This window comes from Meleagris gallopavo, chromosome 4, assembly GCF_905368555.1.
Source record: "Meleagris gallopavo chromosome 4, MGAL_WU_HG_1.1, whole genome shotgun sequence".
Classification (NCBI taxonomy): domain Eukaryota; kingdom Metazoa; phylum Chordata; class Aves; order Galliformes; family Phasianidae; genus Meleagris; species Meleagris gallopavo.
This window is the reverse complement of record NC_139407.1, coordinates 55,564,608-55,852,965: the sequence shown is the minus strand read 5'-3', so window position 1 is coordinate 55,852,965 and position 288,358 is coordinate 55,564,608. Positions and strand designations below refer to the sequence as shown.

The 288,358-nt window shown below is 38.3% G+C and overlaps 7 protein-coding genes and 1 long non-coding RNA gene across 15 annotated transcripts; 5 read left to right on the top strand and 3 right to left on the bottom strand.

Moving 5' to 3' along the window:
* Window positions 1–48,033: 48,033 nt before the first annotated feature.
* Window positions 48,034–59,990, top strand: LOC146544518 (uncharacterized). 2 transcript variants are annotated; one of them, XR_014883206.1, is made up of 3 exons: window positions 48,034–48,640; window positions 51,455–51,527; window positions 56,476–59,990. It is a non-coding gene; the product is annotated as an uncharacterized LOC146544518 (long non-coding RNA). The 2 variants fall into 2 exon arrangements; XR_014883205.1 differs by having other exon boundaries at window positions 51,449–51,527.
* Window positions 59,991–79,261: 19,271 nt separating this feature from the next.
* On the bottom strand, window positions 79,262–98,936 carry QDPR (quinoid dihydropteridine reductase). Of its 3 annotated transcripts, none has more exons than XM_085223420.1 (9): window positions 96,839–98,936; window positions 93,242–93,306; window positions 92,531–92,598; window positions 88,907–88,999; window positions 88,188–88,284; window positions 86,407–86,547; window positions 83,539–83,647; window positions 82,124–82,207; window positions 79,262–80,065 (listed from the first exon to the last, which is right to left on the bottom strand). In XM_085223420.1, the coding sequence occupies exons 3-9, from the start codon at window positions 92,549–92,551 to the stop codon at window positions 79,960–79,962; spliced, it is 651 nt and encodes a 216-aa protein (XP_085079546.1). In that variant the 5' UTR covers window positions 92,552–92,598; window positions 93,242–93,306; window positions 96,839–98,936; the 3' UTR covers window positions 79,262–79,959. The 3 variants fall into 3 exon arrangements, with proteins under 3 accessions (XP_085079546.1, XP_085079547.1, XP_085079545.1); XM_085223421.1 differs by having other exon boundaries at window positions 93,259–93,306; XM_085223419.1 differs by lacking the exons at window positions 92,531–92,598; window positions 93,242–93,306; window positions 96,839–98,936 and adding an exon at window positions 89,108–89,282.
* CLRN2 (clarin 2) lies at window positions 90,986–94,368 on the top strand. Its single transcript, XM_003205914.5, has 3 exons — window positions 90,986–91,378; window positions 93,493–93,672; window positions 94,095–94,368. The coding sequence occupies exons 1-3, from the start codon at window positions 91,126–91,128 to the stop codon at window positions 94,358–94,360; spliced, it is 699 nt and encodes a 232-aa protein (XP_003205962.1). The 5' UTR covers window positions 90,986–91,125; the 3' UTR covers window positions 94,361–94,368.
* On the top strand, window positions 98,894–111,732 carry LAP3 (leucine aminopeptidase 3). Its single transcript, XM_085223418.1, has 13 exons — window positions 98,894–99,083; window positions 99,345–99,460; window positions 99,739–99,793; window positions 101,103–101,208; window positions 101,852–102,011; window positions 103,041–103,205; window positions 104,153–104,311; window positions 105,184–105,308; window positions 107,131–107,219; window positions 108,266–108,368; window positions 110,255–110,334; window positions 111,066–111,178; window positions 111,282–111,732. The coding sequence occupies exons 1-13, from the start codon at window positions 98,904–98,906 to the stop codon at window positions 111,478–111,480; spliced, it is 1,650 nt and encodes a 549-aa protein (XP_085079544.1). The 5' UTR covers window positions 98,894–98,903; the 3' UTR covers window positions 111,481–111,732.
* A 330-nt stretch (window positions 111,733–112,062) lies between these two features.
* MED28 (mediator complex subunit 28) lies at window positions 112,063–115,290 on the top strand. Its single transcript, XM_085223422.1, has 4 exons — window positions 112,063–112,280; window positions 112,365–112,431; window positions 112,963–113,075; window positions 113,688–115,290. Exons 1-4 carry the CDS (start codon window positions 112,122–112,124, stop codon window positions 113,883–113,885), a joined length of 537 nt encoding a protein of 178 aa, XP_085079548.1. The 5' UTR covers window positions 112,063–112,121; the 3' UTR covers window positions 113,886–115,290.
* Window positions 114,494–162,214, bottom strand: FAM184B (family with sequence similarity 184 member B). Of its 5 annotated transcripts, none has more exons than XM_085223413.1 (14): window positions 162,119–162,214; window positions 160,964–161,047; window positions 152,568–152,703; window positions 151,421–152,269; window positions 137,355–138,116; window positions 133,743–133,853; window positions 126,699–126,911; window positions 125,320–125,473; window positions 124,078–124,190; window positions 123,485–123,669; window positions 119,264–119,381; window positions 118,998–119,099; window positions 118,192–118,397; window positions 114,494–116,561 (listed from the first exon to the last, which is right to left on the bottom strand). In XM_085223413.1, exons 4-14 carry the CDS (start codon window positions 151,553–151,555, stop codon window positions 116,402–116,404), a joined length of 2,259 nt encoding a protein of 752 aa, XP_085079539.1. In that variant the 5' UTR covers window positions 151,556–152,269; window positions 152,568–152,703; window positions 160,964–161,047; window positions 162,119–162,214; the 3' UTR covers window positions 114,494–116,401. The 5 variants fall into 5 exon arrangements, with proteins under 5 accessions (XP_085079539.1, XP_085079543.1, XP_085079542.1 ...); XM_085223417.1 differs by having other exon boundaries at window positions 114,494–115,239; XM_085223416.1 differs by having other exon boundaries at window positions 118,192–118,394.
* A 12-nt stretch (window positions 162,215–162,226) lies between these two features.
* On the top strand, window positions 162,227–186,463 carry NCAPG (non-SMC condensin I complex subunit G). Its single transcript, XM_010710358.4, has 21 exons — window positions 162,227–162,485; window positions 162,569–162,778; window positions 163,940–164,168; window positions 165,672–165,817; window positions 166,516–166,600; window positions 169,505–169,697; window positions 171,551–171,700; window positions 173,477–173,617; window positions 174,495–174,618; window positions 176,079–176,168; window positions 176,338–176,517; window positions 176,838–176,948; window positions 178,602–178,721; window positions 179,828–180,064; window positions 180,381–180,562; window positions 182,002–182,176; window positions 182,559–182,720; window positions 183,207–183,378; window positions 184,782–184,874; window positions 185,325–185,403; window positions 186,136–186,463. The coding sequence occupies exons 1-21, from the start codon at window positions 162,375–162,377 to the stop codon at window positions 186,260–186,262; spliced, it is 3,117 nt and encodes a 1,038-aa protein (XP_010708660.1). The 5' UTR covers window positions 162,227–162,374; the 3' UTR covers window positions 186,263–186,463.
* Window positions 186,464–201,075: 14,612 nt separating this feature from the next.
* LCORL (ligand dependent nuclear receptor corepressor like) lies at window positions 201,076–262,528 on the bottom strand. Its single transcript, XM_085223412.1, is given in 8 exon segments — window positions 201,076–205,001; window positions 205,004–208,527; window positions 217,794–217,884; window positions 226,140–226,394; window positions 231,535–231,664; window positions 231,904–231,983; window positions 238,737–238,802; window positions 262,135–262,528. Coding segments are annotated over 8 exon segments (5,667 nt in total). The 5' UTR covers window positions 262,283–262,528; the 3' UTR covers window positions 201,076–203,628.
* Window positions 262,529–288,358: the final 25,830 nt, after the last annotated feature.

Genomic DNA, 288,358 nt, shown 5'->3' with positions numbered 1-288,358 from the left:
TTAAATTTGTACACCCAAAGCATCTGAAGAAGAAAACAAACACACTACTATTCTGTGCTTGAAGCTTGGAAATAAAATTCTGGAATAGTAGATGAAAATTTGGGGGCGGACAGAGGAACAACAGAACAACAATTACATTGCTTCTCTATCTACCATAGCCTAAACAAGCCCTCCAGGCTGAAAGGCAGTATGCAGCAATTGGATTACTGTGCCCAAATATCTTTGTGCAACTACTTATCACCTCCATACCATTCTAGGACCAGCACACAAAGGGGCTACCAAGGATCTGTGTGTTGCACCCTCTGCTTTTTAACTTGAAATAGAGTCAGGTTCCATACTGAGGAATCAAGTTCCTTCAAACTGATGTATAAAATCTGCTGCTAAGATAGGGGACTCTGTCAATAGTCAAATTAGACATGAATGGGGGAAGGGACATTTCCTTCTGCTATATTCAGATTTGCCAAATTTAGGTACATTTGTGACATTTGAGACAGTTAGAGCCATCCATCAGCATCTCTGTCACTAGCTTTGAGTTTGCAAAAATGGAAACAAGATGTTGCTTTGGAATGCAGCTTTGCAAAATTCTGCAGATTAAAAAACATCTCCCCACAAGACCAAGTTTCTGTATGTAACTAGTAGCTACCACTGTATCTTGACAAGCAAGACAGGTGCTACATTAAATGACCATCTGAATGGTCATCTAATATAATAGTGAACTTACTCAGATTAACTTTCCAATTATTTACACAGAAGATCATGAAGCTATCAAAACACACTATGATGTAGCCCAGAAAAACAGGCAGTGTGGTGTGGGGAAACATGGGGGGGAAGGGAATCAGCATTCTGGTGTAGTAATAAAGGTTCCTTTCTCCAATGATAATCAACTCTGCATAATTAAAATAGCTCAGACTGCTGAACTAATTTTCAGACTGGAGGTTTCTTCCTGTAGCAACACTTACACACAAAGTTTCTACTGTGGCTGAATTTAATCGTGAGTCTAATTACAATTTTAATGAATATCTTCAGCGCTGCATGTAAACTTGCACTTCACAGTCTTGCTATCAGAGCATTTTAGAAGCTTTCTGCATTTAATACAAAGTATTGTTCTGAGAGAGGCTCAGGGTAAAATAGTACTTTTCAAAAGAAAGCTTTAACAGTATTTGGCCAAATTAAAATACTGTTTACAGTTGGTTTAAAATAACTTTAAGTTTTTATATACATATCTCAGAATATTTTTACTATATATTTAGATGAGTATTTGGCCTACTTCTAATCAAGTTCTAAATTCAATGTGGCCCAAACGGTACTTACTGAGTTTCTCTTTCTCCTTTTCACTCCTTTTGGTAAATGCTTTGAGGCTTAATTGTAAATTTTCCCACCAAAGGGCAAAAATTGATTCATTTTCTGATGAAAAGCCACATGTAAAGTCAAGGCATCAATAAGATATCATTTCTACCCCCCTTTCCAGATTTTTTTAATGGAATTCTACTGCAAGAACTAAAAAATCTGTATTAGCCTCACATACAGAAGTTTTTTAATTAAACATAAAAACTGACCGTTCACTGTGAATTTTCTTCTTCTACATCTCACACGGTTTACTTTACACTGCCCTCAGATTTGCAGTGGGCAGGCTGGTGCATCATTTGCCACAGGTGCACCACTACAAAGGCACAGGTTTCTGGCCATGTCATCTGGTTGCAGATTACACTATTAGTTCCCAGGCAGACATGACAGATTAAAGATGACAGCATATGAACACTCTGTAACAGTTACTGCTGCATCCATCAATACTGCAGGATAATTATTATGTTCCAGAGTTAATCTTCAGCTAAGCCTATGAGGAAACATATTCAGATGTGCTGAAGGTTGTGGGATTTGACTTCCTTTCTCCCCATTCCACCTGTATATTCTAATTGAGAAAAAATACATATATATTTATTATTTGCTTTAAAATTTAAATCTAGTAAGAACATCTTCTCTCTTGGTGATCTTCAGTCACTAAGTCCTACTCCTGCTACTGCCTAATCACAGTGTGTGATCACTTTCATAAATTTATAAAAGTTGATGTTGAAATCAGTTTGGTTTCTTGCCCCTTTCATGCTGCTCGGGGCTGTTCAAGAACCTCACTGATCTGGTATCAGTGGGGGTCTGCATCTTCTCAGCCCCAGTCACGATGCTGGCAAATTTTGTGTTCACAGTTCTGTATTCTGCTTCTCCCTTTAGCTCCAGCATTCCCTATGGCAGATAGTGGTACTTAGATCGCCAACCAGACGTGGTTCATATGTGGGCCCAGAAATAGGCTACTAGAAAGCAGCTGGGGTGTTGTGTTCAAAGCAGTCTCATAAGAAACACTGCTTTCCCCAGCTGCACTGGTGACTGCACATCACAGTTCCTCCCACCAGGCTCTGGTTACCAACTATATTGAGTGATATGCTATTTAAGATTGAGGAGAAAAGAACCTTAAAGGGGGTACATTTCATAGATATTAAAAGTAGCTCAAAATAAAAACATTTTCCATTATTTGTTTTACTTTTTCCTTTCTCAGTTCGAATACCCACCTAAACACATCAATTTAACTCTTGTTTATTCTACGAATTGCATTAAACTTCATGAAGAGAATAGCAGAAAGTAAAGTTTTAAAATTTAAAATTGTATTCAGAAGCAGTAGAATTCTTTAGTCTGTTTCTTCCATGGGTAAATTCAGCAATGTTTCAGCAGAAATGTGAATGCTGGAAAAAAAAAGAGGCTCTTTTTCCATTTAGTTTTCTTTACATGTAAAATAAACACCACCTCAGTATTGGATCATGTATATCTTCAGCTCTACTGTGAGAATCACAGTATCAAAAAAGGAAAAGATTTTGTATTTCTAAGAGTCTTCTACTTCTAAAAATGCCCAATCAAATAAGTGTCTCCAACTTGTATTATGTACAGGTAATGATGATTAGTTCTGCTCTCAGTGTGAAAGCCATTTTCCTACTTGGATAAATACAAGTACAAAAATACTATCTACAGCTTAAAAAGAGAGAGAAAAAGAGAGAAAAAAAGAAAAAAAAAATAACAAACAAGCAACAACAACAAAATAGAAAGAAAAGAGCTCAAAAGCAAGAAAACTAAAGCTTCTTGGTGTTAACCGTGCTCATTCTTGTAACAATCCAGGTTCATCCAACAAAGAGATGATGTGGCACTGGGAAGCAAAGCCAACAGCAGTCAGTGTGGAACTATTTTCTAGCTTACATGTCAAGCAATGGAACACAGAAGCAGCTGTAACTGAGGCACAGGATGATGCGGTTCTCTGCGTGGGGTTTTAAGGATAGCCCAAGCTGATCCAGCTGCAGGCTGGTACAGAAAGGTGCAGCTGTATCCTCTCCATTCCTCCCCAGACAAACATTCCCATCTTCCTTTTGCCTATTCAGTCAAACAGGCAATCTCAGTCATCTAACAGGAAAACCCAGACTTCATGGTTGTGCTTTGGTCAGGCTGGCCAGCAGATCTGTCTGACTGCATAGCTACACACTGCTGATTCAGCAGCTGCAAGACTGCACAGCCCAACCACGAGGTTAAGACCAAGACCTTCAGAAGGTGGTGACTCGTAGCCACATCTGCTGGGCTGCCCTGCGCTGTGCCCATAAATTTGGCTGATACAGTAATTACATTTTTTGTTTTTGAACTGTGTAAGAACAGGACAAATGAAGTAGCTAAAAGCATGAGAGAGATGGGAATACCTACAAAAAGAAAAAGCTTAAGCAAGTTCACACAACTCTTTGTATGATCTTGCAAACAAGAGGAGACAAAACATAAGAAGATACACAGAAGGTGGTTTGATTTTTCCTGTGGCATTGGCTGATTCAGAGCACAAGAATTTAATAGTTTTGAGCTTAGACACAGAAGTCCAGCTATGAAACTGTTGCAGAAATTCGAGGAGCACTGCATTCCTGGTAAAAATGAAACATATGAAGTATGTGCTTTTAATCAGGGCACAGAGGAACATGAAATTACAGAGGGGGTTGTGATCAATCTAAGCCAATTTTGCAAGTCTAACTAGGACCAGATATGAGATAAGATTGTAATTGAGATCTGGATGAGAAACCGAGTGTTCACTGGAAAAGCCAGAATTAACCCTGAACTATGCAATTAGAATTTACAACACAACCACAGCTGTCCAATACATAACGAAGATTATGGGATTATGAAACTTAAGCTATTTTCTGACACTGAAGTCATTATTACAGACACTCAGCAGAAGAAAGATGTCATGGAAAAGGTTAGCGCAGTTCCAAATTTTGCACTGTCTACAACAATTAGTGTAAGCTGCAAGAGTGCAAAGAAGAAACAAAACAAAAGAGGAAAAAAATACAATGTATGGGGATGACACTAAGCACATGGGTGAGAATGAAACTATAACACCTAGAGAAAAGACATAATTGTTATCATGTTAAAACCTCATTCTACATTCAGTCTTAACAAGCAGGTAAACTAAAATGATTAAAGAGTCTGAAACAATCTTTTTCAGGCAGAATTCACTCCAGAAAACAGAATATACCTAATCCCATCACCTGGGTAAATATTACTTTTTCATGATGACAGAAGCCAGTGTAGGAGACCAGGAAGCACACTGTTCTGGGCATACCAGAGAGAAACAGGTAAAAGAGTGAGCAAGCACAATGTGCATTCTTTGGAAAAAAAAAAAAAAAAAAAAAAAAAAAAAAAAAAAAAGAAGACAGAGATCATATTTTATTTATTGCTAAGTTACATAGCAAGGAGCAGGTATGTGAAAAGAGAGCATTTTTATCACTTGCCAAACAAGAACACTGGTAGAAGGAAAGAAATATAATGTATTTCAGATATTTTTCACATGAGATGTGAGAGGTTGTCCTAATAGAGGAAAAGTAAAACAAAGTTAATATCTATGTGAAAAAACAAAAACCCTACAATTTTTTGTATATTCATGCAGATTCCAGTCGCTATCATTGATATTCTATCTGAATACATCTCAATATCTGAAAATACTTAAACTGTACATTGGCTTATTTAGATTACTTTTCAAACTGGGGGAAAGTCTACAGAAGAGTATAATTAAAAACTCTAGGCAATCTTTGGCAGATCCACAACTGAGACAAAGTAAAATGACAAATGTATAAATCCTGTATAACAAAAGTAACAAATAGGAAAGGCATTCACTTAGTGGAGCACATAAGCAAACTGGGGTAAGATGAATAATCCACAGGAAAAACTGGTTTACAAATTACTTTTAAAAGTTGGGATGCAAATTCTGACACTTTCTTTAGTTTCTTCCCAGTGCCCTTGATGGAGTTTACTGAAAGGCACTGCAGAATATGGCTGATTCTGGCTGAGGCTGAGGAGCCTGATCATTGGAGGTTTCTAAATCGGTCTGCAGTAGATTTTGCCAGCACTCATCTCAAACTTCCCCAGCATTCTCCAGGGTGCAGAGTAAGAGGGATCAGGTTTCATGTTTAAATTAATTTTCCAAAAGTGACTGGAGTGTGCAAGTTTTTCTCCTTTCTTTTGCTGGAGATGAAATATTATTTATTCTCTGATTCTATACTGTTCAGCCCGAGTCTCCAGCATTTCATTATGCCTACAGGACCTATCCTTCCTGCCTTCCACCACAATTCATTTGTGTTCCATTCTAAAATTTTCTTAAACAAGTACAGTTCTATTCCTGTCAGATTTACCCAGTTCTGAAATCCCATCTGCTTGGTTATATATTCTTAAAGAGAGTCTGTTTGCTATATGCTGACCTAGTTCAACATTACATTTGCTCATTGACTGTTGTGTACTCCAACTTCTCCCATGCAATCCCACATATCACCAGCAAATTGAATGCACTTGCAGTTATTATTATTTTTTTTTAACCCAGGGCATTTTTATAGATTAGAAAACAGTACAAATTCAAGTATTGATCCCCAGGGACCCCATTTAATACTTCACCTAAATTGAAATAGCTCCTCTTACAATCACTTTTTATTCCATATGTGTAACCACTGAGCTTTTCATCCAATTTCATATTACTGCATCTCTTGAATCCTTGAACCTCTTTACTGTGGGCAGTCTTGTGACAATGCTTGCTGCTTAAATACACCACATTACGCCCCTGCTGCATACGTCTGAAGTATGCAATATGAACAAATCCAGTGTTACACATTGGGTCACCTAATGATTTTTCTTTTGGTCATGTCTTTTTTGTGTATCAGAAAGGGAAATGAATATGTTCATGCAAATGTAACTCTACTTCTTACACACAACACAAAAATGCGGTGATCGAAACTGATTGCCATTTATAAACTATTCTCTGTAGTACAGGGGTTTGGTTGCTCTAGTTAGTATGATCCCAAACTTCATGATCAACAAAATGCCTCAGTGACAGCAGTTCCTGAGCTGCAACTCCATTCTTCCTCTCTGTTCTTCCATTCCCTATGCAACAAAGAAGTTTAATACGGAGACAACAGTGAACAAGTACATCTTGTACCTTATAAAGGCTCCAAAATTCTACAATTCCTGTGCAAGGCAAGCATGCTGAGACAAGCTAACCTAGTGATGAGAAGTTCCAAACCTATCAAAAATGACTGGAGCAGCCAAAGGGAATTTCTTTATGATAAGTCAAGAAACAGATTTTATAGACAAAGTTAGCATAGTTTCACTTCCTCAACAAACTTTGCGACAGCAAACCCTAAGAAGGCAGAAAAAGCCCAGCATTTTAAGATCCTTTTCCCACTTTTATCTGGTTCCTACTGAGAAACCAGATCCTTTCTCCTGCCTTCTCTAACATTAGGCATTATAGAGAAGCTGGAGACTCTAACTACTTCTTTAACACTTCTAGGAACTGGAGAAACCCATCCTGAAAAAAAAAAAATAAAAAGAGCGATTTTGAAACTAAAAGATACAATGATGAGACAAAGAAATTACATGGGTTACTCCAAAAGTATTGACTTCAATTTATTTCCATGGAAATTACAACAAAGTTCACAACAACACTATTTCATAGTGCACACTCTCAGCTACATAACACTATTTCTCAACAAAGACACCATTAGCTATGCATTTTCACCAGCAATGAACAAGAACCTCCATGCCACACTCCTCAAAATCTGAACCAGAAGAGATGATCCATTGCCTCTGTCTCCAATGCTAAAATGCACCACCACTGCCTCACTGTGCTCACATCCCCAGTTTGGTCTCCAAGACGTTCAGCAATCATCACTGAATTTTAGCTTTTTCAGCATGGAGTAATTCACATCCACACTTTGCTTCAAATGTACTTCCATGTTATTTTGTCAGACTGCCCCTCTACTGCCATTTGTTGCTCGGCAACAGCATCCAATGCAAATTTTTTGGAAGGTTCAGCCTCTACTGCCATACTACCAACATCTGTCTCTGATGTTGAGGGCCATCATAAAATAGGAGGCATTACTTTCGGAGCATCCCTCCGGAGAGGAGAATTTAAGAACGTCTGCATGTAGAGGCAGAACTGATATGGGAGCTACGTAATTTAACCATAATAAGAGAAGCTTTACTCTTCTCTCAGAGCAGGCACTAGAATCAAGGACAGACAGATGCTGATTCTGTTCCAAGAGGCACAGAGATAATTATGTAATTTTGGAAGCCTCACAGTATCAGACAGTCCAAAACAGCAGAAGACCGATACGGTGAAACTTGACAGGGCAGTTCGAAATCAAAAGGCCCACTAAAATAAGCCAATATCTCTAAACTTTTGAAGCATATGCACATAAATTCATATTCTCATATGTAAATGTACATGTGTACATACATGCACGCTCAGCACACTTAGTGCTCATATTGCAGCTCTTTTGAGCTCTGCCTCAAGATTTCCAATCCTTGCATTTGGCTGTCCTCTGCTGCTAATGGGATTACCTGTTAAATGAAGTTACTCATCACTCTGCTAAGGGATAGCCTGCAGAGGACCTCCTTCTCATAAACACTGCTTACTTAGAAGGTAGGCCATATAATTTTCCATGTGATATTAGAACACTACACAATATTTTCTCAATCTTTATTTGATATATTATATACATGCCACCCATCACTACTACCAAATTCCTCCATTCACAGCTGAGACTGTACCTGGACTTGATCCATTAAATTAGCCTACCCTACCCATTTGATATATTTTAAAATAAACATCTCTGCATTTTTTCCATGCGACTGCTCACACTTGGAGGAGTGCCTTTAAGCATCTGCAAAATTGCGTCATTATCCTCTTTTGAACTTTCTTTGCAGCAAATCTTTTGCTGAGGTGGGGTGAAGAGAGAACAAGAGGTGGTCCAGTGTATGTTGTTACCTCCTGCAGAGCCTCAGCAGACACTTGAGGTTACAAGTAAAGAATAATGTTGCTGCTGTTCAGCAAGTTGAAAGATTCTTTTTCCCAGCATCCGTGAAATAATTCTGCATTAAGTTTAGCTACAAAAGGCACGACCCTGGAGAAAGAACTTGGCACTTAGCCAAGTGTTTTTTATGTTCAGTTTCACTTTCCCGGTATAAAATATTTAAGAAAACGTAATTCCATTTAAAATAATTCTATAAAAAAGTCATGAATGTGATTTCTTGTCTTTTTTACATGTATCAGTTAGACATTTCAAAATGATTTCATCCAGCACAAGGCTTCAGCCCCCCCTCACGCTGCAAGTGATCAGTACTTGTGAAAGCCTACAGTATTTATACTGAAAGGCAAGCTAAGGAAAAAAGAAGAAAAAGAAAAAAGGAAAGAAGTTCTCTAATGTATTAGAAATCCTCCTCCTCTCATCTCAGTGTTTGTACTGTCACCAGCTATTGGAGAATGTGAATGTTTCTACATAAAACAGATTAGTGCTAATGAAGTCTCTGGTAAACCATGTGGAATTTCTGGTCCTTCTGTCTGTTGAGGCTGTGGAAATGCTCCGTTCTTGTTGAGATTTTAAAAATTATGATTATTTAAGAAGTGTGAGTGGTTGGTGATGTGAGTGCCATTCTAGTTTTGACAGAAAACTGTATTGGATGAAGAGGTTTAAAAGCTTTTCTTGAAGATGGCCAGAGTTTCAATTCACCTAATCTCTGGAAGTTCATTCCACAGCCAAGACCTTTTTTATACTCAGCCTTTTCATGGCCTTCTGCATCTGGCATGTGCTATACCAAAACAAAACAGAAGAAAACCAAGGAAACAAATAAACAAACAATAAAAACAAACCAATAAATAAAAAAAATAAAAACCTGTAATTTGGAATCTCTACCAAGTCAAAAATCACTTTGCTAGGATTAAAACTTTGCAAGTTTTGTAGATCAGGCAATTGTTTTTGCTGATCAGTATAATTTATTTCCTTTATTGAACTGTATCATTTGACTTTTTAAATAATCTTTTTATATAATCTCCCTGTAGGGAAGTTTTTGCCCCAGTAGTTTTCATGATGAATTCACCCTGAATATTCAGGCACACTAGGTCTTTCTTTTCAATCCAGTATTTTTGAAATGTACGTGATATGATATGTCGAGCAGCTATATTGTGTTCGTGTTTTAAAAGATCTTTAATGCTGCTGGCCTGACTGTGCAGCTGTGGAGGATGCCCCCAAAGAGGAAGTTTTTCCTTCAGTAGCAGCCACAGTGCTTGGCCCTTTCCCAAACTTGGTGCTACAAATTCTGCCATATGGCTGCCCAGCTGGGCAAAGTCTGTGAAACTCAAAGTAACTCACAGGCTGGTTTTTGGGTTGTTTTTTTTTGGTTGGGTTTTTTTGTTTTTGTTTGTTTGTTGTTTTTTGGGGGGTTGTTTTTTTGGTTTTTTGTTTTTGTTTTTGCTGCATCACCAAGGAAGCTCATTGATTTTCCACAGGCTGACTGCAGCAGAGCCTGTTTTCTCTCACACAATCTATTTTCAGGAGCTCAGTGAAATCACCTGATATTTGATGTAAGCAGGGAACAAGAAAGAAATTGAAAGAGGCTGGTAGGCCCCAATCCTTCCTGGTGCACAGGAACCAGAAGGATGCGACAATCACTCATCTCCTGATGTCACAAAGGACCAGCAATGCCTCCTTTTTGTGAAATTAAGAAATTGGTATATTTGGCAGCTGAACTTAGTCTAAAAAACTTATTGGTTTTAACATAGGAAGGTGGACAAAGTTGCTTACCCCTCTCCATCAAAAAGAAAATTCACAAAGGAGTTGCTTCAGTCCCACAAGATGCCTGAAAACTTAAGTATCCTAACGTGGGATAAAGATGAAGAAGCAGATTACTACAGGGAAGTGCATGATTTGCTGACACAGAGGACTCTGCTGGCAGTCTTCCTTTCTTCTGCCCCTCAGAATTTGCTGTTCTGTTCTGACAGCAAAAAACTGTCCTGCACAGCCCCAGCCATACCCCACCAGTTCTTAAGAGCCAGAGAGCCAATCTTATCAAATGGACTGGTCCCACTGCAGTCTTCTTTATTAAGGTTCTCACTTTTAGGAATGTTAGAAATTCAAAAGAAAAAAAAAAGCACTTCATTCATTGAAAGTCACAGAATCACAGAATTGTAGGGGTTGGAAGGGACCTCTAGAGATCATCGAGACCAACCCCCCTGCCAAAGCAGGTTCCCTACACCAGGTCGCACAGGTAGGCGTCCAGGCGAGACTTGAATATCTCCAGAGAAGGAGACTCCACAACCTCCCTGGGCAGCCTGTTCCAGTGCTCCGTCACCCTCACCGTGAAGAAGTTCTTACGCACATTCGTGCGAAACTTCCTGTGCTGCAGCTTATGTCCGTTTCCCCTCGTCCTGTCTCCACGCACCACTGAAAAGAGACTGGCCTCACCACTATGGCCGCCACACCTCAGATATTTATAAACCTGGATCCCCTCTCAGTCTTCTTTTCTCAAGGCTAAACAGACCCAGTTCACTCAGCCTTTCTTCATAGGGGAGATGCTCCAGACCCTTCACCATCTTTGTGGCCCTCTGCTGGACTCTTTCCAAGAGATCCCTGTCTTTTTTGAACTGGGGAGCCCAGAACTGGACACAGTACTCCAGATGAGGCCTTACCAGGGCAGAGTAGAGGGGGAGGATCACCTCCCTCGACCTGCTGGAGAACCATTAAACTTTCAGAGAATAAGCTTGCTGTATTTCAGGTCAACAGCTGAAGGATAAGTACTTTGGCTTCAGCTCACCAAGGAGCATGTACTCTCTAGGAGATGTCAGTATTTTGGGTCAAGTCTTGGTAAGTTTTAATGGTTTTCAAACGCTGTTCACTTTGCTACAGCAAATGTTATCTTTTTTTAGTTTACTGCAATACTCCATGCCCAGATCACATTATAGGGGTCAAGCACCAAAACAATTTTGTGTAGGCCAAGATATATTGTAACGTCACCATTTGCTGAGATCATCTATTCCCATTTCTCATTTGGTATCCTAAGGCAAAGTGGCAAGGGCACTACTTACCCCATGAACATACATGGATGTTTAAACAATAGCTGGGAATGTATAGCTTGTAATGCCACATAGATAGCAGTAGCTTTGACTTTAAGGTAAGAAATGCAATTTCATGAAAATTTATCATTTATACATATTTTTCTCTCCTGAGGGTTTTTATATCCAGTTCCTATAGGACAAATAAATACAATCAGCATTACTTAATACTATAGATGTCACAAATTTCCTGATAATTTCTGTCTTTTCATTTTGTTTTCTGTTTAGCTTCTGTTTGTTGTTTTTTGTTTTTCTTTTTTAGGCAACAGTGAACTGTGGCAATCACAGAAACCATTCCCTGAATGTGTTCCTTGCTTTTTACAATCAACAGCTGAACTTCAGATAAGTGCTGAGTTTTTGTATTAGGCGCATTGGCGCACCCATTAATAAATGAAATTTTATCCCTCCGGAATGATTATTTTGAGGTTTTTCTGTTTTCTTCTGTTTTGTTTATTCCGCTCTGGAAAAATATGAGACCATCATTTCCAGCCAGAGTTTACTCTACTCATTTCTCAGAAGGAGAGTGTCCCTTTTCTGGTGTTAATTATCATAAAGTTAAGTCCTAATTTAATTCATTTGAATTTTGGTTAAAATGAAGCTTCCCTATTCTCAGTCTCAATCAGTTTATTTATCCCTGTCTTACCTTGACTGAATTCCATTTATCTCAATGGCATTATCTTCACAGAAAGGCTCTTCTTACAGAGTACATAGGACCTGCAAACCAGTGATTTAGCAGTAAGATTTTTAGTATCCTTAGCACTGATAGTTCTGTTTTGTGCATTATTTTGGATTTTCTTGATTTTCATTCTTCCATTCCATTTTAGCACTATAATCAGTCTTGAGCCGTGGAACATTTTCTTCTTTTAAGATTTGCTCAATAGAGTGGCTTTGGAAGAAGAATTTTTATTAGCATTTCACAGCAATTTTATTTTATCTTTAGTTTATGGTTCAGTATAAATTAATTCTTGGTTAAGGCACTGTGTGGCTCCATGGGACATTCTGACATGCCTTACATATTAATCACTCAAAATTTCCAGCCAAGCTTCCTTCTCTCTCTTTTTTTTTTTTTTATTTAATATATAAAAATCTCTTTCAAGACAAAGTCCATGACTGTTTGAGTATTTGTGCCAAGAAGATATGGGTCCCAGGCATCAGAGGCATTTCCAGGTGTTACACTGCATTCCAGGCAGTTCTGAGCAACCATTTGAAAATAGCAGGTTATGTTTCATTACTGTTTGATTGATTATCTTTTTGAAAAAAAGAAGAAAAAAAAAAAGAAAAAAAAAGAAAAAAAAGATTTCATATACAGCATTTGTTATTCAGAAGGATTAAGCAGCAAAAATATGGTTCGTATCTTTTAAATCTCAAGCTGCATAATAAGCATTGAAGATGAAAATTACTCAGTAGGTGACTAGTTTCTGAATTACTTAACTATATATGTAACCACCTCTGCCTCCATAGTACTACATACAAGTTTCCCACCATGATGAGGTGACAAAAATGAAAGCAGACTGAAGGAAGGAGTGAAATGGAGGGAAAAAAAATCATCAGATTTTCTACCCTAGTCCAAATCAGAGAATGTCTTGAAATTCCTATACATTCTAGAGCCTTCTGCCTCTCGATCTGTAAGAAAATTTTAATGGAAACAATACTTCTACTTATTTTCTATCTACCAGGGGAAAGGGGATATATTAGGACTTCTAGAATAATGACTAGTACCAACTAGATGAATCTGTAGCCAACAGCATGAAAATAGCATTACATCCCCAAGTACTTTGGTCCAAGTATTTATTACTGAGAGACAGGGTTACCCATATTGATGATGAAGTTGAATAGATTTTGCCATTTGCGTTCAGTCTCTATTTAAACTCATTAAACATACGTTTATTTGTGTATGCATAATATACAAATAATGTTGTACATTATATACACAACACACAGCTAAGGAATTTCAAATCAAGCATCACCTTTTCAGTTTTAATATGCTCCATGAAAAAGAGGAATCAAAGTTTATTGGTTTACCTAGGACAGCTCTGGATTCCTCAAAAGCCTATCATCATTTTATTTATAGCTCCCTTCAGCAAAATATTTCTGAGCTCATAAAATTTAGTATTCTAAAAATTATAATAATTCTAATATTCTAATAATTCAGAAATCAGTAGAAATACTGAGAGGCTGTACAGCCTGACTATTCAGTCTTTATTTTCTAATAATACTCTAAAACTTATTTTAGCTAATAGAAGTTACCACATTGAGCTTACAACCACCTTGACTCTATGCAACACCGTTCCAGTTACAAACGATGCTTGTGAATATTTAGGTCATATTAAATATTTCTTGTGAAAGTTCTAGTTACAAACACCTAGCAATAATGTAGCACTAAAAACCTGACAAATGAGTGCATGGGGGTGCTTCACCAATAAGCAGGTTTCATCCCGAAGCATGCAAATGGTGTCTAAGGGCAACTTCACTACAAATGAGAGGACAGGAGAAGGAAAAGCATTGAAGCTGATCTTGCCTTTGAGCAGCACTGACTACTGGATCAATGGCTATCATTAGTAGAGGCTCTGCAAAAGAAGCTAGCTGCCATTGTGCTGAAATACGACCTGTGTCACGTTGCACCACACGTACATGCAGAGAACTTTAAGTTCAGAAGTGGAAAACAGGAAAAGCAAAAGAAGATGTCTAAACTAAAAAGCAACACTTAACTAGAATTTTGTGTAGTTGATGAGTTTTTAGACAAGAGTAATTGCTTTCTACAACAGAAGTGAAACTGGAGTTAATTTTAATACTAATTTTTGGAAAATTCAGCTAGTTATGGTACTTGGGAATCATAGAACAGAGAAAAATTCTGCATAAACTTCTTTCTCAGTTAAGGACATTAAATGTCCCTTTGATTCAACTTAAATTCCCATTGAATCACAGTTCATTTTGAATAGGTTATTCTTTCAGCTCATCTAAATAAAATCTTTTCCCTTTCCCAAAACAATGAATTTGCCAACCTCTGCAAATGTACCACTTGCACTGGTTGTATTGCTTGCTGAAAACCCTCCCTAAAAGAGTTCATATTTTTAATATCATAGCACAATCACAAAACACTGAATGTACAGATCATGTGTGCACATCCATGGAACTAATAAAATCCAAAAAATATTTCAAGGCTATTATCTGCATGCAGATGCAAAATGTTTTTGTCTCTTAAGGCACTGAAGAAGTAAAATCAGACTGTTTCTGAATGCCAGATGACTTCACGTATAACAGCACTGTCTAGAAAACTCTCTAGAGAATTGGATTTCTGATAGTTTCATCACTGTGCAATCATCATTATACGAGATAATCCCCTTACACCAAAAAAGTTGTAGTCAGAATAGACAAGACAAAAGGAAAAGAAGAGAAAGAATAACAAAAGGAAAGTGAAATGCTCAGAGTTAGATAGGACAGGGCATTTCAAATTCTATTCTATTCAATATCCAGATAACATGACAAACAAAAGCAGTATGTGAACACACATTGTTACCGATTCTTGTTTAAGGACCATCTTCCCCCATTCAAGCAACAACACTTAGGAATACCAGATTTAAAAGTCCAAAAATACAGAAGACAATTTTCTCTGTAAATTCAGATCTTTTGTTCTAAAAAAACAAAACTGACAAGTGGGAAAGATATTGGGTTCCAAATTCTCTCTCAGATTCATACCCCTTCCAGACAGCAGTCCTCTAGTATGTGAGGCACTGCAGAAGGTATCTGCTGCAACCAAAATAACTAACAAGCAACCACTGAAATCTATAGAGGAAAAGAAGACAGAATAATCTGAAACAGATTACAGATCTGTGATCCAATACCAATAAAAATGAAGGATGAAATCCTTATATGTACTTTGCAATATATTTCTGATGAAAACCTAGACTTTTTTTTTTTCCCCCACAAGAAAATGGATGTAGATTTGCTTGCATACTAGAAAAGTCTATAATCTTGTAAAATTATCTTCCTTCCACGATGCATGCACTAGAATAATGAAGAGCTCCTCATTTGCCTTTAGAGAGGGGAATCTCTGTTAAGCCCCTCCCATATTGGTAGCAACATCATGTCACTTCCCACCTTTTTCTTTTTTTCCATTCTCCACTTGCCCCAGCCCAGCAATCACTGACAACCTGTCTTCAGCTGTCAACTCCTTTCTCCTCAGTGCCCTAGAGCCTCATAGAAAATAGGCCTAGAAACACCTGGCAATCTGGTAAACAAGTTAGCAAGTCCAAACACATGGATATGGTTGCTTTGATATTTTCTGAGGAAAGATTTTTCTGAAAGCAACAGCAACACAGCTGACAGCAGTGTCTTCTTGCTCATACAGCTCCTTAAATATTTCTTTTGAGCAGTAAATCATAAATGAAATTGATGATTCATTACTGCTTTTTTAATTATTATTATTTAATGCTCTCATCTCCATCGGAATTTGTGCATGGGATCACTCTGTAGCTTTGGAGACTGCTGCACAGTTAAGATAAAAAGAAATGCAATATTTGACAATTAACTGCAATTAACTGCTGCATTCAGTGAGAGATCATTTTTACTACAGTCCTCTGCTCCATCAACTCCTCAGTTCTCTTCCTTCAGGTGCTGTCCATCCTGCAGATATTCAATGCTTAGCAACAAATCTCATTCCCAGAGTTCGCTTTTATGCTCAGACTAACTAGAACATCCACTTTAAAATAAATATAGTCCTTGTTTAAGATGGAATAGAGTTAATTTTCTTCCTAGTAGCTGGCATGGTGCTGTATTTTGGAATTTAGGATATGAATAGTGGTGGCAACATGCTGATGCTTTGCTCGGTGAAAAGCAGCGCTTACACAGAACCAGAGATGTTTCACATCCTCATGCCGCCCTGCCAGTGAGGAGCTGGTTGCACAAAGAGCTGGGAGGGGACAGAGCCAGGACAGCCGACCTTATCTGGCCAAAGGGATGTCCCATACCATAATATGTCATGCCGAGCAATAAAACTGGAGGAGTGGGCTCAGGGAGCTGCCATTTCTCGGGGACTGGATGGGCCAGCAGGTGGTGAGCAACTGCATCGTGCATCACTTCTTTTGCGTATATTCTTTTATCATTTTTATTAATTTCCCTTCCTTTTCTATCCCCATATCTATCCAGCCCTAAGGAAACAATGTCTTTTTTTGTGGAGAAAGAACGCAGTATAGACAAAAAACATATTTCTTTAGATCAGAAGTATGTCTTATCCTCAGCAGCTTTATACTTTTATTGTTTGAATTTTACCAGAAACGGATACTGAATAATTATTTTTTCCTGAAACCATAAGGTACATTTGAGGCAACCTTTCTGCTGCAGTAACGAGAAAGCAACAACAACAAGATCCATGGTTCCATGTGTGGAAGGTGCTATAATTGACAAAAATGGAAAAATAAACCTAACAATTTGGGGAGATGTCCACTCAAGAGCAAATATAATTTATGTGGGTTCAAAGTTCTAAGAAAACAAGCAACAAACAGCTTAGTTTTTTTAAATTAATCAAAACAAGATAGTAAAGAGAAATTTTCTACTTCATCATGTTCATCCATAAATACTAGTAGCCTGCTGATTGCAGGCCACAAATAAAGAACGTATTTCTTTAGCAAGCCACTTCAAGGTAAGATTTAGTACCACCTCTCTTTTGTACTCTTACTTCATTCCTTCTTTCACTTTTAAATAGTTATTTTTGGGTAGAAGAGGTTTTTGTTGTGTTCAAAAAAAGAAAGCCTCAAAATATAAAAATTAATTTTACTAGAAAGCTAATGACTGTACTATAACTCAGATTTCCTTTGGCTGTCACATCAGGGATAAAGAGTTATGAAACTTCATGCTTTTATACATTTTGTTGAGTTTGCAATCCTGGTTAAAGGACAGAGCAAATTCTCAGGTGCTAAACATCAGATTGCTTATTGGAACAGCTGCTGCACCAAGCTGAGTAAGCAGGACATGCAAGGAGGGACTTTTGCTAGGCTGGTTTTTGACCAGCTTCAGTGCTAACACTTACAAATTAAAAAGAAATATCTTATGATTAGAATATTATTGCTATTTCCCTTCTACTAAAAGCAAAGACACAAGTGTTATTTTTGTATCTCTTACTCTTGGTTACACTGTTTTTATCTCATGCTGGTTAGGTTCCGCTGTGTGTATTTTGTGTCTTAATTCTCCAAGCTGTAAACCCTACTTCAAGCTAGGGAGTGGAAATGCAAATCTTTTTCCTTTTGAAGACCAGGGAAATACACTGGGGTAAAGCTGTGTTCTCCTCTTCCAGAAGAAAAAAAAACATATAACACCACTAGGTCAGGAAATCCTCCAAAGTACAGATTTTCATCTTTGAATACAAGATAGAAAAAAAGAAAAATCCCTCATTTTATGGGGAATGGGCAGAGAACGTTAAATACCATGAACTAATGCTGATTAGAATCTAAATTATTCAAGATTCAGACTTTCTAACTTCCAAAAATGGATCTAGGTTTCTCTGGTTGACTTTGATGTTGAACTGAATAACTTTCTTGGGAACAGTCTAGGCTGATCAACAATTAGGTGCCCTGTGATGGAAACAAGATTAATATTATGGCAAACAATGGATTTTGGCTGCCAAGGGAGAAGAAGGGCAGCGCACGTTTCACTGCAGACCATCCCTATGCTGGCAAGCTCTGCAAGCAGGCAGGAATTTCCGAAGTAAGAAAGCATGATTCTGCAGAGAAGGCTCCATTAGATCCTTCATAAATACCCCATTCCCACCCCCTTTTTCACCTTCTCATTTTCAGGCTTTATTTCCTTAACCTTTGATTTCACTCTTACTTTTTCTACATTTTTCTTAACTTGTTTCTTTTTCTTTCTTTCTTTCTTTTTTTTTTTCTTTACTGAAGCAGGGGTTCAGCTCCTTAATAAAAGGTGCCACTCCTGAGATCTACTAATTTTGAACAATGACTTACTGAGAAAATCAGCTTCTGTTTCTAGCAGGTTCCAATTCAAGTTAGAAGCCTGAAGGAAATGGGCACATTGCAGCATCTGATTAAAGTCTTTCATTACTTAGATTAATGCATGGTCAGCTGGTGAAAAATCTTTCTTTAATAGAAAGTAAGCTGAAACAAAACTAAGGAGTTTATTTACTAACAACTGAAGCACAAAAACAAACATTCAAATTCTGTAAAAGAAATTCTAACAATCCTTTGGATAATTTGAAAACTCTCCTAACATGCATTTTTCTCCCCAACAGTAAATGGGTGTCCACATTCTATACAAAAATCTTCGTGTTTCAATAATTAGTGCAAGATAATTACCTGGAGATCAGGAGATACCTTCCATACCTTTCTACCACAATTAACAATAAGCAAGTACAAAAACATTCAAAGCTTGATTTATGAAAGTCCATCGGTGTTCTAATAAACATCAAGGATGTGGTCAAACCATTCCCTATCCACCAGCTGAGGCAGAACTCCTGCATTTTGAGTTACCACTCCTTCTCACTTCTTCATTCAAGAAGGAAACTTGCCAATCAGTGTCTTGATTCATAAGTTTGGTACTTCATATAGTCTGAATATATCAATATTCTCCTTCTGCCTCCTAAGCTCTCAGGTTCTCAAATTTCTTGCCCTTTTAACAACCCACTCAAAAGATTTAATCTCCCAGGTGCTTCCTGTTTGCAGATTGTGGAGCAATAAACAGCAACATCAGCAAGTATGCAAGTTAGCATACTAGCAAGTTATGTCGTGCTAGTCAGGAATCTAGAGAACAGGTCTGAGAGAAAAAAAAAAAAAAAAAAAAAGGATGTTGTTTATGTACATCATTCTGAAAACTTTGTAAAGGGTTATGATTATATTTGGCAGTGGTGGAAAATATCTGAACCTAGAGCTAATTCATGAAAAATATTCAGTAACTGTTCTGACTACTGTGAAGCTGCCTTTGGGCCATTTAGCTCCAGAATGAGTTAAGCAGGAAACATAGGAGAGTCATATTAAGTGTTTTCTGAGCAGTTCTTAAATAGATCCATACCCAATATCCCTATGCTTACAAAGTAAGTCTCTTATCGAAGTAAGCGTATGCTTACTTTCCCATATAATTAATTTAGTAAAACACAATTTCAAGATCAGACCTCAGTGCCTCCTTTGCAGCTGAAAGATACTTAATATCTAATGCTTTTGGAAAGCTGACTGAAATGGTCAGGAAAATAGAAACTTTTTGAAGTTTACGCCAGGCACCTGCTTTCTCATAACCTGTGAAAAGCTTAATGCAAGCATCTCCAAATTAACATATATTCCTCCGTTCGATTTCTATGGTCTTCAGTGTGTTTCCTAATGAGACAATCTTGCAAATCTTGAAAACTCCGACGGTCTCCAAAGATTATATTTTTTGCTACGTTTCATTTTAGAGGCGAGTCAAATGCAACTTGTTAGTGTTGGTGTGCAGGAACTGGTGGCTCCCTCCAACTTCTTTTCCAGACTGCTTAAGAGCCCTTAGTTCTTATTTTTCTTGTTATTTACTTTCCAAGGTCAGACCACCCATCTTTGTATTCAATGCTGACTTTCGTTTGAAGAGGCTCATGAACCTAAGTGAATAATGTTGAAATCTGTATGGAGCAAAATGGAACCCCACTGTAATTTCCTACACAGTCTATCTTCTCTTTCAAAGCATACCATCCACCAAGACTGTTTAGATTTGTACAGCTATAAGGGCCTAAAGCATACCTTTCCTACGTATCTTTGTTTGGAAAAGTACGTACTTTTTTCCTTTTCCTCCCGAGATATTGGAGAGAAATATATGCAAATATGTGAAAAGAAAATAGGGCTGTCTTCTTGAATCTGCCTGCAAGCTGTTGTGACAATGATACGCTGTTATTACTCAGCATATTCCTCCTGGAATGGACTGAATTTCTAAACTGATTAAAGTCTCTGCTATGAAAAGGGCACAGACCCCAGCTAAGAATCCAGCCAGGAATCTTCAGAAATCGTCCCTACAGCAGCTTCATACAAAAACAGCAGACACAGGTAGCATAGTTATTTCTAATGGAAAAAGTCTCAAAAAGATAGGAATTGACATAACAGCCAAAGGGGTTGGGAGGAGCCTCTACAGAAGTTCCTGCAGAGCATAGAAAAGCAAATATCTCTGCTCTTTCAAAGTGAACGTGGGAGGTGAGGGTGAGAGTATGAAGCAGACAGTCCACAGGAAGAACTTAGCACAAAGTTATACATTCATTCTTTTGGTAGTTTTTCTGAGTGACTTTGCATTGTAACAAGATGAACTACTATTGTGGTACAGTTCAAATTTACACAAATCAGTACAGGTGTCAGTACAGAAATCATAATTCAATACTTACCTAGGCTAAAAGGTTGCCAATAGAGCTTGCCCAGATAGGAAATTAATGCTAGGTGAGCTAGGACACAAACTTATACTATACACCTTGTGAAGCCGAAAGGTGAAAGCAGCTTACCTTAAGTGGAAAAGACCTTATGCCCTACTAAAGGTAGAGAAGACTACACCGCACTTGCTCTTCTCAGTAAGTACCTAGATGATTTGGTAGTAAAGAATAGCTAGTCTACTGGGAATCCCTAACTAACTTCAGTTATATTCTGTATAACAGATACCCTGTCTAAACAGAAAATGGAAAAAGGAGTAGTAACTTCAGAGTATTCAATCCGACCATACAAAAAAAGCATAATGTTTAGATTTGTTCAGACGTTATCAGTTCACTTAAACTACTTATTTGCTTCATGTCATTTCATTTTTCATTAACAAATCCTGGAGCATAAATTTCAAAGGTCTTCAAGATCTCCCCCACTCAATTTGTTTGCTGCCGTTTGGCATTATTTAGCACCAGTGTGTGCTGGCCCTTTAGCACTTTTCTTCACCTTTAACATAAATTACAAAGAAGGTAACAAAATACAAGTTGATCAGTCTCTCTAGTTTAATTTAACAAGGCAGGTCAGAAAGGCTTTGTTCCTTGACCAGCCATGCCAAAGTGCTGCTTTCACATATTAATGTGACATGACTTGTACAGTCATAATTACTTTGACAAGATAAAGGGAATTAGTTAAAACTTAATTAAAACCATATGCTTTACAACTGTGACACTGTACATATTTAGTAACTTTACTTCTTTATTCCTGGTTTATCAAAAGGGAAGGGGTCCACATGAATCTTCCTGGTATTACAAGTGCATCAATTAAGAAAGAAAATTAAACACTGATCATAAATAACCAGATAAGAAACAAAACTGAAAGAAGACAAGTACTCTGATTCATGGCCAGTAATGAGTTTTCTCACTGATACCTACATACTAAAGAAGCAATAAAGAACTCCTCTTCCAAGGGAAGAAATGATCAGCGCAGTGCCTGTGTTGCATTACTGGGAGCCTTTTCAAAACGGGCATTACTAAATAGCACCATGAAGAATAGAAACAGGGCTTGTGTTTTCATGCTACAAGTAAGGGGAACCAAAAGGAAATAGCAGCATTGTATGGTTTATCATTACACTTTAAAGCTTGGTGAAAAACATAGAGTGATACAATTTGTAAATTTAATCTTATGCTGTATACTGTAATAAGCCAGCAACATCTAGTTGTGACTTGCTTTAGCAATCACTCCATTTTTCTATAAAGAATTCAGCTATGCAGATGTTCTGCTGTTGTTTGTTCCCAGCTTCTCTTTCCTGCTCGGCACTTCCCCAAGGGCAAGGCCATTTTCTTGTGCTGCAAGCACTCGCCAGTATCAGAACAAAACATTACCCTTTCAGGTTTTGGCTGCAGAATAATCTCTTCTGCTATTGTAGAAGTCACATGCTGTTCTTAGCGCAGATATTCTCAATGACCTGGGCTCCACGTTCTCAGGTTCCCATCAGCTGGGCATTATTGTCTCAGCAACTTTATGGGCTCCTCATTTCAAAATCTTAATGAACTTTGTATGTCTTGAAGCGTTTATTAACCCTTGTTCACTAAAAGGAAATAATGACTACTAAGGGGAAAGAGGAGAAAGCAAAAGCAGAAAAACTTACTGCCTCAGTGGCATAATGGGATGCTTCTTGAAGTAAGTTGTGGCTTATCTTTCACCCTGGCACCAGTGGAACCCCATGAGCTCTGTCTCTAAAGAGGTTTTACAGCTGTTTAAAATCTGTCTCTAGCATGTTTCTGATGAGCAGTGAAATAGTTAACAGCACTGACATTTACAGTATAACTAAGTATCAGCATTAATACTGCTGAAATGAATGGGCCCATCACATGTATCAGAGCTATTGTTTCAGGTCCCTGCACCCAGTGCCTGGTTTCAAGCCAAACAACTAGAGCTTCATTTTGATATTAGGAAAGAAAACAGATCAGCATGGAGAGGAGGGTGACTACACCAAAGAAGCCTCTCTGTTCTGACATACCACAGATCGGCACAATCAGACCTTCACTGCTATATCCTGAGGCTGGAAGGGTGTATATCCTGGAACAGTGCCAAAACATCTAAAAATCTTGGAATTTAATGGCATTCACAGGCAAAATTTATACATACACCTTTCTGGTTTCCTTTGCAAGGGTGTGCTGCAGAAACAGACAGTTCACCCAACTCTCAGACTTACCCCTCATCCTGACTCACACTCTGTTTTGTAGTGACTGCAGCTCATACAAGCAGCCACGAGCAAGATTAAAACTACCTCGTTCAAGTGTCACTGGTAATGTAGATTCAGCAACAGAACGTGGCATCGCTGTCCTCCTCATTTAGCTCAAGGCTGAGCCTTAGTGTGAGCTGCCATGACCATCCAGCAGCCATACATTTCTACAGAAAGCTAATGCAGATGAGTAGCCCTTTGAAGCAGAGACATAATAATAGTGGCCTGTTTCTTCTTCTCACAGTAGTTTCACAAGAATCAGAAAAGCATGCAGCTTTTTTTTTTTTTAATCTTTCTACCCAATATTTTGACATTTATTCCAAGATTTTTTGTCTCTATGTACACTGTATAAACATTTATTTAAGAGGGTTCCACCTTTTCTGGCTGCAGAAACAGGAGGAATTATGTGAAATAGAGCCCTGAGATTTTAAGACAGAATTAGCATCTCACAACTCATAAGACTAAAAATAATTAAAGTGAGAAGTAATCCAATCAATAAAGCATAATCCCTTCTTTCACAACCTGGGTGAGCTACAATGCAGCTATTTCAACTAGATCACGTCTACACATCAGTAAGACTGTATCTATATAGATACTGCATTTCTGGAATTAAAAAGTTACGTGTCTGCATACTTTACAAAGTATATGTTCTATATGAGTGTAATGCCATCGTAGATGTTGAAATATTGACAAACTAAAGCTTTATACTAATTTAGAAAAGCTTTGTCCTCACAGTAGTTAAGCAAGTAGAAGCAATAAAAATAGTTTTTAGATACAGCAGACTGGCTCTCAGGCAAAGGAAACTGCTCAGTGGTACAAGATATTATTGTCTGTACTTGTTTACGTTACCCACCTGCCAGAGGTAACTGTCCTGACAGAGACAACAAAAGCAAGCAGCTCCAATCTGCAGCTGACTCTATTAACACAGGTCTGTCTTCACTAGCAGTTTAAGTAAATACACCAGAATGTAAACTGGAGCACCCATAGCAAAAATGCATGTTATTTTCTGCTGCCTTTGCTCACCAATAGCAGTGGGATAGCACAACAAATTAAAGGTAGAAGTACCTTGTCTCATTTCAGAAAAGTCCAGGTGTGTGAGCCTGAGTGGAATCAGATAGCAGAACTCAACATACCTGGCTCAGAGCTATGCCAGCACAAGTCCATCATGTATCATGCACTTAACAAATTTAGAACATTTCTTAGCTAGTTACAACTCAATTAGCACTGGAATTGTTATTCTGCAAGATGCACATAAACAGATTTTTTTTTAAATGAAGCATGGTCTATGTTTAGCTCTCAAGGTAGGCATCCCCTATTGACTAACAAAATCATCAACATCTCAAATGAAATGAGAATATTTATATAGATTAAAATACACACTTTTAGGCAACCCTATGGCAACCACTGGGATCTGCACATTTATAAAATAGTGAAAATCTTTTGGCACCACATCATCTGCAAATGTGAAAGATGTGAAAATATCTTTCATTCCCCAGCAGTAACACATCAACTGCAACACTGACGAAAATGTTTCAGACAGCAAAATTCTTTGAAAGGTATAAATATCAAGAGCAGAAATAAAACGATAGAAAGGAGTGTTTAGGGCTGTAGCAAGGCATGGATACATTGAAGACTGGAATACATAAAAAAAAGTCCAAATTAAATTTTTAATTTATGAAACTTCTCCATTTTGAGCTGCTGCATATATGGTGTTATTTACTCACTGAAAACCATAGTAACAAAATAGGCATTCATAACTACACAACACAGAATTGAAAAAATTCAGAAATTCAAGTATATCTACTAAGCAGCCAAAACCACAGAAGATACGAAATACTCTCTGAATAGAAACACAACATTGTCAGTGGATACATGAGGAATAGAAATATGCATATAAGCCATGTAAACAAGGGAAATTTTTTGAGCTTCAATCTTCTAAGCCTACCCAATTCAAAGACTTATTGGAACTACTTCCCCACCATTTTGTGAACAAAATCACCTGATCCATGAATTATGATTCCTCTGACTGCTGAGAACCTACCCAAATAGAGTTACTCTGCAGCCTGTGAAGTTCTGCATCCCCTGTGCTTTCATCTTGAGATCTATAGCAAGGCTCTCACATGTTGTTTAGATTGTAACCAGAGCAAGATCTCCAGGAACTGCCAGGGGAATCTTCCCTTGCACCCCCTCCAAATAAAGCCCAGTCCAGTTCTCCATCTTCAACCGTAGCTCGTAACACAGGAGAGTAGGTCAGCCTGACCACCACCAGCAGCTTTCCCCTCTCATTGGGGATTTCAGAAGTTTGGGTTGAGTATCTTAAAGGTACCTGCTTGGCCAGTCTGTCTTCAACACCCACTTTCACCCTACCGGCCATGAAGTGCTGCAAGCCCTAAATCCTTACTGTTCCAGAAGATGCTCTTTTGGATTTTCCTTGGCTTAAATATCTCTTTCTACAACGTGATAATTTTCCTGGGCCCTCTCTCCACTTTTTCTCCTATAAGCAGTTCCAGTGCTGCTATACATGCCTTATACCTATTCCTTCCTTTCTGATTGGAATGGTTTAACTTCACAGGCAGCTCAGCCCCACTCTCTCTCCTCAGTGGGGAAGAGAATTGGGAAGGTAAAAGCGTGACAGCTCATGGGTTGAGAAAATGGCAGTTTACGTGGTAAAGCAAAAGCTGCATACACAAGAAAAGCAAAACAGGAAATTAATTTGCTGCTTCCCATCATGGTTTCTTGGGAAGACAAATACCAAACACTCTGAACACTTCTACTCTCATTTTTTCTGCAAAGCTGTTATTGCTGAGCATGACACCATAGGGTATGGGCCATCTCTTTGGTCTGTTGGGGTCAGTTGTCCCGGCTGTGTCCCTTCCTTGTCCCTTGTTCAAGCCCAGCTCCTTGTTGGCAAAGCAGCTGGAGGAGCTGACAAAGTCCTTGGCTCTGAGTGAGCACTGCTCAGCAGCAACTGACACATCAATGTGCTATCATCATTATTCTCATCAAAAATCCAAAACACAGCATTATACGAGCCTCTACAAATAAAATTAACTCTGTCCCATCCAAAACTAGGAGACCATTTTAATAGCCTTTTTCCTCATTGCACTCTATCTTTTGCATTACTGAGTCCCGGCGGATTAGAGGAACTGCATTTCCTTGTTTAGGAGCTGTTTAATTTTCTCGAAGAAAAGCACTTGTTTAGTTTCTTGTAATCTTCTTCTGCATGTTTTCATTAAAAAAAAAAAAAAGTTTATACTAACATTCTAAAGAGCATTTAGCAGACAGAAGGGATAGTTGGGTAATAATTTCATAAGCAACACAAATGTCTAAGAAATTATCTGCCAATTTGTGACTTAGTTACACTTTCTTTACATAAATGATTTACAGATGAAGAACTAAACAGACCCCATTAAAGGGTTTTTTTCATCTAGCTAGCAACTTGCTGCTAGCTAATCTGGTACAGCAGGAACCATGTCAGAGGGGAATGATCAAAGTACTGAACTAAAAAATGAAGTAAAAAGGATTGGGTGACAACAGTTTGATGTCTCATTTTGGAGAGAGTAAGGCTTGGAAACAACTTGCAACATTTGGTTGTACATTCAAAATTGAATTCCTATGTAGCATACACCAATTAAGGAAGGAAGGGATATTTGCTAATACAATTTAAACTATTGGTGTTTTTCTGGTACTTATTAGCACCTACTTGTCTACACTAACAAGTGAATGTTTGGGATAAATGACATCTTTGTTAAATATTCAACACTTCATTTCTGGTTAGGTACCTTGCGATAAAAATAGGCCAAGCATTTAGGACAGGTAAGGAACGTAGCACCGCCCAGATTCAGTCTATCCAAGAGTGAAAGGGTATCTCCTTTTGGGCTAGAATCCACAAATCGCCCTCTGTTGAATGATACTGCTGGTAAGTGCGTTCTCATGTGCTGCAGAATTTGGCACAACTTGATCAATTTACCCTGAGGATTACTATCAACGTGTTCTGTAAATCCAAGGTAGACCAAGCATTTCGAACATGAAGACAACCTTTTTCTCCCTTAAATGATCAAAGGATGGTACCATAGGCCTATTTTAAGAGGAAAAAGAAAGAAAAATAGAGAAAGAAGAGGAAGGAGAGGGGAAAAAAGAAAAAGCATGAAAGAGAGTTCAGGATTTCCTTAACAGAGATCAACCTACAAATCTAGGGATAAATGGGTATAAAAGACAGAAGACTGGCACTTAGTTATTAGGCAATTAAATTTCTATACCAAGGTATACATCTGTATAACATATATTCTTTTTGTAGGGCCTTCTTTGTTTTTTTTTTCATTCTTTAAACTGTCTCCCAAAGACAGGATTGAATCTCTGTTTATATTTCTTGTAATAAAATAAAATATTGATAGCAAGGCAGTTTATATTTTATTGCACTTCCACTACATTTAGGCTAATGCAAGGCGGTAACCATAAGCATTAACCACTTCTCTGGTGTTTCATTTAGGTGGGTTTTGTCTTCCAGTTACTGTGCCAACATGACAAGAATCAGAATAGGACTAACTAATGCTGACAAATCAACACAAGCTAGTTACAGGTACACAACTAATATTAAGGCAGGTCACTTTTATTTTTTATTTTCTCACTTCTGCTTTTCCCTAACTTCAAGGAGGGAAAATACAATTCCTGCAAGACATTTTGTTGTCAACTGCAATATAGCTGAAGTATTAAGTTGTTGGATCTTTGTTTATGTTTTTGAAAAGTGCAAACTGAGGTTTTGTTACAAAGACAAAACTAAAAGAAAAAAAAAAATCACCAGGCCAACCTGAAGCCAGAACTGCAGGGATTTTTTTTTTTTTTTTTTTTTTTTTATTTAGGACAATCATTTCAGATTAAATAAAAACCTTTGATTTTTATTTGATTTTGATCAAAGCTATGTTTGATCAAACACGCTTCTGGGTACACATTGAGAACGTGGAACAAGGAGATCCTATCTTGCTCATGCCTTGGAGTCCAGTGTTGAGTCCATGTTAAATCATCCAGAAGAAATTGGCCTGGGCACTGCAAAATTTTCCCACCATCTAGAACCAAGTAAAGAAGATTCTGATCTTCATCTTCTTAGTCCCCTGGCAACAGGAACTATTAAGAATCACTTTAACCTTTTCTTAAAGATAAAACAGAAAAACATTCAAAGCACTGAAACTGTAAAGTTTTAACTCACGCTTTCATACTAACTAACACTTGTTCCTTTGCCCTTTACTTGTAGAGACATTTTTAAAGTGAACCAGTCCTGTTAATCCTTCAGGTGATATCAAAGATGGTAAGAACCGTCCTTTTAGCAGCAGTTGGCATGTGTGGGAATTGCTGTTAAAGTTCAGCACTGCTTTCTTGAAAACAAAACAAGACAAACGTACACCTAAAGGTAAAGAAAAAGAACAGCAAAGAGCAGAGGCTGAAATGCAGTTTTTGTTGACAGCTTCCCTACTGCGAAAGTCAGACGCTGCTCAAGGTTTTATCAGGGAGACTTGAGTGACCTGTACCAACATCAACCTGCTTAAGACATTGCTTTTAGTTACCTTCTAAATTACGACTTCACAGCAGTGTCAGAAAAATTCCTTTTTAGCTGCAAATGTCAAAACAGAAGGCAAAGAAAAGAAGAGAGTGGGGTTAGAGGGAAAGGTAAAAAACAGATAGAGATAATAGGAGAACTATATACCGTTGCAAAAGTACTTCCTCTAGCTAAGATCTTTTGTATAGCCACAATAGCTGCTTTTTGGAGTAGTTAGTAATAAGCAAACTCATCAGTAAGGTGTAGTGGTGGTGAGTAAGCCCCCCCAGCTCAGTCTGGCAGTTCTAGCAGCCCTGGTACTCTCTGCAGCGCCCTTTTCATCTGCTTGTCTGCATCCAGTCATAGGAAAAAAAGTATGTGCCAGGCAGAGCAGTACTAAGAGAAGGCACTAGAAATTTATGCAATGCAGTGTGTAGGCTCTGCCAGTAGTACTTTTGGTTTGGGAAAACTCATGCTGTGGTTTCATGAGATAATAAACATAACCTAAGGATTTCTAAGCAACCAAATAAAAATGCTGTATCTACAGCACTTACATAAGAGTTTAAACTCACTCTGACAGGTCGTATTTGTTCAAAAACATTCATACTGCCAGGCTCAATTCTGGATCAAGTACCTCCTATCTCTCTACAATCAGCATAAAATCAGTGTAAAAGTAAAAATGTTGGCACAAACTTCATACCATGTTCTGATTAAGTAGACAGAAATACAATTTTGTGCTTGTACCTGAACCGGATCTAATTTGTTTTGCTGCATGACTCCGCAGAACATAGATCTGTTATTAATGATCACACAGCCATAGTCACATAACTCTTTTTGTTGTTGTGGGTAAAAGCTGAACTGGACTTTTGGTACCTCAGACAATCTCAAGTGTGGGCCTCTGGCCGGGGATGACACAGATTCAAATTCTCTCTGACTCAGCATAAAGATTCCTAACAAAATCTCCATGCAGCTTTACAAGAAAGTTTCTCCACTTCTGTCAGATTGTACCACCTTTGCAAAGGTCCATTTTATGGTGCATTAGAAAAGACCACTCATGTTTCTACTTTACGACCTATGTTGTTACTCATTCTTCTCCTAGAGACTGCATTACTTTAATTTCTGTACTTGGCAACAGAATGGAGGCTTGTTGATCTTGTTTCTGTTGTCTGCCCTAGACATTGCAACTATCCATAGCATTTTTAGGTCTAAGATTCAGGATTCCACGGGGCCATCTGCCAAGTAGTGTAACCAGCAAGGGTAAAAGGACTCCAACCCTTAATCGTTGCATGGTCAGTGTAGACTCCGAAGGATACATTCCTAAGATGCAAGTATGGTAAATGCTGGCTTTACTAAAGTCAGTGCATTGAGAAGGGAATTACAACACCCATCAGCAGCACTCTTGTGGCCCCGAGATTAGAGTAGTCATATCAATTATGCATCTCACTCAGGTGGTGTGTCAGGCTAAATAGATGTATGAGAACTTTGGTGTTCCAGCAGAGCCATGCTAGTAAGAGCTACAACATGCTGGGAGCCAATTGGCTGGAAAGCACTTGGCTGTAAAGGACAAGGGAGTCCTGGTGACCACCAAGTTGAACATGAGCCAGCAGTGTCCCCATACAGCAAAAAAGGCTAGTGGTATCCTCAAATGCATTAGGCAAAGTACTTCCAGCAGATGAAGGGAGGCGGTCATTCCTCTCTATTCAACACTTGTGAGGCCACACCTGGAGTAATGGGTCCAGTTCTGGCTCCATACTGCTGGAGAAACACGGACATGAAATAGAGATTCCAGTGAAGGACCACAAAGGTACTTCAGTGTTTAGAGTATTTCTCACAGGAGGAAAGTCTGAGAGAGCTTGCCTTTAAAATAGTCCACCTTTCAGTTGCAGACACCTCTTGGAACAGCCTTTGGCAGAAGGTACACTGCAGCCGTTCTGTACTGCTATAACCTTTCCTCCCAGCAGACATCCCAGTGCCAGGCATTTGTGCCAGGATTTATGCCAAAGGAAGCTGGCAGAACGCCAAGTAGTACCTCACCTAATGTTTTAAAGAATCTCAGAGTCAGTTGAAGGAGTTTGTTTTTCACATGCCATCATTTGTTATGGCAGCACATTCCCAGCCCCAGTCAGGCTCAAAAGTTAACTTCGTGGAGGTAAAATATAGAATGCAGCATAGAAGTACAAAATTCTTCCACATCTGAAAAGGGCTTGTATTTGTATTGTTGAAAATGAGGTATACTCTCTTCTTCACTCTGGCCTATTCTTTCAACCACTGCCCTTGTTATACATCCCATTCCATTAGTGAAAAACCTTACACCGTGCCTACCCTTCACATTCCATGGATGTTCCTGTTGCCATTCTGCAAAACACTGAGTTACTACCTGAAGGAGATTTTTCTTCTGAGGAATGAAAAAAGCAAACCCTAAGTGATAGTAAAAACATCTGTGAAATCATGCCAGATTTTACCTGAATCAGAGGATCTAGAGTTTCCCAGTGCCCACAGTCAGAACCTTCCAACTTCTCAAATAGGAAAGGACAGTAAGCTAGCAATAGTGCTTACTATGGAATGAATTGCTTTCTCATTCTGTGGAGACAGACTTGATAAGAAGCCTTTTAGAGGCTGAAAGATGAACAGCTGCCTAGGGAAATACAGTGGCCAAAGTTTTGGAGTAGATTGGCAGAAGCAGCCAGTACAGAACAGCATGAACTGAAGTCTTTCCTCCTACAGAGCTGCAAAGTCAGAGCTAAGGGCCTGAAGAAACATTTAACAGTCCAAAGAGCAAAGATGAATGCCTCCTGGTGCTGCCATCTGAAAAAACGTGAAAAAATCAGGTTTAGAAAGATCTGAGATGAAACTACATATAGCTTACTAGAAATCTAGAATGTCTACATTACTAAATTCAGGTCTCCAGTATGACAGTTAACTGCATAACAGATCTTTAATTCAGAAAAATCCATGAACACGTGCATCTTGTCACTAACTGAACTCACGATACTCCCCATCTTCCTCTCTGAAAATTAACAAAAATAATGAAAGTCTCATACAACAATATAATGATGTAGGACGTTCAATCTTGCAGTCTGTTACAATTGCAAGGAATATCTTCAGTGAAAATGTATGATATCCTACTTAATTTCCTTAGAGGATGGAGGCAAAACAACCTGCATAGTCCCAAGCCAGCCTGCTGCGGGGAGAAGTTATTTACTAACTGCAAACATGGGATGTTTTTTAGTACTTTAAGCTACAACAATACAACTTATCCAGTGCTATTTGTCTAGCTAATCTGACATGCTTTTGAGAAAGAAGGTAAAAACTAATTTTATATCAAAAAAGGTAAGGAACAGAAGGGAGAATTCTATTTATTCCCTATATTCAGCCAGCAAAAGGACTGAAAAATCTGATTTATGTACATACTCATTAAGGTGCACTAGGGAGTGATCAAGTCTCCTTTTAACCCGCTTTGGGGACACAAGAAAATCAGAGACTCAAAAATCCTACTATGAATCCAAATTTTTAACATGTGGATACATGGTCTACAGAGTTTTGATCTCTCTCAAACCAGCTAGTCCAATGTTGACATGTCGATCTGCTACCACTTCTCACAGATTCTAATGAGAAGTGATTTTGCATTCTGCTACAAAAGCTCTTACTAATTGACCCAAGTGAATCAGGCACTGAGAACACAAGAGGTGCTCTCACTTCTGAAGAGTTTACAATCCAAAGTAAAGTGTTGTACAATGATGAGCTGATCAGATTGGCATCTCAGAACTTTCAAATTAATGGGAAAAAAATAATAATCTGTACTAACATCCTTTCATGCTTTGCAGCATGAAAGTATCTCAGGGCATATAGGAGAAAACTGAGGTGCAGTCACACACTTCCACAGTTTATCTTGACTATATTGCACCTCTTTTTGTACAGACAGCAATTACCTAGCCTACAGGAATAAACAGAAATTATCTTGGTGCCTGAGTGGTAGGAGTGCAATGTGGAGTGAAAAATCTAGGCAAAGTAAAAAAATATAAAGCCATTTAAGCAACAGTTCCTTAAAAGGAGTCTTGCATTGCTTTGACAGCTCTGCCTTTCCCCTCTCTTAAAATCCATGTGTATTATTTTCCCAATAGTGTTATTTTTTTAATGAAAATATTTGAAATAATTAATTTAAAAATACTGAAGTGAGCATTTCAATTACTATTATCCACTTCCTCTTCTTTCATGCTCAGGGACTGATGACAATCAGAGAGCCCAGATGCCAGCCTGTATTTTACAGTCTCAGCCAGGGTATTTGGCTTCTTGGCGAGATTCACAGGCAGTTATTCTGGCAGCTCTCAAGTTGTTCCTGCCTAACAAACAATGAAGGCTGTTGACTGACTACTCAGACTATCCCAGTCTGGACATCTGGACTTTTTTCACCCTCCATCTACTTGTAGAGCAGATGTTCTGTGCATGTACTGCATTTGTGCAAGTGTGCATTCATTCATTAACAAGGAACCAAGAAAATCATGTTTATTTAGGACCCTCTGAAGTTACAAAACACATGGCTATCCCCTGTGTTAATATGATTTTGCATAAATTAAAGAGAAAGCTTCCAAATAAGTAAACACATGCATATGCAGAAAGACCAAATCGGGAAAAAGAACTATATGCTTGTAGGTCTGCAGCAGCAGACACACACTGCCTGTTGGCTTCCCCCCGGATCAGAGGAACACTTGTTTTAACGCGTGCCTAAGAAAGTTGCCAGAGACTCTGTGAGCCCTGACTCTGACATTCACCACCCCTTTGACTTCCTGCACAGAATTTCCTCTGCTTCAAATAGGCCAGAAACACTCCACATGTGATTGGTCTCTCAAAAGTATTGCTCTTAAATTTTTTATTATTTCTTGAGTGTCATCAAGGTATCTGAGACTGCACAATTCTTGGGGAGAGACAAGGTCCCTACCTCATGAAGCTTACTTTAAGTGAGACAAAATGCTTAGTGCAGGCATTCAAAGCAATACTACACAGCACAAACAGACAAAGGACCAGGCTCAAAATTTCATTACTCGACCCCGTTATTATCTAACATTATTACTGAACATGTGTGCTTTCAGTAAGGCCAGGTGTGAATGTAAAGATATTCTTAGCTTACTTACATCAAGAAGGAAAGCGAGAAAAATCATTTGACATAATCATTCTACCTAAGCTTTAGCACAGAGGAAACAAAATCAACAGCAAAAACATCTCTTTGTGATTTAGCTAATTTTATTTGATGAACAGGTATAGACTGCTATAGACAAAGAACTGCTTTGTTTGCATAACCTGTCTCTTTCCAAAGGTTTTGCTATCACAACAACACAGCAAAAAATTCCTAATGTACATAAGACCTAAAACTGCTCTGAACATCATCTACAAATCTGGAAGTAGGGCATAAATATTTTAGAAAAAGCTTGGATGGAATATACATGGAAATTATCATCAGGTTACATATAACGTGATAACTACCCCTCAATAACTACTTCTATGTCTGGTCAGACTCAATAATTTACATGCTTACAAGAGTAGGAGTCTGGGGGGAAAATGACTTACAGACAGATAAGCAAATGCAGTCAGATAGTTATGGGAGTAGTTGGCACATTTTAGGTTTCCAACTTCATCTACATCATAGCAATTTGTGTATTTACCTACATGCTTTAATAAGTAACTTTAACTCAGCAAATGAACAAGATGATGATGTGGAAAGAAGTGTGCAGAATTCCAGGCACAGCTGGAATCACTCACAGTTATGACTGCAAGGAAACTGGAACTGAATGCAATAGATATGGGAAAGTCGTTAAAAGTATTCAAAAGCAAAAAATACCACAGTTTAAGGGGAAAATGGACCGGGTTAGTGGGACAGAATGAATTGAGAAAGATTAATATATAGATGAGTGAAGTATTCAAGCCAAAAACTATTTCTCAGATGTCTTCTGCTTGACTAGCTTACTGAGAGGATGTCCCTCCTCAATAGGGCAAATGCTCGAGGTACCTGCTTTGGATGTAATCCTGAGGATAGTCTACCCAGACATCTTGCTTTTTATGCTTCATGATATTTCAAATCCTGGACTAAATTCCCATAAATGAAGAACAAACATGACTACTGACTGCCTACACATGCCCATCTGTTCAGATGGCACAGCTCCCACTAACAATTTAGTTGGGCAGTTTCACTAAAGCCTAGGTGCCAAACCAGCATACGTTTCACAAAGATAGTCTCTATTACACTACAAGCACCATTTCCTTGATTTCTTGTCTGGGACAAGTTTGAAGACTAGTCTCCTAATATTTTCCCCATCCGCCTGGTTTCATAGGAAACAAGATTATGCAATCACAGCGTGACTCCTCATCTGTCAGTCTGCCCTTTTCTCTCCTACAGAAGTTTGACGAATCTCAACCTGATCTGACAGAAAAGCAATGGTTTCAAAGTTATTGTTTTCCTATACATTTCATTAAAATAAATGGCAAGATAGAAGAGTGAATTTAGTAAGGAAATTTCACCTGTGTGACCTAAAAATTTATCAGACAACTGAAAATCTGCACAGGTGAGCACTGTGTAGGAAAAGTCAGAACTGATAGTAGAAAGCAACTATCGAATCCATAATAAAGAGGATAGTTGCTCATAGAACAGCTTGATTTGCTTGCACTTTTTGTCAACAGACGTGACCAAACCAATTCATAGAATCCTTAGAGTTGGAAGGGACCTTTAAAGGTCATCTAGTCCAACTCCTCTGCAATGAACAGGGGCATGCACAGTTATATCAGGTTGCCCAGGGCCTTATCCAGCCTCTCCTTGAAAATCTCCAGGTACGGAACATCAACCACATCTCCAGGCAACCTGTTCCAGCACCTCACCACCCTCATGGTAAAATACTTTATCCTTATATCCAACCTAAATCTACCATCTTTGAGCTTGAAGCCATTTCTATACCTGAAGACAAATGCTGAAGAATCCCAAAGAGTTTACAAACGTTTCTGGCCACAGCTCAAATGCCCAGTGTGTGCAGCAGAATAAATTGGTGGCACAATCTCAGCTGTGGCTCACAGCAAGCACAGTGCCATCCTCCTACACACAGCAAAAGTGCACTGGAATATCTGTTGGGTTTTTCAGATTACATGAGTTCCTCAGTAACTTCCTAATGAATGTTAAAGAACTTGGAAAATCCATGTAAGTGCTCTCATACTTTCCTGAATGTTCAGTATTATCCATCAAACACTGGGCTCTGGGGAAAAAAAAATTCAGTGAGCAAGTCACTCACGGACTTAGACAAAATGAATGAAAAGCCTGTGTGATGCAGTTTTTCCTGACAGGTATGGTTCAGTCTAAACACCTCACGTCACTTCACCAATACGGCTGCTTATCAAATTACACTATTAAGAACATTCAGACAGAGACACATTGTACTATGAAGATCGGTGATAGCAAAATGAGCTGTTTTTCTGACTCAACAAATGCCAGTGCAGAATGGAATGACAAAATACAGGCTGGTTTCCAAACAGAGTGACAATAAGTTAAAATGACCAATGCATACTGGTCAGGAGAGAGGACAATGGCTTACCTTTTTAGCTTCACAACAAAACAAAGTCCACAAAACAACAAGCGTACACAGACTCTACAAAAGCAGTGAGCTGTAGCTAGGGGTGGGGAGATCTACCATGGTATTGCATAACCATGCAACGTCAGGGCCAGCATTAGCAGTTTGAGGGAGATGGCCAGCATTAGCAGCGTACATTTAATGTCATCCAGACAGAAAGAAGGAACATCATCCCATTTCATTTCAGTTCAGCTTTGGCCCACATGCTCCATCTCTACCAGTAAGTTTGTGGTGAAGAACAGAGCTGAATTCGGATATGGGAATCATACCAATATCAATAGTATCAGTATTACCACATTCTAACTTGCCCTAGTGGTGCTGCTGAAACCAAAACTAGGACATTAGTATGGGAAAAGGCAGAGTATCCTCATAAATTAGAATTCATTAGCAGAAACAAACCTTACTTGAATTTGTTATTTTGTGCAGAAAGTATCACATTACAATAGTGAGGGGTTGTTTTGTTTTGTTTTTTAATTAGGACTGGCAACCCTATTACTTTCACTGATATTCTATCTTTAAAAGGGCATTCCCATTTGAAATTGTGAATTCTGCAGGTATATTAGCTGGCCCTCTTGTTACCTTTTTCCATCAAATACAGCACAGTTTGTATGTACAAGTGATTATGATGCTATAGAATAGCTTAATCTGTGTGCAGAACTGACAATAAGAAAGAGGGAACCATAAGGGAGGACAACAAATTGTCATTTCCATTTTTTCTTATTGTAGGTTAGACTAAACAAAAACATTCCTCCTCTTCCCTGAGAATTTTTTGCTATGTTAGGCAAAGTGGCTGAAGACTTCTGAAGGATCTAATTTTACAGGCAGTTCCTCCTCAAACTAAATCAATAATTCTAACAATTTTTAATAGCAGAGCTCTTCCATCCGAGTGGCTGCAGTTCATGTGCATAAACTGCAGGGATGTTTATTGTATATGAGGATGGAAAAGCTAGACTTTAAATTGTGTAACTTTCCATAACAGTTTTCCTGAGGGCTGTTCAACTCAGCAAGCAAGCCAAAGAAAAGGGAGGATGAATGTAGCAGACCCATTCCCTTCCAGCTTCAGATGCAGATGAGGCCCCACCCAGCAAACCAAACTTGGCATTCATCCACACAATCCACTGGGCTATGGAAAGAGGAACTATGGAACAATATCACAGCACAACCCTCCTCACCCTTCTCATCCTGGTGCCTTATTTCTCACAGAAACAAACCATCCAACTGGTAAACAAGTCTGTCAGATTAATGGTTCTCCACAACTGTAAAGCAGCCATGTAAAGCTTGCTTCTAAAACCCTAGCATTTACCCAGTTTCAATGTGGTAAAAGCTACAGATTTTTTTCCCCATTCCTCAGTTTGCTGTTTGTCCTGGACACTGGACACAAACAAAGTAGACTCCTTAGCATGGGTCAAAATGTGTTCTCTTTCCAAGCCTACTTATCAGTGAAGCAACAGAAAGACTCATTCATCTGAAATTTAAGAAATAATCACAATTCCCTCCAAAATACAAGGTTTTTACTGCAAAATCAGCGTGCAAATAATTTGGTAGAACATCACCATCTGGTGGATATACCCACTGACAATTTGGTTTTAAGTCTCTCTTTAGTTACCACATAGTTTCTCAGCTCACTGAAGAATATTAGATCATAATGTCACAGCAGAAACACGTTCAAGCCGTTCAACAGTAATACAAAGCTTCCTCTCAGGACAAGAGACAAACCTGAATAAACGGGGAAAATTCCTATTTTCATACACCATCATAAGTGGCAAACCTGTTAAACACAGAACTTATTCACCATACTGGACAATATCAATAAGTATTCCAGGCTGCTGTGCAAGAATCCCACCCATTGTGGAATATAACAGATTGGCTTCCTCTGAACAAGGTCAGAGAGAAAATACCGCTCCGCTACCAGATGGTTGATCAGTACTTCACAGAATTCAGCTATTAGTCTCAATACTGATGGAAACCATTCACCTTGTGCAGTCCCTATTTCCTAGCATGTCAGCAAAGTGCAAAATGTCACATTCTCCACAACTGGACAGTGAAGAACAGGAGGAAAATAAACAGAAAATGTCTATACCTACCATGAAGACTGTCTTAGGTCAGCCAGAAGTGAGATGTCTAATAACACCATTCACTTTCCAACCTTACATTTCATGCCCTTGAAACAAGGTGTTGAACATGGTATTTTCTGTGTGCTTTCTTTAATTTTTTAAAACCAAGAGCCACACACAAGTCAGATACATTTCAAGTTTGACCATTTTCTCATAGCATGAAAAAAAGCTTTTTTTTTTTTAAAGAGCTGTTCCCTATCTGTAGAAACTCTTATTCTATGGTTTCACATAAGCCATGAATGACAGTCTGCCTTACATGATCATACACCTTTGTCTGAATGCTCACTTGCTCCTTTAAACAAAAAAATTAAGGAAGGGTTATGGTCTCCAGGCCCATCACGTCACTGCAAGTTCCTTACAACCAGGCTAATATATAAAGAACAGAATGAAAATTGTACCACTGAGAAGACTTTTGCAGCACGACCTCACGTACTGATATAGCCACAGAGACTGCATCAGGTACGGAGCTCAGATGCCCAGAGCAGAAGTGCCCTGGACAATAAGAACTCTGACAACTCTGGGTACAACGCATGCTTCTTCAGAGTCACCCATAGCCCACCATTACAGCATTTTACTCCACGAAAGCCCTACAAACCCAAATTCAACCTTATACTGACAGCAGTAGATATTCAGCAAGGAAAGAGTACAAAGTCAAGCTACTTTCATTGGAACTGTGTGTTGAGAGGTTTGTACCATAATGCATCAGTAACATTAAAGCGCAGTTAACAGCTGAGAAAGGAGAAGAAAATATTTTGGGTGAGATTTCAGGTGATAAAATAAAGCCCCATACAGTGCAGCTGCTTCCTACTTTGTTTGTCAGAAGTTTATGTCACAAAGCACCCACAAAAGCAGTGACATGGTGAAGTAAGCCTCTTCAGTCTTATGTTATCCAACATGTTTTGAAACAATGACAAACGCATTTAAAAATAATAATTTTAGGCACCATATTAAAAAAGAAAAAAAAAAAAGGATTTTAGCACATACATAAAAACCATTATAAGATACTAAGAAAGGGATAGAAACTATCATTAGCAGGAAAATTCAGGAGCTAACAGCAAAACACTGACCCTTATTTGTTAGTGTGGGAGGGGTTCCAGGGCAACGCGTGACATGACAGAACGCTGTTTCACCTCTGTGAAGTCTCTAGGACAATCAAAACACCTGAGTGCCGGCTGTATTACCTCAAGCTTCTGTTATATATTTTAAACAAAAGATCTTCTAGAGACAGACAAAATAAATACTCAGAAGATAACAGGAAAACAGGATCAATAGCAGATCAGAGATAAACACAGAGATAAGACACTGTCAATAAAATAAGTGCAATTTGGATTCATTGTTGTGGCAAAAGCCGCTCTGGAAAAAAAAATGTTTAAAAGCAATTAAGCAATTTTACAGAAATAGTCTGGGATTTTGTGCAAAGGGAGAGAGACTCCAGGCTTGCCTCATCTCCTAGAAGCATCCCATATTCTTAGATGTGACGTTGCCATGACAACCACAACTTGGTGACCTCGTTATTTCAACCTAATCCTGCTTTGAAATTATAGTTGCTCCACCCTTTTGCCTGGCTAGCCTGATAACATAATCATTGTAAATGAGGATGGAAAAACACAGCAGGATACCATTCCCCCAGTGACATGGGACTAGTCTCACCTTATCAGGGAAATAGACCAACAATTAAACTGCACAAATCTAGAAGACCGAAAGTAGATTTTTTTTTGTTTGTTATTCTGTTTTGCAGGAAATCCAATAGCTTGTCAGTGCAGGGATTCAGTCTGGAAGGGGGGCTTTTGGGGAAATTCCTTTTAATTTAATTTAATGTCTTTATCAGGAAATTAAACAGTAATAAGGGGGTAGTTCTCCTTAATTATGTATTTGTTTTGACTAACAGCTAAAGAAAGATTTAGGATGTACACAAAGAGTCAGGACAGAACTTGTTTGGCAAATCAGATAGGGGGGTTTAGGTTTAGGCTCGCCTTGCTTTATTTAAACTGGTTAAAGCAGTGAGCATTACAAAATCCCAGTTGTAGCCATTGTGGAAATACTTACTATATTTGTTCACATGGAACAGGAACATTACTGTAATTCTGCTCTTATTAAACACATGGACAACAGTACTATTGCTGTCACAGATTTAAAGAAAACATTTTCTTGGCTCCTTGGGGAGGGAATTCGGAGTTTTCTATATGCATAGGACACATGAAAGCTAGAGGAGGAAAAAGTGAAGCAAATATACGCAAAAGAACATAACTCTGGAACTACTGGAATGTGATCTAAGTGCAGCTCCATAGACTACAATTCATAAAATCATTCTGTGACTGTTCTTACATACTTGTTTCCCTCCCTTTCCGGCAGATCAGACCGATTTCTCCCCTACTCAGTACCTGCATGACACAAGGGCAGATGTTACCTTGGAGGTTGTGGCATTACCAATAATTCTTGTAGGACCAACACGCAGCTTGGCAGCCACATTTGTAAATACCGTTCATTACTGGGAGAAGGACACAGAGGAAGAAAGCACTGCTACTCTCACAGGGAAATCCAGAGGGCACTTAACTTGGTAAGGACACAACTTCTAGTATGGTTACTTTCAGGAGCCTGACACAAAGATTTCCCTAATGCTCAGCAAAGGGTCTGAGTCATCCTCCTGGGGCGCAGGCTCACGATTCTAGAAACTCTGCATTTTAACACTGGAAAAGATGTAGTGCTAAACCATTCTTCCCAGCTTCCATGTCATAATAGGGAAGTTGGGTGATGCCCTCTATAATAAATCAGCAAAGAGTCCACACACAAGCAAGCGTACCTATCCGGCGCTCATGGATCTCCTCAGACACAAGGCAGGCAACTTTTTACACAGAAATTGTTATATTAACAGTATAATCACAAGTCTGTTAAGCAGTCGTCAGATGGGTGATAAAGCAGCAGGGCAAACAAGGCATTCCTCTTCTGATAAGATTTTACACAAAACAATCTTGAATAGTGCTTTAAAAGTATTTTGGGGATAGTTTTCCTGAATAGCAAGGGGGAAAAAAAAAAAGAAAGAAAAGCATAGGTACACCATAGCAAGCTGAAAACTGAACTCTTTCCCATGTTCCATGGAAATATCTTTGTATTCAAAAGCATCTGCAATAGGCAGAGCTAAACCATCACTTGCCTCTGTTTAAATACTTACTGCTTCTAGTAGAGAAAATGAAACCTCTGATAGCTCACCCAATCTCCTTGAACTCATCAGCACAAGGTGTCTTGGGCATATAGAATTTAGCTTTGTTCAAAAAATAATGGGAGAATGACAAAACACGTCATCCTCTCCATGAAAGGATCACTTAACATCCCCCCTTGTTTTCCCTTCAAGTGGGGCATTTTGCTGTCAATTGCTGATCATTAAGTGATTAGAACAGAAAAATGTGAACATAATCATAAGTCATTTATTTCTTGAGGTGTTCAGCAGGGGTTAGAAATCAGTCTCCATTTAAATATTTTTCTTAAGCTCTGTTGAATCCCAAGAGCAGAGAATAGACATGAGTAGGAGATGTTTACACAGCACTGCAGCAAAGGAAGCAGGTTTTCCTCCACTAAAAGGCCAAAGTTCATTTTCTTAGAATAGCAGCATACATTCCAAAATGGTGCCTCACATTTACTAAGAGATATCAGTGAAAAAGAGACTAAGATTTATATCCAGATTCAAATTTAGTTCTCCAACATGCAATAGGAAAAGGGTGTACCATTCAGTACTTGCTCACATTTTGAGTATGATTTTCCAGCCTTGCTTGAGATCACAATGTATCACATGTGGGCTGATTTATCCTTCTAACTACAGATTCTAACACAAGGAGGAACCCTGGAACCCCAGAAGTTCCAAGCAGAATGTTTTCTTTGACTATTTTTTTTTTTTATATATATAGTCTGACTTCTTAATGTTGTTGCAACCAAAGGTTTCTTTGCTTACTCCCCACCCCCATCTCAAAACAAAACAAAAGAATCTAAAATATTTTCTCTTTTGCAGCCACCTTCCTTAATTTGAACAACAGCTAATATCATTCTGTTCTAGGGGCAGCTAACATACTGAAAATCATTACTAAGTCTCTTTTTTTATAGTTGAAAGTGACTACATAGCAGGTTTCTCGCTAAAATCAGAAAACGTTGTGCCTCTCTACTGATCGTGATATAGGTTCCTTAGCTATCGATTTTTATAGACAATACAAAAGTTCTTATATACAAATGATCTTTCTTTGTACAAATTTAAAACAAAAATGGAAACAAAGCTTTGCTGTTCTCCTAGATCAGTAGTGACACCTAGTGACCAGATATTAAACAACAGCGTTTGGGGAGCCAATTTGTACAAGAACGTGCTGGATTTCGTTACAAAAAATACTGCTGGCTGTCGGCAAAATCAACACCTCAGTAACTCTAGAGTGTGGCGCGAAGATATAAATACAAACTGACATTAGCTATGGGATCGTTTAATCTCACATAGAAGTACTGCATTTGCTTTATAACAATATTACATCACTGTTCAAAAGAAATGAAGGGGCACTTGTCACTAACAGGGAAGCAGCCAGGTGGCCTTTGGGATGTGTTTACCCAGTGAAACCTGTGAAGGTGCAGGGCAGAACATTCTTACACGTGAAGAACATCCACGGGACAGGGAACACTCCCTAGTTGTAATCACAGTTTTCCACCTCATCCAAAGAGAATAACTACCAAACAGAGTGCAGCTGCTCCAGTGCTATGCTTATTCTGGCCCAACTTCCTGCTGATGTAAGTAAGACTGAATGACATTAGCTATATTAAATAAGTTATTCTACTTGATCCATGCCAGAGTCATTTTGCATCTGGACTTCAGAATAATCTATTACTTGAGAATAAAAATGACTTGGTTACTGATCAATATCTGAACCAGTGGCTTGCAAATGCAGGGGAATGCTGAAAAGACTGCATCCTTCTCCTAAAGTTAGCCCAGTGTGGGCCATGTTTTTTATATCAAGTGACTAGGAATAAGGTAGACAGGAGATATACGTAGCTATCTCCAACCAGTAAACCACCTTCACTTTATAACACAGGAGAAGTTAGGTATGCTGTTGTTGTGCTGGTCATTTATGAAGGCAGGCCTTTGAATGGGACTTTCCCTTCTAATAGGGAAAACGTGCTGCTTCCTGAAAATTACTTTTACTTTTCTGTTTTTCACTCAGTTTTAAGATGTGCAAAATGCTCTGAGAGATAGAGTAAACATGGAAATTTAAAGAGATGTTCCATTAGTATTAGAATTCACAGAGGGAGAGACTAGCCAAAATAGAAACAAGGAAGAAAAATCTGGGCAAACTCCACAGATAGAATAAATGAGGAGATGCACCCTCCAAATCAAAAGACAAATGTACAATCCAAAAGCAGAGTCACCAATTCCATCAGATTTTACTTATAGAAGTGATTCTATGTATTAAGGGAACCAGTGGACAACTTCTTAGCTTCACTTTATATTCATTTCCCATCAGAGAAAGTGACTCTGGGTCTCTGTGCTATAGAGAATCAGTCTTGTGCTGTCCAACCTGCAGAAACTGTGCTGATTTTTGCAAGAGTGCTTGCACAAAACAGTTAAAATTGCAGATGAATACAGCAGGTAAAAAAAACACAGAATCTTGCCTGAGTAAAAGGGGAGACCTTCATGATCAGCAGCAAGAGACCATTAGCCACAGAGCAGAAGAGCTACCTGTGCTCCTGGAGGGGACTCAGGACAGGTGCACTAAAAACTTGTTCAGAAATAAGAAAGAAAATTTTGGCTCTTTGAATTTCTGTGTTAAAAAATATGAGGGACTGATGTCAGAGAAGTACTTCGTCCTACAAAAAAATGACAGCTGCAGCTTTCAGGAAAGAAAACATCCAGCACAGTGACCGTGTCAGAAATCTGTGACTTGTTACACCCAGAAATCCAGCTGTGTTGCCTCTGCTTGCTATAAGCAATTTGTCTCATAACTATCCTGTCAGACTTCACTTGTGCTCTGTTTGTACCACAACACAGCAGAGGCCCCCTCAAAGAAAGGAAAAATTTGCAGAGACTTATTTGATCACCCCAGTCAAATAGCCCTGGAAAAACCCTCAATACAAGCTGCGCTGCACCAAGATCTGAGAAAGGAAAAGGTCCCATACTGCACCCATTTTTTTCCTGAGTGCCAGGAAGATAACTACTGAGAGTAGCCAGTTACCTTGCCCTGAGTTGTACAGGATATAGGTAACTTCGAGGAGGAAGAAAAGCGTTTGTTGATTCAGTCTGCTAGCAAGATGGTGATTTCTGTCAAAGGGATAATGAGCACAGGTTCCTGAACTTGAGAAAACCAAAGTGCATGGTCTTCAATAAAGGCCAAGATTGAAAACTGCTGAGTCTGTGTAGTAATGCTGAGGAATCCATGGGAAGTGAACTATAGCTATCATTTGATATCTCCAAGAATCTGAATCATTTCAGCAATCTACAGAAAGGAACAACAACAAAAAGTATTGCCTTAAAATGGCAGGTTCTCAGTGTTGGCCCATCTCCAGCGCAGATTGACTGAGACCTTGGAGAGAGTTTTGACTTGTCTGACACTGAAATAATCAGCTGCAAAATTTTCTCGTTTATTTCTTAATTTTAATCAAGATCTGTAGTCAGCGTTGTGGCGTAGATTTCTTTATAAACGGTGAAAGAAATGTCAATACCTAGTAAATACATAAATTATGTTGTGAATAATTACTACAGATTACATCTGAAGTGAGGTGATCACACACTTGTTAGCTCTAATTACACCAGAAAAAAATATTAATTACTATGTTACAGCATAGTTGTAATAGGTGTTTGGCATAGCACTGTACTACTCCTACAGTATCAGTGGAAATATCCTAAATAATTCAAAGTTTATAAAAAAATGTCTTTGATATTTTGCAGTTATCATCTGAAAATCTAAACTGAAAAAAACAACCACCAAATCAAGTGCACTTGCATTAGAGAGGGGAGTGAGGTCCTCTAAATATTTAATAAAAATATAGTAAAATAAAATATACATAATTTAATGTGAATAGTCATCTTCACGTAAAAATGTTTAATTTTTCCCAAAATTGAATGGAATGCTTAGAAACATAACAGACCTTTTAAGCAGATCAATCACTTATTTACATTATCCCGTAGTTTCCTAGATGGTTTAGCCTAATGGTTGTCTTGCTAACTTCAACAAAATTAAGCTTAATGTACTGAAAAATGCACTTAACTAATGCTGAACTTGTTAACGAGGAGCAAAGGCCTGTTAAAACTGGCTAAAATGACGAGTTCTCTCAATAAAATAACAACTCATTTGGTTCAACATGTGGCATTGCAAATGTAAAGCATTAGTTTCTTTCTGGCTGAAAAGGATCATACTCAGGAATGCATTTCATTAATCATAGTTCAGTCTTTTTTGCCAGTTATCCTTTTTTGTGTCAATCCCTGTTTGTTAATAGTCCCTAGCTACAAAGGTAAAAAACAAAACAAAAAAAAAAAAAACAAAACAAAAAATTTCATGGGCTTGTGGAGAATATTACTGGCCTGCTAGGGGCAGAACTCAATATCATTATATTCTTTTTAAAAACATTTTCTTGGAGATACAGTAATGCCAAGGACATCAGTAAAATAGAAGTCGTGCTTTGTTTTTGGCAGCATAATCACTATTAGATCTTTTATTTGATGCACTAAAAGCCTAGGTTGCTGCCCAGGTTGGTGTGCGGAACAACGAACAAGGAGTCTAAAAAAAAAAAAACATAAGTTGCTTAAAGTCAAAATTCCAAGACTATGTTCCTAAGCAGCAAAAAAATAAGCAAATCTGCCTTAACCTTTTATCCCCTAACCACCTCAATATTTTATGGGAGTAGACTGAGAACCACATCACAGAATTGGTGATCTGCTCCAAAAAGCCTGCAAATAGTCATATAAATACTACTGAGGGGATTAAATTTGAGCCAAAACGAGAGAATAATAAAATACAGAACTGCTTAAGTCAATTTAATAACTAATAGTATTGACAATTATTTTTCATTCCCTAATACTGTCTATGTTTCAAGTGCCATATCAAGTTACATCCATATAGTCTGTGGCAAAGAAAATTCTCAAAACCAATTCAAAGCACTTCACACATTCAAAAAAAACGTTGAATATTGATAATTCAATAAAAATTTTTAAGAAAAGTGTATTGAAGCACTAGACCAGGTTGCCCAAAGAGGTGATGGATGCTCCATTCCTGGAGACACAAAAAGTCAGGCTGGACTGGGCTCCGAATAACCTGCTCTAGCTGTAGGCATCCTTGTTTATTGCAGGGGTGTTGGTCTAGATGGCTTTTAAAAGGCTCCTTCCAATTCACATGGTTCTAACGTTCTATGATTCTATACATTTGGATTATGGCAAAGACAGTAATTCTATTTCCATACCCTTTTTCCACACCTGACCCTTATCAGCTCATTTCCAGTTAAACTAGAACCAGCACTGAACAGTTTCCCTCTCAGCCTAAATCATTACACTTGCACTGTCAAAGATTGGTTCTTCACTCAAAACCATCAGCAACAGTTCACATGAAAAGCCTGTAGAGATAAGTCCTTCTACACTGCAAACCTTTGTTGGCAGACCCTTTCCTTAGCAGCACCCCTTTCCAGCTCCACTCTAAGCAGATCTCTACCTTTTATGGGTCAATTCTGCCCAGCTTCCATCAGGGACTTTCAAAATGGACATTTGGCAGTCATATCCGGCAAAACCTAAATATTTAACATTTCCTTAGAGGAATGCTGAGTACCAGGATCTCTCTGTTCAAAGACCTCCAAATCTTCTCCTTGCATTGACACAGTCATTATTTTCAAATGGAGAAAAGAGAAATTTTTGGAATTTTCCAGTTCTTCAGAATACCTTACCATTTGCTTCAGACACTCCTGGCTAGATGTGAATGCAGTGGCATCAACACTTTTGACTAATCTATGTCAGCAAAACTACTGGAAAGGGTAAGGAGGTTTCAAAGTGAACTGCTATCAACATACCACTAGATGTTTTTTGCACAGATTAAAAGTAAAGCACCTGTGTGGAATTAGACAGTCACAATGAAATGAAAGATACCTTCCAATGAGGGCTAACTTCCTGCTTCCAAAATAATATAATTCATAAGTAATTCTTTTGCCCTCAGGAAATTTTAGGTAGAAGCCAGAAAGTTGTTCCCTATTTCTAATTAGGAAATGCTTCTGTATTTAATATCAATAAATTAATTCGATCAAGGTCTAGTAAGACATTTATCTGTTTACAGGTATCTTAAGACGAGTGAGCTTTTTTCCTCCAGCGATTGCTTTGAGGGGTCAAGACTTCTCTTGTAAGTTGCAGTTTTGACTTCAGGAATCTGTTCCTTCCTTACAGGAATTACAGATTACAACATGCTACTCTCATCCACCTGAAGCTCCAGCTTCTGCAGATGCTCTCCTCATTTTATTCTCACATAAAAGGCATTTCACATCTGCTTTAGCCTTGGATTTGTTTGGAAGAATTCTGTGCCAGTAGTTAACAGCTAGTTATACCACTGTAATCCATTCAAATATCTGAGAAAAGAGAGTCCTCAGGATTGCAACCCTTAGATTTAAACAGTTTTAGACTGAGGATAAATTTGGCTCCTGATTCTGATTTTTATTCTCCTCCTTCCTAAGAAGGAGAAAGTCTCACCATGTTCAAAATGCAGGCTTTTGCATAACTGCTTCTAGCACTGTTCTGGCCCCAGACGATGCACAAGTTATTTTGGACAAATCTTAGCTCCTGTAACTTTTGTAATACATAACCGTCTGTAAGAGATTATTCTTTTACATAATTGTCTCAAAGCTTGCTGGGGACACAGATGAACAAGTCCAAGCAAGTCCTGGGCAAGGCCTGAGAAATCCTCTGTCTGAGGGACACAGATGGACAAGGCCAGGGGCAAGGAGAGAAAGATAAGAGAAAGATAAGCTTAATGGCCAGGAAGTGGTCTTTTGTGTGGGCTTATCTCGGGGAAGATGGCACATGACTCCTACCCAAGCACCCAGGAATGCCACACTGGCAGAAGAAGAAAGATCAAGAGGAGACCTACAGCGACGAGGTTGAGGTTTTCTGGCAACAGATTCCTCGTGAAGAGGAAGAGGTTTCCGCCATGAGAAACCTCACAACCTGCCTCTCTCCCTCCTGGACTTGCTCTGCACTCTACCACGATGCTGAAGAAGAACAGAAGTGTCTGCCATCAGATTCCTCACCACGGAATTCCTGCATGCTGACTGACTCTGCTGGGCCTGCTACCTGAGTCCTGCTGCTTCTGCCTCGGACCTTCAAAACGTGGTGCAACGGGACGGCTGCTGGATCCTGGTGGTGACTATCCCCGCTTTACACGATTCTTGCTTCTTTCCTATCTTTTCTATCACCCTCCTTCCCTTCCCCGTCTCCCTGATTAGGATTTATAATAAACTGGTTGGACTAACATATGAACCATTGTTTCTTAATCTCACGCCAGGTATACAGATATTACAAGAACCTCGTCTCCCTCCTATATATTGGAGCGAGACACCATCCTAAATACAACTGACCACAATGAGAAAACTATGTGATAAAATAAATACAAAAGAGTGAAATAAAAATCAAGCAAAAAAGCAAACCTATTCAAAAATTTAAATTAATCCCATATTTATTCAAAATAATGCTATTTTCCATTTATTTTTTTCTTTTGTGTTGCTATTTTTCATTCCAATCTCAAGCAAAAGTATGATGAATATTGATTTGTCCCACAGAACTGTACCTATAAGAATGTTACTTTATTATTATTATTTTTCTTCTTGCATTCTTTACTCTTATTTTTGATAGCTGGGAAGGGGTGTCAAATGAAACAGGAACCCTTTGTGATATTTATACTTTCTGGAACTTAAGCGCTTCCTAGCAGTGCAGCTGTGTGGCCTACAAGCAATGAATTAGACAAAGCAGAAAGTGAGTTCAAGGCAAATAGAAGAGGACAAAAGCATTGAAATTTCAGCAACAGAAATTTGGTGCTCTGATATTTTGAATACATCTAAGGTTGTTTAACAGTCTTGTTCTTTATTATTCAATACTGAAAGTCAAGACTGATTTATTAGTGTTAACACCACTGTACATCTTCAATTTACTGCAATAGGACAAAGAAAAGTTTAACAGCAACAAAAAGCACCACTAAAAGGAACCCTATTTGCAGAGAAAACTCTTGAGATCTTTACATTTCATTCTGATTCTCCAAGTTACAAAAATCTTAGTATCTTACTCCACTGATCCATTATCACTGGAAAAACTCCACCAGACTCAGCTGACATTAAAAACAGGAATAGGTCTGCAATGAAAGCCACTTCTAAATTCAGTCTCAGTACAAAACTTGGCCTCGAAAAGAAATAAACAAGTTAGGATTCCATTTAAATTCACCTCAGAATACACATATATTTATCATTAAACAAGCACGTAAAACTTCCCCGTGCTGGGGGCACCATTTAAATATAACCGTGCTTAAAACTGGTCACTGAGCACATTAGAAATTGAGCACATTCCTAGCTCCATCAGTAGCACTTGGGATCTCACTGTTAATTTTAGTGGAATAAGAATTTCAGACTCTAAAACCCAAAACAAGTTTGGAGGAATTTTAGCTGCCCTACCTATTACAACGTGGTTTTACCTTAGAAGTCCAAAAAGCAAGGTTACAAAAGTTACAGTATTTTCACTGCTAGCCTTTTTGATTAATGTTTTTATCTACAACGGTTAAATCAAACAACAGAGCAGTAGAGACTCGAGGGCTTGCAGATTGTCATCTAGTATTTCCGTGATAAGAGAATAGAAGCTCAAGTCACATTCACAATAAAAGATGGAAAAAGAAAAAACAAAGAACTTCAGTTCTTGCCGGCATGCTTAGAACAAGGAAATAACTTCCACACGATCCAAGTAGTAGCATGGAGCTGTGTCAGGCACATATCAAGAGTGGGTATTAGGAAATGACTCTTCAGAGGCATTTCAGAACAGGCTCCCCAGGGCAGAGGGCACAAGACCAAGCTGACAGTTCAAGAAGTATTTGGGCATTGCTCTCAGAAATACGGTTTGATTTTTGGGTTGTCCTGTCCTTACAGACAGGAGTTGAACTCAACTCCTTTAACTTAACTTTATGGGCCTCTTTCCAACTTAGGATATTCTCTGATTCTATTATTATTTGCCTATGTTACTTAGTATTAAGCAGAAATTATCCCCACGTTTATTGCAGTAGCAGTAGAAATTCTGTAGAAAACTGAATAACTGAAATAACTGTATGCTGCATGTACTGTTCCCTAAATAAGAGAGGAGAGAATCAAAGTAGAGCTGAAGAGTCCAATTTCAGTTGAGAAAGCATAGCTCAAATATTGAACAAAACAGAAATTCTAGGTCAGTCACGACCACACAAATATCATAGAATGCAACTATTAGCACATGGTTTACTGTAATTTTCATGCAAGATAGCAGAGGCAAGGACAACGAATCATCAACAGGTGACAGACAGTGCCCTTAAATTTCTCTTTACCTTAGCTTACAGGAATGCTTATCATAAAAGGATTATATGAGAAACTCTGTGACAACAGAGATGTTTACAGCTAGATTTTGTATGATATCGGGCTAAGTATGTTACTGATGTCATGGAAATAGCCAGCAATTTCTTCTTAAGTTAGTTGTCAGCAACTTTCCACATGATTTATGTGTTAAATCAAAGATTTCCTAGTCTTCTTCCAGAAATAGTTTGTTGATTAGTATTGATGACTGGATCTCACTTTACACTGGTACAAAATAACATAAGAACACTTTACAGTTCACATACAGATGTTTACTTTGCTGAGCCATCTGTTCCATCTGAAGTACAAAGGAGATCACAGAAAATGAACTCTTACTCTCTGAATAGACAGACAAACAACTGAGTTCCCAACAAAACAAGTCTGTTAGTTTTCAGTGTGCAGGAAAAAGACTGCAATTTACTGAAAAGTCAGAAAGTAAGGACGGAGATCTGAAGGTCTGGAATCTTAGTAAGATAGTAATGAATAAATGACAATTCCTGATGCAATCAGCAGGGAGCATACAGGCTGTTCTAGAAGGATTTTTGTTTTCAAGGTTATGTTATGTCTTCAATTTTTTTTTTTTTCTCTTTTTGAGGTGTAGGTACTTGTTTGTTTTCTGATGCTCACACACCACTAAGAACTGGACAGCACCAGGGCACAGACAGAGAAGGGAGGTAAGGTAATAGAAATGTACTGAATGACAGATTTGAAGATAAAGTAAGGTGAACAGTGCCAAAGTGAAACAAATATTTTCAACAGTAGGCCTATATGAATCAAGTTACAAAGGAGCTGTCAGGTAAGAGACACATGCAAATAAATGCATAAAATAGGGACGATACAGCCTGGAAGAGATGGAATTAGTATGCAAGACAGAAACAAGGAAAAAACAACTTACTTTCAGAAGGCAATTAAGAATTATTTAGTTGTGATTCAGTGACAGGAAAGGAAGAGAAAAGGGAAACCTGTTAAGTGAATAGAAAGTTGAGCTACTTGGTGCAAGGGGAAGACAACAGAAAAAGGGAATAGAGAGGTACAGCTGCAGTACTGTCAGATAACTGGCTGCCTAGAATAGCACTTACCTGTCCCTGCCTCCTGATCATATAGCTGCATTAAAGTGTCTCCTTATTTATTTACTGTTACCTGCAATAATCTGAGATGGTTTCAAACTTTGGTTTTCAATACTAAATATTCAAGAAATCAAACAACTTTAAAAAAAAAAAATCAGCAGATATAAATAGTTGAGTCAAGGATTGCTCTGATCCTCAAATAAACAAGCATCAGTAAATTCAGAACTCAGTGGAGAAGAAAAATATAACAGCTTAAGTGAAGTGGGTTCACTATAACTGCTCACATTAACTACTTATATTCACACATAAACAGTTAACTTTCCACACATCAGGACAGTTCTCACTGTTTATCTCAGTTGGCCGTCATTACAATAGGCCACATACTCCCACACTGAAATGGATATAGATACAATGCTTAATTTCAGGCTGAACACTTTTTAGTTTACACAAATCATGAAGTTCCAAGTGATGAAGCCCATCACTCTCAGTCTGATTCCTGTTGGATTAAGATTGTACTTGTGCACTAAAAGCCAGGCATCCGCGAGTCAAAGTAACACAACCTCACCTTTTTTCACTTATTTACATACGTGTAAAACAGTGTAGTGATGTGCAAATAACTGCAGTCTTTAAGTCTGTAGTTTGCATGGATATCTATGGATATGCTAGATACCTATGGATATCTAGACAGTACTGAATGTATACTAAGTGGAAAGTAAGCACTAAGTTAGGATAGTTTTTTTTAAAAAAGGAAAGCTGTCTGATGTTACAGCAGTAATCTTTTACTAAAAATGGGAAACTAAGATTCTGATGAAATAGATGCATTAGATATTTGCATTAAAAATATAATAACATTCTGATAGCACTTTATAAAAGTGTTTGTTCACTTACAAAGGTAATCTCTGAGTATTACATTTCAAAAACGTTTTGGAATACTTGATGGACATGTGAATTTGGTAAATAAAACTAAGAATAAAAGTTAACAAGTCACGATCTGTGAATCTTTAGCACTTGCTACACACATAACTGTCTAGAATTAGAAAAAATAGAATTACGTTGAGAGATATCAAAACTGGCAATAGACAAAGATGCTCAGACGCTGAAAGAAGCTGAGTGATGTTGTTATGCTTCAAATCTGCTAAACCTGATTTATCTTGTACTGAGCAGAGCAACTGTATCATAGGAGGAAAGCTACGTTAGAGGTGCTTTACCACCTACAGCATTACTTGCAGTAATACCAACATTTGCAACAGTTCATTTAGATCTAGCTCATAAGTCTGGATACTGTCCCACACGATCCAGTTCAGAAATAGCTGAGACAAAGCAATGAGCTTTTGAGCATCTTGAGATTGATGTTCAGCCCAATCACTTTTGGGCGAGTTTCCTATCCGACCTTCTGCACTATAAAAAAGGTTCATCTGGTACACATGAAACCTCCAGCTTCTCTGTCAGAATGGCTGTGTATTACCACAGTAAACGGGGCTTTACCAAACATGGCTGTTGAGGTAGAACACCAAGCCAAACCAAGTTAAATTGAAGGGTAATGGCAACACCTTTTCTTTTTATTGGTAATCCTTTTATTAGGTGATATTACTGATCCTGCATTTTGTGTCACAATGCCTCATAAAATAATACTGCTACACTACTTGTCTGAACTGAAAAGCCCAGACACTCTTTAATAGAAGAAAAGATGCTCCCACAGCTCTTCTTTCTGAGCACTTGTCTTGGTATAAACTGCAAAAGCTGACCTCATCATATAATAGATACTGCCTCAAACACCCATCTTTTCTAATTCTCTTACTCCTTTATCTATTCCTCAACACACATACACACTCCTTATACATCAGTCAGTGGGAGTTTACACAGACTGGTAAAAAAAAAAAACAAAAAAAAACTCTTACTGTAGAGGTGCTGCCATTCTGCTTTCAGTTAACCCCATTCAAAATAATTTCTCTCTCCCTGCTAGCTTTGATTTGCTATATAACCCTTTCAGACTCATTTCTGTTGGTCTTTTTTTTTTTTTTTTTTTCTAAACAGAGTGTGTTCCATTCTTTACCTGGATATAACCACATGGATTAATGTTTGATGCTGTACTCAGTACTGTGACAGCATTATTAGAACACTATTTTGTTGCCCACAATAAGCTCCCCGTTGTACCTCCACTGTTCTGTAATGAGGCCCCTTCAGACACAGTTTGGTTATTATGGTTTATCAACTTATGTGTTATTCTAGATGGTTGCACTTTCATTCTTTTTTCCTTCTATGAAATGAAAAAAAATCCAGATAATGGAGCTAAAAAGAATTACTCACCCTTCTTCTCGATCTAACATAATGTTTGTGGGCAGCAGGGATAGCAGGAAGACGTTCTTACGAAGAGAGGAACTTGAACAGCTTATAGGACAACAACCTAGGAAGAAATGACAAGCCAATACCCACATTTACTGTTTGTAAATCTGAGCATTGATCCTGCTTTCACAAGTGGCTTTCATCAAATGCTAATCAGAAGCCTGGCATCTGCTTGAGTAACCAGGCAGCCCTGTCCCCCTTTCAGGAGAACAAAAGCCATACAATCAAAGGGTTCTAAAAGGATGGCAAACTTATTGTAAGCTAGAAAAGGTTAAAAGTCTGCCGAGGCTTAAATATACCTCTCAGAACTCCAAGTATGAAAGCATTTGTGACCTTTATGATTTTTTTTTTTTTTGCTGTTAAATGTTTCCTTATATTTGAAATGTTATAAAGAGTGACCAAGAGAGATACAAATTCCTTATGTGTTTTATTTCCCAAATGATTTCAAAAGTTCCAGAAAGCAAACTTATATTAAGATCATTTTATTCATTTTCAGATGTCAGAAACCCTACTCCAACCAGCAGCACCATGGCTATCACAACAGGGCCTACCTGTACTCTGCCTGCATCAGTGGCAGATCTCTTTCTGCAGAGATGGGAAGCAAATGGCATTCACTCCAAACATGACATTTCCTCACTGCAGAACACTGCATCGAGACTGACACATCCTCAAAAACCATCTGAATCCTGTTTGGGTAGAAGAAAACACATTTTATAAATATGCTGAAAATTTACAACTTTGCTTACTTCAGTTACAAGCATGCATTCCTGCTACCAGAGAAAAGTCAGATGACTATTTAGCCTGAAATCTTACAGAAAAATGCCTATTGCTAATTTTGCATGCAGATTTATTGTGGAAATAAAGTCTTTTGCTGCCTGGAAACAGCAGAAAAATAGCAATTTAATTAGAAATAAGTTAAAAATGCTTAACAGGCTCATCATAATGCATCTTTGTAATAGCTTTATTTCTCGTTCGTTCGGGAATAATTACAGAGCTTATCCCAATGATCATGAAAACAGAAATCAAAGTTCAAAGATCTGAAATGAGCCTAAAGTGTCAGTGATCAAATTTTCAGGGTTTTGGTTTTTTTTTTTTTTTTTTTTAATGGCTGATTTTGGACTCACAGTACAGAAAGGAACTCTTCACACACAGCTTTTAGCTTCATAAGAGTACAATTCATCAGTTCTGTCACTAACTAGCTGAAAATGTCTGAGGGGTCCTGCTGCTGTAAGGAAACCACTCTCTGTAAAGAATTCCATTCAAAACAAGTCTTGGTTCGAATGATTTTGAACCTAGTCATTGTTTGACAGAGCAACCTATGATTTCTTCTGAAGGAGTCATAGCCATCTCTCATGTTTAGAAACAACTGAAAAACAAAAGCTGACTATTCCTTAAGGTATGAGGGCTGCTCTGAAAGTAATGCCTCCTACTTCATTTTGTTGCCCCACTACCTCAGAGGCGGATACCTGGCGATACAGCAACATAGGCTGAGCCTTCCCACCAGTATTTCACTACAGTTTGTTACTGCACAACAGACGGCAGCAGAGGGGCAGTCTCACAGAATGGCATCTGACATGGAAGCGTTTTCAAAGCAAAGATGTGTCACTGAATCCCTCCATGCAGAAAAAAAAATGGCACCCATTGACTTTTATCAATGCTTGCTGAATGTTTATGGAGACCAAACAGTGGATGTGAGCACAGCGAGGCAGTGGCAACAGCAGGTCACCTCCAGTGGTACATAGTTTTATGAGTATGGTATGTTCATCACTATCAAAGAGTCACCACCATTAGCTATGTATATGTTGAAAAATAGTGTTTTGTAGCTGAGAATTTGTTCTATCAAACAGTGTCATTGTGCTCTTTGCAGCTGTTGTAACTTCTATGGAAATAAATAGGAGGCATTACTTTTGGAGCAACTTACGTAGAATCAGAACAAAAGATTCAAAGCAATAAGAAGAGTTAAGTGGGGGTTTTGGGGTGTTTTTTTTTGTTGTTGTTGTTTTACATAATATGATATGAATTATATTCTGAAACTCAGTGTCACAAATTGTCGTGGAGCCCAAAATAGTCTAAAACAAAATAAGAAAGTAATCTATTGACAGCCATTAAATATCGTGGTACAGGTGTAACCTTCAGCTCAGAAGGACTGATTAGGCTTGCTCTACGTTTTCTGTTCTTTTAACTCTATGTTCTCCGCATCCTTCGTTGGCAGGTATCCTCGTTGGACTACTCCAGGAATAAGCCAGTTTGAAACAAACATCTTTCTCTCTAAAGCACAAAATCTGGAGTTCAATAATGCAGGTGCAACTGGCAAAAAACAACCCTACCAAGACAGGCGCAATTTAAAATTAAGGATGCAAAAACAAAGTATCAAGTAGTATGCAGATTGTGTTATTCAAAACATAGGAGATAAAAGTCTACTTCAAGGAAGAATCATCACATAACTGCAAAATGTGAATGCTGACTGTATTCCCAGGGTAGAACAAGCAAAATACAGGAAGAGGTCAAAGAATCAAAACTGGCAAAGCCAGGGAACCGTGCAGGGATGTGAAGCAGCACTCACAGCCAGTACTGCCCTGTAATGCTACCCAGCAGAACTGACACAGCAAAGCTCTCCCCCCAAAAAACTTTATTTTAAGTAAAATTGAGACCTCCTTTTCTTCCTAAAAATGAAGTCTGGGTTACTGTATCTAATCAAGTATGTATTTCAGACTAGAAGAAAGTAAGAAATCCTCTGCTGAGTCATTCTCAGAATCATTACCTCTCCCATGAGCCTTGTCAGCAGCAGATATTAGAGACAGTTATCCAAGAAGGACATCAAAGAAGCCACTTTCTAATTAGTCCTGTAAATAAATACCTTTCCTCACATCAGCCTTGCACAGCCTAACAGTCATCTGCATAACTACCAGCCTTCCAAACCCATCACCAAAGGCACAAAGGGAGTAAGAACAAGTGTTAGGAGCGGCAGCCTTCCTGCCACTCAGTTCAGGCTGTGAGGACTGCCAGCAAAGACTCAGGTGTCCCACCTGCCTGGTGCTGAGGCTCTGCACTGCTCTTTTCTACACAGCAATTAGGAACAAGGTTTAGCTGAAGGTACCCAGAAGAAAATTCTGTATTTCAGGACAAAACTGCGTATCTGATGAAACTCCCAGCGTGATGTAACTTATCTTGGCAGTTCTGAAGGACAACATTGTTAGAAACTAGAGTGGTATGCTATGTTTGCTTAAGATAACTATTCAAATGTATCTGCAGCTACGCACCTTGCACAATAAAGATACATTTCACTATCACTATCCAAAATGCTGACAGCATAACATTAAGGACAGTACCCTTGTTTATTGTGTTTATACAAGATAGCCCTGCGTAATATAAGCATGACTCGTGGTAAGAAAACTGAATATTAATACAGACATTAAACTAAGATGGTATTGCTTTTCATGTAATCTTCTAGTTTTAGCTAGATCTCACTTAAGCCTCTGAAATTACCAGATAATACATGCTGATTATCCTTTCCTGCATAGCCCAGACTGTTTTTTTTTTAAACTGTCCTAACTGTAATTTTTCCAAATATTAGAAAGAAAAACAGCCATCAAATATTTAAATTCTTTTAACTTCTAGCCTTTCCTTCCACGCACCCTTCACTTCTTTCACCCCCCAAACTCACAAATACACCCACATACACAAAACAAGCACTGAAGATTACAGTCTCTCTAGATCTTTTTAAATGTGTAAGCACAGAACTACAATCTTATGAACATGAAGCCACTGTGGTTTAAAGTCTGTGCATTCAACACATAATTTGTAGCTTTAATCAACACATCTCATTTTGCTAATGCACACTGACTGGATGCCTGAGTGCTAACGAGCGTCCCTGAATGCTAATGGCTCTGTGAGGCCGGATGGCCTTCCAGCATCACAGGGATTATCTGCAACTGATTTGCATCTCAGATTCCCAGCACCATTCAACTTCACCTCTCTTTGACCTTGACATTTTATAACCAGGGAGAACAGTTGGGTTATGAAAGAAAAGCCAAAACTAAACCAAAAAGGCAGGCAAGGACACTTTCACCTAAAACACATCTGAGACAATTTTAGTTTTCTCACACTGGAATTTGATTTTTGATCACTGTAAAATATTGCACATTTTATCTCCTCTTTTTTTTGAGCTCTAATACCTACAAAATGCATGCTTAGGAGTAGTATGACTGTGAGAAGATGTAGTCCCTTTTAGAACTATTAGATCAATTTCCTATTAAAAATATTATATATGCAATACATTATATTACAGCTAGTGTTACTTTATACAACCATATACTATACATTACTATAGGGTAATATATTATAAATCCAGTGTTGGAAAATAAGACAAGGTTTCAGGCAAACAAGCACTTATTTAGGTCTTACCACGTGTATCAGAAGATTTCCACTTTCCCCATCATATAACACGCATATGAAAATCACCAAATATTATAACTTCACAGGAGCCTCACCTTCCTTCCTCAAACTGTTCCAGCATGTAGACACTGTACCATTGCTCAACTTTAAAGGGAAAGCTGTACTTAAGTCATATCTCAACACCCCACACATCAGTATTTGACAGCTCTCTCTAGGAAGTAGGAAATACCTCCTATGAAAACCTTTTTTCCTCCCTCTTTTTTTCCTCCTGTGAATAACTGTACATATGTATTGAGATATTTTCAGGAAAAAAAAAAAAAATCTTTCTTGTCTGCCAAGAAATATCAGAAAAAAATATAATGGAAGAGTACGATATAACTTACTTTAAAATAAACTCTTTGTTACCTTCACAATAAGCAGACACAATGTTTACCCAACTCTATTTCCCAGCTTGAAATACTGTGGAGAGGCTTGATTTATGGTTAAAGTCAAAACTCAAGAGGGGCATGATATCATCTGTTTTGATCCTGGCAAAGAACACTGCATTTTACCTATCAGCTTTCATGTGAAACCTAGAATGTGTGCTTGACTCAAACATACATCCCACAGAACTGCACAACTTCAATCTGCATGATTTTGTCTTCGCATCATGGAATATGGACTCTGTTTTGGTATGACAGAATACCTTCATGTATTCAAAATTATTTCCTATATTATTTATCCAGTTTCCAATTCCAGTTACAGTTTTCCATTTCTCTATCTGATGATGTAGGGAAAAATAAATATTTGTCTACTTCTGTACATGCTTCTCCATCATCCACCTAAACACATCACCATTGGTAACTCACCCAATTAGTCCCTTTTTCTTTTTAATATTTACATTTTCACTGTTGTGCTCTCCTAAATTTTACCTGGTACATCAAGATTTATTAAAAGTTAGAGCCATGCCAGATGTTTTTATAGCCCTTTAAAGCCGTTTGATACAAATTATCTGCAACTCTAAAAGTGCTTATCCATTAGTGATTATTTACACTCAGGAAAATACTTTCTTATCCCCATGGAATGTAAACTTATGGCTCTCCAAGTACAAATCAGAAACTCTTATTGCATATTTCTTTTTTTTTTTCTACAGCATTATTAATAATTTCATAGAATCACAGCATATCCTGAGTTGGAAGGGACCCACAAGGATCACCGAGTCCAACTCCTGGCTGCACACAGGACCACCCAAAACTCAAACCATGTGTGAGAGCATTGCCTAAAGGCTTCTTGAGCTCTGGAAGGCTTGGATGTTTAACTATCTCAAGCTAGTAAAGACTATGTCACAACTAGGATTTCTTTGACACTTCATTATTATTAGAATTGTTGTTCTTCAGTTTTCTAGATTTCTCATATTTAAAACAAAATAAACGGATTTTTATTCATCAGAATGAATTTTACAACTTTCAAATTTTTTGTTGCTATCTTAATGTGATATACAAAAACTTAATTGGAAACAATGTTGTCAGATATTTAAAGAACTTTGTGAAGTTTGAGTTCACTTGAAAAATTTATAGACACTTCCCATGAAATACTATAAGCATACACCTTTCCCTATGAAACCTACATGGAAAAGACAGGAAATGGTTTCACTGGGAAAAGTGAGAAATAAAACTCCATCTGAATTTCACCTACATCAGAGAAGCCTAGACTGCTGACTTTTGCAACGTTTTAAACTGCTGTTGTGGAGTAGGTAATCTGGACAAAAGCACCCTGCCAGCTGCCTTAATCCTCAGCCATTTCTGACAACACACCCCACACAAGCAGAAATGAGTTCCTCAGTGCCACAGCCTGTGCTGAATTTTCCCTGAAGTACTGCCAGCAGATCTGAGTACTTCCTACAGGCAGAGCCTACAGGGACATGGAGCAATTCACATGCAGGCCTGCCATTCCAGGCTTCCTTCTGACACCTCTGTTTTGCATCAGCTCAACTCACGTCTAAATTTGAGATTTTTTTGCTCCAACAGTTATGGTAGCTAAGAATGTTAGATGTTAAAAGAAGAGATGAAGAATTAGAATGTTTGGCAGTTATAGGATTATCCATCTGCTATGGGAATGTGGGAGAAGTGACTGCTTGTTTCTGAGCAAAGCTCAGTTTATTTCCTGCCTTGATCAACTTCTGTGTTTGCCATTAGCATTTGTTGTCCTCTGCTTCAAGCAGCAAGCCTCAAACACTAGATCTTGATGGTATTTGAGGCAACCTAGCATAAGGCTATTCCAGTCTGAATCTGAACTGAAATCTTCAATTTCAGCAAGAGGAGTCTGTGTTTAGTATGATGGCCTTTGATTACTGACAGAACAGATAAAAAAAAAAAACCTACCACGTACTGTTGGCAGCAGTACTTAAGGCTCTATGGAGCTCGGTAGGTATTCACAGAATAGTCCTGGTCTGGTGTATCGTAGAAACAAGTTCTTCTGGCAATTGTCATAACTCTTGTTCTAACATTCCATCAAAGCAGAGCTGCAAAAATGATTTTAAATCCTCTTTTCCTGCACTGTATCTCAATTCTGACAGCACCAGCTTCTTCAGAGCCCTGTGTGGAACCACATCAGGAGGCTGATCCAGCCTGAAGGGAATGGAAGACGACACTAGACTGGGCCCACAAAAATCTTGTTATGCCATATCTATAGCGAAGGCACGTGTTGCATAAGAGCAAGCCACAAGAAATGGGAATATCTCAGGTTGGTACTGGAGCCAAATTTTTCTAATATGAAATGGGCATCTCTGATACAAGCAAACCAGATGACTCCAGACGTTACTGAAGTATCATTGTGCAGAACACAACCTAAACATAAGCTTGTATTCCTTCAAATTCAATAAGATACTTTTTCAGTAGTTTAAGCATCTGCTGGAATTTGTACCTTAACTGAAATCCTGACAAAGCAGCTATTTATATTATGTGAAAATGCCTGCAAGAAAAACTTCATGACATCAGAGTTAACTACCAACTCTTCAAAAAAGCATCCTAGTCTCAGTTTTCCTGCATTCAAGAAATATAAAAATACAGTATGTATTTTATATTCAAGAAAATTATTTTGCAATTTGGATGTTCTTGAGACATTTTTCCTTTTCTTCTAAGAACATCTTCCCAATGCAGACTGCCCACAGAGACAAGCAAGCTCACACAGCTGCTGAAATAACTCCTGCCCAGGTGAGATGGCTCCTAAGCTTTGCTACCACTGCTCGTTGCAGCAGCCACCTCAATGTTGCTTTATCACCCCTTGTTCTTATGAAAGCACACGAGACTAAGCTTCAACTTGTGTGGCTGACAAAAAAATGAAGCTTATCCTTTTATTATTAATCCTATTATGTTTAATAACAGTCTCAAAAGCTACTGCACAAATATCTTAAAATACCTCCATATAGCATATTTTAATCCTGGTTAAACACAGCACTTTAGCAAGGAAAAGAAATCCTATTAATGATTCTGATAACTTCCCAATATACAGAAATAGGTGTCTTCAGTCAAATCCTTTTCCATTTCCTATGGAGGCCTGAAAGAGAATGAAGAACCTCTGATGCAGTAACTTACACCAAACACCTCTGTGAACCACAGCAGTTCTACAAAACCTATGTTGAGCTGCCATCACCTTAGGGACTTACTGACACTGTGTTTGTGCCCTAACTGTGAGTGATTACAGAAATACCATCAATAGAACAAACTATATGGCTAATTAATCTGTAAGCATAAAGCTTTATTTCTACTACCTGCATAATTCTGTGCACATTTATCCCATAGAATGATAACGTGATACTTTAAATAAGCCTTTGGGTTACTTTGCCTGATTTTGATCCAGTCAGGTCTTATTAAAACACAAAAAATAAGAGCAAATGTCAATATTTCAGCCCTTAATTATTAAAATCTGAATGAGAATTTATATATATTTTTGTTAGTTTTGGAGGAAAATGTTCATTACAGTCCTAGTTTGTATCAGAAGTTACCCAGTAGTGAAAACCAAGTTAGTCTTAGCAGGAATTAAAGAGGTCAGCTCAATCTCTTTTACATACAAAAAAAAGAGAAAATGAAACCTGAATCACAGGAAAAAAAAAAAAAAAAAAATCTCTCAGCTATGGTTCCTATAGACAAGCAGTAATCTTCTTGTAGTTTAGCATGAGATATTTTCTCTCCTTCCTCCCCATGAAACACAGATCACAAGTTCTGCTGCCATCAGCCAGCCTGACCTCAGCACAGCTGAGCACATGCCCTCCCGTGAGCCAACCCTGCACTGCAAGAGATGAGTCTCCTTTCCTTTCTTACAAGTTGACAACACTCACACCAGAATTTTATAACATTATCTCTGAGACTAACATGCATTATTAGTTAAAAAATAAACTTCTGTATTTTGATCCAAAGTTCATGGCACTATGAGGAAAAGACAAAACGCAAACGTGATACTGAAAGCTGCGTACTACTTTAACCTCTATGATTTCACCCATACAGATTACAGTGCCACAGATTTAGTCAGTCATTTCTCACAGCACCACAGAATTACAAAACAAGACCAATCCTGCTATGGTTTAATTTAAAAGAAACATGGAATAGATGTTCAGGAAACGCATGTTCTCCTGATCAAGATCAGGAGTACAAACCAGCACAAAACCTTGCCTCTGTACAGTGCTAAAGCAGCACTAACCCTGGGCTTCCCAGCACACAGCTCAGAGTGCTGCTGCCAGGACAGCCACTCACACTGCAGCATTTGGGATCATTCCAAGCCAGCGATGTCAGGAGGGGACAATGAGCAAGGAAGAGAAGAAAGCAAGGAAGTCTCCAATAAGTGATTGTCAGGACAGATTGACCACACAGCACCTTGCCTTCATGAATCCCTCTATCACGCGGTCCCTCTGCAGCTTTCTGGAAAGCTGAGGTATTGCTTCTTTTGTCTTCCTCTTTCCTTCCTTTAAGTGAGTTTCTGTGGATCTGAGCTCGACACTGATTTCTCAGCTTTCTATGTGATACGGAGAGACACTTCAGCTACAGCATTGTCAAATGATTTTTGTTATATAGTACTGTGCAAAAGTCTCATGCAGGAATGTGTGAGAGCTCCTTAAAATGCAAGATTCACCAAAGAGAAAAAAAGAGGCTAGTTCTGCAAAGGCAAAAAAATGTTATGTGGCCAAATACGTCCTCTCGTAATTTCCAGAAGCTAAAGAAGTGGCTGGAGGCAGAAAACTGACAATAATTATACTGCCTGGGAACTGACAGCACACATAAATGTAGTGTGTTAAGCCTTCATTCACTGTCACCCAAAGTAAATGCTCAGGGTGCTTCTGGTTCCTGGACTGAGGGAAAGAGCACATTGGCCCAAGTGGCAGCCAAAAAAAAAAAAAAGAAACAATAAACAAGATTTACACTTCCTACAGCTACTAAACCAGCTTTGCTTCTTCACTGCCCTGTATTGCTCACAGGTGCTCAGCATTCAGTCACTTGAGTAAATATTATTCCCTTGGTATAAACAGACTACAAATGCAATTAAGAGTTTGGAAAGGCATCCTATTGAATTACCAAATTACCTCTGATATTTCCTTTTTTCTCAGATTTTTTAGCAGACTTAATTGCTTTGAGGCATATTATTATTCATCTGGTACAGCATCATTTGATGGCATTTCAAAGCCAGAAAGCGTATTAAGAATCATAGCACTTCCACAGTTACATTCACAGAACATTTATGTAGACAAGTAAAATGTGTCATCTTTAGTGGTGAACAAGATTGATGCATATTAATCGTTTGGGTTTTTTTTTTTTTTTTTTTTGCTATAAATTTCAAAATGTACAATCTCAAATTTGGTTGAGTTTAAGTGACATCATAGGTTTGCATATTGCTTATTGCATGCTAAGCAAACAGAACCAAGAGCAACAAAAAAAGCACAAGTACCTGAGAGCACAATCACGAGGGCTGCTAACCCAGCAATATTTATGTTCCACAATTTATTAATTGCTACAGAGATTTTTAGGCTTCCTTTGTCACTATAAGTTCCACAGACCTTTTCATTCAGGTTCCAGACCTCCTATATACACTCGTTTCTACTCAGGAAAGCAATTTCCTATTGTTTGCTATCAGGAACATTGCCTAAGTGTGTGCACAGTAAACTACAAAGCAGACCTTTTTCCTTTCTAGGGGCAGAACAGTTATAAATTCCACATTTACTCAACAAACGTGCAGTAAATCTAGAATGCTGAAGGACAAGTGAAGGGAAGCAGGTTTGAGACATTCATAATGGTAGCAGCCAAGCAGGGGTACTGCTGATGCTCTCTCTAGGTCTGTCCCTCCCTCCTGCACACTTCAGTCCAATTGTCCCCAGTAAGAGAGCCAGAAAGCACAGCACATGCTGGATAGACTGCCCCAGAGGCTACTGTAGAAGACCAAGAAGCTTGATGGTAATGCCTCTGGTAGCGACTCCTGCAGCAGGCATTGCTGTCACTTCCAAGTTCAGTGCCAACAAGAGATGCAGAGCTATTTTGTCAGTATTGCTACACCTACACGGAGAGCTTTGGTCCTTTTGCATTACAAGTGCAATAGTTCTGCTGCTGAAACCTGAGCAACTTCGTGTATCTTGAATTTATACAAAGGAGTTTTTCCACAGAAATCCAAGGAGTCCTTAGCAGGTACATGGTGACTGAGCTTCTTCAATTTCTGCACACTTCCAGTTTCTTAAGAGCAAGTTAAACTTTGCACTCAGTGCAGTGCAAAAATTAACGTAGAATCATAGAATCACAAGGTTGGAAAGGACCTGCAAGATCATCTAGTCCAACCATTCTCCCATTACCACTGCTACCACAAGCACTAAACCAGATCTCGCAGCTCCTCATCCAGGCACCTCTTGAACACTGCCAGGGACGGCGACTCCACCACCTCCCTGGGCAGCCATTCCAGTGCCTGACCACTCTCTGAGAGAAAAAGTTCTTCCTTACGTCTAACCTAAACCTCCTCTGGTACAACTTGCAGCCATTTCCTAAAGTCCTGTTTGCTGCCTGGGAGAAGAGCAACATCTGCCCGTGTTGCAGCCTAGCTTCACAAAAAAAAGTTGCTTAATAGTTATTTGGGAACTATATCATATCTATTGCTTTCGTTTTTATATTTTTAGGGAAAGCTCTGAAAGAAAAAATGTTTTCAGCATTTAGGACTTTCTGTCTTCAACTTCATTTCCCTACACTGACAGCTTTCACAAAGCAAGAGCAAACATATCTCTATGAAGAAAGAATTTTTTCATTTTCCAGGAAGGAAAAGAACCAAATGGGCAACAGAAAAACAAGTGAACAAACTGAGAAATAACAGAACAAACCAGCTCCAGAATCCCCTACTCTCTACATGCGAATACTGACTTATTTCCAATTTCAGAGTTTTGCTTGTCAAAATTCAGATAGAATGTATTTCTGAAGAAAGTATAGACTAGACAAGAATTTAGATCCTATGTCAGTATATAAATCACTATCATTGTTTTCCTCCTACGCCATGAAGGGAGGGGAATCTCACGCTAATGATGATTAATCTTTTAAAACAAAGAAGTAAATATAAATGTATGTGCATGACAAGGCTATCTCAGAATCAATAACTAGCTCAACAGATAAGTTTCAGCACTTCTTGGCAAAAAAAAAAAAAAAAAAGTGGGAATATTTCCATGAATGTTTCTTATAGAAAAACAATATTATTTCAGTCACAAAAAAAAAAAGACAAGTATGTGCAGCTACCTTTCCTGAGTTACTTTCTTACTGTTTTCTGTTTGCTTCCTTTGTTTTATCCTATTGAAATTATTTAGAGAATGCCTGCTTACATGGAGAACAGTGAGCTTACTTCTGTAGCTATAAGAGAACTTCCCTCCTCAAGTATTTTATCATGTCACTATCCAAGACTTCTGTCTCAGACTTGAACTTCTATGAGAGCTTAAAGAAAACTTCTTGCTTTGGTTTGCACCATCAGTGAACTTTCAGCCATGAACTGTTGCTTTGAAATACAGTACATACACCTTAGGTTACATAAATTAAGCTTCCACTTAAAATTTTCCGAGTACCCGATTTGTTTGCCTCTCCACACATCATCAGTGCCACACGATACAAAAATCTATGCCTCGTTTTTGCATCAACAAGGCATACTTATAGGATAACAGTTAGGTTGGTCTGATTGTTGGCAACTGGACAGCACAGTAGCATAACAGAATGCATTCAGCAGCCCCAGCATATTCCTGCCAAAACCAAAGAAAGAGCACAACAGCTTATTTAAGTCACTGGTAGCCATAAAGGTAACAAGGCAATGAAAAAATTGAGTTTCCCTAAAAGCAGTAGTATCCAAGTAGGATTTGACTTCTCCGGATCATTTTGAGAAGGTCTAGAGCCAAAATTGTGTTCATGCAAATACTATGAAGTACAACAAGAAGAAACTGAAGTACAACTAGAATAAAAAAAAATATGAGGTGAATGAAATCACAAAGACTGTTAGGACTCTAAGAAACAAAGAGGAAAAAAAAAAACAAAAAACTAGCCATTCCCAGATAACCAGCCCCATCCTTTCCCACCAAGCAGTTTTATAAAAGATCAGCCTGGGTCAAGGCAGGGAAATACTGTTGCGTGCAATGGGAAGAACCAGAGGCTAGAACCAAGCAGAAGGGCTACTGGTGCTGTCATCTGCATTTCTTTAATTCATTGCATCCTCCAACTGCCTCCTCCTGTCTTCACACTACCACCAGTTCCATTCACCTGCAGAAGCAATGAGCAAGATTTGCAGACTGTTACGTTAAAAGGCTGTTTGTAACAGTGGCTTTGTCACTGGAGCAATTTAATGTCCATTCACATGCTTTAGGATCCTGGTTTGAGGGGGAATTCAGTGTCTGATGCACACACTCAGATGTGAATGATCCAAATTGTTTATTACAAGGTCTCACATCACTTATATTCCTTCACAAGTTTTCTTTTTCTAGCTTTCCCTTCCACCCCTACAACTTTCTCATCCACCTTCACATGTCAACAGAGCATTCTGCAAATCACTCTTCAACCATTCACACAGGATCTTAGCCAATCAGAGCTATGAGACATTTGTTCTTCTTCTAGAGGTGTCCTTCCTTCTCATGCTGTTTATCTTGTTCCACAGCTTCTGCTCTGAACAGTTTTTCTTGTATTCCCACGGGGGAAAACGAAGCCTCAGAGGCTGTGCTAGAGGGCATTTTCACCCTCATAAAACAGGCTCTAATTTACATTTCTCCAAGCGTAACAAGGCTGTGCATGGCAGGGCAAGGAGATGCTGCTGCTGACCTCTTGAGCTATAGATAGGAGCAGTGGTTAAAGAATTACCGACAAAGTAAGAGAGAAGCTCGTAATCTGAAGGCTTAGAGGTAGAGATCTTTGATGTTTTTCACCTGTTATCTAATCATCTGAAGTGAAATTGTTTTTTACATGATTGTAAGCCATCATTCTTAACTCCAGCAAAAGACTTGCTAAATATCAGGTTTTTCTAACAGCAGCTTTTCTCCTCTTCTTTCCTCTGCATCTCATTCCTACCCTCAGAAACCCATCCAGTTAACCACACGGGGCACCAGACATGCACCTGGACTCAACTTTGCTGCTTACTCCACAGGCACGTTGTTCCTCTTATTCATCATATCTTTTGAACCTGTGTTTCATATCCACACACTTCTCTTTTTACCTGCAGAAGAGGTGAAAAATGCCCATTCTTAACAAACAGAGAAGCAGGTGGTAGTAGTGGGAATTTGCCATTTTCAGCTTACAACCTGAATAAAGACTTCTGTGCTGCTGAATTTTCTGTTCTTTTCCCCTACATAGAGGTGTCTGAATTTCTACGTAGGGATGGAAACAGTGGCATTTAGTCCCTGCTTCATACAGCTGCAGATCGCGTGGCTGACAGCTAAATGGCCAAGCCGAAGATCCTTCCTGACGCGGCTGTGGCTTTGGTGTGCCCCAGGACGTAGGGCACTGTCAGCATGCAGTCTTTCCCATCTCCCTCGCCCCCAAGATGCATTTAGATGACGGTGCATTCATGTGACGTGGGAATAGAGTAGGAAAGAGGTTTTGCATCTTACAACGTAAATGATTTTTAATTTGTAATTTCGTGACTCTTGACATCTGCTATCAGACACATATATCGTCCTGTTTTATCCTCAACAGGAGGGCATATGGTAGCCATCTCCACTGCCAGAACTTATCGTCTGTAAACAGCCTTAGTCCTGGCTTACAGAGGTACAAAAGAGACTCCTAAGGAGCAAATGTTGCTTTGTTTTGTTTTGATGTAAGAAGCACTGGAAAGCAGAAAGCTCCTAGGATTAGGAAGCCTTGCACCTTGTGTCACACGATTGCAACTTGCAATATTTCTCAGAAATTTAACATGCCCCATCTTGAAGCTAGGTTTATGTTTTGCCCTTCTCTAGTCCCACTGAGATGCCCACTCCAAAAACCTTGTTGTCCTTCGACTTAAGCCTTACTCTAATTTCTGGGCAGCTCAATAGTTAGTTGTAAGTATGCATAATAAACCAAAAATGAAGTCTGTATGTTGCAGCTCACTGTATCCAAGAGCAGACAGTATAGGACATTTAGGGGAAAAAAATTAAGCATGAAATACTAAAAGAACAAGAGATGCAAAAACTGTGACAAAAATAGGCATGCTAACTTGAAATGCTCTTTGCAGCTGTAACTGAAATAAAAATTAAGTGAACAAGCAGAATTTCTTCGGTCCTACTCCTTGCTGACCAGTTTAAGCATCTGAGAAACATTGTAGGGAAGAAGATTATAGGTGCATTGTTATTAATTTGTTTTAACTTTTTCTAAGAAAGGAAAGCCCAGTCTGAACCTTGACCTCTGACTCCTGTATTCTTGTCATATCTGGGTTACTTTAAAACCAGTCTGCACTCCAGTCTGAAACATGGAGTGGGTAGAAGTCACAAAGCTGTACTCAGTTTTGTCAGGACCTGTAGGGTCTTCAGGTATAAACAGATACACTTTGAAAAAATGTTTAGGTTGATTTCCTAAACTTAGTGTTGTTTAGATGGGACACTACCAGTGTTAGAATCTGTTTCAAAACACAAGATCTACTTTATCATACACTATCTCACTTAACGAGAAATGCCTGATTAGCCAAAAATTAGTTTCAAGTTCAGTTTCTCCAAAACTGATTTTTCAATGAATGGGAGCATTTGAATAAGAATTCCAAATAATGATAGATTTGGATCTGATAAGATCAGCTTGCAGCAACAAATTGGACGTTTTCATTTTCACTGCACTTGCCGCAAAGCATTTCACAACATCACATTGTTATCAAGCTAGGAGCAATGGAGAACATTCTTCTTAGGACACTAACAAAAACGACAGTTTCATCACCACTGCAAGCACTGATAGCTGCATTCAGAGCCATTCCCTTTGTGATATTTCATTCTGGTTCTGTTATCTGCGTGCCTTCAGAACAGTGGGAAGAACAGAATGCAGGCTGAACTTCATCTCTTACATCCTTAAAATAAAAGAGAGGTTGAGGGAACTGAGAAGCTGAGAGGGGGGTGTTGTCATTAAAATAGGTCTGGAAGTAACAAAACACACAGGAGGAAGAGGGCTATGGTGGAAAATTGTAGAGGTGAATTTATCTTACAGCTCCAGATTGATTGTGGACTTTATCTTCCATTTTCAATGCCTCTTTCCATTAGCCAAATAATTCTTCAGGTACCAGCATCTCAGTCATTTATGGTCATTCCCTCCCTTTCTCTCATTCCTCCTTGCACCTCTAATATCTTCATAGCAATAGTAACTGTTTGGGAAAGCAGGGAAGAAGATGCCAATAGTCAAAAGAACCTCATTTCAATCTCTGTACTGATGTTATAGGTATTCCAACTCCTAATGTGAACAAAAGGATGTGGAATTCAAATACATTTGTTTGCCCTGGGTTCAGGTGGATGAGACACAGCCAGGGGTCATATCACTCACCTACATCATACAAGAGACATGCTCACCACATATTTTTTTGCAGCCTAATACATAGATACTTAAAATTTAATTAAAAAGACTATTTTTACCTTACCTTGATTGCTATGAGCTGAGATGGGCAGAACCTTCTTTTGAAAAGGAAACTTAGATGTTTTTCTAGCAAAAACTGAACGTGCTCAGGCTGGGCAGAATATGTGAACACCAGAAAAATGATAGAAAGGGAGAAAACCTGCTGGGGATTTAGCAAACCTATACTCTCACGACCCAGGCAGAGAACAAAAGCAAAGAACGACCTCAATCTGCAACTTATTATCTGTAACTTATCTTCAAAACCTTTTGTTTCACCATATTTCCTCATTCCCTCTGCTTTAAAAGCTAAAGGCTTTAGTGTGTGATTTAGCCAAATGTAACATAAGGGAACAGCAGTCTCCTACAGTGCAGCTTTCAACACTGAAGTCTATTTTCACAAAAGCATGGCTGCCTTGGAGCTTCTGCACAGAAGATGGGTAGTGAAAGAGTAAGAAACAGAGTTTAAAAAAAAAAATCACATACTTTAGAAAAGATCAAGATATATTGGAATTTGAAGAGAAAATGAGTATGGAAATCTACAGTAAGCACAAGACTCATACTCGTTTTTGTACAGGGGAGAACATTCCCATCAAAACGGCACGCTGTCTTGCTCACACAAACTACAGGTAACTTTGTGTTACTACAAGAGGCAAGTTAACAACATACAATAGCCTTGTTTATTCAGGAAATAAAAATCCAGGGTTATAATGTTCTTTTTTAATTGTTACAAGTACATTGCTTCTATCTTCTGTCTGATAATAACTTACTCTGTGAGAGGAACCAACTGTAACACAATGAAAAGCACAGCAACGAAAGCAGAGTAGCAAGGCCCTACAGCAAGTAAGGACATGCTCAAACGCAACAGCTGTGGGCACAGACACAAAGGAAAGAGAGTGCTTACCTTTGGGAAGCTTCAGGTACACAGGTATCAGCAGCGAGATACCTTTGTCTCTACTTCCAATGTTTAAATGAGGTCAGGGAAGGAGTGGATCCTGGCTCAAGCCCTTCCAGTCATTTGGGTGCATTGCTTGCACCACCTGAGCTCCCCTGGGTTGGCCCTGCCTTCCCACCAGGTGCTCAATCACTGCTTCAGGCCACGCTACATCAAGCTATGTGATATTTTCACATTTGTATTAAGAACACATGGAGTCTTGGTTCCTTAACCCAGAAAGAATAAAGACAATAAAACACCTTGTTAAAATTCATGCCTGCTTCATCTGATTCCTAACTCAAAAATCATCTCTTCCAAGCTTTCTTCCCCTTCTTGATCTTGAGTTCAGGATTTTTTTAGATCTTTATATAGAACTTTCTGTATGATGACTATTAACTTTCTCACAAAAATATGCCAGTTACTGCAAGTGCAACCTTAAGCACACTGTTTTTCAATAGGAAAACAGAGGTGTTACACAGCTCAGCTTCTTGTCATACACTGGTGTTTGGAGCTCATACTTCTAACTTTGATTTGAAGATTAGCCCCCTTCTTCCTCATATCTTTGTTCGATTTTCTCAGTTCTGTTATCTGCTTTACCCTAGTATGCAGTATCACCACCACCTCCTTGTACTACTCACATTTGTTCTGCATTAGAATAAGCTGTGCTTTAATGTACTCATGTTAGGCCACCCACACCAGAGACCTTCTGTTGTAAGCAGTTTCACTTTGCCCAGCAACCCAAAGCAACCTACAATCACAGTGGTTGGAATCACGTCTCACATAAAATGTTTTTGAATAAGATTAAAAAAAAAAAAAAGTTAATGGAACAAAGAATAATAGGTTTAACAATAAGCAAGTGGAACAAAACTACTTAAGATCACTCCCTTTTTTGCCTGCTGAACTTAAAAATTACCCTGTAAGTGCCACCCTCAGTGAAAATCATTAAGCAGAAAAAAAATAGACCTCTAAACACTAAGAATTTTCCTAATCACAGCATGTTTATCTGCATTCAGTCTCTGCATGAAACTCAGAATGCAGCAGTGCGCAAAGCAACTGCTCTGTTCTAGTCTGTTCCCCATTGAACAGATGAAATTAATGATTTTAACTATGGAACATAACTCATATCTGTTACAGTGTTCAGAAGTTCGCTTTCCAGAAGGTGTCCGTCCAAGTCACTTTATTGTAGCTGCTGCAACAGCTGTTTGCAAATGGGAAGTATCAACTGGAACCACTTAACTCCAGATCCAGAAGAACATGAGGTGCCCTCTCTCATTGGAAGTCCAGTGTTTTTGGTCATTTGCTAACTGGAAGGAAGTAATTTGCCAAAGTGCAGTGGTTCTGGCATGTTAGTAACTCAGAGTTTGATGGCTGGACTTGCCAAGTCCAGCCCAAATGAGTCTATGATTTTAAGTACGAGAAATAACAAGAAAATACTCACTTGAAAATTCAGCCCACACTGAAACTGAAGCGTGAGCATTTCAAGAGTGACAATTTCTTTTTTTTTTTTTTGAGTTTTTGAGTTTTTCAAATTGAAACAGCATTTCAAAAGATATCAGATATCAGACATTCACAAGGAAGTTATTACCATGCCTGAGAACTCCACTTCTCTGCTCTCAAAGACTCTCTCACCACCCTGGTGACACTGGCCTACAGTCACAGCTGCAGCCATCCAAGTGCCTCCACACACGGTTTGCATCACCTGGTGGACTGGAGCCAACACTGTATTGCACTTGCTGATAAACAGTAAGAAAAAGCGTTGTGAGAGAATACATAACTGCATGCCTACTGCACATGTGCTTTCCTCTCCATATACCTTCCACGTGATGTTCAGATCCTTTATCCAGCATTCAAAAATATTTCTGCGTGATGTGTGACTCACACCCTTCCCTGCACTGACTCATCAAGGACAGCAATGCCATGCACCAATAACATGGTGCATATACCCCAAGCCCCATTTCATCTTTAACTCACCCTCTGACCAGAAGAAAAAACTCAATAAAAACTCATCTTGCTGGTTCCTCATGGGGCTCCCAAAGCCTCCCTGCCTCTGCAGCAAGGAGGGATACAGAGCAGTGCAGCACGGCAGCCATATTAGGGAGCTGGCTAGGGCAGGCCACAACCCCTTCCAGCCAGCTCAAGCACTGCTGGAAACAAATCTCCAGGCCCAAACCTTGTTAAGAAAGATCCTGGTAGCAACCTCCCCCAGAGGGGATGTCAAAATTGAACGCAGGTTTTCACAAAGAGAACTGCTGCCTCAGCACCTGAGGGGCTGCTACTGCCCTGTGTAGGAAAGAGGCAGCTGTGAGGGGAGTGCAGCTGTGGCCCTGATAGTGCACTCAACAAATCTGGGCTGAGAGAGTGTAGCAGCAAAAACAGGAAGGCTGAGACTGGGGGGGACACACATTTTCATGCTTCTGTGTAGCATCATATTGCTAATAGCATGATCTCCACACTCACAAACTCCACAGATTGTGTTAAGGTTAGTGAGATAACACTTTGGTTGAAGATGGGCCTGCAAACAAGAAGTTTGGGGGGTTTTGGAATAAGAAACAAAAGTTGTTACTCATAAAAATTAAAGCCATTTTTTCAGGTAATGTGCATAAAGTAATCCTTTTCTACCTGCCGGATGATCTACTTCATTAGTGCAGTGTACACACAAGGCTACTATTGCAGCCTTTCAGTATCTAAAGGAGTGCTGTAAGAAAGGAAATAGACTCTTTAGCAAGATCTGTTGTGATAGGACAAGGGGAAATTGTTTCAAACTCAAAGAGATTTTGATTGGCTATAAGGAAAATGTTTTTTCCTTAAAGGGAGATAGTGAAAGACTGGCATGGGCTGCCTAGAGAGGTGGTGGTTACCCTGTTCCTGAAGGCACACAAGGTCAGGCTGAGTAGGGCTCTGAGCAACTTATCTGTTTGTGGGTGTCCCCATTCATTGCAGGGGATTTGGATGAGGTGGCAATTAAGGGTCCCTTCCAACACATACAAATCTTTGATAAGAGCATATGCTCTTCTTGGCATTTATTTTAGGTGTATATGGCTGTTCCCTGATGTAACACAGATGTATGTGACTAGCAGCTGGCATTTTTAAGAGTCTGGTCACTCTTCATGTGGAGAACACAGGAAAAAAAAAAAAACTGGGAGTCTGAGCATGCAAGAATGAGCTCCATAATCTGGAAAATATGCTTACTTGGAGGTCAAAGAAGTCCCTTTCTTCCATGTGGTGTTTGTGTACAGTCTTATATGAAAAAACTAACTTTCATGTTACATTGTGTGGATCAAGCATCTTGAGTGGGCTGCATTTCTGTTACTCAGCCACACCTTGCTGAGAATTTCAACTTCTAGTATTGTGATTGTGAAGAGAGAATTGTGTTTCATTCTTACATCCTTGTTTTCATCTGTGGATCTCAAAGTACTTTAAAATCATCTTTTATATATCTGGGAGATAAGAGGACAGATACAGATGTAAAGATGTGTTTGAAGTCTTCCTGCAGACCAGTAGCCAGAGCAGGAACAGAATTGAGGGACTCCAGTCTCTGGATATCCTTCTCATTTGTAAGAATTCTGAAGTACCTATTTAGTAACTGTATTTAAGAGGAAATTCATAGACAAAAAGTACTATGATTAGCAGTGTAGTTCGTTTATCTACATGAGACACTGAATAATGAACATCCAACTATAGAAATGGCAGTTATATGACTTGCTACTTTTTTTTTTTAATCTTATCTATTCTTTCATTCCACAGGTAAAGGAGTTAAAACTTTTACATTTAAAACTGTATACTAATTAACTGCTTTTTGTATGCAAGTTCCATCTGTTTAACACTGGTCTTGTGTGAAAAGAAGTCAGATTTAGGGAATAAGGAGATAAATAGGAAATTCCATGGCTTCTTATAATCTTTAAGCCCAGCACAGGATTTTAACACTCCCTTTCTCCTCCTCTTGTGTTCAAGCCCTTAAAGCTATGTATCAGGAATATTAACTGACAATGCACTTGCTGATAACATATCAACAGTAATGCTCCACTCTGATGTGGGACCCCTTTCACAGCTTCGGCTTCTTGTCTGTCTTTTGGAGACAGAAGAACAGCAATCACTAAGGATTTTTCTGTTTGCTTTGTTTTTAAACAGAAGGAATGGTTTTCAGAATTTCTGGATGCAGGACATGTAATGTTCTTACTTGTACTGAAGTGTACAGAAGGCCATGATGTTTGGGCAATAAAGCAAGAAAGGAAGATGAGCCCCTCAATAGAGACTGTGGCACTATTAATATCCTGTCAAAAAGAACGTGTTGCATGTTCAGTAAAGAAATATCCTCAATATATTGGAAGTTTCTGCCCTCTACTGGCATTCTTGAAGATCAGTCTCAACCCAGCTGTGGGAGTCTGTGATGATAACCCAGAAGGGTCATCACAGACAGTGATGGAGACCGGCTGTGTTTATGAAGCAAATCCTTTAAAGCGTGGTGCTTCAGGAAGTGTAGGAATGACGGTGTCTGACAGGGATCTAAATCTCAGCTGACACTTGTACTGACTTCTGCACTGCTTTTCAGATGTCTGTCTACTTTTCTCACATTGTTCAGCACCACAAAGGTTAGACTGATGCATCTCCACATACTATTATAGTCCCCATCTGTTTTTTTCCAGGCAGCCATTGAAGGGAAGAACAAATACAAAAATAAGTGCTACTTTTTGTTAAGGTGGGGGTTTCCGTTTTTCCATTTCACTACTGGAAGGAAAAGAAAAAGTGCTTGTTTAGTATAATGAATATAATGATTTCACTGTGCAATTTTAGGTTAGTTTAGAACTGCACCTGCTAACTCACTCAGATACCATCATATTCAGAAAACATTTCATGATGTTGAGGGGGGATCATTTCTTTGTGTGCAAAGCATAATTTAAAATTTTCATTTTGTGGCAATTGTTGTTAGCCAATTTGCAGAAAGCTAATTTTCTCATAAAAATACACCTTTGAAAAACTAGCTAAATCTGTTGATAAGTGAATTCTAACTGTTCTTTATCACTGACTGACTTCATAGAGAAACATGAAAACATTTCAGATGCAGCCCTGCAGTGATCCAAAGCTTCTGTAAAGCAACTGGTCTGTACATGGATCATGCTTCACAAGATGGAGGGCTCAGCCTGAACAGCAGCTTAAGTTCTCACCCTCTCATGCTAGAAATGTTTAAAACAGCTCATTATCCAGTATTCTCAGATACTTTGATTTTCAGTGATACTCTTCCATACAATCTTATTTTGCATTTGTGCTTTATTAAAATTAATATTTTCTAAATCAGTAAGAGAAAAATATTTACGTAGATTGGACCTGTCCCTGCTGTCGAGGAATTCAGGAGAAGGTGTATTTTAAGAGGCATATCTATACCCAGTGCTACTGTGTCAAAGCTTGCTGCAATTCAGAGTAACAGCACCTATGTATACATGAAGGTACCATGTAATTGCATCACCTTTTTAAAGGCATTTTGGCTCAGGTCTGTAAACATTCTTTTTCTGAGAACAAGGAGTAGATTGCTACATCTGTAGAACAAGAATGAAGAGGCTTAGAGCATAAGAGCAGGACTGATCTGCATGGTATTATTTGGGCTTTACTTTTCCCCACTTCTTCAGTAAGTATTATTATGCATCTTCAGAAGATTTTATAAAAAAAGTGCCTTACTAAACTGGCTCTATGCTCTATGTTCAAAAATTCACATGACACCAGTTGTGTTATGCTAAATAGAAAACTGGTATATTAATCTGCTTAATACAAGCATTTCAGTTAGCATATTTCACCACTCTCCCATTGCTACAGCCAACATACTGTATTTTCCTATTAGATGTATCACCACTTCTTACCCAGCGCAAGCTGAGTGAGGACACCGAGGTGGAAACCTTTTGTACAACAGGCGTTTTCTACCATTCCTCTCCCTTCAAGCAAGAGTGAAAGAAGGGAAGGTCTGTTGCAGATGTGCCTGTTGTTACATTCACATTCAAAAAGGATTTATTGCATCTCATGAGCTTACACAGATAATCGTACAGTAACTAGGACCTCTCCTTTAATTAGCTAGGCAAGAAAGCAGTACACGTAGCTGGTTCAGTGCCGGATGGATTCAGGGGTCTGCACTGGAAGCTCCAGGGTCTAGTAACACTTCATTTTCAACACTATTCTGACACAGCTGTTCATCTTCTAGATCCATGCTGGTGCATTCATACACCTTGATGTGGGGGAGAGACAACTGATGGGTTACCTTCCCACAGGCTTAGCAACCCTCTCCCTAGCATAGCGTACACAACACTCATTTTCCAAGCTCTGACACTGGCAAAGCATACCTGAAGCAGCTGAGTGTAAACAACAGATTTGCTCCAGGTTTTCCTATCAAGACTACCAGATCTTTCCAGTGGAGAAGAAAATAATCTATGCAATGGATCCTATATCATTTTCTTTTTTGATATTTTGATCTCTTCAGCAAAACAAGACAATTTCCATCTCTCCCCCTGTATAATCTCAGGTTTATTTAGAATGTTAAAGTTCTATTGCCACATGGCAAAAGCCATTGCCTTTTTTCACCAGGTTAATAACAACATTAAGGAAAAGGTATGCGTTTGTAATTCAAAGACGCTTGAAGAGCCCTTGTAGCCTCTAGCAAATAAAAGATTCTCTCTTCATGTCTTAAGTCCCGTTCACTGCATTACCATCTCCTCTCACAGCACGTTCTACAAAAACACCTGAGCCCAGCTGTGTTTCCAATTCAAGAGTTTGATCTGTTCTTTGGGGGAACTTCTGAGACCCAATTCAATAAATTTGCAAGAAGGCAACACAAGCAAATTGAAAGCAACTTGGAAATTTAGCTAGCTTGGCAAAGGGAAGCTTTCAAATGATGTAAGTGTGTAGTATGATAACTCTTCAGTTTTCCAGAATAGTATCTAACACCTTATGTTTCATTCTTCATCAGTGCCTTGCCAGTTTTATCTGCTCTCTGAGCCTGAAGAAATTGCAAGTCAAACAGAATGGTTGCTAGTCATCCAGTTAAGACCAAAAGCATCTTCATAATTTGACAGTTCTTGACTGATTTGACAGGACATCAGATTTCCCCTCCATGCTATCCAGAGAAGCAAAAGGAGTAAAAGAACTGTCATACAATAAGAGGCAATCACACAGCCATCCGATCTGCTGAAACGGGCATGGACACGTGTAAGTTTTTTTCTGTTGGGAAGTGGAGAAAGGTTTCCTGACAGTAGATCTATGCTCAACACAATGCAGAAGGCAATAAATAAATAAACACTTTTTTTTTAAGCACATAGATAGAATCTGATACAACTTCGTGTGTTCATTTTTCAAGATGTTCCCAAAAAAAACTTAATGTTGGTTCCATGAAAGCCTGTGCTCAGAAGCAGCAACACTTTCATTCTGCAAACTGTATTCCCACATAATGTAGCTGGATTAAAGAACACATTTACTCCATCTGAAAGCCTGCCCCTATGTATGATTAGCAGACCTTCTGCATCCCTACTACATCATACACAAGCCTACTTTATGCAGCATGATCAGAAGGAAGCAAGACAAATACGAATTTCTTTGCCATTTCTAAACTGTAAATTCAGCTAACAAATTGATCAAAATATTATAAATGTTTGGATTACAGGGACAGAGACAGTTCAATATGTAAAACAATATACATTTATTTAGCACAAAATATTCATGTTCAAATAGAAGTGTACACTTTTTCCTAGTATTTATGTACTAACACAAAGGCATTTGGCAAAACCGCTGTTTTATCCTACAACTGTAGGCCTGATAGCAATTTATAAACTGTAAGGCAAATTAGGAACTCCTTCTCAAGTTAGTAATCCCTATACAGTTCCATTAACTCCAGCAGAACATATAGAAGAAAAGTGTTAGAAGACTAGGACATACGATGACAGTGTTTCCTATAATTACAGCCAACATAATAGCAGGGGTAGAGCTATATTCCCAGACAGAGAAAGAAAAGACAACTGACAGATTCACAGTAAGTTGCTGGAAGGGCTGACTGAGAAAAGTATCCAACCATTACATATGAGATTACACAACATTAATGCAATTCCCATTTCAGAGAAATGACCATATAATGCTCAGGATTTAGGACGTCTACAGACTCCAAAGCCTGCAGCTTCAATTCAGAGACAAATGCATGATACTTTCTGGTAAATAAGCGCAGATAGCTCACAATGGACAGCACAAAATACTACTTGAAATTTGATTCCAATAATGACATCGTTACAATCACTGGATACAGACGGCCACTCAAATTATGCTGGCAGACAGACTTTCCATAGCTTCTCCTTTGCTGAAGTTCCACTGTCTTAAGCATCCGACATCAAAGATGTGCTGGAACGAGTTCAGTCTTCCCTCGTGCAGTTATCACCTGGATTAGACTCCCTGAGTTTGGTCGATTCTTTCCTGTTATCCAGTCATAAAAGGTTCTATTTTTAAATAAACAGATAAAATAGGATGGGGAGGACAAAAATAAATAAAAATTCCATCAGACACATCGACAGGAAGTATAAAATAAAGGCCCAATTATTTTCCTTTTTTTTTTCTGCCCCCCTGTAGCAATTTCTACATTACATCAAACGCTGCCAACGTGATCATCACATTCAGAACTTCAGTCAGATGGGGATTTGGAGAAATCAGAAGCCCTATAGAGCACACACGGGATTTTCAGAACACCTCAAAGGAAAAGGCCAGGTGTTTAAAATATCAAAGGTTTGCCCAAGTTGAAAAAGTAAATACACTGAAAGAGAGAGGAAGGAGCTATATCAGTTGCCTTTATAGCATACATCATAAACACAGACTTATGGCTAAAATAGGATTGGTAAACCTTGGAGCTATTAAAAGTTACAGGTTAAATGATTGTTTTTCGTCCCCATATCTCTGTATTCTATTTCTATTCTCTCCTCATACATCCCTTACTTTTCAGCCTACGCAAGTACCCTTTCTTTTCAAGTTCTTCTTTCTTAACCCATTATTCTGCCAATAGGGTGTCTTAATTGTGAAGAGAAGTCTTAGCAGAAGCACAGAAAGTTTAAGATATCCAAAATATGCCAAGTAAGATGGGCTCATTCTGACAGCACACCAGAGCACTGCTTAACAAAATTAATAAAAAATATATTTTTCAGGTCTATCAACCTTTCTGTCATTGCAGACTTAGTAGCTACCACTCTGGAACATGCTGCCACCTGACAGAGTAGTTTCCAGGATACAGCAAACCTCAAAATGCAAACACGATATGAGAAACATCCTTCCTGAGATGGAAATGTTACCAATGTTTAACACCACTGGGATTATTCTCTCCAACACCAGTGAAACTGTCAGTTTTCAAAGCTAGATTTAAAGTTAAGAGAATTAGAAGCTAAAAAAAGCAGAACATTCAACCTAATTGTCCCACAAGGAAAATGATCTTTAGAAGTTAACAGTTAATTTGTGCATAGACAGATGTTAGGGCTTTTACAATACAGAACCTTTTTTTGAACATTTTTAAACTAAGTGAAATCAAGTGGTTGGACCCTTGTAAATAGCCACATTGAACAGCTGCACGGACTGCTTGCACCAAAAACTATTTTCCACTTTGACATGCAACTGAAAAAAAAAAAAAAAATCACATCATGAAGAAATCAAATGTCAACACTAAACTACTCTCTGAGCAATCAGCAGAAGGTGATAAGGTGAATGTTATTTCAGTGTCAGTTTTAAAAGCTTTTAAATTTGTAAGAGTAAAGACATTTTGTCGTCTACAGTGTGTGAAGGCAGATATATCTGTCCTCAAAAAGGCAAGACAACTGCGTCCGTGCTTTTCTGCTTTTATGTGACCAACCTCAGCAGAATCTTTGCTAGTCCCCATTTCCTCACAGAAGGCAGTACTTACATACCCTCTCTGAGAGCAAATAGACACAGTAAGTCTTTTAGTCTCAGCCTGTTGTCCAATAAGCTACAGCTGAAATTTCTGCATTTTGCAACATTATGCAGGACAAGCCTTTGTGGATAACAGAAGAAACAAACAAACAAACAAAAAAAAAAAAAAAACAAGAAAACCTCTGACTGAATTATGCTAAACAAAACTAGGAATTTTTCCAGCTTTAAGAAGTGGATTAACACACCAGAGATTGGGCAATAAAAAATATCAAAACAAATAAACAACGTCAAAGTTTACATGCTTATTTGCAGTTTACCTTTAAGCTAAACTACTGACTCCTGCATCTGCAATTTAATTTGTCTAGAGCCTTTTACTCTGGATTTCAACTGCTTAAGGCCATCTTATCATTGTAACTGATGTAGAGATGCTGAAGTTGATGGAGCTGGGCTAATTTTTTCCTTTTTAGAAGTTTGCACAGTAGGCCCAACGTCATCTGGAGATCTATAGAATCAGGGAAATTATGGGAAAAAAGGCCCAAATCCATGACAGCCATTTAGAAAGAGCAGGCAGGAAAATGAAACAGCAAAAGTGACAGTAAGAATTGCTTAGTTATCACACGCATACTCACTCAGCAATGAATTCTAAGGATGTCCAAGAGCTGAAATCAGCATCAGGCATTGATTTCCTGTTCGCTGGTGTATCCAAGGTAACTCTGTGATTAAAACAAGGTAAACCTTGATTTATTCATCATGTTTCTGATAAGAGCCACCTGCTTCTTTTCATTGCTGTAACATATGCTTGAATTTTATACCATGCAGTACAGATCTCCCTTGTTTTCTCTACACGTTAACAGCATATAACTATCAGTTTCAATGTACATCAAAGGCTAGAGCCTATAACCCCTTAGCTCCCTGCCTTGCTGATGACATCCAGCCCACCAGGCCTATCACTTAGCACACAGCTGCCTCCCAGCCTCTCTCATGCAGACAGTCTGTAGCACTAATATTCTTGCCCATGTGTGTCACACAGCACGTGCCCTACCACTATTGCCCTCAATCTCTGCACTTGCAGCTCGCTCAACTGAGTGCGTAGGACCAATACGTTTTGACTTTGATGATATTAAAGGCTGAAGTCTTCAGAACTGTCTTACTGCTATGCTGTTGACAATGCAGAATATAATTACTCCCAAGAACTCACTGAAGCATAGAGTTTTGCATGAGACCCGTGCAAATCCAGAATGGCCAAAAGTGCAGTGTTCTTGGTGTCTGCCTGTCTGCAAAGCTCTGTAGAACACTGCATTAGTGATCCTAGCACTCTCAGAGCTGTTGCTTTCTGACCTGAAGGAGTGTGTATAACAGTAAATGTACGAGGAAAACATGCAGCTAGATTTTGGGCAACATTCCAAATAGCCAATACAGAACTGTTTAGTCTTAAGTTTTGGCTCCAGGTATGGACCTGGCAAGATAAATAATTCTTGCAGCAATACCAATGGACTTTGATATGGTGAAGACCTACCGGTCCACTCATTTTTACTAACTTTTCTCAAAGCATCAAAAAGATAGCTATGACAGGCAAATACAAGCTAGATTTCTATTTCTTGCAGAACCTCAAAGTGACTAATTTTTACTGATCAATCCCAGGTGCTTCTGTTGAAAATTTTCATATCTTCATCCAAGCAAAAACTCGTCCAGTAATCCTTTCTTTGCTATAACCACACAACTAAGTCTAAAATTGCCTGAACAGTCCTTCTCATCTTCTGACTGTACTGAAAAAGTTACATGTTAATAGCTGGCTACTGTTAGAATGTTTAAAGCTGAATCAGATTTTAACCCTAACACCCACTACTATTTTGCACAGCAACAGAAAAAAAAGTTACTCACTGTTAGGACAACTTTTGCGCACTGCTACTTTCAGATGTTCAAGACACTTCTCAGTCTAAGCTATTGGAGTAGCGTGGACAGGACATCACAACCACACCAGTGGAACACTAGGTTACAGCAGTAATAAAACAATGCAGGCAGAGGTAACTATTCAAGCACTTACGGTAAAATAGCAACAGCAGCAGAGCCAGATGGCAAGCCGCTATTGGCACCAGCCAAGCTCTGACACAGCTGGTGCACTGCTCCTTTAGCCATGCCATAGCCAACCATCCCTAGCAACAAAAAAAAAAAAAACAGGGAAACTAAAGCACAGTTCTCAATATCATCAGTAGTATGACACAAACTCACATTATTTAATTAATGGTAAGTTTTAAATCACCATAGCCAGAACAGAATCAGATTTAAAACATAAAGAAATATAATTAAAGAAAAAATAACATTTGAATTTACAAAAAGAAAAGCAAACCCAAACAAAATCCTAATAGGCATCCAGGAACAATAAAAAAAGCTTTGAGCATTACAGAACTGACAAACACTGCTTTCAATATATTTAATTAACACTTCAGAACATACCCTGAAGGACCAACAGAGTTAACCTTACTAGTTAAGTTTTGTTGTTTTCTAAGTGTGAAGAGACTCAGTGACTTTAATCAAGCAATCACCTGTTAGTTTTGAGCACAAGATTGAAGTATTTACAGGTCTGGACCTGAGCAGATACAGCACACTTCTCTCCAGAACAGTAATTCATTGCAGCAGCATCCTAATTCTAACAGGCCCTCTGGAGAAAGCTACAAAAAACTAACAAGCAGAAAACCCAGACCTGGCAGAAAGCAACTAAACAACCTGCATGTAAATCCAGCTTCTTTGGGAGAAAAGGCGGCTGCGGGGTGACCTCATTGCAGCATTTCAATACCTAAAGGGAGTCTACAAACACAAGGGGAATCAACTCTTTACAAGGGTAGAGGTAGATAACTGCAGGACAAGGGGGAATGGTTTTAAGTTGAGGGAGGGGAGATTTAGGTTGGATGTCAGGGGGAAATTCTTTACAGAGAGAGTGGTGAGGTGCTGGAACAGGCTGCCCAGAGAGGCTGTGGATGCCCTGTCCCTGGAGGTGTTCAAGGCAGATTGGATGGGGCCCTGGGCAGCCTGGTCTAGTGTTAAATGGAGAGGTTGATGGCCCTGCATGTGGCAGGGGGGTTGGGGATTCATGATCCTTGAGGTCCCTTCCGACCCTGGCCATTCTGTGATTCTGTTGGAGCACTGCTGCTTTTTAGACAGCCAGTACTCAGCAGTGGAAGATGTATGGGAATGGGAGCATGCAGCGTACTGCTCAAGTACAAGAGCTGGACAATCAAGGTGCTCCAGATCTCATCTCTTTCATGGTACACGTCTGCCAAGCAGCCTAGACATGATTAAGCACATAGGAAAAAGATAAATGTATTCTGTCTACTCCAACTGGATGACTTTCCACATCTTTGTACAATACCTGAGGAAGCATTCTGCAATGAAGGTATAAAGATAATTTTGCATTACATAAATGTTTCTGCTATATTCAATTAGATATACTGTATAATATCCACATTTATTAGGAGGAATCACTCTTAGCAATAGCTACCTCATTTTATTTTACTGTAAAATCTATCATATTCCCCTCTTCTGTAAACCAAATACCAAGTCTTCTTAAACCTTTTCTATGTTTCTTAGCCATCACTGTTGAACTACTTACTGTAGCTATTGTATTATTTTCAGTTTTCTTCAATTTGCATTGAATGAGTCAACATTTTCACACAGAAAAAGAAAAATCACAGGAAGAGCAAACAAGAAAAAGAGGATTCCTTCCTTAGTGGCTGGAAACAACAAGCCAGCAAGTCATATTTGCAAAAGTTGAGTAACAATTCTTTCCCAATTCTTCCTGAAGTTAATAAGCTGCATGTGTTTGCCCAAAGCACTGCTGTTTTTATTTTTTATTATTATTATTTTTTTTTTAATCCAGACTCATTGAAAACTGTTAGTCGAAAACATGAAAGCAAATCACTGATTCTTCTGTTGTGGTCCCTACCTCCCAAAAAGAACCAAAAGACATTATGAAAGTTTGCCAAAGTTCACAAGATTTCATTTGTAGATGGTCAGTCAATAGTAGACAGTAAATTATGCATCTGCTTATACACATAAAATAAGCCTTTTATCTTCAGACCATACCAGATGCAGCTGTAAACTTAGAAAGTAAATCATTAACTAGAAAACACAGCTTATTTCTCCTGAACCACTTTAGATGTGGCTTTCAGGAATATTCATTAATTTTATAATGTGCTTTACAGCGTTAGTAGCCATGTCTCATCAAAGTATTGTTAAGTCACACAAGTAAATTGGGAAATGAAATAAAAGCATTTGTCTCAAAAAACTTTCCTTGCCTGTGGACTTGTGTGCCTTTTTCTTTTAAATTGTTCCCAGATTTCTTTCCCCATGCAGATGGGAGTGAGATTTAAAAAAAAAAAAAAAAAAAACTTAGAAAAGTTTGTTCTAAATAAGTTGGAGGGCGAAGCTAAAGGTCAACAAGCTTATCTGCGCCTGAAGCGAATGGACTGGAATCAGAACACAAACAGGACAAGCACATTTAATAGAATCAGCTGAGTCATCACTAGCAGAAAAACTGGGCAGCGAGGGACTTTACTTTTTAGAAAGCAAATAAGAGATTTAACTTCATTTAAGCACTACGCTTACAGCTTGCTGTGTACTTTTATTCTTCACTATTTTCCAAATTATTTTTTACTGTATTCTATATTAGCCAAGTTCATTTCACCAATGCATATCAACTACTAACTAAATACTGATTCTGTTTGTGCTCCAGCTTCAAGAAATTCAGTGTTGCCACCTGTAAAATTACCTTAAGTATTTCAGCAGCAATTTTCCATTTGTAATGGATGTTAAGAAACTGGCAAGTGAAACTACTCTTCATGAACAACACTGCTCAGATTAACACAGAGGTATCACTACTCATGTCTCAGCAGTACCATACACGACGGCATTTTACCTGGAGTTCCAGATAAAGCAGCTTGAGCTCCTGTCAAAGTCAAGAGACCTCCTTCTTTCAGATGTTTTGTGGCTAGGTGACTGGAAATAGTGGATGTCCAAACACTTTGTTTCCACATCAGATCACAGTTCTTGTACAAAGCTGATTAGAAACATAATTAGTTACAGTAACCATAAGAAAAAAGATCCCTAATTCTGGTTTCCTTCCTATCACACATAGTGCAACAGTACTACACAAAGTATTATAATGATATGCTTTCAATTATTTTTCACTTACACATTGAGTAAAATACCAATTTATATCTTTTACATCTCTGGGTGTCAAACCCCAGCTCTACAGCATGTATTCTAGGCAATTACCTGCTTTCTATCAAAAATAAAAAATACAATATATAAACATTGGATGGTTCCACTAGCTCCCCATTAATGCTTATACTCAGTTCAAAGACTTCCAAATTTTTCAGATTTTTGTAAGGGCTGCTTTCATCTATGTCAAGGATCTGAAAATTCACACACTAGTTCCTTCTCACTCTGTAGCAGCATGATCTCTCTTTCCATAACTTCCCTGCTGGCTGCATACAGTTACCTCCACTAGAATGCAGAAAGAAGACTCCAAGAGATAAAAGAGTTAAACAAAAATATTTCTTATCACCAGATTATGTCACAAATCAAGAACAACACATGTGAAAGTAATCTGTTGGTATAAATGTACTAATCTATTAATCTGTACTATACCAAGTGTGCAGCCTAGTGCCTCTATATACCAGAGAGCAAATTCTACTACAGCAGCCCATTAGGACCAGGGAGAACACCCGTAACTTCACAAGAAAGCAAAATTTAAGCACTCGTCATTGTTTTTTCTCCTTTCCATACAGGTATTGCAAAAATGACTAGCCACCATTCAGGAAGAATCCTTTTCAGAACACAGCACAGAACAAGCATGAGCAACTCAGTGAGATAAGCTGACCACTTGATTCCAAGATACCCTGCTATACCACCAGAAGAATTACTATAAATCAGGGTTATGACCAACCACCCTATTTCCAATACTGTCCATATTTATTACAATCCAATATGATGTAATTGTGGAAATGCATTCACTTTGATTAAACTGTGCATGCCTTCTCAGATTCTCTTCATAGGTGAAAATTTTGCCTATAATGTCTGAGCTGAGAAACGGGAGGAAAATATATTTTAACAGATTTACTCCATACAGAAAGCAAGGCGCTTTTCCTACTGTTACTATTGTTCTCTATACTTGTAGGAAAAGTACAAAATTACCCTCTGAATATTACATGTTTGAAAGCTTTGTAAATCTATGGACTTTTTTTGTCCTCTAGAGTAGTCTTGAGTTGTTATCAGCTCTGGATTATACAGTAACAGCTCAGAGAGCTGCAGCATGCAACTGCAGCTTTATCAGTAACGTAGTGAAGTGGGCAACAACACTGATGTTCTGCTCAGCCGCTGTCTTATGGAAGCTGCCTGCCTTGTCAAAAGTTAGTTCACAGATAATAATACTGCACTCCTTTATATGGTGCATCAAGATTTACCAGTAGAAAATGGTGCATTAAAAAACTCTTCTGAGAACAGTGAAAATGTAACAGGCCCCAGTAATTCAGAAATGAGCTAAGATGCATTGTGATTGAGCTCTTCTGTACTGTTAGGCTAACATCCTCCTTCCAGACTCTGGAAGAAAGATGATCTCAAAGACTTTTATAACAATGATTTTTAACAATTCCTCTGAGATTTCATTCCTATATAAACTGACATGCACAGGCTTACATTTAGCTTTGGCACTGCCTCCAGCCCATCCTCCTGCTACACATAAGATCGCATCCACCTTTTCTTCACCGAGCAGCTTTCCAATCTCTGCTGTCACCTTCAAAACACAGAATAAAAACATTCTGAAGCCACTGGACTGTTAAGATAAAGGAGTAAATACCAATGTAAAGAAGTAAATATCAAGATTGCTTTAAAGTTACTCAACTATGTAACTAGAGGAGAAAAATACAACACAAAGCGATTTAAACAACTGCAGAAAATTAAAAGGATCCATTATCTCAGAATAACCACATAACTAAAGATGACAGATCATACAGTGTGTGATGTCACTGGAAGTAACTGATTTGAGCAGGATCAAGAGATCCAACCCTTACCTACATCATAAACCATCTTTTTTAATTATTATTAACCATTTCTTTTTGAAGGTACCTCTCTGCATACTGTCCCGTTTAAACACACGGGACAAAAAGCTCCAGATCTGCACAGAGCCGCTTCCACAACAATTCTGATGACAGCGCAAGGAACAACTGAATATTTGCCTTCTCACTGCTCCTGCCTTAACCACACGAACCGTGCATCGCACCACTGCACCCGAGACTTATGGATACACAGCACCTTTTCCTCCACGACCGGTAATGCGATTGGTTATAATTCCTGCGCCGCGAGGAAATGGGACCCCATTGCAGCCCGCAACCGCGGCACCGTCCCCGCGCTCCCACCTGCTCGGCCTGCTCGGTAAAGGACTCTGCGGCTCTCACCACCACGCTGGCGCTGGCCTCCTCGTTCTCGGCCAGGTCGATGCTGGCGACCCACTGCGCGGCAAGAGAGCAGTTAGCGCCGGTCCCGGGGCACGCAGCTCCCACAGCCCAGCCGCCGCCGCCGCCTCCCCGCACCCCGTCCCGCTCCCGCCCGGCGCGCACCCAGTTCCTGGACTTGAAGTACTGCACGCACTGGGACCCCAGGGCCCCTCTACCGCCGTACACCAGCACCCTGCCAGCCACAGCCATGCTCGCCGACAGCACAGCACAGCAATGCACAGCACAGCACGGCCCTGCCCGCCGCCGCCTGCGCATGCGGAGCGGAGCCAGGTCCTGTCATGGGAGAGCTCCGCCCGCCCCCGAGGGCTCGGGGGGGGGGGGACCTGCGTCTGCACGTCCCAGCGGCCGGTTGTGTTACTGCCCTCGGGGACGTGGGGAGGGTTAATTAATTAATTAATTAATCAATCACAGAATGGCTAGGGTTGGAAGGGACCTCAAGGATCATGAAGCTCCAACCCCCCTGTCACATGCAAGGCCACCAACCTCCCCATTTAATACTAGACCAGGCTGCTCAGGGCCCCATCCAATCTGCCTTGAACACCTCCAGGGACGGGGCATCCACAGCCTCTCTGGGTAGCCTGTTCCAGCACCTCACCACTCTCTCTGTAAAGAATTTCCCCCTGACATCCAACCTAAATCTCCCCTCCCTCATCTTAAAACCATTCCCCTTGTCCTGCAGTTATCTACCCTTGTAAAGAGTTGATTCCCCTTGTGTTTGTAGACTCCCTTTAGGTATTGAAATGCTGCAATGAGGTCACCCCACAGCCTTCTTTTCTCCAGGCTGAACAAGCCCAGCTCCCTCAGCCTGTCTTCACAGGGGAGGTGCTCCAGTCCCCTGACCATCTTTGTGGCTCTCCTCTGGACCCTCTCCAACAGCTCTCTGTCTTTTTTGTACTGGGGGCTCCACACTGGGACGCAGTATTCCAGATGGGGCCTCACAAGAGCAGTGTAGAGAGGGACAATCACCTCCCTGTCCCTGCTTGCCACCCCTCTTTTGATGGAGCCCAGGATACCATTTGCCTTCCGAGCCACAAGGGCACATTGCTGGCTCATGCTAAGTTTTTCATCTATCAAAAAAACTTATTAATCGATCAGTGGATCTACAGGCCTTGAGTAGCAGTAACTGTAGAAGCCGGCCCAGCCGTGGCTGTGTGCAGGTGGAGCAGGCACAATCACAGAATCATTACGGCTGGAAAAGACCTGTAAGATCACTTAGCCCAACCATCAGCCTGTTAGCACCATGCCTGCTGACCAGGTCCCTCAGTGCCACACCGCCACGTTTCTCGAACACCTCCAGGGTCAGAGACCCCCCCACTCCCTGGGCAGCCTGTGCCAATGCATCACCACCCTTCTTGAGGACATTTTTTTTTTTTTTTTAAATTTCCAACCCAAATCTCCCCTGGCACAACTTAAGGCCATTCCCTCTCATCCTACCGCTGTTACTTGAGAGAAGAGGCCTACCCCCACCAGTCCACAACCTCCTTACAGGGAGGTGTAGGGCAATAAGGTCTCCTCTGAGCCTCCCCTTCTCCAGGCGGAACAATCCCAGCTCCCTCAGTGCTCCCCATAAGACCTGTGCTCTGCCACGTTAGCAGTCCCGTGAGCTCTGGAAGCAGTGACATTTAGGCTGGCACAGAGTAAGCACCAGGAGGAGCACGCAGCAGAAATGTTAGCAAAATTCTGCAGTCGATTTCCATGCTTGTAATGCTTTGTAGCTAATTATGCTTTTAATAATCTTAAATAAATACAATTCTAGTCCTCAATTTCTTCCCATGTGGTTATGGTATAGATCTCAATGTCATTTGAGCAAGACAATTAAACCTCTGGTGAAACATTAGCTTTGCTAATGATATAGGATTACTTTCCGCAGAAAGAAGCACCACGGCGCTGCACGGTAATGAAGCTGATGTTTGCAACCATCTCAGGATGTTGTCGTAGCAAGATGTATTTTTGGACTTGACTTTTAACCGTACAGTTTAATTTCTGGAGCTTCAAAATATAATGAAATGTATTTCAAAATACCTGCTGTTCAGTTGTGGATTTTGGAGCATCAGGAAAAATTGGGAATGTGCTTAATTGCTGCAGAGAGGCCTTGGAGATGACTCCCTGACACCACTAGGATGCCTGGCTGTTTTAAAAAGACTTTATTTGCCTTGGCTTCTGCAATAAGTTTTGCATCTTTTATCTTGATTGTTGTTGCAATGGGGACCCCGAAGTGGATGACCGGGAAGATCCTGTGCAAAACAGGAGCTGAATTAGTCAATGCCACAGATCCAGAGCTGGTCAAGTTCATTGGAGAAATTTATTATGGACTCTTTCGAGGCGGCAAAATACGCCAGTGTGGGCTGGGTGGGCGTCGCTCCAAATTCTCAGGTAAGTGCAGTTGCAGTTGAATCCCAAACTTGAATGTCTATAGTTCAACTCTAAAGGCACTCCGTTTTGTTTGCAGAACTTGTAGCATGCAATTCATTATTATTAAACTGGCTTTCTTGTGGTCTGTATGGTTTGGGATTTGGGTGGGAATGTAAACCCTCTATCATTTCACGCTAGGTTTTTTTCCTCTGGTTATGTTCCATAATCCTGGAATCAAGAAACAAAACCCCTAGGGCTCGACTGAGGGTTTCCCTTTAGTCTTGAAAAGTGAGTGAAAATTATTGCTTATATCCCAGGCTGAGCTATAGAAGGAAGTACATTCAGGGTGACCCTGTAAGTCACACTATCCCCTTAACCGAAACTTTCCTCTGATGAGTTTTGCTCTTTAGTATTTCTGTGCCTCTAATGTTGCCTTCTTTGTTGAGCTCCTCGCTTTCTTCATGTGCTTGTGGTATTTTTTTCCTTTTAAGAAGTGGAGATGTATATAGCTGTCCACATTAATACATTTCTCCATCTGTCCCAATGCAGACGTTTTCCATTGCAGATCCTCCTAACTTTGTTAACGTGCTGAAGAAGTTTGTAACTTCTTTTCTGGTAACTCTGAAGACAAAAAAATCATTGCTGAATGTGGACTAGTCACATTTCAGTAACCAAAGTGGCTGGCAAGTAGGAAAGCAAAGTTGTTCTTGCTCTGCTTAGCTGCTGTTTCTTTGCAAGATATACAGAAATACAGTCCCATTTCTGTCACCCTATCTGCAGCAGTGACACAAAATGATAAAAAAAGGTAGCCAATACCCTTTTCAATCTTTCTACAATTTTCTGGACTCATTAGTATACTTCCTGATTAATTACAGTGTAAGCTGAGAGGAAGGCCTAGCATTCCACCATCACTATGGAGTGTATTGATACATATCTGTAGGATGTGATCCTATCCTTCTCGGACAAACAAAGCTCTCACTTATGCTAATAAGAATTTTCCCAGTTAGAACTATAAAATTTGGTCATTAACTGCAGTGGACACAGCTGTGTGGTTAGGAAAACAAGTGTGCAAGAGATTTTCCCTTTTAAATACATTAATAGCTCTATAAAGGTTGAAAACTTAGCAGCGCTGGCATCAAAGTCATGGTAGTACTACAGAGCTGTTAGACTCACCTCCTCCTGGGGGTGTTCCATTCGTACTGCGTCATCTATATGAGACCCATGTGGTTTTTCTGGAAGTCCTAAGGCACATAAATTGGTGTGAGATGCTTATGTTTTGACATCTGAATCGAGCCCTGGGAACGAGCTGGGGAAGCAGACATTTGTCTGTGTGCATGGCAGACACAGCTGGAAAGTGTCAGCAGCCCTCACGCCAATGTTCTTCCTGTAGATTCTTTCTTCTTTATTAAACCAGGCTTACTGCTCATGGATTTGGAAGAGAAGCAAAAGAATCCTTCCAACTACCCTGATGCTGGTTTATAATAAAGCTAAATACTTTGCTTTTTTACTGCCAGTTTTTTTCCTGTGAGAAAGTAAGCCAGTTTCTGGCTTCTTATTTCACAGAATCACAGAATTATATTGTGAAACCAAGAAGGGAATTTGAAAAGTGAAACCTGTGAGATTAGGAAATATGAATTCAGAGTAGATCTCACCGGAGCCAGTAGGAAGAGAGAGAAAGAAGAATCACATGAAAAAATAAATCAGACAGGAGCAACACCTTTTCAGGCAGCAAAGAACCAGATAAGGGAACGGGACTTCTGGTCTTCTAAGGGATGAAATTAAAAGCATAGGACGGAAATGGGAGACTGGAAAAGAGGAGTTTGGAGCAGAAAACAAAGATGATTAAGACATTAACAAAACAAGATAAATAAAACAGTACTTAACCCTGAATCCTTACTCACAGGTCCTCTGTGAAGGATTTTTCCCGTGGCAGCATATATCCTGTTTGTCTGAACAGTGAGAAATAAAGCAAAATGAACTAAGGTTAGGGTAACCAGCTGATTGCTTCTTTAAAAATAGCCTTGTTTAGGTATAATTTGAGTTTAGGTATAATAATTGTTGTATGAGCGTAATGTGCTGTTTTTATTGTTGTCAAGAAAAATTACACGCTGAATAGATTATTTTTTTCTCGCCAGTTTTCCCACATATGGTGAAGAAACTGAATACAGGCCTACATGTGATGATAATAATGTTCCTTTGTGTGGCCATTTCCTTTTCTCTGGTCAGTTTTGGATTCTGCATTCTGAACGCAATAAAAGTTCCTTACCGTGCTATTAAGGGTCCGGCAGGAATATGCCTTTGGAATTTCCTTGCAGGTAAAATAATTTACCAGTATTTTTTACCAGGTCACATTTGTAAAAAAAAAAAAAAATGTTAACAGCAAAACTTCTCTTGCCTTACTAAATATCTCCTTGGCTTGAATATTTGTGAATAAAATGAAGTTTCAGTTCATCTCATCTACCAAAACAGATGCGTCAGATGGCATTTCAGCTTACTGTACCTAGTCAACTTATTACAGGAGCTGCAAAATGTTGGTCTTTACAATCACTGATAAAGGGACTTTGTTGCAAACACTGGTATAGTGCTTGGCCATACAATAAGGGCTAAGCATTTTGAAGATGTTTAACCATGCCCAAGTCTACCTCATTTTGCTCACTTTTGTATTTAATAAGTCTTTCTGAAGCACAACCACAATGTTTTGACAGCAATGGTGAATGCTTCTTTTGTTCTGTTGCAGGTGGATTCATAGCTCTTGCAGTCACTGGCTTTATGGCTGCTGTAAAACTTCACCGTCTCACAGAAAGAATTGCCAATTTTCGGGAAAATGTCTTTCAATTTGTTATCTTAGAAGAACAGTTTGAAGATTGTTTTTGGATTTGTGTGGCAAGCGCCACAGCACATGCAGTGAATTTGCTGCTAATACCCATTAGTTGTATTAATTTCCCTAAAATTAAGACTAAAACTGAAGAGGCAAATGTTACAGCTGAAGATATCATGTACTAATAAATCTACATAAGATTTCTTTGGTCAGAGAACTGTCATGTCAGAAATGGCTTCTTGGCTTTTCTGCTTCTGGCTTGGATGGAGAGCTTTGGCTTAGACATGAGTAAAGATGCCAAGTGTGCAATTCTGCAGTATTTTTTAAGGTCAGTCTACAGCACCAGCAATTAGCACACATGGGAAAGTAGGATTAACAAATGCTACAAACATTTTCAAAAATGAGCTGTTTGTGCAATATATGCCGCTGACAGTTTTGATAAAACTTACATTTTAAATACTTTAGAAAAATAAGGTGAAGAATAATTTCACCTAAACCAAATGTATTTTTTGTTTAGAAAGAAAATACGTTCAGCATAAACCTTTGAAAACATGGAGTATTACAGAACAAAAAGACTGGATGTTTGCTAATTACCTTCTGAGAATTATCTGGACATGTTTAAGAGAGCCATCAAGGACATATTTGATGATGGTAAACTGATTTGAAGAAGGAGACCTCACTATCTGTGGGGCTAAACTTAGGGGGAAGCACAGGCTGAGAGTGTGTGACAGTGTTTAAAAACAGAAATTATCAAACTCCACAAAGTAAAGAAGTGAGAAGAGTAAAGTTTATGGGATGCTGGTAGGCTATGAATAAATGACCAGCTGCATTATGAAGGTTTCATTGCAAGTTCTGGAAGTAAAGTAAATAGAATCTTTTTTTTTAAGTAACAGTGCTTTTAGATAATCTGAAAAGTGTAATGTTAGTGATCTTCAACCTGCTTCTGTCTGAAATCAAGCAAAATAAATATATGATGAAAGAGGACAAAAATGAATAAAAGTGGTTACATGGATGGAAGGTACCAGGAAGTACCCTAGTTCTGACAAGCATATAAGCAGTTCTTGCACTACAAATAATTAATATTTCGCTGAAAAGAATGTAACAGTAAACGTGTCCTTTTTTCCCCCTTTAATTACTGTAGTGAACATATACTACCTTTTTAGCAATAGGAACTACAGATAACTTATGAATTTCTTTGAATGAATGAAAGAAGATATTATCTAAGTTAATGTCAATGAATTATTTTGTAGTCAGTTACACTTTGTCAGACCAGCAGGTTGTGTGACTCCACTCTTGTGACAAGTTCTTTGTAAAAAATAGTAGCATTTGTAGGATTCAAAGTGTTTTTAAAGCAGCTCAAGATATTAAAAAAAAAAAAAAAATTTTTTTCATTTGAAAACAACTCTTCACAAAAATAGTATTGTAAGGGTCATTTTCAGTAGTGCCTAACACTGTGTTTTATGTGCCCAAATAACTAGTTTTATCACCGAATTGTGCAGAACCCTCAGTAAAACAAGTTACCAGAATAAGCTGATATTTAACATTTTTGCTGACTAAGCTGCTTAAGTAGATATTTAAATGAGGATAACTCAGCTTAAGTCAATGAGTTTAACATCTCTGACCCTGATACTTATTTTCCTCCCTCTTTTTACTATGTTTATGTCTGAAGACCAATGAAAAAAGCTGTCTTATGAAGAAAATTCTACTTTCAGTTGATATTTTTATAAAATACGTTTTGCTACTGTACACAGCAGACTCAAGCCACTAAATGCTGCAGCAGTTTATGTGCATGCTCTGTGTGAGGTAAGAAATTAAAACAATTCAATTCATCTTCAGCACATACTCAGCATGACCAGCAGGCATTTGGAAAGGCAGTATCACAGCTTCAAAGGAAATGTCATATGCCAAAGTCAATCTATAGTTGTACTAAGCAGTCTCTCTGTTACTGTGTGCTATACCACCTCTGGTTTTGGCCCTACAAGGTCAGCAGGATTATGAGTGGAGAATTTTGTGCACCTGCTGTTGCAACAGATATTTATAATCTCTTTTCTTCAGTGCAGTGTTAGCCATTCTTTTTTTTAGGAGCACAATAAATAAATAAATAAGAGGCAGATTCAAAGTTTTGGTAAGTCTGCAGCACTTCTATAATTTTAGCATAAAGAGGACTCGATAAGGTAGAAAAAAAAAAATGATTCCTAATTTATATCACATACTTCAGTATTCTAATTCCAGTGGTGTTTTCATCCAGCTCTACAGTAAGTCACAACTGCAGGAGGATGGTGCCATACCCTGTTCATGAGGAGGCAGCAGGTTAGCCCCTTCTGTGACAGTGCCTTTGGTGCTAACAGCACAGTGCTTCTGTGGTACCACCACCTTCTCCTCACAGAAAATTCAGAGTGGCTCTGAAATGCAAGACCTTGAACTGACAGATAACTGCACAACTTAGCCTCCACTAAATGTAGTTCTCTCTAGGAAGTAAAAAGGAAGCAGATTAAGAGATGCAATGTGCTGAAAGATAACTTTGGCAGTGCTTTTCAGTAGTAGTAGTGTGTATGTACTCCCAGACATTTTTCTTACTGCCAGTGGAATATGTAATGCCCCCAAGGCTTCCTCAACAACTATCATTTAAACTGTTACTGAATAAGAGCCGTGGGACTACTTACTCGGGTCACGGCAAGATTGCTGGACTGTTGAACTGGATTCCTTGGCAGGTTGCAGTAGGTCTGAAAGAACCAAGAGAGAGCACTGTGTAAGAAAAGGACAGCTGTGTCGACCAGCTTTTGAATCTTGTTTTGAATCTACTCAACAATGGAGCACACTGTGCAGGAATAGTCCAAAAGATGCCTGACACCACATCTATGAAACGTTTCTGAATCTTACTGTGGGATGTTACAGCTGCCTGAGCTGAATGATGAAATAGCATTACCGTCCAATTACTGCTTGTGAGAAAACAGTATTTTCAGTTCTCTTTCGAGTGAACAGAAGTATTACTTTGCATGAATCAAGCTGAATTGAACATAAACAAGGCTAAATTAACATTTCAGCTGCACAGGTTGTCACAGTTAAGCACAGCTGAGACATATTGATGGGAAAATACATAGAATGTTTGCCCTTTTGTTCCTTGTTGGAAAAAAAAAAAAAGGTTAAATGGAATCACACATAGTTAAGCTGTATAATTAGAAAGCAATCCTTAAGGTTAGCAACGGCCAGTGTTACCACTTAGACCTTTGCACCTTTCCCTTTTACATCCTAAAACACTTTCAGAAAATCTGGAACTTGATATATAAAGAGTGATTTACATTAGCTACACTTCAAATAGAGACGTCCCTAATCACATGCATACTCAACTTGTGGAAATGAAGGCTTCTTTGGGGGGACTTTTTACTCTGGAAGATTTAAACCCCAAGTGGGTACGTTTATGAGGTTATCGTCCATTTGTGAAGTATTCATCCAGAACTTTAAAGAGATAACACATCAAATCCTATTCTTCCATAGAAAACTACTTCAAATGCTCTGAAAACATTCATATCCCTGCAGAGTATGGAGATGCTCCATGAAGGAGGTAGGGAAGCTAAGGGGCCATTCCTCAAAGGACAAAGAAACTATTATTTGTTTATAATAACCTCTCCAAAATAAACAAAGATAAGAACTAACTACTGCTTTGATTCTTTATTAATGTTATGATTTAACATTAAAAATGGATGCAATTTCCATCAGTCATTTTCTGAGTGACATTGCTCTTACTAAGGCTCTCATACCAATGATACTGCATATCAGCAAACCCCAACACTTCTTTTCCATGTGGTGATTTTGCTAGATAAACATACATCTACTTCTAGCTGAATTTTTCTGACATAACCACATTTTTTGGGGGGGGAGGGGAGAAGGGGGAGAAGGTTTGGGGTTGCATTTTGTTGTTTAAATTTAATGCACGGATTATAACTGCTTTCTCTCAGAACCTAATGAACTCATGCCAAGATGTTATCACAGAATCATTTGAATTGGAAGGGAACCCTACAGGCCATCTAATCCAAGTGCCCTGCACTGAAGAGGGACACCTGCAGCTGGATCAGGTTGCTCAGAGCCCTGTCCAGCCTGACCTGAAGTATGTGTAGGGATGGGGCAGGACCAGCTCTCTGGGTGACCCGTGCCAGTGCCTCACCACCCTCATCATAACAAACTTCTTCCTTTTATCCAACCTAAATCTCACCTCTTTTAGTTTGAAACCATTTCCCCTTGTGCTATCACAACAGACCCTGCTAACGAGTCTGTCTTTTCTTGCAGAACCCTTTCAGGTACTGAAAGGTTGCACTCAGGTCTCTCTGGAGCCTTCTGTTCTCCAGGCTGAACAGCCCCAGCTCTCAGCCTGTCCTTATAGGAGAGGTGTTCCAGCCCTTGGAGCATTTTTGTGGCCCTCTGGATGCATACCAGCAGCTCCATCTCTCTCCTGTACGGAAGACTCCACACCTAGATGCAGCTCTGCAGGTGATGTCTCAGCAGCACAGCGTATTGGTACAGTATCACCTCCCTCGCCTTGCTGGCCACAATTCTTTTTATACAGCCCAGGCTACGGTCGGCTTTCTGGGCTACGAAGGCACATTGCCAAGCAAACCCTTGCCCGTCGCGGGATAACATCACTGCGCAGTCCCGATACTCGCAGCGAAGCTCGCTCTCAGAGCCCCGCCTCCCGCTCCCCGCCCTCCGGCCCGCCCCGCTCGGCGCGGGCTGATGAGGCGCACGGTGCGCCGGGGTCAGGTGTCGGCCCGCCGCGCGGGGCTGCGTGCCATGCTGCTGCCGTGGGTGCGGCGGGCGGACGCGCGCCGCCTGGCCCGGGTTCTGCCCCTGCCGTGCAGCCGCTCGCAGCGGAGTCCCCTGCCGCGGGGCTACAGCCAGGGGGCGGGCGGGAAGGTGAGGGGTGAGAGAGCCGCGCTGCTCGGGGATCCTGACTGAGAACCGCGTTTGGGGGCCCGAGAAGAAAAAGCTCTTTGTAAATTACAAATTGGAAATATTTTCGTTAGTAGGGACGCAAAACGACCGTTCCTTTAGTTACGCTGTATCTCATCTGCGGCGGCGCATCCTGCTCGACCGGCGTCGCTCTGTGCTACAGCGTGAGCGCCGTGCTCGCCGTCCGTCCCAGTCTTGTCAGCACTAACGCGTGCCCTTCCGCAGGGCCTGCTGCTGGGAGCCTACGCGAGCGAGCGGGAGGGCGGCGCCGCCCAGCTCAGCGCGGCGGGGGACGAGTTCGACGGCCGCGTGTCCGGGAGGCTGCGCGAGCTGCTGGCCGCGTGAGTGCTGCGTGCCGCGCTGGAGATGGAAGCGCCTGTAAACGTCAGCAAGAGCGGGGCGGTCTGCTTGGTCCTTGGTAGCGTTTAAACCTTCCCAGGCCGCGCGGCTTGGAGAGAAGCTCCTGGGAAAAGAGATGCGATGTATCTGTAGGGACTGCTCTTTATCGGGATGAGCCGGCGCAGGGTGCAGGAGCACTGCGTGGCTGTGGGGTGAACGCAGCAGAGTAACTTTGTTACCGTACGGACCTATTCACTGAAAGAAGCTTCTTGTGTTCTAGATGCGGGCCCCCTCTGAAGAAAGGCAAAGCACGCGTATTCCATGGTTTGCATCAGGTACGGACACTGCGTTTTCGTACGTGTATTTCTGATGTGTGAGATTTGCCCTTATGGCTTACTTTAAGCTTGGTTCATTGGTGTGCATCATATATGTGATATATCACCCGCTTCAAGGTACGCTTTTGGTGCCATTTGAGAGGTCCTAGCACATCTAATGTCCCTGCACGGAGCTAGCAAATACGATTTGTGCCTTGCTGGAGTGCTGCTCGGCAGCCGCTAGGTGTCCCCGTGTGAGTAATTGCATCCTACGTTAGGGCTATGTACATGATTTTAAACAAATCAGGTTGTAGGAATTATTGCCTGTCACTCTGAGTTCCCATGTGCACAACAGACGAGTGATGTACCCAGCTGAAAGGCTGTCATGGATTCGTGGAAGACCCCTGCAAGGTCCTGTTGTCCCAGCTGTGCATACAGGATGACCCCTGAAGTAAGCAGTAAATCTCCTCAGGTGAATGCAGTAGAAGATGGCCTTATGCACTTTTCTGAGTGTGTAAGATAATAATAGCTAAAAAAGGATAACGTGAATCAAACGTGAACGTCAATCTCAGAAGTTTGCGCTAGTTCCACATTTTGAGGATTAAGACACTTTGTGGTGTAGTAGTTTGAAAGCCAATAGAATCTGACAGAGCTGCTATTTGCAATGGAACAGTAAGGGAAAGTCTGAGATTAAATTACTGGAAAATCTATTCGCATACATAACCTTGAGTATGGTTTTATACAAATTTGAATTCATCCGTAAAGGTCTCCTTTCATCTTTGTTATCTTTGCCTTTTTGCCTTCCACTTTTGGTTTGTAAGGCAAGTGTGCTGTGCTACGTGGCTTGCCTGAATTCTGGATCTGCATACCTCTGTGCAGTTTTGGTTTGGCACTTGGCTAATTGTGCCAGCTCTGCTCCGGAGCTGAACTGGTAGGCTTAGGCTTTGAAGAGACTTTTTTAGATTGATGTACTACTGAGCTAAAATGGTTGCACTTAGGCAGCTCACATCTGGCCTCTGTTCTGCAGCAAAAGCTGGATTTGTTTTCAAGACTTCTAGACTTTCCCATAGAAGTGTCTTTTGCTGTATGGTGAGCATAAAGCCATATCTGCTACAACACATGTAATTAAGTGGACAACCTGCCTAACTGTTTGGATCCCTGTGGCAAATGACTGAGAGTGGAAGACAGTGGCAGCACAAAAGAAAATCTGTATAACACAGAGAATGTATGTTAATGCTGTTTGGCTTGATTTGGGAAGCGTAGTCTTTGTAACAACCCTGCGCTGTGGCTGTAACAATGAGGAATCCATTTGTGTGTTGACTTTGTGTAGGACTTTCCAAGCGTGGTTGTAGTTGGCTTGGGTAAGAAGAATGCTGGAGTAAATGGCCAAGAAAACTGGAATGAAGACAAAGAAAATATCCGTGCAGCTGTTGCAGGTTAACTTTTCTAATTTTCTTAAGCCTCTCATCTAGAGTCATCTAGAGAAGTCTTTTAATGTAACCACGTAAGTCATAAGCTGAGACAAGAGGTCAGTCACACAAGTATGACAGCTCTTTGTCCCGAGAGCTAGACCAGACTGTCTCACTAGCTGCCAAAACACTTAAATTCTTTGGGTACAAAAAAAAAAAGAACATGGAATATGTTTTGGTTATGATTTTGTTTGTTTTATACTGTTCATAAAAGCACAGATAAACTATTTTGTGAGAAAAGAACAGTTACAGAGCCTTAGCAAAAACTACATCACAGCAAATATCTGACACCTATACTCATAGTCCATAACACTCCAGAATAATGGAGACTTGCTTTGATATGGGCCAAGTTTAAAGGAATGAGAACAACTGTGCAGTTTAGGGCCTAATTGTAGGAATTTATCAAGTGATATTTTTCATCACAATTTGTCAGTATATGATAATCAGCATTTAAAATTATTTTATCATATGTTCATTTTAGTTAATTAATTTATGAACTTAGGTATCTTAAGTAAACTTTTTTCCTTGAGGTGTTATATGGATTATATCAGACACCTGTTTTGCTTTTCTGTGCAATATGGCCTACTCGTTCTGTACTGTATTTTTTCAGTTGGTTGTAGACAGATCCAAGACCTGGAAATCCCCTGTGTTGAAGTGGACCCTTGTGGAGATGCTCAAGCAGCAGCAGAGGGTGCTGTCCTTGGATTGCATGAATACAATGAGCTGAAGCAAAAAAAGAAACCTGTAGTTACTCCTCAGCTTCATGGAAGGTGATGGCAAAAGGAAAAGTTGCTTGTGTATTTATCCATTTGTCTATTTTTTAAATTATGCATGCTTGTTCATGAGAAAAATGAAACTGAAAGAACAGGGCTAGCAGCAATCTCTCTCTTAATTTCTCCCAATCCTTTGAATTTCCTTAATTATTTTACACTCCAGGTATATTAATGGTGTTTGCTCCACACATTTTTGTTAGTGTGCCATATTATGAGGCTAAGGGTAAATAAATGCTGCTTCATAGAAAAGAAGGCCAAGGATAAAAATAAAAGCAAAAATTACTTGAATTACGTTCTGATGTGAACGGATTTGCACTGGTATTGCATGCCAAAATTGTTGAGCAGTGTTATCCTAAACTCTGTAAATGAATAAATCCTTTTGAGAATCAGGAAATGCTGACTGAGACCAGACCATGGATATGTTTTACAGAGTTCACTTGTTATATTTGCATTCACAGAATGAAATGCAAGAAGAAAAGTTGGCTTCTAAGTAGACCTTACTGTTGCTTGAGAGGAGAAAGCAGACATTCCCATTTCCTACGCAGTCAGCTCTGTCTTTTGCTAGTGAAATTCTTGAGTGCACTGTGAGATGAGATCCAAATTCTACTCTTGTCGTGTAACCGTACTTCAGCAAAGTGAAAAACAGAATTGAAGGCTTTATGCGGTAAATGAAAACTTTCATAATGTGATTACAAATTACGGAAGGCATATAAACCTAATGTTTAAGGATTTAAGCCATTTTCACAATAGTAAGGATTAGGACAAGACCAAATGTATTAGGCAGTTTCACACCTCCTGCTCTAGGATTCTTCTAGCTTTCTCTGAAGCACTTGAAGCAGAGATGAGAAGTAGATTAGATACACCGTGGATCTCCCCTGAATTCCTCATAGTAATGGTAATGGAACATTCTTAATTGCCTTAAATTAATGCTGATGTACTTTCAAAAAGGAGAGAACAAATGAACGTTGACATCTTTTCTTAAATGTTGATGATCATGATTGTTATGTCATTGTTTTGTTTCTTTAGTGCTGGAAGTGAAGCCTGGCAGAAAGGTGTTATCTATGCGGAGGGTCAGAACCTCGCTCGGTACCTTATGGAGGCTCCAGCTAATTATATAACTCCAATCAAATTTGCTGAATACATTGAACAGAAGCTTGGAAATTTTGCTAGCAATGTGAAGGTCCATATAAGGTAAAATCCCTTGAAACTACTTTTCTATTGAGTAAAAAAAAACCTCCCATGCCACTGAAATTAGTAGCATGCTCTCATTCTCATTCTGCTATCTCAAATAACAAAAGCAAGTGAAGTCTTTGTTGAAAAAGCCTAAAGGTGCCCAGGCTGCTCTCAGAATTAGGTGAGCAGAGTAAGCAGATACTGTGACACAGCAAAATGATTAACTGCCAATTAGTCATGCTGTCAGTTATCTGCTTAATTGACACAAGGGCTGTGAAGGAGGAAGCCTGGTAAAGAATCAGTGAATAAATTATAGATACCAGATACTTTTTTTTTTTCTAATACGTCTTCTTTTATTCCCAATTGTTAGATATACCTTTCCCTCTGTTGTTTTTCATTTGGATGTGGTAATTAAATATCCTTTATTGCTTTTTTTTTTTTTTTTTTTGAGTTTTTAAAATGTTGAGATAGAGCCCTTTAAAAGCCTTTGCAATTGAATTTGCACAGCTAATGCTTCTTGTCCCAGAACTTCTAGTTGCTGCCCTTCAGCAGAAATGGCTGGTCGCATTAGTAAGTGCTGGAGGGTGTTCTGGTGAAAAGGAAAAGACTGAGGGGAAATCAACTGTACACATAGTATTTGTTCTGATGGGAGAAAGCAAAAAGAGGATGCAACATTGTTACTCCATGTGCCTTCAAAGACACAGTCTGATAGGCAAGTTGAAGTTTAATGTTTCTCATGCAGAAAGTACAGATTTGGTCTTCTTTAAAAACAAAAACCAAACAGTAACTTTGAGGCGGTACTTTTCTGTTTCACAAAAGAAATGACAGTGGGATTTAAATGGTGGTTTCCAATCTAACTAAAATTGAATTAATTGTGTACAGGCCTTCAAGAATTATAGCCTTTCAAAAGCAAACAAAAATTCCTTGGTCAGCGTTCAATTAAAAAATATATATTTCTGTTCCAGGCCAGAGTCTTGGATAGCAACGCAGCAGATGGGAGCATTCCTGAGTGTAGCCAAGGGTTCAGCTGAACCTCCCATCTTTCTGGAGATTCACTATTTAGGAGGTGCTAATGCCAATGACTCTCCCTTGGTATTTGTAGGAAAAGGAGTTACGTTTGACAGGTACGTACGGTGATATTTTAGTGGTTTGGGGACAAGGGGAAGCTATGGTTTAGTTATTAATGGATGGAGCTCAGATGGGCTGTGCATAACTCAGATGAGAGATATGCACTTCAAACTGCAATGCTGTTAAACGCAGAGGTGAAGCCTTGCTTGTACCTTCCTACTATTTCTGTTGAGCGCAAAGGTGCTTTTTCTTTTCCCAGCACATCTTTCAGTGCTGTTCCAGTGAACTCACTCTATGTAGCAGATTGTGCTGCATTTCCCAGGAATAAAACAAGCTGCAGTGACTGAATGGTGTAGAATTGATGTGCTTTTGGCTTGTAAGGGAAAATGAAATCCAGGGGAAAGAAACAAAACTTTTGTCTTTTTTTTTTTTTTAATCTGAGCAAACCGTGGGATGAAGAATTCACATACTTAAAATTGCAGTCTGCCCCTGGACATGTAGATCACATTCAAGCCAAGTAGAAACAGTTTGTTTTTTGCAGCAGGTTCTCATGTAGGACAGAAAAAGCAGTTACACGTACTGAAGAATTTCAGTTTGTTCTCCTTCCATATGCTTGACTTCATCAAATCTACTATTCTTCTTTTGTACTCTACTACGAAGACTGCAGAGTACAGGAGAACTGGTTTGTTGGTCCACTGTAGATTACCTGAATTCTTACGGTGCAGAGGAAGTAATTTAGGTGTACTTCAGCTGAAAACCAGTGTACTTGGGTGTTGTAAGAAGAAACCACTGAGTCTAGTATTTATTGATTTTTCTTTTTATTTTTTTTTCATGCTAAAACACAGTGATGGACAGAGTGTTTATGTTTATTAATGTATGTAACATCTAACACCTCCATGCTGGATGATATTTATTCTACTTATTTCAGTGGTGGCATTTCACTGAAGCCATCATCAGGTATGGATGCGATGAGAGCAGATATGGGAGGGGCTGCAACCGTTTGTTCAGCCATTGTGACAGCAGCAGCTTTAAATCTTCCTCTTAATATAATTGGTAAGTATTTGTCTGAGAATCTGAAAGCCTTCATTTTACAAAATTCTCTGTAGACAAAGTCATTTTCTCTATCAGCAGTGATAACTTTTAAGACACTGTCTTACCGAAACGTCACAGGCGCTTACAAAACTGCTTCTCTCTTTCCCTAGCTCAGCCTCTTTTCTGTTTTCACTTGCGTATCAAAAAGAATTACTTTATTCATGCAAAGATAATGAAAGGCAGAACTAAAAAAAATAATAATTAAGGCATGATTTTTAGAACTTAGAAGAGGGACTGGAGCACCTCTCCTATGAAGAAAGGTTGAGGGAACTGAGCTTGTTTAGCTTGGAGAAGGGAAGGCTACAGGGAGACCTCATTGTGGCCTTCCAGTACTTGAAGGGAGCATGTAAACAGGAGGGGGAACGGCTGTTTATGGGGGTGGATAGTGACAGGACAAGGGGGAATGGCTTAAAACTGAGACAGGGGAGGTTTAGGTTAGATATTAGGAGGAAGTTTTTCACCCAGAGGGTGGTGACACACTGGAACGGGCTGCCCAAGGAGGTTGTGGATGCCCCATCCCTGGAGGCACTCAAGGCCAGGCTGGATGTGGCTCTGGGCAGCCTGGTCTGGTGGTTGGTGACCCTGCATGTAGCAGGGGGGCTGAAACTCGATGATCATTGTGGTCCTTTTCAACCCAGCCCATTCTATGATTCTGTGACTTGGCTGTTGATAAACCTGTTTTTAGTGGGTTTTGTCCTGATGCTTTGTTACAAGAAAGAGTTTGGATACCTATAAAAGCCATTAGAAATGAAAAGAAGTTAGCTGAGCTATCTCTGTTTGCCAAAGCTGAGGAGGATGGCGCATCAGCTTTTTCTTTGGAGAATGTCTCAACAGAAATTTTAAAACAACAAAATAAGCTTTCTGATACTAGTTTTTAGTTCTGAATAGTGGTTATTGCTTCTGCAGAAATGTGCAGTTAGAATTAAATCAGTTGATTCAGGAATTGCGCTTAAAAAACCATTTCCTGATGAGATGTAGTCCGCTCTAGGTTAAGTTTTGTGTTTGAAAACTGTCGCTTCCAGCTAAGCAATATTTTAGTTGCTGACATGCTTCGACCAGTAGAGGGCAGCGAACCACACATCCTCACAAGATTCATACTTAAAAGCATCCCAAGGGAAGCGCTAAGCAAAAATCAGCGGAGCAGAAATCTGTGTACTTAATTCCAGTGAATAGCAGCGGTCTGCAGTTCTCTCAATCCTTCATGCTTTGGGCAGAACACAGGAGCAGGCTCTCCCTGGGAATGGGGGCTGTCTTTCATCCCACTGTCTCATTCACTGTTTTCACATCGACTGAGAGCTCATGTTTGCTCTTATGGTTGGCATTCTATGGCGATTCCTTGGACCCCTCTTGGCATTACACAACGAGGAGAGCTTGAACAGCTCAGAGTTCAGAAGTCTGATTTTCAGAAAGAAGTAACTCTCTTTATATGTGACTAATTCTTCATATATGGAAGACATAAGATAGTACCTCTTGACAGAAGCTTTGGTGAATTTTAAAGCTCTTCTCCTGTCGCTTGCCTGAGTATCTAAATTAGAAGTAAATCCTAGTGGTAAAATGGTGCAGGGGAAAATAAGCTGTGGTGCAACATGCAGAGAAATCCCACTGATTGAAAATTAGGCCGTGTGACTTTCAGTGACCAGGAAAATTCAGATATTGAGCAATTAAGGTGAAAATTCTACTGCTTTCTTAAGTTTGTTGTTTGTTTCCTAACTATTTTTTTTATATCTTTTGAGAGAGATGATAGTAATGCACTTTTTCTTTTTTTTTTTTTTCTCTCTCTGAGGTTTGGCACCCCTCTGTGAAAACATGCCCAGTGGTAAGGCAAACAAGCCTGGGGATGTAGTTAGAGCCAAGAATGGAAAAACAATCCAGGTATGCCTATGAAACTTGGATTTTTGAGTACTCTGAGTGAATTGGTTCAATCAGGTTGCATGACTGTAGTCAGAGGATATGCAATGCAAATGTATGTTATTAATTAGGAATTGCAATCACAGGGTTTTTTCAAACATATTTAAACATATTTGAAGAGGTTAGACATGTTCTACAAATCCCTAATAACAACTGGAAAGTATGGTAACAATGAACATGCTAGAAAATATTGTCATCTCAAGATGCTTATAAACACAGGCTCTCAGAATGAGTAACATACAACTTGCTTCTGGCAGACCTTTGAGGACACTTACCTGCTGTCTGGAGTAAGATGTAAGTGTATTAGTTCCCTGCTGATATAATTAAGGTCTTTGCCATGCTAGCTGCTCTGTACAAGCAGAACTGAGCATCATAAGATCTGTCAATTCAAAGCACATTGCCATACTACTATTTCATATTTAATCCAAGCTATACTAATTCAATATATTAAATGCTGCAGAAAGTTACTGTGCAGTAGGCTGCTGACTTTGTGCAGAAGATGGCTTACTCAATATTTCTGTCTGGATTTCTGTGATTCAAACTTTGACCTTGACGTTCTCTCTGTAGTACTGAGTTTGGTGGCATTCAGCTTGGAGGGAGAAGACTGCATGCATATTCCTCCAGCAAGGAGAAATCTAGAAGAAATAGCTAGTGGCTCAGAGTGCATGCAATTAATCTTGCAGAATTCATTATAAGCTTTCTCTGAACGGGGAAAGGTGCAGAGGGGCTATTGATTTTATTTTCTTCTTTAGAGGCAAAAAGGTTCAAGACACAAAAAGAAAGCAGTATCACACGGAACCATTTCCTGGCACGCATCTGTGCATTCTTGTGGATCCCTCTCCTTCACAGTTTCTATGAGCCATATTTCTCTGAGTAAATCTTGATTAATTTCCTTGGTCTTGTGACAGTGTAGTCACAATCTGACAGCTGTTTAAGAGAATGTGTGAGAAATAAGTCAGTTAATGGGATGTTTTCAGTAGTTAATCTCTTATTGATTTTTCCACCTGAAGGTTGATAACACAGATGCAGAAGGAAGACTGCTATTAGCTGATGCTCTCTGTTATGCCCACAATTTTAATGCAAGGGCTATTGTGAATGCTGCAACATTAACAGGTAAGCAGTCTTCCTTCCCTACTTCATTTTGGAAACCAACTTTTTGTTATTCTCATTAAATGGTCTGTGAATTTGTTGTACTATGTATACAAAGACAGCCTGAAGCTGAAAGCAGGTGAGATTGCTTGGCATGTTGCAGGACAAGAGCTTGCACAAATTCTGTTGTAACAACTTGTACAACTGCAGCATGTCTCCAAGACTGGGGGTATTGGCATGCACGGAGCACAGTAAGCAATGTAGATGAAGTTGGGCCTGGCCCAGCTGAGCTGGAAGGGATAAGTCCAGGAGGATTTATGCAGACTTGGATGTTTCTGCACAAAGTTTTCCCGTGCTTCTTTTTCTGGCTGAGTTAATAGTAGATTCCAGGCAATTATGTCACTCAACATCTTGCCTAAGCACATTCAACCCTCAGGTTGTGGTGCAGAGATACTGGTGAAGCTGTGGAAGACTGTGCCAGTTCCGGCACTAGCCATCCTGAAGCCAAAATAGTTTCTTTGTGAAAAGCCTCTTGGGTGCCTGAGTTCTGACCTACCCAGCACCACTTCTTCCATTTGCTGAGCTATCTCAATCTACCTAGTAGGAGAATCAATACCATCTTCTCAGGAAGTCACTTCAGTGAAACATCGCAGAATGGCCTGGATTGGAAGGGATCTCAAGGATCATGAATCTCCAACCCCCCTGCCACATGCAGGGCCACCAACCTCCCCATTTAATACTAGACCAGGCTGCCCAGAGCCCCATCCAATCTGGCCTTAAACACCTCTGGGGACGGGGCATCCACAACCTCTCTGGGCAGCCTGTTCCAGCACCTCACCACTCTCATAGTAAAGAACTTCTCCCTGAAACATCTCTTATCTCATGTGCATTTTGTTTCTTCTCTATAGTTATATATGAATGGAGTTCTTTTTACAGGTTTAACATTATAGCACTACGTATGCATCTCATGAACTGCAGCAACAATCTGTCATAGCTGAAGTGATTGTAGCTGAAATGTGAGCAAACATGGAAGAACAGATCAGATAGGAGTCCACTGTTTTGCTTAATAAACAATCTGAGAAAAATAATCACCTCTCTTTGCTTTAAATCATGTTCCTCAAGCTTAACGCTGTTCAAACGCTTGGAAAATGTTTATAGAGAGAAGCAATGTTGATTTTAAGTGGTTGACTTGTGTAAAAGTATTTCCATGATAGGAGAAATGGGTTACTCCCACTCCAGGCTATTGTTTGGGATCCTTTGGCACCAGGCAGGAAGGAGGACAACTCCTGCAGAAATTTCTGACATTGCTGAGAATTTTGCTTTTTAAATTTCCCTGGGATTGAGTGCCTGAAATAGCATCAGTGTTAGAGAAGCAGATCTGTGACAACCAAAAAATAACTGTGTATGCGATCTCTCTGCTTGAGGCGTGGTTTATTATTTTGATGGTGATTATTTTCATTTAAATTAAACTTGCGTATGCTGTGCAACAACCTCTGTGAATGAAATTCAGAGAAGGAAAAGTACCAAGTGGAAAATTGGATGAGTTCATAAACTTGAAAGTCTGATTTTTCTATGTAGAAAGTAAAAATTTAGGTTTTTTTTTTTAATTTTATTTTGATAAAGGACTTATTGCTGAATACATTAGGCATATTACTGTTAAGCTGAAAACAGTCAAATTTTATGAGATCTGGAATGTAATTTTCATGAATTCTTGTCCTGTTAGTTTAGCCTTTAAACAACTTTAAATTTTGTTAAATTAAATGAAAGTGCACTAAAGTCTGTAGGTTTTGTGGACTTCAGAAATCACTGCTGGTGAGAATTAAAAAGGGAAGTACTGTGAGGAGTGTGTATGCAGGGTAATAAGTCCACCTTCGCAGTCATCGTATAAATTTCAAGGTGTCTTTCTGTAGGTGCCATGGATGTTGCACTGGGGTCTGCTGCAACTGGAGTGTTCACAAATTCATCTTGGCTTTGGAATCACCTTTATGAGGTAGGCCATCAACATTATTATCAAGTGATAATCTTGTTAATAGCTGCTGTTACTAAAAAAGTAGTGACTTTCTTTTAAAGAAAGTCTTACCTGACACAACTCTAAAATGTTACTGTATTTTGAAATCTCGTAGGAATGTGTTAGTATTGTATTTAATTGAAAAATACATAATTGAGACTCTTAATTGCTGGCTCCTCAGTGAGGTTTTATATCACACAGCACAAAGCACGCATTGTGATTTTGAGTGGTGTTGGCATCCTTTGACAACATACTGCATGTGTAGAAGCTCTGGATTATTGACAGTGATTAGTTTTTGTTAAAAAGGTAATTGGTATTGTTAAAAGCCAGACCAAAGGAGACATTCAGAGAGGCCTTGCAAGTGCCTGAGGTGTGATGGACATGGGGAGTCTCTGAAGGGAAGGATCTGTGAAAATGTATATTACCAGGAAACTATATTATAGGGGAGAATAAGTATTCTTTATATTTTGCTTTTTGATCACCACCGCTGAAATGGGATTCAGTTTTGTTTGCAGTGTATTTCCAAATAGCTGACATTATTTTGGACCATAGAAAATTTTAGACAGAGTGGTCAAAGTTAGAAAAGGATAAAAATGAGCAATGCTGATGCTTATAAATGCAGTTAAAAAAGGGAGGGAGAGGAAAAAACAGCAACCCACTTGCACAAAAACAAGCAGTGAACTTTGCCCAATGTGTCGCCTTTTCTTTTTCAGGCCAGCATCGTGACAGGAGACCGAGTATGGAGAATGCCTCTTTTTGAACATTACACAAAACAAGTAACAGACTGCCCTCTGGCAGACCTGAGTAATATTGGGAAGTACAGCAGGTAATGTTGCACCATCCCTCACACCCTGTCCTCCCAGCCTGCAGCCCAGCCTTTGGACTGGTGGTGTTGCTTTAGAAACAACTCCTATTTCTGCTCCCTGCAGAGCTGGAGGAGCGTGCACGGCTGCTGCCTTCCTGAAGGAGTTTGTGACCGCCCCTCACTGGGCTCACCTGGACATTGCTGGTGTGATGGCCAACAAGGATGAGGTGCCGTACCTGCGGAAGGGCATGGCTGGGCGCCCCACCAGGACGCTGGTGGAGTTTGCGGCTCGGTTAAGCCAAGACAGTCCCAATCCCAAATAAAATGCTTAAACGGTTATTCTAAAATCATCCGCTTTGCCTTAAGGAAAAACATGATGAACTGCCCATTTTATAAATCAAGAACATCTTGCCTGGGAGACTTTGCTTCCTCTGTTATACAACTTAAAGTAAAAATATGCTGTTGGACCTACCTGAGGTATTTAATGCCAGACCGTGACCATGGGAAATACTTTATGTATAAAGCGATCACAGTTCGTGTACCAATAAATCTTGCACAGTGTGTTCTGATTGAGAGAGAGCTGACAACAGGGAGAGTGGAGCTGTACCTGGTGTGGGAGCCCTCACCTGTGAGCTGTGGCTCTTAGAGCAATGCCTGCAGACCCAGCGGTGCGTCACACAGACCGAGTACGATGTAGGATAGCGGTTTTGGTTTCGAGAACGGGGGAGGTCCAGTCAGGGAGGAACCAAAACACAAACGCGGGAAAGTGGCGAAAAAGCCGCGGCTTACCTGTGGACCTGGAGAAGGCAGGGCTGGGGTCGCGGGCTCCGGCCGGGCAGGCCCGCCTGCCGCCTTCGCTTTCTCCCGTCTCCGCCTGGGGCCGAGGAACGCCCCTGAGGAGCCGCCCGCCTCCGCCGTCGGCCGCTGCGCGCACGCGCGGCTCCGCAGCCAGCAGCCGTGCGCCATGGCAGGCGCGCTGGGCGGGATGTTCGCTAACCAACCGCCGGGACCCCCGCCACCCGGACCTCCCGGCGGGCCCGGGCCGGCCGGCCTCATCCCGCCTCCGACGGGGCCCCGCAATCCCAACAACACGCTGGTGGACGAGCTGGAAGCGTCCTTCGAGGTGCCGGGGGGGAAGGGGGAGCCCGAGGCCGGACGGGGGTATGTCCAGCGCCGCGTCCTCACCTCCGCGTTTCCCTCCCCGTAGGCTTGCTTCGCCTCGCTGGTCAGCCAGGACTACGTGAACGGCACCGACCAGGAGGAGATCCGCACCGGTGAGCGCTGCCGAACGGCCGGGCCAGGCCCGGCGTGTTGCCGAGCTCCGCTTTGTGGCTGCGCGCTCGGGTTACGTGAGGGGGTGGGAGAGCGCTGCTAGCGGCGTGGTGCGAAACGGGAGCTGTATGCAGTACAGTACGCTGTATTGTGAGCCTTACGCTGAACCGGCCGCTTGGGCTTGCGGCGAACGTTTCTTGTTCAGCCACATGGCACGGATTATTGTATCGCTCCTTATCATTACAGAAAACATGATAAAACTCCTACTGGGGAAAAAAAAAAAATAATGTTTTCTTGCATCTTTAAGATAAGTAAGTGCTGAGAATTTACAAAGCAGTGTTTGATGCGAAGAGTTAATACACATCCTTGTGCTATTGACATGTGCCAGAAATCCCATCCAGAAGAGCATAAGATTTATTCCAGATGGTCTAGCAAAAGGTGTAGTTAGCAGCATGCACACAAATGCCACCATGGGCCTGCGGTGCCTTTCTGAGAGTCTTTTCTGTCTTTCCCTGTTGCTGTTCTACCTGTAGGTGTCGATCAGTGCATCCAGAAATTTCTGGATGTTGCAAGGCAAACGGAATGTTTTTTTCTACAAAAAAGACTGCAGCTGTCCGTCCAGAAACCAGAACAAGTAATTAAAGAGGTATGCTAAATTGGTTTGTTTACCTTTGTTGTGCTGGACCAGACATGGTGTGCAACAGTGCAGGTAAATTGTCTCATTTGCACTAATTTTGGATTTCTCACTGGGCCTGAAGTTGGTAAAACCTGGCTGTCAGTGTAGCTCTCAGCACAAATGTAAGGAAGTGGGAGGGGATGCCTGCTGGTCTGGGGAGAACAGAGCGCACATAATGTTGATTCATCTGAAGAAACAAACGAGTTTGGTTTTGCTGGAGTAAGGATCATAGAACTGTTGGTTGGTTGGAAGGGACCTCAGGAGACTTTCAGGTCCAACCCTTGCTCAAGCAGAGTCCCCTGGTGCACACAGCCCACAACTGGCCTTTGAATAAATCCATGCAAGGAGACTTAAGCAGCCTTTATCACCCACACAGCACAGAAGTACTTCCTGGTTACTTTCCAATCTCTGAAATATGTAACCTAGTGTATTTGCAGGAACCTCTCACTTAAGCACTTTTAAGCATTCCTTTAAGATCAGCTTGAAAAGCCAGGCTTAAAAAGTTGATGCATGTTAAGCAAGGTTCTTTATTACTCCTAGCGTTACTGCCTGTTTACTAATACCTATTTTTTTCACCGACAGGATGTTTCAGAGTTAAGAAATGAATTACAAAGGAAAGAAGCATTAATTCAGAAGCATTTGAGTAAACTGCGACACTGGCAACAAGTCCTGGAAGATATCAGTGTACAGCACAAAAAACCTGCAGAAATGCCCCAAGGTCCCTTAGCATACCTGGAACAGGCATCTGCTAATATTCCTGCTCCAATGAAGCAAACATGAAAACCTGATAGCCTTTTTACTTCATCTGTTTTTTGTATAATGTAATTTGTACTACAAATATTAACAGTTAAGATGGAATTAAGTTAAATAAATACTCTTTTTTGGAGAAAAAAACATTTTGGTTTTATATTTAAATTGAAAGTATACAGAGTTCCTGTTCAGAAGTGTACTTTCCACAATACATCCTGTTCCCTGATTGCATCTTGCTAGTATGATGCAAATGCACACAAAGGTTCATGTTAGGATGGATGGATGTCTCTCTGCAAGTGCTTAATTTCTTCATGTGGCTGAGGAGTAAAATGGAATTCAAATCCTTCAGCAGTTGCAGATGAGCTATCCAATCTATAACACTAGACTGCTAGTTGGACAATTCCCTCCCTGTGTTTGTTGAGGAATTACCTGAATGTTATTTTATTTACAGGTGTCTTTTTTGTGAATAATACCATTCCTTCCCAACAATAAGGTGGTTATGTGGCTTGATAAATTCAGTCATTCACTCTCTGGGCATTGGGGTGGGTGTCAGGACCATATGGGGACAATGTATGCAGTTCCCATAAATCTGGAAGTCTGTGCCTCAGTCTGACTCACACTTCAGCATAACAGCACTATTTTGCAAGCCATGAAAGTTGGTCACTTACAAGCAAATTTTAATGTTTGTACTTACATACTATCCTGATTCATCAAGCTGACCGTTACACGTATTGAAGTGCACCAGGAACATTACAGGACAATACTATACAAAACAGTTCATTAAGCTAAACAGAAAGTATTTCTAAAACAGCTTGCTGTAAGCTTGCTATTCTTAGATGTGTATCACATGCTGCTCAGCATAAAACAACTTTACAAGAAACCAATTTAAAACAAAATTACATTACTATGCAGAAAAACAGCTGATGAAGCAAGAAATCACTTATAAGTAATATCTTCATCTGGAGTGTATAACAGGACATTAGAGGACAAAATGAATATTTAATGTAATTGTGGAATGGTACATTCTCTTGAGTAAAAAGTTATCTTACATAGCAGTATTAAGAATTTTGTTTTTTTTCTTCATTTTTTTTACAGAGGTTATTAAAAAAAGTGCATTTTGCTGAAATCTCTGCCTGTAATTCCATTATAATTAGATGTAAGAGAGTGCTGTTGTTCCTAACAATATCCTTGGAAATTATTTCAATACTTTTTGTTGCAGAAGTTACTAGATTAACATTCCCTAACAGAAAATAGCTTTTCTGGTAAATCTGAGGAGTATATAAATTATTTGCTTTAAAAAGAAAAGTATTTAGTAAACCATTCTTGATGCTCAGGGTCTTGCATTTGGTCATCTTTGGTTTGTGGTGGTTCACTGCCATGTGTCCTGTGCAAACAAATAAACGTTAGCATTGCTTACAATCTTATCAATATTTAATATGTTGTTTTGTTTTTTTTTCCCCCCTCAGAAAAACATTAAAATCCAATGAACAGATCTGTGTTCACATGAACTGTGGGAGCTGTGCCAGCTAGACACAAACTGGGCTAATAGCACTGGAATTAAGACAAAGGAGAGTGTGAAAAAGAGCTAAGCAGCAGTGGAGGAATGTTTGAAAGTAATTTTTGACATCTCAGAAGTATAATAATAGGAAGTCTTGAAAAACAAGACTTGCAGCTGCAATTAACTTAAAAATATACATAGTTGGTGCATGAAAATTGGACAGAAGTTTTATTTAGAACTGAACATTTTATCTTAATGTTAACTGGTCTCTATAACTGATCCTATTACATAATCCCCAAATTTTCAGGATTCAAGATGCTTTTTATACACTTGTGTTAATTTCACTTAGTTTATGGTAACACATGTGAGTTCATATCATAGTTCACATTATCTAGCCCCAGCCACTCTGCTATAGGCAGGGACACTTCCCACTAGACCAAGTTGCTCAAAGCCCCATCCAGCCTGGCCTTGAATGCCTCCAGCGAGGGGGCATCCACAACCTTGCTGGGCAACCTGTTCCAGTGTCTCACCACCCTCACAGTAAAGAATTTCTTCCTAATATCTAGTCTAAATCTACTCTCTAGCAGTATGAAGCCATTTCCCTTCATCCTGTTGCTCCATGCCCTCCTAAAACATCCCTCTCCAGCTTTCTTGTAGGCCCTCTTCAGGTACTGGAAGGTCACTATAAGGTATCACAGGAGCCTTCTCTTCTACAATCTGAGGAGTCTCAGCTCTATCCTTGTAGGGGAGGTGCTGCAGCCCTCTGATGATCTTAGTGGCCCTCCTCTGAATCCACTCCAACAACTCCATGTCCTTCTGTTTGAGGCCTCAGAACTGGATGCAGTTCTCCAGGTGGAGACTCAGCAGAGCAGAGGGCAATCACCTCCATCGACCTGCTGGTGACAATTCTCCTGATGCAACCCAGGATACAGTTGGCCTTCTGGGCTGCAAGCGCCCACTGCTAGTTCATCTTGAATTTTTCATCAATCGACACTCCCAAAGTCATATTGGTTACCACTGATCATGTCATCTTTATTTTCCATGTACCCTAGTAAGGCTTTCTGGAAGACCTGCTCCATGATCTTGCCAGGCACAGAGGTGAGATGACTGGCCTGCAGTTCCCTAGATGATCTTTTTTTCCCTTCTTGAAAATGGGGGTTATGTTTCCTCTTCTCCAGCTACTGGGAACTTCACCAGACTGCCATGACCTTTCAAATAAGATGGACATTAGTTAGGCAGCTTCATCTGCCAGTTTCCCTTAGATGAATCTCATCAGGTCCCATGGACTTGTGCACTTTCAGGTCCTTTATGTGGTCTATCTTCATTTACAGTGGGCAGATCCTTCCCAGTTTTTACCTTTGCTTTCTGCAACTTGGACAGTGTGGATAGAGCCTTTGCTGGTGAAAACTGAGGCAAAGTCGTCATTGAGTATATCAGCTTTCTCCATATCTCTCGTGATCACATCTCCAGTTTCCTTCCAGAAAGGGTCCACATCTTCCCTGGCCTTCCTTTTATCACTGATATACCTGTAGAATTTCTTCTTTTTCCCCTTTATGTCTCTGGCTAGATCTAATTCTACCTGGGTTTTAGCTTTCCTAACCTGATCCCTGGCTGCTCAGACTTCTTTGTAGTCCTCCTAGATAACCTGTTCCTGCTTCCACTGCCTATAGACTTCCTTTTTATGCCAAAGTAAGTCCAGGAGTCCCTTGTTGATCCATGGAGGCCTCCTGGTATTCTTGCCTACCATCCTCTTTCTTGAGATGCACTGCTTCTGGGGCTTGCTGGAGATGATCTTTGAATACTGACCAGCTTTCTAGGGCCCCTCTCCCCTCCAATGCTGTATCCCATGTCGTCCTGCCAAGCCAATTTATGACTGATGGATTTAAAAGAGTAAGAGACAGCCAAGCTACTCTTAATGTCCCTATGTATTACCCTTTAAAATACAAATCTGATTTGCTGTGGCAGTCATCTGGCATGACACAGAATACTTTCATCTCTAAGATGTAGGAATTGCCAAGATGGATTCAAGCCAGCACCCTGTATTACTGTCTTTGGCAGGAGTCAGCACCATCTGCCTTCCAGGAAAGAACTCCACAGCATTCAATGTATAGGGTAATTACTGTCCACTAGGATGTAGTTGGGAAGGCTGGCTTTTGTCCTGAAGTATAGTGGTAATTTTTTTTATATATAATTGTACCTATATATAGTATTAACTACATATATTTTTAACTCTTTCTCAGAGTTGATTTACATTTGGAAAATCTTAAACATTTAAATAATAGCTCATAAATTTGAAGAAAAAACAAGCTTTTCAGCAGAAACTCACTAAACTAAGAAGTTGTTTGAAATCAAGAACAGCAAAAGATCTTGATGTGACACTGGAAGACCGCTAAGTATCTGCTAATCAGTTTTTAAGTCTCTAAACCCTTTATCAAATGATTAGGCTAGGGTCATTCAAATGTCTCCTAACATAAAAGTTCACCTACATCAACCAGGCACAAAACAAGGAGACAAAAGTAAGAAACACAACTTTAACAGAATTACTGATAGGGACTCAAAGCTTTAAACAGCCACGTTCGTTATTAACCATCCAATATTTGCAGCTCCTCTCCCTTTCTATCTGGCATGCTTGCAATGATAAGCTCTGCTGGGCAGTTATTAGTCTACATTTGCAGTTAAATTCTGGGTCTAGAGAAAATTGATCACATGGAACTCACTAAGAGACAGGAATCTTGCACTGCTGTTTATTTCCAGACATGTAATGTGCTTGGATGTCTACAAGATTCAGAATACAAATTCACTGAAATTCTTTGAAACCACATCAAAATAAACAAATACCTTGTGGAAGTGCTGCTGTCCAAAGTCTGTGCTGTTGGAGAGCCCACGCTGAGGCATCCAGGACTCTGGTCCAAGCTTGTTGATTTTGTTATTTGAGGAACACTTCTTTTTGATCTCAAGTCACCACTCAAAAAGCTCTTTGCGTAGGAAGCTAAATTTGGTACACTGACAACACGACTGGGCACCTCAACTGGTCTCTTCTGCTGCTTTTTATCATAAAAGAAAACTATCACACACACGTTTTTCACACTTATACTATAAAAACAATACTTCATTCCTAGGCAAGGTGGGAGGAGCATGCAAAAATGAAGTTTCCCATCTTTTTCTAATTTAGAAAACATTTTTTCCAGGGTATGCTGTAAGCATCTATGGGGTTACATATGGGGTCTGATTAAAACAACTTGTATATTTGACTTTGAGGTTTTAGATATACACAGAGCTCAGGCAGGTGCTGACCAGGGACAAACTGCAAGTAGCACAAACCAAAATTAAAAATCCTTCTTGATACATACAACATCGAAGTAACTTCTAGTTACTTGCAATCGATAGCTGTGCTTAACCCAGTGGAAGACTGAGCTGCTTGGGAAGCCACTGCTTTGTATTTGCTTAAAAACTTGTACCAATGCACTTCTGCTGAGTTTATGTTTTACTCAGAATCTGCTCACAGGTGAGCCTATTGGAAAGAATTCTACTGAATAACATTACTACAGGAAATTAACAGGACCTTTTCTGTTCTGGTTATTTGTATGACTCAAATAGGAGCAAAACATCATGATCTGTAATTTTAACTGAATTACCTATCTTACCTTCATAGGAGTCAAACATCCAGGATTAGGGGTGAAAGAAAAAGATCGATTTCTGTAAGATTCATTACTGGCTAAAAGTGAATGCTGAAATTTTCTTCCTTCCTGATGGAAAAGAAATTTATATGTCTCTTTGGTGTGTAAACATATTTATGTTAAATTCTTGCAGAGCAGAGATAAAGTATCAATCTGAAGCAATGTGCAAAACACTGAACAGTGCCTTCAAACAGATGCCAAAATACGTACATACATGTAAAAGTGTATCTTACCACCAGCTGCTTAATAATTTCTTCTCTCTCACTTAGTTTGTCTTGCAGGCAGCTTATAAGGTGTATATCTTCTGGTCTGGATTCTGGTTTTCTTGTGTTTTCTTCTAATTTTTTAAGTCTGTGCCAAAGAAAGGATGCAGACCAACAAAAATTTTCCTTAGGCCAGGTTCAAGAGATACCTGAGCTGTAGTTTAAATTCCAAGACTAAAACACAGGGACATAATTAGGAGTCTTGAATAGAACAGTACTTTTAGAAACGGGCATGTGTACGTAGATTATATATAAACACAGAACACTCTGGAATTCCAAACCAAACTGCCTACCCATTGTAAAAGCCAGCTCCAGTACAATACTAATTAAACTTGCACATCATATTACCTATCTAGTTTACTAATGAGAAAAATCTGTACTGCTCTGTCTATTCATATCTGTATCTATTTACTTGTTCTCTTTCTGATCCAATAATTTTGGAGTCTACAGGCCAATTCCAACCATATTTGACTGAGGTCTCAGAAATGCAAGCTTCCTGTAACTTTTATTTAAAAAAGAGGTTTGGATGGTTTGCTGCTTTAGTGAATCCTCTAAGGCAAAGCCTATAGTGAGATTGCTGCTCTTTAAATGCCTCAATCAAGGAAAAAGATTCAAATTAGAATTTACACCTTCTTAAAGATGGTGTGGAAACATATGTTTGATTAAACCATAAAAAAAACAACTAATTATTTCACCAGCCAATTTTATGAATTCTGCTGCTCAGGAAACTGAGAGTCATGAAGTTCATTTGCCATACAGTGAAGTTAATTACAGAATACCAACCACACCCATTTTTGTGGTTTTTTGTTTGTTTGTTTGTTTTTGTTTGGTGAGAGGAAAAATTTGGTAAGAAAAACCCCAATATTACTCTTTTGATTTAGTGTATCTCACAGTTTAGATATGAACATTTAAATGTTCAAAGACCTGCCTACTTCCAAGAAGGTCTCTGCTGGAGCTATGCTGCACAGCTGAAATTTGAGCAAATTACAATGTCAAAAACAAAGGTTGTTTGTGGGAGGCCTCTAACATACAGTCAGAAGAACCACGGAACTACTTACATCCAAAGAAGGCTGCAAAATGTATCTACTTACATGATAAAGTGGAGGTTGCAGTTCAAGAATATCCTGAGAAATTTGCAAGGGAGTGAGAATGAGCAGGAGGAGCTTAACTTTAATTTTGTGCTGCTGTGCTGAACAAAATTAAGTGCAAGATGATGGATCAAGGTCTCTGGAAGCATTTGTGACAAAGATGATTTTATACATCATAACATTGTAAAATGCTAAGTGCAGTGTTTAATTTATTATTCTAAAACTGTATAATGGTTTCCTTTATACAGTAATCAGTTTATTACAATGCATCTGTGTTTTTGTGTTTGCAAAGGAAAAACCTATACACTTCTATTTCATGTTCATCATATTCTACCCATAAGTAATTTAAATATATACATACAGTCTGAATAATAATAATTTAAAACAGAACTCACTGCCAGTATGAGTCACAGCTTATTTAAATGACATACCCAGCTTCTAAGGAGAAGCTCTTTGCTTAGAGATGTGCCTGAGTGTTGCTGAAATCGGATAAGTTTTGTTTTCCTTCTGGTGATCTTGTTTTAGTACATCCAGCTCTTTTTTTATGTTTCATTTTGAGGTCTGCTACCAGTAACCTTTCATTAGTATTAAAATATGACTGAATTCTCATGTTTTAATACTAGTTTATTATCATTGATGAAAGCATGCAGTTTTCAGGTCTTCTAGGGACTAGAAAGGCAGCTAACAGCACATCTCTGGGGCTTCTGCTGACTGATCTGACTTCATCACATCACTTGCAGTCTGAGGCTGAACCACGCTACCAGTGAGAAAGAGACAAGTTCTTTGGAGAAGCAGCACTTGTTCTTCAACCTTCAGGAAGTGGAGGGTTTTTTTTTTTTATATGATAGTAGTGGCATTCTGTCTATGGTTAGTTTATACATCAATCCTACTGGTTAAGCGTGACAATAAAATATAGGAATTGATATTAAGTAAAATTGTATTGGAATCTCTGAGATTTTAAGATGAGACTTTGATGGTATACTTTGATCCCATTATAGCAAGCAATTAGAAATAGTTAATAATGCCTACCACCATTTCTAAACATAGCAAGAAACATTAACGACAAACACTGTGAAGGCATTTCTATAACAGACAATAGTATTTTTCAAAATATATTATTTCATTAGCACCATCAACCGAAAACTAAAAAATGCCCAATACTTTTTCGAGCCCATCCATAATATTGCTTTTTGATGCCAAACTCCAAAATGAAATACATTTATTGAAGAATCATTATCTTACTGCCTTTTGTTTGCTACTGTTTTGTCATACCCTAGAGAAACCTTTTCATTTGGGGATTTGTTTTCCCATTAAAAACAAACAAACAAAAAAAAACTTTTCACTGTTCTGATTCTAATCCTTATAGAATGTTTCTGTCCCTGAGGTGGAATTCTCACAATTGAGAACAGGAAAGATTAGTTCAAGCAGATTACTGGCTACACTAACTTGGCAACAGTAGCAATGTTAATTTTAAATAATCAGTTACAAAAATTTGGCAAATTTTGCAGATAAAAAGCCACAACGAGTAGAAACAACTATATAGTTTAACAGCAGAAACAAATATAAAACTGAAGACAAGGTCACTGTTGTTAAGGTTATAGTAAAAAGCTGTTATTTTTATACACTCACCAATTTAACTATTAACCTGAATTATTGGCCCTGCAAAAGCAAAATAAGACCTGCAGGCTAATGTTCCACATTTTCTATCAGTTAATCTCAGCTGTATCAGATGCCTATGACCATTTGAGCTCTTTGATTTTTTCCTCCTATTTGAAGGATTTCTCCTTACATAATTTCCATTAATGCTGCTTCTGTTTACTACAGTAGAGCTACACCATCTATCTCCTGTAAAGATTATCCTCCAGCCCAGCAGTTTTACCATTTTGAGGCCTTTTAGACCTCATCACTGACATGTGACTAATTCTTCTCTTCATGAACAGAAGCTCTCAACTCCTCCAAGGCAGCTGGAGGGCACTGATGAAACTCTGGTTGCAATTCTTTCTGTTGATCTTGTTTCAAAAGCTTAAAATGAAAGACTCTTTCAAGTATTTCTCCAAAGAGTGCAAAGGAAAAAAATTCTCTCTCTTACTCTTTAAATATCCACTAACGGGTAGACAGCAATAGAACTACTCTGGCCACTCTGACAGCCTGCAGAGAGACATCTTATCCCTTGAGTGCATTTCTCTAAACTATGAAGCACATAATTTAAAAGCTCCTTTTATATATACAGATGGAGTAATGAGAAGCATACATTCCATACAACTGCAGAAATGAACTAAAAAGCATTCCTGTGCCAGATCCCTCAATCCCTTTGCAAAGAGAACGTGTTAAATATTATGACCCAGAAACTTCAAAGGATTCAACGGCCATAGAAATGCATTGGCCAACTGCAATCTTGTTTCCCGCGTAAAAAGTAAGTACTCCAGTTTCTTGTGAGCACATGGGGACACTGCTACTACTGCAACACAATGCATGCTCTGAGCCTATGGCTCAGGATTCTAACAGGATGCAGTCCACCTTCTACAAAGACAGGCAAGACTGTGAACTCACCCTTCTGTGCCCTGACAGCATGTTACAGGCCCAGACTTCTATGAGCACAGAGGCTCTGTCAGTTTCTGCTCTGACTGCCCTCACCCTGAAGGGCAAAGCTGGCTGCTACAGCCATAGTAGAGTCACACAGAGTAACATACAGCATTCTCAGGTGTTGCTTTTACCATTGGTTTCAGCTACAGAGAATGGGTTTAAAAAAACAAACATTCTCAGAGACTTATACATTTTTTTAATGTCTTAAATGACTTTGGAATTTACTGTTTCCAATCCTTTCCAAATTCAGTCAACATTATGCGGCTTTTTTCTGGTCACCCTCGTGAGGCCACACTGGACAAATTTCTCCGTGATGTAGAACTGAACAATTATTTCAAGTGCTTTTCAGTACAGTTGGAAAAAAAGAATATGATACGATTGGTTTTGCAGAACTCCCAGCATCCGTAAGTAAAATTAGTACTTGAGAAAAGAAATTCTAACATCACAGTTACAACATCTCTAATGCTAGCTTCAATAGAAGACTCCCTAGATAGCATTGTGAAGTGAAATTAAGGCAAACCTTTTGTGTTGTCTCTCCTTATCCTGAAGCTGTGCAGCTTCTTGCTTCTGTGTCTCCAACTCAGTACTGAGTAATTCCATTGTGTCCTTCAAAAGTAAGTTCTCTTTCTTGAGCTCAGAAATTTCACTCTGACATTTTTCCAGTTCATCATGAAGAGATCTGATCTGGCTCTGGCTGCTTCCTTCCTAAGAAAAATACAAAAATTATTTATTCATAGCCTCTTATTATTTAACCTGAAGACCTCACTGGACTTGCGTGCACTGATCTTGAGTGAACTGATTAATCAAATTTATGTGAAATTCTATGTGCATGACAAAATCCGTGACTGCATGTTCCCAAACATGCATTATATTCTCATAAAATATACATTTTTCGTAACGTTCATTCATTTACTTGTATTGAAGACTCCATCTTTAAATGGAAGAAAGTCTGCCTATGGGGAAAAGCTGATAAGCAAGGTTAACATTTTTAATATGACACGAAGAAAGGAAACTGACTGTATTTCTGCAAGAGAATGTTATTATGCTTGGAGAGAGAAAAATGATATTACTGCTTTCAGAAAACATAAGATAAAGTAGGAACTGGATTCTTGCCTGTTGCTTCTTCAAGGTCCTCACGCTCCTCAACTCCATTTGGAGCTCTTCTATTTGTTTTTTGAGATTAGTGCATGATGTCTGTTGCTCAGAAATTTCTACCCTTAGAGATCCTAATAACAGCCAGAAAGATAATAATTAGGGCAGTCAGAGGCCAGGTGGGCAGGGGAGGTAGATATAGACAATGTTGATGCAAACATTAATACATTATATTTTGCTTTCTCCCTTGGTGCCTTTGCCATTAGTAAACAATAATAGAAAGAAAAAAAGAACACACCCTCTCTGGTAAAAGCCAAACCTATTAATAGACAGCTCAACTAAGCAATAGTACAAAGATGCAGAGCTACAACTGCAACAACTCAGTGTGAGAATCAGAGAAGTAAGGTCTGTGTCAGCTGTTTTTCAGACTAAATCACAGTAATTACTTCTTCTAACCTTGGACTTAACTGCAGCACTCGAGCTTCATTGCAAAATCCACTGGTATTTTATAAAAGGCGATAATGAAGGCTGAGAGCTCTGTTTGTGTTATCGAAATGCAACACTTAAATAAGCAGATCTTCATGTAGTGCTATTTATTTTGTAGACTGTGTAAAAGTTTCAGGATGGATCAAGTACAAGGAGAAAGATGCTTGCTTCTCTCATTCTTACAATTTTCCTTGAAGAAGGAGAACATTATCTACTGTATGTATTAACTTTAGAGAGCAACAAATCTTTCTAATAAATTTGAATGACTGAAAAAAAGCAAGAACACATCCTCTTTATACTTGAAGTACTTCTGAATTATTATTTCTTTAGTTAAAAAGCATTTTATAAATTTAATAACCTGAATGTAGGCCTGGAGATATTACACGTTCTCATACTGCAGTGTGCTGTTCAGATCTGAACTATTCAGGGAACTTTGTAAACTGAATGAAGAATACGTATGGAGCCACAGATCACTACCGCTGAACTCAGCAGAAAGATTGAATCACATATAATAATTCTCCATATAGAAAAAAGGAGGAAACATATATACAACTACAATTTTCCTATTCAGTACATCCATTTATATATACTTGCATGCTGAAGCTGCTGACAACACAGTGAGGTCAACAAACAAAGGCTAAGTATGTATTGCTAGAAGTGTAGGGTATGGGAAAGGAGATGATCCAGAAAATGGGAAGGAAAATGAATGGGTTGAATAGCAGCACTTCACAGCATATCATCAAGCAGTAGAAGCTGTGTATGTGTAAGACATTATACCTAGCAACAGAGTTTGCTGCTTCTGTATCTGCTCGAGTTCATCCTGTAATTCTTTCTTTGCTCTCTCTTCCAAGGTTTGCATTTCCAGCCTATGAGACTGATGTTGGATTTTGAAAGTCTCATTAAACTCCTTTTTCAAACGCTCTTCTGCCTCCTGTAAGCAAACACCCCCCAAAAAAACAAAGTAGTCAGAGCCTATGTATCACCTTGTTGGTTTACTTGTAAACCTGGATGAATCTGGTCTTTCATTGCAGAACTTTTATTATTTTCATCATCATTTTATGTGACACTTCATCAACATAAGAATAAAAATGATTAGAAGATGAAAAAGAAAACTTAATAGGGACAAGATAAACTATCACAATATCTTCTATTAGATTTGTTGTGCAAAATCAAATAACAACAGTAACACACTTATTTGGCACTAAAAAGATGTTTTTACCATTCACCAAAGTCCCAGATTTGACCTGAGTACCTTTTCTTATCACACTGTGTCAGACAAAAGCTTCTATCTTTCATTTAGCCTTTCTTGGACAGAACTTCCCATCATCACTGGAAGTGTTACTGATACATTGCTGGAGAAGTTGCTCTGTAGTGGTTCTGAGAACAAGCTCCTATTACCAGTTTCATTTTTATCAGCTACTGCCTCCAGCTCGGTTTGATAAAGCTGGGATTTGATTCTCGATATGTAAACAAGACATTAAATCATTTTTATAGGGGTTTTACCAAATGCATTTAAAAGGTTTTCCCTAACGTATGTAATACAAAGAGACGTACTAAATCCATGCTACAAGTGCATGTAGATTTTTAAGGTTTTTTTTTTTTCCACTTGAACAGCTACTTCCTTCAGTACCTCATTATACTGCATTAACGTTTTGTCACTGAAATAAATCCCCTTGAACCTTTAGAAGCTTTCATTATCTACTTACAGAATTCATTTCTTGAAAGCATCTAAGCCAATACTTCTTTTATACTACTTATGTATAAATGAATAATGGATAAAAAACAATAAAAAGTGACTCCTGTTAATAAAACACTTAGGAATTCCCCTGTATTGGTGAAGCAGAGCACACTCAGAAGAGTTCGCATTTATCCTATAGCCTAACTATAGACTAGGATACAGTATTTTATAGAAATAATTTCATTCATACTGTGACCTCAGTAAAAAAAAGTTAAAATGAAAACATCACCACCAACAAACCACCAAAAAAACCCAACCCTTAAGATAACAAGGTTTCAAAATCACAAAATAGTTCATGATGAGCCACAATGGCAGCATATAGTTAAGATAACAGGTAATAAACGAGCTGATACTCAGGGGTTTCTAACATTGTTTAACCCACACATCTGTTTTTTTAACTCTTATCCCATAAACTGACCTTGAGTTCCTGTTTTTTGTTTTTCTCCAACATTTTTAAAACTTTTTGATGTGACGCTTCCAGCTGCAGTTTAACATTCTGGTTTTCTTTAATGGTGTTTTGAAGATCCTGCAAAAGCTTCTCCTTTTCTTTGCTGGACTGCAGATTGTGTTTCTTCAGTGACTCCTTGAAATTATCTGCTTGTTGGTCTAATATTTGCTTCAGCTGAGTCACCTACCAGAAAAGCAGGAAATGATTAATGGCTACACTAACAATGGAGAAGAATTATGTAAATCTGAATAAATTCTATGATCTTGTGATGCTCCATGAAAAACAGCAAGATGCTTGTTTCATGCAATGAGCCCCTTGCTTCAGTGAGGAAGGGAGCTAAGTGATTTTTTCCAGACAGTTAATATAGTAATCCAGAATGGTTTTACTCAACTGAAAATATTCAAAGATAAATTTTAAAAGCTTTTTTTTGTTTTCCATAGTGATGCTATTAAGCAGGAAACTTTGAATTCATCATTTGAAACATTTCATTTAGAAATTTAATTTAATTTCTTTATTTAAAATGATAGTAACACTTCAAATAAAACATTAATTAAAACTTACAACTTAAAGACACTCTTGAGTTTTCCTTCAACCTTTCATTGCTTTTTAATTTGACCAACAAACAGAAAGCAAATGATTTGTGCAGCTTTAATGACTACTTAAAAAAAAACAAAAAAACAACTGGAAACACTCCTTCTGAAGAACATCTTGAAGCATTAGAAGCAAGAAAAATACAATACTTCTTAAAGTTCTTTTGGGAGGCAGATACCCCTTCAAAGAGAATTTGGTGAAACAATGACATATCTTTTGCATACACTTTTTTGTCCACCAAGTACTTTTCTTAAAGAAATTCTTTTCAGATCATTTTCATCTTGTATACCGAGTCCCTAGTCCAACTGGCACAACTGGGGCACAAACCTGGAGGCAGGCTTAAGACTGAGCTTATTGTCAGCATTGAGATGTAACTGTGAGAGTCCATTTCTAATGTAGAAGACTAGAACTAATGGAAACAGGAATTCTGCACGTCACACCAGCTGTTTTATTTTCCTTCCTTTCATAGCTTAATTGCTAAATACAGTAGACATGTCTGTTGTAGCAGTCACAAAAGCAGAGTTCTCTTTATATTTTTTCAGGGGGAAAGAGAGGAATGAGTCCGCTCTCTTTTCTATTCAGTAGGTTTTTAAACATTCACCAGCAATTTGTATTTGCCATCCTTCCTAATTTTGTGAACATCTTGAACTTTCTTAGAACTTGCTAATTGAGGAAGCACTTAAGCTAGTTAAACAGTTGTTTGTAACTTCAGCTATACAGTCATGGTCTCTCCTGATGCAGCATTACAAAATCTGGATGAAGCATCATTCACATTTCATTCTTACAGTACATTCCAGCATATTTTGTGTTACACACAAGAACAGGAGACATGCTGTGCAAAGAGCCCTTACTTCTTTCTAACTTTTTGGCTGCAGGCAGCATTGCACTATCCAAAGGGAGATAATAACAAGCTATGCCATATTTCCCCAAATCCTAGGAATACTTTCTCATGATACCTAAATGTATTCCATTTTATGGCCCTTTTCTTCCCGAAGTCAGGTGAGCATGCTGACTTCTTTTCTCCAAAGGATATATTCTCTTTCCCTCTCGAGGCCCTTCTCCATTCCCAGATGGACAGCAGCCCCTATTCAAGTACTCTCAAACCCTATACTTTTCACACAGGTTCCCTGCACAGAACAGTGAGATCTACAGAACAGTGCTGGGAAGGCTCAAAAAGCTGCAAAACAGCTATAAGTGAGTCGCTGTTCCATTTTTTGAGCATGGTTATGGCTATACAACTGCACTTCTGTACACAGGTCAGTTTACTGTACTACTTCTATTTAAATAAATTTGCTCTTTCCTTCAAATCAAAGTCATTTTTCTTTCTCCAGTTAATTGATGGTGGCTGTTACTGCTCATCACTGATCTTGAACTTTTTCCCTTTGAACGCCTCCAGCAGTCTGCTCACAAAGGACCATATCAGTATTATGATTAATACAGATATCCTTTACCAGATGAGGGCAGTGCACTACATTTGAACTTCAATGTTTCTTAGCTTATCACTGATATTTCATGTTCTGAGATCCACAGCAGTATCAGTACTTTAGACACGACAGAAGTCTGCAAGCAAGTTGAATCTTGTAAGAAAAAAAAAAAAAAACCACCTCTTTGGCAAACTTGGGAAGCTTTTTTCTTCTTGGTGGAAAAACCCAGCAATCGATAAAACTTCTTGAGTTGAATCAGGCCAAAGGAAGTGTTTTTGAACGTACAAGTCAAAATGAAAAGTTTAAAACACATTCCCTTCAGACTGAATTCAACATATTGCAAAATTAAATTATTTCACCACTTACATGGAGACAAATGACTTTATTCACAGCACACAAGGAAATAAAAGACAGCAGTGTTGGTTCTGTTGTGAGTAACAGAGAAAGCCAGCATGGAGGCAAAAGAAAAAAATAAGGGCAAGAGAGCATGTGCATGTATGCTGAAAGTAACTGGGACACTTACCCAAGAGATGGAGGCCTAGGTTGTTCAATGACAACTTAACACACAAATGAAGAAATGGCAACACGAGACACAATCTTATAACCCAGTGAAAAGGGAACTCTTTAAAATGGAGAGAAAGCTGGTAGAAGGGAAAAAAACAAAAAACACGATGCCCAACTCCCCCACACTTCATGGGGATACTAGGTTGGTAGACAAAAAGAAAACAAACATTCCTTCACCAAGTGTCACGTGAATCATGTCTTTTTCTTGTTCTTTTTTAAATGCCAGAAAATAAAAGTTTTACCATCTCCCAAACAGATTCAAACCCACTTGGCATTTTAAATTTCCTACCTGTTTTGAATTGGCAAATTTGAAAAAAAAAAAAAAACAAAAACAAAAACAATCAAGCTTCAGCTGTCCCTGACTGCAATTTTAAGCTAACTAATCTTACACCTGTTTGTTGGCTTTTTCCTTTGTGTCATTCTACTAGTTGTCTGAATAAACAAGAGAAGAATTGATTAACATTAATCTTAAAGAAAAACATTGTCTTTGTGTCTATATGATGAGATCTGTCTGTGGGCTGGATGTACACCAAGAACAAGCAGATGCCAGAGTCACTTACAGAGCTGCTGCGCTGCTGCAACTTTTGTTTATGATTTTCCACAAAGTAAACTGTAAATCATGAGATTTAACCAAATGACATCTCATTTTGCCTCTCACTGTCTTCCAAGCAAAAGGAAAATCATTAACTATCAATAGAAGACAAAAGGTTCAAAATATTTCAAGTTATTCAGTTTTAATTATTTTATAACCATAATTACTGTGTGTCTTGATTCTATTGAAGCATCTTAAAGTCTAATAGCTAATGGGCAAAAATACTGGGCAAATATATGGCTGTGCATGTTCGCCCTCTGACTTCTTTGCTTATTTCAGTTCTGCGCTTCCAGATTCTATGAGTATTCGAAGCCTTACTCTACCAGTTCTCTCCTTCTTGTATTTCTAGTATCTATGCATGAACTCTCAAAAAAAAAAAGATCTAAAGTTGGAATCAGAGAGAATATTTTGACTTACCGTATCTTTTAAGTAGAAAGATTTCAATACATTGCTAGAGTATGAATTCATATAAAAGACTTAAAACTGTCTTTTGATTTATTATAGAAGAGTCACCAGATTTGATAGTTTGTTCAGACAGACAAAATAAGGCACTCAAATTCTACTCAGTTTTACTCATATTATGGTGCTATTACATCAAAACAGTAACACAGTAGAAGTAGTAACAACATAATAACAAAATGCTATTTTACTGCTGTCTTAAGGCTTATTTCAGTTACCTCAGTTAACTTCAGTTAACTGCTTTCCAAGATTTATGGCAAGTCCTGACTGGAGGGACAGGAGCATGCACAACAGGCACACCTCTACAGCTGCTATAATTATTTGATGATACTCACAAGCCTGCCACCAAGGTTCTGATGAATCCTGCCCTTCTATTTTATACCTTGTACCTTGTAATTCCAGAATGTCTCTTTACAGTTGTTGAACAGACCCTGTAGTGCAGAAGTAAGGGATTGGAGGACTCCAATTAATTAGCATTCAGTCCACATGGGACTTTGTATCTTTCCTTCCAAGGCACCAAATAGGTGCAAATCTGGCTTATTTATCAAGGAAAAAAAAAAGTCAGTGATACGGAAATACTGCATTTTGAAGTGAGTCTCCAGAGAAAACTAATTATCATGATTCTGTCTACTCTGCACAGTACTCTAGCTATGGCAGCCCAACCAACAATATGCCTTATGCTGCTAAGAAAGCTATTTTTAGATGTGAAATATCATCCAGGTTAGAACTGGATTAGTAACAGCACATTGCCTAGTCTCTGAGGCGGAAACTCTGGGCTGAGCCACTGCAAATTTCCCAGCTGGGAATCATGCCCTCAGTGAAACATAATGTGATATAGTAAATGGTTGTTTGTTGGCTGTGAATAGCCAAATATCTATAAAAGGAAAGTACTGTAAGTTGAAACTACTTCATTTCTCTGCTGAAGTAATTTCAATTGCTTAGAGGCAATATCTCTAAGTAATTGGTTCAGAAAGTAATAAAAAGAATACCAACAACAATGCAAAGTTTTGCTTCAGAGGAACCATTTCCATTTTCACCCCACTGTTAGACTGCAAGATGCACTGAATTGTTTTTTAGTGCATCTGTTCACACTCACATGATGTTGTTAATGTAACATACAATATGATGTACACTATATTACTTGCTTTACGTAGTTAGCAACAATATTTTCTCAGCACCCCTTGCATCTACTATGAACTCACAGTATCACAGGACTAGCAGATAGGAAACAGGCTTCCTCTCCTATTGTTCTGGTCTGAATTAGTGACTTCAAGAAAAGTAATTTGATGGCTCGCTGCTTTACTTTTTGCATTTGCAAAACCTGAACAATAATTATTTCAAGAAATAAGCCTTTTGATTTCTTTGAGGCCTTCCAATGGAATATATGTGCATAAATTTACGCAATATTATCAGGTTGGACAGTACCCATCTCTTTCCCTTATACCTCAAATCAGTACAACTTTCAGGCACTATATATGCCAGCATACCATGATAAGTTTTCAGCTTTGAATAGACTAGGGTATTTTTTTGCCTTAAGGGAAGTTTAGAAAAGAATAAAGATGACTGATTTCTAAGAACCTGCATGTTGTATTAGATGCAAGGAAGTCACTTGGATAGGCCAACACAAGTTGGAATGACCTGAAATTCTCCCTATGAAAAGCGCTGTAGAAAACAGTGACATGCAGAGATGTGTAATAAAACCTAAAACCAGGATTTAATCAGAAATTTAGAACATTAAGAACTACATTTACATTCTGCATTTGTAACACTGAGTAATGGATAGACTGTCAGAATGCAACTGTTTAATACCAGAACATGTAGAGTACTATATTTAATTCAGAACTATCACAGCTGAATGGGGAGAAAAGCAGATGTTATATAGTAAATGACCACAACACATGCCGTGATTGCTGAAATATACCACACATCAAGCAGTATAAAAGGAAAGGGAAAGTGAAAACAGGTGGGAGACAACGTCTTGCTTAGGCCCCTGATGGGTCTATCTGTCCTTTCTCTGTCTTTGAGCACCGAAAGAGGTCTTATTATAGTCACTCAGAAATTACAAAAGCCAGCTGAGAAAAAAATCTGAACTTCCTGGAACTGCTTAGGAGCAGTGAAGATACAAAGTGATGGAAATCACAGTCAGTCAGTCACAACAATAGTGGTTATCTCTAATTCACTTGCTCAGCAGTGTCAGCTGCCTAATTGCTGTTGCTGTCCATTACTTTAAACTAAACAGGATTTTGTGTATTTGGGAATATTCTGATTTTCTTTGGTAATATTTTTACCTTTTAAAACCCAGATTGGCAGGAAGAAGTAGAAAAACTTTCATGGTGAAAGCACTCTTTAACTAGTTAAGCAGTTGCTTTACAGGGGTTCTATTTTGTTTTATTTTTTACAGAAAATTATCTAACCTACAAGCATGGCTTTTCAAATCATGACATTTTGTTGTACAAATATTTTGTCAGATAATGTAGTCTGGAAAATTTGCATTGCTTGGCCTGCAACTAACTATACAGACAGGTGGATAATCTAATAGCAAAACACTTCAGGTACTCATTTCCAGATTAATACATGTTAGCAGATTTCTGTTGCAACTTAGATATAACTGGAACAGAGAATAGTACATAAGGTACATAATCCTAAAAGTTACTTTGAAGTCACAATGCTTTCTCTACTTCATTTTTGATCTTGAGAACATAGACACAAATAATTGCTAATATATAAACTACTGCATGCTCTAACCTGCTTCAGTCACCCAATCAGCTACTTCATCAGGCAGGCAGAGCAAAAATAATGAGCCACTCAATCTTTTTTACCATTCAATTTTCTTGCTTAAGGAAGCAAGCAAACAAGAAAGCCCTTTTACATGTCTATATACACAAACAAAAACAAACAGAAGATGATTTCAAATCCACATAGCTCCATATGTAGACAGAGTCACCATCCAACACAGATAGAGCCAAATTCCTTAGCATAAAGCCATAACATAACACCAAAGAGTGGTACATTATGAAATTTATCAAAATAAATAGGCATGTCAAAAATCTTCATAGACATTAAGGAGCAGTGTTTTTTGTTATTTCTACCTCGCGTATTTTCTTGAATGACAATGACAGCAAATACGATTGCACAGAATTATAGAATTGTTTGAGTTGGAAGGGACCCATAAAGGCCATCTAGTCCAACTTCCCTGTTGTGAACAGGGACATCTACAGCTGGATCAGATTCCTCAGAGCGTGGTCCAGCCTGACCTTGAATATCTTCAAGGATGGGGCATCCATTACATCTCTGGGCAACCTGTTACATATGTAATCAAGAATCTTTCAGAAGAAAAAATGAAAAGCCCTTTTATTACTAATTTATATTTATGACTAAACTTACCTCAAGTGAAGAGTTTTGAAGTTTCCCAGTTAGGGCTTCTTTTTCTTTCTCTAGTTGCTTTATTTCACACTCAGATTTTCTTTTAAATTCCTCTAGCTGCATCTGGAGTTCCTTAAGTCCAGAAACAAAGAAGAAGAGTACACAATTTACTCAAGATTTCCTTAGTAACTTTCTGCAATGCTCTAAGAAGAGATGATTATAAGCAATAATATTGTTGCCTAGAAGTAATAAACATCTACTGGTATGCCTTTAAAAAAAAAACTATATTATGAAATAATCAGCATTTAAGTTTGATCTGACTTGTGTGAAGAGCTTGTCACATCATTTAAAGAATACTTTGTACAAACCCATCCTCATAAAACAATACTGCATGTAACAAAGTACTTTTACTAAGGCTTATACTTGATAGTGCAACTATGTTCCTTAAAACACTGTATATTCACACACACAGATCTCTCACAACCAGATAAAATAATTTACTCTCATAGATTCTTTTTTGAGAAATGGTACTGCATAAATGCACAAACTTCAGCAGTTTCATAAACAAATGAATTCTTCTGAAGAGCACTTAACACAATTCCTAGCCTCCAGAATCTGAAAGGGACTACAAAACACAGCATTCAGTGACAGGACATCTTCCATGACTTCAGAACTTGTTGAACTTGGAACAGTACAGCAGCATTAAAACTGAGAAAAACAAAAAGCAACAGTAGAGGTCTATAGAACACTTGGCCAGCCTGATTGTTAAGTTCTACAATCTGCTCTAAAACATATGTTTATTTCTTTTGTCTAATAAGATCCTGAGAAACACATCACACAAAATACAGTAGGAGATGAAGAATAGATTTGGCCTTAATTTACAGTCTAAGCAGTTTGCCAAACTAGACACACACTGAGGTGTGAGTATCACTGCACATTAAAACACATGCCTAAAATTAAACACGTTTTCCTACATTTTAATGCATTTCTGCCCCCACTGGTGTTCCTACTACACAGAAACATTACAGACTGCAAATCTACAAAGGACTCATGCTGCTAGGTAAGATAACAGAATTTATCACAGTGAGCACTTCTCACGAAGGTGGAATTCTCTGAAGAATGTCTTAAGTCAATTGTTGCTAATGTGTACCAATAAGAAAAATTAAAGCTCAGCCACTTACAACACATTGAGAGAGGGCACTGCTCAGAATACTTGTCTGAATCCACAGACAGTCATTCTTTGCGACTTAAATAAGGTCATGCATACACACTTATGTTTTCATTTGTAACTAGTGGTCATGTCACTAAGAACACCTGCATTCCAAATCCATTTACTAACACTTTATAGAACTAGCTTCTCAGCCTAAACAATGCCAAATTTTTATTAAATTTAAGCATTTGAATATTTCATAGCAGAGATCCATGGAAATTTAAGTCAGAAATTGGAATACACCCACAATACATATTTCTTCAGGAGGGAACTCACATAATCACTCCAGCTGTCACATGAAAAGCATGTAATTCTAAGTGTTGCTAAGAAGGCAGTTTGTCACATCAAGGATAAAGTCACCTTCCTCCCTCTGCAGCTTTATGCAGAAACACATCAGCTTGATGTTTTTTCCCCTCAATTTTTTTTCTTTTCCTCTCAGTAAGACCACAGCAAGAAAATCCTTGCATTTTATGATTCAAAATGCCTCCAGAGAGGATATATCAAATGATGTCACTGTGACCAATAAGATTAAAAACAGATGAATTAGAGCATCTATAAATAGAACACTTCTACCTCCTGCTTTTTTCAGCTTGCTTGAAGTTTTAGATTAACTTGATTACCTTCATATGCTTCATTACGAATCTTCCAACCCATTTAACAGCCATTCCTTCAGACAAATCTTTTCCTTATGGAACTGATAGTCACCTTTACAATGCAAGTTCTTTGTGTCTTTTAATTCATACCTTCTTTTTAATTAACTACAGCTTCCATAATTTATAAATCACATTAGTTATATAACTTGGTGAAACTAAAGTAGAATTCTGGGGACTGTCACCCATTTTGTAGGGAATACTCTATTTCAGTGGATATTCTCTGTTGAAAAGTACTGTATTTTAATAAACAATATTGAACTATAACCATTCAGGGTTGTATGACTCATCATCAGTCTAGGTCTGGTTGTTTTTTTGTTGTGTGTTTTTTGTTTGTTTGTTATTTTGCTTCGGCTTTGGGTGTGTGTCTCATTTTCAAGTTTGGAGGCTTCATCAAGGACAACTTCAGTTCCTTGGAAAAGCACAGAGGGTGATTTGGTTTTTTGTTACATTTCCAATAGCAATTCTAATTTTACACAGTGCTAGCATTAACTGATTTCCAGGAATTAAATATCTATTTCTGTACCTATCTACACATATACATACAGAAAAGATTTGTCTGGACAATCAACAGGGAAAGACATTGTACAGAGGGAACTCTGAGGATACAAACAGTCCTCACTGCACTGACTATTTCTGCTACTATTTCTGTTTAGCTTTTCAGAAGAACAGACTCTGTTCTCTACTAAAAAAATAATTTTAAAAGTTTGCATTTCAATTTAACCTCAACCGAGAAAGTCTGACTTGTTTCCTTCCACTTTTTAGTTACAGAAGTTGGATGCTATCCTGGTGTAGATCAATTTCACTTTAAGGATATCAACAGTTTCTCTGCTATCACTGAGCAACTCTTGAAGTTATGAATATGAGTCAGTGTTCCTTTGAATGAGGCCAGAGGTCTAAGAATCCCACAAGACTGATTTCCATAGAATAACCCAAAAACAGAAAGAACACTGCAAGAAAAATGACATTGATTTCAGTATATTTTTGCATGCTGTGCCTTTGAATGTTTAAGAGCAAACCACCTGATTAAGCTCTCACATGTTCAGAGCCTCTCTTGTTTTGGCTTTGTTAGGTAGAAGTCATTTGCTGCAGTTGTATTATTTGATGCTTTCGTTCATCTACTTCATTTGCAGCTTTGCTCTGGGAATTCAATAGAGCTTCCCAACCTTCCACAGAAGCAACATTTGCATTTCAAATAGCATAACTAACTTGTGGAGTTTCCAATGTGAATGACTAACAAGGGAAATAATTCAGAATGACATTAATGAGCATTTTACCTGCTTTTTGCAGGATTTCCTTCTGCTGAAGCATATTCCTCTTTGACTACACTTAGATCTTCCTCCACATTTTTTTGATCCCAGAATTTCCTACTGTATTCCCTTAAGCTACACTTCAAAATCCTAAAACACGTATTGTGCTTGATTATATACATTCATTTTTTTTGTCATCTGAAATAATCGTTTTCTCTTTTGGTGCAGTTCCATTATAATGATCTTTCACCAAAAGAGGTTGTTAAAAATAATCTTTTTCTCTCCATACACTTAAATTAACTCTGCTGCCAGAATATTTGTAACATGGAGCTATTCCCTCAGCAGGCATCACTGTAAGGTGAACACCCATCAAAGAGTTAACATCTAAAATATGCCTATAATTATCCTAAATGTGTAGCAGGCCATAATTCCTTGAATTTCCTGACAATTTGTACTAAAAGTTAATAAATGAGATTTTTGCACTTTCATAGGCAGAGATAAGGATCGCAGTCTTGTACTTTACCTGTATTCTTTCTTTCAGCTTCTGGGAATGTTTCTTCCTCTCATTTATCTTCTGGCTTTTCTCCTCTAGGTCTGCCTCCAGTTTCTTCACCTGCTGCATCCAAAAACCTTTCTCAGCCTCTGAGCAATTCCTTTGCTCCATTTCTCTTTGCTGATGATGATCCTTTGTTTCTATCATAGATTGCTGTGTAGACTTTTTTGAAGACTCTCTTCCCCTCTCACAGGAGGCTCGCAGTTGGTTTGTTTTCTGAGTACATTCTTTAATTGCTCCTTGGTTCTCACTCCTCAGGTTTTCCATTTCATTTACTAGAACTTGTCCTTCCATGCTGAAATTTTCAGCTAAAATATCTTCATCTAAATTTTCTCTCCTCGATAGCTTGCATTCATTTAGTTGCCCATTGGTCTCCTCATTTAAATGAGGAAGTTTGTTTTCAAAGTCTGCATTGGTATCTATTGTGTCTATGGAAAGGGCCACATGTGTGACTTTTACTTCTGCTCTTGGTTCCCTCTCTTTCACCTGCTTCTTGCACAATGTTAACTCTGCCAAGGCTTCTTCCTTTAGTTTCCTGTGTTGTTCTACTGCAGTTTCAAGGGCTTGAATGCGTTTCCTCAGCAACTGTTCTTCTTCAACTTTACTTTTGTACTGGAGAATTGTTTCCTTCATCTCAGCAAGAATGTGCTGAACTTCTTCTTCATGAGCTTCTCTCAGAGCCTGTATACTATCTTCATGTTCATCATTCTTAATGTTCAGGGCATATATCACCTATACATGAAGAAGAGCAACAGGAGATAATAGAATCTAGTAAACAACAGTGTTACAAATTCAGTTGCTATATTTATCAAAAGAATTACACTGCTATTAAATATTTTTTGCCATTTTTTCCCCCACTAGCAACAGAAGGGATAATTACAAACTGCAAATCCTTACAGGGAAAGAAGACAATACTGTGAGATTTTTTTTTTTTTTAGAACAGTTTTAGAGAATGTTTTGGTTTTTTTTTTCCCCTTGAAAAGTTATTATCTCCTACATCATGTTTAATCCTTTATACAGAACCTCTCCTCAAGCTGACCAACTCCACATTAGTAGTTCAATTCATCTCTCCTTAATTCCAGCAGCACCTTCTGCCACATTGCCTTTAGCATTATCAAGTGCTGAGGACCTACAGAGGCAAGAGTCTGGAGTCTGTGTTGTATAAAGCCTGAATGTTTTTCCTGGATTACTGAATTTGCTTGGATGCATTTAACCATTTCTGTGCTGTTCATACACTGAATAACTTATTCCATTTCAGTTATCCATAAATGAAAGCAAACAAATACATCTTGTGCAAAGTTAACTTCCTCCTTGGCAATAACAAAATAAATCATAGAATCACAGGGGTTGGAAGGGACCTCAATAGATCGAGTCCAAACCCACTGCTAAAGCAGGCACCCTGCAATTGGTTGTACAGTCTTGAATATCTCCATAGAAGACTTCACAACCTCTCTTGGCAACCTGCTCCACTGCTGTCATCCTTACCACAAAGAAGTACTTGTGCAAAGAAGTGCATGTTTGTACAGAACATCCTATGTCAGCTTTCAGGCCGTTACTCCTCGTCCTATCATTACACACCACCCAGAAGAACCTGTCTCATCCATTTGCTTCCCATCTCCCTTCAGATATTTATAAACATTAAATCAGATCCTCCACAATCTTCTTTTCCCGAGATTACTCAGTCTTTCCTCATGTGGGAGATGCTCCAGGCCCTTTAATATCTTTGTGGCCCTCCACTGGACTCCTAGGAGATCCCTGTCTTTTCTGAACTGGGGAGCCCAGAATTGGACACAAATATAGAAGCTGTGAAGAGTCACAAATGCAAAACATGGTCTGGATACATTTCTGGATAAACATGTGGCAAAAGACAGTAATGACATCATATTCCAGAATACAAGCAGACAAGAAGTCATAGTCTACACTTAAATACAGGTACTGTTTGACCTTAGATTACATTGTAAATATTTGTTATTTTTGATGACTTTTTCTATGAAACAAATAGTTGCAGCATACTAAGCAGAATCCTTCTCTCCACAAATGGTAACTGAAATCCAACTACAAACTTTTTTTTTTTTTATTAAACCTCCTCAGGAAACAGACTTAACACTACAAGGAAAATGTTAATTTTGCCTGTGGCTTTAGAATGACCAGTAATTATCTCAGGCAACTCTTCAACTAAGTCAAATTAGTGATCACATCTCTGTATTTGATTCCAACAGCAAAACAAAAGATAAGCATTAGAACACCCAGTCTTTGTGATTTAAAAAACTTCTAGCCTTAGCAATGAATTTACTTACTAAATCCACCTGTCTTGTATTATGTCATATTTGGTCTGACAGTGGAATATGGATTCCTCCAAAGTCTGACTTAATTGTCAAAGTTCCTCAAATTCCACTGAGCATTAGAACAAACTGGAGACATTCTACATTAATGGTTATCACCAACACCTTAAGTGAGTCATCTAAAAGATCAGGAAGAAACCCATCTCCCTGCTCTATCACTTATTCCTATCCATCTGTTCAATAGTGGCTAGAATCACAAGGAAGAATTCTCAGTTGAAAATGCATGGCTTTCAATTTAATATTCAGGCTTGACTGTTGAAACCAATTCTTCAGTATCTTAACCTTCTTAAAAGATTTAACTTTCAGAGGGCTGCTGGCATGTACGTTCTGAAATTTAAGCCCCTCACAAATGCCTTTCACTCCCTACTGAATAGAGCCACTGCATTCCTATTCCAGACACCTCATTTAAGAGACCAGAGTTACGCGTAGATGAATCTGGGAGTTTACGTGCATTCTGCTGTAAGGAAAAGTACTGAAAAATTATTTCAACACCTGCAGATTGCAGTGTACACACTGCTGACTAACGTTGTACAAGACTCTCAACAGCTGTGTTGATAAACAGTTCTTTAAAATGATCTCTAAAATGGATTGGTTAGACAGCACAGAGAATTGCCTTCAAATGAAAGGAGCACTAGTGAGTTTAATAGCAATGGCAGCCACTTCCTCCCAGTTCTCTAAAGGCATTTGGGTATTGTACTGATTTTACAACAACTGAGTTATATGACAGGTTGGTAAAAACACTATTACACAGCAAACACCACCAGATTATCAGCACACTGAACGTGCCTAATTAGCCCTATTTTATTCTCCAAATGATGTAGATCTAAATGGCATTTTATTTCCCTTCTGCTTTTCTTTATGCTGCAATAAAATAGCAAAAGATAAAATAAACAGCCCTACCTCATTAACGAAGACAAAGGTATTCAAACTCAAGAAGACTTCTGTATTCCTACAGCAGCATTAACAAATACTATTATTACAGTAGCTTAACTACCACAGTTAAGAAAACTGGTTCTAGCTGGTTGCCTTACAAGTTGAATAAGAATTGAGACAGTTTGGCATGGAAGATAAGCATGATAAGAAGCAGCAAATAAAGGATTGTATAAGGTCATCTTTTGGGCCCAGCTAGTAGACAAATCTTTCCTGACTGTGACAGCCAGGAAAACAAAAGAAACAGAAGGAGTCTGGATCCTAATGCCATAAATTAACTAATGAGAAAAGGCCCTGGAGGGGGTGCCAAGCAGCAAACTCCTGACAGCACCTCAAACAAAGCTAGGAAGTAGACGTTTCAATTGCTAACTAGCTTGTTAATTTCAATGAGGCACCATCTCCTTCTCACTAGTAACAGTAGTATCTTTTTTCTTTTCACTAGCAAAAGAAATTGTTTCATTGAACTCTTGTATTTCCCAGTATATTTCCCAAGCAGATTACAGCATAATGAGGTATGAAAACATTTCAGCCTTTAAATGGTCTCTTTTAAAACAGAGAAATTATTACAAGAAATTATATTCTTGTTCATTTTCATGCTGAAGAACGAACGCTGTTTCTTAATTAAGGCACAGACCAAGGCTATGATTAGCCACAGCGCTGCTGATCCAATTTTACACCAGCACACCTGTGCTACTTCAGCTGAATGACACTGCTATCACATTGCTAGAGACCGCATGAACTGAATCTCCAATCTCTTCCTCTGTTTCTCTGCGTCCTCCTGAAAGTACACAAACTGTTTCATGCACCTAAATAACTGACAGCAACTATTGATAAGATTATCCGTCCATATGTTTATATGAAGGAAGCCTTAAAAATAATGGCATCAAGCATTCAGAAGCCTAGAATTATAAGATTAATTTTAAATCACAACATTTTTGTTTACAGTTTTTATTGTAATTTCCTTGGGATTTTTCAGTCTTTCAAGTGTGACTTCAGAACTTTAGAACACAAGCTAAGGAAACATTTTGTTCTGAAATGAAAGCTCAGCACCAACTGAAATACCTTTGTTCGACGTGCAGGGAGAAATACCAAAAATTTCTTCAGTAAATTTTCAGATTATATAGCTTGCTATCATCACATTCAAGAGAAAAAAAATGCTATAAAATACAATTATCTTCATAAGAAATTCATGGCTTATTTATCCACTCAGTGTGATAGTACATCAAAATCTACTTGAATCTACACAGATCAGATTGAGGTTGATTTTCACTTGTAAAGCCCAATAAAAATATCTTATTTCAAGCTTTTAATTGTCAGCAAAAAGGAAGTTTCCTATACAAGAGATGGGATTAATCTCCCCTAACATCACTCATTCCATCATTACACATCTGATCCAGGTTAATCAATGGAGAAAGATAGGTGCCCCCAAAAGGCAACATTCCTGTTTCCAGTGCAGTTGTCTAGAACAGGTAACGTAAGTGAAATGAATTCTTCCTGGTGTTTACTGGTTTTGCTGATTTTTTGTTTGTTTGTTTTGTTTTTTATTCTGCACTCCCAGATTCCCAACTATTTCTCTCTGTAGAGTTGACAAAAATCATACGTCTCCTCCCTCTACAAGTTTGAATTCTTAAAAGCTGAAACTGCTTCATTTTCCTCTGCTCCTTTGTTCTATGAAGTTTCTTTACATCCTACAGAAACATCTCACTTCACACTATTTTTAATGTCTGTACATCCACTTCATATTGCCCTACAAACTAAAACATCTAGCATTCAGATACTGTGCAAGTCTACTTTGATGCAGGACCTTGGAAAAGTAAGCCTTTTGCAGCTTCCTTTTGCTTTCCATCTCTGTTATTTTTTTCTATCAATCTTGTTTTGGTGTTTATGACTCTCCTTGAATTTGTATCACCTGAGACATTTAGTTTTTACTTCCAGATAATTAATTTGTGAAATAAGGTGAGCTCACACACACATGATTTTAGCTTCTGCCCCCTACAATCTTTTATCATGAGCTGTTTTTTTTAAACAGTTCCCAATTCACGTTGCATCTTCTCTCTCAAAATCCTTTCATACATAACTCTGAAATCGTTTTACAAAACTTAAACAACAAAAGCACCTTAATTTTAGATTCTGAGTGCAATTAAAAAGTTGAAAAAAAAAATCAATTCATGTGACATTTACATGAAACTTATTTCAATTTCTTTGCTCTCCCCACGATGAATCATATTAAATTATTAAATTGGAGTATTTACTAAGTTGAGCAGTATTCAAATGCTGCCATGAAGAATAATTATTTTCCAGTAAAGTAGGTAAAATTTGTGTCAATTAAAATCCACAGATTAGATGAAAACTCTTAAAATAATAATGCTTTTTCACTGATAAATCCACTGATGTGTTTGATATACAGATACACGTAAAAGCAGTGGTTAGGAGCAGACAAATTTCAGAGTACTTTCCATTCACTTACTGCAACCTCCATCTTGGCAAAATTCTTGCATAACTCCTTAAGACCTCAAATACCCCATAAATCTTTTGCTTTTACCAGTTCTGGGCAAGTTCATCTTACGAAACTGTTTCATACAGTTAATATGCAGGAAACAGAAGCCTTTGAAAAAAGTCACTTTTCTATCTGTTCCATCTGTCTGCTTTAAGATCATTGTACTGCAGGTGAATTTTCAGTACAAACGTTAAAGAGTCTATGTTAAGAAAAGGAATTAAAAGGCCTCATCTCCATGTATCTCACTGAGAATGTTATTTGTTGGGTTCTTTTTGTTACAAACCTAAACCAGACCTAAATTCAGTGGTGACAATTTATTTGCCAAATTAACACTCAATATTATGAAAGTGTTTAATCAAGTCCCAGATTTTTAAAGAGCTTCAGGGGGTCTAAAATTGTAGATACATATTTAGTTGTTTTGAAGATTTGTGAACTTTTGTTCCGTTTTGCTGATTATTCTAGGCACCTAACTGAAACTTCAGCCTTTCAAAAGAGCTTTAAAAATCTTGGTACAGATTACTATAATGCAACATTGCCCAGTTTTACAATAAAAAAAGTAAATCAAGTATGAACTTCATGGATTTGATTTCTGCTTTTCCAAAATATTTCCTTATTTTAAATGCATCAGAATTTTCAAAACTTGCAGATACAAGCAGCAGAAATTTACAGTGTCGTATTTATGTTGGAAACAGTGACTGCACTGCAGGCCCAGGAAGCACTGTCCTAACTCTGACCAGACTGGACTGCCTGGCTGCACAACTGGGCAAAGAGCTGTACTGTGCTTCATTCCTCTGCTGGAAATTCGTGGATAAGAACAGCAAGGAGCACTGCCAAAAGTACCTGTCCTGTAGTTTTGAGACATTTCACTATTTTTATGAAGTTTTTCACTATACTAGCTGAATAGTAAGAATAAAATGCAATAGCACTTCAAGTACCAGATATTGTCTTAAACAGCTCCAATATCAAATTCTAGTAGCGAAAAGTGAAAGAAACTCAACTGTAATCTCATAATTACACTTAAAGGTAAATCTCTTATAACACTCTGTCAGTATAGTCACAACCAAACACTGTAACTTCCAAATTCACTTATAATAGAAGACTCCTCTGGTAGCAATCTGTTTTAAGTTAGAACTGTCTTTAAGTATTTAAAGACCAAGTCATATAAAGTTCTGAGCAACTATACTGTAAGAGTGCAATTAGTTCACTATCTAAAGAAAAAGTCCTATTTGAAAACAGTTTATAGTTTCCTCACAAAATAAGTGTTTCCTCAGTATTAGGGTTACATGATGCTCTGCTTCTACATGAGTAGCAGAAGACAAGTATATGCAGAACCAGCAGAACCAGGCCTGAGCTAATGGGCTCCACTTGGAGGCAAGATGAATTGACCCAATCTTGGCACTAGACTAATTAAATTCACATACTTTGTGATGGTTTTAAATACCAGTGAGGAAAAACTCATGTGTCTACTTGTTTCTAATGAAAGCACAGGTTAAGTAGTCTTCAGCAGCAAATAGAAACTGTCTGGTTGTGCACACTCAGGAAAAAGCAAGTGAACTGCTATGGTGAGACAGCCAATGTCATTAAGATCTAACTGCAGATGCATACATGCATCTTTAAACATTAAGGAGCCTAAACATATAACATTAGAACATTTAAATGAGAATGTCTTAAACTGACCTTTAACTCAGGTAAAATCTTCATTGTAAAGTGTCAACCTCCACATACTGCTTACAGAAATTGTTGTGGAAAGGTACAGATATGATGTTACTGAAAACTGTACTTAATGTACCTACCCACGAAAAAAAAATAAAACGTGAAGAACTATAACTTCACAATTCTTCTCTTAGCAATTAGGATGTCACTAGATATTTTATTACCCATTGCCTGTAATACATATATTAATAAAATACATTTTGTTTATAAACAAGTAGTTTATATAAGGTTGCTTCAAATACTAACTTGAATTTAATATCCAGTTTCTATTATAAAGTAGCTTTCGCTTATTGATTACTAAGGCTGTTCATTTTCTGCAAAATGATCAGTTACAAATTTGTACCTTAAGAAGGTGTAACACTATAATGTGATGGAAAGCACAGCAATAATAGCAAGGTGGCAAAGTCTCTGGCTGCAGTAAATGAGAACAAGCCCAAATACAGCAGCCGTAGATGCAGAAACAAAGAAAAAAAATTGCTCACCTTTGGAAGGCCTCAGGTAGGAGAGATCTCCAGCAAGACCCCCTCACCTCTAAGGCCAACCGTTAAATGAGGTTTGGGAAGGGGTGGATCCTGGCTCCACCATTTTTGGTCACTCAGGTTCATTGTATGCACCCGAGCTCCTCTCGGTTGGCCCTGCCTTCCCACCAGGTGCTCAATCACTGCATCAGGCCATGATTTTGCATTTCTGCTACAGAAGGTAATCCCAATACCTAGATATTCTTATACCTTTAATTAATTTAAGTGTTAACATCTATCCATCTAAATAATAAGGTTCTGAGTAACTTCCTAATGGAAATGGTAGTTTTGAGCAGTTAACACAATTACATGATATTGTACGAAGACTGAATGAGCTGGGAGTTCCCATCCAGTTCTGTAAGGAAATAATAGTGCTGGCAGGTAAAGAAATCTTAGCCTATACATTTTCATCAGCTGATATGCAAAAATAACGATATCTTTGAAATCCTAATAGAAAATTGTACATAAAAATCATTAAAATGAATAAATCATCAAGTAAAGTATATGGGGATACTGACAGCTGATGATCTTTTTAGGACCCATTGTAAGCAGCTTTGTAAAATGATTCTTTCCTTCTTTGCCTATGTGGAAACCAGTTTTTTTATATTCTTTGCCCCAAAAGTACTGTTGCTCCAAAAGCATGATCCTAATTTTTATGCTGTTCCATTTTGCTTCATTTCTGTAGAGTATTGAATACCACTCTAGAGTACTGGCATCAAAAAGCCTCAAGCACACAGCAGAGCTCTGGTAGCACACCAACTAAATGCACATCAGCTGAGACACCCAAAGCACTGGTTGCTGAGAATCATCAATACATCATAATAAATAAGGTCAACGAACCTAGCCAAAATTTCCAAAGAAAAGCAACACATTTCAACTGGAAATATGGGTAGATAAAAGGAATGCTCAGACAGCTACAGTTGCTCAGCTGATAAATGCTTTCAGAGTAAACCACTGGGATTTGACCGTGTTTCCAACCTAAATATATCAGTCGCTTTGTATGATACATAAAACAGGAAAGATTAAATGACCTGACATGCTGCAAAACACTGAAGTGGTGTAAACAGCTGATGTACTCACACACACACCAGACGACTCGGTAATTCTCTCCGGAATCTTACACCTCTAGAAAGAAACAGATTGTCATGGGATACTGTTAATTTTCTTCACAGACACCTGTATGATGCCACGTTTTGGATTTTTGATGAAAACAGTTTTGATATGTCTTAGTTGATGGATGGCAGTACTCACACAGAGCCAAGAACTCTTCTACTTCTTGCGCTGCCCTGCCAGTGAGGAGCTAGGGGTACACAAGGAACAGGGAAGGGACACAGCCAGGACAACTGACTCCAAATGGCCAAGGGGATGTCCCATACCATATGGCCTTCCAGGCTCCAAGCATACACTGCTGGCTTTTTGTCCACCAGTACCTCTGCAATCCTCCTCCAGAGAGCTGAACAATAAAAGAGTCTATTTCATACACTTTTGTGCTCAAGTTAGACAGTCTTCCTTATATAACTAATGAAAATGGCTTTCACATATCTGGTTGATTTTCCACTGAAGCTTATTAAATAATGTTCACATTTTCTATTCTCCTGACTGAGCTGAGGGGCAACAAACCCCCTGGCGACTGGTGGTGATAAGCAGCCAGAGTACATTGCATTTTCAACTGCTCCACATAGAGCCATTAAAGAACATCCGCCTATGTTGTTTCTTGTAGAAAAGGAATACACTTTCTCCCACTTGACATTTCTTTCCCCTGCAGGTGAAGAAAAAAAAAAAAAAAAAAAAAAAGAGTTCTTATTGTAATTTACCAACAATTAACTTTTCCCTGCATTGGCACTCTGTTCCTCTGCTCAGGCCCATAGCATTCAGCACACACAGAATTCTTGCCAGACCACTTGACTGGTTTTAAATAACAATCTGCTTAACCAGAAATACTGAAATTTAAAATATATTTCTTGCATCAAGGCTCCCAATTTCCCAATACAGTCACATGAATCCCTAGGGAAAGTGAGTAACTATTTCTTCTCATTAAAAATATTCCACCATTGGTGTCCAGGAAATTGTTTTTAAAAGGAAAATGACAGAGTAGCTCTGCTAACCAGGTAAGATCACCGTCCTACTTCTTTATGCTAGGCTTAGTGCCAGAAGTACAGTTCAGAACATTAGGTTTACTTGAGCTCTTCTGGCAGAGATTTGAAAAGAAGCCGGAATAACATGGATATCTGTTATCTGTTCATTATTCAGTTTTTGTAGCCCTGCCCAAACTGCCTTTTCAGTGAAAGCTGATCTCTCCTCAGCACTCTTCTCCATGAGTTCATTTGCATTTCTCATCCCCTTTCAAGCAACTGGGACTGTCCTGAATCTTTAAGCACATGAAAGTCCTGGAACAGCCAGTGGATGTTAGAAAAACTAAGCTTGAGACAGCAGGGAACCCAGTGCTTATAAAGTCACCACATATTTTAAACACTATTATTGCTAAACATACCAGAAATACAAAAAATTGGCATGCACAGAAGAGCATACGAAGGGTGCAGAGTCTGATGGAGGAGACTAAACTTAATTACTGGTATAAAGTTGTGTATTCTGCTACAACCATGAAAATGCACCACCTTCAAGTGGTAATTCAAATGCACAAGAGTTGCAGAAAGTATCCACCAAATAAGTGTATGATCTGTATATAAGAATGACAACTACAGATGTGCATTCCCACCTGGAAGCAAAACTTTTCTTGTCTGAGCTCTTTTGGTTCTTAAATCTCATGAGCATTTTTTCTTGAAACTCAAAGCATAGCTCACTGGGACACAGCTGCAATGCAACCTGGTTTTAATGTTCAAATCTAGAAGACACAGCCTCTTGACATTCAAATTCACTAATATTACCAGGTCTTTTAATTTTTTTTACTTGCACCCATGAGAATAAAAATTTAAAAAAAAAAAAAATCAGGTTTTATCTCTTAATTTCTTCTTTTATATATATATATATATATATATATATATATATATATATATATATATATATATATATATATATATATATATATATATATATATATATATATATATATAAAATTGTTTTGGTCTTATTTCTTTAGCATTGTGAGCTGATGCTTTAAAAGAAGAAACTCAACCGTACAATGAACTATAAAATGTAACAATGAGTACATGTCAGCAACTACTCCTATCACCATCTAAGACCTGCACATTTCATTTCAGACTCCCAAGCCCTAAGTTCCTGTACCAGGAGAGCCCTGTGCTGGCTTGGCAGAACAGAGTAGATGCAATGCAGTCTATGTTGAACACCTTGGACATGCAACAGAATAAATGTGCTTAGTGAAATGTCACCAGTGGAAAAAGTCAAGCATCTAAAAACATTGCTAAATGGCCCCTACATGGGCTACAAAAAGCAGTGGTTTACTGTCTGAAGTAAAATTTGTGCTTGTATTTTTTTCTGCAGTACAGAAAAAACAACATGACTGAAAGAATAAAAACTATACTTTTAAAAAGTATAAAAACTTACTGTCCTTGACTTCTCCAAAAGCAGAAATAGCAGGGCAGTACAATGAGAGCTGCTTTCAAGATCTGTGTTTGGATTACTTACAGAGGGTCCCAGCACCAACACAGGTCTTAAAACATGATCAGCACTTCATGCAGGGATAGAAACTATCACCTCAACCAGTTCAGTTCTGCTACTGATGACTGCACACTACTCCTCTGCCCCTGAGCAGGAGGCAGCCACTGCTGATCGTACAACACAGAAATGGAACACAAGGCTGCCTGTGTATCGTACACCTGATTAAAACATTCTGTATTTATTTCTCCTCTTGGCACAATGCACAGTGGATGAGTAATCAGATTTTATTTCCCCATCAATGAAATCCTGTCATAATTGGGACAGAAAGTTGTAGCTGTGTATCAAAAGACAGCAGTATTTCATGCTATGTTAGAAACAGGAGAGTACCACAAACAAACCGAAGTCAAATGGGAATTTATGATGATACATCGTGACTGTAATATCAACAATAAATGAGAGTAATTCAAAAGGGAGCTTTCAAAGTTCCTTGGCCAAAAATGAATATATCAAATGTGCCATAAAGCAAATTTTCAGCTAATGCAGTCTCAGATCTTTCTTCTTACACTATTACTGTATGAACAGTAAACATCTAACTCAGAATATAGAAGGAAAGCATATTATTAGAATTCCAGCTGTACCCTAAGTTCTCTGTAACACAGCACTGGAGCAGAGAAAATTGGTACTTAAAAGGTATACTCCAAAACAGAATAGTTTGCTTTTCAGAAGAACTTCCTGAGCTTCGAGTATAAGGCATCTTTATTTGAAATGACTCAGAAGTACTCGGATGGGAAGTTCAATTAAAAGAATAAATTGCCTAATTCACTTTTTAACAGTAAAAATTCAGCAGGAACATACAATTTGATGAAGGCTTTCCTAACGTTATGCCAGGATGCCATGAACTGAGGTGAATTTTTTGTCTTTTTGCTGCTAAAATAGCTTTCTAGGTTTTTTCCCCCAAGCCAAAGACTATAATGTAACATAACAGGTTTTAGAAAGGAATAATGTATTTTTTTCCCCTCAAAAATACAGTTGAGATTGCAGAAACTTCAAAAAGAATTGTGTTATATAAAAAGGAAGGCATAGAACTCTCTATGGAAAATGAGTGCTGCTCTGGAAAGTTGAACAAGGGTTTCATTGCTCAGATCTCATCATTATTCCCTCAGTCTGCTGCTGAGAAATGCAACACTCAGAAAGAGGAAGCCGGTGACTGGTCAACTCTTCTACTGTGAAGTACCATCACAGAATCACCAAGGTTGGAAAAGACCTACAAGATCATCCAGTCCCACCGTCCACCCATAACCAGTAGTTCTCACTAAACCATGTCCCTCAACACAATGCCTAAATGTTCCCTGAATACCTCCAGGGTCGGTGACTCTACCACATCTGTGAGCAGCCCACCATCAGCTGCCATTTAATCGAAACACAGATGTTGCTTATCTGCTGAAAAAAGGGATAATGAGAATTTTTTTTCTTTTTTGAGTGATAGTTACAGACAAATTTTACTTAATGTGCAACTGAGTTCTGGCCTGAAAACAAGGAAACTGATGAAAACTTAATCCAATTTACAGTCACCTTTCACACACACTTGACTGTAGTTGAAGAATCAGTAACTGTTAATGAACAGAAAGTTCTCCTCTGTGAGAGTAATGAAGGAATGCTCACTTATTTGGAAAGACAGCTCACCATCACTGCAGAATCAAAGTGTACTTTAAAGTGTAATGTACATTCATGGGCAAAAAGTAGAGATAAAATTAAAACATACAATCAAAGCACCAGTAAGTAAGCATTGGCATATTACAGTAGACTGAAAATAATACAGCTAAGCATATATGTAAGCACAGGCAGCTCTTGTCTACGCACTCACACACAATATATGTTATCACATATAGTCACTGTTAGGAGAGAACAACGACATTATAACTAGCTAGCATTTCTAACTCCAACAATTCAATGATTTCCTATCGTTTGATTTGCATTTGCAGTCAGTGTTCTTTCATTGCAAAAACGTCTTAATCAATTGCAGTGAGGTTACAGAACAAGTAAAGCTGGGTTAACCAACCTGGCTAGGAAATGGCTTTTTCTGACTGACAACGGTGTAACACAAAAATAACTTAAAAGGTTAACGGCCACCTGCTACAGATTTCCTCTTGTTTCTTAAAGTAGGGTGGGAAGCATCCAAAATACTTCGTAGCGCAGCCTGATATTGACTAGAAGTGGTAGTGCCGCACGGCACGGCAGTTAGTGACTTCTCCCTCCCGTCCCAAGCTCATCAAAGCAGCCAGGTGTGAGCCGCGCACCGCCGGCCGCACAGCAGCAGCGGCCGGGGCGAACCGCTCGGAACGAAGTCAGAGCGCAGCGGCACCGCGGGGCGGCGGCGGCTCCCGGCCCTACCGGAGCCCCGGCTGTCTGTCGGCTGAGCCCCACCGCGGGGCAGCCTCACCTCCCCAGGAAGCAACTTACCTTGGTGAGCTGGGCGATCTTCTTGCACATTTGCATGTGAATTTCCTTATTGTATCCTTCTGCCGAACTGCCGCGAGGGGCTTTAGATCCACTGCAAGTCCCGGGTTGCCGGCTCTTGTTTACGCCGGAGGCCATTAAGCTTGAAATACTGAACGCTCCGGGCTGCGCGTTCCCGTCCTGCTGCTCGCCTCCTTCAGCGCTCACTTCAAGCCCGAAGCGCTGCAGGAAGTTCAGCCCCAGCCCCGGGCTGGAGCAGCTGCTTCTCCTCTCCGCGCAGATGTCCCGCTCCTTCAGCGCAGCACCCGGCCGAGGCAGGAGCAGCACGTGCGAGCCTCACGAGCGGGACTTCTTTTTCCTCTCCTCTGCCAATGGTGCTTCCGCCAGGAGGAGATGCCAGCGGCTGGATGCTACGCTTTCCCCACAGGACACGCCGAGCAACGGCACAAACGTCGCTGGGGATCCAATACGGAGACCGCCTGCACGTTAAATTGCGTTGCCTTTTTGGGCTGCTGCAGGGATCATCTGAGAGGATGATTCGGGCACCTTTCATCAGCTCCGTTAGTTGGCAACCCTTTGCAAGTCCAGGTGGACCAATAAAGTGGCAAAGAAAATCTTGTTCAATTTTTGCTGCTCTGCTGAAAGCAGAATGAAGCGGTGCTTCCACCTCCGCGCCGCAGCTGAGCCCTGGTGGGCCTGCCTCAGCCACACGGGCTGCCAGCTCCCTTCGGCTGCCCTGTGCTCACATGGGAAAGGCAGGAAGAAAACTGACACTGCTCACTTGTCTTCATCTGCAGCCATTCCCTCTCTTCAAAAGGCCAAGCATTCCACACATAAAAATAAGAAAAACCGCTGCAAAAAGCAGAAATATGCAAGATATTAAAATAACATCTTTTTTTTTTTTTTTTTAAAGAAGAAAATGGTTAGTGAACACGTTTAAACAAGTCTAGGAAAGGAAAGGAGAAGAAAGCAATGTAAGGTGGAAATAAAGAGGTAAAGATGAAAAAGAAGAAAGAACAGGTAGGGGAAGCTGAGTGTTGCTCAGCACCCTGTGATCGTCACTGCAGCCAGTAGTAGAGAGCACACAGAGCAGGGCAAGGGGCCCGCAGCCACTCGAGGGAACGGAGGCCACTCCTGCCCCCAGACTCACCTCCTGGCAGTGCCTTTCTTCTTCCCGGGCTAGAAGCTTGTGCTGGGCTTGAAAAAGAGCTTCAGAGCTTCCTCAGGGTGCTTAGGATTGGAAAAGAGGATTATCCGAAGTCAGCTAAGAGCACTGGGAAAAGAATCTGTGAAAAAGAGAAATCCTCAATGAGGGCAAAAAGAGATAAGGCACTGCTAAGGATAAGCACTCCAAGAGGAGACAGATTGGGCAGAAGAATGCCTGAAGGCAGCAGGGCAGAGAGAGAGGAGTGAGAAGATGTAGGAATAGAGGACTTGGGACACAGAAGCCAAACCCTTTAATTGCTGGGAGAAAAAGAGGGACGTTAAATGAAGGCTGACTGAGAAAGTCATAGGTGATAAAGGCCAAGGAGAATGGAGATCATCACAGCTATTGGGAGATACTAAACTGGGAGGAGAATTTAGCCCAGACAGAACATTCATAAGAAAGGCAAGAAACATATAAGCTTTGCACACAGTAATGACATTCATCGGCAGCAGTGACTAACATGCTGCTGCTTGAGAATAGAATTTATTCTATACATATGGCATAAGGACACTTCGTTGTCAATTGTCTGCTATTTCATATGATGTGTACTCACACTGAAGTTTAATTCAGTTAAACCTTCTCCACAAACCTTCTCATCTATTTGAAGGAAGAAGGTAGAAACTTAATTATATGCACAAATTTGACAAAAATGGCAAACTTATTAATTAGTTCTCTGCACTTTCCAATAACAGCATCTTTTTCCTCAGGAAAAATACAAAGAACAACAGCACACGCAAAAGAGTGAAAACAGAACACTATTTCAGAATTCATTGGGTTTTAAAAGTACTTACAATAACTTACCTGTGTTATTGCTCTAACACAGAAATAGCAATCTTTTTTTTTTGTTTGTTTTGTTCTTTTTCTTTCTTTCTTTTTTTTCTGATAAATAGCAGAATTTATGGCAGGACCTGAATGTATGCCTCGATGGAGACTTGAGACAAAGCAAGGATGCCACAATGTGTCATTCAAGTGTGTGCTATACAAAAGTGGACCTTCATGTGAACCCACATAAGTGAGCGTGAAAATTTTTCTTGAACTTAGAGCTGCATATGGCAAAGATACAGTTCAGAATAAAAACTAGAGCAGTTTAAACAGAAAACATACTTCTGCTTGAATTATTATTGTAGCACTAGTTTTACATTCATTATGAGAGAGAAAATAGTTATCACACTATCATCTCTAAGTCTGTGAGTAACTGTATATACAACTGTTTATGAGGGTGGATAGTGATAGGACAAGAGGAAATGGTTTTAAACTGAGACAGGGGAGGTTTAGGTTAGATATTAGGAGGAAGTTTTTCACACAGTGGCTGGTGATGCACTGGAACGGGCTGCCCAAGGAGGTTGTGGATGCTCCATCCCTGGAGGCACTCAAGGCCAGGCTGGATGTGGCTCTGGGCAGCCTGGTCTGCTGGTTGGTGACCCTGCATGTAGCAGGGGGGTTGAAACTCGATGATAATTGTGGTTCTTTTCAACCAAAGCCATTCTATGATTCCTTGATATAGGTTTACAGCTTTGCTGTTCAAGAGCATGGACTGATTTGTTTTTAGGAGTAAACAACTGTTTGCCTTCCACTTTTAGTATCTGTTGCTTGTTCTATAAGTAGACTACACAGATTTTGAAATCTATATCCTCCTTTGTAGTTCTGTTCACTCAGCCAACTGTGGTTTGCATACTGTACAGACTTTTGTTCTACAAGCTTCAATCTTCTCAATGTTAGAGTTTAGAAAACCACATTACATAGACTATCATTACATGAGAGGATGTTCTTTCCCTTACTTTGATGGAAGACTGGGCTATTCTACATTAAAAAACAAAAACAAAAAACAACATTCTGCTCATTGTACTCTCCCAAAATTTGTTAGGTCTTTTTTTTTTTCATAATGTAACATTGAGGTAGTATTTACTATCCTCATTCAGTATGGAAGTCAGTAGGACTTCTGATGAGCTCTGACTTAAAATCAAATTCCTTCTTGTTTCAAAGAGCATGTGTAGGAAAACAAGCAAACAAACCAAACAAGGTTCTCCTATTATATTTTTATATCTTTCTTCATCTGTCTGAAGAAAAAAAACCCAAAAAATCGAAACAATAAAAAATTTAGAACAAAACCCGAATACAATATAAGTAATTTTTGAGTTCTCATCCTTTCACTGTGGTACCAAAGCAATTTGACATTGCTCAGTTAACAGAATAGCACCTTGTCCTGTCATGTATTTAGATTATAACATTGACTCAGATGTCAGAAACATTCTCTGATAGCTGATCAGTCAATGTCAGTGAATACATCAGTAAGGAAAAAGCCCTAAATTGACATCATTGGACTCTCATCCTGATTTCAGCCACCCAGATACCTGCTGAGCAAACAATGTGGTAAGCTGCAAGTGATCCAGGAGACTCCAAGGAACCTATAGACGCTAACTTTGTGGTTCAGGTACTGGACAGATTGATTGGAGGTGAAGTGTTGCTGGTGCTCACCAGTGTGAAGGAGATGATTATAGACATTTAGATTAGGCAGCCTGTGCTGCAGCAACCATGCCCTGGTTGAGTTTGTGATCTAGAGGAATGTGGGCCTGGCAAAGAGTGGAGTTAGGACCCTGAACTTCAGGAAAGGCTGTTTAAGGAATTGTTGGACAAGATCTCAGAAGCTGTCCTTAGAGACAAAGGAGTGGAACAAAGCTGACTACTCTTCAAGGATGCCTTTCTGAGAAAGCAAGAGCTCTCCATCCCTCAGAATAAGAAAGCATGCAGAGGAGGCAGGAAATAGGCATGGCTTGGCAAGGATCTGCTGGTCAAACTGAGAGAAAAGGGCATGCACAGGCAGTGGAAACAAGGACGTGTCACCTGGGAAGTATACAGGGATTCTGTCCAGACATGCAGAGATGGGATTAGGAAATCCAAGGCACAGATGAAACTGAACTTGGCGAGGGATGTTAAAAACCACACGAAGTGGTTCTATAGGTACACTGGTAAGAAGAGATAGGGCAAAGAGAGTGTACCTCCTTTGAAAAATGAGAAAGGAGAACTGTCTACAACAGATATGGAGAATGGTGAGATACTCAGTGAATTCTTTGCCTCTGTCTTCACTGGTAGCCAGGATTCTCCTATTTCTTACATCTCTGAACTCTTGGTGAGAATGGAGGGAGCAAACTTGCCCCCACTGTAAGGGCAGAGCAAGTCCAAGATCATCCCAGGGTCCTAAGAGACCTGGCTGATGTGGCTGCCAAGCCACTCTATCATCCTGAGACATGGCTGTCAGACAAAGACCCCAGTGGAAAAAGGGAATCAACACTCGCATTTATAAGAAAGGGATAAAGGAAGACCTGGGGAACTACAGGCTAGCGAGCTTCCCCTCTATGCCTGTGATGACTATGGTACAGATCCTCCTGGAAGACATGTTAAGACACATGAGGGTCAAGCAGATGGTCTGAAACAGCCAGCACAGCTTCACCAAGGGAAGGTTGTGCCTAATCAATCTAGTGGCCTTCTATGATGGAGTAATAGCACTGGTGGACAAAGAAAAAGTATATGGGGCTGCTGAATCACGGCCTGAACCTCTGATTGATCACCTGAGGCAAGCAATGAGTCAGCCACGGAGCACAGGTGAAGGCAATTCACCTGTGTTGCAGGAAGGGGTGGAGCCTGGCTCCACCTCTCCTTGACCCATTTAAGAGCTGACTGCCAGTGGGGAAGGATCTCTCTGGAGATTTGCTCCACTGGAGTCTATTTCATGAGCCCAGGATAGGGTGTCTTTTTTTGCCTACTCCAATATAACTACATCAGCCAAGCTCCTGGATATACTATACCATCTGTATATTCATTGATTGTACAGAAGGAAACTGATTTTTATCTACCTGGACTTCTGTGAGGCTTTTGATATGGTCCCCCACCACATCCTAATGTTTAAGTTGGGAAGATATGAATTTGAAAGGTGGACCATTTGCTGGATAAAAAATTGGTTGGAAACTTACAGCCAGAGGGTTATAGTCAATGGTTCTATGTCCAAGTGGAGGCTGATGATAAGCAGTGTCCCCAGGGATCTGTCTTGGGATTGTCATCAATGACTTAAATGATGGGACCAAGTGCACCCTCAGTGAGATTGCTGATGACACCAAGCTGAGCAGTTGATATAGCAGAAAGAAGGAATGCCACCTGGAGGGGCTTTGACAAACTTGAAAGGTGTGCCCATGTGAACCTAATTAAGCTCAACAAAGCAAAGTGCAAGGTTTTACATTTGGGTCAGGACAATCCCAGATGTGTATGGGAGAACTCCTTGAGAGCAGCCCTGCTGAGAAGGCCGTAGAGATCCTGATAGATGAAAAACTTAACGTGAGCCAGCAGTGTATGCTTGCAGCCCAGAAGCCCAATGCTATCCTGGGCTACATAAGAAGATGGGATGTCAGCAGGACAAGAGAGGTGACTGTCCTTCTCTACTCTGCCCTTGTGAGGCCCCATCTGGAGTACTGTGCCCAGATCTGGGGACAAGAACACAGGAACGATGCTGAGCTTTTGGAGAGGGTCCAGAGAAGGGCCATGAAGACTATCAGAAGGCTGGAGCTCCTCTCCTATGAAGATAGGCTGAATGAACAGGGCTCGTTCAGTCTGGAGAAGAGAGGGTGTGGGAAGGCATTATTACAGCCTTCCAATATTTAAAGGGAGATTATAAACATGAGAGAAATCAACTTTTTACACTGGCAGATAGTGATAGGACAAGGGGGAATGCTTTTAAACTAAAGGAGGGAAGAGTTATATTAGATGTTGAGGAAAGTTTTTGATCAAGAGTGTGGTGAAGTGCTGGAACAGGCAGTCCAGAAAAGTTGTGGATGCCTCATCCCTGGAGGTGTTCAAAGCCAGGTTGAATGGGGCCCTGGGCAACATGACCTTCTACTTGATCTAGAGGTTGGCAATCCTGCCTGTGGCAGGGGGGTTAGAATTTGATGATCCTCAAGGTCCCTTCCAACACAAGCCATTCTCGGATTTTCTAGTCAGTTAGTAAATGGGAGAAGGTGCAATTCTACCGATTTTTATAAAATCCTTCCCACCAGGCATATTAGCTTTTTGCTCACATAGCTGAATCAAATGTCGGGAAGGCTTTTGTAATACATCTTCCTAATTCTTAACACCTTGTGTGATTTAAACATCAGTATAATTAAAATAAAGCCACCAAACTCATCAATTTTATCTCTCTATCTCAATTGAAACCAAAGTCCATCATTTCATCATTATTTACTGCCTACACATAAAAATCTGTATGTCATATGCAAGGCAAGATCCACAAATCCCTAATTCTAAGACATGAAGAAGATAGCTCTGCTGCAAATGTTTAATGCATAAGCTTGGTCCTTTGTTTAGTGTATTACAAGTAGCTTTCACAAACCACCATTAATACAGAGCCTACTCTGCCACTATACAAGTTTCACTGAAGTCAGCAGGTTTTTTTATGTGATGACAAAATTAAACTGATACCTCAGGTTAGACTGTATTGTTGTTTTCCAGCTCAATAAAATTTTCATCTGAAAATGGTACTAGTCATTAACTGTCATGATACATTTCAAATGACAGCATCAGTAAAACAGATTTACAACTTCTCAAGTCAGTGTCTCAGCAGAGGAAGATGCATCCCTAAATGAGATTCCAGTTTAATACATAACTCACTACCCTCATTATTAGTCTCTATTTAAATTCATCTTTATCTTAATAAAAGAATTTGGGGATGTTTTTTCCTTTTATCAAGGAAAAAGAAAATAAACAAAACACAGTAAACAGAGGTAAAAGTATCCAGAAGACCCATAATAACAGCTATCCTTCCCCATTTAGTTCACTATCCTATTTCCTATAGAGCTTGTTTAGAGGTTGAATGACAGAAAAAGGACAAGTAGTTCAGCCACCGGTAATTTCAAAATGGGATTATATAACTACTTTACAATTTTTCTTTCCTCCCCCCTCATTAAAGCAGACAGCATTTGAGAGCCCAATTCAAAATACACCAGAAGTGGTGCTCATTTCCTCGCTGACTAAGAATAAACTATTTGAAAATGTGTATACAGTTTTATAGCTGACAAACAAGTTATGGAGGAACAGAATCTCTAATTACTACTGCATAATGATGGTCTATTATGGATGAAATATTACTGTGTGTATTTTTTAATATGGAAATTGAAACAGGAATCAACCAGATGCATCAGTTATACAAGCCCTGGCACACAGAGGAAATAGGATAGCATCAACTTTCCTTTTTTATACTGTTCTTTACCCAGTGACCTACAACTGAAATTACTGCAGAGTGAATGGCACGCAGCAAGTCTGGCTTGCCCTGTGTCATTCTCTGTTTGTTCACACATGACTGACAAAGGAAGATAAAGGATTTAAAACAGTGACACCAGATGAGGGAGAGACAATCAGAAAGAGACAGCATCATAGATGAGGTGACTACAAGGAGAGAATCTTCATCACTCTTCCCTCCAAAGCCTGGTGCAGCACCAAGGTTCTGATTTTCATCTTTCCACTTCACAACCTCTTGGCCCGCTCTGCCCACCTCACTCAGGCTCTACAGGACTAGGGTCGAGCTGCTATGGTCGTTACCTCAATGTCTGTTTTGTTCCCGCCTCAGCTCTTCCTTCCTCAGGAAGCAGCTGGCTCTCACTGAGGTCTGACATTTAGCTCAGATGGGAGTGAATCCCAAAGGGTGAGCTGAAGTGGGGAACATGTGCCTATGGGTAGGATGTAGCTGGAGGCCCTGGGGAGGCTAATCAGGGCCACAATGGGGCTCAAAACCATAACTTGCAAAAACTCTGAAATCAAATCTCTCCATAAGTTAAACAAGGGAGCTAGTGTCACAAGGACACATTTATGCTCATGGGAATCTGGATTCCTGTGGCATATTTACCCTGAAAGACACTATGTCTAACCAGACTAGACTTCAATTTGTCACAACAGGAGCCTGACTTCCATTTCAATTTTGAAATAAAAAGCCTTGCAGAAATATTTAAAGCAGACTGAAGAAATAAATCTCATGTCTTGGATGAAATCAATCATAAGGAACAACAAGGTATTCACAAGGGAAAATCTCCATTTGTCCATCTGAGATTCTGAGATGCAAGCAGACATCATGAATCTAAAGTAATCTAGTTTGCATTCTTTGTTTAATTTGAAATAAAAATCCTGGGTCTTAGAGCCACCAGAATCACACAATTTTACGTGCTCTTTTCTTCCTATTTCAATCTTGTTCTCCATAACTAGACTTCTTTATTGGGAAAAAAGCCGGATTAATTCAATTTTCTGATACAAATATCTTAAATGGAAAGATGATTACACTAATATTATCCTAAAAAATATGAATTTGTAATCAAAACAAACATGCACAATCCAAAAAGGAACAAAAAACTCTCAGTGAGGATTTGCTGTTGATTATCATATTTTTATAGTGTAACTATTTCTCTGACATTAAAAAAAAAAAAAGGAAAAAAATTTCTTTAATGTATAGGATTCCATGTTATCATTTTACTTAAACATATAGAATATAGAAACTTATCTCCTTCTCCCTAGGAGCAGAAGAGGATTAGTCCAGAACAGTAGATGTGACAAGTTAATAGAAACTACAAATTACTCACCTAATAAAGAAGGTATCTACATAAACTTATAGCAGTATGTGCCACATGTATAAATCATTTTAAAATCTGTTTTTATCTATTTTTTTTCCCTGTGCTGTCCTCCATTCTCCACACATACTCATATAATCCTTGACACATTTGTAAAGGCAAAATCATTCCATTATTTCGTTGATAAAAATCTACTATTTAAAGAAAGATTGTGACAATCCATATATGAAACAATACTGACCCCTAGTGCTTACCTGTTTTATTCGTTGGATTTTTTCTTCTCAAACAAAAAGCGACTTTTCTTTGGGTTGGGTTCTGCTTATTTCATGCATTTTTATTCATGATGGTATATCATCCATCCCTACTAAATAACTGCTGTCACTAAAGGTTAATCAGACATGTTTCTTAAGCCCAAATGCAGATAGACATCAGCGACCTTAAGCTCCTACTGTCCACAGTTCAATACTGTGGTTCACAGTTTTAAATGTTTTCTGTTTGAAATTAATAAGCACTGAGAATGTTTCCTCTCAACTGATCATCCACTACTTTGCTGCTTGTAAACTATCATTTCCTGTCCGACAGCATGTGCTGTAAACAAGAAGTCTGGAGTTTCAGCTTAGTTAACTCTTCACTTTTTAATGAGATACAGAATTTATTCTCCTGCTAAATAACTTCTGTGAAAATATTAAGTTCATAACAAATAGCTTGAAAATTTAGTGGAAAAAAAAAAAGTCTTTTACTCACATTAGTAAAAGACACAATCTGGAGAGCAGAAATATTCCTTCCAACAAGGCAGGTAAGAGCAACAAGGCAGGACAGCCCCATTAGCTGAAACAAATTAGAAAGATGTTTCAGTAAGAAACGTAGAATCATTAAGGTTGGAAAAAAAACACAAAGATCACCTAGTCCAACCATCAGTCCATCCTCACCATGCCCACTAACCTGGGCCCCTCAGTGCCACATCTCCACATTCCTTGAATGAATGTGGGGACAGTGACTTCCCACTCCCCTGGGCAGCCTGCTCCAATGCCTCACTGCTCTTTTTGAGAAGAAAATTTTCCTACTATCCAACCAGAACCTCCCTTGGCACAACCTAAGGCCATTACTTCTCATCCAATTACCTGGGAGAAGAGGCAGACCCCCACCTCACAACAAGGTCTTTGCAGAGAGTTGTAGGAAGCAATGAGGTCTCCCAACAGCTCTCCAGACTAAAGGGGAAACTGAGTAAGATACAGAATTTATTCTCATGTTTAATTAAAGGATTTCTTTGAAAACACGATTCTTACAAGAAATGCTTAAAAATTTGGAGTAAAAGATGTAATCTATGAGGCAGATGTACTCTTTTCAACGAGGCAGTTACAGCCCTTTTATGCCCCTTCAGAGCTGACAAAAAACAGAAAGGTGTTTCAATAAGAAATATGCAGTCTGCAACTTTTAAGCTTTGACAATCTACCTAGACAACTACACAGTCACCAGCTGTACCTAGTGAACTTGATTCCCCTTGTTACTCAGCTCTTTACAAAAAGGTGAAAATAAACTTTAAATAGGGTAAAAAACGCATTGCTCCAGACAGATGAGTTTTTAGTTTGTCTCACTTAATGATCACTCCCCAAAGGATTTTCGTTACGTCTGGACACAAGCTGGCCTGCCTTGCTTCATCACCCCACTTGCTTGGCCTGAGGCTCCCGCTGCAAAGCCGCCGCTCTGCCCGTCGCAGCTGAGAGAGCTTTGGGGCAGCGGCTGTGGGCAGCATGAAAGCTTAGCGCTTACTGAGTCAGCCATGTGTGCCATTAAGCACTCTTCTCGGCACTTAGAGTGTATTCAGACTATTAAGACGTCCCGTATCGTTTTAATTCCAGCTTATTACTAACTATACATAGAAATCCTCCAGCTCCTCACAGAAAGATGGCGGCACGCGCATATCTCGGCGCCTCGCCCCAGCCGCCATTTCCCGGCCTGGCAGCCGCCCTCAGTCGCGAGCGTGCGCGTGCTCCCAACTTTTCTCGCGAGACTTGGGGGCAGCGCTCGCGCCGTTTTTGAAGCTGGCGGCCGTTGCAGGGAGGCCTGGCTGCGTTCCGCCTGCGCTGCGCTCCGCGGGGCTCCGTGTGGGAAGAGCGGCGGTTGTGGCGGCTGTGTGAGCGCCCTGCTCGCAGCCATGTGTCCGGCGAAGAAACCGCTGCAGATCCAAGAGGCGTTCCAGCTGGCCCAGAAACCTCACCAGAACCCCGCGAAGCTCGTTGTGGCTTTGAAGAGCACCTACAGCCAGGTACCGCCCCGAGCGTCTGAGGGGAAAACTGTAGGACTGCTTCTGAAAGGTTATCAATTACTGTGGTCTGGTGCTTCTTTCAGTTAAAAGATAAGGAAGACTTTCATGAGAAGTTCGTTCATTTCCTGAAGTATGTCATGATCATCTACAAGCGGGAGCCAGCCGTGGAGCAACTGGTCGATTTTGTGGCTAAGTTCGTGACTTCGTTTTATCAAACGGAGAAAGAGGAGGGTAGCGAGGAAGGAGAAGAAGACAATCTGCTTCTGAATTATGTGTTTAACTTTCTGCTTGAGGTACAGTAATACTTGCTATTAAATCTTTAACGTGCAAAGTGGAAACTTTATTTACTGGCACAGGCTGCCCAGAGAAGCTGTGTACGCCTTGTCCTTGGAGGTATTAAGGTTGGGTTGGGTGGCCCTAGGCAGCCTGAGCTGCTGGGTGGCAGCCCTGCCCACGGCAGGGGATGGGAATAGGCATTAAGGTCCCTTCCAACGCAAACCATTCTGTGATTCTGTTTGTACACAATGGGGAAAACTTTCTTGCATTATCTACAATCTGGAAGCTTAAAAGTGAGAGCAAGGCAAGGATAGTGCTTTATGATTTGAAAAACTAAAACCAAAACAATGTCAACAAAAAACACACAGAACAAATGAATGGGCAGTCATCGGTGGGTGGTGTTGGTGGTAGATGGATGGTTGGAGTAGATGATCACAGAGGACTTTTCCAGCCTTAATGATTTTGTGATTTTTTTTATGATTATGACAACCACAAAAACCCACAGCAAAACAGATTTTAAAAGTTAGGTCTGTGAGGAAAATATAAATTGTTTTCTTATTTGACTATCAAGCATGTCATTAAATGTTTCACTGTGGGTGCATTTGTATGTGTGATATTAATTTATACTGCTTCATTGACAAGTAAAAATAATAAAATGCTTTTCACACACGATAGGAATTAATAATGCAAATGCCAGCTTGTTCCAGGAGTTTATGTATAGAAAGAAGACTGTCAATTCTGATAGTGTGAGATCACAAATAAAATTAAATTCTTTTAAATTAATGTTTTGGTATGAAAAGTTATCAGTAATGCCAAGAGCACTAGCTAGCCATCATCCCTATTTTCTTTCTCCTTTAATGTTTTATGGGGACAGAAGGAAGCTAGCTCATGTGGTTGTCTTCTGATTAGTGGTGTAGTTTTCTTACTTTCTGAGGGCAATGCTAATTGTGTACAGTGTGCTGCTGATATAAATGATGAGCTATAAATATTTTTCAATTCTGTGAGTTTTTAATCTTACTTAAGAATAGGAAGAGCTTTTGCGATATGAAAGTGCATATTTTATCTTCTGTATGGAGTGTTAACTACTTATATATGCATATTGATAATATTACAATGAAAATAAGAAAAAATACTTTTTTTTTTCCTCTCTCTTCCCACCCCGCTCCACTTCCCTGCAGTCTCACGATGCAAATAGCCATGCAGTTAGGTTTCGAACATGCCAGCTTGTTAATAAGATTTTGAGAAACATGCCAGAGAATGCTCAGATTGATGACGAATTATTTGATAAAATCAATGAAGCTATGCTGATTAGACTTAAAGATAAGTTTTCAAATGTGAGAATTCAAGCTGTCTTGGCCCTGTCAAGGCTTCAAGATCCTAAGGATGAAAATTGTCCTGTTGTTAATAGTAAGTAGTACTTATTTTCTTTTGTGTAAAAGGTTTGTTGAGTTATGTTAGTTTGCTTTGAAACATTTTTTTGAAGCTTCTAGTAATGCCTTCTTAGAGGGTGTTCTTCGTGCAATTGTTACAACAGTGGTGGGCCTCGTTGTCACTGGAGCTTGTATGGGTGGGGGTGGTGTACGTTTGGGGGGAAAAAACAGAACTTGTTGAATGAGAGATCCACTGGGAATTAAATGACTGATCACTCTAGACTCGGACTGTTGTGTGAACTCAGTGCAGTTGTGGGATGGTGAGAAAGATAGTGTTGCAAACTGGGATGGAGGAAGGATACATGCTTGCTCTGTTCAGACCCTCTTAGGCTGCTTTTGTGCAACTGAGTTAAATTCGTGCAAAAACGTTCAGAAGAGTAGAAATGGTAATACAATGACTGATTTTGTCCAAAATGGCATCTGCCTTCTGTATCAACGATACACCTGGTTACTGGCATTGTTGACCTATATGTGTTTTGAGCCCTTCTTTTTTCCTTGGCAAATCTCATCTTGCTCATAAATCATAGCATCGTAGAATGGCCTGGGTTGAAAAGGACTACAATGATCATCTATGTGCAGGGTCACCAACCACTAGACCAGGCTGCCCAGGCCACATCCAGCCTGGCCTTGAATGCCTCCAGGGATGGGGCAATCAGTTCCATATAAGAGATTAGTACCACTGGAGCCCAGTTTTCCTTATGCTGTTTTGTGCCAACTTGTGAACTTCATTTTGGATGGTATGCTTTTTTTATTAGACATTACTCTTTTATTAGACCTCTTGCCTCAAGAGGCAATAGTAGATGGACTATATGTTTGTAAAATTATTATAGGGTATTATTAGCTTAGTTCTTGTTAAGATGCCTTTTTTGAAATTGTTTTCTGAAAGTTTGTTTATGTTTCTTATTTAGGAACAAAAATTTCATTGTGAATCAAGGTAGTCACAGATCAGAAAGGGCAAATCGAGTATTCTCTGATCAAATCTTATGTTGTTGCTTTTAACTTTGAAAAAGAGGCAAGGATATAACAATTACATGAGAATGATAATATTTATTAATATATTTTGGTAGGCTTAATGCAGTTGTCAATCTTCAGTTGTTAGGTAAAACTGAGGATTCTCCTCAAAGATGGTAAGGATGCATTTCCAGTGAATAGAGGTCCAAGACACCAACGTTTGGATACTTTTTTGTCCACTTAATGACAAAGTGGTTATTTTATAGGTAGGATCTATAGTAGGAGTTTTATTAACTGAAGATCCTAGTAATAACAAATACTATTCTTGCATTTGACTTTAGTTCTATGTAGAGCTGCCTTAAAATCTTGGGGCTGTGACCCTAACCTGATCCCTATGTTTATATTAGCATTGTGCAAAAGGGGAGAGGTTCCAATAATGCCTGCTCATCTTCTTGAATATTGTCCTTTTTTTTTCAATAACGTGAATGCCTTACACTCTTACAAAGGCTCCTGATTATTTTACTTTCAGTTTACAACATGTTGCTTGAAAATGATTCAAATTCAGAAGTGAGGCGTGCTGTGCTGTCGTGTATTGCTCCATCAGCAAGGACTTTGCCAAAAATTGTAGGGCGTACTATGGATGTGAAGGAAGCTGTCAGAAAGCTAGCATATGAGGTAAAGTGCACCATTTATAATTAATTTCAAACAGTGGCTTAAGAAAATGCTTTAAATCTTCTATCATATCTCATTGGTTAAACTGTAAGGTTTTTCACTTACCAGAACTTTGGTGGGGCGTTTTCAAGTATGCAAGAACTTGCCTGATAGAAATCGCATTTCTAATATAATTCAATTCTTCAAGGTTGTTTATACAGTCTGTAATCTTCTCTGCCCGTTTTGTGAGGTTAGTGAAGCAATTTTTCTTCGGTTTCATACTACAGATAATTTAACTACTATTAGGATCACAGCCATACTAGTGTAAAATTATGCATAGTTTTCATATTCGATTTTTGTGAAGTATCAATTGCTGTTTGTTTTTCTACGTAGAGGTAGGAGGAAAGAAGGCTGCTACCATGTAGGTTTCTTGTTCAAGTGCCTTAAAAATGACAGAACAAGATCTTCAAACAAAATGTAACACACAGCCACACACACACAACCATATTCTCTTCTTGCATAACTTAGATTAAGCTTCATTTTCTTCCATGAACAGGAATCTGCTTACTAGTAGATAGAATGCTGATGATACAGGTATTATAGGCTTTTACTGACTTAAAGATTCTGTGGATTGGATAAAACTGAGAGCTTGGATTCACAGCTCACAAATTCACTTGTTAAAACGTGTAGAAATTTTTTTTAATATCTTCCTTTTTCTTAAGGTTTTGGCAGAAAAAGTTCACCTGAGAGCTCTGTCAATCGCACAGAGAGTAAAACTGCTGCAACAGGGACTTAATGACAGATCTGGTAAGTGATCATTTTTTTAAAAATATCTTAATACCAGTATTTGAGAGAATACCTTCTAATGTAGTGGAGATTACTGATGTGGAAGCCGTGATGACAATAATTAGGAGCTCGAAGGGAGATGTTTGGAAATGTTTAAGCACAAGAAATTCTGATTACTGCTTCTGTTCTTCCAGTCATCATCTAGTGGATAAACCAGAAAAGGATTGCATTTTCAAAAAACAGGAAAGCCATAGAGCTCTAAAATAAGAATGAACGCCATTGAAATTAAAGCTAGGAAAAAAATAACAAAAAAACCCTCAAAAATAACGTAATTAAACACAGAAGTAGGAGAAATGTAGTTATTTAATTACATGTATTTTTGAAAAAAAGATGCTTTATTCCAAATATCTTTATGACTGTTGCATTTATCAAAGAATTTAGCATCAGGCTGAAAATTGTTTTAAAATGTTTCCCATGTATGTCCTGCGAGAAATTTTTGTTTGTCGTTTACCTGGCATGAATATTACTTAATGCATTTTTGATCGACTCATTCATTTCACTGTGAAGTAGCTTTATTGTTTTTGAAATATTCTGTGCTGTATCACATGTATTTTCATGAAGAGCCGTGTTCAGAACATGCCAGTATTTCTGTGCGCTGCTGTCGTCAAAACATCACAAGGCCATGTGCATCTGCGAGAGGTTTGCCTACACAGAACGTGACTTTTCTTTCCAACAATAGCAATGACATGGAATTCCACCATAAAAACTGCCAGCTTAAGTGTAGCTGTGTTATTCACATACTTTGGGAAGCCTGTGTTTTAAGCCTTGTTAGGTGTTACTCTGAGTGTTTTCTGTAGTAATGTACTGCCTGTGAGCTGTGTGAATTGTGACCGATGTGGCTGTGTGCCTTCAGAGAGCAAAAGAAGTACATTGCTAACTGGTAACAGAAGCTCTTCAAAGTGCATCACGCATGAATGTGTTCTGAGCTGGGGACTGAATGAGTGTATTCTTGATCAAAGCAGAAGTGAGAATCAGCTGAGCTCTCTTATGCTGTATTGAATTGCACTCGCAGAGAAATCATTTTTCTGCATGATAAGTTTTAGTGTTTTTCCCACCTACTCTCAATTACTGTATACTAACTTAGTGAAATTTCTCAAGTTCTGTTTTTGAATTCTAGCACTGGAAAAAATACGTTCTGGACTGCTGTTTTTTTTTCTTATCAGTATACTAGTGTGTGCAGTTTGACATAATCAGGCAATTCTTGTTCACTTTTCCTCCCTACCAAAAAAGAATAGTACTTAATATCAACTGATAGCTCTCTTGTCTTTGGATGAAAGCATTTCTGTTTTAGTAAACGTTGCAAACCAGAGGAGAAAGCTACCTTTACTGGCTTTTTTTTTTTTTTTTTTTCCCTATGGTCCTTCATCTGTCAGGAACAAGGATTAGCTTCATTTCCTTACTGAGAAGGTATAGACTTCCTATGTGGCTTATATTTTGGTGACCTTGAAGTGTTTGGCACAGAGCTACCTTCTTCACTTGTGCAGGGAAGATGCTTCCTCTGCTGGTGTCTCTATTCCTTAGGATGATTCTTCATCCCAACTACTGAAAACTTGTTCTGTGTTTTGGTGTTTTTTTTTTTTTTTTTTAAGCTATGTATATCTGCCAGGGTATGCAGCTTCATTGATGTTATATGCTTTTTGCTAGGCAAAAGAGGTTTATGTTCCATGAAGTCTGCATTTATATAGACATCCACTAGTATTCTCTCATTTTGATCTGTTTTGCAAACTGCAACCTTGAATATGGGTATCTTTATTGAATTTGCTCGTGTGAACATACTCCCAAGCTAACAAAGAGGTACTTGTTCATTAAAGGTTGCTAGACTGGAGTGTCTTTCTTATTGGCTTCAGAGGCAAGGTTTATAATTAAACCAGATCTAGGAGACGTGATCCAGATTTTGCCTAATTCTACTTTGCAGGGTGCGCTTACCACTTAGCTGTCAGTTCTCCACTTGCTTTCTTTCACACTGCTACGTTCTGATGGTTTATGCCTTTCACTTCTTGGAGATGTTCTTACAACCTAAATTTAGTGGGTTGTGGGTTTTTTGTTTATTTATTTTGTTTATTTTTTTTAACATCTTCAGCGTTTTTAGAATTCAGGGAATGCTGTCTTTTATTATCATGTCTTATATAGAATAGGAAGGCTATATAGAATAGGAAGGTGAATGTTGTCACTGTTTCCCTTATATTGGCTATTGTTTTCTAACGCATCCTAAGAGCATACTTCAGTCACTGTAGTTATCCTTTTCCTTCCACCAGACTGTTAACCTTTCTTCCTTGCTTAAATCTAGATGTATACTCGATGTTTCCATAAATACCTTCTTGATAAAGCTTACTCTGCTGATCCTGAAATTATTTGCCTCAATGGGGAGGAGGTACTGGAGGGATTTACTTTGGATTTTGAAACACACAGTTGGATAATTGAATTACTGCAAGAATTCTGTGTGGCAAATCAGAATAAAAGTCTGCATCGGTCCCCTGCCTCAGCAATGGCCAATTATAAATCTCTGAAAGAGAGCAACTGTACAGACATACTTCCCTAGAATGTTCCATGGCTTTAATAAAAGAGGTCATGACTAATGTATTTTCTGGGGTGACATGTTGATTGTAGGTGTAGCTGGTTTTGGTTAAAGAGTCTTTATTCCTTATAGAGGAAAAAGGATGTTCCCTCATACAAGTGCTAGTTTTCCATAAGTAGTTCTTGTTTACCTTGAAAGTTGTGCTGCTTTCAAAAAAAAAAAAAAAAAAAAAAGCCCAAGTTCAACTGTATAATAACTTTATGTAACAGTGATTTGTGAGTGTATGTTGAAAACTTGTTTTTTTTGACGTGCTCTAACTTTATCAACTGTTTCAATTTATGTATTATTAGATGCTGTTAAGGAAGTAATGAAGAAGAAATTGCTTCAAGCTTGGTTACAATTTACTGAAGGGAATGTTTTAGAATTGCTTCATCGACTGGATGTAGAAAACTGCCCAGAAGTGGCCGTCCCAGTACTGAATGCTGTGTTTTCATTGTCCCCACTTAACGACTGTATTCAGAACTGCAAGTACCTTGACAACAGGTATGGAGATCAGCTTTCTTTTCCGTTGCTTATGAGAAGACTGATATTTTCATGTAAGCTGCGATGTATCCCTGGTGTTTGTATTCTTAAGTGTTTTGGTTACATTTTGTTTGTTTGTATTTCTGATGTGTTTGGTTACTGAAAATAATTATGAAAATCACGGGGGGGGGGGGGGGGGGGAAGTAAACCCATCAATAAAGCAAGCTCTGCTATGAGTAATTGGACTTAATTCTTAATTTCTTTCATTTCCCTGTGCTGTCTCTACAGCTCACGGTAAAGGCTGTGCTTTAGTTTACACCTGCAAAACTGCAATCTCTTATTTTAATCTGTGATAACTGATTAAAAGAATCAGTATCACAGATTCTGTATCATCTTTTCAGATTCTGGATATTGCCTTTTGTCTCTTCTTTCCCCTCATTATTGATTTTTTTTTTTCTTCTTTTTTTTGTTTTTGTTTTTTCTCTTTGCCTTGGCTTCCCTCAATCCCTTTTGCTGGCTTGGGGGCAGCACAATTTGAGTTTCAATTACTCCTGTACTGTTTAGGCAGTCTGTCAGCTTGTTTTTTAGCCTTTGTTTCAGTCTGTTTTAGTTGTTAAGGGAAGCTTGATGGAGCTTAGGCTTCTTTTCCTGCATTAATTTTTGGTAGAATTCGTTCGCTTGAGTTCTAAGCTACTGTGAAGAGAATGTGATATAAATATAATATTAAATTTCATAACAATAAAATGAAAGGAGGAAGGGAAAAAATAGAAACTATAGGAAATCCCTAAGGGAGGCAAAAACATGTGGCAAGGAATGTTTTGAGTTAATCAAAGAAACTGGAGTGGAATGATTATCTAAGTCTCATCTCACGTGATAAACTTAAATGACAAGTAGTGACTGATTACAAAATGGAAACAAGGTTATTCTGTGTTTTGGAGGAAAAAAAAGTGTAATCCCGTCTTACGAAATGTTTTGCGTTCTAGTAGCAGCTTGTGACCTGTGCTTTGAAACCAGCAGATGATATGTTGTACTTCAAAGCTACAGGTGCAGGCCTGTTCGGATTTTAAAAGCACGATAAGGGGGAAATAACATTCTCACAGCTTTTGGAAATGTGCCAGTTTCTAAAGTTCAAAGGAAAAATACTTATAGACTTATTGATCTGACTTTGATCCTACACAAAACAAAGGCTCCTTTCTGAAAGATTGGGTTAACTGAGAATTGTAAGTAATGTTTTGAAGAAGTGGATCTGTTGGACTAATGGCACCTTGCGAAGCAAGTGAAATGATTCAACTTGTAAGGAGGTTATTTGATTTATGCAAAGCACTTGGCTTTTCTTTCGTGACACTTCTGATTACACCTTGTGGTTTCATTTACATGTTATTAGGGTTTGGGTGTGTTTTGGTTTTGTTTGGGGGGAGCAAAAAGTTGTAGAACATTATGTGAAATGCTGCAGTCAAGAACAGAACAACTAGTTTATGAACAGAAGCTGAAAAATAATACAATTATATTTCTACAGATTAGTGGAGTTCAGTCTTCCCCAGTTGTAGTCATGGCAATGTTTCATAGAGTGCAAGTTTAGCGTGGGTGATTACTTTTGGAGATCTGAAAGGCTGAGCAGATTCTTTTCTGCAAATACAAAGCTTTCGTATAAAACACCGAACACAAATGTCTTGGTGTAAAATTCTGAAGAGCTCAGTGTAGTGAGAAGCTCCTGCAACTCCATGTCCTTATTTATAAAAAGTTATTTTTGTCATTCTGTAAGTACAGCTGTGGAGAATATCTTTCACAGGATTTTTCTTCTTAGAAAATCTTTTTCTGTACGTTTGTTTTGTATATTTTCTTCTCTTTATTTCTGTTTATTTGTTGTTGTTAAGAAAACTGATTCCGTTGGAAAACTTAACAGCTGAGAATGTGTTGCACTGGAGATGTCTTTGTGAACATCTAAAGTCAAAAGGTGAAGAAGGTGAAGACTTGCTGGAACAGATGTTGCCAGAACCAGCCATGTATGCAGATTACTTATTAAGGTACATTGCATTTAAAATACATTTTTTGTCTTCCACCGAAATAATTATTTTTGAAAAGGTAGATCGTATTTCTGTGCTTCAGCTATTCAGATTTCTTTCAAAGCCAAAGATCTGTTTGAACAGTACTTTTTTCTTTTTTAGAATAAAGAATTATTTTCAATCTTTTTTAAAACAAAAAAACTAAAAAGTTAATAGAATATTTCAAAATGTTGTTTTCACATTACTCATTGATTATGAGCAAGATGGACTTGAAGATGAGTTGTGTATAATTGTGTCTTTAAAACTACAAGAATGATTGTTCTGTAACATGCAGCTCTTCTTTTGGCTGTCTGTTAGTACCCAGGTTGCTGTTTAGTAAAGAGCCTGCAGAAACTGGCACGTTTTTCATTATAGTAACTTGTGAAAATGAAGTAAAATTTGGCTGCTGTCCCTGTCTTTCTCCCTGGTCACAAGGGCACACTTCACAAAACCTAATGTTCTCAGCTAGTGATAGAACTGCCATGGGAGCCAGTTATAGGCCAATTTAACAAAGGAGAAACAGGGAATGTTTTGTTAAGTCAATCTTCTACCTAAGTGAAGAAAAGGAATTTTTATTTTTCTTGGTGAGAGAGAGAAAAGCTTTCAGTCTTCACATTAATGAATATTCTGTCCAAATTCTGTGAGCGTGAAGAATGCTAGGAAATCTTAATTGACGTATTGCACTTGTAAACTGTGTAGTGAAGATTACTAAAATACAGATAAATCAGATCTGCTGAAGAAAGTATTTTTAGAGATACTTCCAATTAAACATATGCATGTTCTTTTTTTCTCTTTGGTGGAGTAGCATACTAGTATTAGTCATAGAATCATAGAATGGCCTGAGTTGAAAAAGACCACAACAATCATCGAGTTTCAACCCCCTGCTATGAGCAGGGTCACCAACCAGCAGACCAGGCTGCCCAGAGCACATCCAGCCTGGCCTTGAATGCCTGCAGGGATGGGGCATCCACAACCTCCTTGGGCAACTTGCTGCAGTGTGTCACCACCCTCTGAGAGGAAAAATGCCTTACAAATCATTGCTACTTTCCAGTGTTCTGTGTGCTAATGTGTTTCATGAACAGAAGTGAAGAATCATAAACACTTAATATAGAAATATGGGTCCAGGCTAGTGAGCGTAACTTTATGAATTCATAACTGGTTTAACAGTTCATACAACATTTTTTTCTCAGAAAAAAATTAAAAAGTTCCATCCAATCTTACTCAGTAGGCCTTCAGTAATCCTCCCCTTAAGGAAGAGGCTGAATAAAATTAATTAGGTAGGTGCTGATACTTGATTGTAGTATCAGCTATAAAGCTCCTCGTTGGTGAGAAGTCCCATTGGTTGGTTCAGTTAAGATTTGTGAGTCTAGTGAAATCTTTGATGTATGTGTGCTATGACAGCATCACTTAAGACAAGAGAAACTGCAAGTCGCTGACCCTTAAGAACAAATACAGGATTGTATGTTTTATTTAGGTATTTCATTTTTTGCATTCTCAAACAGGGAGTTTGTTTTTAGTGGATGAAGTATTCTCAAACTGTACATTATTGGTATTATTTATCTATAAGCATTATTGGAAATATTCATCTATGAAAAGGAGAACATTAAAAAAAAATTAGGCTTTGTAGGCAAGGTAACTGCTTGTTTATACATGACAGGGAAGTGTTTTTGTGTTGCTGTTGTTGCTTTGTTTATGTGTGTTTTTTTTTTTTCATTGCAACCATGATTCTGAATCATGATCTGTTCTATTTGGATTCAGTTACATACAAAATATGCCAGTTCTTGGAGAAGAACAAAGAGAAGACTTCGCTTGTTTTGAAAACCTGATGACAAAAGAATTTATAGGCCAGCAACTGATTCTTATTATAGACTGCATGGACACCAGTGAAGAGGGAGGAAGGTAAACCTGGATAGAAAATCTGTTATTGAGCGGATGGCACTTGTCTGTGCATAGGCATAAGGCCTCTGCTGGGAAAATGATCTGATCAAACATGAAATGTGAATCTCTGCTAAATGGCAAAAAAACAAAAAAAAAAACAAAAAACCAACACCATCTCTGTAATGGAATTGTACCCAAGAGTGTGTGAAATGCTGCCTGCTTGCTTTGTAGAAAAAAGTTTCATGCATATACAACGTTGTGGAGAGCAAATTTTGTTGTTTTTATACTTTCTTGATTATGAAGTTACAATACTGTTCATTTGGAACCCAATATACCAAAAATTAAGGAGATAAGTGGGTGATTTCTTCACAAATGATTTGTAGTGGGTAGCCTGTGAGTATCTTGAGTTTTAAGCCCAATTTGCTACAGCCTAAAAAGGTAGAGATAGTTTAGATTTCAGACTGAATTGGAATGTGTTAACTGAGTTGTTCAAACAATCCTCCTATAGTTTGAGCAACATTTTCCTGTGAAGTAGTAAGAATAAATTTAAAAGCTTATACCATTATGGGCATTTCCTGAAAAAGGACAGTTGTGGTAGTACTATCAGGTTGTCATTTTCATCCCATCAGAGCCTAATAAGCAATGGCAGGCTTTCAGGATATTTTTTGCTGGAATGACTTTTAAGCGATAGACAAAACTGATTAAAAAAATAAAAACAGTATATTCTAATCAAGAGAAATGGGGTAAAATAAGGAGAAGATAAACTACTAAGGAACAAAATAGTTACAGAGAAGCTTATCCTGTAATGTATTCATCACATTAACTTAATGTGGGTAAAATAATTTAACGCTTAACAATGCAAATTGTGGGTTTTTTTTTTTTTCCATCCTTAATGCAGAAAGCATCTGTTAGTTCTTTTAAAAAAGATTCTTATTCTGCCTGCGACTTCAACAGCTCTTGTACCTCCACTTGTGGAAAGATTACTCAGGATCATTAAGGATGATGCCAGAAGGATTCAAATTGTAAGTAATTCCAGAGACTTACTGTTTTCTGGGTTCTGCTTTCCCTGTAGGACAAACAGTGTTTAGAAACCATTGCAACAGAAATGTCAGGAATTAAGATGTTTTTGGTTTGGAGAAGTATTTATGTTCTTCTGTGCTACGCACCTCTGCCTTTTTTTTTCCCCTTAACATGGCTGCATTTTGTGCTTATATGAAGAGCTCTGTTTTCAGAGCATATTGCTGATTTTGTAAATGTAACGCTCAAATTAGGAAACTACTGCTCTTCAGCTGCCTGTTTCTAAATTGTTTGTCTTATTAGATCCAAACGGTTTTAAGTAGAACGTTCAAATGAGAAAATGAGGATACTTTACAATTCCGGATTGCAGATTGCTTTTCCCTCCTTTCTGCTGAGAAAAGACCTCAAACGTTTATAAGAAAAATCTTCTTTTTATAGTAAAGTCCCTATATAGTATCATAGAATGGCCTGAATTGAAAAGAGCCACAATGGTCATCTAGTTTCACCCCTCCCCCCCCGCTATGCGCAGGGTCGCCAGCCATTAGATGAGGCTGCCCAGAGAATGAGGAATATTCCTATATGAGGAATGATTATTTCAAATTGTCTAATGAAAAACTCTTGGTTTTGCTGAAATAATTTAAGTAATTTCTGGACTTTACGGACAGAGAGCAGTTCTGGAAAGTCTCAGCCCAGTAGGTAAAGCTGGGATATACGTTTGTTACATGACCATTTTGGAATACCCGTAGTAACCCTGGCACTACAGTAGTACAACACTAACAGAAAATGTCTGATTCATTAATATACCAGTGAAATGCACTGATTCAGCATATTCTGCTGTTTGGGTAGAGGTTAAGAAGAAGTTAACTGTGGAAATCTGATAAATCAAATTGAAACCATTCCTGTCTCAATGGTCTTTAGTTTTCTTTATTTCATCTAATTTCTTATTAACATAACAGACCTGTCCTTAATGAACTCCCTTAACCAACCCTCAGACTAATTCTGCTTCCAGTTCCACGCAAGTATTTGGCTTGGAATTAAATTACTTATGTGGCTCACTGTATTACATATGTAGTTTACAGAGCTGGAAATGACAGCATTAGTGTATTTTGACTGTGGCAGTAACAGGTGAAAAGTCTTGCTGTTGTTACCAATCTGTCCTTCTAAAGCATGTGTTCAAACCTAGAGAAGACAGTGCCTGTGAACTGTCATAGAAACTGTTCAACTTACTTGAGGATATGCAGTTTTCTGTTTTCTTGCTTAACTAGCTAACTGCAGATAAGACTAGACTTTCATGATTAGGCTACTCATTGTTAAGTAAATCCTCCTTGAGGACTTAGTGCAGTGGTATTGGTTAAGGAAAGCTGCGTAGAAGTTTCAGAAAGATGGTATTTTAGATTTGGATAAGTTAAACTAATGCTTGTATTTGATATCTAAGCTGAAATCAATATTTTGTTTGTAACAACAGATTGCAGAAATTGTCTCAGAGGTTCGTGAGCCAATTGTTTCTGTTGACCAGCCTGTTGATGCTGCTGAAATAAGAAAGCAACAGATTAAGGTAAGCTAGTTTTAGCTAACTGGAAAAAAATAATCCTTGTCCATCAAGTAAGAGTTTTGTATAGTTGTATATTCATAACTGATGTCAGTAGTGCATTGTTGGCTAATACCATATAGGTTATAATGCTGTAGAATGATAATAATTATATTCTTTCTGCTTTACATTTCAGTTGGCTGAAATAAAAGTGAAACTTTTTGAAGCAAAAGCAGCTTTGGAAGAGTGCATTACTCTGCAGGATTTTAATAAAGCATCAGTATTAAAAGAGAAAATAACTGAGTTGGAACACACAAAAAATGATCTGATAAAAGAAGCAGAGCAGTGTGAAATTAAAGAAATGCGTGTGGAGAAGGTTTCAGTTTTTCCCTTTTCTGTATTTACGAATGCTAATTGTTTTGGAGGTTATTCAAAATGGATTGCAATAAACTGCTCTTTTGTTCTTAAATAACTGAAGAATTTGAAAAGGAGCTTAGTTATGCTGTATTTACTCTTAACTGAAAACATGAAACTGAATCACTTTTCATTGTTTATTAACTCACTCGCATATCAAATCTGTAGTGGGTAAGAAATGTTTGCTTGGGTATGAAATGACTTCACTTACTGTGCCTATTCTCACTATCACAGCCACCATTGTTAGTAACAGAATTTTTTTTTTCCTTACTCACCCTGAAGGATGATCCTGAAACACTGTTGAAGTGTCTATTGATATGTCACGAGCTTCTCAAGATGATGGCCCTTTCTAAAGGAATTGATCCAACCATTAATGAAATAATAGAATCTCTGGTATGTAGCAATAAACACTGTTGTAATTATAATAAAAATAGATGTTTTACTTCACAGGCAGGATGGTTTGTGATTGTTTCAGAATCATTTTGCTATATTTTCTGTACTGTGACTAGTGCTTTTGAGCCGTTCCAAAACATGCAAGTGCAGCCCAGATGTGAGCTCAGAATCTACACCAGAACTGAATGCAGCAAGGAGTTACTAAAAGAAACAGACTCTCCCTGTAACTGAGTGTGCTGCTTCAAAATATTTTAAGTCTCCTCTGCAGATAACAAAGGGGGGAAAAAATGGAGAAAAAACCCATAGTATGCTACTGTGTGAACACATGGTACGCTCCCAACTAAATACTATTGTGCAGTTTTTATCCTAACTATCTAGAATGGTTATATTTGAACTGGAAGTGATCAAGAGAAGAGCAGAAAGGAAAAGTATGGAACAGCTTCTGTATGAAGAATGGCTAAATGAGTGAACTTTTTTTTACCTGGAAGAGAGAGAACTTAAACAGGGTCTGAGAGAGGTCAGAAGTCATGGGTATCATGGAGAATGTGAGTAAGGATTGTATAATCATAAGGTAAAGCTGGCAATCACCAAGCTTAAAACAAATGGAATGAGTTGGTTCTTCTAATACATAATCTATGGAATTCCTGGTCAAAGGATATGTGCATGCTGAGAACGTGCATAAAACTTAAGGAAAACTGAATAAGTTCATGAAAAAGAAATATTATGGAACAATTAGGTAGCTAGGAACAGTCTCACATTTCTAGATTGTCTCAGCTACAAATTGCTGGGATGCTGACAATAATTCATGGGAGGTATCTACCTAGCCTGCTTATGTAACACTCAACAGGAATTTGATTTTGATCTTTACTGCTAATAGCAATGATCTAGAAGATCTGATTCAGTATGGGCATTTTGGCAATTTTCTTTCCAGTTTGAATTCTAACACCAATTTAGAGTAGCTTCAATATTGTGGAACCACACCTGATTTCTTTCAGATGTATGATAGTGTTCTAAGAAATAATTAGTTTTGATGTGTCCATCCATAATTTTTTTTTTTTAGTTAGTTCTTTAATTTCCATGTTTGTTGCTTATTCCACTTCTCTATCTTCAATATCCTGCTTTTATATTGTTTTTCTTGCTGGGTTTTCATGTACTAGGGCTATCTTGTTATTTTTTAAACTTTCGTTCTTCATTGAACACAAAGATATAGATTGATATCATGCGTCCTGTGTGCAACCTGGCTTTTCTTTCATGTGGATTCTTATAGTGACTTCTTAAAAGCTATTCCAGGTAAAGAAAGTTGTCAGTATTTTACAATTTAGAACTATGTACCATTTCTTTGTGAGAATGTTAATGTATTTCTGTGAAGAACTGTGCAGGTTTGTTTTCTATTTCAATAGTGGTCAACTATTCTGTTGAAAAACAAAGGTCTATTAAAACAAATACAAGGCAAAATACTGGTGATTCTATCATTACTTTATGTACTCAAAAATTGATTCTGCTTATCTGCTAGATAAATGGAGTAGTTACCACTTTCTGGTCTTGTATCACACTTATTTCTAGTTTCAGAGTAAGAAAATGTTGAACAATGCAGTCAATTCTCTATTTTTGACTTGCATATTTCAATGACAAGCTGTATATTGTTTTTCCCAGATACTTCCTGGCGTAACCAATGTCCATCCAGCTGTGAGAAACATGGCAGTTCTGTGCTTGGGTTGCTGTGCCCTTCAGAGCAAAGAATTTGCTCGACAGCATCTTGCATTGTTGTTGCAGGTAAAACTTGTATTGGAAGATGGAGTGGTGGTGTATAGTCAATGAATATAAGATGTTATAATTATGAAATAAACAAGAGAGTTTGGCTAAGCAGGTTATAATAACAAAAAGAGAATAGATAGAATGCTTATCCACATCCTGGGCTCACTGCAAAACTCCAGAGGGGAGAGATCTCCAGAAGAGATCCTTCCCTACTGGCAGACAGCTCTTAAATGCGTCTAGGAGAGGTGCAGCGAGGCTCCACCCCTTCTGGCAGTACAAGAGAATTGCCTTCACTGTGCTCCCATGGCTGACTCATTGCTTGCCTCAGGTGATCAATCAGAGGTTCAGGCTGTGATTCAGCAGTTCCCATACAGGTGGTCATGTGTCAATAAGTAAAACCACAATGTATTATACTCGAGCACCAGAATTAAGTACCAGCAATTCCTGACTCCCTGAAGTTCAGGAGAATGTATTTTCATGTAGATATTTCTGATGCCTATGGGCAATTAAAACCCATATTCTTTCTGTAGGCTGCTGTCAGATGTAGTATTGGGCTAAACTGGTGAAGGCTCACTCTCGAGGCTAACCCACTGTATCTTTTTTTGATTTGAATGTTAATTTGAAGCATAATACACATAGTAAACTATGGACCTTCATGAACTTTTCTCTCAGTTCTTTGACATATTTTGCATGTTTATTTTAATTAAGCTACGTGGTCTTTCAGAGCAAGGATTGTCTTACGTGTTTTTTCTGTAGTGCCTAGCACTATGGACTTAGTACAGATAAAAAGCTTTTGTTTGTTAGATGTTTAGAGGTTGAAAGGTAAGATTATGTCTCATACATGCATACCGTGAGTGAAACTGGATTTTTTTTAATGGAGATTGCATAGAAAATTTGGTGGATTATTTCTCAGAATATTATAATTTCAAGTTGCTTAAGCTTCAACTCATAGCCCACCTTCTGTCTGAAGTTTGTTTTACTTGGAAACTTCATATGAAACTTCATGTATGGATCCTGGGATAATCTTACTAAAGAAAAAAACTAATATCCACTTGTATTATTCTAATATTAACCAGTGCTGGTCTGCTATAACGTTATGTATGTGTTTTCTTTATTTAACCTAGGTTTTACAAATAGACAATATAAAGATAAAGCTCAGTGCTTTAAAGGCAGTCTTTGATCAGTTGATGCTGTTTGGGATTGAGCCATTCAAAGCTAGAAGAGACAGTGAGCCTCAAAGTGAAGACGTGCATGTTGGAAATGGAAGTTGTGAGGAAGAAGGCGAAACAACAGAGAAGAAAGAAGAGAGTGCTACAATTCACAGCTTCCTGCAGCTTCTTTATGGTTTCTTAGACAGTGAGGTAAGAAATATAAATATTGCCTTGTTTTCCTTCTAAAATTTCTGTAGAAGGCTTACTCTTCTGCTAGGTTGCATTTGAAATTTACAGGATGTGTATTGAGTAGTCTCATGTTAAAATACTTAGTCGCCCTAGAAAATAAGTGCCACTGATACAAATAAGTGTGACTTCTGAGCCAGTTATGCATTTTCTGCAGGTGCAGATATTGAAATGTAGAGAACTGATTTTCAAAACTAGATGTAAACTATAGACTATACAATAAAGTATAAGTGAAAATCACTGTGATTGGTGTTTTGTCTCTATGATCAACTCTCTTCAGTTTTCAGAACTCAGAACAGAAGCTGCAGAAGGCATAGCCAAACTGATGTTTTCTGGGAGGCTGACAAGTGCCAAACTTCTTTCGCGTCTTGTTTTATTGTGGTATAATCCTGTGACTGAAGAGGACACTCAACTTAGACATTGTCTGGGAGTTTTCTTCCCTTTATATGCTTATGCAAATAGGTATGGCTTCATATTAGATATTATGTGATAAGGTATATTGATCAAGCAGCTTTAGGCAACCCTTTTCAGAATGGCATAAATACTTGTTAGATCTGTTTACTTTAATCTTCTATGGATATTACTTTTGAATGTGTGCAGACTCAATCTATGACCATTCTGAAAACTTTCCGTAAATTCCCTCCTCTCTGACCTATTTTTTTTTTTCTTTCCTATGACTTTTTGAAAGTGTTTTTCTGTATATTGAATTAAAAAAATAATTTAAAAGATGTCCTTTATATTCTTGAGCACTACTTTGGAACGTGACTTTAATAGATGCTATCAGGAAAGGTTCAAAATAGAATGAACAGCTCACAGTAGGTATCAGAGAAACAAGATATTTTTGTTGGTTTTATTAACTGGAGTGTATGACAAACTAAAGGCACAACAGATCTTTTGGTAGTGGACAGACACTTATTACCCTGTGTGACAGCTGATTCAGAGCAGTCTGCAAAGTTGTCACTTGTCACTTGTATGTATGTACTACTATATATCTTAAATGTTGTTTTTCTAACTTGTAGGAAATAATCTGGATATGTCAGTTGTTTCACCCAATTTAAAATACAAGTCGTTAAGTGGGAGAGTTCTTGCTTCTGTACATTCTTGCCCCACTTATAGTGCACAAAAAGTCTTCTGGTTAGTTCATTTGAGTCAATGATCCAGAAGCAAACAATCTAATGTTTTTAAGTTATTTACCTTATTGGTTTTGTTCCCGAGTTAATTGGGTTCGAATAGAAGGTGATCAAGTATCTGAGATTAAAAAAGCAAATAAACAAAAACACCAAACAAATCAAAAAGGCTTTGTTTCCCTGACCAGTACTTTGTATGATTTGGCACTGTACCTCTTAAATTGTTTTGATCCGTGTTGTGGAACTACACTTTCAGACAACTTGCCACAAAACCCTGTGCAACTGTGCGGGTTGTAGGTTTGCTTGGCAGGAGTCCTGAACTCTTCTGAGTTCAAGAAAACACAAATATTTCTTTCAAAATGCTGTTAATCACCACTTTTTTTTGCCAGGCACAATGAGATGTATGCCCAAAGAGAATTACTAGCAGAAAGGAGGAATGAGCAGAAGAAAAATGAAGATATAGGAAAGTGTGTTTCTGTCCCTTGATGAGAGAATCTGTCTGTATATATCAGTTAGGCTTTCTGTGGTAAGTGGTTAGGTACAGAAGTAGGGAGTGTTACATAACATTTCCTTGGAAAAAGCCCCAGTGAGCTAAAGCTTTAAAGGAGTTGGTTCTATGAGGCAGGTTTTGTGGTCTCGATCCTGCTGCCTGTCTCTAGTAAGATTGGCCTCTCCTCTGACAGCTGAAATATATGAAATTGAAAACTTTAATGGTAGAAGAAAAGATTTAATTCTGTCTCATTACACTACTAATGCTTGATTCAACTGAAACAGATCCAACCAGGAATGCTTTGAGGAAGCCTATCTTCCAACTCTGCAAACACTGTTAAATGCTCCTGCAACTTCACCCTTGGCTGAAATAGATATCAGTAATGTTTCCGAGCTGTTGGTGGATCTGACCAGACCGAGTGGACTGAGACCTCAGGCCAAGAAGTCTCAAGAGTATCAGGTATGCAGTGGGTTAAACTGGAAGCAAGCATTACTTGTACCTAGAGATGAAGAACCGACCCCTTCAGTTACTGCTAGTTGTTTGTCAGGGATTCCTAGATTCAGAGCACTGATTAAACAAGTGACTGTTCAGGCTATTAAATATTTCTCTTCCACTCTTACACTTCAGTAATACTAAAAGAAATTTGCACCATCCTTACTGATTCATACTGGGAAAAGCAGCTTTAAAAATGAGTTAGTAATGTACCCAAAATTCTGCAGTTAAAAAAATAGATATTTGCTATGTGAAATTAATTATTAGCTGTCTAAATTAGAATGATGTAGTTGTAATTTGTAAATAATTTTCAGAGAAATTCCGTGTATCTGATTTCTTTCTTTCACAGGACTTAACAGTGCATGATAATTTAGCACTGAAAATCTGCAATGAGATCCTGATGGACCCAACTGTGCCTGATGTTCGTATTTATGCGAGAGCGTTAAGTTTGTTGGAAATCAGTAGTTCTTCCACAGAGACTCTTCTGCTTTTGCTTGATGAGATTCTAGAGGTAGATATAAATAACATGGCTCTTTCTAATGCCAATAGCAGTCTAATATTCTGATGTGCTTAAAAATGAAGTGCCTGTTGCTTAATATGATAACCTGAGTGAAATTTTTTGTTAAAAATGGATTTCCCAAAAATTGGTTAAAGAGGCATTTACAAAAATCTGACAGAGAAAGACAAAGCTATGTGAAATGTTGAAGAGTCCTGCTCCCCTACAGGGATATCATCACGAAGTAGCAATGTTCCATCTCACCTTGTGAAAGGTCCTGTAACTTTATTATTTTCTCAGATTGCCTCTTTAAAAATAAGTTTTTTGGGGTTGCGGTGTTGATGGAGAAAGTCTTTCTCCTTTCAACCAGAATAATCAGCTTTATGTGATGCTTTTTGTCATTCTTAACAGTAAATCTTACTAATCCTTGTAGTTGGTATTCTTAATAAAATAAATAGTCGTAAAATTAAGTAGCTGTTAATGTTTAGTGTCTCTTCCCAGAAAGTGAAAGATAAATTGTGTCAAAGAGCTATTGAGAGGATCAAGAAGAACTTGACCAAAAGTACAAATGTGAGCAGAGATCAGTCTGGAGGCACGGAGGAAAGGGGAGTCTCTGCAAACACACAGGAAAATGGCAAGACATTATCTGCAAATACTATTCAAAATGAAGAAGGTAATTCAGAAGTGTAAGATAGTAGGCGTGCAAGGATTTGTATGAAGAGAAGTCTTAGTTATTCCCCTACTAAGCAAATCTACTGTTGGGGGAAAAAAGCAGAAGAGTAAATATGCATACTGTTGAAATAACTCAGAACAGTTTTTATCTTATTATTATTTTCATGTAAGCAGTGCTGTATTTTGAGTTTGAGGGTCTGCTCTATAGTTCTTTCTTTTTAAGAAAGACAATATTAATTTCTGATGTTTTCTTAAGCTGCTTGGCATTCTCTGCCAGCTAAACCTTGTGCTGTCTTACAAAAAGTGACATGTAACTCTTTACATCTGTAGAATGCAATTCACTAAGACTCCAGCGGAGTAACGGTGCACTTCTGGCAGACTGTATTATAGCTATGTACAGTCAATGCACTGAATTGTTTACATTGGTCTCTTATTACCAGTTTGTATGTTGGAACCAGGTTTGTTTTTATTGCTATTTGAGCTTATAGTGGAAGAGGCTGGAAAACTTTCCACAGTCAGCATAGCTTATGCAGTTGTGCACATCTTAGCGGTGTATGTTGTGCTGGTAGCTCAGGAAATCGAATATGTTTCAGTTGAAAAGGAATCGGATGAAATATGCTTAGACTTCCTTGGCTTCCTCCACAAAGACTGACACACAGCTATTTTAAGCAGAACACCACTTAAAAAAAAAATCTTAATTTTAAAATAAATGTTGTTTATATACTGGTAGATTACTTCAAGACTTGAATCTGCTTCTGAAAGCATCAAGTATCTTCTGTGTTATTATCTCCTATGCTTATTTATTGGATGGGAAGCTGGAACTCTAAAGCAGCTTCGTCTGTCTATTTATAAAATGTTATGCTAATAGCAAATAGTATTTTGGGATGAATCTCTCTCAAAAGAGGAATTTTGAGAATTTTAAGCAAACTCTAGGAGAAAAAAGCATTGTTTTTTTTTTTCAAAATATGATTGGATCATTAAAAGTCAAGAGGTCGTCTTCAAATATAGAAATGATGGATGAGAGCAAAATTAGTTACTTTTTGTCCTTCAATTCCTGCAAAGGAGATGCAAACTTGACCTTAAGAAAAAAACTTTCAGCAATGGCATAAATTGCTGAAGAAAGGGATTTCCTGAAGTCATCAGTAATTTTAGGGATGGGGGGCAAACAGTTCTCAGGAGTAGTTTATGCATGACTGAGGGAGTATTTTATAGCTATGATGGGGCAATGTTACAGCTGAGTGACATTTTAAACTTCTTTCTGGCCTTATTATCTAATTCATAGTTATAGGAAACTTATAGTTTAAGGAAAATGGATTTAAAACTGTATGAATCTTTTTATGTACTGATATTTACAGTAAACTGAAAGTTGACTACCTGACTTCTGATGTACTATTCTGTTAACAGAAAATACTGAGGATGTTCTTCATACTCCAGTTACTGAAGTGAAAAGTAAAGAAACTGCAAAACTGAAATCCACGAGAAACAAAACTGGCAGAGGTATGCACTGGATTTTTCTGGCTATTATAATGGCTAACTCAAAAATTAACTTTTGAACCTCTTTTTTTCATATAAACAATGCAGTCTTCATAATACGCTTTTAAAAAACATATTAAAAGATGAAAATGACTGTTTTCCACAAAACTTTTCTGCTATTAACCTTTTCCAATCAAAGCAACAAAACAACAAAAGCAACCAAAAAACCAAAGAACTTCTCTGCCTGCAAGGTTTCAAGATGGTCGCAGTCATTTACAGTAACGTCCAGGTGACTGTGAGAAGTTGTCTGTGGGTTTTTAGTTGTTAATGTTTTGTCTAAATAAAACATTCCACTCAGTGTTGTGACTGCATGCTATATGCATTTTAATACATCATTGATCAGTAATTGGAAGATGCAAATCTGGCTTAACAAAGGGAATAACGTGATGTGAAGGGGTTTTTGCTTATACTTAGGGCAAAGAAAAGCAGCAGTGGGAACAAGATCTGTGAGCAGAAGGAAAACTGGCACAGCTGTGAGATCTGGTAGTGAAAGGTAAATACTTCTTCTCTCTGCCTTCAAGAACATGATGTCAGTTCTAGAAATAAAATTAATTCCTTCCTAGAAAGGAATATTTTTCTTTCCCCAAACCTAATGCAGAAGTAAATGTTTAAGAAAAGTATTTTTCTGCTGATACTTTGGAAGTTTTCAAACCTACTGCTGTAGGACTGTATTTCAAATGCTATTATTCCTCAGAGCCATTAAATTTTTTTAGATATTTTGTGTGTAGAATTAATATACATTCTGTCTGTCAGAAGTTCCATTTTTGATTGCATTTCTTTTCTTCTGACCACTTCTGCTTTTTGCTTTAATACCATTTCTGTGGAGGATTCTGAGTTTTCAATGTTTTTTTTCCCCTCCACATTTCTGGCTTCTATTTCTGTTTCCTATCTTCCAACACTTTAAAAAACATCTAAAGTGTGTTTCTTCCCTTCCAATCTTGTAGGATAGAAACATTGAATTATCTCTATAATTATCAGTTGCGTTCATTCTTTTTCAAGCAAGTAACCCCCTGATTGAGGATGATCAATCGTTACCATTATCTTTCCTGATGCTGCTGTATCACCTGGAAAACACTCATAAATTCTTGTTACTAATTATATACTTTCTATACTTGAGGTTTTTTGGTTAAGGATTTACTGTACGGTGATTTCAAGTTTTCTATTAACAAACCCTTTAATCTATTTAATCCTTTGGGTCTTAATTTTAAAATACTTTATATTTCAGTGATGATGAAATGCCAGAATCAGTCCCAGTGCCAAGTTCAAGGCCTTCGAGACGAGCAAAAACTGCAGCACTTGAAAAAACAAGAATGAATCTTTCAACCCTTTTGCGTGCGGAAGCTGATGAATAAAGACAAACTGAGAGGAAATGTCCCCTGCTAATGCTACTTATTAACAGCAGGCTTGAAAAATTAAGGTTTCTCTTGTTGTTAGTGTCATTTAATTTTTTTCAGGATTGGATCATTTATAGCTCCGTATTTTTCTAGGAACTTTTGATTAACTTCCCCTTATGAAGTACATCATTGATGTAATAAAAACACTTTAAAATATTACCTGAAGAAAAAAGGTGTTTTTTTTTTTTTTTTTACTTACAAATATAAATTTTCAGACCTGTTAAATATAATGTTAGTATTCAATATTATTCAGAGAGAACACGTGACCTGCAGTGGTTGCGTGATGGCAGCGCTTCTGGCTGTACTGTTAACACACCTACTGTCTTCCTTCTTAGCCTGCACATCTGCTGTCTCTCAGGAGGCCTTTATGGTTTGTGTTAATTGGGAATTCTGCTTCTTGGAGATAAATGTCTGCTTTATTTTAAATGACATCAAAAGGGCAAAGCCATAATTAACTCTACAAATCAAAGACTGGAAGCCTGCTACTGACCTACGGGGGGCAGGAAAGGAGGAGCACTTCCCTCCCTGGCAGTGTTAAGACCAGGCTGGATGGGGCCCTGGGCAACTTGTGGGTGGGGCATAGAACTGAGTGGGCTTCAAGGTCCTTTCCAACCCAAACCATTCTGTGATTCTGTGACCTTGGCCTTGTTATATAAAATTGCTAATATGTTTAAAGTAATGTGCTAAAGTAGTATCTAATAAGTATCCAATTAGGTAAGGTACAGAAAGGGCAAAAAATATAAGCTTCTGTATACTGTCTGTTTAAAGTGGCAGACAAAAGTGATTTCTATAACCCTGAAGATCACAGAGGTTTTTCTAATGACATACTTAGGAATAGTCAAAAGTTTTACAGAGACAATAGAAAATTAACTTTAAAGTCTGCCAAATATTCACTGTTGGCTGAGCACATTTAATTCTGGAAATGTTAGGGGTTTGGTTTGGAAACACTCCATCAATCGTATCCTTCTGCGTTACAAATTAATTTCCAGGGCAGTCAGTTGAAACTTACGTTGACTGTTCAGTGTGCATGTGTCAATGCAACTTTCCAGTGAATTTGTTTGAAATAGATTCATATGTTGCTATCATCTTTGGTATTTCTCTGAAATGGCTTACGGACTAAACAAGTGAAAAGTAGCATTCTCAAAGCACGATGCTTCAGCTACTATGCTGTTTTCAAGTTTGCATGCAGAAGAGACAGGACTATGTTCCTTTTCATCCCTTTCAGTTTTTGTTGGAAATCTTTCAAACCACAACATGCCACAATGCATTTTTGTGCTGTGATATTTGCTATTCAGAGGCTTATGTAGCTATGAATTATTTTTTATTCATCATTTCAAACTGAATTTTGAAGTTCTGAGTTCTTTCTTTAATAGTTCTATCAAACGATGCTCCCCGGTGAGTTTGCGTGCATGCAACCACTTGCAATCAAAGATGTGGCCTTGAATGCTACCTGAACGCAGTTCAAAGGGTACACCTTTTAGATTTTTCCAGGTGCTTGTCAGTCAAAGCTTCCCCCACACTTTAAATACTACTGTCTTTTTAAATATATGTCTGTGTATATATTTCACGTAAAGCATGCATTCTCTCTGAAGATGAGTGGTTCACGCTTCTGCCACTCATACACTATCAACAACTGCTGGTAATCCCTTTGTTATTTTGCTTAAAATGAGTTTCTAGGGGAAAAAAAAAAAAAACACGAACAATAAAAACGTTTAAAGGCTTCTGTGAATGCTTTTCTGAATAAATTGAAGATCTTCAGTTTTGCCTTTTTTTCTTGTCCTGCCTTGCCACATATGCAGGTCCCATCCCTGGAATCTCTTCAGGAATGCTGTACTGAAAGATCAGGTTTCTCTGAAGCCTCAGTCAGTGGATCTCAGCTGTGGATGTGGTTTCACTGGTGTGTGTTCTAACAAAGGCGTTGACAAACCAGACTGAGTTTGGGGGAGGCCCTCAGACTGGTTGGGGCTGGAGAGCTCCCCTTGTGAAGGGGAGCTGGGCTTGGGCCTCAGTTACCTGCAAGGATGTGGAGCTTGGCTCTTTGTTGCTGCACATCATGGGAGGACAAGAAACAACGGGACTGAAGTAAAAACTCAGACCAGATATAGGGAGGAATGGGCAATTGGACAAGTTGCATGAAATGGTTGTGCAGGGTCAGTCCTAGGAGGTTTTTGAGACTTGACTCAGTAGTCCTGAGTAACTGCTCTGATCCCACAGTTGCCCTGGCTTTGGGCATGTGGTTGTGCTATGGATCTCTTCAGGTTCATCTCTACCTGAATTACCCCACGATGTTCCTTCAGGCTGGAAGTTTCATCGGGAACCAGGAAAAAATTTCTGTCCCCTTTCTGGGCTATTCCCCTGCCAAGGGAAGGGTTTGCAGTGCAATCGAATCATGGTGCAGTCTCAAAAAAACACCTCATCTTCTGAGAAAGGTGTTTGCTGAATTGCAAGGGGAGTATGGTTAGGTGTACTTTTCAAAGCTAATCATTAGCAATAATAGAAGTTGATTGTCTTTGTTTACTTGCGGAATCAAAAACTCTACAAAGTCTATAAAAACTAAAACATTTTCTCCTGGTGAGAGTTTCCTTTGGCCAACTGCTATCTTAATGTGAAGAATGAGTGCTGTATCAAGAGCGTTTCTCTTTCTAGTTGTTTCTTGTATATTTGAAGTGGTTAGTGAGCTTGTGTTATGCCTGTGCCTGACTGCTAACTGAAAGCTTCTGAACCCATCAATGAATTGAAACTCAATTTGACAGAAAATAATGGATCTGAATTTTTACAAGTTCACAGAAACAGATGCTTGGAAGTGAGACATTACTGTAATGGAGAAGTTCTGCTGTATATTTGGTATATCTGGATACCAAATATTCTGGTATTTGAGAGGATGAGAATTCTGCATGGTATCTCCTTCAGACACACAGGAATAAGGACAGGATGTATCAGTTCCACTGCTTTTATGACTTTCTTCATTCCTTTTAGTTTGTTGTACCTTTTTGGTCAACTTCAATGTCTCTCTCTCAGGAAGTTTTATTCTCATCTTTTTGCTCCCACAGAATCCAAATATATTAATTTGTTTAAGATAGTAAGTTTAAGATACATAAGGACCATCTAGAAGGTGCAATCAAGAACGTTCATTCTGTACCTTGTCCTGCTCTGACGTCTCGGGGACTCAGTGGCCTTGAGGGAACTTGAAAGTAACAGTGATTCACAACCATTTTTTTTAACTTACTCACAAATGCAATCCAGTAATTAAACAAACTTCAGTAAAGAAGAGTTCCATCATCTTCTTAAGTACTGCGATATTTTTAAGTGAATACTCAAAAGATTTGTTAGATAAAATACAGAATCTTCCAAGGAAAAATTTCCTTCTGGGTTGGTTCTCTGCAAATAAAGGTAATGCAGTGAATTAAAAAACCTCTACTCTAGCTATCGAATGTATGACTCCAGCAAAGAGAAGTGTATTGTATGGTTTTATTCTAACACTTTTGTTATAGCTCTATTAATAATCAAGTTTGGATGAATAAAGTACATAAACCTTGCTAAAGCTTATTTAGGCATGGAATGTCTACAATGTAGTCAGCTACAACCATTCACTACTTCTTTGAGTAGAGTTTTTTGATGATTACATTGAATTTCCAAAGTACAAGTAAAAAAAAAATGAAATAGGAAGAGCATTTACATCCATTTTAATTGGTGTCAGGCATAAATTCATTAAAACAAAAGGGGAAGAAAGACCATTCAGCAGAAACCTCTAAAAGTGCAGATACAGATTTGCTGAATGACAATCGTTCAAGAGATTCTCCTGCAAGGTTGGCCTTTCTTTGAGACATTACGGTCATTAACCACTGTCACACAAAAGTTCTCAAGATAAATGAAGATGAAAGCATACTGCAGAAACAAACTGGTTGTTCCGTACATTTCAATCCATTTATGAAGGAGATCTTGGATACTTTACCTTCTCGTTACAGCTTCGCTTCGAGGTAGTCAGTCTCCACCTGGTACAGATTTGTTTGAATTGTTATTACCATAAATTGTTACATGGTGACTTAAGCCACAATTACGTAATATATTAACTTTCGTGCACAAAAATAAAATTGGGAAACAATAATTAAACTTAGAGAACATAGAAAAATCACAATACTATTGAAGGGGAACATCTGATTCTGATATAAATTTGTACTGCAAGAGTTCCATGAGAGTGAGATGTGAAATTTCATATTTAAAAAAAAAATAGTACATCAAAATGAATAATGCTAATAGCAATATAAAGCCAAATCACACAAGATCATTTCATGATCAATGTAATAAATGCTTATTATTCAGCAGAAAAAAAAAAATCAAGAACAATGTACAAAATAATAGTGCAAGAACAGCTGCAATCTATTTGTTCTCCTCAGTTTTGAGATTTTGGTTAAAAACTTTACAGCTGGCAAGAGATGCTGTTGAAAAACTCAGATTCCACTCAGTGGGCTGATTAAGGCACATCTTTATGGACTTCAAATGTTCATTTTCTGTGTTCACATCTATTGAATTCTGCGGCTCAGAGACTTTCACTTGTAGCGTGCTGTGAGGAAAGAAGTGGGGGTCGGAGAGGGGAGAAAGAAATGAGAGAAAGTTTAGTATGCAACCTCTTTGCCCTGCAAACAAGCAAACTGATAAAGGCGAGGTGGTGGCAGGCTGCCTATACTGGTTTACGATTTTTTGTTTTATTGCAGTATGCTCCAGAAACAGACCAGAACCAGCAGACCAGAACATAACTGTGCTAGGCTCTCCATGTTGCAAAGCTGGATGGGGCTTGTTTGTGTAGGAGCAGCTGATTTTGTTCGTTTGCAGAGATAGTGCTAGGTGAGTCTCCTGCCACCAACATTCCTTTGCACAGGAGAAACAGTCTGCAGCCTGGCCTTCCTTAATTCAAATCCACACTAAAACCACAGAACAGGAAATGGGCAGAAATTATTTTGTCTTTAATGACATTATGTTCGTACAGCCATAAAAAGACTAATATAGAGACAAATCTAGGACAGTAAGTAATAGAAGAGGGAAAAGAAACCCGGTTCTCTGTGGGGATCACTAAGCAAACCGGGACATAAATGTGGATTGAACCATGTTGCCATATAAAGCACTACAGTGGTTCATGCTCAGGTGAGGAAAGGAAGAGGCAGAGACTCTTAATGAAAGAAAAATAACAAAATCAAATCAAAACAACAAACAACCTCAAGAAATGAATTTCAAACCTCTCCATCCCTACTCTATTTCACTGCAGAGATCTTTGTCCCATACGCAACAGTGCTCATCACCATCCTTCTCAAAGTGCAAGACTGGTAAAAAGTGGGAAATATTCCTAATTATTGAGATAGTAAAAATGAAATTCTACATATCGTAATGAAGGTTAGGAGGTAACAATCATGCAGTAAAGTACCTGCACCCACTTGCTCCTATTAAAGGAATCTTTAAGCAGCAGAATACCCCACCTTCTGCATTTCAGGAAGCCAGGTCTACCGCAGAACTTAAGTGCAGATTATCAAGGATTGAATGTGCTGCAGCATGTAGTGTTCACTGCAGTTCTAGTTACTGATTAGGTAACCATACAATTAACTTTGTTGCACATGCCAAGTAGTTGTAAGACTCCATCCTGAGATGTACTGGTTTGCATTACTTAAGTACTATTGGCTGATTCACATTAAACTTTTTCTCTCTTAATGGCAAGAGGGAATTACAGCTTGTTTAACAGCTGAAGTGGCAATTCATTATTTTTCACAGATCATTTGAAACACAATTTTCATGCTCTACATTTTTATGCAAGCTCTCTGGAAAGTTTCGTGCCTTTGTAACAATACAAAGAACATGTACTGCACTTCTAATTTACTAATCCTCATTCCTAACCCTCTGTAAATGGGGTATTGCTCCCCAACCAGTATTTTGTTGGTCCTTACTCTTCGGAGCAATCTTTGTATTGTTTATGCCTTTGCACCTTTTTCCCTCATGGCTTTTCAGGTTTGCACGTGCTTTTGTTACTCTGATTAATTCGTTCCCATTGGAAACAGAGCATGCAGGTGGAAGTGACAGAGAAAGACTTCAGTCAGTATGGTTAAATTTTTGCATTTACAGCCTCTTCAGATTTGAGACTTTGCCCTCTCGCTGTGAGGAAAATCAAAGCCTCAGGATTAAGTACACATGAGAAGGAAGTAGGGCTGACTTCTGAAGTATTGCTGCCTTCCAGGCGCGGCCTGGTATTAAAGCTTGATCTAGGAGCAACCAACTGAAAAACTCAACAGCTAATTGAAGTGATAGTACAGGAGTTTTTTGGTTTTGTTTGTTTTGTCCTGGTTAGCTGAAAGGAACATAAATGCCGTGAGAGTCTAGAATTTGCAAACTCAAGGGCTGGGCAATCACCAAGTGCATGAAGTTCAACAATGGCAAGTGGTAGAATCTGTACCTGCCATGGGGCAATCCTGTACAGACTGGGAAATGAGAAGCTGGGAAGAGACCTGGGGATCTTAGTGGACTCTTAGTGGAGTCTAAGCCAGCAGTGTGCCCTGGCAGACAAAAGGGAAATCATCCCCTGGGCATCAGGCCCAGCACTGCCAGTCAGGAAAGGGAAGGGATTGTCCTCTGCTCCGTGCTGTGTGGCCTCACAAGGAGCACTGAGTGCATGTTTGGGTGCAAGGATACAAGGATATAAAACTGTTAGAGTTTCCAAAAGAGGGCTACAAAAATAGGGAAGGGTCTAGATGGTGAGATGCACGAACAGTGTCTGAACTCCCTTGGTTCATTCAGCCCAGAGCAGATGAACAGAAGGGAGGAACAGCCTGGGGACGTGAAACAGGCTGCCAAGGGCAGTGGGCAAAGCCCCAAGCTGTTGGTCTCTGAGGAGCATTTGGACAGTGGTCTCAGAAGTATGGTTTGATTTTTGGATGGTCTTGTGTGGAGCCAGGAGTTGGACCTTAATATAAGCAAGGTGGAAAGAATAAAGTTAGAGAGCTGCATTAATATATTTTCTAAGCAACGTGAACCTAGTCTTTCATCTCATTTTTGGTTCTTTTGCCAGTAGTGATTTATTTTCTAGCTGTGATGTAATAGGAGGTGTGAGAATTATGTATTTCAATAGCATTTCTAAGTAGATACTGGAAAATAAAAAAATTAAATAGAAGCAGTTGGATTTCTCCACTCAGATCCATCAGTATATTCTACTCTAAATTTTATCCTGTTCTGCTTACGAAAGGTTGGTGTGTATAACACATTTCAAGTTGGAAAGATGCTTTGTACAGCGATGCTTCTGCTAGGAAGAACTGTGGGATACAGTCTGATGCTACCAGAAGCCACAAAGCCTATCTCGGTAGAGCTTGGAATTGGGCTGTAGGTCATTATCTCCTCTCTATATCCTTTTGGTGTCCTCCACTTCCAAGGTGTGCATTGGGTGGAGGATGGAGCTCCCTTTAACTTAATTAGGTGAAATGCCTTGACAAAAACAGACATTTTACTGATCTTAAATGTCAGTCTCCGAAAAGGTTAAAGTGTCCCAATTCTGAAGCCATCTGTTTTCTATTACAGCAATTATCATCTATTTTCTTTTAGTCCATGTGAGAATGACTCAGTCGCTCAGCTTCCATGCACGCAAGTTTTGGAGGTCAGATACAGGTGCTTCTTCACATGGAGTCCTACAGCACCACTCTGCGAGGAGCACATTCAGTCTTAAGAAGTTTTCTAACTCTGAATATAGGAAGTGAGTGCATGTGAAGCAGTGGAGCAGAAGGAGAAGCTGGGTGCTGCGTGTCACTATGGATGTGCTCTGCCTCATCACTGAAGTGTGGGGATGCCTCACGACCCATTGGCTTTCTTTGGCAGCAGTGGTACACGAAGCAAGTGGTTCTAGGAAGCTGTCACTGATGATATCACAAGATTTTTATTTTAGGAATTGTAACGATTCCCAAGTTGCCTTTACTAATCACCTCTGAATTCCCTTTTTCAGCACTGCTGGGAAAAGAGCAATTGCCTTTGCTATTCTAACAAATCATAGAAGACAATTTAAATTAATACTGATGGATTCTGAAGTCCTATCTGTCTACTCAGCCTTATTTATGCAGAAAAGCCTGTGTGGCCAAGTATCCAGGCCTGCCAGGACCTACAAGGACTCTCTCCCCACTACATTTCCCTCCTATTGTTAAGGAAAAGAATAATAAAAAATAATAAAAAATAGAAAAATCTTTCAATTTACATTTCCATTAAATACATAAGTATTTCTTTCTGAAGCTTTCTCTTGTTACTTTAGTTTTATCCAATCATCCAGTTACAGTAATACTGATTCTTACTGCTGGCACTACAGAGCAATTCTGTATAAGATGATAGGCTGCCAAGCACAAAAAGAGAATGATATTCTTTGAGCTTTTTATTCTCTTTGCAGTTTGGAACTGCATTCCTGAAGAAAACCAGAGGAAAATGACACCTACTATATGAAAATGACAAAGTTAAAATAGTCTGGCTAGCTGAAGTGCATGCATTTGTATAGTTAACCTCTGCCTACTATATGTGAAGGCCACACAGGAAAAGTAGGCATAAGGATAATTGCTATCTGTTAGGAGACTTCTCAGCACTTACTGTCAGAGATTACCATCAGATGTTGTGCATCTGTACGCTGTAAAATGTCTGTGCAAGTGTTGCTGCAGGGCTATGCTTCTCTAATCATTAGCAATACTGGTTTCATAGTACAATGTATCTCCTTGATTGGCTGAGCTGTCAGTCTGTTTTTGAATTCTCCTATCTGACACAAGTTCTGCAAACCAGACTTGTTAAACAAAACAACACTATTAATGATGTCCAAATCTATACCTTAGAAAGCATACAAGCATTCTTGATACACTGTACTCATACAAAGTGATGAGGCTTTTAGCCAGAGCATTCAAAAAATGGAGTGGAAAGAGAAAATATTTTATGTTGTTTAAGTTATACACGTACAACCCATTCAATGATTTCCCAGAAAATGAAGTAGTAGAATCTGTACAGCTTAAATGCAGTGACTACAGTACCTCGACACTCATTCAAGCAGAGGCTGATTTGCTAACGCTACATACATTGAAACAAAGGCAAATCAAGCATGCACTGTCAGATTTATTGTCTCTGAAATTTGAACTTGTCTTTGCACAATGCCAAAATGCAACATCAAAGAAATGTACTCAGAAAGTTCTTTATGCCTCATTTCCATTTATCAAATGGGTTCGCATTGTAATAAGAAATAAATATTTTTCAAGTGAATGAATGGAATTGTGTTTGCTAATGCACGAGAGAGAAGCGCCCTGAAAACAGATGGCACACCCAACCAGATCACAGGAATTTGGGGAGATAGCCAGTATGAAGGGAGTGATCTAAAAATGACATGTGAGTTGTATTTAACACAGCTGGAACACTAAGAAAAATAAAACAGTAAACAAAATATAAGAGACTGGAAGTGAACTGAGGCCAAAATACAGTGTGAGAAGTCAGAACCAGGATGGGTGCATAAAATCAAAGAAAACACGAAGTAAATACATATGAGATACATGAGAAAAATAACTAAGAGTTTGTTTAAAGCAGCTTGACTTAGTTTTCTAGTACTGTGGTTTTTAAGGTTTTTTTTTTAGAAGAACCACTATGCTTTGTGGTGATAAACATTATTTGGCACAGAGCACAGAATTGTTAAAGAAAGCAAAATATTAGGGTAAACTGTCACCAAAATGGTATGAAGAAGTGATACAATTTTCAAGCATATTTTATTACTGTTACTATTAAATCTTTTTAAAGAAAAAATAGTCCTGTCTCTAATCTTTCATAGCATACTGTCACTGAAAAACCTTGGAAGCAAAACTAGCTAATAAGCTAACAGCTGGAAGTAAGCATCACTCATTTCATGAGGAACATCATTAATTTTTAGTATCTATTTAGGCACTGCTATGAAACAAGTTGGCCTCGGTTCCACAAAAGAAAAACAATTTCTATGCACTAATGGAAGCTAGCTGCATACAAATCAATTTAAACAAAACAGAATAGCCAAAAAAAAAAAAGAAAAAAAAAAGAAAAAAAAAAAACCCACCTCAAACTGTTGTGCAGTTTTCTTTAGAAACATGTTATAACATACGTGTTTGCTATTTTAACTGTACTTATTCATACTGAAAATGTATTTGTACAAGGTTGGATGTTGGGGCTTGGGTTTGTACGTTCACAACTGAGGATGTTGGTTTGGGCTGCACCGCCACCTCCAAACTACAATGAATACAACTACGTATATCTTGTTATTTGAATTGGATTAATCCCCAACCTTTAATTCAAAATATTTTTTTGGCATTACAAACGCAGTTATGTTATGGAGGGAGATCATCTCAGAAACATGAGACAGTCCCTGTGCGACTTACAAGGCACCAGGCTTCTGAATTAAGGAAGGTCAGACAATAATTTGCAAATTAGTAATTTCCTTTTCTGAGATTTCTACTATTTGAATATAATTTTAAAACAGCTGAGTATAGCGAGCTGATGGACGTGCACTCAAGAACAAATGTACCAAAGAAGAAATTTTTTTTGAAACAAATATGTGTAACTGGAAACACGGGTAACCAACTCCACCCTAATTTTAACAATGGGCGCCTTACCTATAGCTCTTACCTCTTAGTTCACTTTGTAAATAAGCTTCTTATGTTTAAAAACAAGTGACTGTTACTGAGTACTTTGCAGTAACAATCAATAAAATCATTAAGAACACTGAAATCTAACTTTAAGTACATGTTTTTCCCAAAATTTGGGAAAAAGCACCACTTAAGTGAGTGTCAGACTACTTTTGATTTTCGAGTAAGAAAGACATCATATTGTATTTCATCTCCTCGAATTTTTCTGCTAGGCTTATATTTCATATACAGGAAAATAATCCATTATTTTAAGCAAATAATTAAGATTTTAATGGTTGGAAATGTACAAGCTTGAGGGCAAGCCTGTATCAGTAAAATGCCAAATATAATCTCTCGATTACATGATGGTAAGAGGAACTTGTAAGAACGTCCATCCTAAAAGACTGACTTCCCTAAGTGTTCCTAAGTCTTTACATATGAGAGTATTCTAACAAGAAATGTGGAACTTTCAGTCTAATTCCTAGCAGGATCACTATTTAGAAATATTCCACCTTGAGCTACAAAGTAAAAACAAAAAAATTAGAGTACTTACCTAAGAACTGCTTGGAAAAACATGAAGAATGTAATCATGTTACTCACTAATGGCTTAAAAATATGCAACTTATCTAAAATCTTCAAAACCAAGTAGAAATGAATAGGCTTATGCCCTTGAAAAGATGTTATGTGAAGTGTTACACTCAGACAATTTCTATTGACAAGCCTAACCTTGGTCATCACTGAAGAAAAAGCAAGAACCAAATCAGGCTTCTTGTCCCTCTTACAGATACAGCATGACAAAAGGCAAAAGCACAGGTTTTCACCCGTATGACTGAAAGGAGCATAAAGTAAGAGGATGGAGAGGGCTGAGCTGGCAGAGCCACTGAAAGAAAAGTTTGTGAAATGTATGTCTGCATTTCATTTTTGGTAAAGAACAGATAAAGATGAATGCAGACAGAAGTCAAGTTTACTACTGAAAGAAGAATGTGAGACCCACCAGGCTGACAAGAACAACAACAGAATACAGAAAACAAACTTAGATCCCAGAAAACATGAATTTCTTAATAGATATAGATTTATACTTAATAGAGCAACAGATACCATTATACCAGAGAACACTGAAGAACAATCTAGAACATAACACACGCCTACCATGTGCAAAAAATCATCAGAAAAAGGTCCCCTTTGTTCAGTTAAGAAAAAATGTAAAGAGAGACATAAATTGCTAGACCTATTCCACAAGAGTACAAACAGAAAGAGTTCTAGAGTTCCGAGGCATCCACAGCTGTTGGCCCAAAAGCATGGAACTAGGAAGACAAAGCCTGCGTATATTCCTGCTTTGGAAAAGACATGTATCTTTCTTCTGCAGGAAAAAAAAATAAAAATTACCTCCTCTTAAGAAAAGGTGGATTAAAAAGTAGTCATGACTACTCAGAAAAGATTTTCCATGCTTGGATTTGAAGAAATCTATGACGAAGGCTGACTGAACTCCTGTTTATATATATTACAAATCTATCAGGTGTAAGAGATAAATTAGAGAACAGCTGAAGTACACAATGAAAAATAAGCAGTTAAAAAATAGGATGAAATTGGACTGATAATTCTGCAACTCTTGCAAAACTGTTTTGGCATTCACAAACGTGCAGTTTGGAAATAAGAGCTGATGCCTTAAACAAAATGCTGTCCTTAAAATACACCTTGAATTTATTTATGTTAAATTACTACCGAGTTACAGAATAAATTCAATTGAGAAGGAACATGAAAAAAACAGAAATGTAATTTCTAATAGCATCTAAGTGTTGTTTACCTAAATTGAAACAAAATTTCAGATAAGTTCATAGAATTCTTCACAACTCTACACAGTACTGCAAACAGTGCTTAGAGTACTGCTAATGAAACATTGAAAAAAAAAGAATAACTTCTACTACTCCCAATTTTTGTTTAAACAATGTTTGTAAAGCACAGTTCTGCAGTTAAAGCAAAATGAAAGGACAGTGCTTTTTAAGGGATGAACTGATAATTAATGCAGTAGTATATTTGGCCTGAAAAACTGAAGAAGGATTCTGATCACTCAAGGGGAGTCTGTTGATTGGGTGAAAGAGGAGGGAAAATCTACTCAAGAATACATGCAAAAAATAGCTCAGTCTTATCGGCACCGTAAGTCTTCCCCTTGCTTTCTAAATCTAGAACATACCTTTTTTGAGTGTAATCAAAGACCACTGAGTACTCGTCATATCTTCAAAATTGCTAGGATAACTACTAATTTCTTTTCCTGAGAATGAATTAAGCAAAAACATAAGGACACATTTAGATGGTGTTATCAATTCCCTACACAAAGCTAAAAATCTATCACTTTATTCTGAATTGAGAACAAATAAGAAAGCGTGAGGTTCTTAGTTTTGGAGGAAATAGAATTAAAGTGATATGATGTAACAATACTGAATGAAATGAAAAGAAAAAAATCTTTGTAAAACTGGGTATATAGATCCTACACAAAAGCATAGTGAACTCAACACTAAACTACTGAAATTTCCTGGAGGTGAAGGAAATGGAAGACTTGAGCTGTGTTCTTTGAAATAAATTTTCCATTCAAATAAGCTCAGAACCTTCAAAAAGCATGACAGACAGCATATCCCAAGGTGGTATGTAAATGATCACAACTTAAGACAGCACCCAACACTTACACACTCCTCAACTTGTAAGTGGTTCTGCTCACTAGGTCATATGATGGGAGAGAAAGCCAAGAGAAGGAAGGACTGCATTACTGCTCGTGGCTTACGGAGAATCGTGGTGTAAAAGAAGCTGAAGCATCAGATCATGGTATTAGAGCCACCACTACTGTGTTCGGGGGATGAGGTAGAGATCATCAAGTCAAATAAATGAGGCAGGATTCATTACATACGTGTAGTCAATTATAAATCAAGTCTGCACTTCAGCTTTAATACTTCTGCATTAAAAATGGTCCACTTAATGAGAGTAGTTATTCTTTCCACTACTTTTGCTACGCTTTCAATCAATTTTCTTACTTTGTTTCATGTCTGTGTGAAAAAGTAACTTACTGTCTTGGAATTAGTTATGAAAATTTCCATCTGTGCCACACTGAACCATCCTGAAGCTAAGTACTTCTTATGAAGCCTTTGAGAAAAGAGCTAAGATATGGCTGTTAAAAAGTGTTTCCTGAAATCAGCAGTTTTGGTTTGTCTCTTGCACTTTACCTCATCTAATATTTTACATTTGTTCTGTATTAGGAATGTAGAACATTCTCCTTCGTGAAAGAGATAGCTGGGAAGCCTTCCTAAAAACCTTGGTTTTCTCTCTAGGTTATTACAATATCTTCTACAGCAGTAGAAGTTATTTACATTGTATAGCCTTCTCTGTTGGACTGGACCACTGTAAGTCAAATAAGCAACATTACTGGAATATTAATGCATACCAATACTCATGTGTACACAGCATTGCATCCCAATTTGAAAAAAAAAAAAGTCTGTCAAGGGAAATCTTGTTTGTGGAAAATTTTGTTTGTTGCCATAATAATATACATGTTATCTTACACAAACAATCAAGAGAACAATTAAACTCATAAAAATATCCAGGTTTCAGTGTGATTCATGACTCCTGAAGTCAACTTTGAAATGACTACAAAGATTAGCAAATCCTCATTTTTAGAGTCAAGCTAACTTGATCTCAATAAGGTATATTAAAACATTATTCAAATATAATGATAAATTAAAATAGAAAATTTATATTCCCTGCCAATGAAATACATTAGAATTTTTCTCTTAAACTCCAGACTATTAGCAGAAAAGCAAAATTATTATCAGAACATACTTTTAAAAGCTCTTCTGTGTGAGATCCCAGCCCAGTATAAAGGCTAAGAGGACAGGTATGTCATGTCATCACAGCATGCAATACTGCCTGCTACTGCAGGAGGTCTATGACCTCCTTTTCAGCTCCCATAAATCCACATATATTTAAAAAATATATTAACTATATTCTTAGAGTCTTTTATTCCATTTTATTGAACGATAATAGTTTCTTTCATTTTAGCTTGGCTCTACTGAAGCTTTTAGGATTAAGCTTGGCAGATTCAAAGCACATGAGTGTGGTCTGAACCATCCTCATGGAAAGAAACATAAATGCTCTCCTAAATGATTTTTAACACAATTTACTGTTGTGGTGGCAAAGAAAACATGTTTCAGTGTTCTTACAAAAAAGTAATTTAAATGATCACAGCATACATCAACAGCAAAAGGAATTGCCCTTGACACATAAATGCATTGTTGAAGCAACAGTTGAGAAATTGAGTTGTTGTTTATTACTCATTAAACCTCACTTTGAATAAAACAGATAGTGTAAAAAAAAAAATAAAAAAAATAAAAAGATGATTCATTCTCTTCTCTTGCTATATTGACTGCATGGCTAGTTCTTGTTTCTTGGTACTACCTTGAACCGTAAAAAGTCAATTGGCAATTCCACTAGTATGTTTTAACAAGAATTGACTATACACAAAATCTGACAACATTCTGCCTACTTGCCACAATGCTTCATAATAAACCAGCATCACAATATCCCCATCTTTTAAGAATACACCAAGATCAGAAAAACTTGAAGAAAAACTTTAAATATTGACTGCGTCACCATAAGAACATTTCAAGCATGGCAACAGAATGATGATATAAATTATGATACCACATCAACAAAAATACAATCCAAAGGACATATGAACAAGTAATGATGCTTCCATGTGCATTAAACTTCCAGATGCAAGAACTACGTTTGAAAATGCATGCATGCACAGATAGAAATCATGTTCCTTCTTTTTAGTCAGTAGCTACATGCTAGACTAAAAATATTTTTATGATTTCCCTAGCCGGTGCAGACAGTACACAATGTTGAATCAACATGCCAAAACAAGACAATTTCTATACCAAAACAGTACCCTGAAAAAAGACAGAGTTACAAGCATGGAGAAAGCTCCAGAATTGTAATTTTTTTCTCTTTTAACATTTCCTTTATCAAGGAACTTTCTGTTATATCCATTCTAAAGACAACAATTGATATGATTAACTATGAGTAAGAGGGAAAATAAACAAAAATTGTAAATGAAGTAATGTAAAATAGTTAACAGATTTTTCCAAAGATCCAAAACTATGAGAGGAAAGTTATCAGGTAAATGAAATAGAGTCCCAATTAAAACTAACATGAGACCATATCACAGTAACAGGTCTTACATTGCTATAGCAAGAAAAAAATTAAATATAAATATAAATTGAATGCAAAATTTTCTTGACTACAGTCAAAATTACAAAATAAAAAGAAGAGAGAGCTCTTTCTTCACTGGTAAGAAGAAGCAAATAGATGCTACTCTTTCCTTTTCTAGTTTTAGCTTTTTCTATATCAACCTCGTGTCAAACTTTGAACTTCTGAAAAACAAGTTGGGTTTTTTCTTTATGTTATTTGGCCCCAAATCAGTAAGTTAAAAATAAGAGTATAAATGAAAAAAACTCTGTACCTCAGAAAAGCACTGTATGATTACACCAAATGAGCTTAATATGAAGAATTGTATATTACATCAAGTACAAAAGAAACCAAGTATACAAAGAGCCATAATACTGTTTATATTACAACTTAAATTAATGCCTCAGTTTATTATCTGGGATAGTTTTCTACAAAATAGAATACAAAGGGGGACATAAGATTTTGCTCTGATGTTTCAAATTTTATCTTTATTCTTTGGGCAATAGAGTCAGATTAGCTCATACAGGGTTGTTTCTAAAAACAAGTATTTCTGCAGTAACTGAATTCCTTCCGCAGAACTCTTTTTCTGCTTATGTGGATACCTAACATGTTAGTTATTTTATTGAAATTAGTTGAGACTTCTGGTTAAGGAGATTTCTTCATATCACAGAAGAAACAATTTCACAAGTGTATCCCCTTTGTAAGCATATACCAGCCTTTCTGAGATCACAGTTGTATAACAATGTATTATAAATATCTAGTTTTAAAAATAGATTGAATTCACACTAGCCTAAAAACATTCCAAACAAATGCATTCAGCATGATAGCTGTATACTGTACTCAACTAGACTAATGTTGTATTTCAAATCATTCTGTAAGGATTCAATGCACAAACCCTTTAGAGTCAGCATATTTCATTTGGCATTGAATGGATACTAAAACGGATCTCTGAACGAATACTTCTCAGAAGTACATAGTGCTATTTTTTACCACTTAATTACAAAACCATTACAGATTTACATTAGAAATACTTAAGCGACAAAAAAAAAGTTTTGTTTTCAAACAACTCTGTTGGTTAATAAGCTGAATTTCTGTTTCATTTTATAATTTACCCTTCCTCAGAATATGAGAAGCTACACGGCGGAATGAAATTCTTCATGTTGAAATTAATAACCAGCTGCCACCGACTTCAATATGTCAGAATTGATTTGTTGACTCTCTGGACTGTAATACTTAGCTTTTTTCCTTTCACCTTGCCACGCTACAGCCATAAAAAAATGTAACAAACCTATTACAACTGAAAAATTAGCGTAAAATATTTTATATGTATCGAATTTGTATTTCTGAATTATAATTATTCTGCTATGTTTAATTTCGTTACTACTCTGAAATTAATATGAATATAATTAAAAAAAATCCAAAGTGCTTAGTTGCTTGACCTCTCTAATTATTTAAGATTGCAATTTAAGGTGAGGGGGGGAACAGGAACTTACCTACTTGGCACTTTGGGTAATAAGCTGCCATTTGTCCACTATTGTATGATTGTCTCTTATGCCTTTTTCTTACATTTGTATCAGTGGTCTCCCATTGTGGACTTTTTCTTTTGTTTATTCTGATAAGAACTTCAGAACTACCAGCAGGATTATCATCATGGTTTACACCACTACTTAATTCTCTGCTGTGAAACTGGTCATCCAGTCTTTCAGTCACTTTAGAAGAATTAGATCCTTTAGGTGTTTCCATTTCATTCTCTTGTTTCTTTAATGTGTTTTTCTTAGTAGAATGGGACCTCAAAAGAGGATGCCTTTTTTCTTCCAAATAGGCCTGATGGCTTTTACTTTCAACAGCTTCAGGAGAATAAATGACATTATTTAACTTAAACGAATTGTGCTGCTCAATATGGTTGATTTTTCTCAGAAATATTCTACAATCTTTAAAGGTTTTGGCTTTCCATGTATTTGGAAACAGTTTATCTTGGCTTTGTCCTTTTCTAACATTTTGTTGGCAACAAATTTTTTCATTTGTCTCTGCATGTGACTTAAGTATATTTGCTAAACCGGGATGTGGGTTAAAGTCAGAAGATCCCATCATCTGTTGAACAAATGCATCTCTGGCTTCATTCTCAGTTGGCAAGAGGCTACTCTGAGATTCTACCAAAGTTTGAGTGGGCTGGATTTCTACCGTATTTTTTTCCTGGAGCACAGGCATTCCATCACTGTTTTCCCCACTTGTACTTTTAAACAACTGGCTTTGGCAAAAAAACTGTAAATTTTTCTTTTTCGATTTCCAGCCTCCAGGAGCCTGGCTATACAGCTTTTTTTTTGTTTGTCCCCACCTATCATGCTGTAACTTTTTAAATTCATTTCTTTTTAATCTGGCTAATGCGAAATTACTTTTCATGCTTAAGACTGGAGACCTCACCATATTATGTAATATTTGTAATTTCCCTGCTGGTTTTGAAGGAGAGGATAGTGCAAACTTTTTAAAGTGCTTTCTGAAAAGGCAAGTACTAAGATCAGATTGTTTAGTTTCCATCTTTATCTCTCTAGTACTAACTACTTCTGAAGGATTGCGAGCATTTGCCTTTCTCACTAGTGAGAGAGACTGCGTTTCTGTAGTTTGCATAAACCAGGTGCAGAGTTCATTCATGTTACATTTTTTCTGAAAAAGCATTTTTATAGGTGATGTTTCAATTTCTACAAGGCAGGAGTCTAAAGGGTTTGACATTTCATTGTTACAGTCTTGTTCAGTGGGACCCCTGTTTTCACATACACATTTATCAAACTCATTTCCCCCCACTCGCAACCAGGTATTAGTAATCTGTTCAAATCTATTAATTCTTCCATCAAAGTGTCACTTGAAGCGGAAGTAGCCCACCACCTGAGAGAAGGCTTTGATGAAAAAATGGGATCCGATGATACATCATTAATGGGCCCAAAATCACTGTCCTCAAGATTCTTTTCTGAATTTTCTGAATTTCTCATTTCTGAGGTATCTGTGGATGTTATGCTCTGATTTGATTGCCTGCGTTTTTCCTTTTGATCTTTAGCTTTTTTCAAATGGAGTTTGTAAGATTTATGCAGCAAGGCACTTCTACAAGTAAATGCACTAGAGGATGCTAATGAATGTAAGAAATGCAATGAGGGCTTTCTGTCTCTAACAGAGTGTCTCAATGGAATCTCACGTTTTCTTGACACTGTCGTAATAACACTGTTTGATCCGTCTTCTCCAGAATCTTTCTGCACACTCTTTACTTGACTCATATTATTGCACAGCTGATTGTTTCTCTCCTGTGGTAGGTTTTTTTCTAACAAGTTCTGCTGTTGTAAAGGAGGCAAACAGTTGCTAATGCTCACTTTTCTTTCCTGAGGTGAAACTCTATTAACAGTCACAGATATGCCAGAGATTTTTACTTTTGCTGGCCGACCAGGTTTTCGAATGGTAGTTAATGGTTTCTTAACTGGCCGTATAATATTGCTGCAGGGATGTGGTGATGCTAGGTTGCTCTTGATAGGTCTAACATAGTCATAACCAGAGATCTCATTTTCAGTAGAAGAATTCTGCAAGGCTTTCACTATTTCAGTCAAAGCATTTTCAGTTTCTGTGGTATGCCCCTCTTTGCTGTGGTCACTGGCAAAATTGAAGTCAACCTGTTCTCTGGGCAGACTGCTGATTACATTTAGATTACCTTCAGAAACATGTCTTTTAATTCTTCTTGACCTTCCAAAAACAACCGTCACAGTGATATTTTTGTTGCTATTAACTTCTTCCATTACTGATGCATCAGTTTTGGTACTTTTACCATCACTGCTGAGTTCAGCTCTACATTCTCTCCTTTCAGTTATATCTACTTTTGGTTTTGGAGGCCGCCCAATAGGTCGCTTAACCTGCTTAACAACTTGAGGACCTATTTTCTTTGGTCTACCAGGCTTTCTTTTTAAAACAGATTCACCACTATTGCTTGACTTCTCCACAATTTCATTTTGTTTTGAGTCACTTAAGTTAGTTTGACCAACTGCACAGGAGCTTGTAATTGCTTCTGCACAAACACAGCTTGATTCCTCCTTGGCACTGTTTTCAAAATCATTGACACAGATTGCATGAGAAAGATTCTCAGTGGTCTGTTTGTCTAACACAGTGCTTGTGTACCCCTGAAATGAACAAATATCTGTGCTTCCTTTAGAAGACGCAGTTGCAGATGTCAAAGTATATTTGATGCCTTCACTGCTATTAACCTCTGAGACAAACATAAGCTTAACAGGACTGGAGTAGCTTAAGGAAGATGGTATTTCCCTAGCTTCAGAAGTTATATGCAAGGCCTCATTACTGGATGCAGAACTAGATGAATCAATGCTCAGAGACTTCAAAAGGCTGTCATGAATTTCTTGATCTATAACCATTTCTTGCTTGCTTGTTGTCACACACAGAGTTTTGTTTTTATTGCTGTTTGACAAATGTGAATGTGGAAGGAAGCTTTGTCCTGTGCATTCCACTTCATCCACACTGAAAGGGAAGTCTCTTTTAGCAAGTGGGTTCACAACCTGTTCGTAAGCATTATCTTTTACTTTTTGGCTTATTTTGTAACTATTCAACCATGAGCTGTTAGCCTTTTTAGCTAAGTTAATTGTATCTTCTAAACGCTCTACGACAACTTGCAGATTCGTGTCTCTCATAATTTTGCTTATATTTACATCACTGCATCTTTCAGAATGGACATCTTCATTTATTTGCATTTTTTCCAAACATTCTAAAGATTTCTTTGCATCAGATGATTTTCTGAATACAATATTGTTTGTTACATACACAGAGTACCATCCAGGAGGCACAATGTTGCGTTTAGTTCTGCCCGGGGTTCTGTTATTTTCCCCATGCAAAGGAAGTTGATCAGTCTCTTTTAAAGTCGCAAAATCTCCTTGAGTTTTTGCAGATTTAGCCTGGTTGGCTGCAAAAGCACTGTCTTCTGAAAGAACTAGAAAGTCAGAGCTGGTTTGAAAATTAGCAAGAGGTAGTTTGAAAGACTCTGTTTGGTGTACTGGAAAACATACTTGTTTGGTATGGCAATTCATACAAGGATTACTTTCAAGACATTGCAAATCTTTATCTTCTATCACAGTTAACCTGTGCCTTTTGTTTGGGTATATCTTATCACAGTTCTTTGCAGATTTCTTTGCATTTCTCTCAGAAATTGACTTTTTTCTTACAAGAGTTTCATCAAGGCTTGCAAGCTGCCTCTTGATTTGCAAAGACTGTCGTCGAATATACGGTGAATCAGGAGAATTATACATTGCAAATAAAGTTTCCTGACGCTTCCGAAATCTTGTTTGGATTATTTTATTTTCCATTTGCTTATCATGTTGGCGAAGTAATTCCATAAAACTATAATCACTTGCCTTAGCATTATGCAAAAGGGAGGTTATAAAGTCTCCTAATTTTACATCATTTTCTGGTGCCCTGTCACTGCTAGAAAATTTTACAAGATTTGCTGCTATATCTGTAGTGTCTATTGATTTTAACTTTTCATTAATACGGTCCATTAAATCTTGGAAAATGGCATAATGTTCACCTTTCTCAGCTTTCTCAGAATTCATGCAATTGTTGTCTTCTTCATCTATTGACTGCAGTGCTCCAGCTGAATACTCAGTCACTTTTTCTCCACATGTTTTGTTTTCATATTCAAATTCTCCATTGCTTCCTTCAGCTGGCAGTAAGTATGGAGGCTGGTTGATGGTTATTTCAGGCTTGTTATTGTCTAAAATTGGAAAATCCATAATTGATCCTTCCACTGTCTCACACTCTTTATTCTGCACAGGTGACAGTGGTGGTGGTGACGGGCTGCGAGATCTACTTGAATTTTTAATGCTTTTTAACAGATCACAGTCCTTAACTGAAGATGCACATGCTACTGCTTTCACAGAATGCTTGGTAGAATTTTGCAATTGTTCAGCACAATACTTATGAGAACTACATGCTTTGTTCACCATGGTCTTAATACATCCAATCGCTACAGCTTGGCATGACAAAGAATGGAAATCTTTAATACAAATAGGCAGAGGTGGTAAATAAGTGTTTGGTATTTGATTTTGTAAACAGCAACTTTTTGTTATCATATGTCCTTTGCAATTGCAAAATGAAACATGAACATCCTCTTCAGTAAGGAAACTGGGAGTTTCAGAGTGGACTGAATATGTTTGTTTGCAACTGCAAACTATAGGAATGCTTTCATCTTGCATTAAAAATTTTAACATAGCCAAAGTCTGTTGCCAGTGATATGAACAATAAGACTCCAAAACTTTGTTTAATGCTGATTTTCCTTTTTCCAAACTAGTAGTTTCCTCTGAATTTGCATCAGCTGTTGAGCTTGAACTGAAAATGAAAACAAATCAAAACAAAACATAAATTACAGTAAAACACCATATCTACTGTTTGTTATGCAAGCAATGGTTAAGCTTGACACTAGAAACCTGAAGTTTGCAAAACAGTTCTGTTCTATTTGCACAACTCTCTCAAACTTGCAAGTTTCACTAGAAATGATGTGCATCTTATATGTAGCTGTGGTAATCCTACCATAAGAAGAAAAACAATCAGAACTACGGAACATAAAGAACAGCTTAAAATACAACTTCTTGTATTTAACTGTAATTAAGCAGTGTTAACTTCCTCATGTTTGAGATCATCTTATCCGTTAATGAAGTAAAACCTCACCATGAACCTGGGGGCTCAGTGTTACTGCCATTTCACAAACTGAGCAGTTGAAGCACAGAAAGGGATGATAAATGACTTGCCTAAGGTCACAAATCAAGCTTGTAGCTGAGGCAAGAATGGATCCATTTCTCCTGAGACACCTCCTAAGATATTCACGTACCAAAACATACTGAATGCTCTTAGGATAGTCATTAAATATTCTTTTAATGACAGGGTTTTCTCCATCTTTCTAGAACAGTTAATCTTAATAGGCTCATAGAAAATTTTAAAAGTAACCGTTTGCTATTGTTTCTGTTCTTTTCAGATAAAAATTTTCCTTTTGATATTTAACTAAACTGTAGTGGTGCACCAAGGGCTCTTCAATATGTTACACACACACATATGCACACACACAGATTCCTTCCCTATACAGAGAGATAATCACCGCTGGAATAACGAACTGCTCTGACAAAAGTTAATATCCATTACATCTCAAATACAGGGTAGGTCTATATCTGAGGAAGACTTCTGAGCAGTTATATTTTTATCAATATATTAACTCAAAATAAAATCACTTATGAAACACTACCTTAACTATTTAATTCATTCTTTATCAATTATTAAAACTAATGTCACTACTTACCTAATCAATCATTTATATTGAAAAGCTGAAATTTTCCATGGTAGAAATTAGTACAAATATTTCTTCATTTAAATACAAATTGGATAGCAACTATCACCAGATAGTTAATATCTAATTCAAATGTTTTACTGAAACCAATTGCATGACCAGAAAATATTAGAAGAATTCTGTTTTAGAAAAGTATGTATTGTTTAAACATATCACCAAACTCTGAACATGACACTAACTTTTTGATCTAATACTACTTTGCTTAACTTTTTGCATTTAAGCCTGAACTTTGGAATAACTTAATTTTGTTTGGTATTATAATTGTTTTGAATAAGGAACAGACATTATTTAAATGTACTATATTTATATAAAAGTTACCTATTTTTTTAATTAGCTCATACTCAATGTAATTAACATCAATAACTTTCAGCTTCAGGTTTCTTAATAGAAATTATACATGCAAATTTGTAGTTTTATTGTCCCGGATGGATTTTATAGTTCAGAGCTTTAAAACAGCCAACTATGCATAGTAATTCCTTATGTTCTTTCCTTCTCTTGAAATATTTAGTATGAAATGGAACATACTGAAAATCAATGAATAGGTAATATTGGTAACTCATAAAAGTCTAAGACAATAGTGATACTACTAATTCAAATTGTAATTATGTTTAAATCAGAGGCATAAAAATATTAAACCCCTCTTTGCACTTGCAATCTAAAATAAAAACATTCAAGGACACTCTGACAGGATTTAAATGATTTTGAAACACCTCTGCACTGAAGAGTTAGAACATTACTTCTAGTTCCATCTTATTAGAGATCATCCTACGAATTCAGGAGTCACAAGGTGTTGAAATATATCACTTGTGCTTGTGAAAATAAAGCATATTCGTATAAAACAATTACAGGCAAAAATTGCCCTACCCATCACCATGAATTTAAGGAAATAACATATCAAAAAGCTAAACAGAAGTGAAAAAAAAAAACAACAAAACACACCACTAGGTCACACTAGGTCATGGATATTTTGTTTGTAAATCACAGTAGATTTGTTACATACTAATTTGCAAGCTGATGGGTGCAGCACAGTCTTTTATAGATTAACTCTGTCTTTTCAGGTTTGCAAGTTCTGCCTAATTGAGTTTCACTAGAGATCTTTTAATGGAGATTGCTTGTATTCATAATGTGAGTAATTGCTATTTCAGATATTTCAATGGTGGAAGAAACTTCCAGAACCCTAAAAACCTTCTCAGAGTTAATAATCACATTTTCCAAAGGCCTCAAAATGGCTCTGAATTTGCCATGTTGAGATCAATCTATTAAAAAGTAATATACTGCACACTCTCCTAATATTCTTTCTTTCCCGGCTACCTAACCTTGCATGAAACAACTACAGACCACTCTCCTTTCATGCGTGTTAGTTTCTGACAGACAACTTCACCTATTGTAAAATGCTACCATGCTCCAAATGACCTCTGTTTCTGGAAATGCAGCAACCCCTGCCTTGGTCAGCATTTGGGAGCAGATTCTGCTCATTCCGCTTTAAAGCAACACATTTGTTTGAAGAGAGTCTCTGTCTGTAGAGATGCCACATATTCAAACAAACTAATGTAAATACCTTTTCATTGCAATTACGGAACTGTATTTCAGTTTTCTATAATTCCTTTAATTCTTCCATATAGCCATTTAAATTTGCATTGTCATACAGCAGCTATAGCATTAATTCTATAGAATGAAGAATGAGCTATTCTGCAACTGCACACTTCCTTTACAGAACTGCCTTACACATCTTACAAATAAAAATTAAAAAAAATAAAAAATAAAAAATAATAAAAAAAAAAGCCAGCAAGAGTGAGGAGGAAATGAAGGGGCTTAGAGGGGAAGGGAGGAAGGGATTAATACTTGCTGCTCTCCTGCTCCCTTTTGTGCCCAAAATCTCTGAAGAAAAAAGTGAGGTGTGGAATTATGCTATCTCCCTGCTGGAGGGGAGGGTCATTTAATACCATAGATTAACGACTGACTGGGGTCTAAAACTGGCTCAAAGGCAGAAATGTTATAAGGCTAAGAACTAGACTTTCGGTCTATTATTTTAGATATAACTATTTCTCCTCATAAACTCAGGAAAAAGTGCTATTAGAGGACTCCCAAAAGACTTCCTTCCCTAAAGTTCTGTCTTCTGATTTCCCAGCCACAGGAAGAAGGACAAATCTAGCAACATCTCGGGAGACTGAGAAGAGGAACAGAATGGGAACATAACACATTTGCAAGTACTCATATGGACCACAGAAATCCTACAGAAACTAATGTGTACTTACTGATATGTTTGTTTTCTGGCTTTACTAAGAAAACACGTTTATCTAAAAAAAGCTGTATTTTAACTATATTATTAGTAAAATTCAGTTCCATTTAAGAGTCTACATAGTTTTTGATTACTTGTAGCTGCAAATTAATTTTATATTCAGATTCTTTGGCTTTCTGAAATTGTTCTCATTAATGAATAATACATACATTTTAAGCAGTCACCCTTCCTGAAATCTACTATGTCTGCTATATAAAATTCTCAGAGTAAACTAGCCATTAAATGTTTAATCTGTACAGGTCTTGCTCTTAATCCACTAATAAATGTATGCCTCAGGAGTAAGTCAAATGAGTCAGCGTACAGGTTTTTCATTTCTTTTTCTTTTTTTTTCTTTTTTTTTTTTTTTTACTGAATGAGCAAATCAATCACACATCAGTGTTGTAAATTTATGTGCAAAAGCATTGAAGTGCTTTACTACAAATTACAACGTAGAAACACGTTAACTAAACAATTAAATTCATACAATTAGATTTAGGAATATAACAACACAAAGAAGAAACAGAATTACAGTACATTTACAACACAAGACAAATACATGGAATTCATTAGAAAATATTGTAATAAATAATTCATGAATTATAGTGCAATTGATTTATGCATAAATATAACTAATTGCCTAAAAATCAGTTGTTAACAAAAATCTGTCAAAAATCAAGGCAGCCACAGAGTTTTACTAAATTACTGCGACAATGGAAATACTGCAATTAAAAAACAAATACAAGTATTTGTACTGTAAACAACTAAAAAATCAGTCTCACTAAAGTTAATATACAATTTAATATAAAATTGTCATTAGCTACCAGAAATGGTTTAAACAGCTTTACTGAGCAGTAGTTCTAAAAACAGAGGCACTGTTTTTTAATATAAAATACTTGAGAAACATTCAAATAAGTAGAAAGCATGTAGGGCTTGCTTTCGCCTTCATTTAAAATTCTGCTGAAACATGGATTTTCAGAAATTGTCAATTACTAAGTAGTTACTGATAACAGAATTTATAAAACAGTTCAAAGTGTGTAATTTAAGTGACATTTAGTGGAGTCATAAGGGTTGGGGAAGGAGAATCTACACATTTCCCTGCCTTTCCTTAGTTGTGTAATCAAAGGTTAGCCTAATAATTAGAAACAAATAATTCTGTTCCTTTAAACACTTACAGGTTGAGTATCATCTATAAACTATCAAAAAATATTTTAATATACTATTTCTGACCAAAAAATAAATACAAGTACTAAAATGTTGAAAATTAATTATAATATTACATACAAAACTACTGAGTACTGTTAAGTCAATAGTAAAATGATCCCTGATTTTATGAATCCTGTTAAATTTTTGGTCAGGTCACCTTCTAAACGATATAAAAAGAGTACTGTAACTTGCCTTCAATATAAACTTCAGGCTCAAATTTATAATGTTGTCTGAGGAGTAGAAAACATCAACACGGTACAAATATTAGGCAATGTACTGAAATCCCAAAGTTTTGCAAGTAAAACAGATCTTGAATGTTTAATGTATTTTTAAACTTCACTTTCCAGTGGGGATGAATTAACAATTTAATTCTTCTGGCCCTCACAAAATATGGCTTAATTCTTTTAAAATGAAAGATGACCCTGACACCTGCTGTTTTTGACCTTGTTATCAGGTACAGTTCTGCTTAAAAAAGGATTCATTTTGAAATATGCAAGTAAACCTTAACCACTGAAGATTCAGTATAGATCTTGGAGACCAAAAAAGTGATACACTGCTTTTGCAGTTTCACTTAAATTCTTACGGGTTACTCTATTTTAAAGTGTAAGCTCTTATTTTTCAGTAAGGTTAATAAATTAGGACTAGATTTTGCCACTAATATTGCAACTATGCTCTCCAGTGACTTTAATGGCAAATTCATTTAAAAGTCAAGTTACCTGATGTAGCCCATATGTATCTAATGTCCCCCTTTTTTTTTTTATAGTTAACCTATACCTACATATGAAAATTTAAGTGCGAGAGAAAAAATGGACAATCTACGTATGCATGTGCACCAAATGTATAAAAGTTGGAGAAAAGTCTTTTTCTATCCCAAATTAATGCATACAGACATAATTACATTTTGAGAGGAAAAGGGCATTTGTGTTCTGTATCGAATATATGAAGCAAGTCCCTGCTCTTTATATGCAGACACGTACTTAGTGATAGTCCATGAAAAAATTAAGCTTGATATAAAGTCCAGTGTGAATACTTTGAAATCCATTTAAAAACTGTAATACGAAAGTAATTGGTCTCCCTTATAGTTTATTAAAAGTTACGTATTTAAAGTGAACTGCCTAACTTCTAACTACCAAATTTATAAAGAATTTATATTATTGAAAGTTTTAAAACAGCTTCACTGTTTAATATTTGTATTTCTATCAAGACCCTGAACTGCAAATTTGGTTATTAGCAAAATGATAATGTAACTTGGTATTCATTTTGATAAACTGAAAATGTTTTGAAATGTCACAGCAGCAAATACATTACAGTTACAGTGAGGTTTTTCAATAGGAGTGTGACACAATCCTTAAATAAATTTTAAGTAGTCATAACATCAACTAACCAGCACATTGAAACAAAACAAAACAAAAAAAGGAAACAAAACAAGAAACCATTCTCAAGCTCATTCTGTGCACATTATGAACACGCTCTAAGATGCATTTCAACTTTCTTTTGAAACCTTATAGGTCATCTTATTTTTCAAACTAAAAAGGAAAATTATGATAAGGATTAAATTATGTTATGCTCTTAAGTATTCCATCTTATTTCATATTTAATAATTCTATAACTACAGTAATTTCTCGGGTTTCGTAAGTGTACACTTTGTAAACACCAATTTCTTTCTAAACCACCAACAAAATTTTCTTAAAATGATAAAAAATGCAGTTTATGCCTGCTAACACACATTTTTAGTAATGAAATGTTTCTTTCTTACTTGTATTGGATATTTAAGTAACGATTAACTTTTGTTTTTCTTTCACAGAATGTACTATAACCTACTAATACTTCACAAATTCACTCCCTGGTAAGGAACTAGCTTTTTAAAACAATCCCTTGATTTGTATAATCTGAGTTACTTACAATTTATTGCAAGTATTCTGTGAAGTTTGTAAGTTTGCTAACCATAGATCGTGTATTTCTGTAATAAGATGGTTTGTTGAATGGGTAGAGTGGTTCTTCATCAATTAAAAATTATGCTTCACATGACAAATACTCGTTCTCCCAAAACATTTTTATGCTATTGACTACTAAATAAAACCTGAATCTTTTCACCTATTTATACAAGGATTATATTAAATACACACTATCAGAATTAAGTGAGGAACTCTATAATTCTGTCCACAGTGAAAACCCTGAATAAAACTATTTTTCAAAAGGCATGTATGTGGTTTTTGAACTGTATCATTTCACGTCTCCTGTCAGAATGAACATATGTATTTCTCACACTGTGTGTGTATACAGACATACATACACACACACACACACAAAACAATTTGCTAACAGTTATTCTACACAGGCTTGCTACTTGTTTTGCAGCTGCCAGTCCCTGAATCTGTCATATTAAATAAGCCAGTGTCTGGTAAACGGAGTTTCTTCTTCGGCGGAGTCTTCAATGTTCCAGATCTTTCTTTTACTTTATATTCTAAAGTGCTGTGAGGTACCCCATAAATTCCTTGTGCTTTGGAAACACTCATTTTCCCACTCATTACCATTGCAATTGCTTCTTCCATTATTTCATGATCATACTGCCGATACCGGCCACGTTTTTTTCTTGGCTGCTTATTATCTTTACGATCCAAACTATCTTCTGTATTTTCTGAGGTTCCATCTACCGTCCCATTCTTAGCATTAAGACACAAAGGAGAGAGGTCCCCATGCAGAAAGTAGGAATCAACACTTGAGTGAGTTACAGGTCCAGAACATTCAATTTTGTTCTGTTTAGGGAGTATATTTTTCAATTTTTGAAGAGCTGATCCTTCTAAGACTGAGGAGGTTTTAGAAACGTGGTACATAACATCCAGAAGACCAGCAGTATCAGACTGTGGTTTGGACACAGAACTTATTCTTAGCTGAGGAATTTTTAATTGTACAGTAGGATTCGTAGTTTCATATTGGAGATTTTCATTTTTTTCTTTAAATTGTGTGACCATTCTCTGCAGAGTTAATTGGTGGAGGTAACTGGAAGCTGTTGGGAATTTTAATTCTGAGGTTTCAAGTAGACTGAGTTTACTTTTTTCTGTGCGCTCTGCTTGAGCTCTTGCCCACAAGGCTACTTTTTGTAGGACTGCACAAGTTTCTTTACTGTCTTTAAATGAATAACTATCATTGAAATCTCGAGTTTTGTTTTTAAAAGGTGCAGGCTTTCCTGCTGGTAAGGCTTCTAAGTGGAGAAGTAAAGTTTTTTGAGGTATGCCATAAAGTATGCCTGCTTTATTTATGTCCAGTGCTCCAGACTGAATGTCTTTCAAAGCTTTTGAGAGCAAACCATCTGCAAACTCAGCACTTCTTTCCACATAGTCCTCTCTGTGTCTGTGTAGTCTCCTGGATGGATGGAATGAAACGATGGTAAACTGATGTATGAGAGACTCTCACACAGCTATGGAAGGGAAGGGTCCACTCCTTTATTATACTCCTTGCTTCGGTAACATCACTGCTTCTGATACTTTTAAGCCTTTGAGATGTGGTAGTTAAATGATTATCCTAGCAAAATGTTACAGTTCTGGTAGGACAGTGCATCAAAAGTCATACGGTGGCTTCTACAGCAGCCCTTCCAAGAACTTTATATCCTATCTCAGTATTTGGTAATATTCTCATGTGCTTGCTATATTCCCTTGTTCACATGCTTGCAGAGCAACACTGTTATAATTTTAATTATACAATTAACGTTCCATTAAATACCCAAATCCTGAAGGAGTTTTTGTTAGTAGAAACGTGACGTTACCGCTAAACAAGTAATAAAAGAGTCAACCCCCTCATAGAAAATTTGCAGCAATAAGTACATAACTACACACGAACATCCCAGACTTACACAAACTAGGCTTTCTACAACCATAAGGTAAAGTGTCATAGATAACAATCAAGTCCATTTTGGCAAAATGAAACACAGTTTTATAAACTTCTAGCCACTACTTACAGCTAATTACAAAGTCATATCAATTTTTAAAGCTTCTTCATATCAGCAAATTAATAAAATGCAATTTTACACCATCCAACAAGTACTGCTATTGTATTCCTATTTGTAATAAGTTATTTTGTAAGACGTACAGGTGACAAAAAGGGTCCTGCTATGGCTAGTGGATGGGAGGATGCCAAAATCATAACAAAATCCAACAAAACAATGTGTTTCTTTTGTGGTAGCTTGCAGCAGAGGCAATGTTTTTCTTGCTGGATAAGAAATTTAACTATTTGCCACCACATACCATAGCCAGAACCATGATGTAAGTATAAATATGATGATTAAGAGCTCTCTCTCTCGCGCGCATTCTCTTGCTCATATTAAGGAGTATTATAAATAATAGTCGTTTAACTTGTTCATGTTAGTTGAAGAATATTTTAAATCTAAATATTAACATGTTTCTTTTTTTGTCAAAAACTGCAGTTTCCTAAGTGAACTCTGAAAGAATAAATTTGCATTCTCTTCTACTGTCCTACTACTTTCATTGTGTCTACATAAGCAATTTTCAGTTCATTTTTAGTAACATGAACTAAAGTTTGGTGATTGTTCTGATAACTTTTCTTTAAACAGAAAAAAATAAAAAAGACAAATGAAACATATGATATATACATAGACACACACTTATGAGTGACACAAATTCTTTTGAAAGAAAAATATAAACCACGCGTGTGTGTCAGTATATACTAATATGTTATGAACATAAAACCTGACTTCAGAGAAGTAAGAGAAAACTCGATTTTCTTTTACATAGGCCAAAGAGAGTCCTAAAAGTTGCTTACCCAGACACCGAGTTTTCAGAACACAAGGGATCGTATTTTGGCTCTTCCAACCTTGCGCTTTTCTTTGTAGAGAGATCTAACACTCCATCCCCTGCAAAGAATAGTGATACAAAGAGTAGTCATGACAGCAGTTTAAGGATTATCTCAGAATTTCTTTTTTACCAATCATTTCTACCTATGTAACAATGTTTAAGCAGTTAAATTTATCCCGTAAAATTTCTGATGCCTTATTTTTTTTCACAGTATCAGCTGTCTGTAAATGGTTTTGGATGATTTATAGTAAAACTGTCTAAAATTAAGAAAGAAAAACAAAAACACAGAAATAACAAAATTTAAAAGAAGAATCTGTTTTAAGCAGAAACATGAAACTTTTCCTAAAAACCATGTATGCACGGACACCGTACTGTTTACTTCCAAGGCAAGGAGCTTCATATTATTTTGTGTACACATACTGCAAACAAATCTGATAATGAAATTAAAATGGGCCTAATTAAATCATAGATTTACATAATCATTCAGGCTAGAATGGTACTCAGGAGATCTCTAGACCAATCTCCTGTTCTGAGATCAGATCAGACAACTGGATGAGAAAGGAACAGTAGTAGTATCCCAACAAATGGGAAGAAAGAGAGCTCAAGCCATGTTTTCAGTATATGGGACCTATGTTATTAAAGGTTCCAGCTGTTTGTTTACACATACACACCTGCTGCCCCCACACAGATATAATAATGTGACTACAGAACCAGAAAGACCTAAACTGGGGTGAGAATTAACTCTGTCAAGACACTGGCAAATGTTGCGTTCAAAATTTATAGCTGGACGTTGAAACTTATCAAGTATTGAAAAAGAAAAACTGTGTTTAATTTTAAATCAACATTTAGTAACATTGAAAATTAGCAAATCTCTTCATTAGCTGAAAATTTCCTTCTAATTATTGCTTAGGTTGCTTTTTTTGGCTTTTATTTTTAAATCGCATTTAATGTATTGATAAATCCCCTAAACATACTTAAGTTTCATACCTGCCTTCCTTGATTCTCTGTTTCAACCTTGGGCTGGTTGTGAGTCTGAGCTCTATGAATCTAATTTTGAGTTTCAACACTCACAAGCAACGTCACTGCTTGTCCTTTTTACAGTAGTATCATTTTTATGTTATTATGTATTATCTGTAAAATATTAACCAATTGCATGTTTTCCCATAGCCCTGGATGTACAACATGAAACACTGGTTGAATTTCCCAAATGCCAGCACTCAAACAAGAATTCAGAAAAATTCTTAGGTTAACTCTGCTTTATTACCCATACTGCTAAGAAATAGAGTTTTGTGAGGAAATAAATACACCTATTTGTTTTGGTCTGCTTAAAACAGCTTTTGACTGGTTTTGCCAAACAATCTTATGTTGGAAAAAAGAGAAAAATTAGCATTGTAGATCAGGGGAAAAAATATTTATAAATACTTTTCAAGATGTCCCTTTCCTCCTAAACTTGTTCTCTTCAAAGTATTTCTTAAACCCTTGGGATTGTAAAGGAAGCACTATAGTTAATGCTAAATCAAGCTTTCTGAAGCAGTAATATTTCAGAAAGAAAAGCCAATTAAAATCACAGCAGAAATATTCTGCAGGGACTATCCAGCCTACCCAGCTGTAAAATATTCCCAACTCCTGTGCAACAGATGGATCTCATCTGTTGTATACTGCTAGTGATAGAAACTATGTTAGCCTTTGTGCATTTGCTTTCACAATTTCCACCTTCAGTTAATTGATAGTCACAGGCAGCATGACATAAAATGCTTAGAAGAATCACTGGATAAAATCACTAGAAAAAATACTTCAGAAAACTACCTCAAAGTTCACAACTGATCAGGTTGCAAAGGGTTCACAGAATCACAGAATTGTAGGGGTTGGAAGGGACCTCTAGAGATCATCGAGACCAACTCCCCTGCCAAAGCAGGTTCCCTACACCAGGTCGCACAGGTAGGCGTCCAGGCGAGACTTGAATATCTCCAGAGAAGGAGACTCCACAACCTCCCTGGGCAGCCTGTTCCAGTGCTCCGTCACCCTCACCGTGAAGAAGTTCTTACGCACATTCGTGTCAAACTTCCTGTGCTGCAGCTTATGTCCGTTTCCCCTCGTCCTGTCTCCACGCACCACTGAAAAGAGACTGGCCTCACCACCATGGCCGCCACACCTCAGGTATTTATAAACCTGGATCAGGTCCCCTCTCAATCGTCTTTTTCTCAAGGCTAAACAGACCCAGTTCACTTAGCCTCTCTTCATAGGTTAATCATTAGATCACTATCACCTGACTACTAAGAACAAAAGAACACCAGGTATAGATTAAAATCAAAACAAACAGCAAAATGAAAACACGCTCTGAAATACACAGCTGGAAAAAAACAAATTAACCCATAACTGAAATAGAATGATTTGCTAAGGACTTTGGAATATCAAGATAACCAACCTGAATGGCTCTGTCTAATCAACGTACAAAGAAATTGAAGCTAACAAGATTCTTAGAGAAAAAGTCAAAGGCTCTGGAAAGATTCCATGACAAAATCTGAACAGATCATATCATTTTTATCTCCTGTTTTCCTAAGTGCCTCTGACAACAAAAGCCCTCAGTAAGCTGTAAAAATCACTAAAAGGAGCACAGTACTGAAAATATACTGCTATGGCAAGAAAATTAGATACATTTTGGGCCTCTAAAAGGTAAGCAGACTGAAGAATCATTTTAGGTTCAAGATAGCTGAATATCCAACACAGAAAATGCAAGTATTAAATATGTGTATTGCACTTCCCTGAAGACTATGTTCTATCACAGAATCACTATCATAGAATCACTCAGGTTGGAAAAGACCTTAAAGATCATCGAAAGGCGATCACCAGCAAGAAGAGCAAAAGAGAAATGTGAGAGATTTGATATTTGCACAAAAGAGCAGGGAAAGTCATCACTGACTGGGTTCAGCAAGATTATTTTCTCAGCTTAACAAAATTTTTCATGTGATGTGATGTTCACACATACTCTAATAATTTTATGCACATTATCTCCTGCATGGCAAACAGGAATTTGTTTGAAAAGCAGTGCCCCTTGAGAATATGCTTCTTCCCTGGTACATTACTGAAAACACAAAGAATGAAGCAGATGCAACTCATCCTTCCGCAATCGCATTAATATGGGGCCCAAAATCACACAGTTTTCTAGTATTGAAGAACACAACCATATTGTACAGGTGAACAGTGAACCTTGAAAACCTAAATTACTTGCAAGGTAGGAATAGTACCTTTTAAACCAAAACAGCATTTTCTATTATTTTTTCAAATCACTCAAACCAGATGATTTAGACAAGAATTCTAGACAGGAAGAAAATGACATCAGGACCAGAAAAAACTATATAAGGTGATTCAAATTAGATCTACAGAATTACTTCCACTCGTTAGCTAAAAACATGACAATTACCAAGACAGTACTCATTAACAATTATGAAACATTAGATAATAAAGACAAACTGCTACAAGTTTTTCAGGTCTGCTCCTCTTGGTATTCCAATGAAATTCTTTATGCTTTTTATCAGATTTTTTTATCAGATGATTTTGAACTTCAAAGAAATGGCTTTAGCACTGCCTTGTTGACTTCTCAGCACCACATCATCAGGTACAAAAATACCAAGGTATGCTAAGCTTCTTCAAAACAAACAGGAGAACAATAACTTGAGTCTCCTCCAAACTAGCAAGGTTAGAGAACCAGAAAGAATAGGCCTTTATAGGAACCCTTGAATTCCTACCATAAAATTTCAGCACTCATTTTAGCAAATATCTAATTTTCTGGGTTTCAAGAAATCTCTTACAAATTATCTATCTAAAGTCAGATGATCTACTCTACTCAGTCCTCTAACTCTAGATGTATCAGAAACTTCTACTCCTAGCACAGGAGAACGCATCAGCCTGGCCACCACCTGTACTGCATACCTCTCTTACTGTCCCAGCAACTGCCAGACCTCAGAAATCTCTCTTCCTGACTACTATCTTCATAATCTGGCCTCGGATCTGTTTGCTGGGAAGCTGCATTTTTTTGCGTTTTTTTGAACCCACTAACACTGTCCATCTCTAAAACCTTTTGTCGCACCAGTTCCAGATGTTTACAATTAACTGTGCAAATGAAGCTCCTTATCCGTTGGGTTTTTTTTCTCCTTCTAATAAGCTTCAGAAAACTATTTGTAAGAGCTCAAACAACTTTTATTAACTATTAATTTATTATTATATTATTACATTTATTATTTATTAATTTTTGTTAACTACCACCTTGACTAGCCCATTTTTGCTGACCTGATATGCAATTTTATAAAGTAAAACACTGGCAAATGGAAAGTGTATGACTATATATGGTGTGTATATGGCAAAGTGGTGGTGGCAGTGGGGCTGAGCTGCAGGGGTAACCACTGTGAGATCAGGGGCAAGCCCCACTGCAGTCAGTCATAGCTAATTCCATTCAGCTCCAACAATTCACTCAGGGCAAAGTTGAACCCAACCTAGCTGGTGGCTCCCTGTGGCAAAACAAATTTAAGAAAGAACAAAAAACATAGGACAAAAAAGAAAGAGGGAACTAAAATGATGAGAAACAGTAAAGGGAACCCCAAGTGGAGAGAAAAAATGAGGAAAGAGGAACCACAGGTAGAAACACCTATGTACTGATTATGAATCCCATCCCCCCACTTTTTTTGAATGCGTAACATCAAAAGCGGTAAAGGGATAGGCTTGTACAAGAATTAGAAGTGAAAGTTAGCAAGGGAAAAGATTGAGAAAAGATATCCATTTTAATGTACTTGTTTTGTTTTCTGGTACCTGAATCAGCAATTAAATTACTGCCTACTATTATAAATATTTGATTTCCCCTAAGACAAGTTTTAGATTTGTCCATGATGGTAAAACAATTCTTACTCCAACTCTTTTTTCCTGTTCTTATTCTTCCCCCTATGCTGCTGAAGAAAAAGCAAATGAACAAATGATCGGAAGTATAACTGCTACCACTACTGACAGCCAAAGAAGAAATGGAATTCTGAACCCTGCCCCTAGATTCACCTTTTCATACAAAATTATTACACTTTGTTTCTCGAATACATTTTTCAGTTTACACAGTTTACTTTTTTGAACCGTACTATGCATATGTTCAAAAAGCATAGTATTTTTCCCAATATATATTATGAGAACAGTGTATTAAAATAATAAAGATAACACCATCATCTTTCTTTTTTAAGTGTTTGGAATTGTTTCAGTATGATTCAATGTAGCAATCAAGAAGCCAGTCTCTTAAATGTATTTTCAGAGAGATGCCACAAACTTAGCTGTTGCACTCCCCTTTGGACTGTAGAGGATCTGTTGCTGAAGTAGCTGGGCCGGGGATGAGGTATCACCTGGCACTGTCTCACAGAGGCCATCCCTAAAGCCCTCTCATTATGAAAAGTGCCACATAAACCCAGTACACAGAGGTTCTGGCAACAAGCAGTGCTGGAAGTGACAAACCTGAATATTATGAGAGTTCTTCAGAGACAGGCTGCAGATACCCAAGGAAGGTAAGAAACTTTGAGGTCAAGGTAGATTCTGCCCCTGAGGACACCTGGATTACCTTTTCTCAGCACTGAACACTTGGACCTATTCAGTACAAGCAAATGCTTCTTGTGATCTGGAAAATAAAGCCTAAAATTTCCTCTCGAATCAAATAATCATTTTCATAATAAAGGAAAAAGACCTGCATTTGTTCTAAGATCTGCAATTTTAAAGAATGCCTAATTGAAAAAAAATCAACCTGAAGTCTTTATGTTTATTCCCTGCTATTCCCTGCTTCACAAGAGAGACAGAATTCAAATTGAAAAGATTTCAACTTTTCAGCATTTTTTTTAATCTTTTTTTTTTTTTTGAGAAATGTAGAGTTTTGAACTTCCTACCCTGATACTGTCATTTCGTTTGGAAATTACAATAAGCAAATAATAAGAGTACCAAGATCATCAAATACTTCTAGAAAGGGAACAAATAACGGTACTGTATTTATGAGTGTACTGACTGAAGAAAGAGTTTTATGTTATTTGCTAACTTTTTTTAATAACTGAATTAAAAGATGAAAGCTTTAATCAATTTCATAACGCTACCCAAAGAGCAGTATTATATGAGAGCTGCTCTGGAAGTAATGACTTCTGTTTCATTATGTTAGCTCACCATGTCAGAGGTGCATGGTGGTGGTATGGCTATGTAGAAGTTGAGTGTTCCTTCCAATAGTCCACTAAATCTTGTTGCTGTGCAACAGATGGCAGCAGAAAGGCAGTCTGACAAAATATCTGACACAGAAGTGTGTATGAAGCAAAGGTGTATAACTGAATTCATCTGTGTGGAAAAAAGTGGCACCCGTTGACATCCATCAATGCTTGCTGAACGTTGATGGAGCCTGAACAGTGGATGTGAGCGCAGTGAGGTGGTGGGTGGTGCGTTTCAGCAGTGGTGACAATGGGTCACCTCCACTGGTGCAAATTTTTATGAACGTGCCATGAAGGTTCTTGTTCATCATTAGTAAAAATGCACAGCTAACAGTGGTGACCATGTTGATAAATAGTGTTTTAGTAGCTGAGAATGTGCTCTATCAGATATTGTCATTGTGCTCTTTGTATCTGTTGTAGTTTGCACGCGAATAAATAGGCGGCATTACTTTCAGGGCATCCACCGTATTAGTTCTTAGAACTAAATCACTGTACGGTGCCACAGAAAAGCTGGTCCAAGTTGATGATACAAATGCCAGCAGGATTTGGGCAGTACCTCAAGTTTCAAAATTCTCTTCTGTAAGCATGTAACATTTCTGTACCTTTAAGCTGTCTTCAGTAAAAGAACAATACATGAGAAGGAGGTAGAATAATTTATAGATGCTTACAACAGCTAACTGAAATAACTGTTCAGCAGCCACTGCATCTAGAACATAGTAAAAACACGCAGGTTGCCTTTTTCCATCTTGATCTTTTTTTGCTTGTCTTTCTGTCACCACTACAGTGGGAAGTTAAGAGTCCTAAAATTATATGCTTATAGAAAAATGAAAGTGCAATACAACTTCCCTGGTAGATTAGATGGCTCAAAACATTTTTCCTTCTAGTTTTGTTTTGATATTTCCTTTTCTTTCAATAGCTCTAAACTTCATAGCAAGATTAACATCTATAAAGTTCTCCAAACACGTTGTCTGCCAAGCAGCTATTTATTTCAGCCTCAGATGTTTTGCTTGAAGATACATAATTCTAAACACTCTGAAGACACATTTTCTCAGAATTCATCTGCACAAGGTAAATTTTGTCCAAATCCAAGCATGAGCTAGCCTCTGCTTACCACACAGAATAAATGCAAGAATTTTGCAATTTCTTAAAGGTTCTACAGTCAAAGAGAAAGGATGCTTAAATTTCATCTAGAATAGGCATGTTCAGCAAGGCAGGTCTGTGTCAAAATCTTTCATTTTTTTAAACGATATACCATCTAATTGAAGACTGTATACACATATAAAATCTTAATTCTACAATTCTATCTTTGTTTAACTTGCAGTATGTTACATGACCCATGGGTTCACTTTCCTCTGTGGTCTGCAGTATAATTGGATTAACATGGATCCTTGTATTTGTCAGAGACTAGCTGACTTTGCCAGTGTTCTCAGTTGCACGTGACAGTCACAGTCCCTCCTGAAAACTGCTGCTACTCCAAATCAAGTTCAAAGTCCAAAGCATTCCTGTGATTTTATTATCCATTTTGGATGACAATATTCCTCAAGGCAAGAGAAGATATTGTTTCCTATTTGTAAATGATAATGAGCAGCCTTATTTTTCTTGCTTTACTCTCAACAAAGTTGTACTGATCTGTAGGTATTAGGTGTTAAGTACAGAAAATTCCTCTTTCCATCATTCTGACCTGTCTGTACTTAATCAGTGTCCAAGGATTAAATGGTCAGAATGAACTCTGTTCTCTAAAATTCTAGCATATTCTCTCTTTCCTCAGAAAATTCTTCAACAAAATCTTAAGCTACTATTACCTGCGATAGCCACAAGTGAGATGACTAAATGCTCTAAAGCTGAGAAATCCCCATGCCACATTTAAAGGCACACACTACAAAACTAGGATATTTACCACCAAATACATAGTATGAAAAAATGCTTTTAAACAGCTTTTTATTTAATCAATTAAAATAATTTCTTTTTTCTTATGGACTCACTGCTATTCTGGAAAGTGAAAACATTATTTGGTACTTTTTTAAAAAACTTTTTATTTTTGAAGTAGAAAGATATAATAAGGTAGTAAATGACATAAAAATACAGATAAACAGATAAGAGATATTTACCTTGCTGAGTATTCTGTTCTTGAGTTCGATTCACAGTGAGGTCTAGAGGGCTATCCTGCTCTTCCTGAAGGGAGTTTTCCGTTTGGTTCATTTGGATACTTTTACATATCAGACTCGGTTCAAATGATGAACCATTTCTGTTCTCTTGAATTTTGCTACTTTTTGAAATGTACTCAATTGCAAACTGGCGGATCATTTTTTTCATTAATTCCTGAGCAACTAGGGGAATGTTAGGATCACAGTTCTGAGGAAGATCTAGGAGAGAAAAGAACAACAACACAAGCAATAGATGTATTAAGAAAAATGAAAATACTTTCCTTGAAAAGAATATTTCACATAAGCACAATGAATACGTGCAAGGATTTCAAATGCACAATTAAGATGCCTAGCAAATTCTTCTTACAAGTATTCCTTATTGGTCACTTGGATGAGCATGTCTGGCAGGCATCAGTAATACAGTATGATTATAATGAGAAGCTACTTTCAAAAAACAACTAAAAATACATATATATTTTAAAAATGCAATTCTACAAATTAGTTTTTATATCACACAGAAGTTTGCAGAAGTTGATCATAAAGAGTTGTTTCATGTGTATAATAGATGACATCCACATTGTAGATTCAAGGTTTCAATGCCAAAACTGATACGAAGCAACTTGAAAGGTCTCTCATAAATGGTAATATTACAAGCAGTTGAATTTTAAAATAATCTTCCTTTGTCATTTTCCAAGTGCTAACAATTAAATCATTTGAGAGAAAAAAACATTTTTTCCTGTTCTAAATCATATATAAACTGTGTACAAATGCATTCATATAATAACAGTCCCACAGAAAAAAACAACAAAAAACAGTGCTTCAGGTTTATTCTAAACACCAGGAAAGCGTTGCAAAGCTGCAAAACATTACAAATACATGTATTTGGTCTGCTGACACAGACGACTGTTCTAAGATGACTCCTGCCAATGCCTTTTGGTCTGCTTTTGCAAGGTAAGTTGGAGCTTCTCTATTTTCAAAGACTGAGTATATGCTAGACAATTCATTTTCAAGAGACCAAATGCAAGGTATGAATTACAAAAATCTGCTTTTGATTGAAGGCCTATCTTCTGACACTCCTTCAACCGAAACTCTAGCAAAATTTATAAAACTTAATAGGAGTTTCTGGAAATTCTGAAGAATGCTAAAGAATACGTACAAGAAATCTTTCCCAGTCATATAACACTCAGACACAGGTGTGCTTCATTTATTGGTATTTTCTGATTCCTGCATAATGAATCTACAAAATGTTCAAGTAGCATTTGGTCTTCATAAGAATTAATTATTATCTAGGAACAGAAGTATCTGCCTAAAGCCGTAATTCCACTGTCAAGTGGAGAAAATTACTGATCAACAACTTAGCTTAAAAGAAACACAAACAACCAAAAAGTATGAAAAAAAGCAGGTAAAAACCTGTAATTTTAAGTTCAGTGTCAAAGCTTCACTACACTTCACTATACTTTGCTACAATCTTTAACTAATAATATAATATTTGAAAAGGCAATTTATTGTGTTTCGGGAGAAGTACTAGACCTCTGAGCTTAAGCCTCACTAGCAAATGTTTCTTAATTATTATCAGCAGATGGCACCAGATATACTTTGTAGGAACAAAAAGTTTTATTTTAAGACATTTTTATCAGGAGTCACAATTATAGCTACTTTTAAGTTTTAAATCGATATGTCTATATCTACTAATAAGACATAGGGGAATGGCTTTAAATTAAAAGATGCGAAATTTGGGTTAGATGCTAGGAAGAAATTCTTTACTCAGAGGATCATGATGCACTGGAACAGGATGTTCAGGATAGTTGTGGATGCCCCATCCTTAAAGGCATTCAAGACCAGGTTGGACGGGGTCCTGTGCATCCGGGATCTAGGGGGTGGGCGTGTGGAGGGGTTGGAGGCAAATGATCTCTAAGGTCCCTTCTAAGCTAAGCCATTCTATGATTCTACATCTGCTTAAGCTTCTATTTTTCAGACAGAAGGCTTATACCACAAGGCAGCTACAATTATTCCACTGATTGCATGTGCGCATACAAATACCCAGCAGAAGAGTTTCTAAGAAGCTGGACTAAAAGGTAGCTCTGATATCCCACTAGTTTCTCTCAGAACTTTGTAGGCCCTCCTAATATAAAATACAGATGTGTCACTGAGTCTTCCCTTATGCTATAGCCTAGTAATTTCTGTTTTTGATTTTGTCAAGATTCTAGCCAGAATACAAGTGAAGGCAGTAGTAAAGATGATATGCAATTATGACTAACTGTAATGATTTATTTTGATTGAAAGCCCACATTTAGGATTAAAGCTTCCTCAGTTAGTGTACCTTAAATAACTTGTAGCTACTCAAATCTGTATTCTACAGCACTTTGCCTATCAGTATTATCTGTACACACTGCAGCTCTCCCTCTTTGACAAAAACGAATGACCCCACATTAACTGCCAAACTGTCCCAGCAACATCCTTGTTTCCACATATAAACTTGCCCAACTCACTGTAAAATCACCAGCAGGTTAAAAACAATACAGCCATTTATTTTTTACTACATCTCATAATTAGTTTAGTCAGCTTGACTGATCAACAAAAAGAAGGACAAAAAAAATGATGTATTTTCACGCAACTTAAAGCTGGCAGCAAATGACTTGGACAGGTGTGCTGGAGAAAAAAACTGTCTGCATGGCCAGGCTCAGAAAGCAGTAGTGATAAAGTTAAATCTAGTTGGTAGCCAGTCATTAGCGGTGCTCCCCAGAGAACAATACTGGGACTGTCCCTGGGCAATATCTTTACTGATGATTTGGATGAGGGGATTGAGCACACCCTCAGTTTTCAGATGACATCAAGCTGGGGGGAAGTATTGACCTGTCTGAGGGTAGGAAGGTCCTACAGAGGGATCTGAATAGGCTGGATTGATGCTGAGGCCCATAGTATGAGCTTTAGTAAGATCAGAAGTGGGGTCCTGCACTTCGGTCACAACCACCTCAAGTAATGCTACAGACTTGTGGCAGAGCAGCTGGCAAGCTGCACAGAAGAAAAGGATCTGGGGATGTTAGTCCACAGCCAGCTGAACATGAGCCAGCACTGTGCCCAGGAGGCCAAGAAGACCAAAAGTACTCTAGCTCGTGTAAGAAAAAACATAGTTGGCCAGACTAAGAATGCAATCATCCTTCTGTACCATCTCTGGTGAGGCTGTAACTCCAGTACTGTCTTCAGTTTTGGGCTACTTTCTACAGGAAAGACATTGACACCCCGGAGCGCATCCAGAGAAGGGCAACAAAGCTAGTGAGAGGTCTGGAGCACAGGTCTTATGAGAAGCAGCTGAGGGAACTGGGATTGTTTACACTGGAGAAGAAAAGGCTTAAGGAAGACTTTACTGTCTACAGGTACCTGGAAGTAGGCTGTAGTGAAGTGGGGGTTGGTTTTTTCTCCCAGATTAACTAGAGATAGGATAAGAGGTAACAGCCTTACGTTGTCCAGGGCTGATTCAGGTTGGATATTAGGAAAAACTTCATTGGAAAATGATGCCCTGGGAAGTGATAGAGTCACTACATCTGGAGGTTTTCAAGAAAAGGGTATGTGTGGCACTTAGGGACACGGGTTTAATAAGTGGGGTAGTGATGGGTTGGCATTTGGACAAGATGATTTTGGAGGTCTTCCCTAATCTTAAATACAACCAGTCCTAGAAACATTAAGTGAAAAGTTTATCCTGCTTACAACACCCAATGGACAAAGAACAATGATATACTTAGGAAGAAAGCATCTGGTTTTCAGATATATCGCTTAGTGGTATGGTGCATGAGCAGTAGGTAGCTGATGGCCCTTGGTTTGTTTAGACCAGAGAAGAGGAAATTGAGGGGAAGCCTCATGTTAGCCTACAACTTCCTCATGAGGGGAGTGGAGGGACAGGCCCTGACCTCCTCTCTGGCAACAGCAACAGGATCCAGCACGGAGCTGTGCCATGGAAATGTCAAGTTGGGTATGACAGAAGGTGAATTCAACTGCTGGGAACTGAAACAGTCTGCAGGGCAGGGACACAGTGCCAAGCCTATCGGAATTCTAGAAGTGTTTGGACAATGAAACACAGTTTGGTTTAGGTGTGGTCCAGTGTGGATCTGGTAGCTGAATTCCATGATTTCTGTGGGTCCCTTCCAACTTAGGATATTCTATGATTCTATGAATCAGTACGCAAAACATAAAGCAAGTAATGCTAGAAAACACTGTACATCAAGAGATCAAGAAAAGTCATGAGGAAGTAGAAATTTAAAGAAATACCTGCCAAGGGAGATGCCATATAAACTGGTCCCTCGATTAGATTATAATAAAAGTTCCAGAAATACGGAGGTGATAATATTTTATTTCAAATAGAAAATAACCAATTTTAAGAAAAGCCAAGGAACAAAGATGGACTCAAAATGCTGCTGCACTCCATCCAAATTTCTTTTAATTCATAAGCAAATCATAGGCTGAACAGGTCTGCCCTGTACAGAAGAAGATTATACCCATCCCAGGTTCAAAGGCATAGTAATCTTCTCCTGGTACAGGAAAGTAAAGGGCATAAAATTAACTACTTCCCCTCACTCCCCTCCCCCCAGTCTGTGCATAAAGAGCCATTGACTTGCTGTACTTCTTTGATAAAGCAAGGGAGGGCTGTAATACTCACCTATTTTGGCATTCAAGTACACTTACTAGACCCCCAATAAAACCATGTAAAACAAATGATGAGTGAACCTGCAGTCACACTCATTACACAGAAGCTTCAGGAAGAAAATGAGTATTTTTGCTTCTCTCAGTAGTGACTAGCTTACTAGAACGTAATCTACATGAACCAGCTTTTAGTCACTCATACGCTTGCCAACTGCCAAAGAATGAGAGCAGACAAAGAAAGAAAGAGCTTCTAAATATTGTTTCAGCATTAAGTTTCAAACACAAACTTGAATGCATTGAAAGCTGCAACTCTGAGAAGTATGAATACCCCAAATACTATTTCGTAATTTGTAAGACACATTCTCTCGCTTAAAAGAGAGTTTTCCTGTTGTGAAGCAAAAGCAATTTAGTGCTTAAGAATTCCAGAGAACAGCAGAGTTGGCATAGAAAGAAATAATTAGCTCACAGGGAAGAAAGATAATGAACACAGATCCAGGAGAAAAAAAGATACGGCAACAAGACTAAAAACAATGGCAAGTTAGAAGAGAAGTAGTGCTTGATTTGCTGATATTGAATTAAGTAAAGACTGGAGAAAAATAAAGAACAAAGAGAAATAGTGCTCAGTACATTAATAGAAGTACTTTAGAATCAAAGTCAAACGTAAATTATTCAATTTTTCCAGATTCAAGTTATCTCTTAATAGAAAAAGACATGCTTTCATTACCTTTCTTTCGAAAGAGTGCATTTAGATAGTTTTCTGCTTGGCATTCAATCTTATCAGTGTTGGACTGGCCCTGAGATGAAAGTTCCTCTGTAGGCGTTGACTGTGAAGAACCGATAACTGATGCACGATCCTAGAAGGCATATGAAAATTATAAAGTCTTTCAGAAGTTGGTTTGTTGATAGTACAACATATAATTAAACTACTGAGCTATGAAATAACAAACCACTAAAAATAATTTTACTTCCACTCATAGCTAAACTATCTTGAGTCAAAATGCATTATTAACGTATTTGCAAAATTCAGTTCTCTGATTCCTATTCTTATACTGAAAATTAGGTGGGGAGTCATGCTAAATATGTTCATACTTACACTGACTGTTTCTTTGTGTAAATTACAAAAGGAACATTTCTCATCCATAGACCAGTCAGTTAGCTCTTCTGGCTCACAGTCTTAAAAGAAGGAAAAAAAGCTAGATGTTTTATACATGTAAAAGTGGATTCAGAGAACAAGATACACATCTAACAATTCTGTTAACTAAGTTTCATCGTAACCTAGTACACATCTATTGGTAAAATGCAGTTAATATCACTTAGTTCTTTGGTATTTTTGAAGTCTAGCCTAGCTTATATAGCCCATTCAAATCACATTTCTTAAAATGAAAAGTACATAAGTTGCTCTGAAAGTAATTCCTCCTATTTATTCGCGTGCAAACTACAACAGATACAAAGAGCACAATGACAATATCTGATAGAGCACATTCTCAGCTACTAAAACACTATTTATCAACATGGTCACCACTGTTAGCTGTGCATTTTTACTAATGATGAACAAGAACCTTCATGGCACGTTCATAAAAATTTGCACCAGTGGAGGTGACCCATTGTCACCACTGCTGAAACGCACCACCCACCACCTCACTGCGCTCACATCCACTGTTCAGGCTCCATCAACGTTCAGCAAGCATTGATGGATGTCAACGGGTGCCACTTTTTTTCCACACAGATGAATTCAGTTATACACCTTTGCTTCATACATACTTCTGTGTCAGATATTATTTTGTCAGACTGCCTTTCTGCTGCCATCTGTTGCACAGCAACAAGATTTAGTGGACTATTGGAAGGAACACTCAACTTCTACATAGCCATACCACCACCATGCACCTCTGACATGGTGAGCCAACATAATGAAACAGAAGTCATTACTTTCAGAGCACCCTTCATAAATTCATATGCTTCAGTTGTACTACAGTTATCCTAGGTATCTGAGTACAGTAAATTAAGCTCTGAATCTCAGTCATTATTTTTAATGAAAGTCTGTAAACCTTTATCAAACTAAGCTAGAAATTAGGATAGATCCTTCACCATTTGAGAAACATGTATTGTATTGAAAGGTATTTTATCCTGTGTCACCACTACAAATAAATCAAAACCCTACACTCATTTGAAATTATTTATTCTGATGCAAACATAAATAACATATCTTAAGTTATCAGAAGGGCTACACTACTACTGAGCAAACACAGACTTAAACAGATCAGAATGGAAATGCATCATCTACTTTCTTTAATCGTGTTACTAAGCTCCGTTTCAAGTTAGCTTTCCACCACATATTTTTTTCTTCACAAATCACCAATCACTGATGATTTTCTAAAATTGACTGCTCTGAATGTCTTCCAATTTCTTGTTTAAATTTAATCATAGCAACTTCTTCCAGTTTGCATTTGTGGCAACACTGTTCTTACATCTAAACAATTATCACTCTTGAGTATCTGGTATCTTGACATACTTACAGATAATAGCATCACCCCCTCCCCCCTTACACTTCATTTTGCTAGGCTAATTTAGTCCACTTGGTCTTCTCTCATGGTACTCAGCCTTATTTTCTCTGCATTGTTGCTACTTGGTCTACTGTTTCCTGAACACAGGTGACCACCTGTTCTCAAGATAATGCTTTCCCTTTACATTTACAACAGCCTTTCCTACAGCAGCCTGGTTGTGCATAAATCTTTATCATAGCTACATCACTTTGAAAAGTGAATATTAATTTAACTAGAACAACAAGGTCTTCCACCATGCCAGTCATTTCCACTTTATGTGCTTAAAGCTTAAAAATACTGCTTGTTTTCTTTATGAACTACTTTCTTTATATTGTGGTGGATTGACCCAGGCTGGCTGCCAGAACTCCTAACCCATCACTCTCATTTCCCCTCGTCAGCAGGTTGGAGGGGAAAAACAAGATGAAAAAATTCCTGGATAAAGATTAAAAAAACCTCACGGGTCAAGACTAATGCAGGAAGATCACTTACCAAGTACTGTCACAGGCACAAGACTCAACTTGGAGAAAGTAAATTTAATTTATTGCCATTCAAAACAGATATCCATAATGAAAAAAAAAAAAAAAAAAGGCAAAACCAAACACCTTTCCCCACCATCTTTACAGTCAGTCCTTCATTTCTGACTCTTATCTCCTCCCCAACTCCAAAAGTGTAAGGAACATATGGATCTTGAAGCCCCCATCCGTTCATAAGAATTCTCTGCTCCTTCTTCCTCCTCCCACTTTCCCCATTTTCAGCACGCAATCCCTTCCACAGGCTACAGGCCTTCATCAGCTCTTCCAGTGAGGATTGTTCTTAATGGCTGCAGTTCAAGAAGTGCTCTAGTGTGGGGCTTTAGCACAGGGCACAGTCCTTCAAAATAAGACTACTCCAGCAGGGGGTTCAGCACGGGCCACATTCTCTTCCAGAAAAACTGTTCCTGGGTGGGCTCTTCAAGGGCTGTAGTTCCTTTCAGGGCACATCCATCTGCTGTGGCGTAAGGTCTTCCTTGGAGTGGTTCTCCAAGTGCTCCAGGTTATCTCTCCAGGTGGTACCCTCCAAAGGCTACTGCAGGGGAATCTCTGCCCCAGTACCTGGAGCACCTCCTCTCTCTCTCTCTCTCCTTCTCTGACATTGGTGTCTCAAGAACGTTTCTCATGTTCCTTCTCCCTGCCCACATTCCTTTCTCATGAATGCTGTGCAGTTTTGTTGGCGGTGGTTTTATTTTTGTTTTCTTCTATTAACTCTCCCAAATACCTTATCACAGAGGCACCACCAGAAATAAAATTAACCCAAAAGAAAATGAGGGTCCTATGTTGAATGTGAACATAATTAGCTTAAAAATAAAAATTCTGAGGTAATACTTTAAACTTCATTCTCAAATACCAATGTAAAGCAAAATCCTGCATTAAAAATCTGCTGGTTTGCATCTCTGGAAGTACATAGCAATTTTGACGTGTTGGAGAATTGATCATTAAAAAAAAAAAGACAGGATTTTCCTGACTGTACAGTAAGAAGAACATTAATCTCAACACTCCTGACTGGTAGAGCTATTCATTCAGCATGTCTGCATATAAAAAACTAATGCACAGTACACTTTCATTAACAAATGCATGTTTTCATAGTTCTCCCTAAAACTACAATAGGATTACTTATGAATATTGAGATTGTGAGTGTAACTCCAAGACAGATTTTATACTTATCAGAGAGATTCTTTGGACTGGAAATTTTCAAGTTCCACTGTTAAAAGTCTAATTGGAGAGCAATCCCTATGCGTCAGCAAACAAGCAAGACCTGAGAAGCATCAGCTCTGCATGACACTAAATTTACTCAAAAAAGACTATCTCATGTTAATGCAGTGTATCAGGAATCCACTGAGCTAAAGAAAGAGAGAATAAGAACTCAAATATATAGGTAATGGATCAATTCTAAACTTCTCTAATAGAAGTATTTTGAAATTGAGTAAACGATGAGAACAATTGTAACTTTTAAAAAGAATGGTTAAAAACCACAGTACTGATGAAAAGAGAAAGGCTAAAGGCTCTGTCAGGGATTTCTCAAACACTCAAGCCATATTTTAGAAAAAAAACAACATGAGAAATAAAGGGAAGAAAGAGGCTCTTTGCAGTAACAAAATTATTTCAAACTGTCCTCCTAGACATCTTCCCTTCAGAGCTTCATCTGATTGCAGTTTTCAGCAGTGGCACAGCTGATATATCAAATATCTGGCTCAGTAAAAAAAAAAAAAAACAACCACCAACTAGTCATATTTTCCTTTACATGTAGGCTGTTGTTAATGACACATCAGTAACAGACCTTGGCTCAGGGCAACTGATTTCATGTATCACAAATGCCTTTTGAAAGATACCCTCAAAAATGTCTTACTCCTCACCTCAGACCAGTGCTTTTCCAAGAGGAAAAAAGGCAAACATAGGCAACTGCTGTGGTGTTTGTTAATACATCAAATGCCAGGCACATGACTGTCTCAGGTCATCATGAGAGAAAGCACACTGATGTCAGTACTAGTTTTTAACTACAGATAGACAACCATACTCTTAGAAAGATCAGAGGCACCGATAGCCTCTTGGCTACATACAACTTTGGGGGAGAGAATGAGGTTGATCTTGAATCTAATTAGCAGAACATGGGTATAAGCAAACAATTAGGAAGACCTAATACCAAGATACAAACTGGACAGCTCTGCAACTAGAAGATGGGCTATTAAAGCAGTCAAGAGGGCAAAAAAAGAAAAAGGTGACGAATAATGAAGGTGAATGATAGTTATTCATGCAAATACAAGTCCTACACATATATAATGTGAAAGAATTTTAGGATAATGAAGAAAATCTTTCCCTCTTCAGGTAGCTATCTGTTATCATGAGTGGTTACTTAATTAGCCTGGATGCTTAGTAAAATAATTTCTAAGGTTTACAAGGTATTTTCCTTGAAAAGTAAGAAAAATAAACCAGTAAAACTAAAATCTACATCCGAAGTTGTCATTGTAATTTATTTACTTTTCCCTCAAGCAGCTTTGAGTACAATAATTGAATCTGGAGATCAAATACTGTTTCAAGATGGAGCTAAGGAGAAGTTATATAAACTAACACACTCACATTACACTTGATGCATATTACTATTTGTTACAAAAATACATAAAAAATAACAACGTAAGAGAAAAAACCTCTTAGCTGCAATATTTCAGCAGATCCTCACATATTTTCAGGTCACTAAGATATTTGATTTCTTGAGCTTCATTCAAAGAAACATACACTCCTGGTAGTGAGGCATAATGCTGCATATACATAGTACTGGTACAGTGCTTATGACAAACAAAAAAGACAACTTGTAGGACATAGTGACTTTGGAATGTTGCTAAGAGCCTAAAAATGTGCATTCTGTTCTTTATACCAACCATATTTTTAAACTAAGGCAAATCTAGTTTGTCTCAGTTTCTTTATCTGTAAAATGGAAAAACTGCACTTGAATAATAAAAGGGGAAGATCTATTGTCAATCTTACACAAAAATGCTGCATTAGACTTTACAACACAATTCCGATGACAATTTAGAAACAGACCTGCATCCTATAAGGTCAATGTCTACCATATTTATGGAGCACAGCAATCTCTTTCAGCGTGTTATAGCATCTATATGTATAAACAAACGAATAAAAAGGAATAAGGTAAGGAGGGCACCCTATCATTAACCATGTCTTCTGCAGTTGCTTCAGAACTGAAAACAGCTTTACAGGTGTGTCAGACTTACAGGAAAAAGCTTTAACTGCCCCCCAAAAAAAACAAAAAAACAAACAAACAAAAAAAACCCCAACAAAACAAACGGAAATATCACTGACAAATGATGGGGGCTGGAGAACGGAGAATAACTTTCAAAAGATTACACTTTAGATAAACATGAACTTTATCTGCAGGACAAAAAAAAAACTAGTAAGTCAAAGATCCTCTGTAAACAAAGGACACCACAGATCACCTTAAGTAGAAGGTCACAAGAAATCTTCAACAACATGAGGTAAATAAGTATTTCTCATAAGAAGTGAAGCAACAGACATGAAGCAACTTCAAAGCAGTAACGTAACACTTTACAGTTGACTGTTGGGGTCTTTTAGTTGTAACACTTATGTTCTGGTCAGTCATTTGATGCTTTGTCTTATGCAAAACCCCAAGAATACCCCGAACTTTCTTTCAAACTGTAAACCCTTTAACGCAAGAAAATAAAGCTTTAATAACTGATCAACATGAAGCCTAACACATAACAACCCATTAGAATTAGAACCAGATAAAAAAAAAAATTGTACACTACGATTAACATTACCCTCTTCACTTTCCAGAGTAATGTGCTTGTTTTTAACACAGTAGATGGAAGTACTAATCCAGAAAATAAGCTTTAGCCCCATTCTACGCATTTAAGTGTTTTTCAGAGTCTGACTAGTGGCATGCCTAACTTTATAAGTGACAGAAAATTATTCTTAAAATAGCAGTGAAATAATATTTTAAAGTTCTCCCCCTTCCTTGAAAATAGTGTTAGGCATATGATACAGGCCAAGGAACTTATGCAATACAAAGACGACAAGACCACAGCCACGTTAAAGCAGTTGTTCCAAACCTGCTCTAAGCAAATATACACAGTATATGACACTCCACCTCACGTGCTACCAGCATATAAATTATAAGCTTCATAAATTACATTATCAAATAATAAAACTGTGAGGAAATTAAATTGAACATTTTGAAATGAAAATTCTTTATAACAAGAAAGCTTTTTTAAAACCATGAAAATTATTTCAACAATACATTTATTTCAAAATTTCAAAGCAATTCTGTGCTAGATTCTCATCCTTGGCTTTTGTTAAAAACTGATAAATACTTAGCTAAACACCTAGGTGTTATTAACACTCCAACAACATCAAACTCACATGTAATAAGGATAGATATTGCACAAGAAGAGTGGGAAAATATATATATATATTTTTACATAAAAGATTAAAATTTGAGTAATAGAAAAAGCAAGCTAGCTTTTTCATAATCTTCCCTTTTCCAGTTAATGTCAAGCTGCTCTAAAAGCTGTCCAGAGAATGAAACCAGAGATGAAATATTCCAGAACAGTAAAACTCTCATGAGAGCTACTCAGGAAAGCTTTACTAATCCAAAATCTCACTGCATATCATGACCCAAGTACTTTCAAATTGGGTTTTGCCTCTGCACAGTACTGACATGAATGTGAAGAAAAATACATTAGAAAGAAAAACAATTGGAGATTTCCTTTTTTTTTTTTTTAACAACAACAACAAAAAAAGAAATACATATTTTAGAGTACTTCTACCTAAAAGAAAAACTTGCAAATAAAGATCATTGAACTAAAAGTTGACCCATTTACCTTCAAATAAACTGAGGTCTCTTCGTAGCCTTGGTCCATAAAGCCCTTCTAAAATACTTTCAAAACCTGGAAATAAATATTTAGAACAGTGAATTAAAGGTTTATTTTAAAAGGAAAGCAAATTTGAGAAAACTAACATCAAATATTCTCAAATCATGAGAGCAATTTCAAAAATTGTTACATTTATCATATAAGTATTCCTGCTGCTAAAGAACCGTTCAACAGAATTAGAAGATAAACACAAGACAAGGCAACTGCCATCTGCACACAGTCAGCCTATTAAGCCATGCCCCAACAACCTCATTAGACTTAAAATAACTGCCACAGAATCTTAAAGGTGGGAAGATTAACCTCATAGCTCTACACCAGTGAAGCCTTTCTTACACTGTGAATTAGAAATTGGAAGAAGAGAGCAAGAAGAGATAGGACTGCAAAAATTAGAAACATCTTGCTGAGACTCATTATCACATTATCTCACAAAGAAAGTATTCCTAAAAATGTATTTAAAAACTTCTGCTTCTGATGTTACAGAAGTTCTCTGTAGTCTTAAGTATCTGTACAAAAACCTTTTAAAATTGAGGATTAGATAAATCCAATTATTTTCCAGATTGACCAGCTATTCTGTTCTAGGTACTTCGTAAAATCACATCCTGCAGCAGTGGAGAAGAGCAAATCAACTGGGAAACAAAAAAAGCCATCCCACACACAACAGAAGAGGACAACTGATGAAATATGGTGAGAATTGTATCTCATTATCAACATAATTCAATATGTAAACAGTTTTCAAGTGCCTCCTCTTCTCCTATAGACGTCTATATGATAAGCCTATTTTCAGCTAAGAGGATAATTCAAAGCAGCATTTGAAGGTTCAGGTTCTCCATACTTGGGACCTGGCGGCTGCCCATATCAAAGATGGAGCTACATTCTAGCACTTTACAAGAGTACTTTATCATCCTACTACAGAAAAGATATCCTTGAGAAAAAACTGCATATCAGCAGAGAACACTTTTATTATTTATAAGTCTGCTCAACATTTGTGATGCCCTCTGTCACAAGCGATATTTACATTGCTTTAGACTGTATGCATGTTGGTATGAGGAGGGATAAGTATCCACCGCACCTTAAGTAGTGTTAAATAATATATTAAAATTCTAACATAAATGAGAGAAGTTAGCTTAACACACAGGAGCTGCTCAGTCTGAAAGGTCACAATTGCATTAAAACGTACCTTTCAGATTTTGCTTAACTCCATGTTTTTATACATGAATTATATATTAAGTTCAACTGAATGCAATTATACTTTCAATAATTCCATGATTTGAGACATAAGTGTTTACTTCTATCTTAGGTTTCTACTCTTTTTGCAATAAATACGTTTCTCAATTTTTTTTCTTTTTATTAATATAGTTCACAAAAATTAGAAAGCAAAAATCCAAGGCCCAAATGAACACTGAAATTTTAGTAAAATATTGTCCACTGAATCTGTGATTCAATACAATACAAATTCAAATCATACTAGGGCTTGGAGAACATGCTTTACAAGGAGCAACTGAAGGAACTGGGGCTGTTTATAGTCTCCTGTACTGAGGACTCCCCAGTCTGGATGCAGTACTCCAGGTGAATTCTCACCAGCACAGAGCAGACGGGCAGGATCATCTCCCTTGTCCTGCTGGCCACGTTTCTTTCAATGCAGCCCAGGATACAGTTGACTTTCTGGGCTGCAAGGGCACACTGCTGACACATGTCCAGCTTGCCATCCACCAGTACCCCAGGTCCTTTTTGCAGGGCTGTGCTCTGCCATTTCATCTCCCATCTTGTACTGACAGTGGGGGTTGCCACAATGCGAGACTTTGTGGCTTTGCTGAATCTCACCAGGTTCTCCCAAGCCCTGCTATTTAAGCTTGCCTAGGTCATTCTGGATAGCATCCCATCTCTCAGCTGTTTAAGCAAACCACACAGATTGATATCATCCACAAACTTCACAACATAGTCTTTTCCTAGGCCTTATTCCTAAATTCTCCCAGAAAAGATATATTCCACTCCTACTTCAGGCAGTTCTCAGCTGCTTTTCAGAAGGATTTAAGGGAGTTCCTCTCCCAGTCTGTATACATATCTGGGACTGTCTTTACTAAAACTCAACACATGGCCTTGTTGGACCTCATTAGGTTGACATAGGCTCATTTCTTGAGCTTGTTCATGTTCCTATTTATGAAAGTTTCAATTTAGCCTAAACAGAAAAAAAAAAAAATTTTGGTTTCTCATACAGCTGCTACTGAATATCTGCCACGACCATTTTATAAAGTGTAACCATTTGATATCGCAATTTACAATAAAACTTTCATTGGAAGTGAAAGCAGCTACTTTAGCAGTCTTCAAAAGCTGAAGGGCATGCAGACACCAGTCAGAGATGCACTTTGCTTACATAGCTACCACATCTCACCAAATAATAAAAAATAAACAAAAAGCTGTTCCATATTCATTTTACAGGTATTTTTGCAAGCATCTCTTGGTGGCTGGTTGCTTTCCTAACTTCAAACTGCCTTATGCAACTCGTACTAATTTATCATAGATACTATTTGACTCCTAACTGAAGAGAAGCACAGATCTTTATTATTTTGCACTGCTTAATTACATCAATTAATTCCATCTACCTCTTAACCAATTTGTTACTTGACATCTTGTATCTTCATCTAAAAAGAGTATCAGTTCTATTCACCATTTGACAACTTTTATGATCCAAGTCAGGTCACCTCAACAGTTTTCATAAGCAGAAGTTTATGATACTGCCGGTCTTTTCATGGAAGCATTTACATAGTTTACTTTCCTAAACAAAGCTGTCAACTTCCTCTTCAAGCAGTTTCCCCCCACCCTGCTTATGATCACCCTCTACCAAATCTGCTGCATTTCTGCTAGGATAAGGACTTCCAGGACAAAGCTTGCTTAAACTGTGAGTTGAAGCAACAGAAAGAGGTGCTGAAAAGGCCCTGAGCTGAGGAACAGGGAGGAACAAACTCTGCTAGTTTGGCATCTAAGCCCAATCCATGTGTCCACAACCAACACCACTAAAAGGAAGCAGTAGCTGGTAGTGGTTGCAGACCTCTTTGTAAGTGGGATAAAGACTTCCACACACCATACAGACGTGCCATCTCTAAAGGCCTGCTGCTTGCCCAGAGCCCAGACCTAAGGATGTTACTGAAAGATTTTACAGTTCACTGACTACTGCAATATCACCTACTGCTCATCTACACAACCACCCATGGTAGCGTCAAGGGAGACCTTCAGATCATAGATAACTGCAGGGGTCCTGGTACAATAGTGAAGGACATTGGAGCCCAGGTGTTGACCAAGGCTAAAGGCTTTGAAAAGAGAAACATCCAGCAAATAAACACAACCACCTTGCTGCAGGCAGGACGTCAGACTTCATGACGGTAAGATTGTCTCTGAGAAAGAAAGCGCTTGAGAGAGGACTCATTTGGTAAAGTAAATCATCACTGCCAACAGGCTTGCCTGATAAGGAGGGCTTCCAGGAAGCAGAAGAATGGCAGAGAGGGTAAAGGCACCAAATAACACGAAGTGCCAGAAGCAGAGACACCATAAGTAGCATCTCACAACTGAGACTGGAAGCATGTTTTCAACAAATGCATTTGAATGACTCAGTCTAAGCATCAGGAGAACATCCAAGAAGATTACATGTGATAAAATGAAGCTGACATTTGAGCACTGTTTTCAAACACACTACTTGGCAGGTCTGAAGTTGGAAAGATAATTACTACACAGCTGGGAAAGAACAGCAGTATGTGCACAGGATACATTACTATATTAAAATGTTTCTGATAGGTTTGGTATTTTCCACATCAAATTCATTTCTGGATTACCGTAGTCTTGCTTATTATCATATTAACTCCAGCATTTTGATCTTTTATTTTCAAGACAGATCCCATTTTATAACAGCAGATTTTTCCATTCATCCTTTTCATCCTTGACACTCATTCCCAAGTTGTTTTTTTTTTTTTTTTTCCTTTTTCTTTCCATTTTTATGTTCCTGCTTTGGCAGTATTTCAATTCTATGTCTTCAGCTGCAAGGGTGGTTTTTTGGGGTGGTGATAGTGATGAAGTAACTTTGAGACATTTGAACAACAACAGATTAAGTTGTAGTAAAAAATTTCTGCCTTTTTCCTTGCTCTTCTACTTTATGCTAGCAGACATTAATACTAAACCTTGACAAAGAGTCTCACAAGGCCTAGGCAAACTACAGTTCATGCAAGGGTTTATTGAAGTGTTTGTCTACAGTCATTTTTAACAGTCACCAGTAACCCAAGTAACTAGCTACACCACTGTAGCCAAAGAGGAGGAAAGGGAGCAGTAAAGGAAACATCTATAATCCAAGTTACACCCACATAGATTATTTTACATTAAGTTACCAGAAAAACCCTTCCTTGATATTTGTTCCCCTCCCCACTATCCCCCAACCTCCCGTCTGCCGCAGCTTTTTCAAGTTTAGGAAAATCTAAGTAAATGAACTGATAAAAAGCCTTCAGTGAAAATATTTCTAAATACATTCACTTTTGATATCCTTTTCCACCCAAGGGCTATTTAACTCTCATCTCTGGATACATAATAGTAATCATAGATGAACATCAATTTCTTAGAAAAAAAATCAAACTGAAGTGAGTCATGTTGAACGGTTTTGCTCATCTGATTCATATGTACTGCTCCATTTTTCATCTTAATGTTTTAGAGTTACCTATTAGAAGACGTAATGTTGTTTTCTAACCATGCATTCAGGCATTTAGAAAATGCTGGGTGCACTTAAATTCTGCCTATTCCCTTCTTCTTCAACACATTCTCATTTAGGTACAGAATGGGCAAGATTGCTGCACACTGATTTGAAGGACAGGAGCATTCATGCATGTTTTCATTTACTACAATGAAACAAGACTTTTAGCTTAAAGCACTACAGCCTCTGGAGACACCACAGGATCTCAAGTTTCTTTAAAACACACTTTTATTAACTTGGCTTGCAATATACAATTCTATTTGCTTTGCTATCTTCACAACTTTGATGCATCTAAAAACCCAACTTCCACCCTCCTCCACTTTGTGGCTTACAATACTAGGAATCACATCTGAATTATGGTTTTACTAAAATCCAAATCCCTACTTTATTTACCTTCTTAATTAAAATAAATAAATCAGACCTCACCTCTCTTACAGTTTAAGAAGAAATATGTTGTTAAATAACATGCTTCAGACAAGGAATATTGTTGTAGATAACTGAGTTCTTTTATTTAATATTCTAAAGTAACCAAAGGAAAATGTAAAGGAAAAACAAATGCACTTTCTACGCAGCATGGGGTTTAGTACATTAATGCTGCTTTTAAAAGAAAAATATGTTAAGATTAATTCAAAACATTTTAACTGCTAGGGGACTGAAAATGAACAAATGGTCTTTAAAGTGTAATTGGGAAAATCCAAAGAATAGGATTACATTTAATGAGATTGCACAAAGTGTACGATATCACCAGACAGCATTAAAAAGAAACTTCCTTCTCTTTTTTTTTTTTTGTTGTTAGTGTTCTGTATGTAATAGCAGTATTATTTCACCTGTATGTTAAACTGACTTGATTACGACTAAGAAGTTGTACAACACATCCCGTGTTTTGAGAAGGTGTTTCTCTGTCTATGATGACCGCACGAGGAGTCTCAGAAACCAGAATCACACTGGGAAGAAATTATGGACAAGTAAGGATCAAAAGACAGGCCCTGCGTGCTCCAGTCTATTGTGTGACCCAATAACCTCCTGAACTGCTTAGCCTCCTTTCTCCCACACACTTTTATTTCAATAGCAGTAACTCCGTGGTTTGTACAGTACCGTGCCATACAGTTCATGCAAAAACTTTCACTAGTCAATACTGATGCTACCATCAATTCTTCCTCTGTAGAGAAATATTTCTGCAATTGAAAACATGAAGCTTGGTTTTTCTACTATCAGATCCGTGCTCAACATTTTTCCCTTTGCAATTTGTTTCTTTGCTTAGCTGTAAGTGATCCCTTCTGGTTATTAATACATTAGCTACAGCATCAAATTGCAGTTATCTTGCCCCCCTGTACAGTTTCACAACTGTGTAGAATTCAGAGGTGTATCTGAATGATGTTTTGTGGTTTGCATTAATAACATATCTTGGATTTAATCAAGTTTAATCAGAGGCAGAATCTGCATCCTTAGTCTTGTCAGGAATTAGAATTTTCATTTGCTTTTGAAAAGTACCTTAGGCAGACAGAACACCAACTTCCTCAGTCTCTGAATGACTCATTCCTGGTTCTCTACAAGTTTTATCTTCAATACCTAAAAATACAGGTGCAAGAATAGAAATAAATATTGTTTTGGCTTATTTAAAGACAAAGAAGTCATCTGCCTTTCTTACAAGTTATCTTTTTGATAAGCAAGGGGCTTAGAGCTCATATTCACTCATCTTTTTATTTCTAGTCACATAAAGTTATAGCTTCCTAAGCAAATGCCTGCATTTCACAGGTGCTGCTTGTACTTCACGTTCCAACATATCTGATAATGCACTGTTGCATCAGATATGCATTATGGTCTCTCAGAAAAATGGTTACCTAATTAAGTCTGGATTTTTTTGGTACGCTTGTCTCCAAATAAAGGAATAGTCATCTGTTTCTAAATGTCAGAAAAAATAATCTAATTGCATGAAAAACTTAAATTCCTTAAAAATGTGTGCTCCTTAATCACCCATCACCAAGTTCCTTTTATACATCAGAACATCTGATTGATTCAAAAAGCATTTCGAGTTTTTTGTAGCACTAATTTAAGTTTTTGAAAAGCATCAAGTAGTAATAGAGAAAGATTAATAACATCTAGTTATCTTTACCCCATTAGGATACCAGCAGCAGTTCTTTTACAACTTGTTACAAAGAGAGTATTCTATAGAGTTATTTTCATATTTCAATAAGAGCAAGAAGGAATTTAAGGGAGTAACTTAAATTTGACATTAACATCTGTCAGTTTCTCCCCTCTTCTAGAGGTCATCAGCTGCTCCCACCCTCCCAAGCTACAGATAGGTTCATTTATTTACTCTTCACATATAGACATTACTTTAAAAAAAAAAAATTCTGTTGTAACAAGAATTTGGAAAGAATCTACTAGGTTATAAAACCATTGAGGTTTCAAATTAAAAAAGAAAAAACACCACCATTTTTGCTATTTATACAAATTGTAAGGAAAAAAATAATGGAACTAGGCTGCTGGCAAAATACCCCAGATCCAAATCATGACTACAGAAGCAAAAACGAGTAATTTTTAAAATTGAAAGATGTTATTCCTCCACCCCTCCACGCACCCTTTGAAAGGTCGCCTATCTAGTAAACTCACTATTTGACAAAATGCTGGCCACATTCTCAGGTGAAAAGCAGTCCCATTTTCTTTTGGAAACATTCTCAGGAGATATTAAGGACAGATTTCACAAAGGCACAGTAGGATGGAAGGAGAATATTGTGTCCAGATCAAACCCAGTTTTTACTTACTGTACTCAAAAGTGCTTACAAAATAGAAAGTTTTGAAATATTTAAGTTCACTTTCTTTACTATATGGATTCAGATCCCTGAGCAAACAGGAACCAACATACCAGAGATTCCAATGTGAAAGGGAGGAAATCCTCTATTTAGACTCCAATACAAATTCTGAACCAAAGCTAAAAAGATATTTGTCTAGTGAAAAATCTTGACTCAAAAAATTAATGTAGTTGAGAAGAGTGCTGCTGTTAGAGAAAAGAAATCAGGTGAACCATACACTGCACACACTCGTCAGTGAGACGTGAAACATAAGTATAGAATAGCTTCAGTTCTAACAAGCTGCTCTTCAGTTCAGCTAGAAATCCTTGCTTTTGAGTTCCTACAGAGAACTTTCTAAAGGTGATGGTGCAGTTTCCAAGAAGAACACACACACCCGAGGAGCCAGTTAAGTCATTAAGCAGTTCATCAGAATGCAAAGAGGGAGCAAAATTGCAGTGCAAGAGGCAGCCATGGACAATACCTCAGGAGCAAAACAAAGAGCGGAAATGTTCCCCGCCCCCCACCCCAATTGTTCAACAGTTTTAAATAAAAGTATGGCAGCCAATAGAAAATAAATGAAATCAGATTTGCAGTTTAAGCAAAGATAAAAATTAACACCAACTTTGAGACCAGGTCTAGTTTTCAAGTATTTATTCAAAACTATTAAAAAAAAAAATGAGGTTCAATGAAAAATGAAGCACCCCAATCCTCCAAAGTATGTAATTCTTCTATAACAATGTGTCACTGTAGATCTGTATAGAGGCCACGACACCTTTTAGTGCAGCTTTTAGATACTGTCAAAATTAAAGTGATATTTAATCTCTGAAGCAGCAACAAGATATTTTCAGCATTATTTTTAATTTGAAAAGTATAGGGGCAACGCTTTGGAAATGACTGAGCTGGTCTATGGGTATGAGGAAAGAAAATTGCTTCTTAAGGGTACTACAGTTTCATTTGTTTACATTAAACAGGGGGGATACCCCCACCCTAGAGGTATTCAAGGCCAGGCTGGATGGGGCTTCGAGCAACCTGGTCTAGAGGGAGGTGTCCCTGCTAGAAGCAGGGGGGTTGGAACTAGATGGTTTTAAAGGATCCTTCCAACCCAAATCATTCTATGATTTTATGATAATTTAAGGTGGTTACAAGTCTGTAGCTTGTATATTTAGAGAAGAAAACTAAGACCAAATATATCACTGTAAAAAAAAAAAAAAAAAAAGATACTGTCCAGCTTAAAAAAAACACCTGCAACTTCCTTATGTGGTTGGTATCAATTTAACTGTTCTAAGCTTGAGGAGAGTTTTACTCAAGGCTAAAACAGAAACAGCCATTTATTTTAGAAGATTAAGTGTTTGAAGCATGTTCTTGCTTATTAATAATGATTTGAGGATGGACAAGAGAATGAAAAAGATGGCTATCGAGCCCCAAAGCTCAGGATTGTTAGATAAACACTTGATTCCTACACAAACGCCTGTTCAGATGCTTACTTAATCATCCTGGATAAGTGAAGCCCACAGCAAGTCAGTAACAATGAACAGGTCACAAACACTGCTTTACTACTGTGCAGTGCCACACACCTAACCAGCATCTAGGAGAAAGTCTAGCAATCAACGAATGAATGAAAAGGTCTGGCACAGTTCCTGGATTATCAGAATCAAAAACATAAAGCCTTCTGCTAAAAAGGGAGAGCTTGTGGAAAGCTGTTGGAAAAAAGGACAATTATCAGAAAACAAAAGTTCACTGAGCCAAAAAAAGTATTTAATTCAAAACATTCAAAGCCTGATGAACTCTCGAGAAACTGAAACTTAGGATTCTGCACTACGCTATGGCTCTCAGGAGCAATCCATGAAATTGGTGCCTGACAGTAAATTAAGCAGGTGGACTTTACTAAGGGATTTCGAGTTTCTAGTTCATGGGAGTTTTCATGTTTCTTTATAATTGAAATGAGTAAAAGAGAAATCATTCTTTTTCTCTGTGTAGATCAAACTCCTTTGTAATCAGAAATTTCGTTTCTACTCTTAAGAGCAGTTTGCAGTTGTGTGAAATCCCTTAACTAGACCACACACAATGGTTCCCTGAAATCAACTCATACAACTTAGTTATTATCTGCTGAAGTTGCAGAATGAGATGAATCATGCACCTAGGTGACAAATTATCAAGCAGTAAACACAGAGCCTATAAATTCTAGCAAGTTTTTATTTCCAGACATGTTGATGCCATTTTTAATACATTTGTTCAGGGTTTGTATATTTTTAATAATCTTGGACATACAGTAATTTTTATCAATGAGTGCAATGTGCCTTTAAGCTACCAGTTAATTTGGTATGTTTGTCATAAGCTTACACTTCAGCACTTTTATGGCACCTATGCCATGTATTTGCACCTTCAACTTTATTCTTTCAAGGATCCAGTTAAAACCACCCCCCAAAATTCCACGCATAGCCATCATTTTTGCATCTAAATGAAATTAGGCTTGGTAAATTAGACACAGTTTGGAACTGGCAACATGTCAATTAGGTCAACAAGAACTAAGCACTAATCTATGTAAAAACTTCAACTGAAATACTTAGTATTAACTGTGTCCCCTTTTTTGCAAGTTTTTCTAGAATTTGAAGTTGAAACTGAAAGTGTCTCACATGCTTCAGTTAGACTACAAGAACTCTAAAATAGTTTAAACTGTCCATTCAAATTTGGTCTTGAACACACCCAGTGCATACAAGAAGTGATCATAGAAACCCATCACAGAATCATAAAATGGCCCAGGTTGGAAGGGACCTCAAGGATCATGAAGCTCCAACCTCCCTGCTGCAGGAAGGTCCACGAACCTCCCTATCTAATACTAAACCAGGCTGCCCAGGGCCCCATCCAACCTGGCCTTGAACACCTCCAGGGACGGGGCATCCACAACCCCTCTGGGCAGCCTGTTCCAGCACCTCACCACTCTCTCAGTAAAGAGCTTCCCACCAATATCCAACTTAAATCTTCCCTCCTTCAACTTGACATAGATGCACAGACTCCCTATGAAGCCTGTTTCACAGAACTTAAAACCATTTCCCCTTGTTCTGCTGTTATCTACCCTTGTAAGAGTTGACTCCCCTCCTGTTTGTAGGCTCCCTTTAGGTACTGAAAGACTGCAATGAGCCTTCTTTCCTCCTAGCTGAACAAGCCCAGCTCCCTCACCTTGTCCTTGTACGGGAGGTACTCCAGCCCTCTAATCGTCTTTGTGGCCCTCCTCTGGACCCTAACAACTCCCTGTCTTTCTTGTATTGGAATGATAACATTATTCCAAGTAAATAGGTAGCATACCTCAATTAATACATCATGTATATCCAACCTGTAATCCACGTTTTATCACAGACTCCTTGGAGTTAGAAGGGAGTATAGTTACTTCTACTGAACCTGTGTATTAGAACTAAAAGAATACGTGCACAGATACAGACTCTCAATTATTTAACATTTGATGATGAAAGCTGAATTTTTTCAATTTCCACTGGAGACTGAAAAAGCAGAAATACAGAAACAAAGACCTTGAATACAAATTTTCACTTTACATTAGGCATGCAGAAAAGATGTCGAACATAAGAGAAGAACAGGAAGCGAATTGGTCTCTTATTTTTGCTTTAAAGCATTTAACATATTTTAGACTAAACAGTTACTTCACTTTTGGGTTTGGTTTTTAAGTTTTAAAATGAGATAAGTGCATATCTATAAAATTTCATTAACTTTCTACCAATCATTAAATGGCACAAGTCACAGCATCAAGTGGCAAGATTCCAAGTTTCAGACTCACATCTGGTGAGAAACACAAACCATGAAGCAAGCAAGCGATACCACATACGTACTCCGGGAATTTATTGGAAATTAGTCAAATTTGTAACAATTCTGTAAATAATTTCTACATTTTATAAAACTCTGATTATTAACAACTGACTGGGTAAGAGGGAGATCAAGGAAAACCAGACCTATTGCAAGTACATAATGGGAGGATTTTTAATACTTTAATCACGGGGAATCCAAACAAGAGCGTAGATTTAAATGTAGCAGACAAACATATCTTAGAAACACTCCATTCCTTCTGTATTGCAGCACTCATTCCTCCTTAACAGAACAAAACACGCATTTCTAAAAGTGAAAAATCAATCCAAGTTCATTAGCCTACTTTAAAAAACTTGAAGTGTTACCCTTTCATTTTATATTATGTCAAAAAGAGAGGGGGGTTACATAGCTATTTTCTTCCTTAAAATGAACAAAACCTCATGAAATTTCGTACTCTGTTCATGCAGCTGAGAAGTAGTGCATTTGAATCAGAAGCATTAAGAAAAACAGTGACGAGTTTTTTTCCAGGAAGACCATGAATGTAAGAGACAGAACTCCACCAAGTTCCACTGTTCCATTCAAAAATCCATCAAGTTTCTCTTATCCAATATAGTTTTATCCTTTTGCTTACAGCAAGACTTAAGCAATGCGGAACAATAACTTTAAGCATTTTGAACCGATTTTAAGTAGGCTAATTTTCCCAGTTAATGAAGCAATTTAGGAAGGTAACAGGAACTACTTAAGAAGCCCAGCTAGATCTTCAAAAGGTCAAGAACACAAGATTAGGGTTTCTATTAAAAAAAAAAAACAAAACAAAACAAAACACACAATGAATTATAATTACAGTAAGTATTCCCAGCAAGAAGGAAACCACCACAGGAATCATATAAATCTCAGTTCTAGTATTATGGAAAATACCATATGAATTTACTTATCTGATACCAAATTTCCTAAGCCTCATTGGTCAAGGTCACTCATAATCCACAAAGAGCAAAACAGCATTTATTACTGATCTACAAAGTCAAGAATGAAGGAGGCTAGAGGAGCATTCCAGATTTACTATTGACAAAGCAATTTAGTATCTAGTTCATAATTATTCTGTATGCCACATGATCAGGTCTATTGGTTCTCTGAGGGTAAGTGGAGAAGTATAGTGTCACAAAGGAGATCTCATATGCACCATACAGATCATCATCAAGTGCCTATTCTTGCAGACAGTGGTAGAAGAGGCTGCTCAGATGTTTCTGAGTTCATGATGGCTTGTGATGCTGTGGTGGACTAACAAAGCAGATCAAGTGAGCAGATGTGCAACCTGTTGTTCCTACCTAGGATATTGATAAAAAGTCTTGAAAAAATAACCAACAAAAACCCTCAAAGTAGTTTTTCTACTACGTTTAAGAAGCACAGTTAACATCAGTTTCCTCAAAAAAAAAAAAAAAAAAAAAGTAATCTGATCCCTTAGAAGAGAGATTTTGAGAAGATGCCAGTGCCTCCTGTCCCTGGAGACATTCAAGGCCAGGAGGGGAGAGGCTCTAAGCAACCTGATCCAGCCTTACATCCACATTTATTGTAGGGAAGTTGGCCCTTTAAACCTCCCTTCCAACTCTAAGGATTCTATAACCTGTTCCAAGAACGTTAAAGGACCAAAAGTGATTTCACATCACTTCAAGCATCAGCTCTCAAAATGTTACAACAGGCAGCAAGTTGAAGTCCTCACATAAAATTGGGCTTGGATGATCCCTCCCTGAACCTTGGGCAAGTATTTCTAAATTCATCAATTAAGAGGCATATTCAGCAAGTAAGCCCATAAGTTTCAATAGCGAAAACTCATCATACCAAGCAAGTTTCCTTATGGACAACGAGAGTACACGGAGTGTCTCTCAGAGCTTTTTTGCCCACAGCATCAGTGTAGAAAATATCAGCTAGATAAACAAGAAATACTCAATCTGTTGAATTTTCAGTTAGCTCCTTAAAGGTCTGTGTGACAAAGATCTCTTGCTGGAGATTATGCCAACAAATCAGATATGACTGATAGCATATCCATCTCTTAGGGCTAGGATAGATAAACGAATTGGCATTTTCAAGGCAAAACTGTGTCAAGTATGAAGGGTATTTGTGCAACACATAAAATTAATGCAGAACTAACAAAGACAAAGGAAGACAACAAGTAATGCAGCCAGGTTATAATAACCCAGGTGGGTTATTAGAAGGATTCATTGAGAGCAAGTTTTTGAGTCATTAGCACTCATTGTCCACTAATACTCAGTTTTTACCATGTTGAGTAAGTTAGAATATCTGAATAAAAATAAATATTGAAGACAAAATGGGAAAGACAGGAAGGGAAAGCATAAGGAAAAGCTCCAAATAAAAATATTCCTACAATATATACACATGGGGGATACAGTTATACTAAAAATAAGGACAGTTACAGCTAGCATGAGTTTGGAATCAATTTCCAGGGGAGAACAGTTAAGCCATTTCACATGATTACTGACAAGTATGCAGAAGTCTATCATATGAAGATAGAGCACTTCTTGACGCAGCACAATCGCCAGGGACTGACATTTACTGAGTAAGGTATGAAGAATTTAGCAGCAATACCTGAATGAAGAAACTGAGCAGACGAGACACTCAAGAGGAAGATATCACAGAAGCCTCCTGACGGAAGCTAGAAATTACCTTAATAAGAACATTTTTAGTGTAAAGCAAATAAATTACCAGGGTACTCCATATTAAATATATATATATATATATATATATATATTTATATATATATATATATATATATATTTATATATATATATATATATATATATTTATTCTTATAAATATCAAATAAATATCAAAATCAAAAGCTAAGAGAATTTTTTGTTCAGACAATTGTCAGTGTTACTTTAAAAAAAAATCACAAATGATACATGAAGGATTGGAAGATAACAATTTGGTAATTTTAAGAAGTCAGAGAGGAAATTACTGCTCACAAAAGTTGAAGGATTAAAATATCAGGAGGTCCAAGAATAAGAGTGAAGGCACACAAACCAGAGTCTAAGGAAGTCCACAGTCTCTGCATTGCTCAGTTGGTAGCACAGCAAATTTTTGAGACCGAATTTGGTACAGTTGTCACTTTATACAGAGCAGTTTAAGGCAGCTGTATGCCTCATGTAGATCTTATTTTGCTCTCCCCCAGCAGATGACCTGCATCCAATCCACCAATCACAAAAGAGTAGCTTTCCACAATCTGCACTATATATGGCAGCAATATTATTAATCAAAGATACTCAGCGGTTTTGTACCACTAGCATTTTAATCTGGAATTTAATGGCGTAGCTTTTTTTAGCATGAACAACTATGATCTATATAGCTTTTTCAACAGAAGTTCTGAAAAGCAGTAGCATATTCAACTTTGGATTAATTACACCACCCTCTGATTAGGAATCTAGTTTATAAAGCAGTAGAATTATGATAGTGGTGATTATTACCCTTTATATAAAAAGATTTTAACTAGTCTTTAACTCAGATGGTTTGAAGAAGCTGAGACTTGTGGAATGAGAAAAATAAGTATCATCATCTGAAAACTGTGCATTTTTAAACTTAGCATGCAGCACTTCAGAATTGCTGCTTTGCTGTGTTGTATTATTTCCAAAGAAACACTCTTAAGATATGAGCTATCTCCAGTTCTGACAAAAGCTAGGATGTCCCACATTACAAGAGTAGGCTGCTACTGAGTTGCACAGAATCTGAGAGTTGAGAGACAAAGAGGTTACAAGTTCTGCAACCTTCCATTTACCAACAGGCCTTAAAAAATAAATTACAAATTTACATCCAGTGACATTTACCCAGATCTCACCCCTGCAGTATAACAGTGATACAGAGATGCAAGTCTAGATGGATGTTAAGAATCACTTTTAAAGTAACAACACAGACCTCAGAAGAATTCTGGGAAAAATAAAGCACTTAGCTAGGAAGGGCTTAATCCAGTTTCAAGGTATTACACAGGAATCAGGTTTGTGCCAGAAGTAGAGACAAAAATATGACAACTTGCTACATGCATCTTTGATCTCAGAAGCCATATGAAGCTGATCACAGCCAATAAAAAGGAGATTCTACCTTTACCACTCAGTGTACTTCTGCCAATTCAGAATCCCATGCTCTTTGTAATACATCATATACTCCCTTACAGTATTAAATAGATAAACCACTACATCCATCTTTCTTATTCTCTCCTCCCTTCTTCCTGGCTTCTCTATGCCTTCAGCAGATGGAAGGATAAAGTGGTAGATTGGTAGTGACAAAAAGATATATCACATAATAACTTCACACCCTCAAAGAAGCTTTTCAGTCTCCTCCAGAATATAGGGTAACTAAATTTAACGCCATCTTATTTTTCAGGAGTTTGATAGTGAAACATGAAACTCAAATTCTGTTCTCTATCAGCGTTTCAACCTATCAAAGCTTCCTCTGAGTACACAGATAAGGTGAAAGACAAGGTCCTAGCTAGAACAAAGAAGTTTAAGTTAGTGAAGTCTATAACGCTCTGGCTGACCCCCAAACTGCACACAAACACACTGAACTCTAAAGGTTAGAATAATAACCTTGTTTGAAGCCTTGGTACTTGAATCATATTCAAGAAGAAGAGATCCATTGTAACCACCTATACAAAACACCCCTATAATACAGCTGAGAAATAAAAAAGGCAGGGGTGGATAAGGGGGAGAAGTACTAATTTTCCCCATTGTAGCTGTAGGCAGTATGAGTCCTGGCTACTTGCCAGTAACTGAAATACAGCTCCTCAACAACATGAGCTGATCTGATAAATCAATCAGCGTGACAAACTCCTATTCTTCCCCCTTACACAACTATTAGTGCTTATTACCATAGCAAACCAGTTCAGCAGACTCAACAGAAAACTTACCAGAGCAACAAAAATCATTGTAGGTCCCCCAAACAACTTATAACAGAAGGGCAGTTGGCTATTAGATCAGTGCAGTCAGTCGCAAAGGGAGGATAAGCAGAACAGCATTACTGTTAGCAGTGCTGTAATCTTGTTGATTAGGATGCTGTTCAGACAATTTAGTTTCTGGCTCATTTTAAACTATCTTCAAAAAACAAACAAACAAAAAAAACTGTTGCTAAAAGAAGCAGTTAAAAAAAAATAAATAAATCAGAAGTCTTGTTCTCTCCTGGGAAGCCACTCATACTTGACTCAGGAGAAACAGCAGGTACACAGTAAACCTGCTTAGAAAGCTGAGCCAAGCCAAACTAATCCTGACCTTTCCTTCCCTTTTCTTTCTCCTGACACGTTTCCCCCCATTTGCCAGTTAACTGCAAGCTAGATTAATGTCACAATATAGCTTATTGAGTAGTTTAATGAATAAATCCTTATACCAGTCTACATAAATCATGAAGTACAATAAGTCCGGGAAGAAATAATAGTGAAAGTTTGTTATGCATCAACGGAACAAAAGTTCATAGCTTCAGTTATTACAGTTACTGAATGACGGCTCAGTAAAACTGACAGCAGAACTGTAATTACAAACATCTCTTCTTGTTTACAGAAGTTACAGTTTAAGAAACTCTTACTATCTTAGCATGTATAATGCAGAAAGACTTGCAGAGTTTGAATTTCTCAGCTCTCCACCAGGCACGCAAAAAAATAACCAGCTACCATATAAGAACATACAATACACAAGTTCAAGCTATGCCTAAAACCATAGATAAAGATCACAGCACTTCCTAGGAACACTCCAAATTTGAATTGCTACCATCTACATACAAACAGCACAAAACACAACTAAAGATTTTATCCATGCAACTCAAGACAGGTATATTTACTTGTATGCTCTGCAGCACACTTCTTTCCTGAGTGCAAACAATTCAGACAATGCATTGCTTCCACTCTGCATGCTCTGCGTAGCAGGCAGTTTTGCCGTTCGTAAAAGCTCCATATATTCTTAACAATTGCAGTTCCACAACAGATCAGTGAAATAATTTCAAATCTACTGCCAGATATACAGAGCATTTCTGCCCCCATCTGTTTTTTAAACTAAGCCTTTGGATGTCACTATTTTAATTTTTCTTATATTGTACCCATGGGGAAAAAAAAATATATATATATATATATATATATATATATATATAAACACGACAGCAGTAGGCAATGACTTAGAGAAAGGAGCTGATGAGCTGAAAAGTCTTGTGAAAGAAAAGCTCATTTAAAACCATATATTTGAAACAAAGATATTCCAACACAAGCACAGTAAGTCCCATGTGTTTTCTCACATTTTAATCTAAAGATAGCTCATGTGATACACTGCATCAACATCCAGTGACATACATACACTAATTGGGTCTAACCATTTTTTCTTAATCTGACTATCTAATGGGAAATAAGGATGGTACATCCAGGACTATCCTCCATCCTGGTCAGCTGATAGTGCCATAGGCAGCTACACTGACCCAGTGATTTATTTCTGCTGTTATCTACCCTGCTTCTATCACACCCCTCCTCATGCTAGCATCAGCATTCAGATTTTTTTTTTTTCTTTTTTGCAGATCTGTCAGGGGTCCACTGAATGCTGATACAAACACATATGCAGCAGGAGCATGCAGTCAGGATTACGGTTTCTCCATTCTAGTAACAGTTCCATGAGACTTGACGATGCAAGACAGCAACTCACTATACTTTTAGACTGTGATTTCATAACAACTCTGCAATATCAGTTTGAGCTAGTCCCTACATGACACCATCCCCCTAACAGCATCTATAATTGCTTGTGCTGAGATTCCAGTCTAAACTTAAATCCTGTTGCATTAGGCAAAGTATCATCAGGAGGTCAACAGAGATGATCCTTTCCCTCTATTAAGCGCTGGTGAGACTGTACCTGGAGTACTGGGTCCAGCTCTGGACTCCTTGGTGCAAGATAGGCCCAGATGTGCTGAAGAGATCAGAGGAGGGCTACCCAGATGATGATGGGATTGGAGCAACTGTGCTGTGTGGGTGACAGAGCACTAGCACAGATTGCCAAGACGCAACTCTCCTCTTCGGGGATCAGCAAAAACTGCCTGAATGTGAGCCTGGGCACCTTCTCTGGATACCCCTGCTTAAAAAGATGGCTTCAACTAAATGACCTCCAGAGGACCTTTCCAGATTTCAATATCCTGTGTCTCTAGTCTCTTTCTAACATGTAAATAACACTCAGATTCAGACTCTTACCTGTTTTACACTGGAGTTGTACTAGGAATTTTACATCACAGCTCAAAGCATGACAGAAGCCCAAGAAAATCTTACCAGTATTACTGCTCATATTGGATAATGACTTTATAGCTGTAGTAAGCTAGTTTGCTGTTTAGAGAATGTAGAATGCCATGGAAGCAAAAGTTCCAAAGCAGGTATCATTTCGAGATCATTCTTGTCTACAGTCTGTTAGTGGCTTCACAAGCGAAGAGCACTGGGCCAAAGCAACCACTAGCAGACAGACACAACATAACAGAAGTACAGTAGAATCATTAGACCTGATACTACATTGGCACAAAAAAACTGCAGTGGCATTATAAACCGACAACAAAAGCCTGTAGCATGCTGCACAGTACTTACAGCCACAGGGAAAGTGAGAACACTTGTCCACATTGTGGGAACAAAGATACGAACAGTTCATGCAGGAGTGCTGCCAGTGTGGAGATAATACCAAATGCAGTTGCTACAAATCTCTTGTTTAGGGGAATTTGTTTTCCTGGAAAGTGCACTTGAACTTGTTCAAAAAGAACAAGCTGGAGCAGAAATTCAAATACTGTCAAATCAGAACACCACCTCTGAAAGTCTAGAATCATTAAAACAGAACAAACAGAATTAGATACACTGATGTATCCTAGTTTAGAAAAAAAAAAGTCTGAAGTGACAATGAAAGCAAGGGAGATGACTATTTCACAATCAGAAAAAATTGTTTTCATCAGCTTTCAGTTTTTCTAAAGAAGCAAGAATAGCAAGGCTATTTGCTGTCAGATGTTCTGCTGATCCTTTGATGCAGCTCACTTCTATCCTCTCCCTAAATAAAGGTGCATTTATTTGTTATGAATTAGTTGCTTCTATTATTAAAATCTTTAATTTCTACAATGAAAGGTTATTCACTGTCTTTCACATTTTCACAATACAACGTAAGGCCCTAGCAAGAAAATTTCAGCTTCCCTGCCTAGAGTTACCTGGCACTCCTCATTAAGAAGCCTAAGTTACAGCACTGCACTCTGTGCATAAGATACTGTGATAACATAACAAAAAGCACCAGTTTGTGCCGTAGAGTCTTTATGCAGCCCAGCTATTAGCAGGTCTGCTCTGTGTGTCCACATTGAAGTTATGTGGACTCAACACATCCGCCAACTCTTCGCCTATAAGGTTCCAGTAAAATCGATCAGCGAGGTCAATGACTGTTTTGGAGAACTGCATAAATCCTACTTCTTAAGGTTGACTACAGTCTGAAGCAAGATTTATAGCTCCACACCAACGTCTCTCAATCAAATGGAATGAATTTAACATTGCAAAGTTTTACTAACAGGGCACTGAAACAGAATATTGAGCCATTCTGATCCACATCTCATAAATTATTTTTCAATATCAATCATTGTGGAGTTTGGTTGTTTGGTTTTCATGAACATAAGAACTTGAAATTAGGCTATTCTCTTTGCTACTTATGTAAAAAAAGACCATACCTAAGGACAAAACTTACCTGTAACCACGTCAGTAAAGAGTACTTGTTAGCATGTATTACACACAAGACCTACAGAATCAAGATCCACAGATGACTTGTAACAGCATCTGGTTTTAAACTCTGAATCATGTAAGAGCTAAGTACTCGGGAGCAAGGCACATCCATAAGGAGAAGCCTTGGCATCTTAGGAATGCTTTCTGCTCAGCACAACGTGCACAAAGCTTACCATCTCAACAGCCATTTCATAATGCATACCTATTTAGGATTTATGTAAATACATTCCACTCAATTAAAACACAAAGAGGTTTTTTTTTTTTGTACTTTCAAATACATTAGACATCAAGTAACAGAATTCTTGGTAATTTCAGTAACATTTTATCAATGTTTCTCTCTTCAAAACTTTAAGCGCTTGAGCATTTTAACCTGGGACATAAAGTAATATCCCACAAGTCACTAATTAACATAATAGCCTGGCAAGAAACAAGCTTTTAATTCTTAAACCCATGCAAACATTCACGTTGGCAATAAGGGTTTGAAAACAAAGAAAACACTATTCAATAACAGAGCCCTTGGAGCAGAGGTCTCTAACTGTTACTGACCCTCAAGCAAACAGTGCACTTCAGACAGCCGAGTTATTTCTATCTTGCTGTTGGGGATATAAACAATCTGTTGACTATTAGTCTCAAGCTGGGCAATCAGTGTCTTGGAAGGATTATTGCTGACTCAGTTTAGCATTTCCATAAAGCAAATGGATGAGGCACCCTTCACATACAAAGGATTTCAAGGTGCTCAAGTAACACTATACTGCAGAAATGCAATCATCAAATTTATATCAATACGGTATATGACTCAAGACATCAAAACAAAGTTGTTCATTCAAAGGGCGAGCAGCAGATGATATGTCCTACTTTCTTGTTTCAGTTCTTAACAGTGTTTGACAAATTATAATCCACAAAGCTCTATCACCCTTTCATCAATTTTTGCAAAAAAGAATTGATGATAGTAGAATAACTTACAAGACTCCCTCCTCCTTGACATGAAGCTAGCTAAAGAGCTTGGAGACTACTTGACTGCACCACTTATCTTGTTTTGCTATACAGGTACAACTCTTGAAAAGAGTGGAGAAAAGCCCCTACGTTATGCCAAATAAATTATATCAACAATTGTATCCACCACTTCCCTCTCCTTTAGACCCTCCAGACAACACTAATTTTGGCAAGACTCTTCAAATCTTAAAGAATATTTTGCTGAGTTAGACTAATTGAACATTTCTGTTTTTAAAGTTAATTAGAACTAATCTAGAAGTTAACACTACAGAATTTGTAAGCATTGACATTACATTTCTAAGCATGTGTTCTACCATCATTACCCTGACTACTTGCTTTCCCACCACTTTGTTTGGGCTCTCAGCCACAGACTGTTCCATAGGCACAGGAAGTAACAGCTCTTACTGGAGAGCTCCTCACTATTAAATCATAGCCCACATCCCTCCTCCTTAGCACCCACTAATCGCATAATACAGGGCTCCTTTCTATCAACTGAATTTTGCGAAACAATTATACAAAGAAATTATACTCTAAAAAGCCACCTCCTTTTGATTGGAATAAAAGAGCATGAAGCGATAACAAAAAGGAATCAACGAGAGGTGTAAGTAATTACATTCTGGTTTTACACTTAACTGATCCCAGCCAAAGAGCCACCCAAAATGAGTTGGAAGAAGTTCTTCAAACAACACGTCTGCCCAGCAGAGGTCCCAATCTACAGCAACGCTTCATCTCACGGAGCGCTCAGTGCATTTCCGTGCAGCCCTTGTGTGCGCTGGTCAGGTGCGACTGCGTTCCCTGAGCGCACCCAGCAGCAGGCTCCTATCGGCTCAAAGTCCTCTGCTTATCGAGCAGCCTTTTGGGATTCCAGTTTAGATTTAAATCTGAAATGTCATCAAGTGAGACGGAAGCAGAGGAGTGGCTACTTCGCATGTAACTTGCGGGAGATCAGTTTGCCAGATTTCAGTTTACTACAACATCGTTCAGGAAGCTCTTCCTACATATTCTAATTAAGCCACATTCTTTCCATAGGTTTTTCGAACATATATATATGGAAATAGGCTTCCTTTCCTAAGGAATACCACATTCCACCTGAAGGATTAAGAAGAGCACAAGTACATACAGGTGCCTTAACGCCCACAGGTGCCATAACAGGTGCTTAGCAGTGCTCCAAACCATGCACGGAGCAACCACCGGGTTACACAGATCAGCAGCAGCAGCAATGAGAAGGAAGAGAACAAGGCTGATCCCCGGCAGCGTACCTGCCTGCAGGCACCGGCTGTGCCCCAAGCACACGGGGCCGCACCGGGCGCTGCCCATCCTCTCGGTTACACCGAGACGCGCTCCTGAGCTCAGCTGTCAGCACACATCACTGACGCGGACAGCGCTATCTCAAGATCAGTGATTTCTGTTTCCTTAAGCAGGAGAGCTCCGTCGAATCGATACAAACGCGCAGCCCCAGGCATCCAAGTGCTTACGCACCAAAATAATTAAATAAATAAATAAATAAATAAAGACAACAAAAGCCCCACAGCTCAGCGCGACCCGAGCGGAGACGGCGGTACCGGATGCCGCGCGGTGAGCGCTGCCGGGCGCGGCACGCAGGTACCGGGCGCCGAGCGGCCGCCCCCGCCCCGCCGGGCCCCGAGCCCGGCCACACCGCGCGGGAACGGCGCCGAGAGGCCGCCAGAGCCCCGCTCCCCCCCCCCCGTGCGGCCGTCACGTGAGGGGGGACCTCGCGGCACCGGGGCAGCCCCGGAGTGAAGGGGGGGGGGGAGGGGGAAAAGCGAGGGGAGAAGTGCCGTCGCCATGACAACTTCCAGGGGGGAGGGAAAACTTCAAATCCCAACCGTCAGTGCAGAGCGGCTCCCTCTTAAAGGCGCCGCCACGCGCGGGCTGCTCCCTGCCCCCCGCCCCCCGGGCGCCGTGGCGATGAAGGAGAAGAGGAGGGGGGCGGCCGGCGGCACCGCCGCGCAAACGTCGCGGAGCCGAGACAAAAGGAGCCGAGCAGGGAGCGAGCCGGGCCGGCGGCCGAGAGAGGCACTGAGCGGCCCCATCGAACAGCGGCGCCCACCCCGCGCTGCTCGGGGGCGGCTCTGCGCCTCGGCGCCGCACGGAGCCGCTCTTCCAGCCCCTTCGCTCTCCGCTCCCCAGAAGGGCTCGGGCTCCCCCGCCGCCCGCCTCTCCCGCACGGAGCCCCTCGCCTCTCGCTCGCCTCCGCCCCTCGTCCCCGCATCGCGTCCGGGCGAACCCTCCTGCCGCCCCTTCGCTTACCCACACAGTGCATGAGCCGGTGCCGCCAGGAGTCGAGTTCGCGGCGGACTCCTCTACGCTCCGCCGTGCAGCGGGGGCTCCGGCACTGGGAGGCGGCGGCAGGAGGAGCGGGAGCCGCGGCGGCCATTCTGTCTGTTCCCTTTTCCATCTGCCTCTGACCTCACGCCCGCTCATTTACATACGAGCGCGCGCGCCACCCAGAAGAGCCGCGCGCTCCCCCGACTCCCCCCTCCCGCCTCAGCGAGCGCGTGCCCGCGCCCGCCCCCCCGTCAGCATCCGGGGCGGGGAGCGCGCGCACCGCCTGGCGGAGTGATTGACACGTGTCCCCGAGACGTCACGCCCTCCTGCATCTTCCCGCCTTCCGGGCTCGACACCTCCCCGCCTCAGCGGAGCGTGGATCGGTAACCGGGCCGCCAGTAAGCCCCGCGGCAACTTCTCCCCCACCCGCTCCATTTCCCTTCGGTGCCTCTCCGCCTACAAATCCCGTGAGGCAGCGCGCCACCTGCCTCAGCCCGGCCGGGCCGCAATGCACGCCGGGAGTTGTAGTCCGCTGAGGAGGACGATTGGGGGGGGGCGCGAAATGACGACCACCCCGAGGCACTTCGAAGGGGGCGCACCCACAACGCTACGCCTTCCTAGGAATCCTCCTAGAGCCGCTCACAGAGTAGACTTCAAAGTTTTCTCAACTACCGAGGTGCTGCTGGTCGCGGCTCTGCCCCGCGGCTGCCTTGGGGGGGCGGGAAGCTGTCAGCGCTGCCCCGCCCCGGGCACAGCTCGCCCGCAGCCCAACGCTGCGTTGCAGCGAGCGGAGTCCTGGTAACGGCTGAAAAGTTGGCACAAACGGCACAGCACAGAGCTCTGAACGCGGAAAATGGAGCTCTTGCTGTTTCCTCAGGTGTTCCCTGAGTGCCTCCCCCAAACTCCCCCGTCCCTGCGTGCATTGCCGCTTCTGCGGGAAATGCCGTTTGTTACTGTGCGTGCCTAATTACGGGTCTAACAAGTATGGGAGTTGCAGGCAGGAAGACTCCTATTGCCTCCGCTGGCTTTTCCCGCGTCAGCCAGCAGTTAGCAGGCAGCAGCCTCCTTGCTCCCTCCTTCACCTCAGATCTGTGAGCGCCCTGTGTTGCGCTGAACTTCAAAACAGCAACAAATATAGCCCAACCTGCCACAGGGAAACAGCAAAGCCCGAGGTAACTCCTGAAAGGCATCATCAGAGCCCACACGAACTAAAACGCATCTATATCTGAGTAGAATGCATCGATCTCAAACTAACAATATCCTTTGTAGGAGAGATTATAAATTCATTTCTTTATTTGGCTGCAAGATGAGCTTTAAAAATCTGTTGTGCTTTTGATCTTGTGCAAAGCTTTGTGGATATTTCCTTCAGAAATCCTTGGAGGTGTTTTGGGGGGTGAAAGACGTGCTGAGAGATTGCCCGCAGAATGCAGCCAGGAGGAGTGGCTCTGCTTTCACAGGAATGAACAAAGCCTTTGTAACAGATGACAAGTTACATTTTTTTTTTCTTTTTTTTTTCTTCTTTTTTTTCCTACAAAGTTTTTTTATAGAACCATAGAATATCTTGAGTTAGAAAGATCCGTAAGGGTCATCAGATCCAATGCCTGGCTACACACAGGACCACCCAAAAAACAGACCACATGAATGACAAGTTTTCATAGAAGTAAACTTCATCACTTGTGTAGAACAGCTAATTGAGCTTAATGAATCCAACAATTTAAAAAAGTGTTCATTTAATGGAATCGCTCAGGTGATCATGGTTTCACAGGGACACAAACATCCTGCATCTGAAGATTCTTTTTTGAGCCCATGATTAAATAAGGAGCAGAGAAGACACCCCTTGTTTTGTTCAGCTAACACGTTTTTTGTTGTAATAGCAAGATTCTCCTCTTTGAGAGACTTTTTTGGGCATTAAAGAAAAAAAAAAGAAGTAAACATGGTCAGAAAGTTGGTGGGCAGGTTTCAGGGAGGAGGAAGAAAGAGGAAAGAATTCTAAACTGATTTTTTCTAGCTGCCTGGATTTTCTATTGCATGGCCTTCTGAAAATACTCCCTGCATGCAGACATGCCAGAGACTGGGTTTTGAACAATTCCCTCCCTTTGAGATATTTTATTCTTCCAAATCTAAAACTAACTAGACAACCAAGAGATCCTGCTTAGTCAAACCATCAGGGGTGTTATTTTTAAATTAATTGCTTTTCCTTCTCTGCTAAAATGACTTCCCAGCCAAGAGATTACTGCTTGTATGGACTTGATCCTGCTTTTCTAAACAAGGAAACTGCAAGACTGACTGATGTCAGAGGCAGCAAGGGATAATTTTGATTTAGTTCAGTTTAGCTGATTGCCCTACCTAATTTGTAAGGGATCAACGAGTCAGCTAACTTAGTTTAAAGCTACAGGAATTATCATTATACATGTTTCATCTGTCATATACTAATGTAGTCAAAGTAGCTTATGATTTGGCATTAGATCCCTATCACAATCTTACAGTCTAAATTAATTTTCTTGAACATATATTGGAGAGATTTAACTATCTTACTGACATGTTGCAAAACTGTTCATCACCAAAACCTCTTTATAATTAATCCCTAAAGGTGAAATTTCCTCCTGTACAGACAGCTTTGCAAAGTACTGCTTTGTGGAAACTGGGGTAAGAATGACACATAATTGAAACAGTCTAATGTAAACAGTCAAAGCCTTTTCAGACACTGTCAGATACATCCTGAGGTGGTAAGCCTTCTCCCTTACATGAGCACAATTTGGAAACTGAAAGTGTTTCTGGTAAACCAAAAGGGTTAAATAAAGAATTGTATGATAGCTTTATGAGCAAGTATTGCAGAGAACTATTAATACTTGAAAAATATACCACAGCAGAGAAAAAAAAAAAAAAAAAAAAAAAGGGTTTAAGAAAGAAATACTGGGGGAAACCTTTCAATAAATACTATCACTTAAATAATCTAGCCCAACTAGACAACGGTTCTTTAATAACCACTGTGAAATTAGGTTGCCAATATGTAACTACTTAAACCTAAATGCAGTATATATTTCCCAGCAATTCAGTTCATTATAAAGATGTGAAAGGTCACAATCTTATGTGCTAAAATACTGTGAATTTCACAGGTTTAGACTGATATATAAGATCACAATCTTAGATAGTAAAATACTAGGAACTTCACAGATTTACACTGTACTCTAAAATGCTGTGGCCACATAGTCAACAAATGTTTAATTCTTCTACTTCTCCGAAGGGATGGCAACTTCCAAAAGCATGGGCAGCTAGGGAATGATAAATATTTTTCCACTGTAGCTGGATATGTATGTTTTGAGGCATGAATAATTGACCTATTATTTCACCTGCTGCTAGCAGATATCCCACTATTCCAGGTTTGATATACAGCCTATTTATTTTTCTTGAATGAAGTAGGGAAGTAGCTTCCAAAAGAAGAAAGCAGACCAAAAGCTGGCAGTACAGTGCAGCAGGAATGCTGCAAAAAACCTTCTCAAGAGGGCAACTAGCGCAGGTGAAAAGATTATGCCCAATCCAATGGTTCAGAATTCATAACAACCTTGATCAAAAACAGCTTTAAGAACTGAATTATTTTTATAAAGGTTGAAATCCTGTATGATTAGTTGTGGACATCTGGGTAGGGGCTCTCTGTGCCTTGAAGATTAAATCTTAAAACAAAAAATATTATCCTTGCACAATTGCTTGGTATTCAGTGGCTGCATTTTTTCAGAAGCACGTAAAATGAAAAGTACTGCTACTTCTTAATTACAGGGTCTGTCTTTGGGAATCTCATCAGTATTGGTTAATATCGCTGTCTTCCAGCATACATGCACAGCTGTGTTTTTGCACAGGTTAATAGAAAGACAGCCAAGGTGAATTTCAAAATGTACAATAACATTTTTAGCCAAAAACATATTCTTGAATCTCTGGCTAGGGAAAACGACCAAGAAATTCATAAAGTGAAACTTACCTTAAGTAGAAAGGCAGCAGTAAATCAATCAAGTCACTGCTGTACTTGAGCCCATGTTATTGATCTAATTCTAAGCACACGAAACATAATTATTCCAGACAGATGAGTATTTTCCACATATGAATGTTTTTCACAAACATCTTTATTCCTCATAAAGGAAGATAAAAAATTCTGATTGTACATTTTTGCCATAGTGCTTCTGAAGCTATGAGGACCAGAATGTGCACAAGAGGGTGTTCTCTTATCAGACCATTTAACCTGGCAAAAAGCAGCCAGGCTCATGAGAATACCAGCAAATCAGTACTAGCTGATTCAATGGAAATTTGACCCCATGTACCAAACTAACATTGTTCAGAGCAAAAAAGATTTGCAGTAAAGACCAACATTAAGTATTTCTGATAGATGTGTCCAGTTTTACATGATTATTTAAGACATGAATAGGGCTTTCAGTTTATACCACATTAGAATACAGAGTGAAATTTTCAAAGGTTGTTTTTCAGGTCTTGGTTTATCACTACTGTTTAGAGGCTAAGGATAATACTCCACTAAGGTACTATACAGAAAATTAATCTAATTTAATACAGAATGTTCACTTACAGTGCTAAAGAAAAGGGTTTCTTCCAAATCAACTCACACAAGCAATCACAGAATCCTAGGTGTTGGAAGGGACCTCTGGGGATCATCAAGTCCAACTCCCCTGCTGAAACAGGTTCCCTACAATAGGTTGCATAGGAAAATATTCAGATGAGAATGATATTCTAAATTTTACTTTGCAGAGTCGCTTCGCAAAGCAGAGCATAATTTCAGTGGACATTAAGGTAGATAAAATGGAGTTTTAAACAATACATTCTTGCAAGTTGATATTAACTGTTAATATGCAAACTAGAGAAAAGATTCTGGGTTTTTATCCTATAAAAACCAATTAGAGTTAGATATGCAACAACTTATGTTCAGTACTGATTTAAAACATTTATTATTTTTTATGTGTTCTTCTGAGGATGATAAATCCTGTGTTTCAGCACTAGCCTGTCAGAAGAAGGTGCATAACTGGAGGGAGGCAACCTGAAAAGGAAAAAAAAAAAAAAAAAAAAAAAAAAAAGAGAGAGACAGAGACAGAGAGAAAAATGAGTCTTCTATAGATTAAGCTGCTGTTTTAACATGTCGTTATTTGACTATTAAAATTAAATTTACAGGGAAGGTAAAATCCTATATATACTCCTAAGTGATGTCTCCATAGAACTATCAATCAAGTATTGCTATATTTTCCTTTCATTTAAACTGTTATCCCATGTTCCACACAGCTGAGCAATGTCACTCACTCACTCTAAAGTTTCCCAAGTGGCTAAGTAATTTAAGTATGCCATCACCAGAGCAACTCTGCAGCTGAAAATATACTGCCATTAAACCCAGAGAGAATAGATCGCTAATTGCAGCTTAATATTAGCAGTAGATGTGAAATACTGAGCCAGCCATCAGAGCATGTGCTGATGATTCAAAGTTATGCTGTTACTGAAAAGGCAAAGAACTGTTTACTGTCCTGTCCTCATGAATGACTTTTACTATTACGCTAGCTAAGTTCTCTCTAAAGCTAAATGATGGAAGAGCTGCTAGTTCTGCTGCAGACATCAGATTAGCTACCTTTTAAGCTAAGGAGAGCATTTTCCACTGACACTACTCTTCTTACGTGAAACACCACACTGGTCGAGTTTCCCTGTGCGACAGCAATGCCACTGGAGCACAGGACAAGACACTGAGCCCTTGGAGCATTTGAGAGAGAAGGTGGTGCCTTCTGGAAGGATTGCAGTGTAAATAGGGTGGTAGAGTATTTCACATATGGTGGCAAACTCAGTTTGCAAATGGCTGCTCCAACAGCCATTACCCAGGGAACAGAGCATAGGGTACCATCTCAGAAGTCTCAAGCATCTCTCCAGGAGATGTATGTGCGACTCTTAAAGGAGAAGAGGAGGTATGCCTGTAATTTTCTTCCCTTTGCTCCTCACATTTAAAATACAAGTGTATGGGTTTTCACCATTTGCCTTGGAGGACACTTTTACAACTAAGTATCTATATTCCCCAGCAGTGCCTTGCCCATAGCACAAGGTAAATGTGGCTTGAAAGCTGGTGTGGTTCTGAGAGTGCTGTAGTCACATCAGAGCAAGGCTGGGATCCTGCTTCTTCTAGTTTGGACTCTGTATCTCAGAGATTCAGATATACTGCTTCTCCATCCAGCCTCTCTATTGTATTACTTTCTATTGTGTATTTTTTCTTGCCTTTCAGCTTAGCATTGAATCAATGGAGGTTTTTAACCTCTTCTACATAATCATAGCCAGAATTTCTTTGAAATGGAAGTCAAGAGTCTCCAGTCTTCACCTGATTTCACTATCATAGGCCTAAACACACAACAGAATTTGTGAAGTGAAAGTAAGGGCTGACAACATATTGTTCTTTAAGGTAGAAACTACTATAACTGTAGTGCTTTACTATGCTAAAAAAATAACAGCAATAGATTTGTATTAAATGAGTAAATAGTGTTACAAATCAAAAGTGTACCAGCACTTCATCAGACTTTGTTGATGAAGTTTCACAGTACTTTCCTCCCCTTGTAACAAGTAACCCCTCTTTAAGTTAATTCTCTTAGGTATTCTCACAATCAACTTCTTTCGACATTTATCAGCCAGATCTGCCACAAAATAGATTCCAGCATGATTCTGTTAATTGTTCAGATTGGAGAGCCAAAGGAGGTACTGTAAATATCTTTAACAAACAGCATTTATTGCTGCTGATTAAAATAGGTTCCAACATTTTCTGTTTTTGTCTACAAAGCTATGAAATTAGAATAGAGTTAGTTACTTATCTTGCAAAATCTGAAGTAATTTTGATCTTGATCTATTTCTTTTTTTAATTGTGCTTTGAAAATAGCAGTTCTCTGGTGATGCTATCTCCAGTCCACAGGTTAGAAGTCATACACTTCCAGTAGTAACTGAGCTGTACAATTCATTTAGAACTCATTCTGAATACTCAGATCTTAGTGATTTATTTTTAGTGTTTATTTTTGCAACTCGTTCTATAGATTTTTCCAAAGCCACTTCTATTTCAGACAGCTTCTCTGCCAAGTTCCCTCCTCCCAGAAATAAGGGTACAGCATAAGGACCTCCTTAGCTTCTGCCAGAACTCATTAAGTTCCTCAGCAGTGGCTGATCCCCTGTGAATGCTCCTTTTTTTTTTTTTTTTTTTTAATGTAGAATGCAACTTCTAAAATAAATCTCAGCTCCATTTCCACACTGACCTCATACAACAGTTTTGTTTTATTGTTGGCAACAGATTATTAGAAATAACATCTTTTTGCTACTAAGATCTATACTTCTTATCAGGATCAATATTTCTTATCAGTGAAAACATATTTTAAAATATCTTGCACTTTCTTTGTAGCATAAAGAAGTATAGGAAAACATGTTAGTTAAAATATAAGTAGAGTTTGACTGACAGAATTTTCACTATGCTTTCAGAAATATGAGGAATTTCAGTGGAAATGTTTTCTATTTGGTGTAGCCTATTTAGATGTCACATGTAAGACAGAGGCTTAGACTGCTGCTGGGGAATTCCTGTGGATCTCTGTATGGGTCAGTAGGGTGCTAGGTGGGAGCTTGTGCATACATGAAAACTGACCTCTCCAAAACTAAGATCATCTAAGACAGAGCTGGCCTGTCAGATGGAAACCAGACAATGTCAGCACAGCTTGTTATAATACATAGGTAACTTTTGTATGTAAGCATATGAATTCCAGTACAAAATCCCCACGCTCTTGTATTCCACTGGTGGACAAGCTTCCCTTTATAAGAGCCATCACACTCTTAACTAATCAGAGCCCTCCCTACAACAGGGTCCTGGCTAGATGTACCAGAGCCTTAACGAGGTTTGCATTCCCAAGAGCCAGAAAGCTTTTGCAAATAGTAATTAAACTCCTTTCCCTTTATTTTCACACGTGGGTAATCTGCTGGTTAACAATAGGTGACACTAATAAGACATATCATCACCCAAAAATTTAAGCTAATTCTGTGCCCAGTGAGGGAATAGCAGTGAAAAGTTTCCTACCTCCATGTGATTATGAAACATTTCTTAGACGTAACCAAACGCCCATTCTAAACTTACAGTTTGCATTTAATTCTGCAGAGAAAAGAAATCCCCACTCTGCTTTTTCTTTTGACACACTCTCCTGCTGTTCCCAGCTGCTCAAAGCTTCAGTTAAAACAGCCAGACTATCTCTTATTAAAGATACCTAAGAGCACCATGCTTAGTGTTTAAACAGCTCCATGTGTATCCAATTATGAAAGCAATTAATTTAGTCAAAGACTAGATTAACAGCCATCTGTGGCCTGATTGTTAAATTTGAGTACCTGAGTATACTTCTGATCAAAATTATCATGACCAGAGTCTTATATGGCACAAGATCCAGAGAGAAGTCAATGTTGTCCAAGGACATCTTGATATGAAAAGAGTTGAACATTAACTGTAAATATTATTTTATCACACATATCACCGATTTCTACAGAATATATGATTTGGAAAGCATTTTGTTTCTCAGAAATGAAACCTTAGAGTTTCCTATTGAATAGCGCTGTTAGTTTAATGATAAAAGAACCATGTCCAGGATAAGGTGATAATCTTATATATGTGTAGATGACAAAAAGCTAAGGCGAAGATATAGAACAAAAACAAGCTGGAGGAACAAATCAAGTAGAAGCTTGAACTAAGACAAACCCTCAGGATAGGGCCCTATGTGGATATACAGCTAATCACCAAATAACCAATGCAAATATTTGGCTAATCCATACAAAGAGGACAGCTGTAAAACGAAAGGGCATCTGAGTCAACAGACACACAAGCATTGCCCTAAGCCCTCTGTAGTATAATAATCATCAGGTTCTTTTCAGTACTTGGAGAAATGTATACTAATCTCCCAAGGAAGAGGATAACATTCTGGATTTCCCATGATCTAGGTGAACATCAGACTATTTGGGAAAGAAAACGTGATGACCAGGCAGAGCCTCTCTTTTTCCTCCTGCCTTCATTAAAAATGATCAGCATTTGTGAGGGCTTTCAAATAGTCCTAGAAACTGTATTTTAATCAAATAAACAATAGCAAGTTTATTTTAAGAGATACGTTTCACCACCAAATGTATTCAATTACATTCTGGTGTCAAATCCATTAAGCGGTTGAAAGGAAAAAAATCAGGTTTGATATAATGCCTTAGGAATACTTAGGCAGAAAGTTAAGCCGCTCATACGTGGGATAGGTAGCAAAGGGGCGTTTCTGCATTACAGTCACAAATTAAGCCATATTCTTCAATTCCTATTTATTTATCTATTGTGATCTTTGCTGACCTGATTCTAGCTTCTCAATGTGCTTTAAACAGAAAAGAATTTTTAAAATCTCAAAAGTGAGATTACTAGAAGTAAAATTACTTCAGGTAAAGGACTCACACTACTTGCAAGTACAAGCCTCCTGTCAGCCTTTAGTGAGGCCCAATAAACAAAATAGTTGTATGTGGATTCCTTCTTAACCACAACATTGTCAAATGCTTCACATCTTCAAATGAGGATTTAAAATATTGTGCTATATTTCTAATAATATCAAAGTCAAATACCTTAAAATAGCATAAAATGACATATGTCATAAACTGTTCCCTCATCTATCTGCAGTTGTTCTGACCAAAATGAGATTTTCCAAATCTTCTACATCTGGAGTTTACCCTAGGGAAGCACTCTGCTTCTGTGCTCCTACTAGAAGCAGAAAATATTATATAGTTGGCCTACCTAAAGAGAGAAACCTAAGAGATGGTAGTGATTCTGGACATGGGATAACATCTGGAAGGTGATTTCCCTATGGTTACAGAGGCATTCAGTCAAGGGGAAGTACAGTTCTTTCCATTTCATCACATGAACCAGAGGCCATTTTTTTAATTCTATATTGACAGCAAGGTTTACTTTGTCAATGATAGGCAAGAGTATCTAGAGCAAGAAGCTTTAAGGAAATCCTCTTGGTACAAGCTGAAAAACCTTCCTGAGATTTCATTTTAGTGAGTTTTCATTTCATTTAGATCTAACTTGCTTGAGAAACAATAACTAGAAATCACCTTTCCTTAAAACATTCCTTAAAAAAAAGGTGATCTGGTCATCACCTTGCTTCTATCTCTGAGGATGATTAAGTATCCTGTAGTTTATGGAAAGATTGCTTGAAGATCTGCTAACCTGTCTCTGTTGCAATTAAGCTCCAGCACATACTGTGGGTTCTGTAGGCCGTTTGAATAGATCTTTGTTCAAGAGAAAAAGATAAAGCCCAGAATAAAAAACTTCAAGATATTATCATCTTGAGAATAATCAGATAAAGGGAAAAATATTATATTCAGATACTGACCCAGTACAGGCACTGAGTAAAACACAAGCCAACCAACCACTCAAATGAGTGCCAGAAATGAGGTGGTTTTTTTTTTTTTTTTTTTTTTTTTTTTTTTTTTTTTAAAGGAGATACATTTCGGAATGGAAGATAGAGCATGAATTTAACAAAGAGAAAGAATATTGAAATATTATCTAAGCTGATAACACAAGTTTATAACCCGTTCCGCCACGATAGCGCATAACACCTTTTGTTCACATTTTATTCTATGCTATGTGTTGTTAGCCAGCCTGACCAAGCACAGTGAGAGCAGCTGCCTCAGTGCTGAGCTGTTGCTGCACCCTGGCCAGCGGGGAGGAGGCCACTGAGAGCAGGAAGGCACTGGGAGAGAGATCAGTATGTGTTTTTTATTTATTAGGTGATGAGGAAAAGTCTTTCTTCCCCTGAATCAGTCTCCCCTTAGAAAGGGGAGATTGGTCTGAAGAAGAGGATACTGTGAATCTGAAACTGGAAACCGATCTGTGAGAGTTAGGGCTAACTTCCAATATTGTTCTCATGCAAATTACTGACTCTCAGAGGAAAATGGGGAGGGAACTAGTTGGCTTTCTTGAGGAGCTCATTCAGAGTTTATTCAATTCGGGAAATTTCTGAACATGGACTACAATAAAAGTCTCAGCCCCTGATAGGCTCTTCAGGCAGGGAACATACTTGTTCCCAAGCCCTTTATTAAAAATATGTCCTAATATTTCTGAGTTTGCTCTTGTTACAGAATAAGCTTGTTCTACTTCATTACTGTTTGTCTAATGGAACCTCCTTCTGGGGGTTTTAAATCGATGGTGTCTCAGAGTGAGCTTTAAAAGAGGTTAAAATGATCTAATTTCAAGTTGCTGGCTGAATTTGGGTAGTTTTTGAATAACTTCAGGTCTTGATCCTACAAAGGATTTCTATGGACAAGTGTTTGCTCTTGTAGCAACCTTCCAGAAGTTCCAACCTAGCCTACCTGGCTGCAAATAAATGGATATACACATATCTAAAAAATAAATGTGCCCTTGTTTTTTCACTCAGATCTACAGCTGCGAAGTAGCTGTTTCTGTTGTCATTCTCTAGCCATTTTTTGAGCCTTTTCATAGTTGATTTTTTAGTAAAGCTCAGTTTAAAATACACAAGATTGAGGCAAGATATGGTATCTCTTGTTCTGAAGAAAAGAGTCTCACCAAATATAGCATATAATCTGCATAGGGTTACTTTGCTACATTTTGAAATGAAATGCAGTTAGCAACCTAAGCATTAGTTTTGGAGAGTGAAGGTCAATCTCTGGTGTAAAAGGTGGCCTTGTTGGTGCTGGAGCTGCGTCTGGCTTCATTCTGCACTTTAGGATTCTGATGTGAGCAAAGTAAGCTGCGCCTGCTAGAAACTGGGAGCTTTTCAGAATAGCTGGCAATATTGTTTCTACTTCTTAGGTGGTATTGAGAAATGTTTAGTAGACACAGAGGTGTGGAAGGGTTTCTGAATGAATTCAGGAAATGTGAAATATTCTGCTGAATGATCATTTTCAAGCAGAAATGATCTTTTTTGTTTGTTTTTAATAATGATCAATAGGGTTATATTAACTCTACCTACCATGTTTTCTTATTTGCTTTGATTTTTTTTTAATGTAATTTAATCACATCATCTTTATTTCTCATTCTTTTAAAATTAGGATTTTAATTACAATGTTCTTATATTATTTCTTTGTAAATATTTACTCAGAAATCTGCTTCACCAGGATGAGGGACAGGAAACAGCTCTCTAACACACACACTGCACTGCTATAGTTGGAATTACTGCAATCCTAACAACTGTATCTATTTAGTGACAGAAGTAAGAAATTGAAAAATTTATGTGAAGAAAAATAAAAAGCAAAGGAGAAAGGAAGAAACATTTTACCCTTCAGAAATAGTCTATTGTTTAGACAAATATCGATCCCAAATGACAAAAAACAGATTGCTAAATAAAGGTCAAGGTGGTTTAACAGCATTAGAAGAAAGCCAACAAAACTAGCATGGGTAGAATTTACTCAGCTTCATCCCCTTCCCTTAATCTGGATACTTTCCTTCTCTGCTTCTGCATAGTTATAAAATGGAGCCTAGTAGTGCATGGCTGTAATTCAGGAAAGCACTTAAGTAGCTGATTAACTTCAAGCATCCACTTACCCACTTTCCTAATTAGAAGTGAACTTATGCACATACCAAAAGTTCTTTCCTGTTTCTGCCTACTGGCTGCAGTGCTGCGGGCTGCCTTGGTGAGGCTGCTAAGGTCTACAGCCCGCGTCACCTCCTATCAGTCTGCTCTTGCTCCTGCCCAGAGGTCACTTTTCTTTATTTTCTAAGGTCCTGCTGTTTCTTTTAGAGGGACACTACTAATGTACTTCAAAATCATGGAGATCAGCTACTAGCTTGAATAAAGGTTTTCTGATCATGAAACTCAAAATACAACCCAAGAAGAACTTGCTCAGCACCTATTTCATTCCAGATGCACTTTAATTTCTTTCTTTACCTTTAAAGGTCCCAGTGCTTCCAGAATTTTGTTTTTGTGCATGCCCAAGGGCTGCTCAGAGCTTCCCTATGCCATCTTGCAGACTGGTAGCAGTCTGGGAATGGTTTCTCTACAAAATCCTCTAAGCAGCTTGATCTGGGAGGCATCCTGAGAGCACACTTAATACTTACTACAGGATTAGGCCCTTGCAAAATGCAGTTGTAGTGTTTTTCCAAAACCAGTGCAAGGAATCCCATTTTCTCTGATGGCAGCTACAACTATTCATTCACAGGCTGTCGCCAAGCATTCCCATCTTTAACAGAAATGTCCTAACCTATAAGTTAGGGTTGAGCTCTCTCTTTCCTATCCAATTTATCATGATTTCCTTTCTGCATGATGCCACCATGTCAGCAGGATGAAGAGAGCAAATTGTCTCCCAAGTTACTCCCAGGTTAATGGCCACAGATATTGGCCAGAGAGAGAGAGGTTTACATCCCTGAAGATGGAGGTAGGAGGGAGGTCAGTGTCACCCTGGTGGGTTTGTTAGCTAGAAGGTGAAGGTGTATTGATGAGAAAGAAATCTTGGTTTTCAGTGATTTGTATATTTAAATAGCAAGGCTCCCATGGCACTTTTCTGGTCAGAATGATGATCGCATCAGGATGTTGCTTCATGCCTTGCTTCTGCAGAGTGATCAGGACTTATATCTCTGTTAATCATGCTTTTTGAGATTTTCCTGGCCAGACAACATTAGGTGTACCATTGGAGTGTACCTTCCAGCGAACATTTATCTGAAAAAGCTCCGCCCTTTGCACTTTCTAGTGTGAAGCAGAGCATAGTATGTGGGTGAGTGAAAGTTATGCTTGAGAACGCTAATTTTTGATTGGACTAAAATGCTAATGTGTGTTCTCCCAGTGTAATTTTCCTTCAATAAAGATAATGATCCAGTTCCAATTTATTAACAGTGAAGCATTTTGTCTGAAAATGTTGAAATATGAGTGAGACTTTACTCATGGCCTCATATATCACTTCAATATATCTGAAAGAACTATGTAAGTAAAGGTATGACAGCAGCTCCACACTACTTTAAAGCAAGTCATGAATGAAATAGAGCACTGACTTTTCATGTTAGGTGGATTTTCTAGAAAATTAAGAGTCTTATGGCATTTTTTTCAACACATAAGCTTCACAATTGACTGGAGTCAGCTGATCATGTCTCAAACTAAAAACCTCAGTACCCTCAGATTTTGTGCCTGCATATAACCAGCTGAATAAGCTTTTCTGGGTATTTTTTTTCTACTTCCAGTGATCTGTCACCGTCAATGCTTTCAGGTAGAAGAGAAAGCTAACTCAGGGCCGGGTCTTACCACACTCCTTACAAGTGGGTGCTTCAGTCTCCCTTGGGCTCAGCTGCATGAAGCAGTACTTCAAGGCCCAGTTAAGAGAGGGTGCACAGACAGTTCAGGTGCATAGCCAAACAGGAGCCACAGTGTGTTAGTAGGTCATTTCAGTGAGGCTGATATGGTTGAGGACACTTCAACTGATCTTTTAAGATATTCAGATCTGACCCAGAATTGGGATAAAATAAGGTCAGTGCCAGTCTGCTAGTGGCTATAAATGCAGACTGTTTATATGAGTTTAATTTTAAAGGTTATTTGTAATCTCTTATTTCTTAAGTCTTTATTCTTGCTGCTCTGTAACAGCACAAGTTCCATTTAACGTAATATATGAGCAAGTATCGTATTAGTGCAAATCCTGTGGCTGCTAAACACACATCTGCTGTTTGGAATTGTAATTAACTCATTGAAAGTATTTTAAAGAAATAAAAATGGAGATGCGATTTCAACAACAAAAAAAACCCTCAAGTCTGCAGGGAAGTTTGATGTGAGGATAGAGTGTCAGCACTAAATGTCAGCTGGGTAATTGAATGCTTTGATCATATACTGGGATTATTTCAGTGCATTTTATTGCATTAAATACACCAGTGCATGGTCAAGTCAATATGAATCAACAACAGTCTACTCACAGAAAAATATAAAGTAAATAATTAGTCAAAGAAATAAAGCTATAACTCATAGAAGAGATGGGTCGTTGTATACATAGGTGTAACATTCTTGCTATGTTTGTCCCCAAATCCTAACTCTATAATCTCTCTCTCTTGGTTTCCACTGAAGTTACAAGGGACAGTAATTTTGCACACACTGCACTGAGCAATACTTTTATCTTTTCACTTGATTTGATTTAGAAAATGTTGCTTTATTGTGTTTAAGAAGCTGAAAGATCTTTGCTTTCTGTATTCTTGCTATCAAGTCAGTGCCAATGTGGTATAGGACTATTTATTACTTCTTCCTCACTTTCAGTTCTGAAAACTAGCAACTAGTGCTTTTCCACACAAACTGTAGGGTCTTGACCCTGTTGCTCATCTTACACAGTCTGTATCTTGATCACTTAACAGGCCAATATATTTTTTTGCAGAAACATACATTTTTTGTATTTAAGATTTGTGGATTATTACTTCAGCATTATAGTGTTGCATTTCTAATTTTTATTACAGAAAGTTTTAGTCAAACTTTTGAAGCTTGGTAAATATTATAGGATAACTATATTTGCAGTTAAGTTAGCAAAATCTTTATTCAGAACTTGAAATGTCAGAATACACACTGAGAGTTTTATTTTTTGGGTTTTGGGTGCCAAAATTAAATATAAATCAAACACTCAGTGTATGTTAAAGCATCAAGTTTCACTTTAAGATTACATTTAATAACCAGACACAGCTTCTGGTTTAGCGCCATATTCACAATGGCACTACTTTGTGCTGGACTCACATGGGGAAGGGAAAAGTTCTACCTGTGTTTTTTATTACCTCAACCATAGCACAATTTAGTACAGTGCTGTGCACAAGTCAGTGCACTACTCCTTAGAGACCAGGTATTAATTGGAGACTGCAGGTTTGCAATATCTCACTCCATCGCTCTCCTGACTTCTCTGTCCCTGGCAATGTCTGTGCATCTCTGCAGCAGTGTGGCAGAGGCAGAAGGCTGGGATGGAGGCAGAATGGAGCTGCCCTCACTGCCTCATGTGGTTCCCAAAACCTCTTCCATGCTCTCCTAGTATACAGTGGGAAATTTCCAATCCAGTTGTAAAATGGGGCTGAAAGGACCAAGATGGGGAAATGCCTGTTTATTATCTAAAAATATCTCATTCACCTCATTCTTTTTTATTCTTATACATTTAGAAGCTGATTCACAACATTTTATTTGACATATGCCATTCTCTTCATGTAATTCATTAAACAATTACTGTTTCCAGAAATGAATTTTAATCTGGAAGTCAAAGCATTTAATCATCATAAATTTTTTTGTGTGTGTGTATGAAAGTGCAATTATTTTAAAATATATGATGTAGTTAATAACCACTGTGAATCAGAGTTTTAAAATTATTTTTAAATAAATGTAGCATATTTTACAGTGAGAATTCTCTAAAAGTTGAACTTCACAGGTAGAACTTCACAGGTAGCATTATTTCATGGCTTCCTAAGGAAAATAAAATGAAAATAAAATGCAAATTAATACAGTATTTTTAGATCTGCAGATATTCATTATATTCTAAAAACATTTTGCAATTTAAGAAATGAAAACTGACACAAGATGTAAGTTGCTAAATACTTCAATTTTACCTACATTTTTTATGTCAAAAATAGTTTTAATATTAAATGACAACTGTAGACTCCTGGTGACTTGAATACAGTTTGACTGTTTTCATGAAGTGCTCTGTGGGATGTCAGAATATTTAATTCAGGATGTTAAAAACATCCCAAAATGTCACAATAATTATATCACAGCAGGCAATTAAAACACTGGAAAATGCCAACTGACTAAGTGTGTTCTCTGTTATTTAGGAAACTAATGAGTGAGTGACATATAAAGCAGAAAATATGAATTATAACTGCAGAATCCAGTATAAGTTATAATTAAATTTAATATAAAATATATAAAAAAGTATATTAGAATAAAGCAACCTATCTTAATGAAAACAAAGAAATACTTATTTAAAGCTTCTATTTGAGCCTTAGGCTCTATAATTCCCTAGGCATAAGAAACTGTTTTATGTCTCCTCTTCATTATTTAGTTAATTAGTTATATGTTTGTATTATGACACTGTAATATGGGCTCTATCATGAAGCCCTTACTAACCACAGTGGTTCCATTCACTGCTCCGTAATGGCCTCCGCCTGATTCTCCACATCTTCAAATTAGCGTTAAGGGCAGCCAGGGAGGATCACAGTGGGGCAGAGGCACTGCAGGACCCACACTGACAAGGGGACACCATGGCACGAATAACAGCGCTGATACACAGAAAGCAGTGGTGGCTTGCAGTTCTCGTAGCAAAACCCTTGGATTTGAATGACAATGGGTTAATCAGAACAGCAATGCAATCAGAGAGAGTTATGATTTTGATTTAATTTGGACAGGGATTTCATCCATTATTGTTAAGTCCACATCCTATTCTGGTAGACACAATGGGAATCAACTCATCCTATTCAACTTTCAGGAAAAAAAGTACAGTAAGAAGCATGACTATTAAAAAAAAAAAAAAAAGGAGAGGGATTTAATGAGGATGACAATGGGCAATTAGGTAATGAGGCTGGAATAACTATGATTAGTGCAGCTGAATAGCTAAAATAACAGAAAAATGTATGAAGATTCAGGCAGAATTGGAAGATGCCAGAGGTGGCTGAGGTAACCATCAGCAACCCCATGAAAAGCAGCAGCAGGCATCAGTCTGCTCGTGCCATTGTGAAGTTTTCTGTGGTGACCATTAGCTGGGGATCTCAGATCCCACCGCAGTTTAATGGGCACAACTCGTTGTTACTGAAAGGCACATTCTTGCATGCTTATTCTTTCCCCTTCCCTTATGCAGGGATTAATGCTTGTGTCATCTTCTTGAAGAGAAGACCTGTCTCTGGTTCACCACATGTTCCTCTGAATGTTAATGCTGGGACAGCAGCAGGGACAGGGATTGGAAAGGGGGGAAAGAGAGAAGCTCAACCTCCTTAGCAACTGACTGGAAGATCATGAAATAAAGCTTCATAGTGCATTCCTGACTGCGACAGCACAGACAAAATAAATTATTGCTGCATCAACTTGAGCACTGGAAACATCAATATTTAGTACTCTTTTAAAAATTAGTACCCTTGTATGGCTGTTTGATATGAAATAATGCTCAGATTTCTGTAATAGAACTGCAAGCACTGAATGCTTCAAAACCATCTCAGTACAAAACAGTAACAGCAGTTAGTTAATCTGTTTATTTGTCTATTTCAACCCCTGCTGCTTATGCATAGACACTTCAGCACTACTCTGCAATTCCTTTGTTGCTTCCACATGCCCAGATCTGGTTGGGGACTATCCATTTGTAAAGCGAATTTCCTTCTTTCTATTTGTAGTCATATGGTGGTCAGGTATTGCTCAGCTCTTACAGCACTAGCACTTCTGTGTTATTTTGGTGTGTGTTGTTTGCTTCTGGCTGCAAAATGCAATTCCTTGGGCAGGCTGTTGAAAGCTTGGATCTAGCTCATTACTCAGCCTTTGAGCACCACTTGTTGCTGGCAGATCATTAAAGGAAGTTTAAGGGACAACTGATGGCATTTGCTACGATTTCTATGGGGAAAAAAAAAAAAGCCCACCTACTCTTCCATCTTTTCTGACTGGTTTTGACTCATGCTGAAAGGAAGAGATTTAAATCCTATCTCTCCTCACCAAGTTGCTGTTAGATGAGTGTATACCCCACATCAACCTGAAAAATGATTCCTCTTCTCATTGAGAACCAACCTGATGCCCTCAAAGAGACAGAATCCATCCCTGGGGTTCTGAAGTCTAAGTTGCTGAGACACAAAAAACTATGTTCTTTCTTGTCTTCATATACAGACTAAAGGAATGGTTTTCAGTATGTCCGCTCAGATAAAAATGAGACTTTTAATTCTGCCATTATCTGTGTAGGTCCCTTTTTTATTATAAGCACTTTTCAGGAGTGTTCTTTTTGAGTCACCAAGAAAAGTCTCAGTAGCTTGTCTTCTGGAGGTAGTTATCTTAAGAACATTTTGTGTATGTATGAGGGACATATAGAAAAAGCTTAGAGATGGATATGTTTATATCTCAAGGAATGTTTCCCTCACATGAAGCGAATGTGCTGTGAGACAGTCACTAAAGCTACTGGCTTGGTCCATCCCAGCACAGCTTTTCATTCAACATAGGTCAGCGTGTTTTTCTCTTCAGTAGTTGCCATAAAATAAACATAAGAAAAACAAAACCAAAAACATTTAAATGCTTGAAATGGTGAGGGATTTTTTAAAAATAACCTCTCATCCAAATAACCCCAAATTGTAAGTGCTAGAAATCCAGTTACACTCTTTTACCTTACACTTATTTACTCAGCTCCTTGTTTCAGTGACATGTTAGGTTTTCTGCATTAAGGAGAACATTAAGTAAACAGAAAAAGCTCCATGGCATCTCTTAAAATGGCAGACAAGCTGGGCTTCCCAGAGAGCTCTGAAACATCTTCACTACCATTTCACATTATTACAGACTTCATGAAAAAACAGCTGCAAACAGTGATTTCATAAGATTTATTCACAGCTGCTTTTGCCCTTCGGGACTTGATTTGCGTCTTCTCTGGGGCTGGGAAAAACAATGAGTGATGTCCATCTAAAGAAACAATGAAAACAGCAATCTTACCTGTTTATCTGCTTTTCTCACTTTCTCTATATTGAGCCAGAAATGTTTTACTTTGTTTCAAACGCTGAAGCAGAAATGTTTTTTTTTCCTGCAGTCTGTCTTCCTGAAGTTGTTTTTTTGTTTCCTAGAGATAATCTTTCAGTCTATTTTGCAGTGATACCAGCTATTCATTTTTTTTATACATTTATTTTTTTCTCCTTTGCTATGAAAGAGTGAATCTTGCAGAGTACCTGCAAAAAAGAGTTAAAGGAATCAATTTAACAGAAAGAAATTACCAATTTGTGATTTCCTTCAGAAAGAAAATCTAGACAGACAAAGATTATACTCATTATTACCAAGCTCTTTTCAGTCACAAAGGCGTTAGAAAAAGTATTTATAGCTGACCTTTGAAGATTCATAATTCTTTTTGGTGTAGAAGTATAGAATTTTACACTAAATGTTTTATTACATCTGTATAGTCTAAAATGACACATACTATTTTTAATAGAAGTTATAAAATATTTTTTTGAAAACCATTCAAGCAGTATAAAAATACATGAACAACTTTGATTGTTTAAAAAGATGGCATGGTTTCTAAGGATGGTTCAGTAAATAGGGTAGAAGGCAAAATATTAATATCTATTGCATATTTCTGAAGTTTTGGTAGAGAAGAAAAAATTTATCCTGTTTTACTGAGGGGCACATGGCTTACAATAAAAATTATTCAGAAGCACAAAACTGTGATAATATTATTTTTTCTTAACATCAGTAAATACCTATTTTATTTTATTTTATTTTATTTTTATTTTATTTTTATTTTATTTTTATTTTATTTTTATTTTATTATTTTATTTTTATTTTATTTTTGTGAAAATCTCAGTTTTCAAATGTGAACTTTCTTTCCTGTCTATTGTATCTACTTTTCCCTAGCAGAATCTGCTCTTTTAGATACAGATTTAAGATTGGTCACTATGCTACATCTGGTATCCTGAAATTGCATGTTACCAACTGTACTCACATCAGCTGAACCCTTTTACTATCACCTGGGCTACTCAATATAGTTAAATTTACAGACACCCAGTTATAATAATATCTAATCAATGTTCCACGTATTTTTGCCTCTCAGCTGAGTTAGATATAAAGTGGAAAAAAACACATCCAAAACAATTAGTTGCTAGATTCTGTACCTAAATGATAGCTTCTTGATAAATTGGTAGAAGAAGGAGATAGTGATCTTCTCAGATGTATCAGTTTTACATGGTATAAATAAATGTTTCAAAAAATTAAGAGTCCTAAAGGGTTTTACAGGAAAATGTTCATTTCCTGTAATTTTTTTCAATGTAAGTTCCTGAAATTCCTTTTTTTTGTTTGTTTGTTTGCTTTAAACTTTGTTTTCTGCTAAAATATGTGCTAAAAAGAAAATTTATGCAAACAGCAGCTTCAGTTTTTAATTCAAAGAAATACATTTTCATAGCAATCTTGAACTAAAAGGTGCAGTGAAATTAACTCTCCCTTTTTCTTTTCACTTTGTGGTCAAATGAGTGCAGAATAAAATACCCATGAGATTTACAATAATAGTTTAAATAAAAAACTGTCTTCTGTCATCTTCAGAAGAATGATGTTTATTCAAATATGTGAACACTAAATTGTGAGACCAAGTGTATTTTATCTGCTTGAAGGTCTGCTTGAACCTTCCATATAACGTTAACTATAAAGCTGCACAATACCTCTGTATTTCTATTCTTTTGCCATCTGGAACTGGCTGAAAATTCATCATCATTTTCTAATAAAAGAAAATCTTTCATGGAAATTAGTCTTTTTTTTTTTTTTTTTTTTTTTTTTTTTTTTTTTTTTTTTTTTCCCCACAGCTTCCTTACTGGGGAAGTAAGAACTTAGTAGTTATTAAGGGTTTTTTGTTGTTGTTGTTGTTGCTAGGGGATTACTAAGGTAATGTAAAAAAATGGCAAAATAGCACTTGGGGATTACTTATTATTTCCAGTATTGGCAGCTTTCTAAAAAGTAAGTATGCAGCCAAGAACAAACAAACTAAAATTATTTTCTGTGAAGCTATAAAAAACAATAGTAGAGGTGCTAATGTTTCCTGGTGATGTGTAAAATGCATACAGCTCCCCTAGAGATCACAGCATAAGAGTGTATGGCTTGGGACAATTGACTGAAACAACAAAAAAACCTATAGGTTCTTGTGGTTTTAACTGAAATGCACGAAATCCACTCAGCTCATTTAGGACTGAGAACAAGAACTCCAAGCATGCCTTAAAGGAAGATTATATGGGTGCGTGCACACTGTGAAGATATCTGCACAATGTTTGACGGGCCTCATCTCCTGCCAGTTTTACATCTGCCTTAGTCCTGCTACAGTTTTCAGTGAGGAATAAAGCCTTCATCTCAGAAAGGTAATTAATCTCTATAAGCAATGTACTTTGTGTATAATATAAGTAGATGAAGAAAAACATGGTAGTTACCTTTGGGAAGTGTATTCCCGGTAAGATAAATGGGGAGAAAGATGGAGCTGGGCAGAAGCTCTGCAGGTAGGTAGACCCAAACCCATGTCCCTCCTACAAGCTAGACAGTGCAGCCCTGGCAGTTTCCTGTTAGCCAGACAGCATACACATGAACTATGTGCCAGCCTCTGCATGAGATGCTACATGCCCAGCCAAATCGGTAGGTTGCATGGAAGGCATTTAAGAGTTAGTTAGGTCTGTAAGCAGTAGCACTGCTATTGTGTTTGTCCTTTACACGGGGTGTGGATTTGTGTAGATGGTGGATTCTTGTGCTTTTGGGCCAAGGTCAGAGAATGCAGGTTCTCAGAATCAAGGCAGTGCAATTACATGTCAAGTACCTCTCCTTTGGACTCTCTTAATTCTTGGAAGTTAAGATTCTGGGCTTCCTTACCCTTCCTCTTCCCATAACTTACCCTCCCCTTTCTTCCCTTCTGGCTGGGCATATAGCAACTCATGCAGAGGATGGCTTTGTCCACGTGGATGCTTTCTAGCTAGCAGGAAATTGATGGAGTTGCAATGTCTTTCTTTAAAGAGGGGCATGAACTGGAGCCTATCTCCTCCAAGCAGCTGTTAGTTCTCAAATGCATTCACATAACTTTATATTTTCATCTATTTTAAAGTGGTCAGTGGAATGAATAGTTATCAGAAGACATAGAGATCAGATGACAACTGTCAGTGCTGTTACATAAACCTCATTTACTTACCTAATCAGAATAAAATTGCTGTAAGAGGGCATATAATAGAGATTGGAACATAAGAAATGTTTATCCTGGAAAAAAAAAAAAAAGTGGTATGTGATCGGCTTTTTGCAGAATTATTTTCTGTCTTCAGATCAGGTTAAATAACTCAATTGACTTGAAATTAAATGCATGTTTTCTGGGTTATTTCACATATTACTAATTATTTCTGTTCCAAAACAAACACATAGTTCTTAAACAAAAATAACAGTAATCCTTTTAGAAAATGTCAAAGCTTTCTGATGTACTCATTTTTTTCCCCCTATTTCTGAAGGTTCAGTTTACAACTTATCTACTATATTTACTATGTATTCAGTTGTCTTAAAATTCTGTAGAATTTAGTTTTTATACAGGTGGTATAATAAATGTTTCAGATGTTACATTATCCATAGACAGTTCATTTGCTTGGACACATTTTGACAATTTGAGACGTAGTACGTTTGCATTAATAATGGCCTTTGACTTCATCTAAAAAGAGTAATTTTCTGCTTGTTTAGTGACTAGATCTCTGAAATCTTTCTGTCCTGTTTGTGATGATTTGCTTTGATCTGGCCTCTTAACCCAACCTGCCTCTTCTGTTCTTCCACTGCTCATCTGTCTGTTGGCAGAGACAGAGAGATACGAAAGGCAAGAAGATCGAATTAGTCATGACCATGGAAAAGTAGGTCAGAAAGCAGTGATAGATTTATAGTGTTTTTCGGCCTGAAAGTTATTCAGCTGTAAAAACCTTTGTGTGTTAGATTTTAGGCTAAAGATTTTTTTTTAATTAAAAATCATTTCCCACTTTTGATTACTGATTCTTTCACTTTTTCTTTTTTTTCTTTTTTTGTCTCTTTCATTTCCTATAAATCTATGAAGTCATCACTACAGTTGTATATAAGCAGCAGAGTAAACTACAAACAGATAAAATTTCCCTTCCTGTGCACTAATGATGTTATTCTTGAGATACTGTGTTGGTAGTTCATTACCTGCTAAACCAAATGCCTTTCTATCTTTTCTATCCATAGAATCTTAAATGCAAAAATAATCATGACTTTTCTGCCTATGAATTCCTATTACAATAGATACAAATTTGAAAAGCACTCACTTAATGAGGAAAGGTGAAGTTTTTAATTTAACCTTGAGAGGTTTCAATATTTTTTTTCTTCCCTAATGCCCTCTCCTGAAAGTCTTCAGCTGGCTTCAGCAGCCCTCTTCTTATGTGTGGTCTTTCACTAGGGAATTAGCAGAGCTACTTAGGAAAAACGCACAAATAAATAACTCTCACAGTTGGAAGAGTAATGACATACGGGAGCAATCGTTAAAGGAAAAGAATCAAGAGTCAAGATGACAGACAAAGAAAAGCAAATACAGTTTTATCCGTAACTTCCAGTTATGTGAAAGAATCGGTGTCCCAAACTTTCTTACAAATCCATTTAGGATTGGGTATCCAATGCATCAATTAAGCACTGAAATGAATTCTGTGATTTTCAGTGTTAGAAGAACCAGCTCTGACTCTCTGTGCTAAGTAACTACCTCTGGCTTGACTTGTTTCTACTATCGTGAGTTATATTTCCTTGGCGCTGCAAATTGTAAAACTGGGAAATTGCTATCATTAAGTAATCATGCTCTCTGTGTGACCAAGGCAGCCAGTTTCTAACCTGCTCCAGTCCCGTGAATTACTGACACGTGTCATAGTAGCTCCAGTGATATGAGTGTTGTCTGCTTGGAGCTGGACAAAGATGATCACTGGCTTTCTCAGGATTAATACCCAATCATTGTTCCGTCCTGGAATTAAAAGAAGAATACACACAAAGCTATTTCCATCTCTTTTAAACCATCTTTTAAGTCAGTGAGATATTTTAATATGACACTGAAAAAACTGGAATGGCTCGTGCTTTATTCCTGGCAGGTTTGTGCTCTGTTGCCAAGCTTGTGTCCTTGTTACCCAGGGAACCAAAGCACAAGAGCCACCTGATCAGGCTGCCAGGTAGATGGCAGAATTTGGGTTGTGTCTTTTAGAATGCTTGGAAGTTCTGAAATGGAATACTTTATTTTATTTTATTTTATTTTATTTTATTTTATTTTATTTTATTTTATTTAAATCGAGAGCTTGAAGTCATCTGTTTTCAAGTAGTTTGTGACTGAAGAGTACTTTATGTAGCGCAGATGGAGAAGGCTGGCTGAGGGGATGGAGGTTGCATTAGGTTGGTCTCCATGAGTGCTTGAAAGTACGCTGAGGCTTTCCTGATTGCTGCAAAAAATGTTTAAATGCTGTGTTCAGAACGCAAGTAGCAAAAAAGGTGTAACTACAGCCAACCCGCCACGCACTGTTGTGGTATATATCAAAGATTCTTTACATCTACCGGATTATAAGAAGCTTCAAGAAGAAGCAATACAGTGGCTACATGACAGTGAGTTTTGCTGGGAGTGCCCAGAGTGGCTGAGTGCCCTTTCCTTGTGGCATCGCTCCTGTGCCACTATTAATATTTACAGAAGGCGGCACCTACAAGTTTCAGAGTTTATAGGAGGCAAAGTCTTTTGGAGGCAAACTTATGAGCCGGTTCAGAGGAATTCACCTGTACTGCACATAATCTTATCGTGTAACTAAGAAATACTGTTTAAGGTGTTTTTTGTTTCCAGCGTTGCTAATTTGTTTATTTAGTACTTTTGACTATGGGAAGCTATGCTACTGTAGCAAAGTGAAAAACAAGAATAGGTGTATACTGGAGTTAACACTGTGGGTCACATCTGTATCCAGACTTCTCTAGTGCCCAGTGACCAGCAGCACAGGTTGAAGAAGATGGTACGAAAACACCTCTGAAAATCATCTGCAGAAAATTCTTACAAGGTGTCAAATGTTATCTTAACAACTGCAGAATGATTGGCTTAAACAAGTTTAGTTTTTTCCTAGATCTTTCAGTTAAAGGTCTTAATATTGCTTTGATTATTATATATTAGAAATTTCATCTGCAGACAGCTAATCCTTTCTTGGATTTTGTGAAGCTGTTCTTTCTGTTGTAGTAAGCTGCACTGAAATGTCTGATTGTCTTTCACCAGTTTTAGTTCTGTCATTGCTCTGTTCAAGAAACACTTTTTTTTGTGGCTTTTATTTCTTTTTTGAAGAAAAATTAGATAAAAAGTACTTAACCTGTACATTTGAAGTAAAAGCAAAAAACCATGATTCATGACTGCAAAGGAAGAAATAATGTGTGCTGGGCAGTCTTCAAGAAATTCCTAGACAAATCTTCAGTACAGCTTGGCTGTTTTTGTTCTGCCTTACTAGATCAGCCTATGCTCTGCTGTAACATGCAAAACTTCAAGCTGGATTAAAGAGATTACCTCTTAAAATGTACATAAGACCTATGACTGTCTA

Bases quoted from the DNA above. Each gene is read 5' to 3' on its own strand.
- QDPR (XM_085223419.1), bottom strand. From the start codon at position 89,260: ATGCGCAGGCGGCGGCGGGCAGGGCCGTGCTGTGCTGTGCATTGCTGT. The intron at 88,285-88,906 runs GTGGGAGCGCGG...TGTGTTTTGAAG, and splicing joins TTACCGAGCAGGCCGAGCAG to GTGACAGCAGAGATTGGAAA. The intron at 82,208-83,538 runs GTAAGTGCTTGA...TTTTAATCACAG, and splicing joins GCTGCTGTTGCTATTTTACC to AGTTACCTTGGATACACCAG.
- CLRN2 (XM_003205914.5), top strand. From the start codon at position 91,126: ATGCCTGGCTGTTTTAAAAAGACTTTATTTGCCTTGGCTTCTGCAATA. The intron at 91,379-93,492 runs GTAAGTGCAGTT...TTTTCTCGCCAG, and splicing joins GCGTCGCTCCAAATTCTCAG to TTTTCCCACATATGGTGAAG. The intron at 93,673-94,094 runs GTAAAATAATTT...GTTCTGTTGCAG, and splicing joins CCTTTGGAATTTCCTTGCAG to GTGGATTCATAGCTCTTGCA.
- LAP3 (XM_085223418.1), top strand. From the start codon at position 98,904: ATGAGGCGCACGGTGCGCCGGGGTCAGGTGTCGGCCCGCCGCGCGGGG. The intron at 103,206-104,152 runs GTAAAATCCCTT...TTTCTGTTCCAG, and splicing joins AATGTGAAGGTCCATATAAG to GCCAGAGTCTTGGATAGCAA. The intron at 108,369-110,254 runs GTAAGCAGTCTT...GTCTTTCTGTAG, and splicing joins GAATGCTGCAACATTAACAG to GTGCCATGGATGTTGCACTG.
- MED28 (XM_085223422.1), top strand. From the start codon at position 112,122: ATGGCAGGCGCGCTGGGCGGGATGTTCGCTAACCAACCGCCGGGACCC. The intron at 112,281-112,364 runs GTGCCGGGGGGG...CCCTCCCCGTAG, and splicing joins AGCTGGAAGCGTCCTTCGAG to GCTTGCTTCGCCTCGCTGGT. The intron at 113,076-113,687 runs GTATGCTAAATT...TTTCACCGACAG, and splicing joins CAGAACAAGTAATTAAAGAG to GATGTTTCAGAGTTAAGAAA.
- FAM184B (XM_085223413.1), bottom strand. From the start codon at position 151,555: ATGGCCTCCGGCGTAAACAAGAGCCGGCAACCCGGGACTTGCAGTGGA. The intron at 124,191-125,319 runs GTATAATGTCTT...GGCTGTTATTAG, and splicing joins GCAGCAAACTCTGTTGCTAG to GATCTCTAAGGGTAGAAATT. The intron at 118,398-118,997 runs GTAAGATAGGTA...TATGATAAAAAG, and splicing joins GATGTTTGACTCCTATGAAG to CAGCAGAAGAGACCAGTTGA.
- NCAPG (XM_010710358.4), top strand. From the start codon at position 162,375: ATGTGTCCGGCGAAGAAACCGCTGCAGATCCAAGAGGCGTTCCAGCTG. The intron at 176,949-178,601 runs GTATGTAGCAAT...TGTTTTTCCCAG, and splicing joins ATGAAATAATAGAATCTCTG to ATACTTCCTGGCGTAACCAA. The intron at 183,379-184,781 runs GTAATTCAGAAG...TTCTGTTAACAG, and splicing joins TACTATTCAAAATGAAGAAG to AAAATACTGAGGATGTTCTT.